Raw genomic sequence first — 207,089 nt, 5'->3', positions numbered from 1 at the left:
TGGGGAGCCGCGCATTCCACACTTTTCGAGGGTCCGACCTCGACAAAGGGACAGGGAACAAACCCGTCCGACACACTTAGTAGCGGCTACCTTTGTACCGTGGTCGCCGAACTCAGACAAACCGGCATACCAGCGGTTTTGTCTGCCCATTGTACCCCTCCGGGCTAAGCCGGTATCCCTTCGCCACTGTGGGGGACTTCCTTTGTCGGTGTTCCGATGCACGCGACACCTCGCTGCGCTCCTGCCGCTTCTTCGCGTAGGAGAGATTAGGCGATAACTACGGCGCTTGAATTTACTTGAAATTCGGGTCTTCGCGACCCGCTTCACGCTTAATCTAGATCTCAGCAGCGGCCGGAACTTCAATCTTTTCTTAGCGGGCCTTCTCGATTTCTTAGGCCCAACCTGGAGCTTGGAGTCTCGCGAGTCCATGGCACGGCGTTTAGCCATTTTAGCTCGCTTGTGGCCACTTGCCACTTTCGAGTTCACTCTACGTTTTCGCCGATGCCTCTTTCTGTCCGAACGGCTCGCAATGCTCGCAGCATTGGCTTTCGTACTCGCAAGTACGCTGCATTCTATTTGCTTTGCCAAGGCACGAGACGGCTCAACTAACTGATCCTCGGGATCGTTTATCGGTGTCTGCCTTTCTGGCAGAACGATAGTTCCGACGGTTTCTAACCTAGCCGGCTCGCCTTGCGATGTCTCAATTAGTGGCGGTGTACTAATCCCGCGAGTACGACCCTTTCTTTGGCCTTCGAAGTCGGCCTCCTGATCATTATGACGCACAGCGGCGTCTTGCGCTTCGCGACGAGTTTCAGGCTTTAGCACGTCGCGACGTTTCTCGACCTCTTGGTCTTCGCGACGCGCCTCATCCTCACGCTCTCTCTGACGCGCTTCCTCCTCTAGCGCCTTGCGACAGGCCTCGGCCTCTAGCGCTTCGCGACGGGCTTCGGCCTCTAGCGCTTCGCGACGGGCTTCGGCCTCTAGCGCTTCGCGACGGGCTTCGGCCTCTAGCGCTTCGCGACGGGCTTCGGCCTCTAGCGCCTCGCGACGGACCTCGGCCTCTAGCGCTTCGCGACGGACCTCGGCGTCCTCAAGCGCCTTACGACGGGCCTCGGCGTCCTCAAGCGCCTTACGACGGGCCTCGGCGTCCTCTATCGCCTTACGACGGGCCTCGGCCTCCAGTGCTTCGCGACGTTTCTTGACCTCTTGGTCTCTGCGGCGCGAATCGTCCGCCTGCGCCTTTCGATGCGCTTCATGCGCTAGGGCTTTAACGTCTCGACTTTCGCAGTCAGCGGGACCTGGAGCAGCGAAGTGGCGCAACAAGGCTTCTTTGGCCTTATCAAAGTCTTGCGCTTCCTCAGCGGATAAGCGCTCCGAAACGCATGCAGTTTGGCGCGGCAGCAACGTGACAAGCCTCTCTAACCAAAGGTCTCGGCTAACGCCAATCTCCTCGCAGACAGTCTTAAAGCCAACGAGAAAAGTCTCAATGTTCAAGCCTGACTTGGAGACGGGGAGACAGTATCGTGCTCGCTGCCACTTAATCGCCTCAATTTTACGATTAAGCTCTCTCATCCTAAGAGCATGTACTCGCTCTTCGCGACGCCTCTGAGCCTGCCTCTCTTCGCGCCTTTCGCGTTCCACTGCCTCCCGCATTTCGCGCCTCTCGCGTTCCTCCGCCTCTCGCTTTTTGCGCCTTTCGCGTTCCTCTAACTCTCTCTTTTCGCGCCTTTCGCGTTCCTCGGCCTTTCGCTTTTTCTCGCAAATATCCTCCCAAGTCTCGTCAGCCTCCTCTATCGTCACATTCTCCGCCCGCATCACCGCGAGAATCGCCTGCTTTGTTTTTGCGGACCCGGCGGAAATGCCCAAGTCGTCACAAATTTCAAGGAGGTCCTGTACTAGGTACTTCTCCATCGCGATCTCGTCCCTCGTGATGCCTTTCTACAACATTTACTCTTACTTTAAAACTAATATCGTGGTTTAAAGTGAGTAAAATTAATCAAACAAAAAAACTCAAAATTCTCTCCTAACATCTGCCTGTGCTAGAGAGGTCTGGCGAAATGACCAGTAAACGTTGGGCACTCACCCAACCAAAGTTGTCGACTCCGGTCGAACTCGTGGCTGCCGTCGAGCGGTGTCGTGAGCGTCCTCGCTCCTCGGGCCTGCAGGGATCCGATCCGGCTCTCCAAACGTAGGGGTCAGGATATCCCCGTGCAGCCAAACGTTGAGGTAGCGTATCCCACCTTGTCCAACGATGAGATGAGGGCAGCTTATCCCAGCGTGTCCAACGATGAGATGAAGGTAGCGTATCCCAGCGCTGCCAACCACTGTTACGAATGGGGGTTTCGTGACGACGAAAGCCGGGAGGCTGGCGAGCCGATGTAGCCGATGATCGGACTTATCGCTGAGGAGCAGAGCAAGGAGGCCAAGCGTTTACAAAAACGGTAACAACGTTTATAGCAGGTATAGCAGGTAATAGCAGGTAATAGCAGGTTATAGCAGGACAGAGCCTGCCAGCACGACCAAGTCGGCTGGGGCGTCTCTCTAACAACGGAACAGCCCGGTCTTAAATAGGGGACCAGTCCATTGTTGACAGGGTGGCTCTTTGGTCCCAGGTGTTGACGTCCCCTTAGTCTGTCGGGCAGTCCTTTAGGTAGCAGGTGTTGACGTCCCCTTATGGTGCTGAACAGCCTTTTAGGTAGCAGGTGTTGACGTCCTCTTATGGTGCTGAACAGCCTTTTAGGTAGCAGGTGTTGACGTCTCGCCTTATGGTGCTGAACAGCCTTTTAGGTAGCAGGTGTTGATCAGCCTTTCCATCGTCCTCAGGAATGCTGCTTTCCGTAGCTGAGTAGCTTGGAAGAACGACTGGCGTCGGTTGACGGGACCGGCTGGGCGAAGACGCCGTTTTCCTGGATTGCAGACAAAGCATGCAGGGGTTGATCCCTGCTTCCAGGTGGCAGGTGCTGGCCCTTTGCTTGGTCGCAGGGCAGACGCTGACCGCGATGCCGTGGACTTCCAACGAAGTGCAGGTGTTTGTTCGCTTCCCCGTTCGGTCAGGTGCTCTGGCACAACAATGAGCACGCTGGAAAGTTGCTCAAGACACGCTGACGAGCATGGGATCATTACGTCACGCGAAGGCAGCGCCACTTTAATGCATACTACTAACGCCGGCCTATATGTACATTATTATGGAGTAATACCTTTTAATATAAAGAAACGAACAATATTTCAATACTAACAAAAAAATCGTCGACCGCGTACAGCAATCAACGGTCACGTGACCGTCTTCATCGGATCATTCATGCTTTTGCCGACAGAGGCGCCACAGGTCATTTTTCGCGACTTTCAATTAAGAAATAAAAATATAAATCCATCTCTCACGAAAAAAACAGGCTTCGTTTGAGTCAGTGCGACGGAAAATCATTACATCAGTGGAGTCAACTCATTTCATATTCTGGGCAGTTGTCGGTTCCTTTAAAGCATACTCAATAGCGAAGCATGCACCAACAAAACGTAGATATTTGCTTAAAACGCCTTGCTGTCGATTTCATCTTCGGCTAACGCCACCTAGATTACTGACCCGGGCCCCTTTTGGGCCGGCCTGATCTGTGGCCCGATCTGTGGTTGGGCCGGGCCGGGTAGGTGAAATTTTTTTCTCGGGTTCGGGCCGGGCCCAGGTCTCGCTTTGAGCGACCGGGCCGGGTGCGGGCGGGTAAACTTCAACGAGTGCCGGGCCCAGGCCGCGCCCGGGCTGAGAATCACGGCCCGTGCAGTGCACTACTCTACACATTATGCCTGCACAAATGTAGCAGCGAGTTGGAAAAACGCCAGTATTTTATTATTATCGAAAAAAAAATTGGGGCAGCTACGCACTAGTCGTGCGAAGACTGTGGAAACACCGGAGCTGGTAGCCTTGTCCTCCTCCTTTCCTTCATCCTCACCATCACTTTCCTTTCCCACCACCTTCCAATAAATATTTTGCTATGCATGGCTGTACTATCTTTCTCCCTCTTGCTTTCTGTCTTTTTCTCTCTATTTTCTCTTTCTGTCTTTCATTCTTTCTCTTTCTGTCTTTCATTCTTTCTCTTTTTCTCTCCCATAGCAACGCAATGATATGGTTTACATAAATGCTTTTTCTACTACCGTGCCTGGACAGCCGAGTGGTTACACCGCTCGTCTTCGGACCGTGGGTGCCCGGGTTCGAATCCCACCTCGGCAAGACGTTATATTTTGTTTTATTTATTTCTTCTTCTCCTCCTCTCCTCTTCTCATCTTCTCTCCTACACCTTTCTTTCCTCCTCTCCACTTCGCCGAAAAGAGTTTTCGCTTAAAGGGGTACTGACACCTTTTTTCTAAGGCGAGTTTACTCTGCCACACCAACCTCCTGCATGCAGAGACGGCTCTGATTAAGTGTGGAGCTCAGAAAATGCTGGTAAGGTATTTTAATTTGATATTAAAATTAATTTTTCCATGGCGCACCTACTGACATCGACACTAGCTTGACGTCAGGCTACAGTACAAATTCTGGTGACCTCACGCAACAGTCCGGCTAGTTGTGATGACGTTAGGTACCAAAACTTCCAAGATGGCCGCTTGTGCGTCATCAAAACTTCCAAAATGGCCGCTTGTGCGTCACCAACGGAGCCACGTTGCGGAGCGGCCGTGGAAACGTCACTGTATATTGTGCGAGCACGTGACGAGAAGCTCATACCATGTTGTGACGTCAGGGTACAGTAGGAACCGAAACTAGCTTTTAAAAACACACTGTAATTACTTTTTCAGGGCGAACTCGCGTTTAGCACTGCCTTTTCTAGGCTTTCGAGGGCTTGAACTTTCATTTGACGCAAAAAAAAACGACAACTGAAAATATTCGTGTCAGTACCCCTTTAAAGGAGTACTGACATACAGACATAGTACTTTATTTGGGTAGTGAGAAACGCTACTCTTAGAGCAACGCCGCGGGCCGCTCCCACGTGGGGACGGGGAGGCCTAGCCTCACCGCTGCATCATGGGCTCTCTGGACAGCCCGTAGTTGTGGTATAAAACCTCTGAACTTCGTAAGGCAGAGTCCCAATCCTGATCTGTGAGCCGACTTAGGCCCCGTAACGAGGGGCACCGCCAGAGCATATGTTCAATGTTACTGACCTCCCCGCGGTCAGGATAGGTAGACTCGAAAGCCTCCGAAGAGACGATGCTGAGGAAAGATAGACTAGGATAAGACCGAGTCTGTAACATTCTAAACGTGATGGCCTGAGGTTTAGACAACTTGTTGTGAAGTGGAGAAGACCGCCTATACTTAACTGGTAGGTGTTTAGTGACTTCATTGAAAGTAAGTAAAGCGTCCCTAAACACCCCACAGTCAACCTGCGGACCTACGTCCACCCCAGCGCGGAGGGTTAGTGCGCGCCCGTGCAAGATGAGCAGGAAACCAGGTAATGGTATGTGGAGAAAGTGTCCTATTTTCAAGTATTTTGAATGCTTCGGCAGAGATTGAACCAGAGGCAAAAGCCCTGACCGCCGACCTGTAATCGGTGATTTGCGACCTACTGTCATCCAAAGGGCAAGGGCTATAGCCACTTGCTCGGCTCTCGAGGGAGTAGAGTCCCTAAGCGATGCAGCATTTATAGTAGAACCCATGTGATCGACGGAGGTAACAGATAATAGAAAACCTAGCCGAGTAACCGTACTGAGCGGCGTCGACAAAACACGCTGAACTAGAATCTTTCCTGATGCTCTTAAGAAGCGTGATGGCCCTAGCCCTGCACTTCCTACGTTGTGCTGTGGATGGACGTTCCGTGGGAAGGGAGATACATGAATGGCAGTACGCTGTTCATCCGGAAGCTGAAGACGGCGCTCCTCTACGAGCGCAGGACTGAGACCTAGGATGGACAGAATCTGCCTACCAGCCGGCGTAGACGACAGACGCACCCGCTGTGCAGTTTCTTGGGTTTCAATGATCTCCTCTAGGGTGCTGTGGACACCCAACTGCATGAGCCCTTCAGTGCTGGTCCGCTCGGGGATACCCAGCACCCTCTTTATGCTCTTCCTGATTAACGTTTCCAGCTTTTTCTTTTCGAACCCGTACCAGGCGTGCATGGCAGCAACGTACACAATATGACTCATCAGGAATGCATGAAAGAGCCTCAGGAGATTGTCCTCCCTTAGTCCCCCCTTCTGTTCGAAACCTAGCTATTAATCAACCTGATCATGTTCTCAGTCTTGGTGGAAATCTTGGCAATGGTCCGCCCGTTGTACCCGTTGGACTCAATTACCATGCCCAGCACTCTAATAGCATCCACCCTGGGAATGGGGGCGCCACAGCCAGTGTGAAGTACTATGACCACCTCTGAAATCACCTCTGATCCTTCGGCTTGGCTCCCTTTCTGTTGGGCCTGTATAAAAGCAGTTCGGATTTATTCTAAGAGCATCTCAGTCTTGTGCCGGCGAGAAAGAGCTCCGTCAGATCGATTGCTTCCTGGAGGGCAGTCTCGATCTCTCCTTCGCTACCTCCGGGACACCAGATGGTAATGTCATCAGCGTAAAGCGTGTGGCTGATGCCCTTGACTTGACATAGCAGTTTGGACAACTTGCAGATGGCAATGTTAAAGAGAAGCGGGGATATTACCGCTCGTTTTGCCGCGTGCCTTTGGGGCCCAGTGCGAAGGGAGCGGACTTGAGGTCCCCGATATTGAGCGTGGCCTTCCTGGATTCGAGAAAGGAGCTGACGTATCTGTGAAAAGTTTCTCCCAGCCCAAGCTCTGAAATGGAGTTTAGGATGTGCGCGTGAGAGATGTTATCAAATGCCTTTTCCAAGTCAAGACCTAGGATCTCTAACTTCCTTCGTGTTCACGTCTGTGATCTGATGTTTGATTAGCTTTATCGTGCCCTGCGTCGACAAGGACGGACGAAACCCAACCATGCTGTAGGGGAAAAGACCGTTCTTCTCGATGTGCTTAGAGATGCGGTTGTGAGCGACGTGTTCCGCCACCTTGCCGACGCAGGACGTGAGGGATATGGGCCTAAGATTGGCTAGAACCGGAGGGCGCCCCGGTTTGGGGATTAAGACGACCGATGCCATTTTCCAGGAGTCTGGAACAGAACCCTGCTCCCATATCCGATTGATCTCATCAGTAAGGAACTTGATGGATTCATCTTCCAGATTCCGCAGGGCTCTGTTAGAGATGCCATCCGGTCCCGGAGCCGATCTTCCATTAAGGTTTTGAAGAACCTCCCAGACCTCACTGGCGTTAGAGGGCTCACAGGGCAAGGGAGCCCTGTTTAGGACGGATAGTCAGAACACCTCGAGGAGCCAAAACAATCTGCAAACCAACCCGTCCAGTATGGCGTCTTCAGATTCAGACTGTCTGGCCGCATGGAGAATTTTAGCAATGGGTTGCCGTTAAATAGTCTTGGAATTCGACTCGTTCAAAAGGTGTTTAAGCAAATTCCACTTGCCACCTATTGCATTTGGCCATCGACAGAATTGCACACCTCATCCCACTGCTGTCTGGCGAGGATCTGGCAGTGGTCCTCAATGGAACGGTTAAGTTCTGCAATCTTCTTTCGGAGCCGACGATTGAGCCTTTGCGCCTTCCACCTATTGAGTAACGATTTCTTGGCCTCCAGGAGGTGCGCGAGGCGGCTGTCCATCCTGTCAGTTTTCAAATCCATGTGGACCTGTTTTGTCTTGTCATTCACGTCTCCCTTGAGCTGTGTGACCCATTGTTCCAGACTGGGGGGGTCAGTCTTGAGCTTGTGCCCGTTCTTTTCTAATATTCCGGAAGTTATCCTAATCCGTGACAGCAAATTCTTTTAGGGGTTTACCCTTTACGATGATGTGAGTAGCTAGGATATTATGATCGCTCCCTAGATCCACGTGTAAGTTGTGCCAAGCCGCAGATTCCACATTTTAACAAAGGTAAGATCCGGCGTGGTGTCCCTCGCGCAAGTTACCCATCCCGGTTGGGAAGGCTGGGTCCGTGGCGCGGGTGAGGTCCAGGTTCGCCGTTACTTGCCACAAGTCGTCGCGTTTACGGGAGGACCGCAGATAACCCCACGCCTGATGAGGAGCGTTGAAGTCACCAGCGACCACAAGCGGGGAGACACCGGCCCTGCCGGCAGCCCTACTCCAGAGCGTCGCGAACCTCTGTCTCGAGTCCTTTGGCGAACTATAAATGTGAATGATGAAAACGCTACACTTTAACTGACCCCCCGGAATAATTTCGACGAGCGAGTGTTCCACCTTACTGGTGTCCATAAAAAGATCATGCGTGACGAAGGTGCATCCCTTAGAAACAAGCGTGCAAATGCCTCTCAGTCCGTCTTTATAAACAGAGTGCGATTTATAACCCGGTAGAACAACGGAATCCGAAAGCGTCTCCTGAAGCAAAATGACGTGCGGCTTCTCAGAGTGAGAACGAATGATGATGATGATGATGATGATGATGATTTGGGGCCATTCCCTTTGTATCGGGCGGGCAAGATTAATTTGCCCTAGCCAGCGAACAAAAAAAAAGAAAAGAAAACAAAAAAACACACACACAGCACCGTAAATAAGTCTGTACGGCTAATTCACTGCCGCTGCGTCGCTCGCCACCACCGCACCAGCCTTGCTTTGGTGGTGCGAACTGCTGCATAGTTCACTGCACCAGCCGCTTCATCGCCTGCATGCGTGCAGCACCGTGTCACTCGTGCACGCAAGCCCCAGTGCCTCGGGCAGAGTAGTGCCCTCTCGCTGGCGGGGGCACAAAGACGTACAGCGTGGGGATAGTTTCCTCTTCCTGCTCGCACACCCGGCATAAATCCCTCGTGTCGTCGGTAGCTTCGTCGGATCGCCGGCGGTACACAAGTGTTCGCAGTGCCCCAGCCCGCGCTTCAAACAAAAGGCCACCACCCCCATTTGTGTCGTAGATGCGTTCCTTTTCTATAACACTTTTGTGCTTGCGGTACTCCGTCAATGTTGTCTTGGAACACATCGCCTTCCGCCACTTTTCGTTTTCTTCTTCTGTTTCGTTTTCTTCTGTTAAGCGGTTTATTGGACGGGACTCGGCGACAATTCGCTATGGCGACAGTCAGGGCAAGAGCACGGGCTCCGAGAGCGAGCGGCGTTTATAAGAGGACGACCCACTAGGAGCCGCTGGAGAACGCAACCGTTAAACAGTACGAATTGCTTCGCCACAATTACCCCGGGTACGAAAAGGGAGCCGTCCGGCGACCTAACAGCTCGTCACTATGAGTGGGTCATAGTAGGCCTTGAGGCGCTCCACGTTGACTATGTCGCGCCCTCGACGGCGCATGTCCGAAGCTGGTTCGATGGGTTCGATCAAGTAGTTGACCGGGGATGTGCGCTCGACGACCCGGTATGGGCCTTCGTATTTCGGCAGCAGTTTTGAAGAGAGGCCACTTGCAGTGGTAGGGACCGAGAGCCATACGAGCGCTCCAGGGAGGAACGTGGGTTCAGAAGTGGTGGTGCCATCGCGAATGCTCTTCTGCAGCTCTTGTTCCTGCGTCGTAAATGTCTTGGCAAGCTCGCGACACTCTTCAGCGAGCCTAGCTGTGTCAGAAATAGGCGCACACTCAGATGGATCCGGCTTGTATGGAAGTATCGTGTCGATGGTGTGCGACGGGTGCCTTCCGTACAGTAAGAAGAAGGGTGAAAAACCGGTAGTGCTCTGAGGGGCGGTATTATAGGCGTAGGTGACGAAGGGCAGAATGGCATCCCAATTGGTGTGATCGGCGGCGACGTACATTGACAGCATGTCGCCGAGCGTGCGGTTAAAGCGTTCGGTTAGGCCATTCGTCTGCGGGTGGTAAGCAGTAGTTTTGCGGTGAACAGCATGGCACTCTTTCAGAATGGCTTCCACGACTTCTGATAAGAAGACACGGCCTCGATCGCTGAGAAGCTCTTGGGGTGGACCGTGACGCAGTATGAATCTGTGTAGTAGGAAGGAGGCAACATCGCGCGCTGTAGCCGCTGGGAGGGCGGCGGTTTCGGCGTATCGCGTTAGATGGTCAACAGCGACGATGGCCCAGCGGTTACCAGCCGAAGTCAGAGGAAGTGGTCCATACAAATCGATGCCCACGCGCCCAAACGGACGGTTAGGGCAAGGTAATGGTTGTAGACTTGCTGGCGACACGTGCGTTGCAAGTTTTCGGCGTTGGCAATCGAGGCAGGAGCGAACGAACTTCTGCACGTAGCGGTACATCCCACGCCAGAAGTATCGTTGTCGAATGCGGTGGTAAGTTTTGGATACCCCAGAGTGCGCGCATTGCGGGTCAGAGTGGAAGGCTTCGCATATTTGAGAACGCAGACTGAGGGGTATCACTAGTAGCCACTGGCGGCCGTCGGCGTTGTAATTCCGTCGGTGCAGGAGGTCGTCACCAACGGCGAAATGGTGGGCTTGACGACGCAACGCACGAGTGGATGGTGTTGCCGACGGATCAGTGAGCAAGTCGATCAGCGACGTGAGCCATTTATCCTTGCGCTGTTCGGTAGCGATGGTGTGAACGTTGATTGAAGCAACAGCCATGTGAGGTACTGAGCAGGGGGCATTGTCGTCAGGCAAGGGGGAGCGCGAGAGGGCGTCGGCGTCAGCATGCTGGCGTCCGTTGCGGTACAGCACGCGGATGTCGTAGTCCTGCAGGCGAAGTGCCCAGCGCGCGAGACGGCCTGAGGGATCCTTCAATGACGACAGCCAGCATAGTGCATGATGGTCGGTGACGACATCAAATGGGCGACCATACAAATAAGGTCGAAACTTTGCAAGGGCCCATATGATCGCCAGGCACTCTTTTTCCGTGACTGAGTAATTGGTCTCGGCTCTGGTAAGCGTACGGCTTGCGTATGCCACGACGTATTCGGGGAACCCTGGTTTGCGCTGCGCAAGGACAGCGCCGAGGCCTACACCGCTGGCGTCCGTGTGTACCTCCGTTGGGGCCGTAGGATCGTAGTGGCGGAGTATGGGAGGAGACGTCAACAAACGACGGAGCTTTGCGAACGCGTAGTCACACTTGGACGACCACGAATCTAGGGGTCCGTTACTTCCAAGGAGCTTCGTCAGCGGCGATATGATGGTGGCAAAGTTTCGTATGAAGCGTCGAAAGTACGAACACAGTCCTGCGAAACTGCGCAGTTCTTTTACGGACGTAGGTTTGGGAAATTCGGCCACGGCCCGAAGCTTGGCTGGATCGGGAAGGATTCCGTCCTTGGACACGACATAGCCGAGGATTGTCAGCTGCCGTGCTGCAAATCGGCACTTCTTCAGATTCAGTTGGAGGCCGGCGTTCCGCAAACGCGTCAAAACATGCCGCAGACGTTGGAGATGCGTGGAGAAGTCCGGAGCGAAAACCACGACGTCGTCCAGGTAACACAAGCACGTGTGCCATTTCAAGTTGCGCAGAACGGTGTCCATCATGCGCTCGAAGGTCGCGGGCGCATTACACACACCAAACGGCATGACGTTGAACTCGTACAAGCCGTCAGGCGTGACAAAGGCTGTCTTCGGTCGAGCGTCATCCGCCATGGGTACTTGCCAGTACCCCGAGCGCAAATCAAGAGACGAAAAGAATTCGGCTCCTTGCAGGCTGTCAATTGCGTCGTCGATTCGCGGCAGCGGATAAAACATCCTTGCGAGTGATCTTGTTGAGCCGTTGGTAGTCCACACAGAACCGCACGGAACCGTCCTTCTTCGCAACGAGAACAACGGGAGACGCCCATGGGCTGTCCGAGGGCCGAATAACGTCGCGTCGAAGCATATCATCGACTTGCTCATTAATGACCCGCCGTTCTGCGGGAGACACGCGATATGGACGTTGCCGCAGTGTGGTTGGGCGCCGGTGTCGATGCGATGCGTAACAGCGGAAGTGCGGCCGAGAGAAGTTTGCCCGACATCGAAAGAAGAACGAAATTCGTCCAGCAGGCACAGAAGTTGGGAACGCTGGACCGATGTGAGGTCGTCAGCAATGGAGGACCTAAACACATCAGCAGGTGACGAATCGGACGCGGAAACAGCACTGAGCGTACCGGAACTGGGACAGTGCATGTCATCGGGTGCGTCCATAACTTGTGCGTCTTCGAGGGGTTCCACTCTGCCAAGACATTCCCCTCGCACCAACGTAACAATGTATGGAGATGGGTTGTGAACAAAAATAGCGGTAATGCCCTGAGTGACCTGGACGGTCGCGAAAGGTACCAGCAAGCCTCTCCTTGTGCAAACATGGTCCGATGGCGAAATGAGTGCAATGGTGTCGGAGAGACCGGCGCAGTCGACTGACACAGCCGTCGACGAGTTTGGAGGCACTTTGGTATCGTCTTTGACGAGGATCTTGCTCGATACCGATGAAGTGTCTGCCGGCGTCAGATCTGAGAACGGGGAGAGTTCGATTTCGGCTTGTGCGCAATGAATTACGGCGTCGTGGCGGGAGAGAAAATCCCATCCCAGGATGACGTCGTGAGAGCATGCAGCAATTATAATGAACTCGACATCGTACAGAACGTCCTGAATGACGACGCGAGCTGTGCATATTGCTGTAGGATGAATACTCTGGGAGCTGGCTGTACGGAGAGACATCCCAGAAAGTGGCGTCCTCACTTTTCGTAGTAATCGGCTCAATTTTTGGTCCATAACGGATACGGCGGCTCCAGTGTCGACAAGGGCAGATGCGGGAACACCGTCGACAAACACGTCTATCACGTTTGATGGGCTTCGCTGAGGGCTTTCGCAGTTCGATAGCGTCGCAGCCCTTGCCTCCTGGACTGCGACGACTAGTTTTCCTGGTCGCGTGCGACCGGACGTGGGCGCATCGGCGACAGTGAGCGACGTCGTGGAGACGGAGAGCGCCGAGTAGATGGAGCCTGGCGTGAAGTCGGCGACAGAGGCGTAGGTGGGGCGTAAAATGTGCGGTTTGACTGGCTGGTGGCGGGCGACACGACTTGAGGCGGTTGGACGCGGTTGCAGTAACGCGCCACGTGGCCGGCGTAACCGCATGCGAAGCATACGGGGCGGTTGTCAGGTGTGCGCCATCGGTTTGCTGGAGCAGGGCCCGCCTATGGCGCAGGACGTGATTGACGGGGTGGCGACTGGTATGGCTGCATCGATGGCTGCAGTCGTGGCCTCTGCATGACGTCGGCGTAGGTAGCCGGCACAGCCGCTTCGAAGGACTGATGTCTAGCGGCGGCTTCGGCGTAACTGTGTGGGGCAGCCGTAGGTATTACTGGGGACGTCCTGGCGACAACTTGGGCGTAACTGAGTGGTGCAGGGGCTGGATGGTGCTGGTGGTACTCAGGCATGACCTCCGCGATTTCCTGCTCAATCGCTCGACGGAGGGGAGGGAGAAGAGTGGTTGACGGCTGTTGAACGTACTGAGGTTGAGCGAAGTCCAGCAGAGAGAACTGGCGCGCAATTTCCTCGCGCACGAATGACTTCACCTCCGCGAGCAAGGCGGAGTGGTCGGATATGGTCGACAAGCCAGCGAGCTCGGCGTCGCGGGATGGAGTGCGACGGGTCATCGACCGCTGCCGGCGCAGCTCCTCGTAGCTCTGGCAGAGGGTGATGACCTCGGCCACTGTGCTGGGGTTTTTGGCGAGCAGCATCGTGTAGGCATCGTCGTCGATGACTTTCATAATGTGCCTCATCTTGTCAGATTCCGACATGGTCGCGTCGGCTTTCTTACACAAATCGAGGATGTCTTCAATGTAGCTGGTAAAGGTTTCGCCGGCCTGCTGAGCTCGTTCTCGCAAACGCTGTTCGGCCTGCAGCTTACGAACGGCAGGGCGGCCAAACACGTTGATGATGGCGGTCTTGAAGGTCGGACCACGTCGTCAATCGGATGCGTGGTTGTTGTACCACAGGCCGGCCACACCCGCGAGGTAGAAAACCAAGTTGGTCAATTTTCCCGCCTCGTCCCATTTATTGGGGACACTCACGCGTTCATAGATCGCGAGCCAGTCCTCCACGTCGGTCCCATCTGCGCCAGTGAAGACTGGGGGGTCGCGGATACGAGGGACACCGGGACATGAGGTCGGTGTAGGCGGAGGCGTCTGCTGGGCGGCGTCTTGAGGCATGGTAGCTGGTAGGGTACGGGATCGAAGCTCCAGAGGCATCGAATGGGAGCACAGCACTCTCCACCAATTTGTTAAGCGGTTTATTGGACGGGACTCGGCGACAATTCGCTATGGCGACAGTCAGGGCAAGAGCACGGGCTCCGAGAGCGAGCGGCGTTTATAAAGGCCCGAACACACGTACGCGTTGCAGCGCGTCAACGCGTGACTTTTTGACGCGGCATCGCGCCCTCTCCCTATGGGGAGAGAGGGCGCGCGGCTACGCGAAGCTGCGCGCCCTCCCTCTACAGAGGGAGAGGGCGCAACGCCGCGTCAAAAAGTCACGCGTTGACGCGCTGCAACGCGTACGTGTGTTCGGGCCTTAAGAGGACGACCCACTAGGAGCCGCTGGAGAACGCAACCGTTAAACAGTACGAATTGCTTCGCCACACCGTACTTGTTCTTGAACGGCCCGGGCCCATTGGCACTCCCTGGTTGCCGTCACGGGCTTCGCGAAAAACCCGAACTTTCGGCGGAGGGTGTGCAACCGCGCAGCCCATTCAGTCCTCGTTCCGGTCAAGTGTGTGTAGCGGAACAAGCGCCGTGCCCACCTGCGGTCGTTCATGAGACGCAGGCGGCCCTCGTAGGTGATCTTGCTCCTGGCTTCTCTAGCTTCATACGACCACCACCCCACGTCTCCTTGAATGGCCTCTATGGCAACTCGTCCGTGGCAGCCCAACGCCAGTCGACCAACCTCTCGCGGCCCTCGCTCCAGCCACTGTCTAGTTCCTGACTGGAAGGTCAGCACAGCATTGGCAAACGAGAGGCATGGGACGTGCACACAACTTCCACATTTCTCGGACCAGCAGGAAGCGGTTGCAGCCCAGAGACTTCGCCTGCGCAACACGTTCGCCGCTTTGCGTGATGTCTGACGGATGTTTTCCTCGTGGATGTCTAGGACATGGCTCGATGTGCTCAGTTGTACACCGAGGTACCTGTACTCATCTCTCCACGGAATCTGCCCACCCTTAGGCAGCGACACCACCGCAGATGTGTTCGTGCCTGCGAACACCAGCACCGCTGATTTCTTGGCGTTGAAGCGCAATCCGAGTTTGCTCAGGTGATTTGCCGATATTGAGACGAGATGCTGCAGGTCTCCCACATTGTCAGCCATTAGAACAATATCATCGGCATATACCAAGCCCGGCAGTCTCCAGGGCACGGGTGTTCCGCCATAGGAAGTGAGCTAGCGAGAATCCCCTCCATCTTCCAGCAGCATCCTCTCCAGGCTGGCTGTATACAGCATATACAGCAGCGGCCGACAACGGGCAACCCTGTTTGAGACCTCGCATCACCTTCACTGGTTCAGCTTGAGCTTCGGCAAAGCACGCAACCACCGTATTGTCCGTGTATAGTCCGCGCAGTAGACTGACCCATGTCTTCGGCATGCCAATTTGTGTCATACAGTGAAACAACGGGTCATGCGGTACGCTATCATAGGCCTTGGCGACGTCGAGAAAACCAGTGTATAGCCCTCTATTCTCCTTGCGTGCTATCTCGATAGCCTGTGTGAGCACAAATACATTGTCGTCGAGGCGCCGTTTGCTTCGGAAAACATTCTGTAGCTCAGTCAACTTGTCGTCGTGTTCTGCCCAGCCGCTCATCCATGTCTTTAAGATTTGTGCGAAAGTTCGGTATAACACACTTGTAACTGTGAGTGGTCTGTACTCACGCAGCAGCCCTGCATCCCCTCCTCTCTTCGGCACCAGGATTACTCGGCCACATAGCCAATCCTCTGGTGTCGGTTCTCCTGTCATAATGCCCGAGAAGATGTCCGCCAGTTTCTGCCTTGCCTCGTCCCCGAAGCGTTTGATCAGCCCCGCAGGTATGCCATCAAGCCCTCGGGCGGTGTGTGCTCCTATACGTGCAATCGCTCGGTCTAGAGCTGGACGGGTCACTTCCCATTTCACGTTATTACTCAGGCGGTATTCATTTATGGGATGGTATTCGATTGAGTCAATCTCCGGTTCGCCGCTAGGTGCCTGCCCATGTCAGATACTGGTTGTCCCGTATCCTCGTGCCGGATTTGAGGTACCTTGGCTTTGCCATCTAGAGATGACACGTAGGTCCAAAACTTCCTGGCTCCGTTGCGACCGTCCGCTGTGAAAGACTGGAGTTGACGGCTATTGTGCTCGGCGATTTTACTTTGGACAATTGTTTGCATAGCCTGTTTGCAGGTTAGGTATTCCTGCCATGCTTGGAGAGCATCACTTGCGGAAAGGGTTTTCACAGCTTTCCTGTGCAGGCGGTTCGCCGCTTTTCGCTCATCCAAGGCTTTCCGCACCACTTCATCCCACCATCCTTTTCGCCGCATCCCTCCACGGGAGTTGGTGCGAACTTCGTATTGCCGCATTAAGCGCTGCAGTTCCTCCACGTACTCTTCATACTTAAGAGGTTTGGAGGTCTGCAGGTTGCTGTCGAACTCCTTAGCAATGTCTTCATAGGCCGCCTCAGGTAGGAATCGTTGCCCAGGCTTCCGGTGTTCTGGCTCTTTTTTTCACCGTGTGGAGAAGCAGATAGTTAGCCTGATCCTGTTGTGGTCGCTCCCAAAAAATTTGAAGGACCGCCCTCTTGCGGTGGAACCCCCAGCAGTTCCACTGTCAAATTCTGAAGTCTTTAGGCTGACCCTCCATGGCTAGGCTCGAAAGATTAGCACTTAGTTTCGAGCGCGTTGACCTTAGCGTCCAGTGTACAGAAGTTAACGTCCTGAAACAAAATTTTGAAGGCGAGATAACTTGTGGGATAGATTTGCGTACACACACGCATCATCTACGAAATATCAGTGAATAACATAGCCTAGAACATATTTAAAATGAATGATAAAGTGCGTGTCGCGACACTGTACACGAAACGCGCCTTTGGTTTTCGTGTAAACAACCAACCGCCACTACGCGTGTGCTACCGCTGAAGAATATAGTCTCACAATTGCGTCCGTGTTTTCTGCGTAAGAAAAAACAACGACATTGCTTTATTTCTACTGGACGCTGTTTGAAAAGAGGGTCAGCACGCACCAAGGAGATATTTATATTTGTTTTACTTTGTGCAGTTTCATTTCGCATTTTTGCGCGTGTGAAAACGTCGCACCTTTTACGTGAACCTCGCAGCCAAAATGGCGTCTTCATCTTCAGGTGAGTGCTCGTCATCCTCCAGCTTTTCCGACGACTCGCCGAAGGAGCTTGTGACAAATTTCGCCTGTGACAGCCGCTAGAATAATCAAACGGCCGTCACAGGAGATACGGAAGATTCACAAACCAAAACTAAATTCGAAACGCGCGTCGAACCGGACTACTTCGCGGAGCAGTACCTGTGCAGTGGCTACAGTGTTCTAGTAGCAGTGGCTCTGCCCCCAGGGGTCAGACTTGCACGGAAGTACAAAGGCTGATATCCTTGCCTCGGCAGTGCATTTTCGGGGGGGGGGGGGGGGGGGGGGGGGGGGGGGGGGGTCACGCATATTTACAACGTCTCATAGGGTATTATAGCAGCACCCAGGAAGCTTTCGTTGAAAAGAGTTGTCAACGTGGTGCTCATGTGCACGTGGTTTTGTGTGCTCACGTACCAGCTATTATTTACACGAAAACCACTCGGCGCTCTCCGGAACCGAAACTGCAACTGGGCGCTATAAAGCCGCCTCCAAATAATTAACCGTCGCGCGCTCGATCAAACGAGCTTCCAGCCGTGATAACTGGTTCGTTAGCTACTTATTGCAACAGAGAAAACAAGATGCAAAATTTTTGTGTCAGTGCTCCTTTAACGCTCGCCTCCCTCCTCCTTCCCGGCTCGTTGCTTCAGCACCTGCTGTACTCGGTAGTGCGGCTTGCCCAATTCCTGCGGCACATACCCGCCCGAGTTTCTGCGCACGATTTGCATAGGACTGGCAGCGTAAACAGCCCTGCTGTTAAAAAGGGAGACGTGAAAGACTTGAAGAACTACAGAACGATCAGACGCCTTCTTTCAGCATTGTACAAAATATTCAGGAATTTCGAACAGGATAATGAGCTAGGATAAGAACCACACTTGACTTATATCAACCAACAGAACAAGCTCTTTTCAGGAAAGGGTACTCTATTATGGATCACCTTCACGCGATTAATCAAATAACTGCCGAATCCCCCCCCCCCCCCCCGAAATAAAAAAATCCACAGCATATCCACGGGGTGAATGATGATGAGTGGGGCGAAGCTCCGGAGGGAATCATCGGTAAACCGTGAATACTCCGAGTAATTAATTCGCCCAGTATATGATCAAGTAAACACGTGAGAAACACCATGTATATATTAAACATCAAACTTTTATTGTACTGTTGGTTTACGTGGTCCCTTCATTACAACGGTCCTCCCTAGCGTACGTCGCCGCACTAAATCGAACGATTGCCTTCCACATCAATGACACGCGCCATATGTGAATGTTCCGTGAATTCTGCCCAGTACATCATCAACGACGTGAGATCGGGCGCGTTTATACTAAAGGGTCGATGAGAGTCATGGCGACTTGCAGCTCACTTTAATTTTACATGTACGCTGTGAATTTTTATTGTTTAATCACGCACAGGAGAAATCTCACACAGGCACTACCTTGGAGGTCGAAATCCAGTGCCTATATATACGGGGTGGTCAGTGAACGGTTGTGCAGCGCGAGCAGTCGGTTTTTTCAATCAAGAAACTCGCTAGCAGACGCTCCCTGCCTGCGTCGGCCTCGCGAGGCAAGAGAGGAGGGGGGGACTAGAGCACGCATCTGCAACGCAGCGAGCGCGGAGCGTCGGCGTCGCGAGGCGAGAAAGGGGGGGGGGGGGGACTAGAACACGCATCTGCAACGCAGCGAGCGCCTCCGCGCCATCTAGGGATCTTTCTGAGAACTAGAGGTGGCTACGACAGCGCCATCTAGTGAACAGTCCAAAAACTAGAGGTGGCTACCTACTACTACTACATACTACAGAGGAGGGACAGACCCACACCCTAAGGAGCTTCGCCCCTAAAAAACTTTATATGGCATTCATATATTACGAAGAGGCATTCGACTATGTAGAAATGCCAGCGATTCTGGAGTCGTTGCGTCGAAAAAAAGTACTTGAAACATAAATACCATAGCCAATACAGTATACAAAGATTCCTCAGCTACTCTGCTCCTCCTCGAGAAAAGAACGGAAATCCCGATCGAGGAAACAATGCGCGCCAAGGAGATACATTCTCTCCATTGTTATTCACTTCTTGTCTAGAAGAAGTATTTGAAGGGGTCATGAAACAACCATCAGGCTTGGTGAGAAAACGCATTCTGTGGATAGCAGACACTGCTATGAACATCTCAGCCAAATCCCAAATCTTGCAGTCATGCGCGGCAAAGAGAGTATAAAAGCGGAGCGCGAAGTTGGCATTTTCTCGGGCGCCCTCTTTTCATAGAGGCCTCTCTTCAGACTTAGAGCTGCCGACGCCTGCTGTTTGACGTACAACAGCAGGTAGCATGTTATCGGTTGATAGCCGGCACAAATCAAGAGCGGCGTTTGGATCTGATGCGCTTCTTGCCACGGGGTGCCGCCACGTGCCGGCGCTGCGCTCCAGTCTACTAACATTACACAGTGAGCCACAGTCGCGCGCATGAATCACAACGGGAGATAGAGATCGCGTTTCATGACGCGCACTGACGTAACTTCTTAACCCCGTGCCACCCCTCCCTGCGTAGCTTCCAGCGCGCTCGTCGAGACGAGAGAAGAAAGCGCTTAAAGCGCGCGACAAACCCCTGAAACTCTGCTCGCTCTCGACAGATTCAAGATGTTTTTTGCGGCAATCGATTCGTGAGGCAATAAACTCCGATGCTGAGGTCACTCCATGATTACTCGGAAAAGTGGCTCCCTTATTCCCATTTCCCTACCTTGAATAATCAATAAACTTTTTCCGCCACCACCCCTTTAAACGACTAGATTGAAAAATATATGAATAAAGGTTAACGGCGAATATTTTAGCAATTTACGGTAGGGTTGAATATGAATACCGTAAAATGCCGAGCAAGCGCCCCCCCCCCCCTACGGTGAAGGATAATCCGAGCAGATTTGGAGGGGGGGGGGGGCGCTTGCTCGGTCCCGGACCAAAATTCAAGATGGCGGCGGGATAGCCGCTAAAAATAAAATTGCCCATCCATGTTTTTAATGAAATGCTTTATTTATTTACTGTTTTTATTCCCTCTCGTCACTGTCAAACCATTGAAGCACAGAGCGGTTTGGCCAGTACCCGTACAAAAATGTATGTAGACAGTCTATAGAATGTCTAAAAATGGGTTTACACTGTCTAAATCTATTTTTGTGAGGGTATATGACCGGCCACATGACAACGGAATTTCATAAACAACATTAGATACGCATTCAGTGTACTCATGCTTGTGGTTCTTTTTACAGAAGCGATGCTCGTCTTGAGAAAAGAGTGGCCGCAGTGGAGGAAGGGGGGGGGGGGGGGGGGGGGGGGGAGGGGCGCTTGCTCGGTCATTGGCATTTATTTCAGATCTCCCGAAAAAGGAGGGGGGCGCTTGCTCGGCATTTTACGGTATGCAGAGGACAAATATCACGCTAGGTCGTCCGGCGACAGAGCAAGAGTTCGTATTAGACAGCCGAAACCTTGAATCAGTAGAAGAGTATGTGTATCCACACTCTTAAAAAAAGTTAGTAAAAAGGTTGTAACTGCAAGCAAATAGGTAGTAACTGCGGCGGTTACTAACTTTCTTGAACCGTTACTAACCTTTTGCTACCTGTTTACTACCTACGTTAGTAAACAGTTACTACCTGCAACCGTTGCTAACTTTTTCCTACCTGTTTACTACCTACGTTAGTAACTGCAAGCAAATAGGTAGTAACCGCAGCCGTTACTAGCTTTCATGGACCGTTACTACCTCTTTCCTACCTGGCCGTTAACTATACTTAATCTAAAATTGTAGTTAATACCTATTGTGTTAATTTATAACTGGAATCGTCTCGACACATCATTTTAGATCGAAAACTTGTGAAGAAAATGTCCATGGATCAAGAAAAAAATATAAATTTTCTTTTTAAAATTACGCAACCGTGATTTCTAAGCATCATTCTCCTATTCTGAAAACGGAGGAGCAAAAGTTAATGAAGTGTAAGCAAGTGCTATATGCGTTTTAGTACACAATATAAATTCCAACAAGCTAGCATGAGAGGCGCATGTGAAAGAATCACAGGTGGTTAAAATTAATCCGGAGTCCCTCACTATACGACGCGTCTCATAATCATATTGTTGTTTTGGCACGTGAAATCCCACATATGATTATTAGCTTTTTACTGTCTATGTACTAGCACAGGAATTCATTGAAATGCACTGAGGCTATGTTAGTCGGCTTAGTACCTTGTCTCGGCCGCTGTACATAATGCTTTTTTTGCGGCAGTTTTATAGCAAATAGACATGACATATTGTTTCTTTTAATACGGTTGGTTAAAAGTCTTGTGCTACGTCCCCAAGCGCACATATTCAGGTAGTAGGGTAGGGTACTTTAGGGACGCATTTTTTGATAATTCATCGTGAAACACAGGTGCTCACCGGTACCAGTCGTGCATCTCCAATGTAGGGGCTATAAATACCCCGGAAGTCGCTTAGTAAGTGCTGTCGCGTAGTGAACTTGTTGTTGCATCTGTGTATTCTTCTAGTTCATGACACTCCACGCAAGATAAGCCGAAGTTGTTTCGTAGTGTGGCATTATGAATTTGATCACTGTTAATAATGTGGCAAAATGAACACGTTATTATCAGTTACTACTTTTTTTTTACAACCTTTATTTTACTACCTACGGTTAGTAACGGCTAGGGTAGTAACAGTTACTAATTGCTGTTAGTAACGGCAAAGGTAGTAGCAGTTACCACCCTTGCCGTTACTAACTCCACTTACTAACAGGGTTGTAACATATGTGACAAGCCGTTACAACCCCAAAGTTAGCAAGTACTACTACCTTTTTTTTAAGAGTGCAGGCCAAATATATTGACAGGGGAGCCTCTAATGTAAGGAAATCCACCGAAAATAAGGATGGGATGGTGCGCATACGGTAGACATTCTCAACTCATTACCGGTAACTTACCGCTCTGTCACGAAAGCGGAAAGTGTACAACCGTTGTATTTTGCCAGTTCTAACGCATATAACCTGGAAAATAACTAAAACTCGAGAAGAAGCTAAGGACCACCCAGCGTTCGAAGGAAAGAGACATGATAGGTGTAACTCTAAGAGGTTGGAAGACAGCAGAGTGCATAACAAACAAGAGCTTTCGCCTCGTGTGACATCGATGGCGGCGCTGCGAACGACGCTCCGGTAGGGTGCCTTGATGCCCGCGCGCTCATCGAGGCACTCTACGCTCCGGTGACGCAAGCACGGGGATTCTTTGCATTTTCACTACAGCCCCCTACCATAGCACAGCGCTCCTCGATTACTAGACGAGATGGGGGCTTGAAGAAGATATCAGCTAACGTTGCCATTTGAAATGGCGCCTTTCCCATATCTCATTTATAGGTAATTTCGTAAAGCCGAAGTTCAAGCGCTGCAGTAAGTGACCGAAAACTGGTCGGCAAGTCATTATGTGCGCCACGGCCATAGAAGAGTTGTGACAAAGATGTACACACTGATGGCTAGAGACGACACCAGGAGCAATCGACACTGAACGCGCTACTGACGGCAAATCCGCTCAATTTTGCAGAGCAATGTGCTTGAACATTCAGTGCAAATTGTTTTATTAACATGACCACTAAGGTTTCAATAGCTCGAGCACGACAGACTGGCCGGCAGCGTCGAGCAGCCTTCACGCAGCGAGCGCACGTGCGCTGAGCGAAACCCGAGTCCCCCTGCTGACATCACACGCGAGAGGGCGCTACTAAAAGACCTCGACGATATTAACAGGAAAAAGATAGGCCTGGGCAGGTCATGTCATAAGGAAAGATGGTCAGTTAGATAGTCAGGATGGATACCAAGAGATGGGAAACGCGGCCGAGGACGGCAAAGGGTTAAGTGGAGCGATGAAATTAAGAAATTTAGGGTCATAAATGGAATCGTCTCGCGCAGGACAGGGTGGATTGGAGATCACTGGGAGAGGCATTCGTCCTGCAATGGACATAACATATGCTGACGAAGACGAAGTACGGTCTCTGAAAATGAAGCGATAACTCGGCTCGTCCTAAAGCCCCGAGAAGTTGGGGTGGCGCCGCCTGGCGGGAGGCCTGCATGACGTCACGGCACGGACTCAACAGCCGTCGTGGTGTGCCCAGTGCGCCTGCGAACATGCACTCGCTTCGTACGCTGTTCCTCTGTTTGCGTTCGCTTTTTGCTTGTCTCAAGATTCAGATGAATGACGAAACCAGCATCGATAATGTTCCCAGTAAAGCAATAAAAAACTATACATTTTTTTCGGTACAATCGCCAATGGTGTCCACGCTCCGTCGTACGCACTTTCAAAGGGGCGATCAGGTTTGTTGTGCCGCGCTACTAACCTCGAGGATGGGTTCGAATCTCGGCCGCGGTAGCCACATTCCGACGGGTGTGAACAGCAAGGACATGCTTCTGCTTAGGTACAGCAGGCGGTCAAAGTTATTCTACGTTATGCCTCGTAATCATGTCGTGGTTTTGACACGTAAGACATCACATTTACATTAGTAGGTTGTGCTGTTCACGGGCGTTCATTTAAGAGATACGATGGTTTCGCCTCCACAAGCGTTATTTGCATCGGACGCATGCGCGTATTTGCGGGAAGCGTTTTTGCCAGTATGCCAAGACCCGCGCACGGTGAGAAAAAGGAATGGAGTATCGAGACTCGCAAAATATCTCGAAAAAGGGCTCGCCCGAGAATACCGCCGCAGCTGTTGTTAGTTTTTCTTCTGTACTCGCTCACTCATCATGTTGCTTAGTTTCACGTATTCATCGCAGTAACTTCAGGGCTTCATTTCACTACAAAAACAAGTTGACGTTAATTGCGCGAACTTCTTATTGCTGTCAGATTGTGTCTTCATGCAACATCGTAGCAACGGCCCTGTTACACTCGTAAATATAATTTAGATCGCAAAGTTAGTTTTCCATGCATTTGATCACCCCTGAGCATCATCAACCTGTACGTGGACATGACGTGCGAGACCCGTCACTGACTCATTAAGGCGAAGGACGTTGGCCACGTCTCTGAGGGCGCCGTCGAAACAGTTAAGAACGCTCATTTCCTCTTTCTGGCGTTATATTGGCGTCACACGGTCACTTTTAGATCGCAATCGGGCCCGACTTGGATCAAATTTCTTTACTGTGATTGGCTCCCATGCAAGCTGCAGAAGGGAGTCGTTTACTGTTGAAAATTTTGATCCCGATCGGGCTTAATCGTGATCCAACAGTGGACCTTGTGACATCTGGTGATAGTTCGACAGCCTTGTTTACTTCGTCAATGTTTCCATAACCAACCCGTTGGAAACGTAATTCGCATTCGCGTAAGTGTTGCCGCTCATACGCGCGTTGGAGGACCCGTTCTGATGTCTACCTTGAAGCGTGTCTATGCGCGACTTCCTTGGCATCGACAGATTTCGCTTGGAAAAAAAAAAAAGCGATATGCGATGACCGCGCCGTGCACTACTACTGCAGGAAACTGGATCGACGCCGCAGAGCGTCAACGTTCCAGAAGTCGAGCCTGTGTTGGCTGGTAGAAGGAATGATCGCCAAGGTGATCCTGGAGGCAACCGCTTCAGTATAAACGAAGTCTATGCACGCGCAACCAACAAATATGACGGATTTTTCGTCTCAATTTCCTTTCCGACCCCAACCTCGTTATGCTCAACGCACGCCGCCGTCTTGAGCGTCTCATGTATTTGAATTCAATTCGCTTATTGAAATTTCATCTTTTGGCCGCACGGACTTCTTAAAATACTTTTTTCCCCCTTCAATCACTGAAGCTTGTAATTAATTACCAGATAACATTGAAAGAATTCTTGCCCAATCATATATCCTTTTCCGACGCCGCGACCGGTTTACTGGTCAAAAAAAAAAAAAAGTGCAGAAATGCAAGCAAAGCCACAATCAGAGTCGAAACCACTTTGGCAGATTCTGTAAGAGGCGATCAATACATTTTTCAATGTATTTCCTCCCTCAGCCCCATTTTCTCACGGGAGCGCCTCAGAGTGATGAGTCATCCACGAGGAAACGCGCGCACAGGGTGTGGTTAAGTAAACAAAATTATTCTAGGAGCAATCTTCGCGCAATTCAAATAATTTAAATCGTGCAAGCTGACTTGTGTCCTCTTGAAACAATGTTTCAAAAAGGTAGCTTTTGTAATTAGAAGTTTGCTCGCAATGCGAGAATGTTTTCATGTCCAGTACACTGGACACCAGGACGCAATTGGCGCGCATCCTGCTAAACGTGGAGGAAAAAAAAAAAAAAAACAAAAAAACTAGGAGGGAGCGTCACGTGACAGTCTTGAAGCCCAGCCACAAAAATGATAAAGGAGCACCCTGGAAATTTGACCAAGAGCCTGGAGCATGAAGCAGCGGCGTCGGAGGTTCACTTACGGACGCTAAGCGCGCTCCCTCCTAGGTTTCCTTCACTTGAAGTTCCCGAACGCTAGTGCAACAGTTAACCATGAGAAACTTTTCTTTTTCTCGGGTCAAAATAAACAGTTTGTTTTATAAGACAACCTTCCGACAGGACCTAAACTAACGTTCTTTCAAGAAACAAAGCAGAATGTGTGTACTCACAAGGGAAAATGAATCCCAATGCCCAGTATACTGGAAAGGGTTCTCCCGTGAACACCACTGTACTTAGCCTCCAAATTTTTTTTTTTTTTTGCATGCTCTTCAATAGCCTCTTAACTAGAAAAAAAACTAAAAAAATTTTGTTCTACCCCACAGAAAATTCTGGACGGAAAGCGATATGTTTCTTTATACTACATACCACTACCGCAATAGCAGTGAAAGAATTTTTGCCTAATCACGTTTGTTTCTTTGTACTACATGCCACTACCGCAATAGCCTTGTTGATGTGGTTTGTATAATTAAAATAAAAATACTTATATGTTCACAGCAGCCTCGCCTACAGATGTACAGTAGCGTTGAAAAAGTGTTTAGAAGCAACAGAAGCTTCTGATTGCCATACATAATTGAAAAGCTTTTCAAGAGCCACTTTCGGTCTCATGAAGCACAGTCACGAAGACGGTGGGCACGAGGGGTAGCACAGTGCTCATACTCCAGCTTATTCTGTCATCTGCTATGCTGTCACATGGGCTCTCATGAGCAACATTGGAGACTTAGTGAGCACCAAAATGTAGCAATGTCCTGCTCCGAGATGACCAATTACTGTGTCACCAGCCAGTTCCTCTGTCGAGACACAAACAGGCTGCAGGGTTGGCAGTGCACCTGATGGCACAAACCTCAACCAGACAAATATTGCAGCGTCGAAGTCTAGTTCACTTCTGGCATTCACTTTTAGGGGCGAAGCTCCTTAAGCCGTGGGTCGTGCGTCCCTGATGTATGTAGTAGCCACCTCTCGTTTAGTTCGTGGAGTGTCCGCTAGATGGCGGTACTTGTATATGATGAAAACACTGCTCAAGGCCAGCTAGATAACTGAGGACGACGAAGTGGGAAGCTCGAGCAGCAACCACGATTTCTCTGAGGAAGACGACGCTCGGGTCTTCGGTTCTTCGGACTTCAACGCCTGATGCTCACCACCCCTTCACGAAGCGGTTCTGCCAGTCCTATCCCGCAACCCGTTCCTGCAGTGGATACTCCTGTCCACCGCTACAGTCGCCCACTGCGAGGCCTCAGTCCCGAGGCCATCCCTCCGGAACTTCTCCAGCCAAGCCCTACATCAGGAGAAATGGCCACCGCCGGCGCTTCACAGGTGACTGTTGAGCAGGCGATGCGAGAAAGTTTGATGTTTAACATTTCTCACGTGTTTACTTTAGTGGGGCGAATTACTCGTATTCACGGTTTACCGATGATGCCCTCCGGAGCTTCACCCCACTCATAATCATTCACCCCGTGGATATACTGTAATTTTTTTTTTGGCTCTGGCATAATCGCTAGCACATTGCCTATATATATATATATATATATATTCCAAGAAGCTAAACATGTTACTAATGCACTGGGGTCAGACGAAACGTAACAAGCTGTCGCTATCAGCATCCAGTGACCTTGTATTATACAAACACCATTGTATAAATCAGAATACCATCATGCACAAGGTCTTGTGTATAATGCAGTACTCCAGTACCTAGCTGTCAAGTGTACCTTGTGCATGCAGCTTTCAAAAAGCACTCATGTTCAATGGTGGCTTGAAACAAAAATGCTTTCCTCATTTGCTTTTATTAATTTGAACTGTAGTAGCTGTGCTATTACAGCAAAACCCGGGTATAAGAAACAGGCGACTCAACAATATTAAATTTGAGTGTCTGAGTGAAGGGGAGGACTTGTCTAGAACAGATGAAGTGCAAATGATACAGAGCAACAAATCTGCACTGAAAACAAAGAGATGACAGCCACCCCATTATACCTGTTTCAACAACTTGACACATTCTATGCTCTCGTCCAAGAAACAATACTTTCAGTACATTATACAGCATAACAGTCACAGTGCAGTAAAGGGGCAAGATAAAAATAAAAATATTAAATTATATTTAAAAAGTAATGCAACCAAAATTGTTACATGATCACTGCAAGCCAACTATGAGCATCGCGACAGCTGCGAAATAAATAGTCACAGAGGAGCAATTAACACTTTGAATCTACAAAAATACACTAGCGAAAAACACATTTTTCATGCATTCCTTAGGTGGACCAACCATCTGCCATGTCAATTTCAGCAACTGTTCCCTATGGCTAGCACATTCTTATATACAAATATCATGCTCAAAGGGTCTGTAAAACAAGCGATTACGTGCTCGACTTAGATAGTGTGCTGAGTCACCACCACTGTAAGAATACAAACGTATGGTTCCTGCACAACTAAGCTTCCCGATTAGTCCTCTACAGTTTTCTTTAATCACTTAAATCCAACACCACAAGGCTATCTGAATACGCAAGCTTTCAGTGTTGCACATTTCACAAACATCACGCAGATTAATGCGTTATAGATGACAGAGAATGTCTCACCCACTGCAAGCAAATACTTTACGACCTTTTGAAATCAAACTTATAAAGACACTTATCCGTATCCAGGCTTGTCAAAAATCAACAAGGCACTTGTGGTGTACTTTTAGCAAGTGAAGTACCGTTGCTTTTACAAAAATTATAACAGTGACAAGAGTCAAATTCACGTAATCTGATTGATAACTAAAGTGAAGTAGAAGAGGACTGGCTAATTAAGTGTCCGGTATAACAATGAAATGCACGATTTCGCCGAGACACTGTGGTTCCAGCCAGAGGTAGGCATCATCCACCAGAGTATTGATAAAACTGGCTTACGCTTTACTGCATGCGGACAGTGTTATGACCTTTATTGACAAGAAAATGCACAGTTCTCCAAGAAGGAATTGACACTTTTTGGACAAGACTAACATAGAAAAAAACTAATATGTCGTGCCTTAAGTAACCAAGCAGTTAAAATTGAAACAGCGCTAGATGTGGCTACCTCAGCTGATAAAAACAAAAGAAAGGCCGAAAACTGCCAGTAAGCATACTACAGCGCAAAACAATGCAAGCTTAGACAGCAATATACATACTTAGTAAGGGCCCCATCATGTAACCGCTGCTGGTCTTGAAACAAGGTTGTCTGGTAAATGGACAGCTTGTTTAGCCACTAAATACAAGTCTGCACATAAACTGGCCAATATACCTGGTTCATTGCCAGGTCAATGCCAGCCTTTCCACACACCTCCGAGGGAATTGATCAGAAACACAGAGGAGGTGGTTGGTCCATCCGAAGCTGCCAACTTAACCAGCACTAAAGCGGACATCTACATATGTACATACCTACGCCAACATGCACACTGAAGGGGCCAGCGGACAAGAGAGAAATCACAGGTGTATATGTACAGGGCTTCAGCGGCGCATCATGGAGTTGAGAGTCTGGGGGGGCAAGCTGCCACTTAGGTAGCCATAGGCGTACATAGGGTTCTGGGAGGGCTCTTGGTACTGAGGCTGTACCATCTGCATGGGGGCTGGCTGCTGCAAGTAGGGCCCCGCAGGCGTCCCCTGCCGGTAGCCATTGAGCGCTCCCTGGTAGCTTGAAAGCAGGGGTGCGCGCTGATAACGTGGCGCGTACTTGGTTGAGCCGGCTGGTGGGGCTGTTGTAGGAGACCCATAGGGTTGGCCATGAGGCAAAGCCCGTGATGCGGTCGGCGCGGCAGGGGGAGTCATGGCGCAGGCTGCGGCAGCTGCGGCGGCGGCGGCTGCACTCTGCCCCGGAGAGCCCGGCGCTATGTCCATGATGCCGTTGGTCAGCTGCTGCAGCTTGGCGAGGCTGCATGATGCGTTGGAGGCCGGCCCATAGGCATAGCCATGTGAGAAACCTCGCTGTGGGGGACCCGAGGCAGCCATCATGCCACTCACAGGAACGCCCATTACATAGGAGGGGGCACCACCACCCGGTCCCGAGATGCTCATGTAATTGGAAGCCGGTGGCATGAGCACCATGCCCTGCATCATGCCTGGCACGCCGGCTGAGGCCTGTGCCTGGGCCTGTGCCACGGCTGCCTGGGCTGCCACAAAGGCCCCTTGCGAAAGAGGCGCACTTGTCACCGGCCGACAGTAGCTCTGCTGCGGTGTCTGCCGATGAGGCTGTGGCTGCTGCCGGTGGTGCGCCTGTGGGGGCCTTGCGTGAGTACAGTCGGGAAAAGAACTGCCCAAATGCTCAAGGGGCCCCTGGGCTTCCCCAGCTGCCAGAGATGAGGCAGGAGAATCAAGGCGCCGCTGGCCCATCTCCCGAAACTGATTCACATCACACAATGGGCTGGCTTCACGCAAGGAATTCAGTTCACGCAGCTGGTTCATGTCACGAAGCTGGTTCACTTCGTGTCTGTTTGCCTCACGCAACTGGCTTATCTCGCGCAGCTGGCTGGCTTCACGCAGCTGGTTGATGTCACGCAACTGGTTCACTTCGCGCATCTGGGCAACTTCACGCATTTGGCTGACTTCGCGCATTTGGTTCACATCGCGGATCTGACTGATCTGGTTTACCTCGCGCATTTGGCTCACTTCTCGCATTTGGTTTGCCTCGCGCATCTGGCTCATCTCGCGCATCTGATTCACTTCGCGCATCTGATTCACTTCGCGCATCTGGTTCACTTCGCGCATCTGGTTCACTTCGCGCATCTGGTTCACTTCGCGCATCTGGTTCACTTCGCGCAGCTGATTAATATCCCGCAACTGATTAATGTCTCGCAAGTGGTTTACATCGCGTAACTGGCTAACGTCTCGCAGCTGGTTGATGTCCCTCATTTGGTTCGCTTCCCTCAGGTGGTTGACATCTCGCAGCTGGCTGACTTCCCTCAGCTGATTAGGTTCTCTGAGTGCGTTCATATCCCGCAGCTGGTTTACTTCTCGAAGCTGGCCAGCTTCTCGCAATTGTTCCATATCCATTGGAGTGTAACCACCACTGGACATAACACTGCTACTCGAGGAATCGGGTGTATATACTCCAAGACAGCTCAGGTCTGGTTTAGATGGGGCCGCCAGCCGGCCCGGCCGCATCATCTCCATGCGCGCCGTTTCCATAGGGTCCGCCCGGGGGGCCCTCGTCACCTCCCGCGGCTCTTGGTAGCGATGGGGCTCCACAGGTTGGGTGGCTTTGAGGCTGCTGGCGTCCATGGAGAGGTCATGAGGGGAACAGCCCATCATGCTGGCCGGGCTGTGGCCCAGCATGGAGTCATAACTGCCTGCATGTGTACCTTCGTCCACACCACAGCTCGACTGGTTTGAAAGGCAGGTCTGCTGAGATGGTGGATTAGATCCAGGAGTCTGGGGAGTGATGGGAGTTGGAGGCATTTGCACCTGTGGTGATGGGTTGTCAACCACAATGTCCTGGCTTTCTTGGCTGCTTGTGCTTACTACAGAAGCATTATTTGCTATTACATCGCTTGGAAGCAACGTTACTGGTGGCCGGGGTTCCAGAGAATCTGCAAGATCACTCTCAACACACTCTGGTACGCTAGACACATCTTGATGGGTGCCACTTTCTTTTGGGCTCTGTTCAAAACGGCAGGTCTCAATTACAGCCTCCTGTGGTTCTTTGGGTGGTGACTGTTCCTTATCATTTTGCTCTTCTGGCTGCACCTCTGGCACAGCTGAAACTGCCACATCAGGAGTGTGCTGGGCTTCTTCAACTACAGTTGGCTCTTCTGGTTGTTCACATACCAGTTGCATTGGACTTCCGACACTCTGAGCTTCAGGAGAGGCTTTTTCAACAGCTGTTGCACTGCTATCATTATCATGCATAGCTTCCTCAACAACTGCAGCTTCCTCCTCACATGCAGTTTCCTCTGGTTTCTCACTGCTACTCAGTATGTCAGACTCTTCAGATAACTCTGAGGGCTGCTCACTGGCATTCTCCTTTCTTTGGTTATCCTCATTACTAGTCTCTGCACTAGTAATAACTGCAGATAGCTCAGTACCCTGCTCATTTATAGGATGATCACTTGGTGATGATGGCTTAGAGGGGGCTTCTTTTGGAGAACACACATTGTCAATATCTTCAACAGTGAGAGGCACGTGTGTGTCCTCAGCTGAATCGCTTACAATGCTGGGCAACCCATTGTTTTCAGTGTTCACAGCATCTTCTGCCTTCGGAGATTCGACTGGAATGTACTGTTTCTGGAAAGAAAAACAATGAACAAAAGTTTAGATGCAGCTTTAAGGTTATGCACTGGGGGCATACAATGTCTGTCAATGAAATGAAAATGCCCATTCAGGCACACCTGCCCCAAGAAAGTGCATTTTACTTTTCATTACATACAAAGTATACTTTGAAGGATGATTTGTATTATGTGACAAGTAGTCCCTTTAGTAGATATTTATGGTGCAAGGCAGTGTAGATGACACAGCCAAGCATCAACTACAACTGGTGGTGGAAACCATGTGGTTTGTAAAATGTCAAGAGAGAATTTTCAAAAAAGATCAGCCGCGACAGCTGAAAAGTAATTTTGGCACATTTCTTGAAGCTTGAGTGCCACAGAAAATAATTAGTCAAACCTCGATACAACAAACTTCAATAAAGCTATTTTTACGTCCAGATTTTTATTGCACTAACAACCATGTATCTTTTTTCGATACTTAACAAAGTAATTATCTCGTATGCTCTCTATATAAGGAAGTTTTGGGCTATTCCAGGCACATACTCTGGGCCTTTGAGGCTAGTAAAAGCAAAGATCTAAACCAAAATCGGCCCAGCCGGAATTCACCTGGTACACATCCTTTGGATGAAACATTTGAGTAGCGCTTTCTGTGTTCAAATTACACACACACACACCAAAAAAAAAAAAAAAGAACCTGCTGATGCGCCATCTGTCGTGGCTATGGGATGCGAGGCTGCCCACACATAGGAGCCAAATTCTGATTTGAAGTCTTTGTGAAGGTTGTTTGCAACAAACCAACAAGGTTTCATAACACTGGTTTGGAGTAAGAGTACCAAATTCTGGAAAACATGTCATGTACGGAGGGCAGTGGAACTCATATCTAGAGCTGGAAAAGCATGTATGACCTATGTTTTGTTTGAAATGATACTTTCCTAGGTAGCTATTAGGAAGCGACTAATGAAATACCATCAACATGAATAACCTGGGAAGCTATGGTGTTTTTGTTTACAGTCGCCGGCCATTTATCTGGATGCTGAAAATTCAAACATTCAAACATGCTCGTTTATTCAGACACCTTCGCGGCAACTCCACTCGTCCCATTGAAGTTATGTAAACTCATGACCAAAAATTCAGATGCTCCACGGTAAGCCATTCAATTTTTCGGGCACTGGCCGGCTGATCAAGTGCGATGTCGAACGCCACGACAAGCTGTCAGCGATGTTTCCAATATTTTGGCTAGGTTTCCAACACTGAGTACTTGCACTGGCTATGGCTGAAGGTCGTGTCACTGTTGAAGTCTTGGTCAGGCATTTAGGCAATTGAGACAAAGCAAAAAAGCGCTTCCTGGCGCAAAGACATGAAGCAAATTGTAGCAAATCGTGACGTGGAGGGCGGGAGCGAGATAAGTGGAAAAGAAAGATCAGTAGATAAAGCGGGTATCTCCATCAACACCAGCCTGTGTGTGTGTGTGTGGAAGGGGGGAAGGAGGTGCCTGCTTTATCAGAGAAGAAAGCAACAAAAAGAGTTGGGGGATTTACTACTGAGACCCCCAAAGCCATTGCGTCCTTTTGTATTCTTCCCAAGTTCTTCAGTTCCCCAAATGGAGCACAAAGGAGAATAGAATAATACAACAGCTTGGGTATCTCAGCCATAGTGGACAGAAGGGCAAATGCAAGAGCAGTGGAAAAAACAAATGAAAGCGACAACGGTAACAAAAATTGCCTGTGCTTTAGAATCGAGTACAAAACCGAAAGAAACCACGTTTACCGCACTAACACTCCCGTCAGAGGGGTACCGTATTTACTCTATTCTACCGCGCCCTCGATTGTAACGCGCACCCGTTTTTCGCGACCAAAAAAAAAAGTAATACATCGATTGTAACGCGCACCCATTTTTCGTGAGAGAAAAGAACAAAAAAGTCCGTAGGAGTCAAACTTCGCACATTCAGAAGTTTAATACATTTTAAAGAACTAAAGTTTCAAAAAAGTAAAACACAAAGTCAAAAAGCGGGCCTTGCCGCTAAAACTGTCACCATTATGGCGGCGATACGAGTTGTGTAATGGATCAGTCCTCGTCGCTGTCAACGCTCTTTGATTTCGGGAAACCGGCCCTGCTTTAGTCCGCTGAAACCCTTTTGTGAAGCTTTGCTGTAAAAAATCTTCTGCTTCTGTTTGCGCCAGTCTCGCACGCACGTTTCGGGAACAACGAACGACCGTGATGCGGCCCGATTTCCGTCCATCTCTGCACATGTAATACCTATTCTTTTAAATGCGGCACCGTGGTGCACTCGTCGAGTATTTGGAGTCTGCACTTCCATACTGTCGATGCGAATGCAGAACGGGATGACAATCTCCTCAGCACACGTACGAACTGAAACAATAAGCAGAAATGGCCGAGGCGCGTAGGAGGCGGCCATTTTGAAATGCCGATGGCAATATGATAACCAAGTTTTTTTTTTTTCCGGTACTCGATTCTAACGTGCATGCGATTTTTAGACCCGTTTTAGCGGAAAAAAGGTGTGCGTTAGATTCGAGTAAATACGGTAAGTTGCATTGTCATTGCCATCACAATGGCAACAGAGACATTTTGTGGTCAGTTCACGGGGCGTTTTCGCGTTGGTACGAGTAGGACCTGTCCGCATCGTATCTGTTCCCAGTGAAGTGCAAACTGTGATGCACGATTTTCATTATGAAAGTGCACGACAAAGGAAGGTTATTTTGCACACTGAGTATAGCTGCGTTGTGTCTTTTTCGTGTGTCTGAGGCTTGTGACCGTGAGTAGCACGAAGGAATATCTTCAGCTGCACGTCGATCAGGAAAAGTTACTATGGGCCGAAAATGAGAAAATATCCAGACTTCAAAGAAAAGCTTGCAGACTTTCTTAAGCAACTACAGTAGACTCCCGATAATTCAAACTTGAGGGGACCTCAGGATTTTATTTGAATTATCAGAAGTTCTCATAAATATGACTCAGGGCAACACACAAACTAACACTGCGATGTTTATTGTTTCTCAGTGCCTTAGCAACATCATAGACTGCTATGCATGATTGCCAGTAAAATTTTTAGACATCAGCGATAATACTGGTACTTGTTATTATACAAGGCATGCACAGGTGTGTAATTAAGGGACGAAGTGTGTTGCGTCCCACGACAGTTGCTAGCCCCTTCTAATACTTAAGACGCTTTCCCGCATGGCATAACGCAGAAAAAGTGACTAAGAAATGTTTGGCATGCGATAGATCAAGGCCAGGCCATACAGTTTTTTTTTCCGTCGGTCAGCACGAGATTATTGGTGCGCAAGGTTTGGCTAGTTTGGCCGTATTGTAGGCAAGCAATCAGCTTTATTTGCGAATGTTAGTTACAGAAAAACTTGAATGTTCAGCTAGAAGCAACAAAGGCAGCAGATATTTTCAGACATGGGCAAGCAAAAAGTTTGAATTAACCAAATTTGTGCAGTGAGGCAGTTTGAATTAAGCAGCTTTAAAATACACTGAAAACATAGTGGACCAACCAAAAATTTAAGATTTGTTTGAATTGACTGAAAGTTTGAATTATCAAGAGTTTACTGTAAGCGTATATTGGCTTTGTCACGGTAACAGCATGTGATCGAGGCGTATCCAGAAGCGATCTTAGAGCCAGCAAAACAGGCTCACAGAAGAAAATGAACTGCCAGGAGAATAAATTTTCCATTCTTTGAAGGAAAAATGTGCTCCTCTCTCTTTTTTTTTGTTAACTGTCAACATAGGGGTGTGCTACAGTTTTATCGTTAAAATGTGGTAGCAGTATATTCATGAGCATATTTATTTTGAACCCGCGAAATTGGGAGCTCATTAGATTCGTGCAAGTACTCTACTTGAAGCCATAGTTGTTGTGAAGCTGGGCAAATAAATGCTTTCTCTTGTCATTTCCTCCCCATACAGTGTTTACAAGTAACATATTTGGATGCACTTGGCACGTTAGCATGTCTTTTTTTTTTGGGGGGGGTGGGTGGGTGGGAGGGGGGGGGGCGGCACTTCTGATAAGCAGAACTCCTGTCCTGATAATACAAACAAATGACTGCGGTCCCTTCGAGTTCGTCTAAACAGGAATCTACTGTATTCCATGTTTTCTAGTGATACGAATTTCATATTATAAGAATAATTTGCGCGACTCCGCGAGGTTCATATCACTGAGGTTTAACTGTATGACTTCCGTTAATATACAGTAGACTCCCGTTAAGACGAACTCGAACGGACTGCGGTCATCTGTTCGTCTTATCAGGAGTTCGGCTTATCAGAAGTGCCCCCAAAAAGAGACATGCTAACATGCGAACTGCATCCAAATATGCTACTTGAAAACACTGACGGGAGTAGACTTACGATGGGGGCCAAAAAGACAAGGAAAAGCATTTATTTGGCTCAGCTTGATAAAAACTATGCCTTCAAGTAGAGTATTTACACGAATCGTACGAGCACCTGATGTCGCCGGTTTAAAAATAAAAAATTCATGAAGATACTGCTACCACATTTTAATGATAAAACTGTAGCACGCTCCTACGTTGACGATTACAAAAAAAAAAAAAAAGGGGGGGGGGGGAGTGAGAGAGAAGCACAATTTTCCTTCAAATAATGTAAATTTATTGTCCTGGCAGTTCCTTTTCTTCCGTGAGCCTGTTTCGCTGGTTTTAAGATCACTTCTGGATACGCCTCGGCCGCGTGCTGTTGCCTTGACAAAGTCATGATACGCTGAGTTGCTTAAGAAAGTCTGCAAGGTTTTCTTCGAGGTCCGGATATTTTCCAGTTTTCGGCCCGTAGTAACTTCTCCTGATCGACGTGCAGCTGAAGATATCCCATCGCGCTACTCACGGTCACAAGCCTCGCACACACCGCACACGAAAAAGACACAAGGCAGCTATATTCGGTGTGCAAAATAGCCTTCATTTGTTGTGCGCTTCCATATTTCAAATCATAGAGTTTCCTACAATACTTACTAGAGGGAACTCTGGCGCTAGTGTCTATGGGAGCTGCAATGCATGACGCTTCAGCCAGCATGGGAATGATGGGTAGTACACAAATTTGTCTAAACTTCGTTTTTTCGGCTCCGTTTGGCTCCGCGTCGGCTGCATCCACTTTGTCGCAAAACTAAATTCAGCAAAAGTCAGTAGTTCCACTTCACCACTTTAACTTTTTTAGGCTCACCGATTCAAATCTGGTCACGAAGTTCACAACGGTCTATTCTTTTATCCGAAACGAACGCCAAAACACAGCAATAAACAAAGCCACAAGTACGTTTGAAGACGCAAGCACGAAGACTAGGCAAATTTGTGTACTACCCATCATTCCCATGGTAGCTGAACGATCGCAGCGCCAGAGTCCCCTCTAGTTAATTTTAGGAAACTCTATGATTCAAATGGCTCAAATGCTCGGCGGCCATTGTGTGATGGCGATGACAATGCACCTGACCCCTCTGATGGGAGTCCCCTGCACAGAGAATTTTTGTTCCCCTTGTGGTTTTCTCTCTCTCTCTTTTTTTCTTTCACTACCCCAAGCTCTTGTGTTCTGTTCTCCTTTGTACTCCAGCTGGGAAAGGGAAAAGCGGGGGAATACAAAAGGACGCAATGGCTTGGGGGTCTCAGTTGTAAATCCCCCTACTTTTTTTTTGTTGCTTTCTTTGCTGATAAAGCCCCCACCTCCCCCACCCGCCGTTTTCTTTCTTTTTTGCTTTTTCTCAGTCTTTTTTGCTTTTTCTTGCTTTTTTGCCCCACCAAGACTGCAGTATTCGTTTCACAGTTGTCAATCACCGCGAAAGTTCGTCTTAACAGAAGAGTACAGTTGGGCGGTTCGTCTTAAGCGAATTTTTTTTGCATTGAGTCTATGGGAAACCAAACAAACGGCCCTGTGTTGTTCAGCATAAGCGAGAATTCGTCTTAACTGAGTTCGTCTTAACGGGAGTTCACTGTATTGAGGTTTGAGCGTACCATTTGAAATGACAAATTTTTTCATCTCCATTACACCAACTTCATTACAGTAGAATCTCAGTGATACGAATCTCAAGGGAGAGTGAAAGATATTCGTATCACCCGAAATTTTGTACACCAAAAAATGAAAAAAAAAACCCATTTTGATATTTAACCATTATATATGCACAAAGCATTTATTTCCGTTGAAAGAACTCTCGTACGTCTTTCTCGGACACACACAAATGTAGAACTAAGGGACAGGGCAGCTGGCTGCTGCGAACGCACACATCAAAGTTTCGCTTGAGGCCAACTGAAAGCTAAGTGCCAAAGTCCACTCCACCACCGTCATAAGCGAATGACAAGAATGCCCAAATGCTTTGAGCCTTTTTACAACTTTATTGCCTATAATCTACCGCTGCGTTAGCCACATACCTTCATAGCTGCGCAGTTGCTATCAATGATCGCATCGCTAGCAACCGCGGTTTCGTGCCAGTGGTTGCTGCAAACAGTTCTGTTTTCAATCTGTGCACTGGCCGCGAAGGTGTTTTCAAAACTACGCTGTTGCTATCTATGATCTCGTCTTTCATGGTCTTCTTCGCAGCAGTTTTGGCAAGCAGCATCGCTTTGACTGAGTGGGCATCGGATGCGCATGTACAGTTGAACACGGATATATCGAACCCTCATATATTGAATTTTCGGCTGTATCGAACTCTTAAATTATCCCCTTGAAAATCCTTTGTAAAAAAGTATAGAAATTGGCACGTTTATATCGAACAGTATTTTTATCCCCCATCGGATATATCGAACGCCGTGCGAGCTGGAAGGTGCGCTCCGGCACTCGCTGCACCCCGCGACCTTCGCGGCACCACGCCTCCACCGACACCAGAAACGCTAGAAAAACGTGAGGGCGAGAGGTCTTGGACTGTACTTCTGTTGGGCGCGTTCTCTAACTTGCACACCTTTGTTGGCGGAGTTCACTTCCGTGAGTTGTCGCATACCACCACATTCCTCTTTTGTGTGCGTGCTCACCTGCGAGCTCAAAAACATCGAGCTGAAGTTTCTGCCAGCTAACACGACAGCGAAGCTGCAACTGCTCGACCAGGGCCTCATCAAGTCCTTCAAGGTAGGCTACAGGAGGCGACTTCTTGATAGGCTGCTGGTCAACCTCCGCATGGGCACCGAGCTGAAGGTTGACCTGCTTGGTGCCATTCAAATGGCGAGGGGCGCCTGGCGAGACGTGACGACGGACACAGTGGCGAACTGCTTCTGGAAGGCAGGCTTCGTGACGGCGGAACTTGTGGAAACCGGTGAAGACGGCGACGACGAGCACATAGACGATGCGCTTCTTGAGTTGTCGTCCCTCTTCCCGGCTGCCGTTCCACCCGAAGTGTCTGCGGACGATTTCGTGGAAGCGGACTGCAATGTTCAGGCTGTTGCGAGCCTCACTGACGAGGTCATTGTAGCTGCGGTCGCAGGGACCCAGGATGCCCAGGCCGGCAGCTCAAGTGGCGACGAAGCTCGTCTGGACGAGGCGGCGGCTACATGCGCGTACTCCGCCGCTGAAGTGGCGGCAGCGTTCGGCTTGATTCAATGTTTTTGCAGCGACATGGAGGGAACCAGGGTGTTGCACCTGGACAGCCTCGATAAGATCGAGGCCAGCGTCTTCAATTTCATTTCAAAGACGAAGAAGCAGGCCAAGATAAGTGATTTTTTTTGCGAGCAAATAAAACATTCTGTTGCATCGTGTGTGCGGAATTAGTTGTCATTCTTGAAGCACCGATTGTAGGTGATCGTCCACCACTGGTAAGGTCTCAGGACCTGTATTTTTTTATATATCGAACCAATTCATGATCCCCTTCGAGTTCGATATATCCGTGTGCGACTGTACATGCTTTGGTGCAACCAATGTGGTGTTGGCACCACATTACATGTGAAAGGAAAAGACGCTATTTCCTCAACCTCTCCTTCTCCAACTTCTGTGGAGATCCAACTGATGTGGCAGACAAGGGCACGCTCCCTGCGAGTCTGGAGTTCCTAATCTGCTCCATAGATGTCAATGTAAAGAACATTTTGAAGTTTCAGGCGCGGAAACTCTTCGGCGTCCGATATTTCGTACTTTCTGCCCACCTTCCAGGTCCGAAACAGCATTAATTAAAGCCCCCATCTCTGCCGCATCTATCATCTCCTAGGTTTGAACCAGCGCTTTTGTGAGTCAATCTGTTCGCGGCTGTAGCAGAGTCCAAAAGGCAACTTTGCCCCAATGCCAGAGTATGATGGGATGATGCAAATCAAAACTCTGAAGGGGCCACTGTCACGGCGCAGTACGGCGATGTCTTTACGTATAAGCACCGGAAATGCACGGAAGCGTGATGGTGGCAGGCAGCAAACGTGCCTAACCCTTACGATAAGCATCTAAAGCTAACTACTCAATAGTGTATGTGGCCTAGTACAGTAAAGCTCGTTAATTCGGAAAATCGGTTAAGTCGGACACGTCATCTGGTCCCTCTAAATATACGCATCACTCTATGAGACTGGGCGCTCGTTATTTCGGACAGATTTGACCGCAAATCGGATAATTCGGCAACTTTCGGGCCGCTGGCGAGGCTCGAAAACGAAAAAAGAACAATTCGGAACAAAAGTGAAGCTCAAACGCAGCATCGCCATGGACATCACTTGTTGACTTGGCTTGACTTGAGACTGGTTGAACGCCTTTTTTTTCGCGTGTGTTGTTGGCCGTGCCATTTATTGCTTTGTTCCCGTTGGTGTGCTGCATCGTTGAACGCCGTTTTATCGAGGAACAATTCAGTACGGCTCCTTTAGCTTGATTGTTGCTGGTGCTTTTGTGCTGACTTTTCGTGTGAATGCACTCTCCGCCGATGGCAACGCCGGCGAAGCTGCCCAAGTACGAGGCGAAGGACTTCACCACCAAAGTAGAAATTTTGCGTGCCCTGAAAAATGGCCTCTGCCGACAAGAAGTTGCTCCTGTGCCATGACGTCGGCAAACAATACGACGCGAGTCTCCTGAGCGCAGTTAGCATTCTTGTGTATGTGTGGCAGAACACGCCTGCGCACGCCATTGCCAACTGTTTCAGGCACAGTGGCTTTGTTGTACCCGACTCCAGCGATACCGAAGTGTCGCCGGACGACGGTGCTGACGATGGGCAGGATTTCGGAAGTGTTATGCCTGATGCAGTGACACTAGAGGATTATATCGGCATTGATGATGGCGTTGCCACTGCCGGATGTCTGTCTGATGAGCACATCGTCAAGGAAGTGATGCATGGCAACGAATCCGAGAACGAAGAGCCTGAAGAGGAACAGCCACACCATGAGCCACACGGGCCTCCTCGCACTGTGAAGGAAGTCGCGGAGGCCCTCGTCGTCCATGAAGAACTTTGTTTTGGCACTGCAGACAGCATGCGAGCTGCTGAGCACCTTGAAGGGCTCAGAAAAATTGTGTCCGTGCGAATTTCTGCTCGAAAACAGACACGCATCCGCGATTACTTTGTAAAGTAAAGGTATGTTGAAAAAACTCTTGCATTTATTGTGTTTATTTCGACCATTCGATAATTCAGACATTTGGTTAATTCGGACATTTTTCCGGTTTCTAGAAATCCGAATTAACGAGCTTTTACTGTATTGTGTCTTGCTCTTTTTAGTGCAATGTACTACTTACTGTGCTAAATCTGATCTTTTTCATTTTGTTTATCTGGTGAAGGTGCCCAGCATTTCATGCATATTTGTGCAAAATCTGAGCAAATATGTAACAGGTTGTTTTGTGTTTCGTATCATTTCATATTTACATATTTTGTGTTTGTTATGTTTTTGTCATGCACTGACATTTTTTTAAACTACATGATTACCTCTCATCAGAGGCTCCTCTGCACTTTGCTCGGTATTGCACCAAATGAAAATCGTGTTTCTTATATGTGTGTACGTCAAAGGGCCTACACTTTTCAATGTGTTCGATTTTTTCATTTCTAAATTTTACAATGAACTTTTGTGTCTAGTCATGCACACACTGTGAATTCTTCCCTTCTGTTCTTCTCCTGAACTTGTATCGTGCCCCATTACATGCAAATCTTGAGTTTCGGAAACAGAACAATAAAAAGAGTTAACAGAAATGTTGTAGGTGAATTCATCATTTATGCTCTAGCACACGCTGACTGCAGGCAAACACGAATGCGCGGCCAAGCACAGCACGCGCACGCGAAAAAAAAAAAAGAAAAAAAAAAAACCCCGGCGCGCGAGAGGAGAAAAAGCAAGCGTACAAAAAATATAAAAAAACGGTGCGTGGCATGAGAAAGGAGAAAAAGCAAGCGCACAAAAAAAAAAGAAGAAAAAAGAAAACGGCGCGCGGAGAGGGAGGCAGAGGGGTGGAGGGGAGCGGCTGTTGTTACTGTTGCCCTGATGACGCAAGCAACGTAATCGCTACGTCATCGCCCCCTGAGCTTCGGCGGCCTTCTGCAAGGGGCGTAACTCAATAGCGCTCTCGGTGCTGCTGGCGCTTGCGTCGGCGGAGCATTTGAATTTCGCGTCCTATGGGAGGTATACGAAGAGACCGACCAGTGCTCGGGCTGCGCGGCACAATTGCTCGAGTTCTCGGCAAAAAATATCACTTGGCGCTTGAAGTCAGCTGTATAACTCTGCCGACGTGACAAGCAAATGCGAAGCGTCACTGCCGCCACGCCGAACAAAGAGCGAGGCGGCACCACAGCTTGGCTAGCAGGCTAGGGACTTCACGGCCTACCTAGGGAAATCGTGGGTTTCATCGCATACAGGGCGGAGCGGTTGCATTTCGCGGGGCGCTTTGAAAAGGCGGTATGCGGCTATACTATCAATAACCTTTTTCTTAATTACTTAGTCAGAAAAGGGGAGGTGGATGTGGTCCGTGTGGTCTTTATTCCAGATTTTATGGTATATAATGTACGTATGTAGCAGAAACTGCTTGAAGAACAGCGGGTGCGGCAGTTGAACGCCATAAGCTCGGCGCTTTTGGTTCGTGAATATAGGTCAAGATTCTTTGGTCACAAATATAGGTCGATAGCTGGTTATGAGCAACATTTTCGGAGAAAAAGGTTGACCTATATTCGAATAAACGGTAAGTGCGCCACACAGACGCGTTGCCTTCATGAACGAAAGCAGCTCGCCATCTCCGTGCCAGTGTGCAGTCAGGAACAGAGTGGGCATCACAATCACTTTCATGACAAATGTGTGCGTACGGTACAGCAAGCGCCCTGGCAGTGATGGCCGTCAGCTTAGTTGGCGATGTGCTGCACACAACTAAGAACGTAGCAGCAAATGTTATTTGCTGCTGCGTGTGCGCATTGAGGAAAGCCGAACGAGTCGTCCGCTCTTGCGCCACAGTCTTTGTGTTCCGAGAGAGCCCTAATCTATTCCACACTTGGCTGGTATCAGTGGCGTGCTTCACGAGATGCAAACTTGCAATTGGCAGTTAGCATGTAGTTAAGCGGGGCTCATGGCAGGTACCGAATGTATTCACGAGTCTGGGCGTGCACCAAAATGCCTGATAAATGTACTGGGAAGCATTAAAGCTATTTCGGATGTGGCGGAGGCGGTTTGACTGCTTGAGCAGAATAAAAAAGCATGAATTCGTTTTTTCGGACGATTTCGCGGTCCCTAAAGAGTCCGAAAAATCGGACGTTGACTGCCAAGTTCGAATACTTTGAATAGTCAAATTCCGGTGCGAATCGAATCGAATAGTACACACTATTCGAAAAATCTTCGAAAGTTCAAATATTCAAACACCCCTAGATAAATACTTTTTCTATTGAATATTGTTACACCAAATTTTAGCTGTATCTTGGAATCAAAGAATGGTAACAGGAAATGAAAATGAGATTTTCAGATAATTTATCTTCTTGATCATTTTTACAATTAAAAAGCTGCTAAATACAATGAAGTTAGTAAATTGTATAGGTAAACAGGAAACAGCATGGGGTTTGATTTGTTCCGACCACACATGGTACCCTAAAATGCCATTCACAGAACCCAGTCCTGCATTCCGTTCTAAACTGTTAGGCCAGTGCTTGCCTCACAACAAAGTTTATGGGAACTGCCATCAGAAGGAGTGCTGGTGTAATCGCAACCACCAGAAACTTGGGGCTCTTTAAAGTACCCTGAAGTGTGAGACAAATTCACCTTAGGAGGCCTGCCTCTTCGGAGCATCCTCTTCAAGCGCTTTGTACCCCTTCGTGTAGATGGTCCAGTAGAATTGCTGTTCTCAAATGCCTCTAACACTGGTGGCCTAGGAGCTCCTTCAGCAACAGGGCTCTTGGCTGCTCTGACAGTCGGTGGTAAGGCATCCTCTGGAGCCAGCACAGGTGGCGTAGATTCCTCTTTGGACATCTGTAAAAGAGCCAATGAAGGATTAGTAAAGGGGAAGGGCTCGACCTCAACGTTAGTATGTGTGGGACATTGTTTCTTCAATCCAAGGGTCCATAAGCCAAAGAATACCAAATGAACTTTAAAATGAGCATAACACCACATCGCTTTAAAATAGAGCTGTGCTTCTGTTAACGTTTACTATCCCTCTTGTTTAATTGCCACAAAAATGCTAAATCAGGCCCAGTGCACTAGATGCAATGCCTGTTGTGCGGAAGTCCCTCATGTGCAGCAAAGTTTGGCAAAGAGAAATGTTACAGAACTTCTTCCCATTTACTTAAGGCTCTGCGGTGTGACATCGAAACAATGACCAAGCCAGAAAATGAAAAATGAATTGATAATAGCCAAAACAAATTCAGTGGTCCAGCATATTTACGTTTTGGCACAGGTCCCTGAAAAGGCAAAAAGTCAATTTGGCACAGTGTCGAATGCACATATGCTTACCTTATACCACCAAAATTTACAGCAAAGCATTATATGTAAAAAAAAAGGTCCATTCGATATAAACGTGTCCAGGAAACGCGAACAGCAGAGTTCGCTGCTGAAACATGACTGAATGTACCATAGAATTGAAGAATGGGTGACAACACGACAAAGTTACAATTTTTGCAAAGAAGGAAAGAACTCGAGCTCAGCATAGCAATGCCAAGGTAATTGCAGAAGTTGTACACGCGAACAGATCACAAACTTTGGGACAGACTTACAGCTATGCCGCAAATCTGAAGTGGCATTATGAAAATTGGTCGTGGTACCACATCATGGGTGATAAGTTCAAGAATGCATGTAAAACTACTGCAGAATGGGTTTAAACCAGCAACAAATACTTGCACAGTTGTCATTGTCCGTTTCTTTCTTAAAGGGGCCCTGCAACACTTTTTGAGCAGGGTCAAAAAGCGCTGCCAATCAGTAGTCGAGGCTCCCGAGAACACGCGAGCCAAATATTAAAGCGAAGCGAGCGGCCTGGAATTTACAATAAATTCTCAAAGTCAGCTGAAAATCGCTCCCTCTTCTCTCGACAAATGATGTATTAGTCCGCAATATATGACGCGATTGTCGGCAGTTCCACCATTGGCTGATGTTATAATCACGACAACACCCTCATTATTACCTTAAGGGGAGATGCGGGTCGAAAAATCGAGATTTTTTTCGAAAAAGTTGAATTTGTGTTTTGTTGTGTTTTGTAATCCCCCAAGCCTCCTCTTTAATATATTAAAGAATCAAAGCTAAGAATCAACTAGAAACTATAAAAAAATGCAATAAAAGCCCTTGTGGTGGCTCGTGATAGCGCGAATTTATCCAAATTTCAAGCACGCGGCATTTCGATCCGCGACGTTGCTGGCTCTCGATTTCTCGTGGGAATGTAGGCCTAACCCTCTTCTCCCAGAGCCCACTTCAACAACGCAACTTTCTTGCTGAAAATACAGAAGAAAAAAAAATCGTTTCCCTATCGTAGTCTAGCGTAGCATCCACTGTAGTCTAGCTTTCAAACATGTTTTTCTCAGTTCTTCATTTTGCTGCATTTTAAGAGTTTGTGCACTAAAATTTGTGCACTTTATGTAGTCAGATCGTAATGAAATTTGGCAGGCTTATAGTTTAACATGTCCTGAATTCAAAGAAACAACTTTCACAGTTTTCCACAAGCATATTCAGCAAGATAATTTCATAAGTTTCTTCCTTGAGAATGGTAAAACTGAAACTCAGCATTGCAGTTTTTTTTCTAGGTTAACACACTTATGTTAGCCTACGTTTTTTTGCTTTATTGAATTTCTCAGTTCATTAGGAGCAATATCAGCTATTTTTTTAGTGTTTTTGATGCTCACTATTGTTGCCTCAGCTTGCACAAAAATGCACTGTTTTGACAAATGCATAGTCTGCAAAAAATTAACCAAATGAGCTATAAAAAAAATAAAAGCAGATTTGAAAAGAGGAGCTCAAACTCTATAAATGGTGAAAGTTTCATTGAGCTGTGACAAATACTTAAAGAAAACATTTTCCGAGGAGCATCTCCCCTTAATTGTTAATTTTGAGTTCAATAAGTAGATAATATGTATGTTTATATTGTGTTATGCCGTTAAAACACCGAACAAACGTTAATATTAGCACTTCCGGTCTCACCGACAGCTCGTCTGCTCGTAGTTGCGTTAGGGTCCCTAGTTGCGTGGTTGCGTTTTCTTCACCATGTGCAGTGCCGAAATCGTGAATATTTCTGTACTTTTGACCATCGCCGGTTGCCGTTGAGAGTGGCAGCCGTTCGAGTGTTGCCTCGTCAGCTGGAAACTGCATCATCGGCACGTTCTCACGACCAACCGAGGCAGCGGTGCAGCATTTCTCCGATAAGGATGCTGGCGCCGGCCAGCTTAGGATACCTGTGTTCGCTGTATGGCGAGAGTCCCGTTCGCTGTCTGTTCAGTATGTCATCGAGCCGTACCTCGGCGTATCCTCCCCGTAGTCTCAGGTTCCCGAGAAACCGCGACACAGCAACCAAGCAGACTCGCATTTTCACGGTAGCTGCAGACAGCCGGGGGATGGGTCCGCGCGGGCCCGATGCCCCACGATCCTTTCTTCTAGTCTTTAGTTCTTTGTTGTCAGCCCGCACTCGCTGTGCGCCCGCATTCGAAGAGCAAACAGCATCGAAGTACCGCCACTGGGAGAAGGGTGCACGCAGCTTTGCCGTGTTGAATACGATTCAAGCGCGAGCAGTGCGACGAGGCGGTGTATCGGAGTGTGGGTCGAAACCCATCTCAGCTGTCATTCGTTCCAAACGCGCACGCAAGTTTGCGTCCATGGTTGGCAGAGCGATGAAAACACTACGGCAGTTCGAGGTGCACACCCAACATTACCAAACCGACTCGCAGTTTTCAAGCACGCGCGATACACGGTGCCATGGACTCCGCCGCTCGACGACGACCGCGCGAGCCGACCGGAAGTGGCGCCACAGACCACGTGGTTCAGCCGAGACGCCAGAGAGAAAAAAATGAAAAAAAATGCCGCCGGCGCTGACGTCTCCTCCTCGCACCTCCGCCCTCCCTCCCTCCCTTCACGCCGCGCGCAGCTTTCCGCGCGCTCGCTGCGTTGAGTTGAGGGAGAAAGCTGCGTAACGTGATCTCTATAATTTGGTAACACCACTTAGACTTGACGGATTCGAAAAATTTTTGCGGCATATGACTCGTGAAGAGTCATACGTCAATAATGAGACTATTCCAATATAACTAAGAATGGTGTTGCAGGGCCCCTTTAAGCCTCAACATTTTCAATCTTAACTCTCATAATGCCACACTATCACTATATTAAATATGCGGAAGCTGTCATGTGCTCCCTGTAGGCTATGTATTTGGTCTGGTTGGTTCTACTACAAGCAGAAAAAAGCAGTGCTCAATGAAGGGAAGAAAGGATTGTGGTTTGTGCCCATAGTGTGTGGCCTTTCTTCGTTCTATTGTTTAGCACTGTTTTTCCTGCTTGTAATGTGCTCGTTAACACCATATAAATCTATGTGCCACATGCAATTGTTATTTTACTGGATCTCTTGCAAAGCTCTATCACCAGTAAACCCTAGAAAGGTTTACCTTTAATACCATACTGTGAAATTCTTCAGCAAACTGGTACCATGCAGGTTCAATGAACACCTAAATAAACTGCCAGCAAGACAGCACAGTGGTGCTACATTGTACGATTGTACAATAGAACCTTGTTGATATGTTCCCGCTTAGTACGATTTCTCGGCCCCTACGCTTGCAATTGCGAAAACTAACAATAACCTAATAGAGCTACATGTTAATATGTTCCCATAAAATATGATTGTTCGGCAGCAACGTTCTGCACCGCGGCAGACCGCGGTTGTATGATAGGTTCTGCAGCCAAAAACTCATTCACATGTGCAGAAAAGCTCCCCTCGTGTACTTGTGAAGCTCTGCCGTGCAGAATTTCCACCCTCCGCACCTTCTCCGAATCACTCCACTGTCCCCTCCGTGTCTTCTCTCAATTGCTCGATCGCCCCTTCAGCCACTACCTCAGCTCTCTGTCAATCAAACAACGACCCGATGGTAGGTGGTCACGCTGGCAGTGAAAATCTTCAAACGGCTTTAAAAAAAAAAAAAGTCTTTTCTGTAGCACAGTGGTTTCGTTCTGTGATTTCGCTGAGCACTGCAAATCCTTCATCTGCAGCATGGTACGTACACTCAAACCTCATTATAACAAAGTCACATCTGCCACGAAAATAACTTCGTTATATCTGAAAATTCGTTATAAACATTTATTTCTAACACTGTAGCTGTGACAAGACTATTCTTCATTTACTTCGTTATAACTGATAATTCATTATATCCGTGTTCGTTATATCGAGGTTTGAGTGTAGATGCGTACTCGTTCCACACCCTTTCGTTCAGACCCCATGGATACAACAACAGACGGGAGAACACTGTGGAGCTAACAATGTGGCGCAAAGAATGGATGCTGTCGAACATTTCCAGCCCGCCACGGTTCGGTACAAGACCGAGGGAAGCGCACATGGCGCCCACGCTGTGCCACGTAACTATAGTGTACTAGAATAATTTCCTAGTGACGCGTCCAGGAGGCAGGGACAATAGGCCGGCAATAGGGGCGCTGGTTTGGGCCGGTTCAGACGCGCTTTGCAGCTGCTTGCCTCGTGCGCGTCCCCTGCGACGCTACGTTCAACGTCGTAGTTCTTGTGAAAAAGAAAAAAAAATGGTGCATCACTTTTTTTCTACGGACGCTTACATGTGGGATGCTTCCATGTAGTACGTCTCATTGCACGCCGTAAAATGAGGTAAGGAAACGCCGGAATAATCTTGTTTAGCTGCGTTTCTGTAACCGAGAATGAAACACGAAAAGTTTACCACCATCAGTATGCGTCCGTCGAGGCCGTTATTTCATCGTACGCCTTCTGGCATAGCAACGCAGCGTAGACGTTGCTGAGCACTTTTGTGTAGTTTGCGATGAGCTTGTGATTTAAATGTTGTGCTAGATATTGCGCAACAGAAGCAAAACATGCTGAGTTGCTCATATGATGGGTTTGTGCAAATGGATGATAAAAAATGCGAATAGATACTGCTGCAGGCGATGTCCCGAACTGCAATGAATCCGCCGGTCTGCGGCATTTACGCTAGCAGACGACGTTGTCGATACTAGTATGTTGCTGTGGTTTTCACAAAATTTCTTTACACTATACTATAGTAAATGCAGTCTTTTTGCGCAGCAATCAAAGAGTCCGGTGCTTAAGGAACGCCTACAAACGCGGAGAAGGAGAGCATTGAGCGCAGCGGGGGAGAGAGCGACCGGCCTACTAGAAAAAGGCGCAGTGGCGGCGCCTGGTGGCGTCTACACAAACGGGCACGCGCGCTCCTTCTCAGACGCATCACTAGGAAACTATTCTAGTACACTATACACGTAACCACAGCAACGCCGCCATTGTGCCCAGTGCGTATGGCCGATAAGACGTCATTTCCTCCACACTTTTCTCACAGAGCGCGTTCATTTTCCGATTGCTCTGCCTACCGCGCGGCACACTTCCAGACGGCGGTCATTTTTCTTTGGCTGGGCAGTTCTGCCTACCCACGTGTCGCCAGAACCTGCCAGAATCATGGCAGTCCCTTCCTTCCTTTGTGGCCAGGACAAATTTGTTCTGGAAGAATTCTGGAAGGTTTCTGGCCTATCAGACGCCAAAAAGAGACGACGTGCGCTCGCTGCTATCTTTGTAAGGACTCGTCGGATTGCAGTGCAGGCGCTTGGGGACTTCACTTTCTGTTGCCATTACGCTTGGTGTGATCTTCCAAAGCCCGTTCCACCATGTGAGATTGTGCGATTATGAGTGGCAGTGAACGTACTGACACATGTCTCAAGTTAAAAGACAGTACACTAACTGATCAACGTGTACGTGCGACGTATGCGATAACCGCGGGCAGCTGTCGCTTTCGGGAACACTATCACTTTCGCGGCGTGATTCGCGGCATCGTGTTGTACCATGATTGTTACATGCACTGCGCAGAGTAACACTTGTTAAGCCGTTAGCGGAGCAGCAGTTTTGTTCACGAACGGGCGAGTCGCGCGTGATTTTGCGAACATACGTGATTGTATCCCCATTGCATATGCTTGAGAATATCGCTTCAGCTCTTCGGCAAACCTAGCCACAAATTTCCGAGCGGGCAATGCAGAAAGAACCAACGCTCACAAGGGGCAATGTTTCGTTTGCTGCCACGACGGTAGCATTTGTGTACGTTTGTGGTGGCTGTAACAGCATTCGATTTTGCAATCTTCGGGCATCTTCAGGCATCTCGGGATTTCAACACACGTGACCAGGGCGTTGCTTTCTGTCAGAACCAGAACTAGCTACCAAAAGTTCAAAAATCAAAGAGCCCCGCTATGTCTTAAGAAATAAATGTGTTTTGCCCTTGCACCTCAAAATGGGCTTGTCAGACTCAATTTTTACTGACTGAAATAACAAATTTCTATTTCCCCTATTAATCTTGAATGCGGTCCATACTTGGCGAGCCAAATACAGTAGTAGAATCTTCATACATATCTCGTGGGGTCACAAAAAAAATGAGAGTAGACGAAACCCCGTAGTGTGGATGGCTCCTTGCGTAGTCTGCTAGCCACACAGTGTTCGCATGTGTGCGAACGTCATGCACATCCCCAGAGGGTAACTTATTCCGTAGTGTTAGCACAGTATCAAATGCTTATATGTAATGCCTCCACGATATACACAAGCATTTCGCCTTCTGAGGCTTGTATGCACTCTAATAGCGAGTGCATGGACGTGTCAGTATGACGCTAGGTGTACCGCATTTACTCGAATCTAATGCGCACCTTTTTTCCGGTAAAACGAGTCCAAAAATCACACGCACGTTAAAATTGAGTACCGAAAAAAAAAAAAAAAAAAAAACTCGGGTTATCGTATTGCCATCGGCATTTCAAAATGGCCGCCTCCTACGTGCCTTGGCCATTTGTGCCATTGTTTCAGTTCGTACGTGTGCTGAGGAGATTGTCATCCCGTTCTGCGTTCGCATCAACGGCATGGAAGTGCCGACTCCAAATGCTCGACGAGTGCACCACGATGCCGCATTTAAAAGAATAGTTATTACATGTGCAGAGACGGACGGAAATCGGGCCGCATCGCGGTCGTTCGGAGTTCCAAAAACGTGCGTGCGAGACTGGCGCAAACAGAAGCAGAAGATTTTTTTACAGCAAAGCTTCACGTAAGGTTTCAGTGACCAAAGCAGGGCCGGTTTCCCGAAACCGAAGTGCGTTGACAGCGACAAGGAGTTGTCCGACAGCGACGAGGACTGATCCATTACGCGACTCGTATCGCCGCCGTAGTGGTGACAGTTTTAACGGCAAGGCCTGCTTTTTGACTTAGTGTTTTACTTTTTTGAAACTTTAGTTCTTTAAAACCCAAATGCTTGTTCTTCTGAATGCGCGAAGTCTGGCTCCTGCGGACATTTTTTTGTTCTTTTCTCTCACGAAAAATGGGTGCGCATTACAATCGATGTTTTACTTTTTTTTTGGTCGCGGAAAACGGGTGTGCGTTACAATCGAGGGTGCGGTAGAATCGAGTAAATACGGCAATCATTGTACCAGCCATTCGCCAAAATCATTTCAATGTAGGTGCCACTTTGTTCAAGCACATCACATAGTGCATTTGGCGTCATCCCAGATAAAAAAAGTATTAAATATCGAGGTGTGAATGTAGAATTTTAGGGACACCATCTCGTGAAATGTTTGCGACATCGAAATCTTTGTGATACCGCAAAGCAGGAACTAGCATCTGCAAAGGCTGGTTAGCGGTAAAAAAAGACCTCAAGAAACGCACTTTTTATAGCGGTACACGTATTCGTGCAAGCAGAAAAGCAGACTGCACTAAGTTGTACTTGTCGACACCCGTGACCTCACGAGGCGCACGCAGCAGACGACGCGCTCCCGGAGCGAGCACCGGACCAATGGTGAGGCATGCCGGAGCAACATCGCGGATGCAGCCAATAGGAGACTTCCAAACGAACTTTAAACATTTGCTTTTTGTACGCTTGCTTTTGAATCGAGGACCTAGCTGAGGCGGGAAATTTGAAGGTGGGAAAAATGTTCTTCCCGACAAGCCCAAAATGGCGGCGGCCGCTTGTGCCATTGCGGAGCTATAATGTTTTTAGAATGTAATTTAGAATATGCTTAGGAATCCTCTGCAACTTTCTTAAATGTAATTTCTAGGGATGGGTGAATAGCAAATATTAGAGCTGTGCGAATAGCAAAATTTTGGGTGCGAAGCGAATTCGAATATTGAAGTGCGAGTGCGAATCGAACCGAATATTTTTCGAATATTTCTAGAATACTGTTCGAATACTTCGAAGCGAAATTGCAGAAAAAAAAGTTAGAGAGGATTCCTAAGCATATTCTTATGAGATAGCAACATGAAAGTGTTTTTCGCTAGGTTGATGAAGCACTGGCGGGGTGATGTTTCATAGTTGTTTTATCAAGAATGAGGCAATGTAGAGGCCGAATCCTATTTATGTAGATGATTTGGTGCAACCAAAGTGTTGCCGACAACACTTCACACGTGATAGGCAAAGATGCCATTTCCTCAGCCTCTCCTCCCCTTTCAACTTCTGTAGAAGCCCAACTGATGTGGCAGACAAAGGTGTGCTCCCTTCAAGTCAGGAGTTCCAAATCTGCCTCGTAGACATCGATATATAAGAACATCTGAAATTTTGGATGCTAAAAAGCTTCGGCTTCCAATTTTTTGGACTTTCTGCCCAAATTTCAGGCCCAAAAAAGCATTAATTGAGCCCCCAACTCTGCCACATCTTTCATCTCCATGTTGGAACCAGCGTTTTCTTGAGTTAATACATTTGCGACGGTAGCAGAGCTTGAAAGGCAGCTTTGCCGCAATACCGGGGTGTGATGAGGTGAAGCATACTGAAACTCTAGGGACCACTTCCAATCGGACGTTGACTGTCTCTTGACAAAGTTCGACCGTAACAGAGCTTGAAAGGCAGCTTTGCCGCAATACGAGAGTGTAATGAGGTGAAGCATATTGAAAACCTGAAGGGGTCACTTTCAATCGGACGTTGACTGTACTTGTTTTTGGTAAGTTCGAATAGTAAAATTCCAGTGTGAATTGAATCGAATAGCGAACACTATTCGAAAAATATTCGAAATTTCGAATATTCGCACACCCCTAGCAAATATGAGGTTCGAAGCGAATAGTGATTTGGTCGAATAATTTCGAATCGAATAGTTCGAATAGTACTCACCCCATATTATAAGGAAAAATTGAGCATTTTCTTCATGACCCTGGCACAATATTTTTAAGAATTGGAACTAGGTATGAGTGAATGTCATCCCACCAATATTGACCGGAGAAGTAAAGAAAGCCCTAAAGGGAATGCAAAGAGGCAAAGCAGCTGGTGAGGATCAGGTAACATCAGACCTGTTGAAAGACGGTGGAGAGATTATGTTAGAGAAACTGGCCACCCCGTATACGAAGTGCCTCTCGACGGGGAAGCTACCAGAATCTTGGAAGAATGCCAACATCATCTTGATCCATAAGAAAGGGGACATCAAGGATCTGAAAAATTACAGGCCCATAAGCTTACTGTCCGTTGTCTACAAGCTATTTACAAAAGTAATTGCTAACAGAATTAAAACGACATTAGAGTTCAATCAACCAAGGGACCAGGCAGGATTTCGTACAGGATTCTCAACAATAGACCATATTCATACTATCAATCAGGTGATAGAGAAATGCGCGGAATACAACCAACCCCTATACATAGCCTTCATAGATTACGAGAAGGCATTTGATTCGGTGGAGACATCAGCAGTCATGCAGGCACTGCGGAATCAAGGCATCGACGAAGCCTATATAAACATAATGGAAGAAATCAACAGCGGATCCACAGCCACTATAGTCCTCCATAAAGAAAGCGACAGAATCCCAATAAAGAAGGGCGTACGGCAGGGAGACACAATCTCTCCAATGTTATTCACCGCGTGTTTACAGGAGGTTTTCAGGGCCCTAGATTGGGAAGAGTTAGGGATAAGAGTTAATGGAGAGTATCTCAGTAACCTACGATTCGCTGATGACATTGCATTGATGAGTAACGTGGGAGACGAATTACAGCTCATGATTACTGAACTGGATACGGAAAGAAGAGTAGGTCTGAAAATTAATATGCATAAAACTAAAGTAATGTGGAATAATCTTGGCAGAAAACAGCGCTTTGCGATAGGTGGCGAGACACTGGAAGTTGTAAAGGAGTACGTCTACTTAGGACAGGTAGTAACCGCGGAGCCGAACCGTGAGAGTGAAATAACAAGAATAAGGATGGGTTGGGGCTCATTCGGCAAGCATTATCAAATCATGAATGGTAATCTACCACTATCCCTCAAGAGGAAGGTATATAACAGCTGCATCTTACCGGTACCTACCTACGGAGCAGAAACCTGGAGACTTACAAAGAGGGTTCAACTTAAATTGAGGACGACGCAGCGAGCGATGGAAAGGAAAATGATAGGTGTAACCTTAAGAGACAGGAAGAGAGCAGAGTGGGTCAGGGAACAAACGGGGGTTAAGGACATCATAGTTGAAATCAAGAAGAAAAAATGGATACGGGCTGGGCACAAAGCACGTTGGCAGGATAACCGATGGTCATTAAGGGTAACTGACTGGATTCCAAGAGATGGCAAACGCGGGAGGGGGAGACAGAAAATTAGGTGGGTAGATGAGATTAAGAAGTTTGCAGGTATAACGTGGCAGCAGAAAGCACAGGACCGGGTTGATTGGCAGAACATGGGAGAGGCCTTTGCCCTGCAGTGGGCGTAGACAGGCTGATGATGATGATGATGATGATGAGTGAATGTCACTTTTATTGTGATAGCAATTATATGGACAGTCTCGGCTGGATTTTGCCGTCGACGTCGCCGCAGTCATGCACCGTATATGTATAAGTATGTATATATATCTAAAAGACCCAAAGAAAAATCATTCAGAAAAATGCTTCTTAAGCGCGGAATCGAACCAGGGACCTCTTGCTCCGCAGCGAGTGGCGCTATCCACTACGCCACGAAACGCAGATCCTCCACGTAGCTAACGGCGAGCGTTATATACGCACCCGTTACCGCTGGACGGACTCAGAGACGGCTGCACTTATAAGCGTTTCTTCATTACCAGCGAGATGGCGTTAGGAGCGCGACGGGCGCATTTAAAAGTCGTCGGCGAGCTCGCTCGCTTCTTCTTATACTTGCTCAGGGAGAACCTTGCCCTTCCGCTGTCTGCTCGCGCGGTTTTCTCGTGCTGAGGGGAAGAGGAATGTTGCACGCTTTCACCGTGATATCCGCGCTCATGTTACGGAGCGTACGAAAGCCACTCGCGCTCAAGGGACGCCGCTAAACGAACAAACAGAAGATGAGCGCGAACTATCAAGTGTCACAGCTCGACACTTCAAGCACGCTAGTTTCCTTTGCTGCTTGGGCCGCCTTTGCAACAGGAGCGCTGTTCAAACTCAGAGTATCCATTGGCGAGCCTCACTTCGTATAGCATTAATTTCTTGCTATCGCATTCATTGCTTCGCCCTTGCGGCGAAACTGTGACTTTTTTTTGGTTCGAAATGAAGTGGAAGAAACCTTGAATGGTATCAAAATTTGAATAGCAGTAGGGTGAGAGATATAAGTGGTACAATACGTTACCAGTTAAAAATTACTATACTTAGCGCATATAAGCCCATATAACACGCTGTTAAATTAAAAAAAAAAAAAAATGTACACTTAACCTTGAAGTGTGGCTTCGCGGCAGTGCAGGTTTCCCCTGGCAGGGTGGTTTCACGGTACAGCAACCCGACGCTGCAGTGAAACCACCTTTACAGGGGGTTATGTGCGGTCAAACATACAAATATTTGTTCATTTCGAATACTTCGAAATTTCAATAATATAAATTCGTATTGAAGCAAATTCAAATACTTTAATATTCGTTAGAATATTAAAGTATTTCGAAACATCCGAATATCCACCCATCCCTAGTAATTTCGCTTCGAAGTATTAGAAAAATATTCGAGACATGTTAGAAAATTATTCGATTCGCACTCAAACTTTATTATTCGAATTCGCTTCACACTCAAAATTTCGCTATTTGCACAACTCTACTTAAAAATGAAACTTTGCCCTTGATTTTATATGAGCCTATGATGGTGAAGTTAACGACAATAGAGTTTTCGACAATAGACTACAGTCGAACCCACTTATAACGATCCCAGATATAACAATCTATCGGTTATAACGACCATATTTCGGTGCACTTGCGATTTTCCTATGCTACCCATTGAAATTGCGTCCACATGTAGCGAACATTTTTCAAAGCCTCCTACTTTTACAACGAACACTTCAGACACAGTCGCGGTAAAAATATCGTATACAAGGCGAAAAAAAGTTAAAGTAGGCCTTCTAAAGCATGAGAGGCGCACGCTCGCGCGTGCCGCGGTCCAGTTTACTCGTGACGAAGATACCCGAGATCGACGAGCACCGCACGCGCTGCTTTCGGACGCTACGAGCGAGGTCGCTCGCTTTCCTGTCGTTTCTTCAGTGGCAGAATGGCAGTGGGGAATAAGAAAGAAAGAAACAAAGAAATAGTAGGCAGCATGAAGCCTTGCAGTCAGCTTTCACACCGCAACCTATCCTGGCGCCGTTCTCTGCAGCTACGACAGCCTACGATGAACCTATGCCTTGGAACGCAAGAAGCCATAAAATGCAATAAGCGATATGACCGCGATAACTTTTCGGCGCTTAAATGTTCACTGCGAGTGCGTCGACGTCACAATGTGCCGCAAAATGTATTTCATCTTTTCGGTAACGGCAGAGACCGGCCGATCACTGATTACGACTTCCGCGCGATTGCGGTGATTCCTTCACGGATAAGCATCAGAAGAGATGTGAAGGAGATGTGGCGGCCGGCGATGAACGTGCCATTATGATTTATCGTCGACAACCTTATCACAGTCATCTGCAGCTATCGGCTCGGCTGCACGTGTGGCGTAAACTGTTCGGGGTGACGGCGGTACAAGCAGTACAAGCGCGCGATGCCATTGCCGTTCGAAAGTTCGCCGCCGCCGCGCCGTGCGAGATGAAGTGCGCGTTGCTTCGCGTAAACGAAACTAGCTCGCTGTTGTTGAGCGACACGGGCACCGAGAAACGTCGATGCACTTACAGCGAGCGTATACTGCGTGTTTTATTAAGCGGCAACCCAAGCGCGCCGCGCTGTCGTGCAGGGCCGTCAGAGCATCGCGGAGACGTAGTGCGCGTTGCTTGCAAAATGCTTGTCTTCGCCACGTTGAACGAACAGGCCGCTCTCCGCACCCGTGCATGGTCCGAAGTGAAGAAAGCACAAAGAGCGCACAAATGCGCGTACAAATGCAAGCGGCCGGGCAGTGATGGCGTGAGCCGAGTAGGCGATGCGCTGCACGCAACTAGCCAGGGATGATCGGCTCCACGTAGCGGTACCGCGGTTCAGTGAAACGGTGTCGGTTCACTGCAAAGGCGGTTTAATTCACTCGTGCACGCAGCGGGCCTCGCTTCACAACACGAAAAGGCCTAACTTCTCACCGGAGGAGTTGTTAGCACTTTTCAATAAAAAATGCGCAGAAAAAAAAAAAGCGGCTGGGTCGCTAAATGCATGTTTTTGAGGGCGAGTCCATTTACAACGAACTACTGATATAACGACCAGTTTTCGTGGCACTTTCGAGTTCGTTATAAACGGGTTCGACTGTATAATTTATCAGTCTAAACTCACTCACTGTTTCACTTTAGTGCCCCTTTTAACACCGAAGCAGTTCTGATGATAGTGTACAAACCTATTGAGCAGGTAGCGAGAGTTCTTCGTATCATTAACACACAAAGCACTCCGCACAAAACAAGCAATCTTTTACAAGGTGTCAAATATGCACATAACTATAGATTGGAGTGATGTCATTAACTGTCGTTGCCTTTTGGATATTGCAAGAGCAAGCAATGTCACTCAAGCAACTGATGTGAAATGACGTGTCAGCTGTCCCAGTGCAGTCACAGGTGACTTTTACAACTTCATTGCCAACAAACGTGTTCTTAATACTCGAAACACCTTGCAATTTGTCTCGCAGACAGCATAGTGACAGGTAACTTTAACTATTTCATTGTGAACAAATGCTGTTCTTAATAATCAAAACACCTTGCAATTCTTGCAGACAGCCAGTGTCTGCTTGCTTGAGAGGTGGGTCTTAAAAAATGGGTTTTAAAAGTTGGGTGCATGGCATGAAATTTAATACACTTATCCAGCTTTTTCCATAGATTCGAAATCTCTAAGAAGATTTTTAATAGCCGCATTAGAACAAAACATACACAACTTCAAACAAAAAAGTAAGTAGCAAGATTGTCAGGAAGCTGGTCTAGCCAGTAATGCTATTTATTTTCTTATAATGTTGTTCACCAAATTATAATATCCAATGATCAGAAATAGTATGCAGCAAAAAAATTTCACTCATATTTGAGTCCCTTCGTTTCACATTCAAAATTCGTTGAAAACGATCAAATTAGCATCACCGGTTAGACCAGCTCTCTGGCAGTCTTGCCACATACTTTGTTTTTGTGTTTCACAAAGCAAAGTTGCCAAAAATCTCCGTAAGAAATATGCTTTTAGAAAATGCAGATTTTTTGCTCAAATGCAGCTACCAAAAATATAATTATATATTTGGAATCTGCAGAAAAAATTGAATGAGTTCGTAAATTTCATTCAGTTCACTGAACTAATAAAAGGAAAAAAGAGCCGCACCTCCCCTTAAACCATGCTCTTGCTTATGGCAAATCAGTTCTGTGGTTTCCTGCAAGGTGGAGGAAGGGTTATGAAAGGTGAAATTTCCATCTGCCAGTTTGTAGCGCAAGGCTATAAAGGAAAGCCATCTGTGTTTACGTGAGCTACATGATCAGTGTTGATCCAAGTTTCTTTTCTAGAGCTCCGGGTACCCCTTTCTGCATGGGGCTGTAAACCTAGTCAATGGCGATATGTCAACCTGCAACGTCATGCGCCTGTGTGCAAGGGAACCGATGAGTGAACGGCTCCTGCGCATTGACAGAATAAGCACTGGGCGCTTGGTATCCACTTGATGTTGGTATCCATGCATTTGAATCTGTCAATTCATGCCAGACAACTTCTGCTGCCATTCTTTTATTCGTGCTTCATGGTGATCGTCATCATAGAGTTTTAGTACAGTCGATCCCGCATATATCGAACTCGAAGGAGACCACGAAATAGTTCGATATATCGATAATTCGAAATATGCGTATTTAAGGCTTTAATTAAAGCACTGCAGGCCTCGACACAGTTTTCCGAAATCGTAAAAAGCGCGAACATAACGATTTGCTCACATATGCCAAAGAACAAGGCAAGAACTTCTTTTGCAAGTTAGCTCGCTTTATTTCGCATGCTAATAGTCCGTAAACTTGTCTTGCTTCTTGCGCGCCGTGAATTTATTAAAGGAGCACTGACATTAAATTTCAAAGTCGAGATGTGCCCTTCATTCGATTGCTCGGTATGCATAGGTATCCTTGGCCAAATTTGAATGGCGTCCGTCGCGTGGAAGTAATTTTATTTAGAGGGCAAACGGCGTACGAAAGCTCAACGGAAGATTGATCACGCTGCGACATCGACACTAGTGCTACGCAACAAGTGTGATACATTCCGCAAATACCATCCTGAGTGACGATACGCTAGTAACAATGACGTCGACGATCTGAGTGTATTTATTGTGCCGCCGACGGCAGGCGACGCTCTCACCAGCTCTCACTCCCAGCCAGTGGATCGCTTTGCTGTCCCGATCCGTGCCTGCGATTCATCTTGTCGTATCGACTGATTTGTCGTGTGATCCTCAGCGCGAGTGCGATCAATAGGAGCGACTACGTGCCAGCATGTCGGGGAACAGCTGCGTAGTACGGACCTGGTCGTCGAGGCGTGGAAAAAGCGGAAAGTGCGTGACGTTTCATTGCACGTACGGTAAACGCCAACACAACCACAAGCTATCAAAGTGGAGCTGCCTATAGATAAATATCATCGCTAACAAGTAACACGTATGTAGCGTTATTAGTGAATGTTAGTTCGTCCGTGGACTTCCTTGCGCTAGCGTAATACCGGGTTACTGCAGCCGTAACCGTGAGAGGCCGGATAGGTGGGGCCATCTGGCGGCGGAATGAAGAACCTGGCAAGCACAGAATTGTTATTGTAGAAACCTATGGTATTTTATTTCTCTGCTGGTGTGCATTCGCTATGCCGATATTCCATAGACCCCTTTGCGTATACCGGAATGCTGCGCACGCTAAAATTATCTGATATAGCTAATTGAGACACACCAGCGAGTATGGCCCAAGCGTGCGTCCCCGGGCACCTCCTCGTTGCTGCTTGGAACGGCGTCCATTTTTGAATCGCTGTTTTGCAAAGGGTCGAAGCGAAAATGATTCGCGACGTCGCGTATCGCGGTGATTCTAAGTTCCAGAATGCCGTCTTCAACACTAGTCGATACTTTTGACGGCGACGATGGCGATGCTGATGACAAGGCATGACTGAACGTGCGCGTCTAGCAGACGAAACTTTAGCTGAGCAGCTGATCCTCACGCCACTCCTTTCTGTGGACAAGTGGTAAACTGAGGCGCGGTCTGGGATTGACCGCGAGGGAGCGCTGCCAGCGTTATGAAATGGCGGGCTTGCCGGCTGTTTTGAATCGTGCTAAATACCGGTGATCTAAATCAATAAAACAGATAGTTATTCGTCCCTCAGTTGCATTTTGGGTTGCGAATCGCTACTAGGGGGTCGATAACTACTCCTGGATGCAGAAATCTTGACATGCGTAAATTTGATGTCAGTGCTCCTTTAAGTCATCGTCAATATAGCTGAAGCTTTACAAATAAGTAAATTCAGCACCTTCGGCCACAACAGCGGTGATCGACGCTGAACGCTGATGCGAGCTCTGTAGCGCGCTAAAGGGTTTAGCGGTGGCAGCGGCGGCTGGCATCTTCAAACCGCACGGGTCCATTTCCGCAGCACCGGCAACGTCAGCTATGGCCTCGGCATCGATGCAATCAGAAACAGCTACATCGTTATCTGCACCGATAAAGTCACTCGCCGTGCTACCGTCCGATACGGCGCCCGGAAACGCTAATAAGTCGCAAAATTCACTGACGCACCGTACGCCGTAGTCGGCGGTCATGACGCGCCCAAAGTCGTCACCTGCCACCAAGGCCCGTAAGGAAACAGTGCACGACGGTGCTTTACTTGACGCTCCAAGAACTGGTCATCATTTTTATTGCTACGAGCGGGACAATGTTTAGTTCGACTCCCGAATGACGATTTATCAAGAACGAAGCAAGAAGTACACATGCCGCAAGAGACAACGCTAACAACGCAGCACAACACTGTAGCAGCACGAAGAAACATTTCTCCACCGTCGACATGTTGGTGATACCGATGGCACTTGTGGCTTTGTAGAAGGCAGCCGCTACTCTGGCGAGAAATGCGAAAAAAAAAACGTAGCCTCTGAGATCTGAATTTTAAAACCGAAAACACTAGAAATACGTCACGAGGTTGCGGATCTCGAAGGCCATGCTTTGCGGGCCCGCATGCCATCGTGCGCGAACAGACAAGGAAGGGAATGCAAACATTACAACAAGGCTGCCAAGTCACTTCGAAGTCTCATTTTGGTGCCCTCAGCAATCAGCCTCTTTGAAAAACTCTAGCCTATGCGTTAAAACCTGCGGATCGCGTGTCAAATATACCGGTGAACTGACATGCGCTGCGCAACGAACTAGAACAACGCAATTTCGTCACCTGCGCGCGACGAGGGACTGGAACTTACAAGACTGCGGCCGAAAAATGATCAATATTTGTTAGGAAAAACGCACTTTCTGGGCTTCGGCGCGGAGCAGCGTTCGATAAAGCAGATGTTTCGCTGTGCGGGAGTTCGATATACGTGCACACCGGCCCCATACTTTTGCATGGGAAATTCAAGGGGATTTCTCAACTGTTCGATATAGCCAATAATTCGATATGTCCACAAACTATTGGCATATTGAAGGAGAAAATGTGAGCAGCTTAGACAAACCAGCAGCACCTGGTGGCGTAGAGCTCAACCAGACAAACGCGAAGTGTGGTTTCTGCAATCTTCCACACAATGACGTTGCTTAGCCTCAACCACCGGTATCTACAGGACCTGGCAAAGAAACTGAGGCGGAAAAGCACTGCGAGGGAGAAAGGTAACATTTAATCACTCGCAGCTCCTTTGATACAAGGTGCTTCGCTGACGTTATGATGCGTATGATAGGATAATGTTGCCACCAAACCACTTACATAGTTTTAAAAAAGCCATTGTCTCAAAAAAGCCATCCTCCAATGTCTTTTCACTGATTTCTGAGAATATATCATAGGATAATGAAGAGGAGACCTTTCAAAAACAATTCATTTTACATAAACTTCACAAAATATTCGGAAAATTAGAAAGCGATGCCATTCCAATCAGCATAGAAGACCTCGTTTTTTTTCTTTTCCCACCCATGCACGATAGCTGCAGTACCCTGTATGCGCGCGTCTTGTAAGTTTTTTTTTTATTCCTTGTTACTGTTTCTTCACATTTACATTGAATGCATTTACATATTTATCTCCTTTATCTTGTCGGCAACCTTTAGAGTTGATGAAAGTAAATGAAAGCCCACTTACTTCCACACTGCGGGTACGCCGCGGCCGTAGCTGAGGTTGGCTCTCCACACGGCTGCTTCTTCGTCTGGTTGTAGCCCCCACCGGCTGCTGCTGCTGCTGAGCTGTACCTTGAGACATAGTTGCTGCTTGGGCTCCCTCCAGGCCGCTCGAATCACAGGTGGCTTTCACCAGCTGCTCAACAACAGGCACTGTTTCATGTTGTTCTGGAATCTCCATGCCAATGAGACGGACACCACGGCGAGACTTCTTAGGTGGCAACACCATGCCTTTGTGCCCAGAAACACTTCTGAGGTGGGTTGCCACTGTTTCTGCAGTGAGGAATGCACACCCCATTAGCAGAACTTGACTTAATGTAACACAATGGAACATGGATTGGGGGCATCAATTTAGAACTCCATGTCCCAACGAACAGTAAAATTAGAGATATAAAAATTTCTTTAGTAAAGTTGCTTTTACTAAACAGGCAAAATCAGTTAAGCCATAATTAGGTTGATGCAATGAAGTGGACGATTCATTAGGGCACAGAGGGAATGCCCGTGACAATGGATATTACTTATAACGGTGAAGGTAATACAGTCGAACTCCGCTTCAACGAAATTTCCGGTACAACGAAAAATTCTCGGTTCCCCGTCAACAGTCCATAGGAGTCAATGCATAAATATGCTCGCCAAAACGAACACTTTTTCTGCTGCCGTTCCGCTTCAACGAAATTTGACGGTGCCATTCAAGCTCAGAAATTTAATTTACCGTGCAATGAACACAATCTCGGACATTTTGATGCATTTTATAACATAAAAATACGAATTCAGTCTGATTCGCGTGTTGGAACCACCAGAAACCGTCGCTGTTGACTGAGCATGGGGGCCGCCATTGCGTGATAGCGACGGCGATCAGACTGCCCTGCTTTCGCAACTGGCTTGAGTTGCTTCTGAGTCGCAGACAATCCGAAGCCAAAGCTCAGTTGTCGACACTGGGGTGCAATCGCGAAACGATAGCTTTTCCAATGCCTTTCCAATACTTTTTGTGCTTTTCGCGCTTCGCTAGTGGTCAGAGCGACGGTACATCCGCCACATCCGCGTTATCAACGCGAGCAGCCCTGGGGTGCAGTCGCGGAATGGTGGATTTTCCAATGCCAATGCTTTTCGTGCTTTTCGCGCTTGGCCAGTGCGACCGGTGGTCGGAGCAACAATTCGTCCGTGTTATCAACAGGACCAGCCAGCCGCGAGTGGTGGATAAGAATAGCATAGAATAAGGCGAAAGTCATCGCTCCGCGATAGCACGCCTGCATGTCGCCGTTGTCGGCGAATAGCTAGTGTTAGCGTGTTGGTGCAACTGTGCAGTTTTGTTGCGCGCTTGTGCTTGTTTGATTCGTTCACGGAAGCAGTTGTTTCTGCGTGCTTTTCAACGTGACGTCGCTATGCATATATAAGAATTTGCAATTTAACCTACTGAGCCTGTAAGAAAAAGAAAGGCTTTTTTGCCATGACAATATTTTTCCAGAGCAGAATTGGGGCTATAGTATAAATACATTGAAATTTCTGAAAATTGACATTTTTTACGATTTCTTACTATTTTAAGACATTCGTCTCCCCATAACTTGAATAAAGGGATCTGCTGCTATTTGCATTACAGTCTATGCTGACAGTACACGTATGTAAGAAAATTTATAATGACACTGAATGGGTTGCGAGCATCCTTTCTCGATAACGGGGAAAAAAATTGATTTTCGTACTCTTGACCTCGCACGCATGCAAGCAAACTGAATCACAAGCAGTAAGCCATGGGTTATACCACTTGAAGGTCGGGGTGCTTCTGCAGACGTAGTGGGTGTCTGGGCAGGCTCCTTGGTCCTCAGCCTTCGAGCGGGTGGCTCTTCCCTTGGGGTATCTGGCTCAGCCACCTTGGCTGCTTCCGAGAAGCGCCTCAACTTCCGAGCAGGAGCTTGAGGCACCTCTTGGGCAACATCTGCCGACTCTGGGCCATTCCCTTCTGTGCTGTTGACAACTGCCTGAGGTACTCGTTGCACACTGAGGTCATGGGAGTGGAGGAGGAGGCCCATTAATATGAGGCATGTTGAAAATGCACCGCATGGTGGATTAGTGTACTCCAACAAAAACGTTTATAAGTGTCCTAAAATGCATGCTTCATCACTTTACCTATGTCTTGTTGCCTGGGAAATCAACTGCACACACAGAAGAAAGCAGAAATAAATTTGAAGGTGTCACTAATATTTTGCAGTGAAGCGATAGGACTTAACTTTAAAGCAAAAGGAAGTACCGTATTAACACAATTTTAAGTCGACCTATTTTACTTAGGTAAATTTGAAATCCAAAGTTGGGGACTCGAATACCAAATCGAAACCGAAACGTGGTCCCCAGTAATGGCAACACAAACAAGGAATCTGACACTGCAGCGTGGTTATAATATGAAGTTTGCTTTCTAGCTCTACCCATAGCATATTAATTATATACCATGCAATGAAGAGTGCTCTTCAACAACAATTCTCCCATAAGAGCTGCGTGCACCAATGATCAGCAGTGCGGCGGTTTGGGCACATTGGTATTCCATCTTGAAAAACTATGAGCGCATGGAAAACATGGACGACAAAAAAGACACACATATGCACACACATAGGTATCCATCTGAGTATGACTATCTGAGTATGACATCAGATTAAAAGTGCCGTCTAGGGGGGGGGGTGGGGGGGGGGGGGTTTGGGAGTTTGGTGCATCGATATGGGCTGATTGTGTGCTATAAGTAGCAGTGGATCACGAGAATAAATTTTGTTGGAAGTAGCGCCTACGTGTGTGCACATGTGTGTCTTTTTGTCGTCCGTGTTTTCCGTGCGCTCATAGTTTTTTTCAAGCACCAAGGATGGAACGTCGATTGTTGATGAGAGTTGCTGTTCCATTCAGCAGTGGAACTACTGACAGCAAACAGTGGCTCAGCAGCGATTAGTATGGAGAAAATTGGTAGTTAATAGATAAGCTCTTTCTGGCTTTATAACGCCTTTTTTAAAGGAGTGGTGACACAAAAATTCGGACACAACTTGACTGTTGAATCACACTAATGGGTGCATATAGGTGTCATCTGTACAATATCAGCCACAAATACAGCCTCAAAAGTATTTTAATTGAGTTTTGAAGTTCGTGAAAGTGCCGAATCGGAAATAGAAGCAAAAGACGATGAGGTCATCGAGCGGATACCACGTACGTCAGAGTTCTGGCCGGGTTACCGGAGGCCTGTACGAGACGGACAACGCTGGTAGCGACACCTGATGATGCATAGCCTAACCAGAGACGTACAATCAAGGCCGCCTGGATCTAGGCGGTCGTGCTACAATATAACATCGCAGCGACTTACCTGCTTACTGATTCTGTGTAAAGCATTAGCAGTGAGACATTAGCAACTCGCAGTATTCTCACTGCTTTTCTTCTCGACAAGAACAGCAATGCGACGGAAAAAATGGAAAAAAAAAATACAGTAAAACCTCGGTGATACGAATCTCACGGGGTGACCAAAAATATTCGTATCATCCGAAATTTGTATCACCAGAAAACATGAAAAATTAGTATGCGACAAAAGAAAGATGGCATACGTTTTGATTCAGCGTTTCTAGGGGCCGCAGCGACGTCATGAACAGCTCTGACTGATTGCCAGTAAAGTTTTTAGACGTCAACGATCATACATGTATTCGTTAATATACGGTGCATGCACGCGTGTGTAATTATTAAACCAGATGTGTTGCGACCCATGACCGCTAGTATCCCATTCCTAATCCTACTACGCTTTTTTGCATGACACCAAAGTACTGCGGCAAAAGTGACATAATTTACGTGAATTGGTGCAACCAATGTGGTGTCAAAAACACTTTACATGTGAAAGGAAAAGACGCTATGAAGCGCTTTGCACGCGATGGATGAAAGAAAGAAAATTTGAGAATCACTGTCCTTTGATGCTGTTATTTTCTTATCGCGGTGGTGTTGGGGGCGCTTTTTGGGAGATTTATGGCCGTGCCCGCACGATAGGGAGGCTTGCTCAAAATTCGGGAGCCTCCCGTGCAAATTGGAGAGTTCACTAGTGTGCGCGTATGTTGCGAGGCCTAGCTCCTTCAACAAGACCGTCCGCTTCGTCTTTTGGGGTCTTCGTCCACCTCTCATGGGACTTCATGACAGACCCGCAGCCCAAGTTTCAGTCATGTTTCATAGAACGTCTGATTGCGTGGACATGGCTTGCATCGACGTGGCAGGCACTTGTTAACACAGTACAAACACGCTGCTGCCTCGAGCACAGGTCGGGGAAAAAAAACGCGACGTCAACGTCATCTGTAATCTAAACACGAGGGAGCATAAAGGCCTCCAAGATTCGCACGAACTATCTCAGAGGCAACGACGCACCGCTGATGGTCGCGCAGCGCGCATGCCCGTGCCCGCGCGTGACTGCCGTGCCTCCCCGACAGCGCAGGCAGCACCTGTTCGTACCTGTGCGCTAGTGTACGTTCGTACAGTCAAACCTCGATATATCGAACACGGACATATTGAATTATTGCCTATATCGAACGGTTCCTATATCCCGTGGGAAATCGCATGCATTTTGAATTTTTTATTTCGAACGAAGTTTGAAGTATAATGGATATATCGAACTCGGCCACCCCAAACCGCCCGCGCTCCGTTGACAGGCGGCGAGCTTTCCCGCAACTCTCGAAAATAGCGGTAGCGCGGTGGGCGTTTACGACTGCTGCACACATCGATGGCGCCGAGTGCGCCACTTGAACGTAGCGGCATACGCACGCCGCAGCCTTGCAGCAACGACGCACTGCACTTGTTGCACCAGCTCCTCCTTGATAGTATCGCCAGGCATCCGTCGCATCGGTCGTTGTTGTGCTCGTGTGTTAGGCCTACCGCGCGTTGTGGTGTGTGTAGCGATGGCTGCAGACGCGAAGAAACGGACGACCCTGACTTTTGCAGCAAAACTGGAAGCAATCCAGCGCGTTGAGAATGGTGAGAAGAAGTCGAGCGTCGCGGACGGGTTAGGCATACCAAGGAGCACATTGAGTACTCTGCTCAAAAACAAAGCCGACATAAAGGCCAAGGCCGAGAAGAGTCAGCACTCGGGCGCGCGGCGTGTACGCAAAGCTGCTTTTGAAGATGTTGAGAAGTCTCTCCACAAGTGGTTCATGGACGCAAGGGCCCGAAATATTCCTGTATCGGCGCCGATGTTGCAACAGAAGGCAAAGAACTTTGCATTCATTCTCGGCGTCGAGAATTTCAGTGCGAGTAGCGGTTGGCTACAACGTTTTAAGACTCGTTTCAACATTGTCGGGAAGACTGTGTCGGGAGAGAGTGAGGACGCCAATGATGAAGAAATTCAGAAGTGGCTTGATCATGAGTGGCCCAAAGTTCTCGCCAAGTATGAGCCGAGCCAAATCTTTAATGCTGACGAGACGGGCCTGTTCTGGCAAATGCTTCCGCGGCAAACGCTGGACACTCGCGGGGACAAGTGCCACGGGGGCAAGCAAGGCAAGGCCCGTGTGACAGTCCTATTGGCTGCCAATATGGATGGGAGCACGAAGCTGCGGCCACTTGTAATTGGCAAATTTAAAACCTCGAGGTGCATGCGGAACTGCCCCAATATTCCGGTGACTTATGCCTGGAATAAGAAGTCGTGGATGACGAGGGATATTTTCCTCAAGTGGCTGAAGGCGTGGGATTCGGACCTGGTGCGTCAGGGACGGAAGGTATGCCTTATCGTCGATAACTGGACGGCACACCACACCGATGCCCAGCTGAGCAACATCGAAGTGGTATTTCTGCCGCCCAACACCACTTCGAAGCTCCAACCGTTGGACCAGGGCATTATCCGCACATTTAAGTCTATCTACAAGCGTCGGCTGATCGACATTTTGCTTGTAAGACTCCGGATGGGCCAAGATCTGAAGATCGATCTTTTGGGCGCCATCCAAATGCTTAAGGCGTCGTGGGAAAACGTCAAGCAGTCGACGATAGCCAACTGCTTTCGGCATGCGGGCTTCGGTGGACGCACTGACGAAGCATCAGTGGAAGAATCCGAGGAAGCTGGGTTGGCATACGCAGATGAAGAAAGCGAGCTCGCCGAAACGTGGAGCAAGCTGGAGAGCTTTGTTGGTGCGGAGCCGCAAAGCATGTGCATCGAAGACTTCGTTGGAGGTGACGACAGCACTGGTACAACGGCGGAGCTAACGGATGTAGAGATCGTCACCGAAGCTACCGCTGGGCAGCCGAATGAAGACGCTGCCGAGGTGGATCCCGCAAGCGCTGATGGTGCCCCGCTACCGACATCAGCTGAGGTCGTAGCCGCTTTGGCCCTTGCGCGCCGCCACTGCAGCGCGATTGAAGGCACCGGCCTTCCACTTGTGGATTGCCTGGACTATGTTGAGGACGCAGTCGTCAAACACGCCATTGCCAACAAAAAGCAGGCTACTCTTTTTCGGTATTTTAAGCCAACACAATAAATACTTTGTTTGAATCTTCAAGTGAGTATTTACTGCACCACGATTGGTTCGTTGGTTGTTTTCCACAAGTTCTTGACGCATGTTTTACGTGATTTTTTATATCGAATTCTGGATATCGAACTATTTTGCGATTGCCGTGCCGTTCGATATATCGAGGTTCGACTGTATCAAACGTCGCGGGGTGACAATCGGTTCGCAACAACCGTACTCCAATACACTGCAGGCTAATGGGCCTTGGCCGGGACCACAGAAAAGTTCATATCACCCCGAAATTCGTACGAGCCGTGATTGTATCACCGAGGTTTTACTGTATTGTAGTTGGACAAAACGCCACAAGATGTCGCTACGGGCTCCGCAGTCGCTGCTACTGCTGCAGCCGTCAACAGCTCCGGTAACCAGGTACCTGCAAACGTTAGGAAGTCTACAGACGAACTAAACCTCTCTGCTGCCAGGATCATATTGATTCGGCCTTCCGACGTGTGTACGTGGGATTGGTATGCCTTGAGAACGCGGCATTACCCGATATAAGCGTACATCACGTCACTTGCATGTTATGCATAAACACCGTTACAGAGCGCCAATGTTGCGATTTCACTGCTTCCTTCGTCACTTCTTGTCCTGCTACTTTATGAATGATCGGAGCAAAAATGTTTCAGCACGTCTAATGGTGCGGTTACTTTAAGCCTGGCGGAAAACGTCGCCTCAGTTGGACGACAACGACAAGAACAAAATCACAGCTACCGGTGAGATTCGCAAAGTGAATTTTTGGAGGTGGTTGGGGGGGGGGGGGGGAATATTCCAACAACCCTTTATGGATGTTCGCGCGTTTTGTATGTGTGCTAGTATGCATACACATGCAAACCTGAAAAATTTCAGAGGGATTAGAATCCCCCAACCCCCTCCCCCTGGCTACGCCAGTTACCATGAGGTGGCCACTGTTATTTTGCCTGTCCCGGCGTTCCCTTAGTATTTAATTTTTACAGCGAAAGCTGTTATGAGATCACAAGGGCCGTTTTTGGTGCCGTAGTTGTCCGCTGCCGGTGTCCGCAACCGCTATCGCGAGAAATAAAAACAACGAAATAAAGAAGAATATCCAGGATAGAATGAGGTTCGAACCTGGGCCCTCTGCGTGGGAGCCCAGTATTCTACTTCAGAGGCATGCCAGTGCTTGAAACTGCTTTACAAGAAGACCCTATACAGGCTTCATATCGGGAAGGAACCACATTAACATATGCAATGTAGTGTGGTAGAAGAGTAAAATAACAACCAGGCATCACACAACGCAAATTCTGTAACCAGGCGTCACACAATGCGAATTGCGCAACGAGTGGGTTGTTGAATGCTTCCAACCCATTACAAAGGGCTCTGGCATAATTCTTCATCGTCATCAGCCACACCATCAACAAAGTGCACATAATGCCTTACAGGTGATTAGCGGGTACCACGGTTCTCCGGCGCAGAATGACAAAAATTGCATAGTGGCTGCTTCCCTACTTCACAAAAACAAAGAGCATTACAGTTTGTTTTTTTTTAAATCCTATTTTGCTGTATCTTAAAAGTGGTACAGTGAACTCCCGCTAAGACGAACTAGGTTAAGACGAATTCTCGCTTATGCGGAACAACACAGGACCGGTTGTTTGGTTCCCCATAGACTCAATGCAAAAAAAAATTCGCTTAAGACGAACCACCCAAGTGTATTCTTCTGTTAAGGGGGAACATGGGTCCTGAAATTTTTTTTTTTAATTCTTTGTCGATTGAGATGAAACTTGCGGAGTTTATGCATATTTGTGTGCAGATTTCAAATATGCAATTATTTTTCTAGTATAACATGTAGTTTTTAAAATATCAAACATTTCATATGCTTTTTGGGAGCCCCAGTTTGCCTAAACTGAGAGAGTTACAAAGTAATTAGGCACATTAGAATCACTTGGAATGAGTACAGAGTGCAAGAAAACAAGAATGGATGTTCTAAGCCCATTTGAACAAAAGTTGTGGCATGTTGAATATTTGTGGCTGAAATCCCAGCTTGGAGTAGACTAATTTGGAATGTTCATCGTGCCATAACTTTTGTTCAAGTGGGTTTAGAACATCCATTCTTGTTTTCTTGCACTCTGTACTCATTGCAGGTCATTCTGGTGTGCTTAATTACTTTGTAACTCTCTCAGTTTAGGCAAACTGGGGCTCCCAAAATGGCACATGGAATTCAAAAACTACAGATTGTACTAGGAAACAAATTGCATATTTGAAATCAGCACACAAATATACATAAACTCAGCGAGTTTGATTGAAATTGGTAAAGAATTGTAAAAAAAGTTTTCAGGCGCAGTGTCCCCCCTTAAGACGAACTCTCGCGGTGGTCAACAACGCTGGCGAAACGAACACTGCAGTCTTGGTTGGGCATTCAGGCGACAGAGAAAAAGCACAAAAGAAAAAAAAAAGCGCGAGATAAAGGAAAAAGAACAGTAAGCGGATAAAGGCGGCATCCCCCTCACACCCAGCCTGTGGGTGGGGGAGGTGCCGGCTTTATCGGCAAAGAAAGCAACAAAAAGAGTAGGGGGATTTACAACTTGGACCCCCAAGCCATTGTATTCCCCTCCCGTTCTTCAGTTTCCCAGCTGGAGTACAAAGGAGAACAGAAGAACACAAGAGCTTGGGGCCCCTCGGCTGTGGTCAACAAAAAAAGAAAGCGACAACAGGAACAAAAATGGTCTGTGCATTACAATCGAGTACAAAACCAAAACCACGATCCAGAGGGGTCAGGTGCATTGTCATCGCCATCACACAATGGCGGCCGAGCACATGTATTTCGTGGTCAATTTGCGTTGGTTCGCATAGGGCCTGTGTGCGTTGTATCTGTTCCCAGTGAAGTGTAAATTGTGATCAGTCATTTTGATTATGGAAGTGCACGACAAGGGAAGGCTATTTTGCACAGTGAATATAGCTGCGTTGTGTCTTTTTCGTGGCGAGGCTTGTGACCCTGAGTAGCCCGATGGGATATATTCAGCTGCACGTCGTTCAGGAAAAGTTACTACGGGCCGAAAACGGCAAAATATCCGGACCTCGAAGAAAGCCTTGCAGACTTTCTTAAGCAACTCAGCGTATAATGACTTTGTCAAGGCAACAGCACGCGACCGAGGCCCATCCAGAAGTGATCTTAGAGCCAGCAAAACAGGCTCACAGAAGAAAACGAACTGCCAGGACAATAAATTTTACATTCTTTGAAGGAAAATTGTGCTTCTCTCTCTTTTTTTGTAATCGTCAACATAGGAGCGTGCTACAGTTTTATCATTAAAATGTGGTAGCAGTATGTACATGAATTTTTTTTTATTTTTGAACCCGCGAAATCAGGTGCTCGTACGATTCGTGTAAGTACTCTGCTTGAAGGCATAGTTTTTATCTAGATGAGCCAAATAAATGCTTTTTCGTGTCTTTTTGCCGCCATTGTAGGCCTACTCCATTCAGTGTTTTCAAGTAACATATTTGGATGCACTTGGCATGTTACCATGTCTCTCTTTAGGGGCACTTCTGATAAGCCGAACTCCTGATAAGACGAACAGATGACCGCGGCCCCTTCGAGTTCGTCTTAACGGGAGTCTACTGTATTTTGCACGGAGCTGTAGACAGCATACTGCCACGCTGTGTGCGGCTTAGTAACCTTATCATCAAGAGCGGCCAGTGATACACAATTGGCTGCCGTTTTTGTATGAGCACTAACAAGGTGGGAGTGTAAACAGTTAAAGGGACCATGCCACCCTCTCCACTTTGTTTCTGACAGTGCCCAGCACGAATTACCCAGCATCGGGTTTGAGGCTATTTGCCATGTGTTCCCGAGTTCCTACTTGTATTGCTCACGGTAGTACTTCTGGGTTTTCACTGGCTCATGCACTGAAAAAAGTGTTTTAGATCCCTATCTCAAGCTTTTGTTAATGGGGGGGGGGGGGGGGGGGGGGGGGCAGCTTTTTAAAAACTCTTGGCTATTGAGAGGGGGCAAAAGCATTGAACTCCATGGACGTTAGCTGGGTGTGCCAGATTTCATTGATGCCACAATAATTTCGTTCTTGAAGCTTTCACTATTGAGGGGCTCAAGCGTATAGCATTATGTTCATCATTTTCGTTAGTTCAAGTTTCATTTAATTTGAACTTGGTGGGTATACCCACAAAATTTGAATGAATGAGCTCTTACTGTATTTTTTTTTCTTTCTAGTGCATTATCAGAGAAAGTTGCGTTAGAAATGTCAAGGAAAAATCAATATGTGTCTTAAACCATCTTATCAGCAACATGTTTGCAGTTATAAGTGCGCAGGAAATTTTAACAAGTGGGTGGAGGTCTTGCTGGTGTGTAGCTAGAGTAAGTAAACTTGGTGGGAAATGAGGTCAGGGAACTCACCTTCTGGTTGGCTTTCTTTTTAGCCAGGGTATCCTGCGCTTACGACGGCGGATTGGCTTCTTGATGGGTGCAGGCTGTTTTGGTGTGCGTTGCTCTCCAGCCGCAGCAACAGCAGGCGACATCAACTTTGGTCGTTTCTTCTTCACCTCCTCAACTACAGCTGTATCTCGTGGGTGGTGACGTTGCTGGCGCTGCTGCTGCTGCTGCTGTTGTTGCTGATGTTTCTGTTGCTGCTGATGTTTCTGCTGCTCTTCCTCCTGAAGGGAAGCACAATTAAATTACTCAAGTGTAACCAAAAATTGTGTGCCAAGAAACATATGCTATAGAAAATCATGCACAAAAACTCTTATGTGGCCTTACTACATCTGCCACCGTCTAAAGAAAAATCAGAACTGCAATATCAGTATCTGATCAGTCAGAACATTGGTCAAACCAGAATATAGGTATACCTCTCAAGAAATAACTTTAAAAAGTCCCACACCATCTTGACCAGGCACACCCCTTATACATTTCAATCACTTGTCAGAGCAGTCAGAGCCCTAGTCAAAAAGATAACTATTTTTAGCTTGCTGTCTCTCACAGCATATTGCCCTTTGTGCTGTCCAGGGCGTTGCTCAGGCAGCACCTTTTCAATGCATAGAAAACCATTACATTGCCAGTGAGCATGAAGTGCGAGACACCCATGTGCAGGCTGTTATGAAAGGCAGCCTGCGCAGCTAGCCAGTGTCTTTTGAATAGTTGCTGGCCAGCCATTCAATGTAACATTCCCTCATGCAATCCTTGAACAGTGTTAACGGGGTCCTGAACCACCCTTTGTGCTTGGTGGAAAAACAGATACAGCTGAAAGTAGACACTGCAAGGAACAGTTCAGTCAAATTTTGCGCAAACTTTGATATTCACACACCCCTAGCAGAAACAAGACATCTTTAAAGGAGTCACGAACCATTTTTCCAAGTAATCACTAAATGACCTCAGTATCGGAGCTTGTCTCCACGAAATGATTTCCGTAAAAATTTCTCGAATCCATCAAGAATGAGCAGAGTTGCAGAGTTTTGTCATACTCTTTAAGCACTTTCTCTCTTCTCTCATCCCGATGAGCGCGCTGGAAGCTACACAGGGAGGGATAGCATGACAGAAAGAAGTTACGTCAGTGTGCGAGCATGGTAAAACACGATTGCCCTCTCCCATTGCGATTTCTCCTGTGTGGAAGTGTGGCTACTGTGTAATGCTAGCAGACTATGGAGCGCAGCACCAGCACAGTGTGGCAAGAAGCGCATCCAATCCAAACACCGCTCTTGGTTCATGTGAACTATCAGCCAATGGCAGCGATCTGCTAACATGACGACATACAGTTGGTGCCCCACCCACCGTAGAGAGCGAGGATGGACTTCTGTATGGAGAGAATGCACTTGAGAAAGCAGCAACTTCGCACTCCGCTTGTAAACTCTCCTTGTCACGCATGACTACAAGATTTGGCTGAGCTGTTCACAGCAGCGTCTGCTTTCCGCTGTATGTGTTATTTCACCAAGTGCAAGGGGTGCTTCATGACCTTTTCTAAGACTGGCAACACTAAGATAACCGCTGCCATCATACAGCGGTTATGGTGTGTAGCTTTTAGTACCAAATGTATTGCACATTTTGTGAAGAATTCCCGAATTTATGCTCTAAATTCTGTGAGTTAGTGATTTCACTGTTAAAAGATGACAATGAGTGCAAGTGATAGTGGTGATTACGTTGCCTTTGCACTTTGGATTTGCTGCGTGTTGCCAGACAACTTGCCTTACAGCAACGAGCAGTATATAAGAGAGCACTGCACGGGCCAGATTTTACGGCCCGGGCCCGGCCCGGGCCCGCTTTATGTAGAGTCACTGTATATGCTACCTTTAGGTAGCAGAGTTGCGCATAGGTCCGGCTAGCAACCACAGCTATGCTGTGAAGTCGCACTTCGTTTTTGCAGGCGACATGCCTACCGTGTCGCCTATTAACCTGTCTGGCGTGTCGAAGACCGGCGATAAACATTGGCTGTCGATGGCTAGTGTTAATTCAGTTCGCTGCAGCGGCGGCGTCGAGAAATAAAAAAAATTGGCCCAAGCGGCAGCTTCTCCGCAATGCATGGTTGCTAGCGGCGTTAGAAGACAGATGCGCAACTCTGCTACCTAAAGGTAGCATATACAGTAACTCTAGCTTTATGAAGCCCGAGCCCAGCCCGGGCCCGGGAGTACATGACCGAACCCAGCCCGAGCCCGGCCCGGGCCCGTCGTTCCAAGCCCAGGCCCGGCCCGGGCGTTCATTACTAAACTAATCCAGGGCGCGCTTGTTCATGACGAGGCCCGACCCGGGCCCGCTAGAGGATATTAGTTGTTGATGATGATTATTAATGATGCCGTGCACTTTGTAGCGGGCGATCGGACGGAAAATCCGGTGTGTACATGCATCGAAATGTTGCTTTGCCCACGGTGGTAGCTCAGCGGTTAAGCTGTCTCGCTGTTAAGTCCTAGGACGCGGGTGCGATTCCCACGGCCAGGACGGCCGCAATTTGGTAGGGGCGAAATGCAAGAACACCCGTGTATATACTTATCTTTAGGTGCACGTTAGAGAAGTCGAGGTGGTCGAAATTTATCCACTGCCACTACGGCGTGCCTAGTAATCATATCGTGGTTTTGGCACGTAATACCAAGGAATATAAATGAAATGTATCGTATCTGTCAACCTCGAATAAAAGACCGAAATCTTTATGCCTCCCATGGGAACAACCGTGATCTGGCCCATTGTTAGTGCTGTTAATGTGTGTGTGTGTGTATATATATATATATATATATACGTGTCACTTCAGCTTGACACAGTATACCTGAGACCATGCAATGCATAACATTCGCATGTGCTCGAAGGCCCGACTTACGCCTTTTAATGAGCGGGTCCGAGTCCGGCCCGGCCCGCAGCCCCAAGCCCGGGCCCGGCCCAGGCCCGCGGCTTCAAGCCCGGGCCCGCACTTTCAAGCCCGGGCCCAGACCGGGCCCGCCGGAAAACGCTTCGGACGGCCAGGCCCGGCCCGCGGGCCGGGCCCGGGCTTTCGGGCCGGCCCGGGCCCGTGCAGTGCTCTAGTATATATTATCAATGGGCAACCTTTTGGCAAGTACCTTGGGAAAGAAACTTCAACCAATTTCCAACTCCAGGGTTCGTACGGGTTTCAATTGTGGGAGAGCACGCGCGCCCATTTCCTTTCCTTAATGCTGGCGCGATCGCGAACTGACAGCGGGAGCCAAGAGGCTACTAGGAGAGGAGCACCGTCGCCCCTTTCCGGGCAACCCCTTCTTTCCTGCCGCTCCTTGCGCCAATCCTCGCATCCCCGCTCGCGGGAAAGGGCACTTGCCCTGCGAGAGAAACAACCCTCGCGGTGGGGAGGGAGACGGGAGGTGGATAAAACTGCCGACCAGGCAGAGAGACGGTCTCTTGCTCTGCTGACCTGCCAGGTACCACCTCACCGCCCCAAGATCCGCGAGCCGACCATCGACCGAAGGTGTAAGCGTTACCCTTTGTTTTCTACTAGAGCGGACTATCCCTCAACGCGACATTTGCGAGTTATTGCTAGAGTAGCAATAAAGTGTTGTTTGTTGTTCTAGCCTGTTGCCTTATTTGCCCGAACCCGTTGTAGCTGCGATGACTCGCGCTACGGGAAGGGGACATTGACACGTGCACGGTACGACTATTTGCGGCTGGGACCGGAGCTAGGCTTCTGCACCAGCCGTGCAAAGAGCGGACCGCCTCACAATGCAGAAAATTCAAGGATATTCAAGGAATTTCAAGGGCTTGTCACACGTTTTTCAAGGACTCAATAAAGGCACACAAATGAGGATTTTTCTTTTTACCAAAACAATGTTGTAAATTCTGACTAAATTTATCACACTTATACATATACAGTTGAAACTCAATTTAACGAAGTCATCACCACGGTCAAATTACTTTGCTAAGTCAGGAAGTCCGTAAAATGGACAAATGGGTTTTTCAGTCCTCCTAAACCTAAACTTGTAACATAGAGACACCCAAAATCTACCATGGCATTGTATTTGGTGCTAACCCATCCGTGTTCGTGTGAAAAGTCTGTTCAGGTGTCCCAAACATTGAGCCTCACATATGTGGTCCAGGCGATGCAGGCCAGGTAGACAGTCATGTGAAATATGACATGCAGCCGAAATGCAGACCGGGGGAACGAATGCAGTAATTATATGAGCAGGGTGAGCAAGAAAGCTGCGAGGAGATGGTCAGTGTCATCTGTTGCATAAATCGTGAAATAACGAAAGCACACAGTAGTGTTCCTGTGGGAGCATTGACAGGAATAGTAAACCACCGCCACCCGTAGCCCCACCTGGTACATAACAGCACGACTGTTGAGTCAATTGTACCGTGCATGAGGGTGGCATGTAGCCTTGTCAAAATAAAACCAGGGTAGTGACTATGGGTGATAGATGTTTTAATGCAATAGCGTTAGTGTCCGCACTTGAAGAAAAAAGCCATGTGTAAAAAAATAGAAAGAAATTAGCACCTCTTTTTACTAATTCATTTCAGAAAAAACTTCATTAAATTGGTTTTGGTTCCAAGTTAGTTTCATTAATTTGGGTTGACAACAATGTTGACCCTTATGAGTACCTGCCGGAGAATGCAAGTTTCTTCCTTAGATAAAGAGAGACAAGATGCACTGATGGGTGAGGAGTGAAATAAACTCTAGGACAAGGCATGAACAAACAGAATACACGCAAACTCGTGCGCTGTATTGTTTCTGAAATGGCAAGTTTGCCGCATTGTCGCTAATCTGTAGCAGAGAGCGAGTTGCACTGTGGACTTTATACTGCACTGGCCTCGAAATTCAAGGGTTTTCAATGACAGAATACAATTCCAGGACCTTCAAAGGCCTTGAAAATGTTCTTTTCAAATTCGAGGGTTTTCAAGGGTTTCCAAGGACGTGTACGAACCCTGATACACATACAATAAATTCTTAGTAGTGAAAAATCTGCCTAATGTTAAAATCTGCCTAACGTGTATGTTCAAAAGAAACTTTTTTTCATTCCTCCCCCCCCCCCCCTCCTCCCTCTCTTTCTTTCTTTTTTCTGACACCTTTCTTGAGTTATAGCCAATCCTCGAGTAATACTCCCTTTCCAATGTTAAGTAAATGAATCTTAAAGCAGTCAATCCTGGACTATTCTCAGTTAAGCTGGGTGACAATTAAAAAGAAAGCAACTTGCTACTTATGCTGTTTGGAATGACAAAGCAAATGTTGTTAGCAAACAGACAAACATTAGGAAGGAGGAAATGAAGCAGGTAGAGCCCAGTCAAACCTCAGGCTCTTCATCCCTGAACTGTGGCTGAGTGACCAGGGGTGTCCAACGAAGACACTCGGGGTCCAAGATAATTCTCCGATCCTTTCCAGATTGAACCTTTGCCATATGCTCACTGAGCATTTGTTTGTCGATGCTGATGACTATGCTGTAAAACACGAATAGTGCAAACAACTTAATGGTCAAACACCACCAAAACATTTTGCTAATGCAGTTCCCAGCAGCTAGCATACTCACCGGCTTTTCTCACTACCAATCTTCTTGAACATGTTAAGATGCTGCAGTGTGGTTGCAATGTCATGAATATTAAGACCAGTTGATGAGGAAAGACCTGAAGTGGAGAGAGGCATAAAAAAGTTAAAAACCACCCTTCCAAGTTCAGAAAGAAAAATGAAAACAAAGCAGGAGACATACATTGAATAGAGATGTGGCTGTCCTTGTAGTTATTGAGGAACTCAAGCAGGATGCTTTTCCAGTAGGACATGTAGCTGATGCGGCCCAGGTCAGAGAGGGGTTTCTCGGGTGTCCCAGTCAACCCCTCCTTCCGAGACAGCAGGTAGCCTGTAATAGTGGTTGGAATGTGTTTCAACTAGCCACTTTATTGATGCATGCCTTGAAGAAGAAGAAGAAGCAAAAGGTCTTACTAAAGTCAATGAGAAAGCGTCCAAACCCCTGCCTCTGGTACTGCGGCATGGTCATGATGCAAGACACATTGTACCTCTGCTGACAGTGTTTCTCCTTAAAAAGAAGAGGAGACTGGTCAGTGCCAACGTGAACAGCAGGCATGAGCAGCTAATCGTATGCAACCAAGTTTGTATTACCAATGCAAATTTGCCAACCTGTAAAACTTAAAATTCTTATGGTCATGATAACCAGAAGAAAAAAAAAGGGGGGGGGGGGGGCAGGGATAGCATGCATATTTTATAAACAGCTTGTCCTGAGCACACACCTTTTGTAGGACATATTGTTGGATAGTTGTTCTCACCTACTTAATTCATACATTTTTCTTTATTTTATTATTAGTGCACTGCAGCTAAAACTACAAAGCACACAGCACCCCTTATGCTTTTTTTTTCAGGGGGGGGGGGGGGTTCTAAGTTGGGCCTTTAAAAAGAGAGAAATGTCAGATTCATTCTCTTTGCAGCATCCGAAAATTTACCGACAATAATTTAGCTTTATTGTTATTACTGTGAACATAATTCAAAGCCATGCTTTTTTGGTTTTTCTCGCTTGATTCACCGAAGTAACTTGGTGCCACAGTTTCGATTTAAAGGGATGCTGAAGAGGTTTTAGAATTCGGTATAACTTTGTTATTAACAAGGACCAACATTATTGTCAACGATGGCGTAATTTTTTCCACTGTCGTGGGAGCAGGAGCTTTAATATACGCGAAAGAAAACTTCGTCTTGCTCCGCCCACGTGAACCCGCTGAAAGTGTGGGCGTGGAAACGAACTAACCGGAACTGAATCATAATCGGGGAGCCGCGAAGCACTGTATTTCCTTGCAGCTTTGTATTTCCTGGCAGCTTTGTATCGCAAATAGGTGATTGTCCATTTTTCCTTCCATAGCCCTCCGACCCCCTTGAGGGATTTCGTCTTTTGCCAAAAATGCGCGCAAGCAACGAAACAAAGAGCAGGTACATGCCAACAAGGCCTCTACCTTGATCAGCACAGATGCTCATAAAAGCAATTTCTCTTTTTTCTTACAGGCAACTAGCAGTAAAAATATCTGCAATACCTGGCATTTATCTGTACTGCATTTTGCGATATGCATCTTGCATGTCAGAGAATATATCTGTGCTATGCAATCATATTGCTACCATATTTACAGCTAGAAAACAAAGACAAATACAGGCACATACCTTGGAGAAGTATCCCACCAGGTGGCAGCCTTTCGCATCATTCTTGGTGAGCACATAGAATAGAAAGGGCTCCACATCGTAGTAAAGGGTCTTGTGGTCCAAGAAAAGCTTGGCTAATAAGCAGAGGTTCTGGCAGTAGATCTTGCTCACATTTCCATCTACCTCAAACACAGATACTTCACCCTTGCGGTAGATCTCCGTGGCGGGTGGATGAAACCAGGTGCACTTGTGCTGGATACAGAAGATGCACAGGCATAAACATTTCTGGCCTTCCTGGGGCTGCTACTTATTTTCTAAAGAAATGTCATTGTGGTAAGTTCACAACAAGAAACAAAAACTCTTTAATGCTATCGCATTAATATTCACAAGGTGAAACACGAAAAAGCGCTCGCTTGGGCGTCCTAATAAAGTCACTGCGTCGAAACACCTGTCATCAGAGTTGGCTCTTGGACCTAACAAAACGCATTTAGCAAAATCTCCACAGAGGCCCACCCTTTCAAAGTCATTTGGCGGTGATTCATTGGTAGATGTCCCCTGTTTCTACATAACTGCTGGTAGCTCATTTCAAGCACAACCAGGCATATAATTAGGGCAATGTTCAGTAATAGCTTCCTCTACAATGTACATCACTGCTCTTCCTTCACAATTCCAAATGAAATCTGGGAATACAGCATAGACCACATACAACGTTAAGTTGCCAGAGTCAGGAATATCCGCACTAAAGCCAAAACATACCGTATATTGCCGATTATAAATCCACCCCCCAACTTGCAACCCCTTCTAGGGGAAAAAAAAAACTGACTCCGAACACAGCCTCATGCTGCGGCCATAGCTCACCAATAAGTTTTTCAGAAGAGGGAGTGATGCAAAGAAACATTTATTTGCCCGTGAAACATTGCTTACGACTCGTCATCACTTGAGAGAAGGACGCAGTCACGGTCATTGCCATCGTGTGAGCCACTGCTGCTGCTTGCTGTCGGAATGGGTGCCGGTGGTACTGAGATGCCGCACGTGGAAAACGACGCGCGGACCATGTCGGTTGGCAGTCCATACCAGGCATCGTTGACCCGAATGAAACGGCGTGTAGCAGTGCACGCGAAGATCTTGGTCCTTTGTTTCCTCGATTCCCTCACGCACTTTTCCGACACATCAAACTTGCGCCCTGCTTCAATGTTGCTTTCCGACTCTGCGTAGAGGATCGCTTGCCTCTTGAAAGCAGCGCTGTACTGTTGCCGGCATAGCGGTGGCATCTTGGCGTCCGTTTGGCAGCGTCGCAAATCGCGCACACCACTACTCGCAAGCGAAGCGAAATGCAGAAATGGCGAACAGGCGTGAGTGAAAAAAGACGTGAAGACGCTTGTGGGCGCATGTGAGTGGTCATGTGGTTTAGTTCCCCGCGAAGTGTTGCCAGCCCACACGGCGCTGCCAGCTTTTCTGTGGAATGCCGATGGTTTGTCAACAAATCGTTTCTATTGTATGAAAACAAAACTGCAGGGCGCATCGCAAGATAAATTCCTCTTTATTCATAGAGCATCGTTCGCCCTCTATCAAAGGTTTGAAATGCTGCTTTCGAGACCGTGTTTCCCAAGCAGTTCGAATTAATGCCGTGCAGCGGTGATTTTTAAATGAGCTCCATAGTTTCACCTCGTGTGTTTTGCCATAGTTTCTCAATCGTCGTGACAGATCGCAAAAATGTCCAACTCCGGGAGCGGCGCGCGCGTGTTGGGAGATAGCTGTTGCCACGATTTCGCTGCCTCTGCGGCTGATTTCATCGATGCTTCGAATAGCAGGAAATCCGAGGACGACGACCTTTTGTCGGACCCCACAGATAAGTCGACTTTACGATTCCACGTATAGGTCGACCCCCGAACTTTGGAAGGTCATTTTATGAAAAAAACGTCTACTTATAATCGACAATATACAGTATTTTTCAAAGGCTGCCACATGTGAAAAACGTGTTGAGCAAGCAGATAACATCTATGCCCCTATGCGCTGCTTTCATTGTTGTGCTGTGTGCATTTACAACGTAACTGAACAGGTGCATAGCATGCAATATTGAAACTTTAGGTATGTTCAGTTTTGGTAGTTCGAATGTTGTATTTACTGGCTGAGAGATAAAGGTCTTGAGAAGAAAATCCGGGGAATTACACCATTCCTAAATAATAAGGAGAAGAGCGCCCTAGACTCCGATGATCCTGATAATGGCTACCACCGGTACGCACACTTGCGCTGGCACAACTTCAAGCATCTTAAACCATGGTAGTTGCTGTGCAAGTGGATGCGTGCGAGTGTGTAACAGAGATTTCAGGCCCATTCAACCACAGCAGACATTGCGTTAATATGCAGGCGTGAGGATGCATAATATTAAGACTTAAGGGGGGACGTGCCTTTCGGAACGAACTTTCTTGTTTCTGGTTAGATCTTGATGAAAATTGGCACAAAGACTAAAAATGACCTCATAATGCTTACATAAAAATTTCAAGATGATATCACGAAAACTTTCTGAGAAACAAATAATTTCATTACTGGACCTCGTGGAGCGGCTGGAGAGTTTAACAAATGACATAAAAAGTTGATAAACACTGTGTGCAGAGGCAAATGTATGCTGAAGGGGGCTGCGTTTTCAAAATAATTTTTTTGCAACACTAAAAATTGTAGTTCATGTTTTCTCCACTGATACTTCAATGAGCACATTTGCACTACAAACAAGAAACCCTACCAAAAATTTTTAAAAGACTAAATTAAAAAAATAAGAACGCAGCCCCCTGAAGCAGAGTCCAAGGAGCATTACAAAAAAAACAGAATCAAAATCTGTCAAGTAGTTGCGAAGGTACCTGCTCCCCGAGCTGAGCAACATGCCAAAAAAACAGTATTGAGAAAACGAGGTTCAAAGTTTTGCGTCACGTTTACATGCCTAATAGGCACCAGGGTTGTAGTCCTTAGTGTCCTTTGCAGTGCGGTGTCACTTGGACATCTGACCTTTAGCCTGATGAGCTTTCGCAGCCTTTTTTTTCCCGCATGGCATCTTTTTCGGCTGCTCTACGAAGTGCATGGCGTCCAGGTTGGAGACCAAGAGATGCAAAATTGGGTGTAGGCATGGAGGTCTTGTGGTGAATTCCCCTATGTGATACATTCATCACAGACCAAAAATCGCTGAGTGCAGCTGATCCCTTTCCAATCGTTTTTATAGCTTGCATGGCCCGAATATTGACTTCAAATAACTTGCTGTTTTCCATTCGCGGCGACGACCACGCATTTTTCGCGTCCGCGCCGCAAGTAGTGCAGGTGTGCATCATCTTTACCGCTAACCTGTGCTTAGTTCCGTGCTTAGTCCCGGCTCTTTGCACTGCGGGCACAGGGCACTGCCAAACTGACCATTCAGGTCCGCGCGTTGTACGAGCAAAAACTTATCTTCGTCTTCCGAGTGACATCTCGCGCTCCGTCGCAGACACTGCTCTTAGGGACTCCTGAACAGCCGCGGCGCGTTCGCGAGATGTCTCCGCTGACACGAAACGAGGCTGTAATCGGGCCCGAATCGTGCTACTGGTGGTGCTGGTAGACAGCCTCGCAACCTCGCGCGAAGTACTTGGCTGAGCATCCGCGATGTCTACATCCTTGGCGAAGTGCTTGGCTGAGCATCCGCGATGTCTACATCCTCGCGCGAAATGCTTGGCTGAGCATTCGCGATGTCTACATCCTCGCGCGAAATGCTTGGCTGAGCATCCGCGATGTCTACATCTTCGCGCGAAGTGCTTGGCTGAGCATCCGCGATGTCTACATCCTCGCGCGAAGTGCTAGGCTTAGCATCCGCGATGTCTGCAGCCTGCGCGGAACGACGAACGGATGTTACCTCCGACGGCACAAAGCACTGTTTCGTCGATACTCGCGGACGATGCTCCGTGCGTGCTTGTGCTCAGCTGCGAGTCCTCGTCGTGCCGCACGCCGTCGTCGCTGCTCGCAGAAGTCGCCGGACTGAATTTCTTTTTCACGATCGGCGGCTTCGGCTTACGCGCACCAAATCGCTGCGCAGTCTTGCGTTTCTTCTTGAACGATCGCCGGTCCATGATCGCATGCAGGAACCGCGTTGCGCCAAACTGGACAACTTTTTTCTCCTTTCACGAGCGCCGGTCTTATCACAGCGCGATGCGATCTCGAAACCACGCCGCGGCGAGTTGAAAACACACGCAGTAAGCGGCCCGTCAGCGCTGTCGGCGCATAGAGCAGACGACCTTTGCGCCGATTGCTACAAGCGACCGCACGGGCAACCAATGCGGAGCCGCCGTACAGTCACGTGACGCGCGTCGCCAATCGGAAACTGTCGTGATACCTTTAAACTTTGGCTTGCTGTGCGCTTGCTCTTGCCTGGTTCAGCCGGCCGAGGCGGCAAATTTGAAACGGAAGAATCGCGCTATCCGTAGAGACAAAGATGGCGGCGCTAGGTTACGTGGATGCGGAGATATCGCGGCTCGAAAAACGCCGTTTTTTCGCAATTTCCGTGAAATTCATCGCCACCCTAGCTTCGATAAACATTTTTTACGTCATTTCTACGCCGTTTTCAGGGACGAAACTTCGAAATTGGATAGAAAAGGGGTCACAGAATGTGAAAATGAGATTTTCAAAAAATCGATTTTTTGGCCAAATTTCGCGATGCCAAAGCCGCGTCCCCCCTTAAGGCATGTTCAGATTCGGTAGCATTATCGGGAGTGCACACTAAATGGTCAAAGAGAGCTTCGAAGATGACTCAGTTCATTCACACTCGCTGACGCAGCTGAAATCTCATATGTAGTATGCCCTAACAAGACCCTAGACACTGACTACAGTGTCAGAGGCAGGGGTTGCCTGCAGCTGTTTTGGACTTGTATATTGTATAATATAGGTCTCGCATGGTGCACTTTAGATTGTGATCGACCTTGATCCGAACCAACGTCTCAAATGCAAATGGCTCCCTTCCGCTGCTTGCACTAACGAGTTAATTGCGAAAAAAAATTTCAACTGGATGACCCCCGGTTGCAACAAAAAACGGCCACGACTGGTATAAGTTGGAAATGATGCTGTTTGTGCTCAGCATTAACTTGTAGCAGGTTAATAATCTTTTATTGGCAGAATAAAGTATGGCCATCACTAAGGTAGGAGTGTTAGGGCGCCCTTTTCTTTACGTGTATGGTGTTACAATTAGCTCAGATGCTACTCTCATGACATTAGGCGCATCTACTTTTAATGAATTGCCACTCGTATCGAAGTCGTTTGTCAATGCATCCGTTTCGTTATATTGAGAGTTCACTGTACTTTTCACCAGAGGATATACCGTATAAACGCGTGTAAGGGCCGCACTTTTTTTTCAAGAAATAAGGGCCAATTTTCAGGGTGCGGCCCATACACGCGACATTTTTTTCTTTTAAGTAAAAACGCACCAGTTAGTGAACGAAGAGCGTTTATTGCAGTATACGACCTTTCTTGCGACATACGTGCTCAATCGTCGTCACTCAGCGAGTCCTCAGACTTGGAGTCCGAGATGAGATGGTGTGCTGCGAAGCGCCGTCACTCCACAAGCAGTCATCTTCCGTGCCATCCAAGCTGTTAGATATCCCGGCGACTTTAAAACTTCGGGACACAATGTCCGTCGACACCGCGCTCCACGCAGATAGGATCCACCCAAGTACAGTCGCCAAGGCTAGTCCCTTCACACGCAGCATGTCCGTTGTGAGTGCAAGACCATCATTCCGCACTTCAGTCACATAGCGGAGCAAGTCTTCTTCCGAATCGGGAAACATGCACTGCTCTCCTCGGAAAGCGCGCTTAGTGCTGTTGGTGTTTCGCAAGGCTTCTTTTTGAGCACACCAACGTCGAACACACTTCTCGTCAACGTAGAATTTTCTGCCGGCGGCACGTTTCCCATGCTCGAGAGCATACTCGATCACCTTCAACTTATAGCCAGCAGTGTAGCTATTCAGGTACTTGCCCATCTTGCCAAAACGTGAACGCCGTGTAGAAAACAAGCTAGCACGAAGGTCATCGAACAATGCAGAAAACTACAGCAAATGGCTGGCTGAACTGGACAAACTACACCACCTCCATGAACTACACAAACCGAACAACGCCGCGAACGCCATGCCAAAGTTGGTGATGCTAATGCCGATATGGATAGCGCCGATAGCGCGTTGGTATAGAGATGTGAGAAGCTAAAGATAAAATCCTGCTTTAACCTTTAGTTGACAAGTCTATGAATACTAATAAAAAATTAAAATTTTTAGCCCACTTCACGAACATCTTAACACGAAATAAAATCGAAAAAATATATATACATACTCGGGTGACGATGATGATGGTTGCGTTTCCTTACGCCATCTATCGATTACGCCTAGAAGCTTACGCGCACGCGCATTTTGAATACGTATTGGTTGAGGAAAGTGTGGGTGCGGCCCTTACGCGGATTTTTTTTTTTTTAGAATATGCACTTCAAAAAAATGGGGTGCGGCCCTTACACGGGTGCGGCCCTTACACGCGTTTATACGGTAGTAGTGAACAATGCCCTTTGATGCTAAGTGAACTTAACAAGCTTGTTAGTTGTTACAGGCCCCCTAGCAATTAATGGCGTACTTATTGAATTTAGAAGAGGAACAAAAAGTAAACAAGCATAGACCCTGCATGAGACCATAACGCTTACCATGTGCCTTGACAATATGCTTCGGCTCTTCATGTACTTGAGGCAAAACTCGCAAAGGAAGAGCTTTGGAAGCCTACACAAAGTTAAAAAGGTTGAAAAGCATGACTGCAGAGAACACACAAAGCAAAATCAACTAGTGATAACTTTTGTGATTGGTGTTTTCCCTACCTGGCATACTCCTGGGGGTAGGGCGATGAATACCAAGTCTGTATTTCATACTGGCCAAACTCAATAGCCGCAGGACACCTTGTCTGGTGGTCAGGTACAACTATGTCCTGGCCCATTGCCTGTGCGAAAGAGTAAACAACGCAACAATATTTTAGGCATGATGAAATAGAGGCCAGTATAGTAATTATATGAGACAAAAATTTGAAGGAAGCTTGTTAATTCAAAAGTGATTGAAATATTTATTGCAGTCGACCGAGAAGAAGTATAAAATTTACAGGAACACGTGTACAGAAATCAATCAACATGCAATGTCGCACGGTGTCTTGAGACCTATAAGTGATAATCAGTTTAATTTTTTTTGTTTTTTTTTAGTCTATTGGTTACATAGACATCGGTTACATAAAATATACAGATGAGGGTTCCAGAGTATAAATACTGAATACTGGACCCTCAGTTAAACTACAACAAAAGTGAACTTTAAAAAAATGGCAGAAGATTACCAGGTGGTGAACAAGCGAAAACAGTTGAAATAGGAGATGAAATAATAGGAAACCAACAACATAGAATGCAAAATGCTAAATAAAATATAGAAAGCAATAATAGTAATAATGATATACAAGGCAAAAAAGTGCTATACAGTGATTAAACAAGGCAATGTAAACTATATGTAAACTATTATGCAAAAATGGAGCTAGTGTGCAATGATAACAGCCATGGAAGGCAGCACATGAAAAGCATTTAGTTTTTCGTACCTACGAGACACTGCATTTGCACAGCATGTGCACAGGACCCTAGTCACTAATGGAGCGAATATACTGATTCTTCTACAAAGGTCACTAAAACAGTCGCAGCAAGCAGTCATTTCCGTGCTGTACCAGGCATGCAGAGGGACACACACTATTAATGCTGTTGGGAATGAAAAGTCTTCACTACTGTCTGCATGCAACATAAAGCTCATGGACCGCAGCATAAACACTTATTATTAGCTGACAGTTTGCCTAATGGCCATAATATAATCAGGATACAGTATTTTCTCGCATATAACCCACACCCCTAACTTTATTTCTACAAAAAGAAAAAAAAAATGCATATAACCCGCACCCCCCTTTTTAAGCGCATTTTTCCGTTTTCTGGTGTGGGTTATACACGAGAAAATATGGTACATGTAGAGCAGTGAATTATGTTCATCATTTTCGCTAGTTCAAGTTTCATTTAATTTGAACTTGGTGGGTATACCCACAAAATTTGAATGAATGAGCTCTTACTGTATTTTTTTTTCTTGCTAGTGCATTATCAGAGAAAGTTGCGTTAGAAATGTCAAGGAAAAATCAATATGTGTCTTAAACCATCTTATCAGCAACATGTTTGCAGTTATAAGTGCGCAGGAAATTTTAACAAGTGGGTGGAGGTCTTGCTGGTGTGTAGCTAGAGTAAGTAAACTTGGGGGGGGGGGGGTACTGCGATAGCAATTATACGGACATTAGGCAGTTTTAGAATATCGTGCTCAAAGCTGTGCGTTGGCTTCTCGCGCAACTGCGCATGCGTCGTGCGCTAACCGCTTGTGGGCTCCCGTTAAGTGACGGAAATAGCGGGCCGCAAACGCTAACGCTAACTTAGCCTACGCTATTCTAAAACTGCCTACTGTCAGCGGGATTTTGCGGTCGCCGCTGATCTGTACAGAGTCCAAACCGATAACATCGCTTACGCATCGTCTCTTTCACGTTCGAGTAAAAGCGCGCTAGCGGTAGGGACGAACGCGGTTGAAGCAGAGATGAAACGACCCGACCGTCACCGTCGCGCGAAGGGCACATGCGACAACGTCGCTCCACGTGCGAGGCCTGTCGTCGCTTGCTTACCAGTTATTTCGTCGGGCAGGGGACCATAAGGGGCGCCGTTCAGACGGGGACGGTCGCGAGCGCTGGCGAACGCGCTATCTCGACAGACATATCAGTAACGGCTACCCTTTAAGTGCTGGACTCTCCACTTAACTCTTTCATGCACAGAACTTTAATTTTGGAGGAATACTATATTTTATTGAAAATATACATTGGTCTTCGTCCAAGAAAGGTTTTTATAACAAAAGAAAAAAAGTTGACACATAAGTTCAAGAGAAATGAGGTGGTCACCTGAGGTGACCACCGTGCCGCAAGGGTCTAGAGTCACTTCGGTGGAACGCGGCAAAACAGTCCTTGTTTTCCCGCAGGCACAATGGGATGTTGCATGTTTCACACATCCATGTCGTTCTCGAAGGCTGAGATTTCGTGCTGCACATCCCGCACCTCCGCTTCGTGCATCTCTTTGGCTGGTGTTTGCTGTGAGTTAGACGTACGGCAGTATCTACATGGGGCTTAGATTGTTTTATCTGTACTGTGTTAGTGCACTGTGTTAGGCCTCTCTTACAAACCTGGCTTCTGCTGTAAGCGATGTCATCACACTTCTCCGGAACTCTTTCATGGTGAAGAGGGGAACTCCTTCGAGTTCGCGGTGCACGAGAAAAGCATTCACGACACAGCAATCCAGTAGGTGGAAAAAGATCCTGTGCCACCATTTCCGTGATTTTCTGTCTACTTCATATTGCCTTTGCGCTGATCATATTTGTCCACAAAATTCATGTTATGGTTGTAGTCTTGCAACGCCGCCGGGCAGGACACCTTGCTCACTGTCCCATCCTTTCTTTCCTGTTCACTTCAACTTCAATGGAAGGGTCATGAAATTCGTTAGCAGGTAAACAGTCCTCTTATCCTTCCATTTTAGACAGGAGATGCTGTCGTCGCTGACACTCCAGTCTGTGTCGCCTCTTTCATTGATTTATCATCTTGCAAGCATGGCAAGTTCTTCTGTTGGAATTGACTGTCCCACATGCGTAAATGCCGTCATGCAGAAGATCTTTCAAGAGGTTGTAACTCGTGAAGTAATTGTCAAAAAACACACGATGATGCTTACCCGCTAGGCCATGACATAACTTCCTCACAACGTGTGCACCTAGCTCCTTCTGAACACCGCTCTCAGATTTGCCGGTGTAAATATCAAATTTCAGGTTATAACCATTGCTGGCGCAAAGCATCCACACCTTGTAGCCCCGCTTCACAGGCTTCTTTGGCATGTACTGCTTGAGCGAGCTCCTCCCTTTGAACTTTATCATTGATTCATCGATGGCGAGCAGTTCGGTGGGCAAGTAATTTTCCCAAAAGGTTTTTGTTAGTTCAGTGAGGAGTGGACGGACTTTGTACAACTTGTCAAAGTTGGGGTGATCCCTCGCTGGCTGCAATATGTTGTCATTCAGATGCAGTGTGATAAAAGCCAGCCGAATCTATTGACTGTCATTAATTTCGAAATGAAAGGATCATGCAAGTCAGGCGCGCTGGACCAGTAATCCCTGTAACTTGGACTCCTCTTTATTCCCATCAGTAGATTGAGCCCTAAAAATGACCGCATTTCTTCCAATGTGGTGGGTGTGTATGGTTTGCCCTCCTGTTGAGCGTAAAGATTTGTCTGAAACACCAGCAGCTCCACCAAAGACGGCGTCCAGAATCGGCTGAAGATGTCATAAGGACTTCTTTTATCTGTGCTTTGTATAGAAAGTGGCACTCCACTGCGTGACAGAAAGTCCAACGGTGGCGCCATTTTATAGGAAGGACTCCACACAGGTATCTTCGCAGCCATGACAGGAGCGTCATCTTCGTCGCTGTCTATATCGGAGGACACGCACACCGCAGAGATGGCTTTTCTTTCCTGACGTCTCTTTTACACGTTTTGACAGTTTTATCATTCACTTCATAGTCAGAGTCACTGTCACTGTAGTCGTCACATCCTGCGGAACTGTCAGAGTCTGATGGTATTTCGACAAACTCTTCCGCTGAAACACCAAGAACAAATAATATATTTGCAGCCATCAAGACCCTTCATGCATGGTGGTTACCCTAGGGGACCACCAACTTCAGCGACAAAGCGTTCTCTAAAAAATGAGCGCAGCGCTTCATTTCTAGCTTCCATAGTATTGACTACGTCTGTGACATACTGTCCTGCAATATGAATTGACAAAGAAAAGGACTTACCTGTTTTTCCATAAAAAACTCTCGGGTCCATCGTGTACCGCGCGCTCGAGTCGATCCCAGCGGGAAGAAAACAATAATGACACGTGACTACGAACTCCAAGGGAAGTAGCGACATCTCTGTTTAAATGCGAAAGGTTCAACCGGCGGGCAGTTTGAACGTTGATATGCGGGGCCGCGCGCTTTAAGAGAAAAAAAATCGAGAAAAGGTGGTTACCTGGGGTGACCACCATGCCGGAAAGAGTTAAAGCAGTAGTGACAAAATTCTGAAGGCGAGATAAGTTGTGGGATAGATTTGTGTGTACAAAAACGCATCATCTACGAAATATTAACGGCTGATATAACCTATAACACATTTAGCATCAATTTTCAAATTGTGTGTTGCGCATCTGTACGCGGAATGTCCCACCTCGCGTCACGACATCAAACAGCCACCTGCATCATGAGCTTGTGTTGTTGGCGCCATAATTCTTGCGAGCGCTCTCTCCTAGCGAAAACAGAGCGCACCTTTTTTATGTACTAATATGTACGCATCACAGGCAAGACGTGGCTGCAGTGCTATGACACGTTTGCGTTGGCAGCACTGCGGCACAAAGTGCACAGCTACTTCATGCGCAATGTAACCGAGTTGAACCTTTCTATCATCGTTAAAAAAAAAGAAGAAGAATCCTTTCTGCTACGTGGCCAGACAACTCTGCTCATGTGGCCAGACAAAGCACTGGACGCGCGGGGCAAAACTGGATTTCCGGGAGATTTTCCTATGACCCGTACAACCGGGAGAAACGTTCAAAATCCGGGAGTCTCACGGGTAATCCGGGAGACTTGGCAGGTATGGCTATGTGTAATACATTCCCGGCAAATATGATTATTTGGCAGCAACGTTCAGCACCGCGGGAAACTGCGTTCGTATGATACATTCTGCAGCCAGAAACTCTCATTCAGGCGTGCAAAAAGGGCCCTCTCGTGTACTTCTGAAGCGCTAAGTGGCAGACTGCCGCCGCACGGCGACGGCGGCTTCTCCACAGTGCCTAATTTCCCTCCTCTGCGCCTTCTCTGCTTTGCTCAATTGTCCCTTCCGCATCTTCTCCAAAGTACTCGATCGTCCCCTCCGTGTCTTCTCCGAATTGCTCGATCGCCCTCAGCTTTCTGTCGCCCTCAGCTTTCTGTCAACCTCAGCTTTCTGTCAACCACACACCGACCCGAAGGCAGGCGACCACGCTGGCCGACAAAATCTTTACATGGCTTTAAAATAAATGTGTCCTTTCTGTCGCACTTAGCATGATTTCGCTCAGCACTGCAATTCCTTCATCCATAGCACAGTACGTAGATTCATACTCGTTCCACACTTTTGTTCAGATCCCATGACTACAACAGCTGGCAGAACACTGCCAAGGCCGCTGGATGAAAGGCCACGACAATGCGGAGCTAAAAATGCAGCACAAAGAAAGGATGCTGTCGTTCCTCCAGTCCGCCATGGTTCAGCACGAGACCTACGGAAATGCACATGGCGCCGCCCCGTCGTCACTACACAATACGCCACGCCACGCCGCATAACCATAGCAATGCCGCCATTGTGCCCAATGGATATGGCCGATAAGACGTCATTTCCTCCATACTTTTCTCCCAGAGTATGTCCGTTATCGGGCACGTTGCTCCGCCCATCGCACTTCCAGATTGTGTATAGGTGTTCTGTGCTTCCAGTCGGCGTTCTTTTTGCGCTGGCTGGACAGTTCTACTTACCCATGGGTCGCCAGAACCTGCCAGGACAAATTTGTTCAGGGAGATATCTTGAACGTTGCCGTCAGGCACTAAAAAGCAATGATGTGCGCTCGCCGCCATCTTTGTGAGGACTAGACGGATCCAAATGCAGGCGTTGGGGACTTCACCTTCGGTTGCCATCATGCCTGACGTTATCTTCTAAAGGCCGTTCCGCCGTGCGAGATGGTGTGATTACAAGTAGGGGCGAACGTACCACCGCATGTCTCAAGACAAAACACGTACTATCAGTGCGTGTGTACGACGAATAAAGAGATAGCCGCGAGCAGCTGTCACTTTTGGGGACACCATCACTCTCGTGAGATTCCACATTGTGTTGTACTGCAATTGTTACGTGCACTGCGCAGAGTTGAGCTTGTTCAGCCGTTAGCAGCGCGGCAGTTTTCTTCACGGACAGGGCGAGTCGCGCATGATCTTGGGAACGTATGTGATCGTATCCCAAATACATATGCTGGAGATTAACACTTCTGCTCTTTGGCAAACCAAGCCCCATATTTCCAAGCGGCAATGCAGATAGAACCGACGTTCACGCGGTGCAAATTTCGTTCGCTGCTATGGCAGTAGTTTCTTTACGTTGACGCTGGTTGTCCTCGTGTTCAATTTTGCAATGTTCGGGTTGTCTCGGGATTTCAACACACGTGACCACGACGTTGTTTCCTGTCAGGACCAGAACTAGCTGGCTTACCTTTGGCTGCCAGTGAGCTGCTAGAAGTTCGAAAATCAAGGAGCCTCTCTGTTTTTTTTATGTTTTTTGCCCGTGCACCTTAATATGGGCTTGTCAGCCTCAAATTTTACTGAATTCGGATGGTACGTTTTCCCGGATGGCATGTTTATTTTTTTTCGTTTTTTTTTTCTTCCCGGAAACGTATCAACGAGGCTCTACTGTAAATATATGCATGCCGACTGTGTCACAGAAAATGAAATTCCACCAGTTACGTTTTCATGTCCCGCTAAGTAATAAGGGAATAATATTCGGCTTAAAGAAATGGTTCCTCCCACCAAGTAAAATTGGCCGTTTTTCCTACGGAGCCACCTGCCACCCAAGCTAACCCTGCCTTCCAACCACTACAGATTACCTCCAAGGCTCACGGGCCACTGTAGTGGTATCAAGTTTTAACGTATGTGAATACAGCAATGAAATTAAAAGCTTTTCTGGCAACTTATGTATTAAATTCACTCTAATAATAGCATATTTTCTTGTATTTAACCTGCACAAATGATACAGAAAATTCGGAGCCACTGTCAGGGTGCGGCTTAACCATGAATTTCAGTGTGCCAGGTGGCTTCATGGCAATGCAAGAACTGGTGGTAGTGACAGCGACAGCTGGAACAGACAGTAGGTGAGAACGAGGAAATAACACTGCCACTGGTGACTGAAAATAAGGTTTTTGCAATGTGAGAGAATAGTTCAGGAGGTCATTTCTCTGAAAATGTAAAATTATTTGCACAGCTGAAATGTGTCTGTAATGTGCGGGGATCCTTTAAAAACTTTTCAGTGGGTTGCAATTGGGGGTGCTGGTTATATGCAGGGTCAAGTTATACATGAGAAAACACAGGTATTAGGGCAAATTCTTATGCACAGTCAATTATACGATATTTACGTGGTCTCCGCAAGTCAGAATTATAGTTAGTGACTGTCTCACAAGACAAAGAAAACAAAGACAACTACCGCAGACAGTTTCCAGCAAACTACCACAGACATTTCTGATAGCAAGCCAATGACAAGTGCTAACTTGCTCCACTGTGCGCGCTAACTTGAGCATCTCACAGCAGAGCTATGGATCTGATGGAAGCGGTTGTACCTGCTCTTACTTCGGTCGGTACACCACAGCAACCCTGTTCATGGACTACCTTGGCTACATGAAAGTTATGTGGTGCTTGTGCATGACAGCGCACACCTGCTATATGGATGCTGGGCAGATTTCTATCAGTGCACCCAGGAAAGGATGGTAGCACACTTTGACTTGCTTTGGCAAACAATAAATTGACCCGTTCAGAAGGTGTACATTGTCGAAGCAAGCTATCAAAAACCAACTACCAAGCCATCAACTTGGCCCCTTGAGAATGGGCTGAAGATCACTGACGACAGGTGGCAAGAGAGAGGAGAAAAGCACGAAGAGGATCGGCGAGAGCAATAGAATAAATAAAACGGCGTGCTTGGTCTAGGGCTCGAATTCTTATTACACAATACCCTAAAAAATGGCTCGTGTACATGTAGTGCTTCTCAGCTGCTGTTTAAATTTAATGCATCCCGAAAGCTAGTAAACAATGAACATTTACCAGCTTTTCACAAACATGACTGACACACATGGCTGAAGTCAAGAATTCATGCTGGTGAATACTTTCCAACCTGTGTCTATTTCCAGTGACACCTCACTATAGATGGCTACAACTTCATATTCTGCCATTTTTCAGCACTCTTGGACTGTTCATGCCACCTAGTGGGTCATAAAGTAACTATTTGTTCAGTTTATCTTTCTTTTTCTACCATGTAGGGTTTTTAAACCTCCAGAGTTGGGATGAGGCCAGCATGATGAGTGCTTATATAGTTCCTAAGACAAGACATTTTGCACCACTGATCCAAGGAAACATAGAATTTCTACAGATTACAATGCATATGTGCCCTGTTTTTTTTTTTTAATGATTACAGCAGCACTAACAAACATGGAACACAATCTTGGTTTGTCAGATTTCATAACAAACTTGCGTTTTCCACTCCAGACTAATTTGTTGCTCTTGTGAGCTGATCTAAACATATCCAGCATGTTCTAAGCATCTTACGTTTACTTGCGAGGTGTCAAGGCCCTCCCTTACAGTAGGTTCACTTGCTGGTGACTGCGAGTAAATTTTTGCACTAAAAAAAACCAGCAAGAGATGGCTTCAGAATTGCACTATGGTTAATCTCTAAGAAAAATGTTTTATTTATTTATTTCTAGCGCCTCAAAGGACTGATATTCTTTATTTATTCCAAAGAGTTCTGGATGTAAAAACCCTATATTTGATGGGACATTACACAAATCCCTTGCACTGAAAATCTATATTCTGAATGTGTTTTGTCATTTTGCAGAAGTCAACATAACATCCTTATATAACCCCCTTTTTTTCTGAACAAAACATAATAAGGTTTGCAAAGCCTCTCGCTCTTTTTGCTGGTCAGTAAACTACCTCTCATAGCCAAGTTAGTCATCCTAATGATTAAATCACACCCGCACACACTTTAACAGCAGGGTGTCTACCGAGTTGACTTTTCTAAATTCCCTGAGATTTCCAGGTTTTCCCTGAGTGTTTTTGCTAAAATTTCCTGAGTGAAGCAGAACTTTGTTTTATGTCAAGATGGGTAGAGACCATATCACTCGCTGATGTCACTCTCTAATACGCACGTTAGAAAATAAAAACGACTTAATCCCATTTGAATAGTACATAGAACAGTTAAACCTCAATACAGCGAAGTTGGTAAAAGCGGCAACTCACTTTGTTATATCGAAACTTCGTTAAACTGAAACTCGACCTTTCATGCAAGGCATAGTTACTGAAGGATTAATCTTAAACTGAATGCCACAAGAATGCTCGACTAATATGGCAACATGAAAAAAACTTTTTTATTTATTGCGTGAAAAAAAAATCAATTCTGTTGAGCCTGAGGTGCAGCAATCACAGTTAGATGCCTTGCCGAGTGCCACATGTAAATACGAAACAAATGCGGGTTTAATGCACTGTGCAATTACGCTTGTTCTGCTGCTGCGGGTTGTCAAATTCTCGCGCGTTGCCCAGAGCAATGCAACGCCTTTGCTACCATGTTGCCCAGCCGAACTATTTGCTCTCCACGAACGCAAAACATCGAAAACCATCCCACGTTAGAAAAAAAGAGTCACAGTTTCACCGCGAGAGCAAAATAGTAAATCCGATAGCAACAAAGAGGAATTTTATATGAATGCAGGCTAGCAGCTTGCTCCTTCAGGAAACGCAGCCGCTGCACTAAGGGAAGTGCCCTATCTATGGCTCAGGGGCAGATTCAGGTACTTAATGGGGGGGTGGGGGGAGGGGGTGGTACAAAGGCTGAAGCCCCCGCTCAGCAGTGCATTTTGGTGGGTCACGCATATTTACAACAGCCCAGAGGGGATTATGGCGGTGCCTAAGAAGTTGTAAATGTGCATAGGGAAGCAGGAAAAGGTAGAGCGATGAGAGAGATAGAGAGCAGGGACAAGATTCTCTTTACCCCTTTTGGGCAGTGGCAGGCAAAGCAACCTGAAAAAGGGGGCAAACTCAACAGGCAGCCTGACAAAGGAGGTGGACGACAGGCACTGAAGGGAGGGGAGGGATCGCCGCTACGCACCCCCTCCCCCTTTGGATATGCGCCACTGCTATGGCTTCAACGCAAGTTTTGCAATTAGAGTACAACACCTACAAAGGTATGAGCCGTCTGCTGATCCCCACTACAGATACCGCGGCGCACGCGACCACGCCCACTGGTACAAAGTACGCACTTCCTGTCGGACTCACGCAGCCCCCTCCCCACCTCCCCAACCCGCCGGCTCCTATCTCCATGTGCCCAACGCGCAAAGGAAACGGTCGGCTCGTTTCATCTCTGTTTAAAGGGATACTGAACAAAATTTTCGCCGCCGAGATAAATGACTCAATTGAAAGATTGGGTGCTGAAATCTGTTGAAACAACCTTCATTTCAGCCAGAGACTAGCAGAAAATAATGAATTTAATGCATTTTTCGCGAATTGGTGCGTCTAGCGGCCGCGCCGCGAACTAGAGAGGAAGTGACGCGAAACTCCGCGGATAGCGACTCGCCAACCGTGCTCGCAGCAAAATCGCTTACCAATCGACATCGCAAGCCGCCACCCGCTGCCGCGCGTCTCTCCCAAAACGTGTTTTCACGGTCGGGAAGGTGTTCTCCGCGCGTGTTCTCAACCGGCAGCCAACCAGTGTTGCCATTTTAGCGATTTTGTCGCTAGATTTAGCGACTTTGTACCCTATTTAGCGGCCGACTTTACTAATTTAGCGACCAGCGACTTTTTTAGCGGAATGTTTTGAGGTTTGGCGAAAATTTAGCGTCTTGAACTTTTTGAAATAATTTTGGCATTTTGAAGTGGCCAACTCTTACCGCCCTAAACTAATAATAAAAGAAACCCGTTTTTCACTAAATACACCAGAGGGCATCACATGCTGATGGGCTGGAAGAAATAAAACAGGCACTGTCCTTGTTCAAGGAAAAACAATCATATATTGACGCTTCGGGGCCGCTACGGGTCTCTTGTTCACAATGCATGCAAGAGGGCGTAACTATTTATGGAATGGGTGGCGCAGAGTGCGCATGTATACCTCGGGGAGATTACCCCGTGTCCGGTTAATCGCGTTTTTGGTCGTTTGAATGTGCAGTGATTGTAAAAGTAGCCGTGTCGATAGGCGCTTCTCTGTCGCAATTATGCTCGCAGAATCCCAGTCGATGATGTGGTTACTGTTTAAATGATGATCCGCCAAGGCGTTCGAGCTTGCATTGCCTTTCTTGACATCGTTCTGGTGCTGTTGGATTCTTCTATTAAAATTTCCAGTTTCACCTACGTAGGATACGTCACAATCTTTGCATGGTATCTTGTAGACAACCGCTGGAAATCTTGAGCTTTCCAGACGGTCTTTCACGCGTACGAGTTCTTTCTTTAGCTTGTTGGTTGGCACATGCGCGATTTTTACGTTGTATGTGTTAAACACTCTTGCAAGTGCCTCACTGACGCCTTGCGCATAGGGCACAGCAGCACGTTTTGGCCTGTCAGCTTCACGAGCCTCTTCAGGGCAGGCAACTGAAGACCGCAGTTGTTGAGTCCTCAGGAGCTGCGCGGGGTAGCCGTTGCTGCAGAGGTCCTTCCTTACCACCGCTAGCTCTTGCTTGCGCAGACCCGGTTCAGAGCAGATGCGCATTGCGCGAGAGAAAAGAGCAGCGGCAACGGAGCTTTTTTGCCCTATAGGATGCGCAGAGTCAAACCTTCCGCAGAGTCAAAGCAGCAGTTCGGAACAGCAATGGGGGCTTCTGTGGCCTGTGCGAACATCGCCCTTGAAGCACTTGAACATTCTGCACTGAGTACCAGGGGCCCTCAAAATTGTTTGTCCGATACGTTGATGACTGTTTCTGTGTGATCCGTCGCCAGGACGTAACGCCTTTCCTCGAGCATTTGAACTCTTTTGTTCCAAGCATCCAGTTCACCATGAAACAAGAAAATAATGGAATGATTGCCTTCCTAGACGTTCTTGTAAGACGGTCAGCCAAAGGACTTATAACCAGTGTGTATCGGAAGCCGACCTACACGGGTAGATACCTAAGGTTTGACTCTGCGCATCCTATAGGGCAAAAACGCTCCGTTGCCGCTGCTCTTTTCTCTCGCGTAATGCGCATCTGCTCTGAACCGGGTCTGCGCAAGCAAGAGCTAGCGGTGGTAAGGAAGGACCTCTGCAGCAACGGCTACCCCGCGCAGCTCCTGAGGACTCAACAACTGCGGTCTTCAGTTGCCTGCCCTGAAGAGGCTCGTGAAGCTGACAGGCCAAAACGTGCTGCTGTGCCCTATGCGCAAGGCGTCAGTGAGGCACTTGCAAGAGTGTTTAACACATACAACGTAAAAATCGCGCATGTGCCGACCAACAAGCTAAAGATTTCCAGGGGTTATCTACAAGATACCATGCAAAGATTGTGACGCATCCTACATAGGTGAAACTGGAAATTAATTTTAATAGAAGAATCCAACAGCACCAGAACGATGTCAAGAAAGGCAATGCAAGCTCGAACGCCTTGTTAAACAGTAACCACATCATCGACTGCCTATCGACAGGGCTACTTTTAGAATCACTGCGCCAGCAGATATTCGTGCCATCTGGGAGTGGCACGCCGCACGCAACGCTGGCGTCGTTTTGCGTTTGTTAGTTTGTTTTTTGGCCGAGAGAAGATGCCACCATCAGCAGACCCCCATGATTTCGGCCAATGGCGTGTCCAGATTTTGATACATGGAGCCTATGGGGAGTTGGCGTGGAGTGCAGAGGGAAAATTAACGAGTGAATTTAATTCGGCTAGCACGGCAGGCCACCGAGTACCAGACAAACGCGTAAAACATGAGTAGATCGAATAAAGCATACTTAAGGGGGGACGAGGGTCTTAAAATAGCAAAAAATCGTAAAAATTGTCAACTTTTAGAAATCACTATTTCAGGTATTTGTAGTCCAAATTATGCTCCGGAAAAATACTATGTTATGGCAAAAAGGCCTTTCTTTTTCTTACATGCTCAAAAAATTATATTTAAAATGTTTTTAAATCTTGAAACGCAATTTTCTCAGCTTTGTTATTTTTGTGAAGTGAATCTGCCTTACGGAAGTTTTGAGGAGGTTTTCTATGAACATATTTAAACAAACTTGGTATCATTTTTTTCAGCAGCACCTGAACTACAGGCTAAAGCTTTTCTTTTTTCTGAACGTTGATGCAATTGTAATTATTTGATAAGTACCAGCTAATTACTGGAAGCTAACTTTTACCTTCCAAGTTTGAAAATTATTTCTGATCGAAGAAACAGCTGTTTTGACATCTAATTTGCTTTAGCCTGTGAGGTGGACCTTTTAGAAGAACCATGTAGCCCTGAAAAGTAACTTTTTGTATTCTAAGTTACCATAACGAACCGTAAGGAATTACCTAATTACAATGAGGAAATTTGTCATAACTTCCTTTCTAAATGAAATATTTGAAATGTGTTTGCAGATTTGAAATCTCCATTCAATTATACGCATGCACGCCAGTTTTCATTAAGATAGGACAATAAATAAAAAAAGTTTTTTCGAGACCCTCATCCCCCCTTAACCAGTTCAACGATGCAGCGTTGGCTACAACTTTTTTTTTTTTATCAAACTATCATAGTCGTCACAGTTTTGATAACAGATCCTAGTTGTCATCTTAGGGCTCTTAAACACAGCTGGACTTCAAATTGGCTTGAAATGTGTTTAACTATAATATAGTTATAGCTTTTAGAATGTTAGCGATATTTTAGCGACATTTTCGAAAACCCTAGCGACTATTTAGCGACTTTCCGACTTTGGTTTAGCGCCACGTGTAAAAAAAGATGGCAACACTGCAGCCAACGACGCCATTGCCGCGCTCTCGGCCGTATTACGGTCCCTAGAATAGACTGTTTTCTCAAGCGGAGCTTGCGCCCACGTCTACGAATTTGCCGTCTGTGTTGTGTGCTGCTACGTAATGTGAACGGTGAAGCACCTGACACAACGCAGAATGCCTCAACGCTGTTCTGCGCTAGGGTGTGCCCTGTCATACATTTCCAACAGAGCCGAAGCTTCGAAGGATATGGATTCGCGCTGCGCGCCCATCGCAGCCAACGTGGGTGCCTTCAAAGCGTGACTTTTTGTGCTCCGAACACTTCAAGGATAGTCACTATGAGTTACTGTGTAAATTGCTGGTGCCGGCTGCCGACCCACGTTGGGCTACGGCGGCTCGTCTGGCTCGTCGTCCTTGCTCTCGCTTGACACAGCAGAACGGTCACATGCATATGGTTGTATTTGGCGCATCCGTTTTGGAGGCCTGTCGAACTCGGAGTCGCAATGACCGCTCGTGGAACCACTGTCACTCGCACCTTGCATCTTTGCGCTCTCGCGACACGCTCGGTAGTTGTAGCGGTTTTTGAGGAATAAGCGCTATTTTGTTTCCTATGTGGGGAAAAGAGGACAAGGCTCAGCGCCACACCAGCCACCCTTGGTTCTTGAGAGGAGAGGTGGAGAAAGGGAAGTGGCAGGGCAGGAGAGAGCGTGCCGGTTGCCCCCCTCTTGCTGGAGCACTCGACGTCACGTCCGCCGACAAGCGCAGTGGCATGCAGCCGCCGCGCTCTCACAATCCACTAAAAATACGGCCAACTGCTCGAAATTACGTGAAATAAACGCTGCGTACAGGAACAGTCGTGTCGTCCGAGTCGAATGTAAGTGTTTTCGTAGCTTTTTCAAATTTTTGTTCAGTATCCCTTTAAGCCCCGTTCTTCGGCAGCCCTCACGCACTTTCACTCGCGCATGGAGCATACGACGCGCGGGGTGATGTAATCGCGATTTGGACTTGATAAGGAAGATCATGGCGAAGGCAAAAAATTCGCGTCGGAGTGTCTATATAATTGCTGCCGCAAAAAAAAAAAAAGAAGCAATATAGCTGCGGGCTAATATCGCATGAAAGCACGGCAACAGCCTGAATTACGGCACATCCGATTATGGTAGAAACGTTACTATTTTCCGACATCGCGCGCCGAATCGAGCAAATGGGACCCGTGCTAGTGTCGCGAATTTTGGTCGCCGCTATGCCTTGGCTCTGAAAAGTGTTGTAATTCGGCTTTGTAGCAAACATCCACGTGGTGTGGCTGGTAATTGCGAGCTGCAGCGCCAAGAAATTTCAGTCGACTGCCTAATGGATGGATGGATGCTATGAGCGTCCCCTTTAAAACGGGGCGGTGACATGTCTGCCACCAGGCTCGAAGAAAAAAAAAAAAAAAAGCTTCCTTGTTTCATGTTGGCCTAATACCTTATCTACATTGATTAAATCTATGTTATTATACCAAAAAAATATAAATTAAAAAACTTGTTTTAGCAGTGCCCTCATCGGGAAAAAAAGAAAGAAAAAAGCTTTCACTTGCTGTGAATGGGCCCGTTAGTTACGCTAGCTCTCGCCTGGAAATTTATTCTATTCTTCACGGAGTCCTAAATAGCATCTTGAAACTCGGGATCAGAGCGAGTGACCTCTCCGATAACAGCCAACAAGCGTCGTCTTTTTTCTCGCCGATCGGGATGGCTTTCCAAGTACCAGCCTTGTCGAAGACATCCGCTTCCTGAACGATCGCGATCGCTTGCAAGATAACTCAAGCTCGTTACATCTACTGCTACCGCTTCTACAACTAATCATGCTTGTTACTTGACACGCGGCGATAAAAAAAACACCATATCGGGCACTAACGCACAGCATGCGCGAGAAAGAATACAGAACTACACCACGTAGTCACAGAACACCCTGACAACATTGCGCGATACGACGTGTCGTGGTTCATGGTACCCGCATGCCACGCATTGGCCGGATTCTCTCCCACTTCACCGCTCCGAAGGCGATGACAGCATCGAGGTGCGCCACTTCCCCGCAGCCGCAGCGGCTGTTTGATTTGAAAAAATGCGTTCACAAAATATCGAGCCAGCGCTACCGCGACTTTCGTTGCCTTTCAATAAGGTTACTGTGGATTTTCCCTGATGGGAGCACTATTTCCCTGAGTTTTCCCTGAGAATTTCCAGACTACCCAAAATCCCTGAGAATTCCCTGTTTTCCCGGTCGGTAGACACCCTGTAACAGGCTAATTTCTCACATCGTAGGAGTCTACAAACATGCTTTTTGCTCCACAAGGCATGATCACGAATGTGCTTTAAATTGCCCACATTTACAGAAGTACTTTTGTGGGAAGCATTCTTACCCCAGCCCAGTAGCTGCACTGGAAACAAAGAAAAAAAAAGCTGTTATTATTACTGTAGAAACTACAGAACAGTTTGGATGGCTAACCGTAGCTCTGAAAGCAAGGAAAAAAAACCTAAAGACCTGTTTTTCACTTTCCATCATTGTGTACAATGCAGGTATCTCCAGCAAATGGCACAGCACTGCTGCATTAAATGTACCGCATCCCCTTCTGCGCTACACTCTTCCCACTGAACTGGTAAATGTACCGCATCCCCTTCTGTGCTACACTCTTCCCAGTGAACTGGTACTTACACTACTTACAGGCAATTCAAAACAAGCTATGCTTTTTGTTGCTAGGGGACCTTTTTAAAAGCTTTTATGAACATTCTGAAACCATCATTGGTACAAAATGATCAAGCAGATGGCATCGTTAAGGTAGGCTCAATGTGCACACAGCACTGTGGAACAAGTTTTGTGGCATCAAGGTATAGAAAAGTTTTTCTTACAAGACGTGCCCAATTCAAAAGTTTTTCAACCAACACTTGCAGAAGTCATTTGGCAGGAAGTATTCTTCCCACTGCCCAATAGGTGCAAAGAAAAAAAAGAAAAGTGGTGTAGAGCACACCACTGCAAAAATGTTTTTTTCAAAGCTTCAGGAAACTGCAACATACAGTCGAGTCCACTTATAACAATACTGAGGTGCCATGAAAATATCATTGTTATAACCGATTATTGTTATAAGCGGGTTATGCCGAAAATAACAAAGAAAACGTGATAAACAAGAGCATTTAATGAGGGGAACATGATAAACAAGAGCACTTAATGAGGGGGAAGTTGCTTACACTTTTCACTTTTTTAGCAGGTAGAAAACCGTAAGCAGTCAGCTTCGACTGCTTACTGGCCATCTTATTGACATCTTTTTGCAAAGCGTCCAACTGCTGCGCGTGGCCGAGCGGAAGGTTTTTAGCAAACAAAATCGCACAGGGAGTAGATCATTTGCAACGCTTCCTGATGCAACACAACCTGCATGGGTTCCGGTTCCTCTTCGTCGTCACTGCTGTCGTCTTCCGCGCCGGTGACCGCAGCGACAATCGCCTCGTCGGTGAGGTCCTCATTTGTTGCTACTGCGTCGTTGGCGTGCATCTTCCACGTACAGCGCATCTTCCACGTCTTTGTAGGCCCCGTGCCTAACCCTTTCCCGGCCGTCATCCATTGCGTGGCTAGCACCGCTAGCACTGGCATGGCTGTCACTTTCGGCTTGCTTGAGTGCATTGCGAATGATGCAGGATACTGTCGGCTGCGGGAGGCCGTACTTGCGCACCAAGCTGCTCACTTTCTCGCCGGCGTTGTGCTCTCTCACAATGCTACGCTTAACTTCCAACGGTATTGCCGTTCGTTTCCTCTTCACTGGAGTGTCGCTTTCTGGAGGACGGTCTGCCATCGTTGTGCGCGCAACGATGTCCGCGCGTGCGGGGACAGGAGGATCGAGGTGACAGTGACCACAGAACAGGAACAGTGACAACAGGCAAGGAAAACGACGCTGGTAAGCACCAGACTCGGAACACGTGCAAACGGCGGAGCTGGAGACGTGGCCAAATTAGTGAAGAATAAGGGAGGTCGGCACAGTGCACACAGCGCTGCTGCTGCGGCGGCTTAGGCGCCCCGGTGCTTTTTCTACAGGCGGCGCACCCTCAGAATGGCCTGCCCCACTGCCCGTAGACGTGCCCATCCGGTCCTCCTCCCCCTCCTCCGCGTCGCCACGGCAGGCGAAAGCAGCGGTGTCATGCGAGCCTCTTCGGCGCATACTCGCCGCATGCGAGGCCAAGTGCGCTATCGCCTGGCCGCCGCGCGTATGCTCTCATGCCCTTTTGCATAATAGGGGTGGCATTGTCGCAGTGTCTTTGTATTTTTGTTTCGTTCAGGGTTGGTTCCAGTGCCCACATTTGTTATAACCGATATTGCATCATGACAGCATTGTTATAAGCGGTTTATTTTGCCATAGAATACAATGAAAAGCTGACGGTGCCACGGCTGTCCATTGTTATATCCGATATATTGTTAAAACCGGTATTGTTATAACTGGACTCGACTGTAGTTCTACAGCAGAAATCATAGCTTGCAATGGCCTTGTTACATAAAGACGGCAGGTAGAAAAAATATTTCTCACTTAGTGTGAGAGTCAATATATTACAAGCAGCAAAAGCTTCAGAGCAGCAGTAACGCTAAAGAGCTGCAGATTTGACAAGGTCCTCTCCTTATAGCTTCAATATTTCCTATCAAATGGCACACTTCTAAGCAAATGTTCAGAAATGTTTTCCACACTCACTGTACCTGCCCTTTCATGCAAGTGCAACAGATGTCAAAATAAGTACGACAGGACGAAAAAGAAAACATGCAGATTATTTGATAGGTTCTCTTTAGGCGTTAACCATAGCAGTAGAGTATACACTTTCGGTTAGATGCTCAATCATTTTAGTGTTGAATGTTAGTAACACTTAGCTTCTATATTCAGGTAGTTCTTTACACAGCCTAATGCTTGCAAAGCAGCAGCCGACACCTTAAGGGGAGACGCGGGTCTTTTTTTTATTTCTTTTATTAGCTGGGTGAACTGAATGAAATTTAGCAAACTTATCCAACTTTTTCTGCAGATTCCAAATCTCTAATTAGATTTTTGGTAGCTGCATTAGTACAAAAGATGTGCAATCTCTAAAAGCATATTTCTTACGGGAATTTTTGGCAACTTTGCTTTGTCAAACACAGAAACAAAGTGTGTGGCAAGGCTGCCAGAGAGCTGGTTTAGCCGGTGATGCTAATCCGATTGTCTTCAACAAACTTTGAATGCAAAATAAATACACGTAAATGTGAGTGAAATTTTTTTGCTGCATACTATTTCTGATAATCGAGAATTATAATTTGGTGAACAACATTATAAGAAAATAAATAGCATCACCGGCTAGACCAATTTCATGGCAATCTTGCCACATACTTTGTTTTTGTGTTTGACAAAGCAAAGTTGCCAAAAATCCCCGTAAGAAATATGCTTAAATATGTGTTAGAAATTGCATATCTTTTGTTCTAATGCGGCTATTAAAAATCTACTTAGAGATTTTGAATCTGCAGAAAAAGCCGAATAAGTGTATTAAATTTCATGCCATTCACCCAACTTTTAAAAAACCATTTTTTAAGACACACGTCTCCCCTTAAACAAGCACAAGACATACAGGACCACAATACCACAAAGTAGGCTTTGACTTTGTTGAACATACACATGCATGCTTACCTTTAATGCTATCTCCTGTGCTTTCTTGAACGTCTTCACATCTTTATCAGTGACAGATGGAGGCAAATCTGATGGTGTATCACGAGCACTCCCTAAAATATGCAAAATTTAGTGGTTGATAGCGTGCAAGTTATGAGAAATACAGTTGAACACTGACAAATTGATCATTCTCTATATTAAACAGCTGTAACACCTTACAGAAAATTCCATGCAAAAGAATAGCACTGTCCTGTGCATACATCAAACTCGTACTTGCCAAGACCCCCAATTTGCTTGGGAGGCTCCCACATTTTGAGAAATCCTCCCAACGGGATTATGTGAGCACGGCCATAAATCTCCCAAAAACCAGCACTAGCACCACCACAAAATGAAAATGATAACTAAGGAAATCGCTTAGAAAAGTTTTTGATCGCCTGCAGAACAAGTCACTTTCGCCACGGAACACTGGTGTCATGCGATAAAGCACATTAAGATTGGCAAGGGGCTACTAACAAGGGACACAGCAGATTTCATCCCTTAATTATATGCACGCATGCACGCACCGCGTAATTACGAGTACCATTATGATTGCCAACATCTACAAGCTTTATTGACAATCATTCATTTATGACACCGCTGCAGTCCTGAGAAACAGTAAATTGATGCGTGCACCAGTTTTCTTCTGTTATCTCCCCCCCCATTCCAGTTACAATTATCTACAGAATTTCAAGGTCACCAGGTTGGCAGGCGTGCAAACTTCTGTTCACCTCCATACCAGATATACATTCAAAGCTATGCTCCTGCAAGGTCACGTTTTTTAAATGTGTTCATTCTGAGTTAAAAAGACACACAATTACAAATCTGCAGATACTGCATTAGCATGGTATATTTTTCAAGAGGGGTGACAAAAATTACTCTCACGTGTCAGCTTTGAAGTTTCCTTTTTTGATGAAGACCTTGATGTAGTAAGACAGTTTGCAGGCCGCCTAGCTCTCAGTGGTGCTGCCAGCTTCACATCTTTCCTGGTGCCAAAAGTGCATGAAAATGAAGTGAAAACTATAAGTAAAATAATTTACATCAAGAATAGGCACACAAAGGTGCAACTAACAAAGAATGGGCATCATATAAATGTTATAGGGGTCCAGTTCATGCAGCTGCCACTGCTTAAGAATCAGATATCTACAAAGCAGTAAATTCATAAATAAGCAGTGAACTGTTTTTAATTGTTTTTCCAACATGTCAAGCAAAAAGATTTTGAATATGACAAGACTGCACCTCCCATTAGAGTGCAGCAATATAAGCACCCAAGAATAAGACTAACACAGCAAATTAACATTGTCCTATATGTTAGGGAAGAGGATGTCTAAACTAGCACAACCTGAAGCGAGAATGACAGTTCTAGCTTAACAGCCTACACATGCAGTTCACAGCGCACAACATTTTTCATGCTAACTAAACAACAGCTAGGATAGAGATGCTTTGCCTTCTGAACAGCTTAGCAAGAAAAATGCCGTAAACCCTTACAAAACTATCTGGAGGAAAAAAATATATACAGTAAAATCTCGTTAATTCGACCCCCGTTAATTCGGAATTTCGGTTAATTCGGACGCGGCGTCTGGTCCCGGCCAAAATGTGCATTGTTCTATGGCTGAGAACTCTCATTAATTCGGACAGATTCGACCGCGCTTCGGTTAATTCGAACTCCCGACCGAGGTCGGGTCGAGACGGGGAAGCAGCAGCGGATACCGCCACGGCCGCGGTTCGGATATAATTCGGATTCGCAGCCGAAATGACGGCGCATCTGAACAATTTCGAGATCGGATCATGGCCTCCGAGATTTAAAACGAGGTAACGAGATCGGATTATGGCCTCCGAGATTCAAAACGAGCTTTGCATCTCGGAGGCACATACACAATGAAAGGCAGTGCATCGCTACTGTCATCAGCAACAGGCAACATGGCGACGGTCCGTCCGCGTTATCAACGCTACAGTTACGGTCCCTAGAATATCGGACCGTACTAGCCACTGTATCAACGCGATCAGCCAGCCATGAGTGGTGGATGATAAGAATAGCATAGAATATGGCATAAGGCATCGTTCCGCGATAGCACCCCTGGTGTTCCGCAACGTGCGCGGTGAAGCGTTGTGCAGGCCTGGCGTTCCGGACTTTCCGCACTCCTTTCTACGTACAAGCCGTGCAACATTTTCAACACTGACGAGACAGCGCCTGACAAGACGATCGTGTTAAAGGGGGACCCATGCGTCGGCGAGAAACGGAGAAAAGAGTGGGTGACGGTTCTTCTGGCTACGAGCATGACCGGCACAGAGTAGTTGCCGCTGCTGGTGATAGGAAAGGCTGCGAAGCCAAGATGTTTGAAGAACATTAAGCAGCTGCCTGTCGACTACCGCTTTAATAGAAAGGCTTGGATGACCTGGCTGCGTCAGCTAGACCTCCGCTTTCGGCACAGTGTGCGCGGACCTTCAGGAACTTAGCAAAATTGTGATTTCCTTGCACATTGCCTCCGCGAAGCAAACCGCGATCAGCGACTTCTTTAAGAAATACAGTGAAATCTCGGTATAACGAACTTCAGGGGACCGCGGAAAAATGTTCGTTATTCTGAAAGGTCGTTATAGTGAAAGCCCAAAAATTTACCATAACAATAGAATTTCAGTAACGCAAACGTCCTACCTTTGCAACGGTACGTCCTTGAACTCGTTTCTCACAACAATGCACACGTGAACGTCAGACAAGGCACGTTTATTTGAAATAGTCCGTGATCGTTTTTTTGACGGGTGCAGCACAAACTCTGCGTCACGAACGATTCTAGACCGTCCGCATTTTTATCCGCCGCTTCGGTCACTGTGCCGCTTTTTTCTATGAATATGCGGAGTTTCCTCAAGTAGTCCAACGCATCTGTGGCCGACACGGACTCGTCGCGATCTTCGGGTGCTACCGTGACATCGTCGTCCATGTCATCGCTGCAATCCTTTAAGGCCCAACTGCATGCATGCGAGTTTTGAGCGACGGCCGACAGGATTTGCTGTCGCGGAGGGCCATCCATCGCCGTCGCTTGTCGCATGGGTGCAATCGCGAAACGATGCTATTTCCGATTCCACATGGCTGGCTGATCGCGCTGATAACGCGGACGGACCGTCGTTCTGACCACTGGCCAAGCGCGAAAAGCACGAAAGGCATTGGAATCTGAAATAGAATCGTTCCGCGATAGCATCCTAGGTTTCTGGAAAGCCAGAAAACATCGCTTGTCGCCCGGAAGTGAGCATGACGATATCCAACAACATGGCAGCATCTCTGACCCTTGCTTCGGTTGCAATTTGCTCGTGATGCTTCCAATCGGCGTGTACTTCAAGGAATGCAAGTTATAGACTACCTTATTTACAGCCCCATCTCACGCGGAGAGCAAGGCAGCGGCCGTATTTTGTCGTTATTTATGATCGACGGTTCGTTTTGATGTTTCGGTGGTAGCTTGCTGCATTGGTGGTAGCTTGCTGCAATGTCAACATCGTCGTCGTGTGAGGTAGCCCTTCTCCCTGCGAAGCAACGATGTGAGGCGCTGCGGCTTTTCTTAAACGTTCTATGACAGCAAGAGGAAACGTTGTCGAGATGCGCCTCGTGGACCAACCCCAACATAACGCAGTTTGCAAAGTGCGACGTAGCGTAGGCAGCGTACGCTTCCGGGCGCCCCATGGGATCACAGCAGATACTACTGCCGCGGTTAAACATAAGATTGCGAAAAAAGGAAGTCCCGAAACGCTTTTATGGCATCTTTATCTCAAACAAGACAATAATAAATTTGGCATGTTGTCATTCATCTACTCTGTAATTCTTTTTCGTAATTTGCCTGCGTGCGCGCAATAGTTTTCAATCGAGCAGCGCGACGGAGCCCGTTTGTCGCAGTCGCCTTCGCTCGAAAGTCGCGTGCAATGCATGCGGTTGGGCCTTTACAAAACCTGATGCGTTGTCGCCTCCGCAACGAAGGGGGAAAAAAAAAGTTCTCCGCCCGCGTCTTTCTCCTCCCGTGCCATCTCAGGTTTTAGCGGGAGGGCGTCCGCTCTTCGCGCTGCGTCGTCTGCTACCTTACAGCTCCGACTGCCATGACCGATACACTGAAATCTAAGAATCCTCGCATTTCGGGATATAAGTTCATAGTACTGAGGTGTTGTTAAGATTACACGAGAATTAAATAACGATCGTTATTCTGAAATGTTCGTTATTCTGAAGTTCGTAGTAGTGAAATATTTTTACATTGAAACTATAAGCAGTCGGCACGGGATTTCTTAAAAGTTCGTTAATTTGAAATGTTCGTTAATGTGGTGTTCGTTGTAACGAGATTTGACTGTAAAAGTCTGGTGGTGGCGGAAACATTTTTCTAGTGTTTTGATCGTACTCGCGATAATTCGAACCCTCGGTTAATTCGGACATTCTCTCTGGTCCCGTGAAGTCCGAATTAACGGGGTTTTACTGTATATGAAAGCTATGTGCTGGCTCATTAAATACTTATTTGCTCATTAAAAATAAGCTTATCACTAAAATAAAGAAACGTGCACTACATTTGTACCGTACTCCAGTTTATTTGGTAAAATTTGTGCGCAACTGCATTCCAGCAAAAATCTAGGCCGCAGCTTCACGCAACTGTAAATAAGTACGCATTATATTGGCATAATTTGTGCATCTTTAAAATATTACCCTGGTTAAAAAAAAATTTACTTGCATATTTTGCACCCACCTGCCCTGCCTCGCAGCACAAGCACGTGCAAGGCAAGTTTCAGGGTATTGGCAAAGCCAAAATGTCACATGCATAGTTTAGGCCACATACAGCTCAATCCAGGCAAAAGCTTTCTACTGGGGATGTCATAATAGTAGTATGCAATATGTCTGCACAACCAAAGCACTAACAGCATGGGAGCACAACATAAGGAAGCCAGCTACGTACATACCTGTTGTGCAACTTAGAGCGGCAAACCTTCAGACCATCTGTGGTCGCCCTTTCACTGTGAGGCATCACACAGAGTATGCAGGAAAGCAAGAAGCAGGCAAGCATTTTATCCAACAAGTGTGAAGAGGGAGACAACACAAGGAAATACAGGCCATTTACTTACAGTGTAGTAATCTTCTGTTTCCGCATCATGCCATTGTGAAAACGTTTGTTTTTCTGCTTGATTTTTGATGCCAAGTTATTTACAAAGTTGATGCTCTTCAGCCTCCTGCTTGAGCAAGATGTACACTTCCAAGACCCTGCGAAGAAACCATTGATGGTGATTTTCATTGTAAGCCAATAAGCTTGGTGGCAAGAGATATAGCACCAAGTTGAGAAAGAGAAACACAGTTACAGACAAAGATGAGCACTAGTCTAGCTGTAAGCGCTCATTTCAGACTGTCACTGCACCCATAACCCTCAGCTTAGTGCTATAGCTCTTGCTGCTAAGTATGACCTGTCAACTAGCCTAATCCACCACTCTTGTAAGTGAACAGGTAATGCTTTTAGAAAGCTATTATTTTGGCGACTTTGCAACGACACTATTAAAAAGAAAGCTTTGCCCCAAATTTCCTGACTCACTGCAACTGATACCCTCTAAAAGTGAAAAACAGAATACAACCACCTGCAGTGGTAGTACAGTAGCTATGGTGTTGCACTGCTAAGCTTCATGTCACTGATTTGACCTCGACTATGGCAGCCGTACTTCATATAGGTAAAATGCAAAAACACTCGTGGGCATCAATTTAGAAGCAAATTAGAGAACTCAAGGCAGTCAAAAATAATTAATGTTAGGGTCCCCACTATGACAGTATTATAAAAGAAATCATGTTTTCTGGCATATCAACACCTTTTTTTTAGAATACAGCCACTGCAAGCCAACTTCAAAATGACGTCCCTCATGCTGCTAAACCCAGGTATGCAGTTACAGCACTGAATAACCAATAATTAATCTTATGCCAAATCCCGTATGCATGACCCATTGTATGGCTTCAAAATGAATTTTACTGATCCCCATCATTAACATCTACTGCAGTCATCATGAACAAGAACAATGTGGTCAATACCTTTCGGTGCCTTGAGCAAGGGGGGCTTCAGGCATCGAAGATGAAAATGGGAATCACAGACTTCACAACACAATAAGTGTTCCTGAAAGACAAGCACCAGAAATAAACCACACATCAAACAATTGTGCTTTACTACAAACACAATGCACAGAGTTGACAGCTCCAGTTGTATTGGAATAATAAATATAATTCCAAGGCTCTTTCATATTCATTTGAACTGGTACCTAAAGTGTGTTATCTCCTGGCTAACGAGACATTGGACTAAAGTGCAGCTTACTACGTAACCAAGAAAAGAGAAACAAAAACTAAAGCACACTATATTAGTACCATCACAAGTAAAGCTAACCACTTACCCCCTCTTTCTTGTTGCCACAACGAGAGCACATCCTGCACTGGGAACACTGCCACTTTCTGGAGTTCAGAAGAACCAGTGCCAGCTCCTTAGTGTGCTTCAGACAGGACGGATGGGCTGAAATAAAATTAAAAAGGACACTCAAGTGCACCTTCATGAAAAAACACAAGCAAGAATGGCTAATGCGTTTTCACATCAAGCTGAGTAGTAGTGCAATAACAAATAAGTCATAACATCATAAAATGTTCAGTATTATGAGATGCATTAATGCCAAGGAAAATTTGATAAAACAAAAATAAAACATTATTCGAGGCATCTAAAAACTCATTCCAAAGCAAGGGCTAGCACAAATTTCAAATTATCATATTGAAAACAGCTATAAAATTACTCTATTATGATCACCAACAAGCTGTTGGCACAAAGTAGACAAACACACAAGTAAAACTTATCATGCAAAGCCAACTAGCTTGATAATCAGTGTTACTGTATTATGAGTAGACTGTTTCTAAGGAGCTTCCCATTCCAGAAGTTTTCGGTTACGTTTGATGTACATGGTTCAATATGATGGTTTGCCTGATTCAAGGTAAACAGCGAGACTCCCTGAATGGTACGAAACATACCACAGAACACTTACGAAGACAAGCACAGACTTTCAGCTGGAAAACTTTAATGCATGTGAGAAATAGATACACATTTTGCAGAATTGCCATTGCATGTGTTCCTTAATAAATGACACTTCCTTTTGTGATAAACAGATGAATGGTTTACTAGAGCACGGAGTGCCTTCCTGCGAAAGTGCAGCCTCAATTTTCTGTGTGCTCATCCAGCTCTTTGTGATGACTTTCATTAGTTCAAACAGGAATGTACAGACACAGGTGTGGTTATGAGTGGCTAGAAAACCATTGCCACTGAACGCACTGTTCTTTTGTTTATGCAGACAGTCATTTAATGCAAGTACTGACAAAATATTTCAATTTATTTATTACTATTACTTTATTTTTATATTATTTTTTGCAGTAAATGAAGGTCCAGCACCTCAATATCAGAAAAAAAAAAAAAAAAAAAGACTGCCATGCCTCAGAGTGCACGGAATATTTTCCAACATTTCTATACCCACTTTCAGTTAAGCTTTAGGAGGTCATATTACCAAGAGAGGTTATCACGAGGGAGCAGTACGTAACAGCATTTTGCCACTCGCTCAGACCTGTTCGACTACCTTTCATATAGCCTACTCATTGTGAGCCCCGATTTAGCAGCATAGAAGATGACCAGATGAGTTGCAGTGGGCATCAAAACACAGCGATGTGCTGCTCCCACACAGCCATTTTCTGGGTCATGATGTCATGGCCCAATGCATTCTATTTATTCTCCAAAAACAAACTGCAACTGGCCGCAGAAAAGCGGCTATATTAAGTGATGGAAGCGGCTCTCGGAGCACAAAAAAATGGCAGTTTGGAGCAAATAGGCGACCTTCTGGAGCCGGAAATGTTTCTATTCGGAGCATGGAAACCGTACTTTAAAGCAGTAACCCATTACACAAGGGCGGGGAACAACCTGTGCACGCATATGACACCACAGTGTCAGTTCAAATCAGTTCCAGCCTTGAAGAAGACAAGTCCACTTGTCGAAACGTTGGCTCGAGCACCCACCCCCTGTTTACGGATTTTTTCACCAAAAAATGTGTATTTTAAAAATATATTTGCATTTACTACATGCCACGTCATGCATTGACTGAATTTACTACAGAAGACATACAAAATTAATACATCTAAGAACACTTGACGCCCAGAACAACTTTTCTTTTGTATACGATAACACTAGTACAATGCAGAACAGTTTATAAATCGCACTAAAATATCATGTGGGCCTATGAAATTACCTTTCTGATGTGGCGAATATTGGTGAAACTAAAATTAGCGAAGTGAATCTGTTACAGTAAAACTGAAAAATCAAAAATTCCAATTTCGAAAACTACATAAACTGCACATAAATCACAATTAAGTTACAAGATTGGCAAGGTAGCAGCCAGAACGGTATGACTCAAAACCACAAATTGAGACAGAACTGAAGAATTAGGGTCACAGATGCTACTTCTCACAGACAAGCACACTACCACTGATACTGCAGGACTGCTTCATATGAATCTCTGGCACTCACTGACACTACATGGAAACCTCTACATGTCATGAAGCAAGCAAACAAAGAAGTGCAAAATCGTGCATTCTCACAATCATGAGCCACCTAATCACGTTTAAAATATTCATCATACACACGAGATACATGCTTGCCAGAGCCACTGACGTGACGCAAAGTGACATTAAAAAAAAACCAATGCTGTCAACGGCAAAAGCACCACTCCATGAAATATAGTACCCGCTAAGGTGTGTCAGTATGGAATAAAGGAAGATAATGAACAATGAACAGCAACTTATTGACAAACATTAGACAAAAAGAGAGGGAGAGATTACTGGTCAAGGTTTGCATACTGTATGTTTAAGTTCCCAAAAAAAGACCTGACCATGTTGGTGTAATTGAAACTACAAGCATCTGCCACACGACAACACATACTAAGGGCTTCCCTTTCCACTGCAATTCAATTCAATGTACGCAGGAGCCCACACAAGCCAGTTAACTCATACGCATCAGTATGCCACCGTACACTCCAATGTGACCCCTAAATGAAATCCCAGCTTCACATCGCCTCACTCGGGAATGTTCAACATGCCATAACTTTTGTACAAATGGGTTTAGAACATCTATTTTTGTTTTATCATATAGAGTTCTCATTCCAAATTATTGTGATGTGCTGATTTACCTTGAAAAATCTCTCAGGTGAAGCAAAATCGAGCTCCCAACAAGGCACATGAAATGTTGATGTTTTAAAAACTACACACTGTGCTAGAAAAATAATGGCACATTTCAAATCAGCACACAAATATACATAAACTAGGCAAGTTTCACCATGATATATTAAGAATTTCAGAAAGGTTTTAAAGACCAGCATTACCCCTTAAATGCCTGCAGTATGCTTTACAACAGCGTCATGGGACACACGCTGCCAAGCAGACAGCTGAACATGCTTATCGTGATATGGTTGCCAGTGTTAAGTCATACTGGCACATTTGTTGGTGACCACTAACGTGCTACCATTCTTTGCTGATGCTTATTCTTAAAGGCATAACTGCAGTTTTGCTAAAGTTGGAATCCTTGAGTGGCAAGTCACACTTTCAAAAATATAGAAGACCTTTTGCAGCCCATTGTGGCATCGGCCACACGGCGAGTTGAGGGATGAAGATAAGTTTTATGCAACAAAAAGTGATTGCGGTATCCACTAACCAGTAGGAGTAGGACAATGCACTATGTCTTAAGCAGTAAGGAAATACATTACGCTTTATGAGACTCGGTAGGTTTCATCAACACTACGCTTTAACTGTTAGTATGTTTAATGCGGGTATACATTATTGAGGTTTTACTGTATTCTGTCTATTGTTTTGAGGTCCTGGACCTTCAGTCAACACTGAAAATGTATTGTAAAAAATACATGTCAGTACATACATATTTCCATCTGGCGAACGCAGCAGCTGCTGCATGAAAGCGGAACATTTTACCATGCCATGCCACCACATTGGTGGCCTAAAAATTAAGTATTTCTGGCCCCAGAGTCACTACAGGGTCAACAGCTATTCATAAAGCAACAAAAGCACTCATTTTGAAAGTGCACCCAGCACTTGGTACGTGAGCATTTTTGTAGTCTGCCTCCGTTGAAATGAAGCCACCAAATAAAAATTGAACTTGTAAGCATGTCAGCAGAATGCCATAGCACCTCAGAACCGCCACAATGGGTAAAATAGAACTGAAAGAAAGGCTACACACATAACTATTCATTCTACTCAGACAAATTATCAGAACAATTATCATTCTTAGTAGCAGCGGTGACAGTATTAGAAAACCACCTCAACATTTCAAGCATTTTAAATTACTTTGTCTAACTTCGTCCTCTAAAGACCAGCCGAAAATATCGCAGGCATAAAAACTCACCTGAAATTGTGCACGAGTGACAAGAAAGAAGTTCCTCAGCCACTCCATTTCTGTTGTTCCTTGATGATCCATGACAAACAGAGCAGCGTCCCTGGAGTGCCGACTTCCGCTGCACATGAAAGTTGGAAGCTTAGCACATTTGCAAGCAGTAAAGTGCTTCCACAAAGCCTCGACAACTCTGAAGTTCTACGCAACACATACTGGTCAAACCAAACTCGGATACCATTTTCAGCACTATATTTTCAACAATGGAAAAAAAGATATTCAGTCACTACATCCAAGGAACAAAATGAGTAAAATATGCTGTAGAACACAGTCACAGCTTTGAATATCACCATGTCGTATTTTTCATGCTCCTTCTGTACCTCAGCAGAGATTCCAAAAGCCTGATGATGATATATGATGTTTAATAGTGCAAGAGCCAATGTTGGCCATAAAGCACCAAGAAATTCCAAGCCTTCTGGTCCTAACTGCACGGCAGCACCCAACAACAGCTACCACTTGTTATCAAACAAAATGTGACAATGTAGGGTGCTTAACTGTGAAACTAGAGCCAATGTTAGTTCTAATGTTATTGCTGAACATGAGGTCCAGTGCATGAAAAGATGGCCTTAGTAAGTCGCACCATTTCACTGTGGCAAAAAAGCACTACACTTCAAGCATACGTAGCCTTTCTTAAAACACCAAGGCTCAATCACCACAGAACCACCACAGGATATATCTATTTATGAAGACAGTCAAATTATGTGCAAGATATGGTGGTTTAATCATCAAACATTTGTGAAATTGACACTACTACATTTGTATAGACTGCAATGGTACGTAAGACAAGCTGCTAGCTCAAACAACTATACACAAGCTTTGCCACAAAATCTCTGCCCTGATGTCCGCAGCAAGACACTGAACTCAGTGATGCTACCGAGGACTTCTGATTTGGAGCAATTTTTGGAGCAGCAAAATTTCCGTTTTGGAGCACTTTGGAGCAGCAAAATTTTCATCTTGGAGCACTTTGGAGCAGATAATTTTGCATCTGGGAGCACTTTGGAGCAGCGAATTTTACATCCTGGAGTGCAATACAGAAGCATATTGCATTAACATTCAAGCACCTCAGTATTATTATGGGGCTCTTATGAAGGCTAGATATATTTCGATTCATTGCAAATCTCATGGAAAAAATCATCCCAGGAACATAGGCGTGCGCACAGGGGGGGGGGGAGGGGGGCCCTTATCACCTAAGAGGGGGGGGGGGGGCAAAATCTGCCCCGTACATTGACCCTTGCGATAGCAATTATATGGACACTCTCGGCGGATTTTTGCCGTCGCCGTTGCCGCAATTTTCCGTATAAAATCCAAATTAATAACATCACCACGCGCATTCTAGCCGCGGGTAAAAGCTCGCGAGCGCTGGCGACGAACGCGGCTGAAGCGGAGATTAAACTAGCCGGCCGTCTGTCTCCGCCGCACGGACAGCGCATGCGATAATATCTTCCCGCGTGCGGGCCTGCCGTGGATTGCTCATCAAACAGAGAGGAAACGCCCCGCCCGTCTTTCGTAAGGAGCATGAAGGGTCGCCAGGGGAGAGGAAGGGGGGGGGGGGATCGCATCGTTCGAAGGGCGCAGTCGCTTGCGCGCGCGCTATCTCGAGACATCAGGAGACGGCTCGTAAACTTGCTGTGCTCTCAACCCTTACTTCGCGTTTAGAGAACTCAGAGCAAGGAAACGCTTCGGTTCCTGGAGGGGCCATATTCCCTTAAACCAGCGTTTTGTTGAGTTACGCGAGATCGGATCCAAAAGAGTTAGCTGCTAGTCTTACTTCGTTTCACAATACAATTTTTTGGTATCGCATTCATTGCTTCACTCTTAAGCGAAACTGAGTTTTTTTAACCGTTAGCTATTGACCCCCGAAAGCGAGGGGCGGACGTGTAACATGACGTAGCCGCTTCACTGTGGGCCGTCAGCGACGGGCCCGCTACTGACAGCTGCGCATTTGCGGCTGCTCCGACCAGGAGATATGATTTTACTAATGAGATGACATTTTTAAAAAAGCAAGCAAAAAAATTCGAATTGGAACCCTAGCACGTGAGCTCGAAACGGCAGGGCCTTTTAGGGGGTATTTACCGCAGAGTGATTACAAACTCGGACGTGCTGGCGGAAGGAATTACGAAAAAGCTGTTCTGGATGAAGATCCATGGATAAAGTATATCTAAGGAAAATTGTCAACGCGTTTCCACCGTTCGCGTGCTCTTCCATAAACGCGAAGCAAGGAAAATTCGATATTGTTCCATATATCTACTGCTAGCGATCCCAGATTTCATTCCTCGATGTTCGGAAACAGAAGTGACAGACATTTTAGCGGCACTCATGTAGTTATTACTGAACACTGCTTTCCTTACGTGCCGTGCGACGCTTGATACGAGCTATCAGCAGCGTTTCTGGAACAGACGACGTCCGCCGATGATCGCCGTCGCACTTTCTCGCTACCGATAGGCCTAGACGTCACGAGCCTCTGCGTAGAGCGCGTTTTGCTGTCGAGCGTACTTGCAGAACAGAAGCTGCGTCGGCACCGTGCATGGCATCGTGGCTTACTCGGGACGCACGCGCGAGCGTTATTTATTCAGCGGAATAATTCTTGGTCCATGATTGCGACTTTATTGGCAGCCCCAAGATCGAGCTGCATATGTTCTGACGCGCCGGCGGTGCGATTGCCGGTGATAGACGCCTCCAAACCCGAGACTTTGGCGCAGTTTGGCGCAAATTTCGTCGATATTATCAGGATGGCGCAGTAAATCTTATTTGGCGCACTTTGGCGCAGTTGGCGCAGGAGTGGAATCACTGTGAACTGCAATCTATGAATCATCTACTGCACTAAAAAATTGCACACACGCATCAAACAATGCTTTTAGGATAGAGGCTTATCAGAACATTTAAGGCACTTTCTTGTAGGTAAAGGAATGAAGTGAGAAAGTTGCAATTTTGTAGCAGCAAGTTATGCCGAAATGGGCATTATAAAGGAAATTACCAGTAAAAGTCACACTTCGACTGAGTTGAGGGAATAAGCACGAATCTCTAACAAGGTGCACTGTTTGAAGCTTCACTGACCATGACACATGACTTCGGTCACCCAATGCAAAATGCACAGTACCACAAGAAGGAAAAAAATGAGGAGGCTGTGTTTACTTCACGCACAACACATGGAGGTGGCACGATCCCTTGGACCCAGTGTATCTGAGAAGTCAGGGAAGAAATGTTGCTTGCAGACACTAATCCAGGCAAATAGGGAAAGCGTCTATGTTTACAGTGAAGCTTGGGAGACCTTGCTTGCCAGCGGGGAAGAGGAGGCCTAAGTGGCTCTCCTCGACCAGGTGCGGCGGGCTGCTGAGGCCAGTGGAGCTCTGGACCAGTCATTGGCACGTTACCAGTAAAAAGTAACAGTGTTACAGTTACAGTTACCTAAGCCAAAAAAGTAACTCTGTTACAGTTAGAGTTTCCGAAAGTAACTTGTTACAGTTACTGTGCAAAAGTAACGTCGTTACTTTTCCGTTACTGTATAAAAAAATAGATCACAAATCACATTATAGAATTTATTTAATAAGGGTTGCACGTCGTAAAACCCTAGACGAAGGAAACATAAAAGGGGGCCCAACACCAGCAATCACTGAACGCCTCTTACTTGAAGTGGAAAACGTGGTTGATGTACTGGAACGACGGCAGTATATCCTAAGACGTTTATTAACTATACCCAGACGCGCATGCGAAGAGCAGCGGGGAGTGCATCACGAGTGGCTACGACGTCCATTGTGTCTGCTCCATATGTTTAAGGTGTGTCAGACTCTGTTCGGAGAGCTTCCGGTCCACTGGGAATACACACCGTTTTTAAGTCCCGTTATTATACCTTGGAACATGACAACGTGTGTTCACGAAATCCAAAGACTGCACACCTGCGGATGATCATGGCGGTATCTAAAAGTGCGATGCGGGGATCGGCGAAACGGGCAGGAAATGATCAACGAGGCCTAAAGAACTCAAGCGAAATGTCGCTAAAGCAACCCACGCAACGCGTTCTAAGACCGAGCTTGTTGAGCACTGCTGGATGACAGGTCATAGCTTTGACCTAAACAATGCGACGACGCCGGTTTGTGAACGAAGGTGGGGGAAAAGCAACTCCTGGAATCGTGGTTCATTCGGCGCGGCTTGCAAAAACAGCCGCGGCCCCCCACTGGACATTTACAAGGACATGTGTGACTAGTGGACTGGTTGACCTCTGCTCATTTTTTTTTTCTTTTTTAGGATGTCACCTGCATTGGGGGTGAAACGTCTGTCATTTTGTTAATAATTGTTGCATTAAGTCGGAGTAAACATTCTACAACCAGTTACAAAGAAGTTTTAAAATATCGCTTCGCTAGTTCACGGAATTTCTGGCCTTAGCCGTTTCGCGTTCTGCTGTTTTCTGCCACCTGTCAAACACGATTAGCTCGGAGCCTCAGGCGAAGGAGACTATAAACATGGCATCCTAATGCTCCTCCATCTGTACACCAAGAACATAGCTAGATGCTCAAGTGACGAAAAGGATATATGTGCTGGGAAAAAAAAAAAAAAACAGACGCGAACTTAGCAGGCTGTTCAGTTGAACCACGATTGATTTACATGTTGCGTTAATGACAGACATCCAACCTCGGTCTTCTGCAGGGAAGATAATACGCTTAGTCACCTCCTCTCCTAAGCTGCGAGAGGAGCCCTATTCTGGAAAGTTGAGGGGTGGAGAGGATATATGGTAAAGAAGAAAGTTCGAAAAAGTGTTGCTGTTGGATAATTTTTCATAAAGACAGAATTAACTGTAACGGTATTTTCCGTTACAGTTACTGCGAAAAAAGTAACAGTGTTACAGTTACAAGTTCCTCTAACCTAAAAGTAACTAGTTACAGTTACAAGTTACTGAAAAAAGTAACTAGTTACCGGTAACGCGTTACTAGTAACTAGTTACTGCCCCAGACTGCTCTGGACTAGGGGCCCCACCCACCTGCTTCTCAAATCCTTTTCTTTTTTTAATAAACGTTTTTCAATTCAATTCGATTGCCTTCTGGTGGCATGATAACAGGACAGTTTATTATCTTTAGCTACACCAATAATGAACTGATTTGAAAGAACTATCTAATAAATGCTCCCTAGATGGTGCCTTACAGCTTTCAGTAATGAAAATCTTAAATGAGGTCTGGTGAGGGGTCCGTTTATTCGAACAAGTGGGAAATACAGAAAACAAAGACATTGCTATGGAAGGAAAGGTCATTCTGTCCAAATGCAAAACCATGACATGTTGGTTAATTCTACCCCATGATGTTCAGAGATTACCGAAAGTTTGAAAACATGAAATGCAGGCAACGGAGATAATGCTCCCCTATGCATGAATTGGTTAACTTTAATTTTTTTAGCGGCCAATGCTCCTGCCCGTGAAGCTATCTGTACCAGCTTGTTTCTTGTGCCACGAGTGCCAGCCAAGTGCAGCTTATGTTAATGTTGGCCACAATGCTGCAGAACCTGTCAGACCAATGCTGAGGCAGCATTTAAACATGTTTTTGCTCTTCACCATGTGATAATCAAGTTGTGCATCAAGAGCAAAAAGTGAAAAAGACATTACAGACTGCAATGGTATCTCTGTAAATGGAAATTCCACTGAAACAGAACACCAACCTCATGTTTGGTTTCATGTTTATGCAATGCTAAAAAAACATGTTAAACATAACCATTGTTTTCTGAGATGGGAAGTGTGAGCACAGCTAGAAGAGAAACCAAACAAGCCACTCCAACCGCACTGTGGTATGCATCGGTACGTTTTTTTTTCCGTTAGCTATGGCTGATCCTTAATTGTTGGTGTAGTTGTGCTCATGGTTGGTTTCATGGTTGGCTCTGGTGTCTCTGGTCGGTAAGAGTCCCGAGTGTTCCCACAGGAGGATTACCAAAAAGAAATGCATTACATAACTCGGCTATGCAGCAAGTGTAAACCTACACTATTTTTAAACATAGCTTTCAGGTTTTTTGGCTTTCTAGAAGGAAAGATGCATCACATTTATAAGCAGCAGCTTAATGTGCTGCTTCCTCCAGTAATGCATGCATACCTGAAATACCCTTCAGCACGATTCCCATGAGCCAATGCATACTCCACGACTGCTGACATAAAATTGACATTATTGGAATTATGGCCTAATTTCTTGCCCGCATTCTCTTATGTATTCCAGCAGCACTGAGACATGATCATGTAAGATGCCCCGCCACCCTCGTTGCTCTATTTTACTCTGCAGCATACTTACAGTGGCAGCACTGCGTGTTATGCACTGAACGGTTAACCCAAGTCACACACACTGTTCAGGGTCATGTTGCGTAGAGCATTTGTGCATGTGACCTTGGCTCGAAGCACAGCTTCTTTGAGAGGAACAGATTGTTTAAAATTGAAGGTTTTGCTGTTCAAACCCATTTCATACAATGCAATGACAACTGCCACCTCATATTTTTGCCCCGTGCTTGCTTGTTTGCAATGCCCAAACCTTATGAAGAGCCCTTAAAATATAGGGCAAATATATTGTTCACCTGCTTCTAACAGTGTAACCACAGAAGACCGACAATACAACTCACTGAGAGAAGGCTCTCAGCGAGTTGTGCTACCATGAGCCTGAGTAAGTGAACAGGGAACAACAACAGAGCTGTCTGCGGGACTGCATGGAGACAGAAATGGGAGGGGGGCGGGGGCTAATTTTTAATACAAAACTCTGGTGAGTGCACTGACTGTACAAGTAAATGCTACGATCATTCTACACCATACACTAGAAAAAGTGTAGTATGAGCTCTATTTACCTGAACAAGCTACAATGGCATGGCACACAATCATTCAGAACCTTTGCTGCAAACTTCAGTCTGTTTGCAAAAGGTGACAAGTGCAAAAAAAAGAAAAAAAAAAGAGTGCAACCAAAATTGCCATCCCCTAAGGAATGCATGCCTGACAACTTACAACATTTCAGCCTTGAAATGAGGCTTCGCAGATTAATTTGAACATTGTTGGTCATCATACAGGTGCCCGACCCCAATGGTGACTTAAGTCAGCGATTCTAACCCCCGTATTCACAAACGCTCCTCGACTCGAACTTCGTCCTTCACTTGAACAAGTCGAGCGCAGCGCCGCTGTTCGACCGAAAATGACTCCGCGCTTCTCAAGAATCGCTGCAGATAATTGCTGATATGCAGTGATTTGTTCCGCCTAGAAACGGCGCTCCCATCGACTTTCTCAAGTCAAGGTGGAGCGTTGAGTGAAGGGACGTTCTAGAATACGAGGGTAAGAGCAGTGTCTTTTTTTTGGCGGCACTTGGGATATAGCGAATGAATTGAACAGACATCTCCCATTGAAAGTGCCTATTTTATGCCTGCCCCAGAAAGATTTTTTAAACATATAATGCACACTTTTCTTTTTCTAAATTAATTTGTCCAACATTATAGACATTCAAAAGAACAAGCATAGCATGACTACTATGCTCCAATTTTAGTCAGATTTCAAAGCTGCATTAGTAAAGTACTAAGTTGTTTTACATGCTAAGCTGGTGGCAAAAAGTTACGTGAAGTGGTCTTGCTGTTCCAAATATTTGCGTGTGTCTTGGCATGAACTAGTGAAGAGGCTAGTCCAAGCTTGGGCCACAATCCCAACTGCAATTGGTGTCACATTGTTTGACAAATGCAGAATCACAAATATGTTATTGAGCATACAGAAGGAGACATGTGGTCCTTCATGCAGAGCAATACTGTCTGGAATGAGGACGATGGTCACTCAGTAAATTGCCATTCTGTGAATGGCAGGATTAGCTGGTTTCATCTTTCTCACTGCCAGAATCAGCAGCATGCTAAGTTTTTTAAACTAAAATATTGGATACACATTTGATTTCTATTTGTCTAAGAACTATAATGTCATTTCTACATTTGCTTTCTATGTTGAACGTATAAAAAGTGCAAATAAATGAATCGGTTGTGCATTTTGAAGTTTTTTTTCTGCAGCTTGTTTAATTCGACCCACTTAATAATTGACCAATTTCGTTGGTCCCGTCAGAGCAGCATTAATGCAAGTTGACTGTATTAATGATAGTAGTTAAAGTTAAGGACCCTTTGTTAGGCGTTGGGCAACTGAAATGGAGCTTTTCCAGGGACATGGACATTGTGCAAGCATTGAAAATATAAAGAAGCAGATGGCAATGTTTGCAAATATCCAGTATATGAATTTCTACCAGCCATTTAACGGTTGTGATAGCGTGTACAATTGTCATTTTTATGCTATTCCTACTACAGCAGTGTATCTAGGTTCAGTATAAAAAAACAAACAAGCAAGCAAAAAAACATATGCTTGTGCCAAATGGTGCCTTGCGGTGCCACGAGAAGGCAATACAAGTATCATCACAATTTATTTTTTACATGCTTTTGTTTATATCCCCTTCAGGCACCATGCCCACATATGTGGACACAACTTGTTTTTGCCAGTTCCGGCGACTAGTGGCCAAGAGCAAAATAGTACACTGTGCATTAGATGAATTGAGCCTCCTACATAGGGAACCCAAGCTCAAGTTTGCGGCGCGACGACAGCGCCGCGCTGCGGCTCTGTCGGAAAGCTCTGGAACGTGGCGCGGCCGATTCAGCCCCTTTCAGGGTAGCGGTAGCGCACGTGTTCTTCTCTCGGTGCGGGTAACTGGGAGGTCGTCAGCTGGGTACGTTGAACAGAGAGGCTTGCTGTGCGAAGCTGCGCACTTCCACTATGGCAGAAGCGACCCCGCGGAAGCGCAAGCGTGGTCAGAAGTATTGCAGTTTAGTGGCCAGCCACAACAGTGCAGACAAGGCACACGATTCACGTGTTAAACTGTATCGGCTCCCGGGTGTGTCGCACGAGAAATAAAGGCGGCAAGCGTGGATAGCTGACAGCGCTGTCTCGCCTTCTATTTTGGCTGTCTGAGTTCATCGCTTTCGTTCGTTCCGACTACCTGAATCGGTAAGTAACGGGGCGCATGCACGCAGCGACTACAGTAATGATTACTCGCTGTCTTCTCGCATTGTTAAAGTACAGTTACGGTTGTAGGTGAAGCAACTTTGTGTTTTGATTCCCCGTGCTCGTGAGACCTACCCGTCGTTGTTGAACGTTCACATTCGCGTTATACCGTTAGCGTTGCGCGGTTGGTTGAATTCAACTGAACTCCGCACATTGTCAGAAGTTCGGCGCCTGCATTTCACGCGTCGGGAAGGCTGCTTTATCACGCCGGAACGGACGTCTGTGCATTTTCAGCAAGCTTTGACATCGTTCTGCAGGTTTGCTTTTTTTTTTGTCACTTTATTGGGGTGATATATATTTAAGCCGCTAAATATAACTGGCACTTAATACATGCTTTGCAATTGCAACCTTGAAGTAACCACCTTCTGACTTTGTGCGATTTTCTAGCCGCGTTCACGCAACAGGTTTTATACGCCTGTCAAGTCGATATCATAAAAAGAGACTGCAAGCATGACGCGAGAGCCGAAAAAACGAGGCGAGCAGTTCATCTTGCTTCACAGTGGTTGAAGCTCAGCTAGCTGCCTCGCGTCTTAATCGGCGGGTGATTCTCCAGCGGCACGGAGGACTTGACTCAAACCTTCTCAGGAAGCAGTGCCATGGCCGTATAATCTTTTTTTCGCACACCGCAAACGTTTGTTCACGAAAGTACACGGCTGCCACTGTAAGCATGCCATATCAAAACAACAATCATATGATTCGTAGTCCACGCCGCAGAACATCGATAGCGTGTACGGCTTCATTTCGGAGTGCATTTGGACCATTATTCATCTTTAACATGACAGAATGAGACTTACCTCGAGATATACGTCCTACACGTTGTAATCGCGACTTGGGAAATGCATTTCGCTTTGAGTCGGCCGTGGTTGTCGTCGATCGTCTGCTCTTCACCGTTAACGTGATAGCCTTTCTCATTTTATCAAGTTCGCTTTTCGGAAGCGCCAGTCAAGCTTGAAGATCCTTTTGAAGCCGCACTGCACGCGGTACATTGTGAGACGCCGCAAGTGCACCGCGAGAGCTCTGCACGTGCACGGAAGCGAGCGGCAACGCGGTGGAGAGAAGGGAAAACGCTCGCTGATCACGCCCCAGTTTCTCTTTTTCTGCCAGAGATGGCGCTGCCTGTCAAGAGCAGCAGCGCCGCTAAGCGTTGCTTGGGAAGCCTATAGCCAATGTATCTTCATTCAACTACAACGTCCTGCGTATCAATGCAGCCGATCACTTTGGTGAAGGTGCAACAATGTTCGATGGGCCGTTTGACATGTCGCATTCCAGGAGTGACATGGAAAGTATAATCTTTTGCTCAAAATGAATATGTACAAGCAAAAAAAAAAAAAAAAAAGATTTCCACACGCATTTCGAGACTAAAGTTTTGTTCTCTTTACTGAAAATGGATCATCACTGACTTCAGAATAAACAGATATTTAATTAATGCTATAATTACAATTACTGGAACTTCCACAAAACAACATTACCACCTTTTCTTTCTCGAAATATGACATCTATTAGTCGGATACAAATTAAGTCTGGAGAAGCCCCGCCCAGATCAGCATGGCAGCCCATCATCTTCGCGACTGAAGAAATAGTCCTGCTCATGCACTCAGCAATGTACTTCAAAGGCAGGGTTAACGGCCATCTGGCTCATGGCGTCAGTCTGGAGTGCACGCCCATTCGGGTAGGCTTGTGTGCATTCGCCATTGAGGAGGAAATGCCGTATACTTCTAAAGCTGTAAGCGACTAGAGTGCCTTAGAATGATGTGAAAGTTTGACACATTTTTAGACAGTCCTTCATAATTTGCACCTGAAGGGGATATAATCTTGCAAAATTTCTAACAAGTTCTTGCAAACATACTTTTATTTTAACCCTTTCAGCGCTGGAATTTTTATTTTTGTCGGAGAATGTTTTTGTACGTGTTTTCCTAATAGTGAGGACCTCAGAAGACCACAAACAAAAAACAGAGTGAGTGGTAATTATGTACGAATTTACATACATGGCTTCAAATTAGGTCATTAGGGCTCAGTGGTCGGGAAATGAGTAAAACGGCTTCCTTATTCCTGCTATTCACTAGAGTACACAAAATCTGAACCAGCGTCGTATTTGGCAGTGTGGAAGTCCTTGAAACAACTTTGGGATTTTGTCCCGAAAACGGCGCTTACCCACCTCAGCTTACCCGCCTCGGCATCATCCACGACTTCGGCCAAGCTTCTTCTTCGTTGTGGCTCCCAGCCCCACAAGAATGCCACACTTGTGGTGTTGATCGCAGTGGGGATCATTGAAGAATTACTACCCAAGAATTAGCAGTTTTGGTTTCGTTCCTGAGATGCTAGGGGAACTTTTGTGCGGTGTCGTAAATAGACGATGCCAGAGCCGAAAGGGTTAAGTTGTCTCAACTTTGTAAAATAGCAAAGTAAGCATAAATTTGCCAACATTACAAAACGTTCAGGAGGACTGGAAGATGTACAAATGCTTGCAACAACATTTCTGCATATTAGCCAGTTCCATGTAACAATCGTTTGTCAGTTTATACAAACAAGACCATTGAACTCTTCTATTACAGTTGCATAAATACAGACGCAAAGCAAAGGAAACTTGGTGTAAATGGCGACTTGTCCGGGTGACGGCAGTATGCATGATTCAGGTTGTGGCCCCCAACATCAGCCAGATATGATAACAAGAATTTTTACTTTTGCAGTTGATTCACAGGTTTGGTACTGAGTAAACAGGACACACAACAAAAGAAGAAACAGGCAGGACAGGGCGTTCTGTCCTTGATGCTCATTTGAGCACTGTCTTTCTGTTTGTTGCTTTTTTTGTGCGTCGCAACTACTCAGAGTAGCAGATAACTAGACTAGCAAGAAGTCCTACAAAGCGTCAGCCCAAGGGACACATTAGCAACATCTTTCTGGTTTTGGCAAGTTTATCGCATCTCATATACAGATATGTAGGCAACCACAATTAAGGTTCAGCTAGCTGCATAAGCACTGTTAGAATGCATATGTTGTTACTACTGGCCCCTCTATAATCTCAATGTGTCCAAAAGTCCATATAATTGACAAGGACTCAATGCCAATGCTATACGCAAATCATTCTCTGTTCTAGAGAGATGCAAGAATTTAGCCAACCTACCTTATGACCTGTCCTGCCAGCGATGTCCCCATTCTTGCCCACGCCAAGACGGTCACTGGCATCTAGTTCGTCATCAGAGTCACTTTCAGACTCGTCACTCTCACTGCCTGGAAGTCGATAAAGACGACCCACGCGCACCAACCGGCCTGCTGTGACAGCACGCTTCACAGCAAGCCGCAACCGCACTCCAGGGTCCAACCGCAGTGCCTGTCGCACAAACTTGACAATGGCGCGGAAAGTTGAGCCACCTTTCTCCCCAAGGGCACGCACAGCCTCGACTGCAGAGTGCATAAGGTCCGTACGGCGGTGGATGCCCGCACCAATTGCAGCAGCAGCTGCTACCGCTGCAGCACGGGCTCGTCCAGGGGCATTGCCAGCCACTGACGAAACAGATGAGGTGGTAGCGCATTTCTTCTTGGTGGTGAGTTTCAATGTTTCGGCATCCTTGTATGTACATTGGCCCTTGTTCATTACCTGTCGAGCAACAACACCCATAAAGGTCGTTATTCCCTTGACAACACCACGCTCACAAGGACGTGCTCACCTCAAGCGGGAAGCCATTACCAACGCATACATACTTTAGAAAAACATGCGAATGAATTTTAAGGACACCTCACCAGGACCCGTAAAAATTTCAGATTCTACGCCAGAGGTTCTAAAGCACTGCCCAAAGAACATTCTACAAGAGTTTTAGGAAGGGTTCATATTTTCCCCCAAAAAAATGTGATTCACAACAAATCATGACAGAACACCATAGCCCTTTGGTGCTTAACATGCCAAAGTCAAGCACAGGCTACGATAATGACGAAAAACAGATGACCATCTTCTAATTCCGTGCATGTCCTTTTCAATTTCCTTCTGCGGTGTCATACACCAAATTAATGGGTTATAAATTATTAATAATAAATAAATAATAATAAACCATTATAAGACCATAAGTTGGCTTTTTCAGCCCAGCAGCACTGGCTGAAACATGATAATGATAATCTACATGTGGATGTTAAATGGCAAGTATACTTCAGAAAGTACTGAACCAGGAACTTTACAAATATGTACAAAAAAATGCCACACACAGAAAAGCTAAAAATGCACAACGAAGTATCATAACAATAAACAGCAGGGGTGGAACAGCCCAATTTTTAAAGCAGTGAAATTTCATTTTAGAGCACCTTGCAGTAAACATTTGCATTTTAAACCACTCTGGAGCATAATAAAACAAACTGCAATACAAAAAAAAACATTTTTGTGTGAACTGGAATTTTCACACAAAACTAGAAGACCTCCGTCGTACCACCAAATCACAGAAGGCCCGATTCTTACAACCTCCAAAATTAACAGTACAAGGGCTTGCACCTCGGGTGCCAATGATAATAAGAGGCCATGACATCTCTGGATTTTGAAGACTTTTGCAAGTGCCAAGACTGTTCTGGTGTAGCGCTGTGCAATTTTGGTAACTTTCCCATTTTCAGAACAATTTGGTGCAGCAGTCTAAGTATCAGAACGACACCATTGGCACTGAAGTTACATCCTTGATACTGGTCTCAGTCTTTTAAACCTCGTTTTTCTAATGGCCCATTCAAGTGGTCAATCCATGGCCAGGATTCTGCACTAATTCTAAAGGTAAATGAATATTTCTGCTCCAATTGATCGATACTCACACTTAAGCCACCTCTAGGGACATTAGTGCGCGCCTAAACCTATTGTGATCACTAAAAATTTTCTTTTGTTTTCATAACCGGTACTAGATCCTGGCACACTCCATCTGCAGTGATGGAAGCGACATTTTGTTTTTTGGAGCAAATTCTGGAGCAGAAAAAATGCTGCTCTGAAGCAGCCACAAGTGTTCTCGGAGCAGAAAGAAATGCTAGTTTAGAGCAGCGATTGGTGTTCTTGGAGCAGGTGGGCAAAATATTCCAAGCGACTCCTGGAGTTTAAGGCATCATTTAAGCATATCATAAATATTAATATTGTTAAACATAGTGGACATATATTCACTGCTGGTTTCAAGAAACAAATAATTAAGCAGATGGATTATCACTGAACACTAAAATAAGCTATATATTAAAATAGCACTACTTGTGGCCAAAGCGATAAAGCTGAACATCAAATTATAAAGGTAACCACAATCACATATAACTGTCGCCAAAGCGGCAGTTTAAAATCTGTACGAAAATAGAGCAATCTGTTTCTTTCATATTAAACCAAAATAGCTCGCACTGAAAGCTAAAAAAAAAAAAAAGCTGAATGAGCTATACACTTAAAATGCCAATTGTGGCATACCGTAAAATACCGAGCAAGCGCTCCTTTCCCTTCTTTGGGAAATTTCAAATATGCACCACCTTCTGCCCTCCCACCATTTTCACTGTTTCATTCATTGTTTTTATTTGCTCAACAAGGGCGAATAAAAACAGTGAATGTATGCGTATTTAATAAAGCGTTTCATTAGAAGCATAGGTGTGCATTCTTTATTCTCAGCAGCTCTTCCGTCACCATCTTGAATTTTGACTGAGCAAGGGCCCCCCTCCAAACCTTGTCGGATTATCCTTCACCATAGGGGGAGCGCTTGCTCGGGATTTTACGGTAAATGAGGTTGAAGCTGACGAAGTGATAAATGTAATGTCACACATCAGATTAGTCATAGGAGTTAGTAAACAGTATGTCCCAGCAGTCCCAGAGACTGGCAATACGCATGTAGCAATATCAAACTAATCTCACACAGATTTCATTAGAATACTCTGCTTGTCAGGTACATATATACAGCTAGTATACAAGCTGCATACCGGGATGATAATATACAGGTTGTTCTTGGCTTTGCTTAGGCTCGCAAGATGGTCACACAGTTAAAGTTCATTGTTTTCAATTTCCTAGCACCATTTCCGAGTAGGTTCAGAGCAGTTACCAACAAAAATTAGTTTGGAACAACATGTAGCAGCATTTCTCTTTTGGAGCAATTGGAGCTGCACTTCCATCACTGCATACGATGTTGCACGTGGGGAAGCAAAGAAACATTTCCTGAGGAGGCGCCGATGTAGTTTGGACCCTTTTCATGTGGCATCTTGTACTTTTAATTCTTTATTGTGAGCAGGAACCTTAGGGTCACTGCTGCATTTCGCTTGCATCACAAAAGGAATCAAGCCCACGAACTCAAGGGGGTACAGCAGGATGCCTCTGCACGGTGTATCTTCCTTACACTGTGCTCTGCACTGAGGGCGTGCGATTGCGACCATAACTGCCTGAATTATTTAGTTCTCCCATCCTCTGCTGCTGTGCATAGATTAAGGCAGCAGCGACCAGAAATAAATTTAAACAATACATTTTCAGCATTTTGACAGCTGGTTTAACATTACGATGATTTGTGAGAATGCCCGGTGTGTTTAGCAGCAGCTACTCGCTTACGCCGGCGTCGTCAATGGTGGAGGACAGGTAATTATTTTAAGGAAATGCAGGCACTCACGCGAAAAAAGAACAGTTGACTTGGACGTCAATTGAAAACACGGTAAATGAAATGTTATCCCATTTCACTGAGTGCTTACAGTGGTTTTGGTTGTTTTTGCAGCATCATTTCGTCTTGTATTTTTGTAATAACGAAAGATTGAAGTGGCTTTAACATTTATGTACACCCAGGTGACCGCTGAAAAAGGGCTGATTAACAGGCTCCGCAACTCCCAGCCTGAACCCTGTGACCGCTAAGGTAGTAGTAAGTGGTTGTTTATTAGACGAAATATTTACAAAAAGGGGGGAAGGGAAGAAATAGGGAAGTAATGATGGCTGATGTAACTCTCTAGCTCGAGCAGCTGACACCTAAACGGCAGCCATAAGAAGATGATGGAAGAGTAGAGGTTAGGGAGAGAGAGGGAGGATAGGGCTGGACTATTTACATATGTACACAGAAGGACATAATGCCTCATAGTTCGCTTATAAAAGTGACCTCCTTGAAAGAGTTTGTCAGCTGGCCCCGCACACCTATTCAGTCAGTATTGTTAAAATGCCGCTGCAGTGAAGACTGACGTCTTGATCATGAAGCGATTATATCTTTCAAGCCGGGAAGTATTTGGGGGGGGGGGGGGGGTTACTCTTCGAACGCTGGCCGCGGACGCTTTGTCCTTTGTGCTTGTACAGCCAGTAACGGCAGTGATGAGGCGTCGCTGAAGGCCGGGACAGTGCACCCCGAACCAGATATAAACAGCATGATGCACCGGTGCAACCAGAGAAAATGACGTTTCCCATGAGAAAAACTGCAGCTGGATAAGCCGTATGACATCACCTTAGCGGGTTATCACCCTCCCTCAATTGTGATCATGGTCATCTGCATGCCAATTTTTGTTTTTGTTTTTTAACTTTCGTTTTAGTTAGCCGCAGATTAGCGAGCTAAGTGATGATTCGCGCGCTGTCCGAATTTCTGAATTCATTGCTAACTTATCTCTACCTGTATTGTGCCGTAGCACTGATCAATCTTAAATAACGTGTGATAATTGTTTTTCTTTTTTAATTGTTTGTATTATTTTGTGCATTGCTCATTTTGTTTTGTTTCGTACTCCAGACTGCTTGCGTACTGAATGCTCAACAACCTACAAGCTTGTCATTCCTCGTCGACGACGTTGGGTGACCACTTGTGACACACAGTATAGTCCAGAAACTCAAGTTCACACACTCATGTACATACACTGTAGCATGTCAAAACACGGACAACAGCTTGAAACATCACAAATACTTCGCTGACACTGTTGTATTGGCCGAAAGAGGCAAAAAACATGCCTCCACGAAGGCAAACATGCCTCTGGCCGTACTTTCGCCTCGTCGCGCTGGGCCCCCCATCGCAATGCCCCCCACGTAGCTGTGCCCAGTACATGTACTATGGCCGAACACAATGCAAGAAACTTGACAAACAAAAGGGCCTTGGTGTACAAGAAATAGCATTTACCATCTTTGGGTTCACAATTGCTGCAGTGAAGAATGCGAAGGCAAAGCTTTTGCATATATACAAATTGCCAAGTGGTGTGGATTTAGTTCAAAGCCACCATCGACATTTTCGATGATGAGATGCCACAACAGCAACAAACTTATCAGAAGCCAGCAATGGTCCTGTCTCTTGCCTATGCTGACAAACTAAAGTGAAGCTCAGAATGATTAAAAACAGAACTTTGTTTTGGTTTGAGTATTCCAAGAAATAAAACTTATACATAATCAGGTCAACTTCTAAGATGCGATTACACATGACAAGTACCTACTACCCACACAAAAAGTCAAAACTTGCATATTTTCCAGTTTATACATCGCACTTTCGTACAAGACACACCCGTTACTTTTGTGAAAACGCTACACCCCACCAACGTAAAATCACGACGAGTACAAGAAGAACACACCACCGTGCTGAACATACAATTTTATTAGAAGCACTCTTTTTCTTGCATATACAGTTACACCTGCCTATAACAAACCTCCATACAACGAATTCCTCGATATTACGAAGTTTTTCTATTCCCCGCCGTTACTCCATAGAAGCACATGTATTTGCAATCTCCATGTAACAAAGTGGCAGCGAGAGACACCCTTGATATAACAAATATTCACCGCCGACAACCTAGGGATTTTGTCCCTAATTTTATATATTGGCACGAGCAGGAGCTACATGCATCTTTTGCGGTTACCCCGCCGACGAGCGCATGAAGCGGCGGCAGCGCGCATGGCGCGCTCGAAGCCCCAGCGATTGCGAGGCAAGGCGAGAGTTCCTTTGTGCGTGCGGGTGTGCGTGAGGCAGGCAAGCTTGCGCTCCTCAAGCCGGCTTTCTTGCCACTGTGGGCACGTGCGCAGGCGACCCCCTCCCCTCCCTTCAAACGTCGTCCAGGCGCTCTCCGGTGCCGCAACGCTAACCCGCACAGGCTTTCTTCAAAAAAAGAAAAGAAAAAAAGACAAAAAGCCGCTCTTCGGTTGTTGAACTGAACTCTGATCTGCTCTTCGTGAATGTGACAACAGGTGACGCCACTAAAAAAAATCCTTGCTACGTATCATTATGTCTCGAGCTTGTGCCGCATATGGAGTTCGCTCTTCGTTTTTGACACCGTGCACGCGTGCGTGGTTTCACTGCGCGCGCATAGAGCAGCCTCTGACGACGTGCAGCTTTTGTTATTATTTTCTTAATGCCGACAACTGTGTCGTCACTACCGAGGAGATGTCAAATTAGGCGCCGGTGGAAACTGTCCGCGACCACGGCGACGACGACAAATCTTCGGAGGTCGACTCGTCACTGTCGTCACGCGCTTTGCCCGTTTTGCGCCGCGCCGAGGGTTGTGAGACCGTGGCCTCCGATATTGGCTCCGGCAACGCGCCATCACGTTGCCGGAGTCAATCTCCGAGGCCACGGCTAGACGATGACGGAGCAGCGTTGTACTGATGTCCCTACGAGCTTTCAGTATAGCCATCCCTCACAAACAAGCAATAGAGCAAAATACTGCAGTTTTTTGTCGTTAAATAAACGTTTCGGGTGAGCTCTGCCTTCAATTCCCCTTGTGTTTAATTTGTGCGCTTCTTTTCTTAACTTTCGTGCTGAAACTGGATACAACAAAAACCTGTTAACATATTTTTTCGGGAATTTGTCAGTTCAGGTTTAACTGTATACGCGACCAACAACATCACTGCATTTGTCATAAGATTAATGCTCTTTCAACAGCTTTTAAACCATAATCGTAGAAAATGCAGTTCTTGATTAGATAACAGGGCCGACGCAGAGCTAACACACTGATCCCCTAACCTATGATTGATTTACACTTCCATTATCTCCCTCACGTTCTTGTTTCTGTGCTTGCAGATTACTTCCACTTTGCCAAAGAGTGGCTGACAGGTGCATTTGCGACAATGCAGCACAAGAAAGCCACATTGGCCTCCTGTAACATTATTATTGTGTTCCCTGAATCTTTCATTAACACATAGCTCGGTTTGGCCAACGTATCACTTCCCACAGCTTAGAGGTACTTCATACACGACACTCTCAAAGCATTCATGAAACAGAGTTTTGTGTTTTTTCAAACATGAATTTGCTCATGACTATCTGTGTTCGGCTGAGTCAGCCTGCACGGAGAAGACAACTTTTGTACAGCTGAGAAAGCAATGGAAACCAGAGATTTTTGTGCCATCCCAGTGGTGGTCCAGCCAGTTTAGGATTTGGAGCAATTTTTGGAGCAGGTTCGGAGGTGAAAAAATTTGTTTTTGAGCATGTTTGGAGCATACATAATGGAGTTTTACACCACTTGGAGCAGTACAACAGTAAGTCTCCAACTTTTCTCCAACTCTTTAGTACATATTCTTACTACTGTGCAAACAGGAAATGCTGCTCTACTGTAAACAAGGAGACAAGACCAACAGCCATGAGAGTAGACATCAACCAGACTGCTTACATGTAATAATGTGGCTGCTGACTTTACCGCAACATCCCCTTAGTGCATTGCGATGAAGTATTAGTGACAAGATGAGCACTAGCTCTAGCTCTAGCTCTTCCATCAATGATGGACACTCACACAAGATCAGTGAATGCCATTTACTAATGCTATAATGCTAGCAATAAAAATCGACAAATAAAAAAAAAACCTTCTGAACAGGTGCTCGGAACATACAGGTTGCCTCATGGAATTTAAGCCAAGACTTAAAGGGACACTAAAGTTAAACAATGAATCAGTTTAGATTGATAAATTGTACTTTGAGACCTCTAATGTCGTTAATTTCACCAACATATGTTTATTAACCCTTTGAGGGTTTTCGCCGTACATGTACGGCATTACCTAACAGACACCAAAGAGTTTTCGTCGTACATGTATGGCATAGCCTGCAAGTTTAAAACGCGCGCCTTTTTTGATCATTTCTCTTGCTTGGCACGTGCTGCCACGCTTCGGGAATACGTGGAATTTTTCTCATGCGCCGATGTCTCTCCACTGTTTTTTTTTTTCTTTTTTGCTTTCCGAAGCGGCGCAGCAGCTTTCACTTGTGCATCAGAACACACGCCCGCGGTGCAGCTGGTTTTAGCTTTGTCCTTCGGGTGGTTATCGCTTCTTGCGCCCACAAAGCTGATGACTGTGGTTTTTAATCTCTCAAAGGGTGACCACTTGTGACTCTCGTTTATTGCTCCCGGGCGCCAATTACATCTGTTTCCGTGCGACGCTAAATTAGAGAAAGGCCGCAGCCATGGTTGCGTTTCCCATTTTGGGGAGCGCCAACATTTTTTACTGGAAAGGTACTCTGCTTATTTTTGTATGTCTGTGAGCTATATTTAATACAATGCATAATTTTTATTTATAAAAAATCATGTTTTTTTTTTTTCAGGATTTTGCTTGATGTTACTACTATTAAACCTTGCGTATTTAGAAAGGTACTCTGCTTATTTTTGTATGTCTGTGAGCTATGTTTAATACAACGCATAATTTTTATTTATAAAAAAATTGTGTTTTTTTTCAGGATTTTGCTTGATGTTACTACTATTAAGGGGAGACGTGGGTCTTAAAAAATGGTTTTTTAAAGGTTGGGTGAATGGCATGAAATTTAATACACTTATTCAGCTTTTTCTGCAGATTCAAAATCTCTAAGTAGATTTTTAATAGCTGCATTAGAACAAAAGATATGCAATTTCTAACACATATTTAAGCATATTTCTTACGGGGATTTTTGGCAACTTTACTTTGTCAAACACAGAAACAAAGTATGCGGCAAGATTGCCAGGAAGCTGGTCTAGCCGGTGATGCTATTTATTTTCTTATAATGTTGTTCAACAAATTATAATTCTCGATTATCAGAAATAGTATGCAGCAAAAAAATTTCACTCACATTTACGTCTATTTATTTTGCATTCAAAGTTTGTTGAAGACAATCAGATTAGCATCACCGGCTAAACCAGCTCTCTGGCAGCCTTGCCACATACTTTTGTTTCTGTGTTTGACAAAGCAAAGTTGCCGAAAATTCCCGTAAGGAATATGCTTTTAGAGATTGCACATCTTTTGTACTAATGCTGCTACCAAAAATCTAATTAGAGATCTGGAATCTGCAGAAAAATGGGATAAGTTTGTTAAATTTCGTTCAGTTCACCCAGCTAATAAAAGAAATAAAAAAAAGACCCGCGTCTCCCCTTAAACCTTGCATATGTAACAAAAATGATTTTTTTTTGTCAGTTTACGGTCATACAAAAAAATTTTAAACAATTTTTTCTTAAATAGAATCGTCTGAAGAATTTCTTTCAGCAATAAAAAAATTACCCATTTTTGGGCTGCATTTCATTAAAAAATTAGACCCGAAAGGGTTGAGGGAGGAAAAAATCAAAGTTTCGTTTTTAAATTTCACACCGAAATCTCCGTGCGTGTCCTCACAGATTTGAAAGTGTATTTTTCATATTTTGGCGATATTGGCTCAACGAAACTTCCTGAAACTTGGTAAGTTAAAGGGACACTAAAGGCAAATAACAATTTATGTCAGAGTGAAAGCTTAATGTATAACGACTTCTAAAACGGCAATATTATCGACAGCAGCGCCCTACTTACCGAGAAATTAAGCTAAATGTATCACATGATGAGCGCCACGAGTGGGACATTTTCGAAGTGATCCCGATGACGTATGAGAGTCTGCCTACAATAAATCACTAGTAATCAAACTAGTAGCAATAAAAAAAGAATCTTCCGAGCATCAAAAGAGGTAATGAAATGCTCTTTGTTCATTTCCGTTTGATTCATGGAAAAAAGAACCTCTGTGGCGTTGCCATGGGGAACGGCGCGCGTGGTTCAAAAGTTCCGGTTTCGCCGAACTGCGCTTCTCCCGGCGCCCTGCTTCGCTCACGCGGTCGCGTCTCAGTGGTAGTTTCGGGATCGCGTACTGCCACGTGCGTTTTGCGTGCTCGTGAAAGTCGCTCTGACAGAATGTCAGAGCTTCGATGGCCGTTGTTGCTGCTGTGGGTCCCGCTACTTTCGCTCTGCTGCTACTAGTGTCGGCAGCCGCGCAGTAAAGGTGGGCAACGTTGGGCACGGCAGCAGTGATGTATGGAAGTTTGATTTCAGGCGGGTGACTTGAACTGCACTAACGCGATGCGGACCAGTAAAACGTGATTTTATTTCAAAATAATCACTTCCTTAGCATTAAAGTAGCACTACGAGGTTTTTGGACCGCTATTTCAACAATCAACGTCGACTTAATATTTGCCTTTAGTGTCCCTTTAAGTCTATGGCCCCCTCAGAGGACAATGTACAGTCAAATCTCGTTACAACGAACACCACATTAACGAACATTTCAAATTAACGAACTTTTAAGAAATCCCGTGCCGACTGCTTATAGTTTCAATGTAAAAATATTTCACTACTACGAACTTCAGAATAACGAACATTTCAGAATAACGATCGTTATTTAATTCCCGTGTAATCTTAACAACACCTCAGTACTACGAACTTATATCCCGAAATGCGAGGATTCTTGGATTTCAGTGTATCGGTCATGGCAGTCGGAGCTGTAAGGTAACAGACGACGCAGCGCGAAGAGCGGACGCCCTCCCGCAAAAGCCTGAGATGGCACGGGAGGAGAAAGACGCGGGCGGAGAACTTTTTTTTTTTTCCCCTTCGTTGCGGAGGCGGCAACGCATCTAAAGGCCCAACCGCATGCATAGCACGCGACTTTCGAGCGAAGGCGACTGCGACAAACGGGCTCCGTCGCGCTGCTCGATTGAAAACTATTGCGCGCACGCAGGCAAATTACGAAAAAGAATTACAGAGTAGATGAATGACAACATGCCAAATTTATTATTGTCTTGTTTGAGATAAAGACGCCATAAAAGCGTTTCGGGACTTCCTTTTTTCGCAATCTTATGTTTAACCGCGGCAGTAGTATCTGCTGTGATCCCATGGGGCGCCCGGAAGCGTACGCTGCCTACGCTACGTCGCACTTTGCAAACTGCGTTATGTTGGGGTTAGTCCACGAGGCGCATCTCGACAACGTTTCCTCTAGCTGTCATAGAACGTTTAAGAAAAGCCGCAGCGCCTCACATCGTTGCTTCGCACGGAGAAGGGCTACCTCACACGAAGACGATGTTGACATTGCAGCAAGCTACCACCAATGCAGCAAGCCAAGCAAGCTACCACCGAAACATCAAAACGAACCGTCGATCATAAATAACGACAAAATACGGCCGCTGCCTCGCTCTCCACGTGAGATGGGGCTGTAAATAAGGTAGTCTATAACTTGCATTCCTTGAAGTACGCGCCGATTGGAAGCATCACGAGCAAATTGCAACCGAAGTTAACCGAAGCAAGGGTCAGAGATGCTGCCATGTTGTTGGATATCGTCATGCTCACTTCCGGGCGACAAGCGATGTTTTCTGGCTTTCCAGAAACCTGGGATGCTATCGCGGAACGATTCTATTTCAGATTCCAATGCCTTTCGTGCTTTTCGCGCTTGGCCAGTGGTCAGAACGACGGTCCGTCCGCGTTATCAGCGCGATCAGCCAGCCGTGTGGAATCGGAAATAGCATCGTTTCGTGATTGCACCCCTGCGACAAGCGACGGCGATAAATGGCCCTCCGCGACAGCAAATCCTGTCGGCCGTCACTCAAAACTCGCGTGCATGCAGTTGGGCCTTAAAGGATTGCAGCGATGACATGGACGACGATGTCACGGTAGCACCCGAAGATCGCGACGAGTCCGTGTCGGCCACAGATGCGTTGGACTACTTGAGGAAACTCCGCATATTCATAGAAAAAAGCGGAACAGCGACCGAAGCGGAATATAAAAATGCGGACGGTCTAGAATCGTTCGTGACGCAGAGTTTGTGCTGCACCCGTCAAAAAAACGATCACGGACTATTTCAAATAAACGTGCCTTGTCTGACGTTCACGTGTGCATTGTTGTGAGAAACGAGTTCAAGGACGTACCGTTGCAAAGGTAGGACGTTTGCGTTACTGAAATTCTATTGTTATGGTAAATTTTGGGCTTTCACTATAACGACCTTTCAGAATAACGAACATTTTTCCGCGGTCCCCTGAAGTTCGTTATACCGAGATTTCACTGTACTTAACCCTTTCGGCCCTGGCGGTGTCAATTGACACCATCACACAACAATTGCCCTAGCACCTCGGAAATGAAACCAAAACTGACGATTCTTGGGGGAATACTTCTTCAATCATCCCCACTGCGATTGACACCAAAATGGTGACACGCTTGCGGAGCTGGGAGCCGCAAAGAAGAAGAAGCTTGACCGAAGTCATGGGTGACGCCGAGGCAGGTCAGCTGAGGCGGCTAAGCGCAATTTTCGGATCGACGTACCGAAGCTGTTTCAATGAGTATCACATTGAAAAATGAGACGTGGTTCACATTTTGTGCACTCTAGTGAATAGCAGGAAAAAATATGCCATTTTTCTCATTTCGCAACCGCTGAGCCCTGATGACCTAATTTGATGTCATGTCTGTAAATCCATTAATACTTGCACCACTGGATCAATTTTTCGTTTGTGGTCTTCCGAGGTCATAACTATTAGGAAAACACGCACAAAAAAATTCCCGGACCAAAATAAAAAATCCAGGGCTGAAAGGGTTAATTTTTACCGATTAGGAACTACGTATGACCAAGCAGAGGTCGTCAAATCTATGGCGTCACGGCATTTGGTGGGGGAATTTCAAGGTGGCGTTGCCACTCACATTTTCCTTTTGTGCGTTTTCTCACTTACCAAGTGTCGTCTCGCGTTAAGAGTGGTGTTTTTGGTATTGTGTAATTGTGATTTACTGATACGCGAAAAATCGTTTTTCTCTTTAGTGTCCCTTTAAGAAATGAAAAGTGCGCTGGAAGCGAATTGAACCCAGTACATACAATGCGCACTAGCCTAAAGTTACTCAGCATTTTACAGTGAGAGATATTATGCGCGCTAAACTTATGTGCACTTAACTATACTATGGCCCCTACAAACAGATTCTAAATATGTAAAACATAATCCCTAAACACAAAAATAAAACGAGATAAGAACTGTCACCTGTGTGTCAGTGGCATAACTGGGCTTTTTCTGCGAATTTCCATAGTGCCACACACCACATGCACTTGGGAATATCCAGGATGGAACTGATTACATAGGCCAGACAAGTTCCATTCTAGATATTCACAAGAACAGGTTCCAAAGTAAAAGATATTTAAAACTGAATACGTGATCATTTTAACTGGGTTAACTCCTTGCAGTAATTACTCATGTGCCCACTTTGCCTAAATTTAGTTTCTGGCAATTGCTATCATGTATTAAGCCCACAAGCTTTCCAATCAGAAGCGAAAAAATTTTTCAGCACCAGCTTGCATGTAAATTTACTGCATTTACGACCTATTACATTTATCTTGTACTTTACACCAGACAAGCATTACGAATTTTTAAAATAAGTTCTTGTATAGTGAAGTTTGAAAAAGCAGTCGTTTGTTACTTCACAGCATTTAAAATAAAGAACTGCACTCACACACTACATACAAGTAAAAAAACCAAGGTAGCGAAAAGCCAAATTGCTATTACATGGTTACCACAGCTCAGAAACATTAACATAGCCCTTTCATTTCATGTGGTCACTTCTACCACTGGAAAACATTGCGAGTGCTGTCATTCAACACAGGGCTATTTGTCATGTTCAATAATAGAAGACATTTCTGTATTCACACTACACCCTGTAACCTCAGACGTTGTTTCTGAAAAATATATTTCTAAAATTATGCATTTTTTGTTTCTTATAGAACGTTCTGGCACACTGCAGGAAAAAAACAAAAAAGCAGCTAGACCTTGAAAATACATTAGAGATATGAAAAGTTTGAACAATCGTTATGCTAAAAAAGAAAGCTACAACTTTTCTATTTTGAACACCGAAATGCCACTACTTTTACCTTGGGTCTGTTTCAGTACACTAACGTCTTGCGGGAATACAAACAGAAGATAAAGAGGCAGAGGGAAAAGAATGAAAGCATGTGAGAAGAGGAAAAAAAAAAACTGACAATGAACAGAATAATACCTATCACATGAGCGCCCATAAGCACCTTGTTAACTTTTTCATTGACCCTAAGTGCATCTCCTTGAGGGAGATGAACTACCATAAGAGTGAACATAGACATGCGCAGGGGGGTGCCTCCCCCCCCCCCTAGTCACCTAAGAGGGGGGGGGGGGGGGGGGCAAAGCCTGCCCCATACATTGCCTCAATAGGGGGGGGGGGGGCTGCGATGAACCTTTGGCCGCCTTCGCACCCCCTGAAGGGAAACCCTGCGCATGCCTATGAGAGTGAAGTGCCTCCCAAGAAATATATTACAGAGAGGCTTCTTAAGACCTCAAGAAATTATGAGTGCAATGTTTACCTTTCCTATTCCCCCTCAATATCCTCTATTCTGACAAAAAGGGGTGATACTTCTTGTACATCATTACATATTGTTCTTATGTGAGTAGGCAAGGTCAAGAATGAGCAGATGCGAGTTTTTCTCGGAAGTGTGCGATTGTCATAGCAATACACGGTGCAGGTTTTCCTGCTAGTTTTGCCTGATGAGTTAACTGCATTAATACACACAATAGAAGTAGGAAGAAGTGCACTGGACCAAACGTCTTGGTTGCTTTATGCCTACTATCAACCAATGGCAGCTCTCCCCATTGGTTGGTGCTGCTTCATGCAATAAATAAAAGCTGCAGGGGTCAGCCAACCATCATGAGAGCACAGCATCCGTTTGAAAAGAGATGCTTAGAGAGAAGTCAACCTTACTCTCTGCTTGTGAATGCCACACACCACAGATGACAACAAAATTTGACAGAGTTGTTTATGGCTCCATTAATACACTAACTTTCCTTGTCAAGCCCAAGGGGCATTGACGACCCTATGCAGCTTTTGGCGAAGGCAGCTTGAGGATCGTCCCTGGTGGCTTAAAGAGGTGCTGACACCAACTTTAGAAGCAGAGTTTACTCCGCCATACAAATCTCCTGTATACCGAGAAGGCTCTAAGTAAGTGTGAAGCTCAGTAAATGCCTACATTTTATCTTGACATTAAAGTAAATTTTCAGATGGTGCACCTATAGACATTGACACTAGCGTGACGTCAGGCTGCAGTATATATTCTGGTGACTTCACGCACCAGTATGGCCAGAAGTGATGACGTCAGGTAACAACGCATAGAAGATTGTGGCTTGTGCATCGCAAACGGAGCCACGGAGCAGCCGTGGAAACTTCACAATTTCTTGCACAAGCACATGACGAGAAGCTCACACCGTGTTGCGACGTCAGGGTACAGTAGGAACCGAAATTAGTTCTTAAAAAAACACTGTAATTACTTTTCCATGGTGCACGCACGCTTATCGGTACATTTCCTAGGCTCTTGAGGGCTGGGCCTTTCATTTGCCACAAGAAAACGACAACTGCAAATTTTCATGTTAGTACCCCTTTAAGTGTATGTGAGCGACAATTTAAAAGAGTGGCACAGTGGTCAAAGCAAGGATTAGGTATACAGTGCACAAGTCAGTACTGCAGAGTGCAGTAGTGACAAGTCCACAGTAGTACTTCTGCTTCTTTTTGCATGCAGTGTTCGTTAACAGACCTTCCAAATAAGAGAAGTTACACACCTTGAGGACAAAGCCCTTGGCAATTGCCTGCTCCAGCTGACGCTCCACCGCATCTGTCCCAAGGCCCAAGGCATGGCTGATGCGCTCAAGTGAGGGCCGCTGCTTCTGGCTCTTGATTTTGCGGATGGCCTCAATGAGCCGCCGGGCCTGGCCCAGGGACAGGCCGGCCTCGTCCTGCTGCTCCCTCATGGCCGCCACTCAGCCGGCGTGCACAACATGGCCCAAAAGCGCCAGGCCCGGCGAGACACGTCCCACTGCCACCACAGCCCTAGCCAAACTCCATGCCCCCCACAAGGGGCTCAACACTGCAATGGTGCCCAAATACAAGTGCATTAAAAACCCGTACATATGCAACAGAGAAAGGCAGCACAAAAATTATGAAGCATAGCTTGATGCTGAACTAGCTGGTGTAAATTAAGTAAATATAGTGTTCAACAACACAAACACACAATGCAAGAACACTGGAACACAGAATGAATTATGCACATCCAACCTTAGGGCTTATTCTTTTCTTTCACGCTATTCTATGCTAAAAGTAATGTCGAATACTGAAAAAATATATCTATAAATAAATCAATAAATAAACTACAATGAGTCCGATAACTTCAGATACCTCTGCACACTGACATTCTTCACACTTGTCATATTCTGACAAGAATATTTAGTGACACTCAAGCAAAATGCATTCTAGAGCAAATGTGTTCGGCGAACTCACACCGCTGCTACCGTCGCTACACAGCAAACTGTGTAGCCACGGTAGCAGTTCATCAAGAATAAATAACGTTGAAAGCAGAGTTCGTATTATTTTTAATACCACCATTTTTATGACTAGGAACATTGTTATGTAACAAAAAAAATAATAAACCATACTACAAAACATGTATATGCTGTGCTCACTGCGCCATTACCATCAATTCCAAAGGACACTATTCTTTAACATGTGGCAGTGCATCGCTAAAGTGACACTGTGTGCGCTGAAGCGCACACACTAAAAATCATGCTAGATTTACACACGTGACAGGAGTATTTTAGCAACAATGAAAACCGCTGATCATAAGCAGCCTCATTACTCGCAGCAAGCAAGCTACAAAATGTGATAAGGAAATGCCACAGTAGAGCATTAAGCTTCATCAGAGGTAACGAAGGTAGTAACCCCTATTGTTTAACATGCACAAATAAGCTTTTAATAAGTGCAATTATCAAATTTACCAGCAAACATTTAATTGAAGGGCAAGAAAAAACAATGCATCAGAAAAATTTCCCAGGGCTTTTTACAAAGATTGTTTATGCGCTGCATGAATGAAGAAAACCGTACACGTATTTCTGTCATGCTTCATGATGAACATGCTGTCTGAATAGACGGATTTCATTAAATACCTTATGCAACTCATTAATACCTTATGCCTTTACTGCATATGTGAAAGCGTAATTTCTTAAATTGAAGCAGCCACAAGGAATTTTTCATCCAGACAAAATATCATAATACACCTGAAGAGAAATACTCCACTCAAAGCATACTTCTAGTACTTTACACACAGCTGTCACATACCTTGTCTGCCAAGCATGCTTTTTGGATAAATCTTACTTGAAAAATTGTAAGGAATGTTCGTGCTTTCATTGCTAATATGCAGCAACATTCCTTAATTCACTGTTGCTCATTAAAAAAGTAACTTTATTATAATATCAGTACACCAAACATTATACCACGTTTTAAATGTAAAAACAAACTTTATCAGGTAAAGCACACTGTTACTATAGTTGAAGTAACAAGCAGTACAAAAGGTCCCGGCTGCCAATTTAAATGTCACTTCTGACAACAACACTCCAGCGGCCATACAAGATGAATGGCAGTCCTGATGTCATAAAAACCACAATTTTTTTCTAAGTTGCAAGACTCACTTGAGGAGCAATAACAAAAGCAAACAAATGACTGAGGAATTTCTTACTTCAGTTGCATGTGGTCGCTAACATCACAGCTTAAGCCTACACTAAAGTCAATGGCAATGTTAACCAACCAGTAAAGTTCACAATATCGAGCAACTTCTCGCAGTAACTGTGGATTTTAGTACATTCAAGAGAGGTTGAGAGGACACACTTCCTGGGAAAATTAATGGCACAATGTCACAGTAAGGGGACATAGACATAGAAAGCTTATCTCTCTGCCACCTTACGATGTACAGTATCAGCACACTGATACACAGATTTTCAATATGTCCCACCAGTCCAAATAGCAGCCCTCATGCCCCGTGTCCACATCATTTAACAACAGAACACACATGACTGCCATCAATGAAAGGAACAATGCTCACAACTGTAGCCTGGGACTTCACTACCGGTGTGCCTACGCCAAGCATCTTGACTTTGCACAATTACAAGCACACATGTTTACACTAAAATAATTTGAGTTTGCCAACTCCTCTAATAACAAGCAATGCCAACTCACTTATTGACATATTTTTTAATGTTTTTTTTTCCTTCCACTACATGGAGGTCACCGCTCTTTGAAGTTTAGAAAATATAATGATGAGCCTTGAAGTACTCTAGTTATGTTATTCACAACCGGCTTTAGTCGTCATGACAGATAAGGTGATCATGTGGGAGGAGACCTTCATAACATCTTGACACTTGCCACAGTTCACTCGTTTGTTATTGCAACATCGGGCTTCAAAATGCGTAACAGCACAGCAGGCAACTGTGCAAGCCAAAGAAAGTGTGAAAACGTTGCCAAGCCCTGCTCCCACATGTTACAACAGTCATCTCCTGGTGAATGAAATTGACCTCAAAGAAAAAAAGTTACTATATTAATTATGGTGCTCTAAGGCTCTCCATTTACTCGGGTACCTTACATGGAACCTTAATTTAACCCAAATATGACAATGGAAACTGTCACTGTACCTGACACGACGATAAAAACTGCATTGGAACTGCTCACAATGCTTACTAACACAGCCCAAAAACGAATTTAAACAGAATCCAAAGGAAAGAAGGCAATAACAGCACAATGATGTAAATCAGTCACCTTAGAAAGCTAAGGAATGTCAAACCAAAAAAGGTACATTTTGAGCTGTTCACTTACTGCTGATCTTAAGGTAACGAAACTAATGAATAGAATAATGCAAACTCTGATACATGCTGATAGTACAAACGATGCAAGCACCCGACAACTTTTATTTTGCAAGCATGCTTACAAATTAACAATAAAAAAGGTTCGCGTAAATTGCTGCTTCGCACGTAGACTTGAACACTGAACCACCAGAAGAAGTTGCATGGTACACATGCTTCAAGCATCACTAATACTCACCAATTTTTAATAAATTACAGCAGATCGCCTGTGATATAACTCCTAAGGTTATAAACACGGTAAGTCAATATACTACATGCACTGTGCGCGTGAAAATCCAGTAGCAAAGGCTCTTACTCGTTCCACAATACACAGCAGCGAAAAGCACGCGCATAACTATGATTAGACGACCCAAAAATCTCGTAAAAGTACCGCAAAATGTTGGCTGCACACTCTTATCCTGGTTTTCCGCGGTGGCATATGGAAAAACAAGCAGCAGTCAGCCTACGCGTTGCCTACCAAAGACAACAGAGCAACTAAACCCTACACGTGAGTGCGTTTGATTCAATGCGTCTGAAACCGTGACGACGAAGCTTTCTGAAATCAGGCACAAGAAAAAAACCAAAACAAAAAAAAACAGCCGCAGCCTTTACGCAAAGAAATATGCAGGAAGCTAGTATAATCATGACTGAACTGCGCAGAAGAGAAATCTGACGCGTAGTTTGCCTTGATAGAGGAAAACTGCGCAGTGAAGACAGAACATCCGAACGAAAGGGCGGAGACAAACAGCCCAACGGTCGACAAATATATTTCGGAGCGTGCCTTCGAAGCACGTCAAAAGCAGCACAACCGGCAGAGCAAGAGTGACATCATTATGTGGCAAAGTAACTGTTTTCAGCAAAACAGTACTTTCAGACACCAACAAATATTTTTTTACCACGGCACGGTTTTTATATAACGATTTCTAATGAAGGAAAAAAAGGCTGCGGCAATACCGGTACCTTTAAGCGACGCGCAAACGGAGTGCAGTGGGGTCAGCGCCGTTTAGTGAATACAAAAGCGCTCGCAGAGACGTGTTTCAATCTGATACATTTCGAAACCGCCAGCGACAAATCGATCCATCCGCACGGAAGCGGGCGCGAAGGTCTCAATCGGCCTCCGAGAAGTCGCGCTTGGCCGTCGGCAAGCAACACCTCGACCCTCGAAACACCAGATGCCATCACGGATTCCGTTCGCATGCGTAGCCACAACTGACAGGCACACGCTACCCGCCGGTCACTCATACGCGCAGCTACAGCCACTACCACCTGCCACCCAGAAGACAGCCACGGCTCTGCTCTATTCCAACGAACGTGCGCGTGAAACTCCAGAGAACGACAGAGTTCTCATCGGACGTCTCGAAACCTAGTCACTCGGGTCACCACATTTCAATACGCACCACCACCTGAAGATGGACGACAGGCGAACCACAGCAACACACTACTTCAATGACACGAAACATCGCTTGCCCTCTCACTTTTATTTTTTCGCGTCGTTCTTGTGCTGCTCATAGCGAAAAGCTGAAAAACAGCGCAGCAACGAATAGGCTTAATTTGAGTAACGGCAGAGAAAGCGCCAACCATATTCTTTCGAGTGAAGCCCGGCCTCAGAACCATGCCACCTACATTCCTGTTAGTGGCAGATAAGGAAGCGGACTTGAGCGCAGGTTTATAGGTCCGAAATGGCAACTTCTCTTCGCTAACAAGCCGAATCACACGATTTCACGCCGATCGCAGCGGCTTAAACAAGAAAATGGCGGACAAAGAACAGACAGTGGTAACAGTCATGCGGAGCGGTTAAATGTTAGACGATGGCGACACAGCTCAAGTTGCGTAGAATATTTTTCACGGGCTCACCTGGAAAATGCGACTGAACTGAAGTGCAAATATCTGCATCAAGTGCCGTCGTGGGAACAAATAATCGCACACAACTTGCGAACATCGACCCGCGAGCGCAGCGGACCGGACCGTGTCGCCCGTGTTTGCAAGTTATTTTTAGGGCGTTGCTCGCAACGCACGCAAAACCAACAACGGTGGACTTACCTGTGACGATTCCTGAATCTACACAGACGTATAATGGAGGAATCCCACGCGTAAATCAAACGTATTTCGAGTAAAAACACAGCTAACGTAAATATGGCTGATCAGAAATCAAAACGAGGCCATTGATGTTCCTTTTCCGGCACCAGGGGAAAAGATAGCGCCACGGTAGGCAATTTCTCGCGCGGCCGTAGGAGCCGGTGTTTTGCTGCCTTGTCATATTTTACGTTTTTGATGTTTTTTTGTTATTGCTGCCATTGGTGGTTTCGTTTATCAAAAGCGCGAAGTTATATGATAAGATGTAATGCCCCGTGGCCATTTCGTAAGCGTCGACGACGACTTTGGCATGCTTTGTCGCTTTCGCGCCACGGGTAGGTACCGTAGGGTGCGATAGTACGGTATCACAGGTGGGATCTTTGCGTTCGCTGACGTTCATACAGATCCATACAACTTGTACTCGTGGTTGAAGTTTCTGCTTTGCGCACTACGCACCACTGGTTTATGTTTTGGTATGGACAAACTGTAAATCGTGTAAAATAAAAATGTTGCGTCATGTAGCTCGTACGCGGAAAAGTCGCGCACTACTGTCGGGTTTCCAGCGTTCACTGCAACTAGAGTGCACTAGGACTCTACTGCAACGAACAGATGGTGTTAAGTTGCACTAACCAAGGGTAGTCAGAGCATTCGGCGCGAACGCAAACAAACGAAAGAAAAACAGGTTATCGTGATGTCGTTAAAGAGGTTGTGCTACATAGATCTCAGTGGCGTCGCGTTCATAGTGTTCTTGTGTTACTCTCCTTGTGGTTAGTGTGTTGCACAGAATGACGACACCAGAAGCAAAGGGGCGAGTTTGATGTGCGTGCACAGTATAAACATAGTCCTAGGACGCAAGAGTTTCGTAAACTCGAGTGGCAAGCCGAGCGCGCAGGAGATTTTATCATTAATTTCGGCGCTTGCGGTACGCATATTAAGGTAACCGATTATATTAAGCTACAACGCGCAAAGTCATTAGCGTTGTTACACGTTTTCATAAAATGAGATTGTGGACTTATTGTGCATCAATCCGCAGTTCGTCTTCGTACATTCTCATAGCACATGCATGCAGCTGATGGAGCTTGCTGTGGTGTACTGGAATGCTGGAAGTGGCTGTAATTTGCGTACTGTACATGAGACTGCACAGCAGTTCAAAGTAAACCCCACAGCCCCTGCTAGATTCAAAGTTTGGTGCTCAGTACTATGCTGTGTGTGCGTCCCCTTAGCACAAGCATCATCTCTTAAACCCGACAGTTTATTATGGACCAATATGTCAAAACTGATGAGGTCAATGATTGCTCATTAGGCAGCAATTCAGCTAATGCTGGGTATGAAAAAACTTTCATCATTTAGCTTATGCATTTGTGAGCAACATGTACCCGTTTAAGTGGCCTATGCTAATGCGCCGCAAGTGAAACTGCTTAAATTCAGCGTTGCTCTATCAGAGCAAGACAAATAACCCACAGTAACTTATTTTGAGAACTGTTTTAAAAAGTGTAGACTCCTGGCAGCAAAATATGGTGGCACCATGCTCTCATGATAAATTTTTTTTTTTTAAATTCGGCAGATTCCATGCCTTGTGGGAAGAGGTTTCATGCGAAGCAGTTAGCAAGTAGTTCTGTGATGCATTTTCAGCATTAAGCCAAACGTTATGAAGTGGATCAACGTGTTTTGTAAGAGTAGTAGTGTATGCATCGTGGGCTTACCAGGCATGTCGACAACACTGGCATTTAAAAAATAACATGGTCTGACGTAACGTCAGCACTCACATTAGAGCACATACGTCGTAGTATTATCGAAACGAAGTGCACTATACGGTGCGCGTTGATCTGAATGTAGCACGTAACTTTCGTTGGCATATTCCTCTGGGGTCACGCAATGCTTCAATATAGCTTGCTGAATTATAGGAATACAAATGTAATGTTTATTAGACTGCTATAAAAGCAGAAGCACTCACATTAGAGCACATACGTCGTAGTATTATCGAAACGAAGTGCACTGTACGGTGCGCGTTGATCTGAATGTAGCACGTAACTTTCGTTGGCATATTCCTCTGGGGTCACGCAATGCTTCAATATAGCTTGCTGAATTATAGGAATACAAATGTAATGTTTATTAGACTGCTATAAAAGCAGAGCCAACACTGGAACCACAGACGTTAACCTGACATGACGCCTGTATCGTAAGAGTACATATGTACTGTTCATTTAGATAAATTAGATAGCCAGCATCACAATCACAATTGACATTGCACCGACATTATGCCTGCATAGGTTGTTCTTCCAAAGTAGTTTCTAGACCTGGCGTGGCTCTGGTAGAATACCTGACTGCCACGCAGAATGCTTGGGTTCGATTGCTGCTGAGATCCTAATTTTCATTCTTTACATTCGTCTGGTCAACGCTGCCGATGTCGGTTTTTCTTAACGCTCTCACATCTAACCCTTTGTGCGAAAGCGGTACACGTACGTCCCACTTTTCCGTCTGCCACTTGCTTCGGCCGTTTCATCCGAAATACCTGTTGATGCAATTTCGAGATGGTGCCTTCATGAGACAGTGGGGCAGTGTTTTCCCATTTTTTGAAAACACTCATGAGTCAGTGGGATGTATATGTCCCACTTTATTTCAATAAACTATTGGCTTGATTTTGATGAAATTTGTTTTATAATAGTATTTCTTTGTAGCTTATATGAATATACCACAGCCAGTTTTTATATGATCATGTCAAAAACACAGGCAAGCCCACAAAGGGTTAAATTACCAATGTCTGTTCTCACCTTCCTGAGTAGATACAAACTGTCAATCACTTATGGCACATACCCATACACCGTGGCCCATGGGAAACAGGTATGCCTGTGTCTGGAGGAAAGGGTTTGATGACATTTAGACAGGATTTTCACATTATTCATGTCATGACCAGACAGTTGTATTCGTCAAAGCCTCTTACCCTCCCATGCCAATTTTGGTCTACACCAAGTTAAGGAGGCGATCACGAGAGCACCCAGACGTAGGCGGCTGGATAGATAGATAAATAGATAGAAATGCTCAAAGTGCCTTGGGTTTGCTAAGAAATGCTTTGCATTTAAAAAATAGTTCTGAATTGTGTGAACATTAGGTACTATGAAGTTAGACAAGGTTGGGTTGTCACTGCCCATATGCATGTCATGCAAGCTCTGGCGGTACCTGTAAATATTAATCACGAGGGCATGTCTAATGCTGTTGTCACAAAGTCGCTGTTCATCACGATTATGCTTTATATGGATCTATACTCGGGAACAACTTTCTGTGGCAATGAAGGGAAAGCTACAGAGCCACAATGCACGTATCCTACTGCTAATGAATGTAGTCCCACAATTGCGTTCGTATTTTCTGTGCGAGATATATAAAATACTCCTTCATTTTCTACATGTAGCTTTTCGAGACGGAACGCAGCACACACAAGCGAGATATTTGTATTTCTTTTACTTTATACGTTGTCACTTTGCGTTTTTGCGTGCTCGAAAAAGTCGTGCCTTTTACCCGTACCTTAGACGCTAAGCAGCGTTTGCGTCGAAATGCAACGCTAGCCATCACTTTCCACGGCGTTACGAGACGCGCGCCAAACCGGACTACTTCGCGTAGCAGTACATGTGCAGACGCTCCGCCCCCGTAGCTTTCCCTTCATTGCCACAAAAAGTTGTCCCCGAGTATAGTGCTGTTACATGGTCACTTTCAATTGCAACTGAGCGCAATCTGAATCCAGACAACTGTAGCCTATGCATCATGATTGAGCTCCTTGATTATGATCTTGCTGACATCTGTGATGCAATAATTATTCACATCTAATCAGCCATAATTATAAAAAATATTTTCTTGAATAGGGAAGGGTTTATAATGCATATTTTACAACTTATTAGACAAATATGATAAGTCTGTTAGGCACTTTAACAACACCTGGTGCAGAGTACAGCCAAACTTGTCTCTAATCGTATGGTTTAACAGCAGCAATCATCACAATCAGCAAATCTGATCTGGACGAGGCCCGATCAGGATCAAACAACTGTGCGACACTGGTGCAAGACTTGTTGATCTGGGGGCTTTTTTGCTTATTAAATAATGCACTGTAAAGTCCCAGCTAGAAACCATACAGCGGTACAGAAGGCAAATGCATTTAATTTGATAGCATGACACTTCTGTTTATTCAGCCCTCATACATACAGCAATTTCTTGAACATGCGAGAAATTCAGCAGGTTGCACAACTGCTTCACTAAGTTTGGATTCATTTTATTTTTCTACCTGTGAAGCCATCTGTTCCCACTTGTTTTATGTTGCATCATGCTCGCATATTCAACAGTCCGCTTCGTGGCAATTGCACAGAGCCACTGACTGATGATGACACTGTCAGCAGTATGGCAGGCTGTGCAGGCTATAGTAATGACAGCAACATTGAAAATGTTGCCAATAGTGCCTTGGACATTGTTCATTCAGACTGCTGTCAGATGTAGCTTCCATTTAATTTTTGATCCTAACAGGAAACAGTATTTTTGGTCTAGCGATCTCAGAATAACAGTCCAATACATTACATAGTTCCTTCCGATAGCACACTTAAAACTGGTCAGAAGTTGCTTTGGGAATTTTTTTTCTCAAAACCAGTTCAATAAGAAAAAAACAATCTTTATTTCACAACAGAGCTCTCACTACTAAACGCTTCCACAAAATGGGTAGCACTCAAGAGGGATCACACATTTCATATTCAACAAAGCTTATTTGGTAATGCTGTAAGCAGCTATCACAAGCTAACGACAACTAGTATGAAGCTGCACACAAAAGCAAGCCTATATTATATGTCGAGAAGCACTGGCTTTTTCAACTTTGCACACTTCCACGCAGAGTTGATGAGTTTCACAAATCCTGTGTCCTTTGGTTTTTCAAGACCACGGTGAAGACGTTCTTTCATCACTGAGACAAACTCTTTGTTGCTCAGCTGGCCGTCCACTGCAAACCAAACAAGATTATTTGAAGAGTGCTTGGACACTATTCACCCTGCATTGTCCAGCTAAATCAATTGCATTCATTTCATCAGACTCTAGCTGCCATATAATCAATGCCATGAATACAACATCAAATTATTTAATCTCATGAAAACACATGCAGTAAGAGTGGCATCGCAGTAGCTTCTGAAAAGTGACCGAATTTGTTTTAGTGACACTTCACACTTAACATCACATCTTACTATCATTGATATAATTAGCATGAAAAATGCTTTAGTATTGTTACAGATAGTAGCCATTATACAGAACAACACACTCGTGCAAGTATCTGTTGTTCACTAAAACACAGAACTTTCGACCATAAACACTCATTTTATAGTTAATGTAGGTACGCTAGCATATAAGGCAACATGATGCTCTTACGGTTTTCATCGAACAGAGTGAAGATGACATCAATGACATAGTCTCTCAGGTCCACATGGGCGACGGTTCTGGCCACATGTTTCAGGGTAGCTTAAAAAAAAAAAAGGAAAAGTCATAGCAACTTTTATTGAGCTCAATAAACACAGCACAAAAGAAAGAAACAGTATGTATCTAGACTTGTGCACATGACCATTAGCAGTCATACCGTTTATGGCACTGTGCCTTAGCGTACACATCTGAAGTCTTCAATGTTGCATCTTACTAAAGAAAGTGCTGTGTTGGGCATTCCGACTGTGCCAGTGAATACACCAAACAAAGAAGCCTCTGTAACAGCCCCAGAGTGAAAGTGTCAACGCAAGCAAACTGGAAACGGGATACCTATACGCATTGCTATGCATTTTCAACTAAAATTGAAAAACTCTAAAAATGACTTGCTGCATTTATTTTGCGACCTTTTCTTTCAACCAAGAAAGGTCAACATTTTAGGATGACCTAGGAGAGCAATCATGAAACTTGCATCAATGGGGATATTGTAATATTAACAAAATCCAAACAAGACAGAAGTTTATAAGAAGATGGAGCTTCAAAGTGATGAAATATTACTGAACAGGCAATGTCACTGGAGCCAGGAAATCTTGCTGTCACTGGCTCCAGCGACATTCCCTGTTCAACGATTTTTAATCAGTATTAAATGCTACAACATTTAGGCAAGACCACAATTTCACAGAGTCTACTAATATGCGAGTTCATAAAGATAACATTTCTGTTTATCACATCAGTGCACACCAGTTCTGACGAAGACATGACAAACTACTTGCTTCATCTTTTCACATCATGCATAGGCATAGCCAAAGGCACGTTGGGAGGGGCCTGTGAGAAGGTGGAATGAACATAGCGCATTAAATAAAGCTTAAAGTACTGCTTAAGCATATTCCCATTTCAATATTTGTGAACAATTAATAAATTCCTTCATCTGTCATGGACAGATCTGCTACACTGGCTATGGCCATGGCTACACCTAATGTTTACCCTCGGCTGCACCCCCATTTATTTTTTTTCTTTCAGCGGAGATTACACATTCTACAGAAACTGGCTGCCTGTCATCAGTTTCTTTGAGTCAGGATTTATGAACAGTTCATAAATCTCGTCATCTGTCAAGGTGTGGATGATGCTGCCACTCTAGCTCATCGTGGCTGCCCTTATGAAACAATGACAGGGCACTTGCTCTAGTTGCAGTACGAAATATGTCTAAGTTTTTAAGTTTAAATGAGCTCTCCATAGATGGTATGTACAACAGACATGAGTTCCTTTGCTTCTTGAGAGGTGGAATGTGTGATAAAAGCATAAATCAAGCTTACAGAATACTCTAGAGCGGCAGGGGTTGTGTAAGAATGAGGGCCTCCATTAAATTGGGAGTGACAGCGAAACGATTAAAGAATATATGTCAAAGTTATGACTTTCAATTTCAATTGATTTATTTTTCATTGATACAAGAATTTGTACAAAAGAACTCTTGGGCCAGTAGCCAAAGGCTAGTGTAGGCCCATAGTCGACATACATGTAGCAGCAGCTACAAGGTCCAGTGCTTATCTACTTCCCAGTGATATGGTTAATACGTAAACAAAAAACCAAATAAAAACTGTATATTGTACATAAAAGTAACATTTATGTAACATCTGTAAAGGCTTGTGTGCAAGTTTTTAGTGCATATCTATTCAACAGTAATAAAACATAAAACGGGAGAATCATGCACACAAAATTAATCTTGTCTAGGACCTACAACGACACTACTTTAAACTAGTCTTGAGTTGTTTACGTTAGAGCAATGTAAAATGAAAACTAAATGCTACACTATTATTATAATCCGCATACTATGCACCAGAGACTAAATGGGTGTCAAATTCTTCAATGCTAGGAACTGTCAGGTCTGGTAAAATTTCTCTGGACAACGTTCTGGCTGTAACGGAATTTTGGCAGTTTTACGAGATCTATTACAAATGCAGACATACCTTCATCAATGGAAGCTCCCGCAATGTGATAAAATGTCAACGCAGTGTCCACTTCTGTGATGTTGCTTAGGAAGTGGAAGAACTGGAGGTAGTCTTCAAGACTGATACCCTGAAGCAAGCATGTACATAACATTAAACATAACATCAAACAAAAATTTTCACAGAAAGAAAGCTTTGCTGTTCAAAAATTTGCTTCGGTATGGGGATTGAGCCCAGGAACAATGCTCTTCCAGGACAGTTGCTGAGGCACCAGAAAAAAATAAAAAATAAACAGAGCTCATAAAACTTGTAAACAAGCCTTACTGAAGTAGTATCAAAAGTATCAGCTGATGTATTCAAATTGAACATGAGGTAGTGGAGAAAAAAAAAAAAAGAGTGCAAATGTAAGAACATATGCACACTCCTCAAAAATCTTAGCATGATATTAATCGTATTTACTCGCATAATTTGCGCACCCTTACTTTTAGTCACGTTTATGGGGGGGAAAAAAGCCAGTTCCACAGCTGTGCAATCTAAGTAAACAGCAGAGCTGGCAAGCAAGTGCCACCAACTGGCAAATGCAGATTGAGTTCTTTCGTCCTTCTTCCTCTTCTTTCTTTCATGTTTCTTTATCTTTTTCTACATCTTCTTCTTTCTTTCTTTCCTTATTTCTTTCTAAATTGACCACTTTCCTCCTTTCCCAACTCCTAGCTCTCATATCACTGCCCCTCACCCTCATTTCTGTTTCTCACCACTTGCTATGCTATATTGTACATGGTTATGCTATGGTTTACCCTCTCACCTCCTCCTTTACTTCCTCCTCACCCTTACATCAGTCTTTCATTCATCTTTCCTTATCTCTTCCTATACACCAATTTGATAAGAAGGCTGCCATTTTTTAAAGCACTTCACCGCTGCAGCACCGTCTAGTGTCTGCGATGTTTCACAGCCATGCCGGTGTGTGGGGTTCTGCGGCAGTGTATGCAGCATATATGCTCAGTTCACAAGCTATTGCTGTTCTTCGCGGTACATGGGTAAAACACAGCAACGCTTCACAAGTGTAAACCAGCTTATGCACAACACAACACCAGCTTATGCACAACAATCTCAAATATGGACATAACTGCAGAGATTAAGTTCCATGAGTGTCAACTCTAGAAAAACTATGATTTCACCAACCTGCTAGGTCACAGTTAATTCTACACCTCTTATGAAAGGTGCAGCAATGTGCACCATATCTTAATGGAGTGCTGCCACTGTGCGTGCCTCATGGAGCAAGAATTCCTGAGGAGGTGAAACTGCGCTGGCTTGGGTGTCCTAATAAAGTCACAGAATTGGGCACAGCACTGACGCGCCCTGTTGTGAGAGTCCGCTAGCTGAGAGGGAAAAACATGCGTTGCGGTCTCCGACGCTCGCCGGCTCAAAGCCATTCGATGCCTATTCGCCGTTTACGCCTTACGCGTAATGGGTGTTTTTTTTTTTTGTGCTGGCTCCACATTTTTCGGTAAATTAATGGAAAAAATGCCTTCACGTACAGGAAAATTACCTGACTGAGATATCTTGTAGAACGCGAAATCTATCATTTTTGGTAACGTGAACTCGATAGGTTAGGTATCATTTTTAAGGCAAAAGCCTTAGATGTCTCATCAAATGCAAAAAATGACCGTTGGCGTCGGCATCAACATGAGTGATGCAAAAAATCATACCATAATGACATCGCCACATGACGTTATTATGAGGTCACAGATCACCAAAATTTGTGATGTCATCATGGCGTCGTGATGATGTCGCATGACATCGTCACTTTGCATTGCCTCCGTGATCGGTGGTCCGATCACGGAGGCAGTGCAAAATCAGGTGAGGAGCAGAAAGCTTGTAATGCCTCCGATCCTGGAGACAGTGCAAAACTACGTTACATGCAAAAAGCTTTTGCACAGGGGTAGGGCAGGATAGACACATTGACTGAAGAAAAAGAAGATGGCTTTCGTCTTCAAGTTTTTTCAACGAATGAGGGGACTTACTCTCCGAGAAGTGCTTCTTGTAAACATAGTCACGAGGCGTGAGCTCTCGATCTTTCCTTGGTATGGCACGAGCCCACGCTTCCAACCTCACCGGGTCACTAGGAACTTTGAAGGTTAATAATAATATCTGGGGTTTAACGTCCCAAAACCACGATATGATTATGAGAGATGTTGTAGTGAAGGGCTCTGGAAATTTTGGCCACCTGGGGTTCTCTAACATGCACCTAAATCTAAGCACACGGGCCTCTAGCATTTTTGCCACCACTGAAAATGCGGCCGCCACGGCCGGGATTCAATCCCGTGACCTTCGGGTCTGCAATCGGGCACCATAACCACTAGACCATCGCGGTGGGTAGAAATCATGTTACTAACAAGCAGAAGTGGAATATCACATACCTCTGACTGGCTCTTGAACTTTTTTTTTATACGTTTGATCATACGAGACTTCTTTTTGTCATTGAGGCCAGCGTAAGTCAACAGCAGGTCAGCAAAGTCCCATTCTCTGATCATACCTTGTTCATCAGGCTCTTTGCGCATAAACTGAAAGTTGGCGCAAAAAATTCAATGGGACACCTGCCAAAGCACGCCAGCCGAAGAATGCCATCCAAAGTTCAGAGGTAATAAGAAAACAAAGAACTTTTAGCAAAGTTAAATACCTACATTAATTTTGTTAAGAGCTCTTACGAGCATGCAAATTTGGATGGGATATACAATTGAAAAATGAGACAAAAGTCTGTATCACAAATGGCTAAAGAAAAAAAACCTGGGAGTGTCAGTCTTTGGGCCTGTTGGTACATAGTGGCAGAAACAGCCTGTACAAGAGCACACAACATACAATAATACAACAAACTTCAGTTATTTCAACCGTTATAGGTCTGACAAAATCGGTATAATTATCTGGCATGTAAAATTATGCAAGATCCAGAAAATACACCAGAACACACCACTGATTTAGTGACCATTCTGCAAGAAATATACCCTATGCCTTCAATTCTGCTAGTTCAGAAAACAACCACACCAGCGAGCGTTCATGTTCAATAAATAGCAATTTATTTACTTATATATCATTCTTACCTCCCCAAGATGCCACATTATCCCTTCCTACGAAGGTCCTCAACAAGCTGTCCTCCATGTAGTCCATGACACGTTTTATATTCTGGATTTATCTAATCACTTTGCAACAATGGTAAACGGGATGGTGGCTTATGTAACCACTACGCTAGTTGTTATAGTCCACATGCAATTTTCCAGAACATGTGCTGCAACTTACTCCAGCTAGCATAACATATAAGATAAGTCGCTGTTTGAATGTGCTTTTGTAATCAAACTGAAAGCAATGTGTCGCCATGCTATGCCCATTTCTTTAAAGGGCCCCTCACCAGGTTTGACAATTTTGAGCTGACGAGCGCAATGCATACACTGGGCGTTCACGATCACGTCTGCCAAAATTTGCAACGCTACGCGCCGCGGAAATCCGTCAAATTTCAAGGTGAACGCTGCTTGCCCTTCCTCTCGCAGGCGCGCGCTTTAGAGAATGAGGGGATGACGTACATGAGAAAATGGCCCTACGTAGATGGTAGTGCTGTGACGTCGCTCCTATACGTAGACGACTGTGCTCTGACGTCGCCAACAGTAGCACCTGACACTGCGATAATTATTTGACACGAGATGTGTAGTTTGTGTAATTTGTTGCTTGAATAGATTAACAAAACTTGAGAGAAATAATGAGACACACAAAGGGAATGTGTGCGTCTTTTTCATTTTTTTTTCGTGAATTGCAGCGAGATGCGGGGCTAATGTGCCTCCATTTTCCATGCGTTCGTGTCCCCGCGGTTAGCGCATCGAGCAGACGCCAGCCCTGGAAACCAAAGTAATGTTCTGGCGCGTTCGATCACTCATTATGCTCATTTATTCTACCGCGTCCAAGTAAACGTTAATGCGCCACTGGCTCATGATACGGCCACTCTCGTGCCCGTATAAATGTCTAAACTTTCATGCCCGTCCAGCAGAAACAGGCAGTACACCACAGAGAACGCCGACAAAACGCCCACGGCCGCTACATAAAAAAAAAGGTAGCGGCCGTGCAACGCCGCTCGCGTGCTCGGGCTGGCTCGGGCACGTCATACGCACGCGACCATGCATGCGCATGACGTGTTCATGCGTATGTGTCAAGTGAAGAGGGCAGGGAAGGGATTTGGCTTGCTAAGGCTACACGGGGCGAGTGGCAAGGGTTTGAAACTCGCCTCCTCGCATCATGGTTTCGCGCCGCTACAAATTATTGTTTTTCTCAGCCGGTAGTAAACCGATTTGAAAAATTCTTGCGGCATACTGCTCTTAATTCGGCACACAACAGCTTCCAGCGTCTAACAAAAATTTGCTATGTGGCCTCGTGAGGGGCCCTTTAAGGTTATTAGAATACAGGGGCATACACATTTTCCTAAAATCCTCAAAAAAGCTATTTTGAGCCTACCTCTATTCTTGCTCACTTTTTGCAGAAGAATAGCATTTTATGGTCCTCATCATTCAGTATAATATTTAGTGGTGAAGTTCCTTGTCTGGTTTAAACAAAATGCAAAGTTGCCTTGAATCATGGGAAAATTGGTGGCTCCAAAGGCGGCACTGTCAGAAAGTTGTGTCGCCGCCTGCTGGCAGCTGCAGAAAAACAACCGTTCTGGGACGGTTTCCCGCGTGTTGATATCTTATAAAATATACAGCAGCCCTCCCAGAATGGCTGCTTTCTACAGCTGCTTGCAGGCAGTGAAACAAGTTTATGTTAGTGTTGTTTTGTCAGCAGCTAGTTTCTACCATTGTGGGAACGCTCGACTCTATTGTATCCTGATATCTTGTTTTCTTCGCATGGCTCTTGCTTCTCCCAGAATGCAGCTTCCCAATGGCGCTTGCTGTGCCGAGGTCAGAGGGCCCTGCAGAGGGTCGTGCAACAAGTTTCTCTTGCACTCAGGTACAAGAGAAACTTGTCCTCTTTGGCTTGGGAACAACATTATCCATGGTCAATGCCACCTGCCCAACAGAGCATCCCAGGGGTTGCCCTGTGGACACTTTGCTGTTCCCTCAAAAGCGCCTCCATTCAAGAGACTTCACCCGCATTTGACGACATGGGCATTTGTTTCTGACAGGGGAAAACATTACTTGCTCAGTATCCCGATATTGTAAGTTGAACTTCCATGCGACATTAGCTGCGTAATGCACCTAGCTGGCATACTGTACAGAAAGTGCTCTAAATGCCTATTTTGTTTATTACACTAGCGTGCAGTGTGTCCTTTGTTCCTAGAGCACTTGAGACCTCACAAATTATAAACAAAGACAATTGTGCATTTTTAGATGCGAAGCATCTCTTGCTCGGGGGTATGTCCCGCGTCCTGGTAGTCCGCACTCACACTACGCATGCGCAACTCTCCTCTTTCCCTCTCTCCAACAGCTGCGCGTTACTCTCTCCACTTCTCTACCAGCACCTGCTTGCGCTTCTCCTGCGTTCTCACTTCTGCTCTCGCGGCGCATGCGCTACTCTCCTCCTCGAGTCTCCTCTCCTTCAAGTGGTAGAGCGCTGCGCACGTTCAGTCCAGTGCTTGCTTCGGTTGACTCCTCTGAAATGCGGGCTCGACATTGCAAAATTCTCTCCTGCGCAGCGCCGCGATGAGCGCCAGTGCATGCGCGTCCCTTCCCCCTCTCTCTCCTCTCCTACGCTACCTCCCTCTCGTGCGCCTGTCGACCGCGTTCCCCGCTCGCCCTGTAAGAATTAACGGCCAGGCTAGAAGGAAGACACGATGCGCGTAGTGTTCCTCTTCCCGTTCCACGACGCGAGGTTGGTAGCTTGCCTGAGGTCGGTAGCATGCCCAACAAACGTCAACGGAACGTGATCGTGCAAGTGCTCCGGCTTCGCATCGCCTCATGGTCCCCTTTAGCGGAAGATGGTGTAATTTTTTCCCCCTTAAAAACCAAGCAAATAAATACATCAAGTGTTACACTGACGAATCGATAAAATGCGATCTTTCTGCACAGTTTAAGCATGAACAGAATAATGGTAAGTCACTTTTTTTCGTGTGTGTGTGTGTGTGTGTGATTCAAATTGAAGTATGCATGTCGAGCATGAACAGAATAACGGTAAGTCACCTTTTTTTGTGTGTGTGTGTGATTCAAATTGAAGTATGCATGTCCCTGTATACAGTTTCTGTTGGCTTCCATGGTTGTCATCTTAAGATGGCGACGATGCTGGTGTAACGCGGGTGTCATGAAGTATGCCGACGCCGGAACCACGACGATAACGAAATGGCGGCAGAAACGCACCAGCACGCACACAGCAGTAACAATCTTCAGCAACTCAATGAAGACGCCTTACTGAATGCGTACACGTGGCACGTGTAAAAGAAGAAAAAAGAACAGGCCACGTCAGCCGATTAGACGGAGCCAGAAGCTGGAGCGGAGAAGACACATTGGCCTAGTTGGATGTCAACGTTTGGGAGGCCAACATCTGTCGGAGGGACCTGGTCGAGCGTCAACGCCCAAGGGACCTCGAGAACGACACGTCTTCTGCCCCGGCGCCCAGCAGACACAGAACCTGCAACATCCCGCCTGGTCCTTCTCGTCCAAGAATGTCAACGCTGCGCGACTGCTTCATCGAGCCCCAACTCATGAGTGCGCCATTTGTTTGAACTGATTAGATTATAAAGACGCCTCACGGATTCACTGTGCTTGCTGTGCTTTTTTATCTATCTCGTGCGTGCATTTTTATGTTTTATATATATGTTTGTGTGCTGTGCCAGTTGCATCATCTTCCTTGCTGCCCTAACGAGCGTCTCTGACATCACTCTATAAGCCTGCTCCCCGAACCTACTACCGTTACAGCTGGTTAGGCTGGCTTTGATGGTAGGCTATTCTGTCCCGGGACCTTGTGAACAAACATTTTTGCTGCACACAATTGGTTGGGACTTGCATGTATTTTTCCCATTTGTAACCTAAGCACGAGCCTTGAACAAATGCATGTGGCAAAAAATATTTTTTTCATTTATCAAATAGGCCCTAAAGTACTCGGCCCAAAATATGGTTTCATTTTCGTATTGAACTGCATTTAACGGGAGGGCCAGAGCAATTTTAAAACTAATCATTTTTGGGGAAAGAACATGCATGTTAGAATCTGGTAAATACTGTAATAATTCACTGTAAGCTATTCTTCTTGTTTTAAAATCTCCCTGGGGCAGCCCGAAAAAAGGCATTTTCAGCTGCAGGTAACATGCGCCTAGGCACTGACTGTACCCTAGATGCTGCCAGACAATTCCGCTGTTGAGTCACCCCTGCGGTCATTGTTGGCATCAGGTGTGTGCTGCCAAGCTTTATCCTGCGAAGGCAAATTTCAGGGTTGAACTGCAGAAGTCTGGTCTCATACAAGTATATGGGCTGGTCAGGACTATGTGTACTATGTGTAAGACCACTGTACTATGTGTACTATGTGTAAGACCATTCATATCCTTTAAAGGCTCTTTGTTCCATGGTTGTAACACAGTCCTAAATGCTGGTATGCATTTTTTGACAATATCTTTGTCGGTTTCCCTTTGTTCCATGCTTTCAGTTCCGCTCACCAAACTCGCAGTCACACCGACTATTCGTTACAATCAGTTGAATTTTATTGCCATATGGTGTTCCCTGCACATAATGCCTTGCTGAGAGACCTGCAATAGGCAGTGCTTTAGCAATTCCTTGTCGCAATGTGTTGATCGTTCAGCAATCTTTGTGACACCACAAAACATGAGCAAGGAGGCATAAATCACAATCAGTAGTAGAAAAAAAAAATAATCTTGAACATATATGATATCACAGGATGCAGTAATCTTGATACTTGATATGTTATGTAAATATGACAATAACAAGTGAAGTGTGCAAAGTGATTATCTGCCTATGCAGTAGATACTCTACGAGGGTGGTCCGATAAGTACTTAGCCTCACCGCGAGAGTGCAACACTATTGCATGAGACATATATACTGACGTTCTCTTAGAGGGACACCTGCAAAGGTCCAGTCAAATCGGGCTCGCGGTTTTGTTTTGGCTGCTTGAGGAAGCAGGTGATTTTCGTGTGTCCGTTAAAAATGGAAAAAGAGCAATATCGGTCAGTGATTCGATTCTTGTTTTTGGAAGGGAAATCGCGCAGCGAAATCAAAGAGCAACTGGATGCCGTCTGTGGTGAGTCTTCTCCTTCGATGGCAACCGCCAAAAATTGGTTCAACGAGTTTAAACGTGGTCGCATGTCGGTTTTTGATGAGCCTCGCCCAGGGGCCCCGCGAACGGCTACCACGGTCGATAACGTGGCAAAAATGCACGACCTCGTATTGGCAGACTGCTGACTGAAGGTGCGCGAGATAGCTGAGACAGTAGGCATCTCTCAAAAGACCGCGTGGGTCGTATCCTGCATGAAATTTTGGGCATGAGAAAGCTGTAGGCGCGATGGGTGCCGCGTTTGCTCACTCCGGACAACAAGCGCGTCCGTGAAACCACTTCAGAGCAGTGTTTGAAGCTGTTTAAGCGTAATCCGAAGGAGTTCCTGCGCCGTTTTGTGACCGTCGACGAAACATGGATCCACTGGTACACACCAGAGACCAAAGAACAGTCGAAACAGTGGACTGCACCCAGAGAACTTGCTCCGAACAAGGCGAAGACTGTCGCATCGGCAGGAAAGGTGATGGCCACCATTTTCTGGGATTCTCAAGGACATTCTCGAGAAGGGCAAAACGGTGACAGGACCCTACTACGCCGAATTACTGGGCCGATTCGACGCCAAATTGCGAGAAATATGGGCACATTTAGTGAAGAAAAGGGTGCTCTTCCACCATGACAACGTGCCAGCTCACACCTGCGCCGTCGCCACGACCAAGTTGGTCGAACTGGGCTACGAAGTGGTGCCCCATCTAGCGTATTCTCCAGATTTGGCCCCGAGTGATTTCTTCTTGTTTCCCAACTTGAAAAAGTCACTCGCCGGACAAAAATTTGAGTCGAATGAAGAAGTTATTGCCGCCACAGAAGCCTACTTTGCAGCTCAGGAGAAAACGTATTTTTCTGACGGGATCAAGAAGTTGGAGGATCGCTGGGTCAAGTGTATAGAGTTGAAAGGGGACTATGTTGAGAAATAAATCGACACCATTCCAAAGTTTTCGTTTTTCTTTTGAAGGCTAAATACTTATCGGACCGCCCTCGTATGCTTATTGCTAGAGCTGTGCGAATAGCAAAATTTTGGGTGCGAAGCGAATTCGAATAATAAAGATTGAGTGTGAATCAAATCGAATAATTTCGAATAATTTTCGAATATTTCTCAAGCATTTTTCGAATAATTCGAAGTGAAATTACAGAAAAAGTTGCAGAGAATCCCCAAGTATGTTCTTGTGAGATCGCAACATGATAGTGTTTCTTTTCGCTAGGTTGATGAAGCGCTGGTGGGGTCACATTTCATAGTTGTCTTTCTTATCAAGAGTGAGGCAATGTAGAGGCCGAATTGTATTTATGTACATGATTTGGTGCAACCAAAGTGTTGCCGACAACACTTTACACGTGATAGGCAGAGATGCCATTTCCTCAGCCTCTCCTCCTCTTTCAACTGCTGTGGAAGGCCAATTGATGTGGCGGACAAGGGTGTGCTCCCTTCAAGTCCGGAGTTCCAAATCTGCCTCGTAGACGTCGATATATAGGAACATCTAAAATTTTGGATGCTAAAAAGCTTCGGCGTCCGATTTTTCGGACTTCCTGCCCAAATTTTAGGTCCAAAACAGCATTAATTGAGCCCCCAACTATGCCACATCATTCATCTCCATATTGGAACCAGCGTTTTCTTGAGTTAATACATTTGCGACCGTAGCGCAACTTGAAAGGCAGCTTTGCCGCAATACGGGGGTGTGATGAGGTGAAGCATATTGAAAATCTAGGGACCACTTCCAAACGGACGTTGACTGTCTCTTGGCTAAGTTCGACCGTAACGGACCTTGAAAGGTAGCTTCGCCGCAATACGGGGGTGTGAGGAGGTGAAGCATATTGAAAATCTAGGGACCACTTTCAATCGGACGTTGTCTCTTGGCAAAGTTCGGCCGTAACGGAGCTTGAAAGGCAGCTTTGCCGCAATACGAGAGTGTAATGAGGTGAAGCATATTGAAAATCTGAAGGTGTCACTTTCAACCGGACGTTGACTGCATTTGTCTTTGGGAAGTTCGAATAGTTCGAATAGTAAAATTTCTGTGCGAATCGAATCGAATAGCAAACACTATTCGAAAAATATTCGAAATTTCGAATATTCGCACACCCCTACTTATTGCATATAAGCATTTTTATGACCAGTGCAATTATAGTAGAAGGTTGTGCTGCTCAGCAGTAGTGCCGCCAGGGTAGGCAGGGCGAAAGTCCAACGTGCACAGAAAGCACCAAGGTGGTGCAGCAACAGAAGCGTGTTTTATTTTCTGTATAGTAGAAACATTCTGCATGTTTCACGCAAAAATGTGGCACAGGAGAGCAATATCAAATCACTACAGCAAGTGCCTTTCATCATCAAATGATCAGCCTGTATTACTTGCAGCGAAGCACTATCGTGCAAGTGTCAAGGCATGCCACCTACTGCCTATCTCCATTAATGCAGCAACAGTGCTAACACTTATAAATCACGTGGCTGATCTGTATGCCACAAAAAATAAATGGTTGACATAAATAGATGACAGTACAGCAGCAAGACGTATACGAGGCCATGTTTACCTGAGGGAAAGGAAGTTTTCATCATGACCTAGAATGACAGAATGTAGAGAAAGACAAACCTACAAAGGTTCCATGTACTTGCCTCAAGAGTAAGGATCTCGGTCTGCAACTGCCGTTGAAAGTTCAGAAACTTTTCCACTGTGAGCTTTTTATCAAGCTTGGGGCCAAAGAAGTAGTTGCACAGAGCGCTGCTTACTCCCCTGTAGATGCTGCCTGTTGTCTGGTGGTCTCTATGCCGCATGCCAAAGCTGGTTTGGTGCCTGATTATCGTCTGCACCTGCATTCCAGTACAACAGAAGCGTTATGCATGCTCTGGACATCTAGCAACTACACAGCATCAGAAATGTCATGTAACAGCAAATACTATGCAAAGTAATGAACAGTAATCTTTATGACAATCCATATAGCGTCATCATCATCACTTCTGTAATCAGCATTCTAGCGAATGGGCAATGAAAGTGTAAAAAACACCAAACTGTGCATCCAAGTACTGCATCATGCTCACTGGCCTGAGTGTGAGCGGTCTGCTATTATCAGCTGCCTACCACTTACAGTTTTTGTGAAATATCCAGTTTTCAGCTTAATGTCCAAAGTCACATGGCACTTAATGCTTAAACTGATTGTATTAAACAGTGGGCTGCTTCGGTTTTTACAGCGAGAGCTGTTATTAGATCACAACAATGACCATTTTTGGCACCGTAGTAGTTCGCCACCGCTGCCAGTGTCCGTAACCGCTATCGTGCAAAATAAGGAAAAAAAAGAAAACGAAATAAGAAAAAATATCCAGGATGGAACGGGGCTCGAACCTGGGCCCTCTGTGTGGGAGCCCAGTATTCTACCTCGGAGCCATGCCGGTGCTTGAAACTGCGTTGCAAAAAGACCCTATACAGGCTTCATTTCGGGAAGGAACCACATTAACATATGTAATATAGCGTGGTAGAAGAGTAAAATAACAACCAGGCGTCACACGACGCAAATTCTGTAACCACACCTCACACAATGCGAATTGTGCACCGAGTGGGTTGTTGAATGCTTCCAACCCATTACAAAGGTCTCTGCCATAATTCTTTCTCGTCATCAGGCACAGCATCCACAAAGCCAGCATCCAAACGCCTTACAGGTGTTTAGCGGGTACCATGGTTCTCCGCAGAATGACGAAAAATGGCATAGTGGCTGCTTCCCTACTTCACAAAAATTATGATGATTTATAGCGTAGTGCACTTGTATTGGTTGCCAAGGAAGCCCATAAGGCCCCCATGAACCATTTCCTCAGGGTCTGAATAAAGTTCTTTCCCTCTCTCTCTTTCTCAAGTTAACGTATGTTATATAGCGTGGTGGGAGAGTGAAATAGTGACCGGGTGTCACACAATGCGAATTACGTAACTAGTGGGTCGTTTTAAGCTTCCAACCCATTACAAAGGACTCAGCCATAATTCTTCATCATAATCAGCCGTCGCATCAACAAAGTGCACGTAATGTCTTACAGACGTGTAGCTGGTACCTCGCTTCTCCGCAGAATGACGAATAGTAGTGTAGTGGGTGTTTCCCAATTTCACAAAAATTATGATTTATGGCGTAGTGGGTACATTGCTAGCGTACTTGTATTAGTAGCCCCAAGAGAGTTTACAACGGGCTCTAGAAATGCCGCTCTTCCCGCTTTCGCTCTGACAGTGCTGCGCTTTCCGCGCAGGCCTGGCGTTTTTTTGGTGTTCATGCAGTCAGAGGGTAGCATGAGATTTCCTTTCCAACAGGAAACGTCTGGTGTCACGGTTACGAGGGGCAAAAGTTTTTAGCAAGTGTTGGGCATACCAAGGCTACCAAGGCACAGAAAATCCAACAGTCAACAGCCGGCACCATCATTTTCTCCAAGTTATCTGCTTCATGATCTGTGTGTAATCTGGCTGCATTGCTGTTTGAGTTTGTCTCATTTCCCTGAGCAATGGCTGAACTGCTCTCAGCTTACGATGCTATTGATGAAAAAGAAAATGAAGTGGAGTAGTAGATAACTGAATTGTTTTAACTTCAGTCATATAGACAGGATTTACATAGTGAACTACAAGGCAACCATTCCAAATAAGCATGCAAACTTCAGTTTGTACCCCAATGATTAAAGATTTCTGGAGGACAAAAGTTTATATGACAATGCAAGAAAAACACAATTGAATGTTGTGAAATGTCATACAGCACAAAACCACCAAACTGAAGTAGACTGCCAAAGCAAGCACGAAACCTCTGCTCCAAGAGTTTACGAGCAGATGACGCAAAAAAGGTCTTCTGGTTTCTGCAAGAGCAAAAGCTTCGGGACAGCTTGGAAAGCCTGCGGGCTGCTGAATGACTAACACGTTCTGGCAGTGCTTGAGCTGGTGGGCGGCGCTTCTAGCACTGTCCGAGAAAAACTAACACCTGGCAAGCATTGGGGCAGCCATCTGGCTGCCTGAGTGCATAATCAAAGAGGCTCAGTGATACTATAATGAACTTGTTGCTTGTGTAAAATGAAAGCTTTGCAGCGTAAAAAGCTTTAAAAATGTGAGAAAAGGAAAAATTGTGCTTTGCACACACTATGGCCTCCACTTGTTTGATTTTCCAGGGTCGTCCACCCCACCAAGCACAAATATACCTTAAGGGGGTATGGTGGGGTAAATTGGTCATCCTGGTTTCAGCTTTATATCTCAACAACTGTTCCATATTTTGTTGTGAAATTTTGCGTGCTGAATAAGGCTGCTATTGGCCTTAACTTGGTGTAATTTTTTCTCTACAGCCTTTCTTACTTTTTTTGTATCCAAGTGGCATATTTTAGGCTGGGGTGTTAAATGTACCTTTTTTCACAAACAAAAAACAGTATGACCGTGACATTTTGCCCACTAATTCCACATGAGATGGTGGCATTAATCACTAGCCAAAAAAATATGTTCCTAAATCTATCTCATAAAAAAACATATTGCCGTCACTTATGTACCGTAAGAGACTTTCCAAGTAATTTTTTTTTTCGTAGTTATAACTCACACAGTTTTTTAAAGTATTAGGGTCAGACTATTTGGAAGGGATTTCAGTGTAATCGAAGAAAATTTCATCATAATCAGTCAGACAGATTTTCAAAAAAGGCACCAAAGTTCGAAAATTAAAAAAAAAAGTTAATATGAGAAAAACATGCTTTTATGTTTAAAAACAAGTGTGGAAAGTTCAACCAATGACTAAGCTACAAAAGCATCCCTGGTAGGAAAATCTGCAATCAAAACTTTGAAAATGGCATAAAATGAATATATTGAACTGAACTAGCTATATTTATTATTAAAAGATACACAAAGAAACAGTGATGGAAAACAACATGTAAACAAACCCTCGCATCCGTTAGGAGGAGGAATTCTCAGCTCCATTTTTAAATGGTTCCTGCCTGCTCGCCACTGCACGGTTTTGCTCCTCATAGTGCGTATTATTTTTCAGTAATGAAATAAAAATAATTAATTTTTTCGTTGATTTACCATACCATCCCCCTTAAGTATTTACGCAACCCATACAGGAACGTGGATTCTGCATCTGATGACGAAATTTATTTCACACCTAAAGGCCATGCTGATGTTATGCACATAGGCACTGTTGCAGTTACACTCTCCAACTCAGTCTGTCATTTTCACAGTTCAATGAGTGCATTCCTTACCCTAGCTAATAATCTTGCCATCAAATTAGGTTGATGAAACAGTGCCTATAGCAATTATAAAAAAACGCATGCACAGTGGTAACAATTAAACAATATCATGGTAACACTGGCACACTCCTTACACATCTGCTATAGAAAAAGAAAAGGATGCACTCCGACATGAAGCTGCTGTCCAGTCCAGCTAGCAATGGCATCCTTAAACACAAGTCTTGCACGATTACTGCCTTAAATGGTATCTCTGGACATCTTTAAATGATACATATATTAACAGTGATAAAAGAACGGGGCACTGGCACAACATTTATTTCATTTTGTTTTCTGCCTTGGCAAAAATTCTGTGCTGCTTCATGCCAACGTGCAAGTGTGGCTTTGACCAACTAGCCAGTATAGTGGTTGATTGTTAATAACAGTGGTATGTGTGGTGTATTTTCCATACATGCACAGGTGCATGCATGCACGCACGTGCACACGCGCGCGCACACACACACACACAAATTCAAGGAGTAATGCTGGATTGAGTCCATGCGGCATTACTTTGCACACCTACGACGGCGTTGGTTGTAACCAAAAAAAAAAGCTCACTGAATGATGGGAACCAAACAATGCAATGCTGCTACAAAAACCGAGCAGAAAATTGAACTAGCAGTAAGCACAGAATCATTAACATTGTTGGAATAAAAATGGGTCAACACATATACAATATTATGTGGACATTCACAGAATGAGAATGCTCTATTATCACAGTACAAGCACCTTATGGCAGCTGCTAGCAGAAGCAATTGCCTTGCGACTTCTGCGAGCAGCCGCTACAAGGTGGTTGCTGCTGCAAGGCTATTATAGAAGGCATGGAGAGCACTCAAAAGAAACAGATGCCACATGCATGCAACAGCCATTGTGCTGGACTACTCCGAGTACTGCCACCTAGAAGGCCTAATCTGTATGGTTTTATAAGCTGATGTTTATCATTTGTGTTATCGTGCCTGTCTATCTTTACTTCATGCTCTTGGTAAAAGGTTAGGTAAAAATCTGTTTAAATTAACAGGAACAAGAAAAAGACAGCACAGTGGCTACCTTTTCAAACTCATCGTAGTCTACGTTGCCATCTCCATTGAGGTCAAACATCCGAAATGCAATCTCAAACTGACGTTTTGATGCTGAAAATAAACAAGTTTGCAGAAGTAAAAATTTTATACTTGCAGTATTTCCACCACGTGCTCAGCAGAATGAAACGCACATTAAGAACAGCCTATGTTAGTTTGTTCAACCATTGTTAACACGTCAGAAAATTTGCACCACTTACAATCAAAGCAGTAGTTATCTTCACTATAATATTGATAAAAAAAAAAAGAGACAAAGGCGTCAAAAGAAAATGAAAAAAAAAAAAAAACGCAGTCTAGTTTTCTATGCAACTGAACGAGGTCAAATTAACACATGTCAAGCATCGTTCACACTAAACAAATACTATAAAGTTCTATTTTGTTTCTTAATGACCCAGAGTGGTTTGTTTCCACGCTGACGTTGCTCCAACAAAGTAATAATTACTAGGAATGTGCAAATAGCAAGTTGATCAAATAATTTCAAATCGAATTTGAAATTATTCATCATTATATATCACATATTATAAATTTTTGATATAATATGTTATATAAATATGTGAAATGAGCATATTTGTCATGACCCAACTAACCTGCACAATATTTTTTTTAAATTGAAACAAGGCATGTGCAAATGTCATTCTTTTTGGTTCAAAGGGAAGTGGAAGCAACTCTGAATAGTAGCAGGATTTGCATTTCAGTAGAATGCAAGTGATAACCTGTAAAATATCTTATGTTTTAAAATTTACCATACTTAGAGCATATAAGCCGGTATAACGAGCTTTTAAACTTGAAAAATAATGAATCAATGTGAGGGTAATAAGTTCATTTAACCTCGAAGTGAGGCTTCACAGCAGTGTGGATTTTCCCTGGATATGTGTATTCACGGTACAGCACCCCTCCACTGCAGTGAAACCACCTTTACAGGGGGTTTCATGCAGTTTATACATGTCTATTCGTTCATTTCGAATTTTTCGGAATTTAGAATAATTGGGGAAAACATCATTATGGCCGTTGACATAAAGCGTGCCTTCAATAACATCAGTCACGAAGCAATACTTCAAGGTCTGGAGGAAGCTAACTGTGGAGAGCGAATGTTCCAATATGTCAAAAGTTTCCTTATTCACAGGACTGCAATAATCAAACTAGGGGATTACGAATCCGAAGCCATTCGACCTCCAAACAAAGAAACACCGCAAGGGGCGGTCATCTCACCCACACTTTTCAACGTTGCCATGATAGGCCTTGCAAGAAAACTCAAAGGCATTGCCGGCCTACAACATGCGATATATGCAGACGATATCACAGTATGGACAACTACAGGCAGCCTACCAGAGAAAGAAGATAGATTACAACAGGCAGCTAGAACCATAGAAGAGTACACAAGTATACGGGGACATTGGTGCTCAGAGGAAAAGTTCTGAACTTATTTGCTTCACAAAGAGAAAAGCACAAAGGATGGACCCGAGTCTAAAGCTGGAAGTCAGGCTAGAAGGAAATATCATTCCGGAAAAAGATACCATCAGAATACTAGGTATGTGGCTGCAAGCTAATCAGAGATGTCTGCACACACTACATAAACTCAAAACAGCCGTACAGCAGATCTCACGCATGATCTCGCGTATAACATACAACCGTAAGGGCGTGAGAGAACAAGATACCCTCCGACTGGTCAAAAGTCTCGTCATCAGTCGTATTACATACTCACTTCCGTATCATAATATGAACAGGGAAGAGAAAGAAAAAGCAAACCAAATAATAAGAATGGCCTACAAGACAGCCCTAAGGTTACCACGGCATACTTTAAACGACAAGCTATTGGCGCTTGGTCTTCATAACACAATAGACGAATTAATTGAGGCACAGCTACAAGCACAAGAAAATCGCCTTCTCCAGACTCCAACTGGCAGAGCAGTCCTAACAAAACTAGGGTGCGATGCATTAATACAAAAGCATCAAGAAACTAAAGAGGTACCAAACGAACTTACAGAATGGTACACGGCATCGCCAATACCAAAGAACATGGATCCTACTCTGCATGCTGGGAGAAGAAAGGCCAGGGCGAACAACATTGACAAAATGACAAAATATACGAACATAGCGAGATTCACGGACACTGCGCCTTATCAGACCGATGCAGGGAGGCTATGTCTGTAGTCACAGACCGTAGAGGGAAAATTACAGTCTGTGCTTCAATAGATCGAGCCTCGACAACAGAAGCGGAAGGGGTCGCCATAGCCCTTGCAATAAAAGAGGGATGGACGTGAAACGCTCCATTAACCATCATTACTGACTCACAAAAGGCTTGCAGAAACTATCTAAAGGGCAAAATTGGAGCACAGGCGCTTCGAATATTGGTTGGGACTGGATGGGACCCCAATGTGAAATACATCCAGACTGTGACCTGGGCACCGGGGCACGAGGGCGTGACTGGGAACCTGCATGCGGATGAGGCAGCTCGAGGCTTTACACATCACCAAGCCACCCCATACTCTGCAATAAAGGACACTACCCCACTAGACCCTTGCTACGCAATAATTCTAAGGTACTATAGAGAAAATAGACAGATCTATCTACCCCCACATGGCAAACTCAACGCTGCGGAGGCGACCGTGCTACAAAAATTACAGACGAACACTTACATAAATCTGCACTCTCTCCAGCTGATCTACCCCACAGCGTATAGAGACATATGTCCGTGGTGTGGAGCAACACCAACACTTTTTCACATCACGTGGGAGTGTGCGGAGCACGGAGAATACGACACAAATGGCACATGGGACGAATGGGAGGTGCTGCTGTCCAGCCGGGCCCTGAAAGATCAGCTACAACTGATCCAAAAAGCTGAACGGATGGCTTGTGCCAGTGGGGCCTTGGAATAGGGGCACCACCCTGCCGTACAGGCTACGCTTTTCACCCCCATATTCCCTGCGGGGCACTGGGGTTCTAGCCTGTCTGGTTTTAAAGACGATAGTCTTTTTTGGGATACTCAAACGGAGTAATTTTGGTCTGTCTTTCTGTTTGTCGGCACGTCACTCGATTCAGCCACTCAGCCAAAGTTGAACCACTTGCCCAAGGGCCAGCCATCTTGAACTGGTACGGCTGTTCATACTTGTGAATGTTGTCGATCAAAAAGTAAATACAGTAGAACCCCGCTGATACGTTTTTGAAGGGACCGTAGGAAATAAACGTAAGAGACGGGAAACGTAAGAGCCGAAAAACAGGAAAAACGGCAAAATATTTAGTGGTACAGAATTTTATTTCAATTCTTACGAGCAGCACGAAAATTGGCGCGCTCAGCCGCGATCTAGTCGATGGATAGAAACGCGGAGCTTAGGACGGCCTTATCCACAGAAGTCTAATCAACGTATGTGATTTTTTTAACACCAACAGCTGTAGGCATGAAAGAACTAAGCACACGCAATCACGACCGGCGCGGCGAGTCCGACCGCGAACCGCACGCACGACCATGCGAGCTCCAACCAGCTCGAACTCCTCCCGTTCTCCGACAAATAACGATGATGATGAGTCTACGCCAACGCGATGGCAGAAGTGAATGCCAATCTCGAAGGCCTTGCTTTCGTGAGCAGTTACGTCATAGACGCCATCTTTGCAATTTGAATCTTGAAGGCCATGCTTTTGTTTGCATCAATTGAAAGATTCTGTTGCTTGCGCCTCTTATGCGGCTAATATTACGGTCAAACGAGGCCAAGCTGCGTGAAAATGCACCATGGCCGCTCTCTTTAGTAGTCACTCGGTCGGCTCCGGGCGCACTTCGCGACGTATCATACGGGAACGGTCCGACAGTTACGACGTAACAGCGGGGTTCCCAATACATTGTATCCTATGGGAGCTATGCCGGGACCGGCGGAAAACAACGTAACAGCCGGGAAAACGCAGCAGTGAGGAACGTAACAGCGGGGTTCTACTGTATCACGCATATCTGAGGCGCAACATCACTAGGTAAGTATTAGGTGGTGTGTTCCTTTAATAGAAAATGCATACATATTCCAAAGAACCTACTTTCTTAAGCTGCGCTGAAAATGTGACTGCGCTGAAACTTGCCTTCCTCTGTGCCCTCTGCACGAGCTCGTTGTGTTTCGGTTTCGGTTCTGTATTGCATTGTACAAATGCTATGGGGCGCCGCTCTGGCATTCCTGTTTTACGCGGGCGACGTGTAAATAAAAGAGTGTGTGGAGAGTACTCGTTGAGTGCGGACGTTTCTTCTGCTTCAGCGCATCGCGCTAAACCGCGTGTTCGGGCTGGTTGGCGTCCCCACCGGTCGCGTTGGTCACCGCCGGTCTTCGCCTGCTGCTGCGCCGGGACTACCAGCCCGCAACACAGCACTCATGTTTCCCGACGTATTGCCAGATGGCGTCCATATCTTACGCAGTGCCTCTTCTATCGTCTTTAGACGACATTTGCAGCGAAGCACGCAGATACGCGGCCAATTTTTTTGTAGACAATAAAGTTTTATACTACTACTACTACTACTACTACTAAATTCATTTTGAAGCGAATTCGAATAGTGTAATATTCGTTCGAATATCCGAACTGCTCGAATATTCGCACAAGCCTAATAATTACCATCAGCACAGCCTCAAAATGTTGACGGTAGTTGATGCAAGTGAAGTCTATTAATAAAACTGTAATCTGTGATTCTACAAAAACTATGGTGATGACAAAGCTTCTAACAAAAGCGCTTTTTATATTTTGACAGGCTTTAAAGTAGCATCATTCAATAGTGTATGAGCTCTTCTCTAAGAAAAGCTGGAATGATATTATCCAACAACAATGTTCTGCACTGGTTGATGCAGGATTCCACAACAGATTCAATGCTACGAAAAAGGCTTCATGCTAAAATTGGGGATGGGCAAATAGTAAATTTTAGGTTCAAAGCGAATAGTGATTTGGTCGAATAATTTCTAATCGAATAGTATGTACCACATGTTATATAGAAAAATGAGCAATTTCATCCTGAACCAACTAACTAGCACAATATTTTAAAGGAAGAGAACTAGGCTTCTTCAAATGTCCCTTTTTTTTGGTTCAAAGCAAAGTGAAAGCAACTCTGAACAGTGGCAGGATTTAAATGGTAGTAGAGTGCAAGTTATAAGCAGTAAAATACATTACGTTTTAGAATTTGCTATGCTTAGCGCATATAAGTCTGCATTACATGCCTTTAAACTTAAAAAAAAATCGTGATGCAGGTTATATCTACATTTCACCTTGAAGTGAGGCTTCGCGACAGCGCAGACTTCCCCTAGATAGACTCTTTCACGGCATAGCAGACCCATGCAGCAATGAAATCACCTCTTCAGGGGGTTTACAATTGGTAAAATATACCTACGTCTATTCGTTCGTTTCGAATACTCTGGAATATCGAAGAGTTAAAACCCACGTCGAAGTGAATTTGAATACTGTAGTATTCGTTGGAATATTCTAAGCACTCTAATATTTGCCTATGCCTAAATAAAATGCTTTCAAAGAATTCGGTACAAAGGGAAAGCGTTCCTAACCTACACACAATCCTACAAAAAAAAAAGAAGAAAGAAAAAAGAAAAAAAAAACATGATTACATTTATTTCTGGTTAATTTGATATTGAATTAAAGCACTGATACTAGCAGCACACAAATGAGGAGCATCGTTAGTACAATGTAAAATAATGTATGGCAGCATGAAGTATTCAAAGCACATGTACAGAAGTTACTTCAGCCTAACATACATGAGAGGTGCTCACAAATATTATTCTATACATAAACACTGTTTTGCACTTCCAAAAACTAGGTATATCTTGTACTATGTGACAATATTAGTAAAAGAATGAAAATTTGAAAAGCCTTAATGATGTGTTCTTTAATATTCACCTCCTACTAATTGACAAGTTTGAGGTATGTTAAGTTCTAGTCGTATGCTAGTCTAGTCCTAGTTCCAGTTCTAGTCTTTTGATTGTATTGTTACTTTTTATTCATATCAATATAATAACACAGATAATGCCTTTTTTGCTCAATGTAAAAAGCATGTAGCTCAAAAATGAAATATTGAGGCTTCACTTGGCCACCGTGGCCAGAAATTGAACATGTGTCCTCAAGCATGGAAGAACAGCACCTTAGCAACTACGCTACAACGGAGGGTCACGTGCATTCCAAATTAAATTTAAAAAGACAGTTAGTGTTAATCTTAACTTCCATTACATGCACACCACAGTCTCACAGAGCTTGATTAATGCTTTATTACTATGCACATCAGGTTTATAAGGCCTAAAACTCCGACAACCGCTCAATGTCATGGCACACACAGTCTCTCCCCACCATGCCCAGAGGGCACCACCTTTTCGCTCATCAGGGATGGATGTCCTCACGTGCAAGAAGGGCCTCACCTGACAGTATGGTGAGCAGGAAAATGTAATCCGAAAAGCTGATCAAGCCAGACGAACTCAGCTTGTAAAAAATGCTGTCTTCGCTTAGTCCTGAAAATACTTTCTCATCCTGCAACAAATGGTGAAATACATGTAACACTTCCATAATGCCGAGTCCTTGAAATCCCTAAATAGCTTGGGGGGCTAAATGCAGATGTGAGCAGAATATGTTGACTGCTTACAAATAATCCGGAATTCTGTTCTGCATTTATTTACATTAGAAAAATGATGCACTAACAGAGGTCAGACATTATTAGACACCTTAACTAAGGAATTTTAGAAATAGAGGACCCAAAGTCAGTTGATACCATAGAACAGCTGCACAAAGGAATCCAAAAATAGCACAAAAGAATGCAAAAGGTGCATAAAGGGCATTTCAGTTTTTTGGGCATGCAAAGCTACTTGGCAATGCTATTTTTAGAACTCCCTAATATAATTCTGCATGCAAGGTATGCATTTGTCAAAATTATACAGGGCACCGATGAGACCAAAGCAACCATTACGCTATATGTTAAGTCTCTCAATGAACTTACTTGTACCCCTAAAGATGTCAAATATGAAGATAAATTCTAACTTTGCCATGTCTATACCTGGGCCAAACTGTGCTGATGACGAAGATGGTGATGTTGAGCATGACAGCAGGTTCAAGAGAACAAAAAAATCTTACGCAGCCTGGATCTGCTCTTGGAGAAACACCACTTCTCATAATTAAAGGTACTCTCTATCCATCTGTTTTATGTGCAGCTTTGGAGTGTTTGCAAGGCTGCATGATGTCCACTATACAACCAGGAAATGATGTAGGCAAAATAATGAAGTAATCTGTTTGCTTGATAAGTTCAAATTACATGGTTTGACAAGTCTCGACACTAAGTCTTGTGACACAACCCTAAGTTTTGTGAATATAGTAAAAATAAGCTACAAGCAGGCAATACCTTGGTATTGAAGTGCCACCTTACCGGCAAGAGTTCATTTTACTGAGCTTTACACTCTCACCCCAGTTGAACAACCAAGTTCCTCACTACTGGAAGGCTTGTTTAAAGCCATTTCATACCATTGTCAGTGATGGGAATGGCCAAGAGTGTTTTGGAGCAGACTTTGTAGCATAAAAAAACGTGTTTTGTAGCAGCTGCACTCAGTTTTGCAGTATGTTGTCAAGACAAAAAATAAAAAATAGAGTATAAATTTAAATTAAGTTTTTACAGGGGCGGAAGGCACCCAAAACAAGAGAGTTCCTTCGGGAGAGGCAGGGAGGTGGGGAACTTATGCGTTGTGTTTTGACTATGTTTGCTCTTGAGGGGGCAAGGGGGGGGGGGGGCAAGCAAAAATTTTGGAGGGGCTGCCGCCCCCCAGTGCCCCCACTGGTGATGCTTCTGGTATACATACTACCTACTTCACACTCCCACAAAACATAAATTATGGCTTTATAGACACAAAACTTGCTTCATAATAAAGAGGAATAACAGAAAGCATTCTGCTATGTAGACAGTAGTAGATGACAGCACACTGGAACAACAATTTAGACAAACAGCAGACTCCTGAATACTAATCACCCAGCATAAAATTTTGCAGCCATAATACAGCATCAAGCAATCCTTCCTTATACTGCTGGGCAATAGAATAAGGAACATATCAACCAGCAGACTGTGGATCAACAGGCACAAACCTGAGCTGTTCTCATGAATATTCGAGAAGAGTTTCCGTGGAAAACCATGGATGCTGTGCCTAAGTGGTTGCCCAAACTTTTAAAATTTAAATATTCTATAAAGATACTCTATCTCCAAGTGGAAAATTAGCTTCATGAATGCCACTAACGAATTCAACAGTTGTAAAAACATTTAAACAGGCAACGACTCTCTGGACACCCTGGGTACGTCAACAATCCTTACAAAAACTTTTTAATAATGTAAGTTTCCCATTATTTTCCCCATAATTATTTTCCCTTAGTTTCAGTACACCAGAGACACCATTTATATAATTATTGTTTTGCAATTAGCCGAAAGTAAATTTTGCACTGTACAGAATCTTACATGAAGAACAAACATGTACAGCCGCAGTCACGCTTCTCAAGCTTACAGAGATTCATTATATGCTGCCACTGTAGTTAAGAATGCACTGCTCCAATGTTTTAGACAAGTGTGATAGCATGCTATCTGGTGTTCGACGTCAAACAGCAGGCACTGGCAGTTCCGAAGAGAGTGAGCACAGGCCTCTGTATGAAAAGAGGGCACCTGATAAAATGGCAACTTCGTGCTCCGCTTTTAAACTCTCTTTGCGGCACCTAACCACAAGATTTGGCTGAGCTGTTCATAGCAGTGTCTGATTTCCGCAGGATGTGTTCTTTCACCAAGCCCGTGGGGTGGCTCATGACCCCTTTAAGTACAGAGAGACCAGAAACGAAGTATACTCAACAACCAATTGGGTAAAAATCATCTTAAACACAAAATGGATTCATACAGCCAATGAATAAGTGAATATGGAATGCAAGCAAGTTAGTGATAAGAGAGGTACATCTGTTACAATCTAAGAAAGCATTAAGACAGACTAATATCTAAAATGCACTAAGGAAGACCACAATGCATTCAAGCAGGCAAGACACGAGGCACTAAAGAGTGATGGGCAGTTAACCGCAAGTTACACCAACTGACACAATAGACTGCGCACAATGACATCTGCTTTTAGTCCCTAAAGTGCTCTCTCATTTGACAATAAGTTGCCATTAATGTTTGCTTTTCAGAAGTGCAGTAATGATGAACTACTTAAATCTGATGAATAATGATGAACTACTGCCCATCTAAAAAAATCAGCGATTTCACAATGAATGTGTTCAACTATGCAGGCACTGTCCAAGCAAGTCTGCAAAAAGATGAATGTGTGTTACATAAGGATACCACTTAATTGAGCTGAAAGTTTTAAGTTCTGAGGTTTTACATACCGAAACCACTATATGAATATGAAGCGCATTATAGTGGGCATACTAGATTAATTTTGATCACCTGGGGTTCTTTAAAGTACACATAAATCTAAATACATGGGTATAGTGCTGCAAGTGACAAGACCCTACCAATACCTCACAAGCAATGGATGTGTCCTTAATGATTGGCGAAATACGATAGTCAATGTACTGCCCAATGTTACGTAATTTATATGTATTCAGTGGCTTTACTGTATATGTAAATACAGTCAACCTTTCTAGGCATGGCAAGTACTATGCATGCTCAATTTGACGTCTTCACGGGAAGAGCGAAAGTTTAGTTTTTTTCTTTTTGTGAATCCTGTGCGTAAAAATGTTTTTACCCTAATAGAAAACAGTAGGTAATGAATGCAAGCAACTATCTATGTGCATTCATAAACATAGTGTGTATTGTGAGGTTTTTCTTTATGGAATTGCAGTTAAGTCCCCCATAGTATTAAATATTGTTTAGTACGACATGGACACAGTAGAGCAAATGTACAAGTTGGAATGAAAAGATAAAAATATATAAATCCACTCAAACAATAAGGGAAACCGATTGAGCAGCCCAATTTTGGTTAGTCACAGCCGAATGAAGCTCATAAAAAAAAATGTCTCGTCTTATGCCTATAACCCCATTTACCGAAAGAGGTACACGTGCATGCATTATTATTTCTCTAAATAAAGCTCGACACCTACACCTGAACTTGTCATGACAGAAAAGAGTCACAGAATTCAACCACAACCTGTGGCCAAACAGAAACAGCTAGAAAAGGAAATAGGAGGATGACAGTGGGCAGAAAATGAGCAGAATGAGGATGCACCTAGACTTTCACCATACTTTTTTTTTTTTTCGTACAGAAACACCTGGTATAGTCCATATTCCAAAATGGCTAGTAATTGCTATTAGGCAAATTTCATGCATAATCCAACTGTAGGAGAGTTATTTCAAGGTTAATATTGAGTGGACACTCTCAAGTGAGAGCAAGTAATTTCCTTTTTATTTCCAAATCTCTTTCATGCTTGTATGACCTTGAGTCATCTAGTGCTCATGTCAGCCTTACATTGGCTAGTCACTAGTTGCCTAGAACAAAGACCAATCAAAGATGTTTCTTGAAATCTAACTACATTCTAGACATAGCTCACATGGACAGAAAAATGTAACTGCCAAGTCAGTACCTCACAAAGCAGTCAGTACCCATCACAGGCTATAGAGAGAGCAGACAGGAAGGAATGGGAAAGGAAGATGGCACACACACCATGTCAGCAGACACCTTGTAACCGTTCCCAGAAGCATTATCGGTCTAAGCAGCAAGCAAAGAGAAAAGAACAAGAATGGTTAGTGAAAGCACCATCCACCGAGTTATTCAGCTAAAGCAAATACAGAGCTGTCAGGGGAAAGGCCACAAGCAAGGGCACAAACTGTCATCTAAGTTGCAGCCTTCTTGGAAGCTACTTACACGTATGTCAATTCTCTTGTACTGGTCAAGTCCATAGCCTATGAGGTGACAAAAAGCACAAGATGAAAAAGCAAGGAAGCAAAAGAACAAAAATACTGCTGACATTTTGTAACGCCTGGCTCTCTCTTGCGTTACGAAAAATTTGGAATATAAAAGCTGTGATGGTGACAAATATTGTGACCACATTACAATGGCTGACACAACAACTGGAGAGTTGTGCCTGGTTGCACTTGAAGTACTCAAGCATACACAGCGATTCTCACACATCAGTATAAACAAGCAATGTTTTACTCAAACGTAAAAAAATTATGGAATCGCCAGAGAATTTGACTAAGTATGTGTGAGCAGTGGAGTGCAGTCCAAGGGTTGCACTCTCAGGCAGCCACATGGGCAACGACATATATGGCGTGATCATACATGTGCGCAGTGCTGGGTGCTGGCGTTATGTATTACTTTTTGAAACCAATTAAAAATGTTTAAATCCCCCCCTTGTAAATGTGTTCGCCCAAACTGCATCTGGCCCTGAGTGGACCAGATCGAATCCGGTCGAGCAGACACCTGTCAGATCTCATCAGCCCCGGTGAGACACGATGCAACCCAAAATGAGTGTCATCAGATGCATCGGAACCTTATCAGTCCTGATCGGACCCCATCAACCTTACTGAACTCGATCCAAGCAGACAATTTTTGCAATTATGTTTATCAGTGACTAAGTGGCAACTAATTATTAATTAATGAGTTATCCTGATTATTTTACATTATCCCATCACTTTCCAACCCACAAATTTTTCAAGTTATAATTAGTGATTAATTATCAAGTAATTACTTATCTTGAATAATGTTTCACTTTTAGAGTTATCTTCATTACATCCAGAACATACTTGCCCATCTATTGTCCATTTGTACACACCCCTATACTTTGGTTTCAACATGCACCACGTTATGGACACGGTATTGCTCTGACTTTGCCGGAGAAGTAGCCAAGCAGTGCCTAAGAATTAAAAGCAAGGAATTTCTAAGGTAGCGGAGATTAAAAATTCTAGAAAGGCTGAAAACATTATGATGGAATTACAAGGGGCATTTATAAAGTTTGCTTTATTGGTACCATAAATTTGGCAAGGGTTGACTTCTGGCCTTGTTGGTACGACATATCTGAAGTGCTTAGCGCAGAATTATCAAGACGAGACAAGAAGCAGCCTCGTTGTAGACACGCATGGTGGTACATGTTCTCCCTTCTTGTCCCGTCTTGATAATTCTGCCCTAAACACTTCAGATACCACATAACTTTGGATTAGGCACAAAGGATAGGCATCAAAATGGGTGCACATCCCTCTAGTTTCAGCGGACTACAAAAATTATGCTCTATATAGCACTGCAGAACACCACCGATGCATCAAAACAAGCACGGCAGCATCCATGAAGAAAGGCAGTTGAAGGACGAGCAGCGATACACTTGCTGCATTTCAAGAGATCATGCCAAAGAGATTCATGGCAAGCTGGTGGCAGTGCATGGCTACATCACCATCAGCTTGACTTTATATGATCGATAAACTTCAGCACAACACCAAACCACTATAGTCATAGTGTGAAAGAAAATCCTCCAGCAAGCAAAAAGGTATTACTAAACAAAAAGATCAGATGCCATCTAATGCTAGTAACAGTGTACATGCACACTAAATCAATAAACAATTAGCTAACACACATCCATGAAAGTTATCTTTCTGGACAGCATATGCAGAGAAAAAAAAAACAATGCCTACACCGTACACTATCACAATCAGCACACCAGGAGGTGTGGCAGATGTAGCTAATACCCTGCTCAATGCTGGTCTCGTCATAGAAGTTGGCTGCAACAGGACCTTAAACAAACTTTCTCACCTTCAGGCTGTTTAGTGCCAGGGGTTATTGAACGAAGGAAGTCTTGGGGTGACATGAAAATTTCGGAGTCGCCAGCCTCGTTGTAGACACGCATGGTGGCAAAGTAACGAAATATTTTGTCTGGAGTGGAGTAAGCTCTAATACGGTTCTCATACTCAATAATCTGCAGTAGGAAAAAACAGTAAAGAGAACAAGTTAAAGGACAAGGACCTACTCTTGCAGAAAGCCCCCAATTCTCAATGTAATGGTCATCCACATGTTTAAGACACTATGAATATAGATTAACTTTAGCAGATAAAGAGGAGGAGTTTCTACATTACAGTAACAGTCCAAACAAAATAGAAGTTCAAAGAAAGATGGAGGCTTGAAGTGATGAGAAATTGTTGAACAAGGAATCCAGCGACATTCCTTTTTTGACAATTTATCATCATTACTGTAACAGGGAAGCTAGAGGGCAAGTAATAGTCTCAGGTCAGCATGAACACAGTAAAAAATAAATCAGAACTCCATGTTTAGCTGGCTCACATGTACAATGTAGTGCGATCTAACACGTTGAGATAGAAAAAGAAAATGGAGTGTGAATATTTCAGTTTGTGTTAAAATGCCATGCTGGCACCACAGTAGCTTAGCGTTTACAAAGCATCTGAACTCTTCGCAAGCAGTCTTAATTTACCTTCACCGTTGAATGAATGAATGAATGAATGAATGAGTGAATGAATGAATGAATGAAGCTTTATTCCATACTTCAAAAGGAAAGGGGATGGCAGGCAAAAAACTACTTTTTTTCTGCACTCCTATCATAATGTGTATCCCAACCAGTCTAATAAAGTGCAATTTAAATGTCTTGTTCCAAACAATCATGCCAAGGACTTCTCCTATTACTAATTCATTGCAAAAAAATGAATGTGAATTGAGTTAATTACTTGTCAATGTGTGTCACCCAACAAAACTTTGAAGAAAGAAGTACAGTGGCCTCTTAGACATGAACTGTCTCAATAAGTGTAGGTTTATTAAACAACTTATCAACTTTGAAAGTAAAAATGCATAAGGAAATTCCTAAATTTGAAAAAAAAAACTCCAATATAACAGCAAATGTATTTTTAAAAACTTATGCCACATTTATAAATATCATTGTATTTCTCAAGCAGAATAAACACCAAACATGCAAAATAATATGAACAGAATAGCCTATTACTATACAGCAAAAAATAAGCTAAGAATATTGTATAAAGATACATCAGTTTCACAGAGTGCACACTACTGTCATCAATGGAGATATGCAGGCCCATATTCCATACATTTTTCCTATTAATATTCTTATCGTTTCGTATCAATGACTAGCTGAATATGTATAAAATAATGTGAAACTTTACTTAGAGTGAAGTACTTTTTCCTGGTTTTAAGGTAGTTATAGAAGCTGAATAACAGTACTTTTACCCAATTCTATTCTGACAGGAATATGAGACAGCAAAATTTGTGCTTTGTAGAAATGTTTTTAAAAGCTGCCTGTGTCAAGGTGAGCGATAAGGGAATTATGGAGGAGGTATCTCTTCTTCAAACCTGCATATGAAAGTCAAACAGAAATCTTCAAACGCCCAAAGCACTAATATAAAATAGTGAAATAGTGACCAGCAATAACCATACAATGAGCAAAAAGCTGGCTTAGTGCACAGTTAAAAATTCACTGTAATGCTTACTGCACATGGTGGATTTGTACACATCTTAACTGCCACCAATGTAAGAAAACTAGGAGAAGCATTACTTTATAGGGTGGGCGGCAAAAATAAAAACTTTAGCCAAGAAGCTGACAAAGACTAGCTTTGTTCCTGGGAACATGAACCCAACAGAGAATAATGCTTTTATTAGGAACCAGAGTAAATAATAACATGTTAATATTCCTCCACATCCCCTTCCTGCAGCTGACAAGGATGACGACATTTTTCTATACAGTCACTATCAATAAAATAAAGCGGAATGTTACATAAAATATAGGTACATTAAAAACAAACTATTTAGTAATGTGCACTATTTTATATCACTTTTATATTTTTATATAGACTTACAAAGAGGGTTCAACTTAAATTGAGGACGACGCAGAGAGCGATGGAAAGGAAAATGATAGGTGTAACCTTAAGAGACAGGAAGAGAGCAGAGTGGGTCAGGGAACAAACGGGGGTTAAGGATATCATAGTTGAAATTAAGAAGAAGAAATGGATATGGGCCGGCCACGTAGCACGTCGGCAGGATAACCGGTGGTCATTAAGGGTAACTGACTGGATTCCAAGAGAGGGCAAACGCGTGAGGGGAAGACAGAAAATTAGGTGGGTAGATGAGATTAAGAAGTTTGCAGGTATAACGTGGCAACAGAAAGCACAGGACCGGGTTGATTGGCGGAACATGGGAGAGGCCTTTGCCCTGCAGTGGGCGTAGACAGGCTGATGATGATGATGACTATTTTATATAATTGACAAAACACAAGAAAATGACAAAACACAATGTATATTCATGAATAGATAGATAAAGGACAGCAAAGGTTGGTAGGTCAACCAGACAAGTATTCAGTTCACTACCCCACAATGGGTGCAATGAAACAAGGACTAGAAAAGGGAAAAAAGAAGGAGAAAGTGAGCTCTGCACCGGCCCACAAGGACATACAGAAGTGCTACAATTGGTCACTTGGGCCAATGTTTCTCTGACATATGGGACTTCAGCCTTCTGGCATTTGACTTGAAGACTGTGGCCTTTCCAACTTCATTGCAAAAAGAGACCGGTCAGAGAGTCATGGCGATCAGTGAAAAATTTTAAGCACTGCATTAAGAGCATCCAGCACTTGTAGAGCACAGTCATGGTGTCATATTGCTTGGAAAAAAGAATCTGACATCACCACCAATGCAAGTTTCCCAACAGGCACTGTGCCATCAAGGGAATGATGGTAGACATCCCTGCAAGGCATATGTTGGCTGGCATTGAGCGAGGCTTGGCCTAAAATGTGGATGTGGCTACGCAAATAAACCTTTTTCAAAATAATATCTTCACAAGAGGTTTCAGTCACAGGTATAACATCTTTTGATGAATCTTACTCGCCCACAGTGTCTATTCAAGCAGTAGAAAGAGATTATGACAAGGTCTCTGTCACAAAGTGAGCAGAGACCTTGTCATCTGTCCTTTCTTTAGCGGCCTGATGATGCCCGATACCTTTAATCTAAATGTACATCAAGCAGAAGTCCTCATAACTAAATAAAACATGTTACTGTATAACATTAAAGAAGAAAACACAGACCTTTACGTGCTGCTTGAGTAGGAAATTAACCATTCTGATAGACAGAACACTGCAAGTCAGATGGGGTTCCAAGGTCCCTGGCTCTATGATGCCAATCCAAATCCAACATATCAAGGCCTTCCCATGCACATAACAGCGTCACAGCAAAATGTTTCTCTCTAGGTTACTGTAAGAAACTTGATGTGTAAATCTAGACACAAAATGAATCTCATATTTCATACTGTGTCAATGGCGTCATCAACCTGTGGCAGCGAGACAAGTGGGGTACGGTATGCTTATTAAAGTAGTAACACTATTAGGGGTGAAGCTCTTTAGGGTGTGGGTCGTTCCCTCCTCTGTAGTAGTATGTATGTAGCCAGCTCTAGTTTAATGAATGGCTCACTAGATGGCGTTTCATGTATTTCTTAAAGCTCTAGTTTAATGAATTGCTCACTAGATGGCGTTTCATGTATTTCTTAGAGTTGCTGTTTAAAGATGACAGATGGTGCTTGTACAATGCGAATGGTGCATGTCATTGAATGCCTGCGATCGTAAAAGGCGCTCACTCTTAGCGCGCTTTCTCTTTCGCTCGGAGTCGCCGGATGGAGGCAGACAAGGCGCTCGCTCTTGGCGCGCTTTCTCTTTCGCTCGGAGTCGCCGGATGGAGGCAGACAAGGCACTCGCTCTTGGCGCGCTTTCTCTTTCGCTCAGAGTCGCCGAATGGAGGCAGACAAGGCGCTCGCTCTCGGCGCGCTTTCTCTTTCGTTCGGGAGTGGACACTTTCCCTGCATTTCACCGATCACAAAGCGGTGATAATGAAGGGACCACGTAAACCCACAGTACAATAAAAGTTTGATGTTTAATATATACACAGTGTTTCACACTCTTTATATGATGTACTGGGCGAATTTCACGGAAGAGCTTCACGGTTTACCGATGATTCCCTCCGGAGCTTCGCCCCACTCATCATCATTCACCCCATGGATATGCTGTGATTTTTTTATTGAGCAGAAGTTGGCCTGAAGATATTGCGGCTAGCATTTCTTATACTTGTTCTCCAATAGGAGCCCGCGCTGCTTCTTCGGTGTGTTGCTGCTACGGTATGAACACTGGTTTATGGATGTCAGTCGAATTCTTCCATTCTAGCAAGCTTGTTTTGGGAAGTGCACAATACGGTTTGCAAGAAGTGCACTGCGTCATACATGATCGGATGACTGTGTTTTCAGCTTGGCAGACTCGCAATAGAAGTTCTGAATACACAGCAAACTCGAGGACAAAGAATTCAGGTTGACTGCTCTGCTATGGTGAAATGAACATCATCGGTGAGCAAATAGTCACGACCTAGAATAATGTTGGCAGTTAAGTCTTGAAAAACAGGAATCACATCCATATGCTTGCTTCCACTTTCAGTGTGAACATGGAGGTTAACAGCATATACAGGAATCACACTGTTGCCAGGAGCACAAAGAAGCGACTCATTCCAAAGCTGGAGCACCAGTGGGTGTGGTACTGAAGCAACTCCACTTCCTCAGCTCAAGTGTCAACCAGAACAATCTCCTATGTCATCACCACGAACTTGCAGCATTGGAAAGAGGAAGCATTTGTACCGAGTTGTTTATTGTGAATCCTGTGCCCAATTCTCACAGTTGTCCCCAAAGCACTCACAGGAACAGCAACTGCATTACATGGGAGCTAGTGAGCTAATGAAGTTGCGGGCTCCAGTGCAGCAATAGCTAAACTCTGTGAAGTGCAACTCCACTCAACTCCGGACAACAATGAATTTTTCGTCAACGAGGAAGAGAAATCAGTTTGAATTTTCTTGCCGCTTTTTTCTGCAGGTAGGTGGATGGCAATTTCCACTTTCATAAACCTACCTGTACCTGGTGGGATTCCTCAGAACTAATAATAATTGACAGGGTTTCACATCCCAGAACTACAATATGACCATCATGAAATGAATTTCATAGGTGTTCAGGGGGGACGACGAAAACAGAGATGGTAGTGCTGCATTCCATGTTCTCTACATAGAATACATACACTCTGCACTTTATTTCACGATTTCACCACTTCTGACAGGCACCTCTCTAGAATGGATTTCTTGACATTTTTCCAGCCAAGCAAAGCAGACTGCGTGAACCCAACTGCCGAGGTCACTTCAAAACCATAGAACTTGGGAAGCTCTGTATAGGCTGCAGTTGAAATTACGGCTGCATGTCAGAAAGCGCATGTTCACTCCTAAAAATAATTGTCACAGTGGCCAAGACAAGTAGTTTGAAGCTTCACTGCTCTCAGTCTGCATCACTGAAAGGAAAAGACAAGGCAAGAAGACCATTGGATCCTTCAGCATATATTGTATATATAAGGTATCCTGCTAAGACAATACAGAATTTTCGAATATCACCTGTGATAGATGGCATTATTGTAGTCCTTAAATTTACCTTACTCGAAGTGATAACCTAATGAAGCCAAGGAAAGCATAGGGGACATTATTTGCAGTTTTTAACTGTAGTGTAGTAATTATGACATAAATGAAAATGAATTGAAGCGGGGGATGAAAACACCTTTGGGGCGAAACACATGGTGGGGCCCAAACCGACCAGCTACGAATTACGTATCCAATGTTCTACCAATTGAGCTATGACAGCAAGTGTTCCCCCTTCCACTTTGTTGCGTATTTCTGCGCATGCAATACTGGGAAAGTTAGCCAGCGTGATTCGTAGCCAAGGTGGCGTGTGGAACACTCCTTTTGCCAGACAGCATCATGTAATACGTGATCTTCTTTACGAGCTGGCAGCTGACCAATAAACCCTTGCATGCTACCTAAAGGGATCAAGTCTTCTGGGACAAGACCCTCCCTATGAAAGGACAAAAGAGAAAAATTCGAGGGACTCATTTTTCTTAGCTAGACTCAACCTAATGAAGTCAATAAACAATGAAGCCAAGGAAAGCATAAGGCACATTATTTGTAGTTTTTAACTATAGTATAGTAATTACGAGATAATTGAAAATGAGTTAAAGTGGGCAAGAAACACACCTTTGCCGTTATTGGGGCCCGAACCGACAACCTTCGAATACGCGTCCGATGCTCTACCAAATGAGCTACGACAGTGAGCATTCCCCCATCCACTTTGTTGTGAATTTCTGCGAGTGCAATACTGGGAGTGTTAGCCAGCGCCACTCGTAGCCAAGGCAGCGAGTGTGGAACACTCTTTTTGCTAGGCAGTGTCGCGTAGCACGTGCAAATATACAAAACAAAGTGGGTGGGGGAACGCCTGCCATTGTAGCTCGATTGGTAGAGCATCGGACGTATAATTCTAAGATTGTGGGTCTGGACCCCAACGATGGCAAGGTGCTTTTTTCGTCCATTTTAATTCATTTCCATTTATATCACAATCCCTACACTACAGTTAAAAATGATGTCGCCTACGCTTTCCTTGGCTCCATTAAATTGTGTCTTACAAAAAAATACGAGCCGCATGAACCATTTCTTGTTTTCATTATTACCCGATGTGGAGACTATCACTTGCACATGAAATCAAAATTCATAATTGACCAATTAACTAATATTGACTAATTAATTTTGTAATTATGAATGTTACAGTACATATTGCAGCTAATTGATAGTAGTCTGTGAGCTCACAAGGTATATCCACTTGGAATGAAATCTTAAGGTGACACAGATTTTGAGGTATGCACCACCAAACGTGGAAGAAAATGTTGTTCCAGTTGCTTTTTAAAGAAAACACTGTTTTGTGCACTGAAGCACAAAAGTAACTAGAATACTTATGCATATCGTTGCACACTCTGGGAATAAATATCTCGAAAGTGTGGCATCACCCTGAAAATTTGTTCAAAGCTGATATGCCTTGCAAACTCACCAGCTACAATTCGTAAATTGCAGTGTGTGCTGTAAATTAATTTACAAATTAGTGATTTTTTGTCACTTAGTTGATTACGTGTTTAAATTTCACACACGTAAGTGATATTCAGTGCTTCAAGCAACTGAGCTCAAGGATTACAGTTACATTCGTAAAAGCATTATAATACTCATCATGGACGAAAAGTGGGGGAACAGCGTGGGCAAGTTGTCTGTCCACAACAGCAGTGCCTCCTAACGTGAAAAAACAAAAAATGAAAAATAGGCTAATAAAATGCAATAGAGAGTAATGAAAAAGGAAACATGAACAGTAACAGTTAAATTTATAAACAAAATTGGAAACAATATTGTCGCTGCCACAGAAATTGTCAATCAACAGTCAGAGTGCTACAATCTGCCTCAGATGGTAGTTGACAATATATCCTCGGAACAAAATGCAAATTACACATGCTGATAATCCACAGAGGTAGGAATGGTACATTGTTGCGCATATGAGGCGTATCTATTTATTGCTGGTTTCATCATTCAGTTCTGCTATATAATAAGCAATCAACTTGCTTTTCGGTCACGAAACCCAGGCTTGTCTTTCTTTTTCTTTCCTTTGCCTTTTCCTTTTGTTTCTTCAACATCAGAGTCCTCTTCACCCTCCCTACCACCAGGATGTGACACACTACTTTCCGAGGACACACGAAAGTACTTTCGAACTGCCTCAATCCCATCCTCCACCTTTTCACCAAGCCTGAAAGCACAAAATTTCAAACAGAACTCAATTAGGAATGTTAGCTGGTTCATTATGGTTGGTTGGAACAGCTTGTCAAACAGCACAATATTGAAACACAGGACACAAACACAGAACGAACAAAAAAAAATGCATTGAAATGTAACATATTTGTTGCCCTCTCGAGGAACTGATGCCCCAAAGCCTAATTATTGAATCTGCAGCTATCCCATGAAGAAAAAAGAAACGTCCTTAGCGCTCCTTTAACCTCGCAAGGCTCAACACATATCTGTTACGCTGAAAACAAAATGAGTAGGCTAGTCTTTCTCCAAACATAAAAAAAGAGTAAAGCCATGACAGCAGGCGAAGCTCAGATGATTCACATAAATAATGTAGTATAATATGTTGTAGGACACATTTTTCTAGGATCCAGAGTATATATATATAGATGCTGATGGTAGCTCTACAGAATTAATATAGTGCTAGGAAAGGCAGAAATGGGTGGACTTTCAAAGATTATGAAGGACAGGAAATGACAGCACAGGAAATGACCTGGTCTTTCCTGTGCTAATGTAATGGTTCTAATCATGGACCATGCAAAATTATGAAAGAAAAAGCTAGATTCTTTTGAGCTGTGGTGATATGGCATAGAGTTTTGAGAATTCCATGGACTACCGAACACAGTTATCTCGGTCATAACAGAGATAAATGCTGAATGTCCTGTCGAAGCAGAGTTAATGAAACAAAAGCTTCCTATTTCAGTCATGTCATGCGAGCCATCAGGTTAACATAGCGAAAATGAATGTTAGCCGAAGTGGAAGATACGAGCACATGATGGTTGGATGGAATTTTGGAGGCTACGTGGGAATTGAAATATACTAATCAATTTACAACCCAATACATTTTGTGTGTGCACATAGGACATGATCATAAAGATACAAGAACCGACTTCCTTTGATGTGTGATAGTGTATGGGCTTTCCTGGGCTTTAAAAAGAGAGAGAGAGAGAGCACTTTAGCATGTGCACCCTAGTTCAGAATACTTGAAAAGGTGCGCCTGTTAACGGAGTAATAGCAATACATGTGAGCGCATGTGGGGTATGACCGGTGTGACGCTTCAGATAAAAATATTAGAACACCGATTTTGCAATATACAATTACAAATGTTATTTGCTTGTATCGTATCGTATCCCGCATGCGCGCACACGTGCTGCCACGACTGTATACCAATCGGCTATCATAAAACAAAAATAGCACCATACTGACGCTGTTTGCACATAGATATACCGCAGAAGTGATGTTCATAACGTAAACGGACACCTGATCCTTTCGAACAATGACATAAATAACAAATAGTAGTTAAATATATACGTGCGAGAAGGCACGGACGTTAAGAGAAGTGGGAAGTATTAAGAAAAAAAGAATAAACCGAAGGAGTAGCAGCGCACTTACTCATCAAAGTCGATGAAAAGAGCGATGGTGCACAGCATGAGCACGAAACCAGTGAAGTACTCGTGCTTGGGCGTTTTCCTCTTTCGATGGCCGAAATCATAGTGAGTTCTTATAGTGTTCCTGTCGGAAGGGGAGTCCACAATTAGCATGCGCTGGGCGCAAGCAACATAACGGGGCGAGTAGCTGCATCGCAGCCTCGCAGCTACGGGAAGGCTTCTACGCAGTAAAGGCAACATCTCTGGCTCCAAAGACAGCGTTCGGTTAAGAATCGTCAATATACCAAGGTCGCATAATAGATAACTTAAACTTGCAATCCAACATGCAGCCGTAGCAGTCGGGAATGGTGTAATCGTAGGTTAAAGTAAAGACGGGGAACGCAAGTAACCTAAGCTAAACCATGCCACTGCGGCGAAGCGCCGGCCATGACTGCCATGACACCGGCACTTTTTTTTTATTTATTACGATAGGCACCATGCAGACGTTAGGTGGCGCTACTGTCGTGTCCACTTCGCGTCCACTTCGTCTTTGCAGCTGTTTGAGGTTTGCGGCATTCGCGTGACAAAATAATAATAAATAAATAGAAAGAGAAAAGAAAAAAAAACCGGTGTTCGCTGTTGGCGTAATAAAAAGCGCCCACCGCCGGAGCCGGACAGCTTTCGCCTTCGAGTCGCTAGGCTAATGAGTGAGGGACCCGTAGTTCCTGCGAGTGTTATCTGGTTTTAGGGGCGAAGCACCTTAGGGTCGAGGCTTTTCCGTTGTGCGTTGTTGTTCGTGCTCACGGCACAGCACCGTGTAAAATCGAAACATCAGGTTTCACAATAGACTAATATCAATCATAATTGCGACGAAACACTACAAAACACCTACAAGCACACTTCAACGTACACATTATGGACCTTAGGACCTAGCTTTGTCGTCGCTATAGCCGAAACACATATGTGTGTGAATAGAAAACTAAAGGTTCACAATAGACGAACATTAATCATAAATGTGAACATAGGCGGAGAGCACGAGGGGCTGGGGCCCCCACCCTCCCGCCCGGGCGCTTTCATGGGGGGCAGAGCCCCCCTCCCCCTCTGGCGTGCAGAATACGTACGTGCAGAATATGTTGAGTCTTGAATCACGTAGTGACTGGTTTTCGGAAAACAAAAATGCTACTGAGAATACAAAGCAATCCCGACACAATCAGTCGGGGAATGTTTTCGCACAGACTTTCTCTCCAATAAAAAAAGGGTAATTTCCTAGTTGTCTACAAAAAGGTACACTTCGACATGCCTGCCCATAAAAGTTGCTGAGAAAAGATGGTACGCATTTTTTATTTATCAGCAAAGGGTTTTACTACCAGTTCGGTGACCTAAAAGCAGCTCAAATACTTGTCCAGAAAACAACCTTCGACAGAAAAATTCGTAACCCAGCTTCGCACTAGGTCTAGGGTAGCAAATGGCATTTTCTACCATCTGATAATTATTTTTGGCAATCTTAAATTGTGTATTCACTGGCATAATGAAAGCTTCCTGTGCCAGCATTAGCCCATTCTCTCCTGCCTAGCTGGTGCATGTTTTAACCAAAGTAAAAATCATGTCAATAAAAAAATTCGGCATGTCCCACTATTGTCAGAATCGATTTTATGCGATGCAGTGAGCGAGTAGCAGCCTATATGACCTTTTTCGCTTTGAGCCAGGCGTTATGAAGTGGATCGATGTTTTTGTGTAAATTGAAAAATAAATCTAGAGTCTCCTACTAGATATCTTAATAATGATATAGGGGTGTCGGCGCCTAAGAGACTAAGTTGTATTAAATTCATTAATTTGGAAGTCGGGCTCTCTCTCTCTCTCGCCCTATATATATATATATATATATATATATATATATATATACGTGTGTGCGTTGTGTGTGTGGAGAGAGAGAGAAATGATGGAAGAGCCAGTGCGGCCCCCGTCCCCTTGGGGAAATGAAAGCTCTCCACCTAAGATCGTGACAGAACAATATAAAACACCTACAAGCAGAAACCCTTCATACTTCGGCGACTTCAACATAGACGTTATGGACCTTAGGACCTAGCTTTGTCGTCGACTCTTTATGTCACTCAATAGGTGGATAGCAAAATGACGTCTTTCGGTTCGATGCCTAGCTCTTCGCTGTTTCAAGGTGTGTGCCATTCAGTGTAATCGGAGAGAAAACGCGTACTTTCTGCCACGTGGTTGTTACCAGTTATCTTGCCTCCTCCCCGATTACACTGAACCGCACACAACTTGAAGCAACAACGAGCTGTGCCTTGACGGTTCCTAGAACCGGAAGTGCTTGTAGCAGACGACGCGCCGTTTTGCTATCCACCTATTTACGTTACATATATGCATGTATGTGAATAAAAAAAAAGGTTTACAATAGACGAAAAATATGAATAATAATCGTGACAGAACAATATAAAACACCTACAAGCACAAATCCTTTATACTAGTCGGCAACTTCAACTCGGACATTGTGGACCTTAGGACCTACCTTTGTCGTCGACTCTTTATGTCACTCAATTTACATTATATGGGGCAACGCTTGGGTAACGTACGGCTATACGCACCCATACGATACCCAGAGCTTCGCCCACTCGTCATGATTCACTTCGTGGAGATGCGTGGATTTTTTTCACTTCGCGGATACCTTGGCGGTGGCGGCGAGAAGCTTCGGCCTCGACGGCGCGAGCGGCAGGATCTTGATTCTCGGCGACGGCGCTTTGCCTTTGTTTCAACGGCGTGATCTACAGCCACAACTCAGGCCCGTAGCCAGGAATTTTTTTCGGGGAGGAGGAGACTTGCTGAAAACCTTGACTATTTGAGAAAAACACCTAGTTTTAGTTTATTTCCGGTAAAACACCCCCTCCATCAAAATTTGGGGAGGGTCCCCCCCCCCCCTTGATGTTTCCTCTGGCTGTATGGTGAGCGGCCTCATTTCACTACGTAGGCAGAACGAAATTCATCCTATTCGGATTCATGTCGCCATTAAGGCATATATGCTGCCGAGTACACAAACAGCACGGCTCTGCAAAAATTAGCACGACCTGAACAAGAAATCGGGCCATGATCAGGCTTCTCCTTTGAAGGCTCAGATTGCTAATACTATGGCACCATCTCATAGTCTCATGCGGCACTCTGCCTTTCTCCTCACCTGTTTTGCCACACTCGGCGCGCGCTACGCGTTTGCTTTCATCTTTCGCTGTGTTCATTCGCTCGGTTACAGTGCGCGCGAGGGATGACGCTGAACACAGGCACGGGTGCAGCCCTAAAACATCCGTTACAAATAATATGGATTTTCCCTTTCCAGTTTCCAGACCAGGATGCCCTGCATGTGCCGAGGTTATTCGGCAGCATCGAGTGCTCTTTAATTAACCGAGTGCCCTCTACCCGACACATTTTTGCACTTTACGTGGCAAAATGATACAACTATAGACCGGGCGTGGTTGTGTATCTAAATTTATTTGGACTACCTTGGGATATTTATTGGACAACCAAGGCAAGCTAGGCACAAAAGTTTCTGCATGGCGTCGCAAATTTCAGCAGTGCAGTGCCAAAGTCACTGCGTCAACGTAGTGGGTGGGTCCTACCACTCTATGGGTCCCATAAAATTTTATTTTTAATAATGAAAATTTGAGCAAACTGGCCTGGCCTTTATCTCATTTTGGTGAATCTGGTTCTATTTTGTATTCATACTTGTGCACACAAGTAAAACATATATATATATCGTGTGCACAAAACATCGTTTTATAAATCGCCATGAAGTCTGCATATTTTTTGAGAAGTAAAAAAAATATTGCAACGCAGTGTTAGAAACAATGGGAACATTCAGCAACCTATTTACACCCTAGATATAAAGTACAACCATACCAGGTCAGTTTGCTTTATTCACCTTTCTTAAATCGATATCATGAACTTTTACACGAGCTGCCCCTAGTGGCATATGTCTGAGTTCTAAAAACTTTAGCAAAAATATGAGTTTATAAAAAGCCGGGTACGCCTGCCAACACTGCCATAAGTAATTTTCAGTTAAGTGAAAAAATTAACAGGTGAAAGTTTAGGGACACCTCAAAAGAAGACCCAAACATCCGAGACACAAGTTTGACGGTGACAGGTTGAGGAAAGTATTAAGAGCATTGAATAATTAATAGTCAGCAGCTAGAGCTCTCAGGAGAAAGGGGATATCAACCCTACAGGCTAGGGGTGCATCAGAGCTGTCCAAGGATAAGACTCATTGACTAGCCTTCTGCTCAGCAGAGCAGGACAGGATGCTCAATGATCCAGCGACTAGGCTGTCTCAGCCAGGGACGAATCCAGGGACCTTCTTTGGGGGAGGCGATTCTTTAATTCGGTTTGGGGGGGGGGGATTATGCACCGCTCGCAGTAACTTAAGGGAAGGGGGCGAGAAGGCAAAGACACATTCCTTCGCATTAAGGTCTGCATTTTTCAAGTTATTGCAGCCTCTTTCTCTCATCGCATGTAGCGCGATGAAGTGATTGCTTGAAACGTGACAGAAAGGAACCAGTGTTTTTTAAAAAGCACTCTGGTGAAAAGTACCTGCACGAGCAGTAAATGTTCGGAAATGGGAAAATAATACGGTAAATATTTTGCTGTAATTGCTATCACCAGTTTCAAGTACCCGACCCAATATGAGCGAGCTAGAACGATCGTGCTTTCATTGTTATCAAAACCGTCCGAGAAAACGGAGCCGCTAATGTCACGTTGCTTTTTTCGTTCAACTTAAACATCTGTATCAAGCAGTATCAAGCCTCAGCCTAATCTAAAAGACTTCGGAAATCATGTGCACACGAAACCAATTCACTAATGATCGACCTACGTCGCAAAGCCTCCCTCGATGGCTAAGTTCTTCCTCCCGATACGACGCAACCACCTCCCTACCGTTTGATGTTCTCTTTTCCTCGTAGAACAACAAAAAAAGCTTGTCTCCTTTTTCAACGTCGCTTGAGCAGCCAGCAGGCAGCACCGCAATTAAGTCGGCATCGCGCTGCAGCTGATGCCACCTTGCTAAAGATAAAGAGCCTGCACTGTGGTTCCACACCCCCCCCCCCTGGTGTCGTTTTCCGGTGAATGAAATTCACGGCGGTCATCGGACAGAGGGGAGGATGGTCACGCATATTTACAGCAGCCCCGAGGGGGCTTTGACGGTGCCCAAGAAGCCTTTCATGTGTGTCTCTCTCTCTTCTTGTCTGTTGTCTTCACACCTATTACCTTGGATAATCGAAGAAGGCTTCGTTGGAAATGTGCATAGGGAAGTAGAAAAGGGCAAAGATATGTGGAGATAGAGAGAGCATGGGGATGAGATTCTCCTTTCCCCATTTCACAATTGTCTGCTCTTTCGTAGAAAAAAAATACAGACCTTACTTCGCAGCTCGTGAGCGTATATAACCCTTTCTCAAACAAAGCATTGGAATGCTCCACGTATTGAAAATTCATAAGGATGGACCTTCTATAGACACACTGTTTTGTCCTATTGATACACTTTTTTTTTTCCTGAATGTCCCCCACTCCTCGGGTCAGAATAAAATCTTTAGGGATGGGCAAATACTCGGACGTTTGGAATATTCGAACGAATATTAATGTGTTCAAATTCGCTTCGATATGAATTTGTATTATTCGAAATTTCGAAGTATTCGAAATGAACGAATGTATGTATGTTTGACCGCATATAAACCCCTGTAAAGATGGTTTGACTGCAGCGTCGGGTTGCTGTACCATGAAACCACCTTGCCAGGGGAAGTCGGCACTGCCACGAAGCCACACTTCAAGGTTAAGTGCATGCTTTTAAAAATTTAACAGCGTGTTATATGGGCTTACATACGCTAAGTATAGTAATTTTTAACTTGTAACGTATTGTACCACTTAAAACTTGCACCCTACTGCTATTCAAATTTTGATACCCCCCCCCCCCCCCATTCAAGGTTTCTTCCACTTCATTTCAAACCAAAAAGTGACATTCACTCATACATAGTTCCAATTCTTAAAAATATTGTGCAAGGGTCATGACAAAAATGCTCAATTTTTCTTTATAATATCTGGTGAGTACTATTCGAACTATTCGATTCGAAATTATTCAACCAAATCACTATTCGCTTCGAACCTCAAATTTACTATTCGCCCAGACCTAAAAATCTCCCTTCTACTCTTGGGAGCGTGACGACGATCAATTTGGGCTTTTATCGTCACACTCAACAAGGCAATGCACACTTCGAAGAACGCCCTTCCAAGGTCATTTAACCTCCACTGGATGTACCGAGTGGGACGATCGAGTGTCAAGCTTTGCTGAAAGGCCTCATTGGGCACTGCCAGGAGTCGCCTTCCGGCCAGGAGCCTTCGAGGCAGCAGTGAGGAAGACGTATGGCGATGTTGGGAGATAAAAAGTAAAGAGATGTTTACTTGATTGCATATTGGTAGCAGATGCCTCTTCCAGCGGGCCGAAGCCCGGCTTAAATGTCTTTCGGACGATTGCTTGGGAAAACATTGTTCACTTCATTTGTCCAATAAGGCAACAGTCTCCACATGATGCCCTGAAGGGGAAGAACATATGGGACTACCTCTGTTCCACCCCCAGGAAAGGGCGAGGCGAGCCTGTCAGATTGGCGGTGCTAGCGACGTGATGCGGGCGTATGAAGGAAGATGTCACTGCCACAGCAGTGCATTTTTGGGGGGCCACGCATATTTACAACGTCCCAGAGGGGATTAGTCGACACCAGAACCCTCGTTGAAAGGCTGCATTGTTGAGTTCTGCACACTGTATGCGAGAGAATGCCCTTCACGTTCAAAATGTGGATGCGGAATCCGCTTTCCCGAAAAAGGAACATTGCCGGGAGGGAGATACTTCGTCTTGTTGTCTTGGGACGGAGGTCGTCCCATGAATGACTTTCCGGAAGATGCCCCCTCGCGTAGAGTACTCTACAGTGCCCGTTGTTGGCATGCTCAAGCAAGCGATCATTCAAACACATTCCAGTTTTGTCTGAAGGTGCAGAATGGAGTGCGGGTAGAAGTGATGGATTCATTTCTCGCCGCAGCGGCCTAAAAAATTCCGCGTGCTGAAAAATGCTGCTGGGGAGTGGGGGAGTGGTTGGTGGCTTTGGGGGGGCGAGCCGCTATTCAAATCTTCAGTAATACAGCCAATGGATCCTGCAAGAATGTTACAGTGCAGAATGCTATGACCAAGACGAGTAATTTTGGCCGCTATCGTTCATTATCGGGATGTTGCTTTGTTTGAGCTGCGCTTGTGTTTTCCTTTTTTTCTTCTTACACATGGTCGCATGGTGATTTTGTATCTGGTGAAGCCAGCCAGTGCCAAGACACCATAAGCAAAACCTTGTGTCACTGTGCCGGCAGCTGCATAAAGCAGCCATTCCAGGAAGGCTGCTGCATGTTGCTTATTCCTCCGATAGTGATTTGAAGTTGAAAAGGACACTTATTAGCATTTCGCCATCATCAGAATACTTGCACCCCTGTGCTTAAGCACACCACCGTAGCAGCTAAGCCACTACAATGGGATCTTTTTGTCAAACAGAATAAACTTAAAGATCATACCAACCAGAAATGCTAAATCATGTTCTATTCTGATAAAGTATTCTTCCAAAACTACTTTTTATTCATTTCACAGTAATAAGGTTACTACTGGAAGAGAAAATTCAGATGAAAGTGCTTTAATTTCATGCTTTAATCTCAGCATTGTACATCAAAGCGTTATCACAGGATTTGAAGTATTGAAGTTTTTTTCTTATGCAGGTCATTGCAGCTTTGGAAGGTTTTGAAGCTTGCCAAGTTGAGGATTTGGCCATATGGTCCATCCGTATTTATGCATAAACTAATTAGGCTTGAGCAGATGCCATCAAAATCCAAAGCATTGTAGATAGGTAGTTGATGAACAGCTTAGCCTATTTTTCTCTACAGTGCTTTTATAATGTCATAAACATTGCACTGCTTTTTTCTGTCTAAGGGGGGAGGCTACCTTCGGATACCAACTTTTTTGTTTATTGAGATATCTTAATGAAATTTTCATGATAGACTCACAGCAAAAGCATTAGAAGAATTACAAAATTTCATGAAGTTATGTTCACTGGTTCTCAAGTTATGGCAGTATGTCAGAATAATGCACATGGTTCTCTTATCCCAGGCCTGGAGAACTTTCAAAAGGTACTGGAACTGTGAAATTAACTGTGATGATTCCCAGATTGATACTTCAGGGGGTAACAGAGCCCTTTTTTTGAATTTCCTTGCTGAAAAGTTTTAGCAGACCATCAAACTTAGTGTTGGTGATTAGGATATTATCAATCAAATTTTGATTAACTATAATAAATAACAGACACAATATATTGAAAAAATGGGCTTGTCACCCCCTCGGAAATTTATTCAAGTACATAATAAAAAAAGACTTATGGAAATTCGATGAGTGGTTCCAGAGATATGGCTGGGATAAGCAGCCTCAGTAGCCAAAAAAGTCATTTTGAGAAAACGACGTTTGAAAGTTTTGAGCACATATGTAGTTCTAAAATGATGCTGCAGCATAACTGGAGGTGTCCTTTGGCACTCTCTTTCTTTGCCGCCTTTCCATCTTCTCTAGTGATCGATTCGTAGCCTTTTTCAAGTGCAGAAAATTTTTCTCGGCTGCCCGTTATATTGTAATGTGATTAGGCCATATGCTGTGGTGCTTTGCCAGCTTTCTTGTATTCGTGCTATCACTAAGTCTTTATTGCAATTGATCATTAAATAATTTTTATAGGATACTAAGAGTGGCTCTCATCATGACAGCCTATCCCTTCCTCTAAATAACAGGCAATTACGGCCAAAACATTGGGGGAATAGAAATTCCTTAGCTGTTTATTCAAGATGCGAATTGGGCAGATGTAAATTCATCTCCCTGCTTCACTCAAGCTCACTTGTAAACCTCGACTGTGATGCGCTTCACAATTCACCCGGTTGCGGCGAACACGGTTATCTGCGAGGCTTTTATTTTTTTTTCAGATGATTCATGAGAGCTTGCGGCGATACCACGCACGGCTCCAAGCGCGCCTAAATTGCATCAACAGTGCTTTATTTCACCTCGAAGTGCTCGGCCGCGGAGTCCGGGAAATCTGCACGCGATGTTCTGGGTCGCGGCATTCGGTGACGATGCGCAATATCCCTAGGTGCGGCGACGAAAAATCGGCGCGCAACGTGTTTGGTCTCGCATTTCGGAACGCCGACGCGCGGCCGCTGCGCGACGAGCTTGGCTGTGGGGTCCGCTGCCGATGCGTAAAATTATCATCCGTGGTTCCGAGGAGCCGGCGGGCGATGCGCTGCGTTGCTTACGAAGAAGCACACTGCCGCGGTTCCTCTAACGCGTTGTTCTTGCCCGCAAAGTTCGAGGTTCGCCTCGCACGCCGGCGCCGTGAGCGGAGTTAGGCCTAGCGACGACTCCGAGCAGTAGACGCGCCGGCCGCGGTGCCCGATGTTTGTTTCAAAGTACGTAATGCGTGGTCGCGAGTACAAGGAGTCGTCCTGCGATTATCTTCGTCACTACGTACGAAGTGTTGATAGCAGAACCTCCAACCGCTGATCCGACGAGTCAACTAAAGGGTCGGACCGAGACGCGCGCTTACGACGTTCGCTACGAGCGCGGCGTGCCATCGTAATCTGATCGGGCTTCCGCTTGCAGCTCCTAACTAAAACGTAGTTAAGTTCTACGTGATCGTCGACTTCGAGCCGTGAACACATAACGAGTGCGAACGCGTCATAAAGACCGCGACTTTCGACAGCCGTGACCTCGCGAAGCGCAAGCAGCAGCCATGGCAGCAGCCGACGATCCCCCGATCCCCCGAAGCGCGCATCGGACCAATGGCGAGGCGCGCTGGGGCAACATGGCGGACGCGGCCAATCGGAGGCCTCGAAACGACCTTCGGGCATTTGCTTTTTGTGCGCTTGTTTTCGAAGGGAGGAGCCAGCTGAGGCGGGGAATTCGAAGACGGAGAAATGCTCGTTCCGACGAGACCAAAATATCGGCGAACGGTGGCGCCGTTGCGGAGCTATTATTTTTTGAAAATCAGTGTTTTTTTGCGATTTCCGCAATAACTTTCGCCACCGTGGCAGGCGTAACAAATTTTTTAAAGCACTTCTACGTGGTTTTTGGTGAAGATATTTTGGAATCTGATAGAAAAGGGTCTACAGAAACTGAAAATGCGATTTTCAAAAAAACCGATTTTATGCAATTTTTCGCGATACGAAAGGTTGGCTGCTGCATGCTTGTGGTAGTGCCTGCTTTGATGAATGCATCAATCCAAAAATCTGCCAGTTTGGCTTTTTTCTTTTGATCCTTCATACCAGTTTCACCCGTTCAGTGTAGCAAATTATCTGCTTCCTTCCATGTTATGGTGCTGTACCTCAGTTTGGGGTGCTCCTATCCAAGCACGTACATGAGAATGGTGGAGAACATTTTTTGCAGAAGTCACTGCAATGCATTTGATTAGACTCTTACACCTAAATGAGAATGCTTGCTGCAGTCAATACATTTCATTGACTTTAATTAGGCTGTCAAAATTCAAATAAAACTGCTGAAGATATCCCTTTCAGGCACAAATTATGACAGACTGTCTGCAAATGTGTCAGGTTCACGCAACATAATTCTAAGGTACTCCGTATTGCATTCCAAGAAAGAAAAATAAATATTTTTTTCTGCAGTCAGTCATGTTCCATTTTCACATAAAAATCAAATTGTAGGCTTAAAATGCATAGGCAATTTGTTTTTGGTTATATTAACCTAGAACGAAGAAAAATATTTTTGACATTGGTCTTGGGATGCGGCACATGACGGAGCCGTTGATCATTGTAGTGCCTTCACCAAAGTGGACGGCTGCAGTTGTGTACAGCACATTGAGTTTAAGGAAAGACACAGTGGTTATGCAGAAGGTTGAATTGATCCTATGCACAATGCATCTTGCTCTGTCTTGTTGACTAGTCCAAATAAATGGCAAAAGTTGTATCCACATATGCGGACATTGCACCACAAGAGGACATAGGAAGATTTCAAATGAAAAAACTGTGACATTTACAACTCTGCAGAACTGTGATAACTATTATTACAAACTGCACCTAAAGCAGACAAAACCGATGCACTATACACACCTCCACAATTAGTCGTATAATACCACTAATATAACAGTAGGACTTTTACCAAAATTACCACAAAATCGTGCAACCTATGGATTATTATAACAAATTTGTCTGCTTTAGATGCTGCAATGGATGCCATTTACAGAAATGCAAAACGTATCAGTTTTTGGCACAGCAACGAATTTGTAAGCAGTTTCTATTTTGGGAACTTTAGTCAGAGTTCCCGGCCTGAATGAAAACTTTCTTACCAACAGTCGTTAGAATGTTATCTAAAATGGAACAAATCGCATTAATCATTAGACTGAGGGTTACCTCATAAAAGCATTTCTGTGTTTTACACGCATTTCAATACA

General features: G+C 45.3%; 2 protein-coding genes across 9 annotated transcripts; both read right to left on the bottom strand.

Annotated features, from left to right (window-relative positions):
* Positions 1-27,366: 27,366 nt before the first annotated feature.
* On the bottom strand, positions 27,367-150,843 carry LOC119399453 (histone acetyltransferase KAT6B). Of its 4 annotated transcripts, none has more exons than XM_049416885.1 (22): positions 150,686-150,843; positions 145,544-145,848; positions 129,979-130,452; positions 117,794-117,902; positions 113,757-113,872; positions 113,404-113,485; positions 112,461-112,596; positions 108,264-108,364; positions 107,364-107,455; positions 87,796-87,914; positions 87,628-87,700; positions 80,964-81,194; positions 79,746-79,839; positions 79,516-79,662; positions 79,339-79,432; positions 79,102-79,249; positions 73,772-74,028; positions 64,686-64,921; positions 62,895-63,202; positions 43,928-44,134; positions 30,304-31,845; positions 27,367-30,267 (listed from the first exon to the last, which is right to left on the bottom strand). In XM_049416885.1, exons 2-22 carry the CDS (start codon positions 145,730-145,732, stop codon positions 29,077-29,079), a joined length of 5,946 nt encoding a protein of 1,981 aa, XP_049272842.1. In that variant the 5' UTR covers positions 145,733-145,848; positions 150,686-150,843; the 3' UTR covers positions 27,367-29,076. The 4 variants fall into 4 exon arrangements, with proteins under 4 accessions (XP_049272842.1, XP_049272852.1, XP_049272844.1 ...); XM_049416895.1 differs by having other exon boundaries at positions 30,322-31,845; XM_049416887.1 differs by having other exon boundaries at positions 73,772-74,019.
* Positions 150,844-155,510: 4,667 nt separating this feature from the next.
* Positions 155,511-196,054, bottom strand: LOC119399422 (calcium uptake protein 1 homolog, mitochondrial). 5 transcript variants are annotated; one of them, XM_037666244.2, is made up of 12 exons: positions 195,611-196,053; positions 194,000-194,180; positions 186,306-186,468; positions 184,428-184,465; positions 184,227-184,271; positions 179,979-180,087; positions 173,576-173,658; positions 168,932-169,126; positions 160,512-160,655; positions 158,116-158,224; positions 156,107-156,196; positions 155,511-155,687 (listed from the first exon to the last, which is right to left on the bottom strand). In XM_037666244.2, exons 1-12 carry the CDS (start codon positions 195,844-195,846, stop codon positions 155,533-155,535), a joined length of 1,548 nt encoding a protein of 515 aa, XP_037522172.1. In that variant the 5' UTR covers positions 195,847-196,053; the 3' UTR covers positions 155,511-155,532. The 5 variants fall into 5 exon arrangements, with proteins under 5 accessions (XP_037522172.1, XP_049272820.1, XP_049272827.1 ...); XM_049416863.1 differs by having other exon boundaries at positions 160,512-160,661; positions 168,938-169,126; XM_049416870.1 differs by having other exon boundaries at positions 195,607-195,740.
* Between the last annotated feature and the right edge of the window lie 11,035 nt (positions 196,055-207,089).

The sequence above is a fragment of the Rhipicephalus sanguineus genome, chromosome 1, assembly GCF_013339695.2.
Source record: "Rhipicephalus sanguineus isolate Rsan-2018 chromosome 1, BIME_Rsan_1.4, whole genome shotgun sequence".
NCBI classification, from domain to species: Eukaryota; Metazoa; Arthropoda; class Arachnida; order Ixodida; family Ixodidae; genus Rhipicephalus; species Rhipicephalus sanguineus.
This window is presented reverse-complemented; position numbering and strand designations above follow the sequence as displayed.

What these genes read in the sequence shown, in the direction of transcription:
- LOC119399422 (XM_037666244.2), bottom strand. Translation starts at nt 195,846, where the DNA reads ATGTTGCCTTTACTGCGTAGAAGCCTTCCCGTAGCTGCGAGGCTGCGA. An exon ending in CCGAGATCCTTACTCTTGAG is followed by an intron (nt 160,656 to 168,931) that starts GCAAGTACATGG and finishes GCCAACTTTCAG; the next exon opens with TTTATGCGCAAAGAGCCTGA. An exon ending in AGTTCAAGAGCCAGTCAGAG is followed by an intron (nt 158,225 to 160,511) that starts GTATGTGATATT and finishes TGCTTGCTTCAG; the next exon opens with GGTATCAGTCTTGAAGACTA.
- LOC119399453 (XM_049416885.1), bottom strand. Translation starts at nt 145,732, where the DNA reads ATGAGGGAGCAGCAGGACGAGGCCGGCCTGTCCCTGGGCCAGGCCCGG. An exon ending in CCAAGGGCTTTGTCCTCAAG is followed by an intron (nt 130,453 to 145,543) that starts GTGTGTAACTTC and finishes GTTGCTCGACAG; the next exon opens with GTAATGAACAAGGGCCAATG. An exon ending in TCAGGGATGAAGAGCCTGAG is followed by an intron (nt 74,029 to 79,101) that starts GTTTGACTGGGC and finishes GCTTCCCTTCAG; the next exon opens with GAGGAAGAGCAGCAGAAACA.